General features: G+C 47.3%; 2 protein-coding genes and 1 non-coding gene across 4 annotated transcripts; 2 read left to right on the top strand and 1 right to left on the bottom strand.

Annotated features, from left to right (window-relative positions):
• Positions 1-67153: 67153 nt before the first annotated feature.
• On the bottom strand, positions 67154-180238 carry malt3 (MALT paracaspase 3). 2 transcript variants are annotated; one of them, XM_078429974.1, is made up of 16 exons: positions 180195-180238; positions 176690-176873; positions 137097-137232; positions 131504-131679; positions 125636-125735; positions 121603-121650; positions 120416-120469; positions 117887-117913; positions 115328-115531; positions 96890-97067; positions 95169-95243; positions 89777-89904; positions 84222-84371; positions 82680-82834; positions 78471-78596; positions 67154-70792 (listed from the first exon to the last, which is right to left on the bottom strand). In XM_078429974.1, exons 2-16 carry the CDS (start codon positions 176825-176827, stop codon positions 70451-70453), a joined length of 2037 nt encoding a protein of 678 aa, XP_078286100.1. In that variant the 5' UTR covers positions 176828-176873; positions 180195-180238; the 3' UTR covers positions 67154-70450. The 2 variants fall into 2 exon arrangements, with proteins under 2 accessions (XP_078286100.1, XP_078286099.1); XM_078429973.1 differs by lacking the exon at positions 180195-180238 and adding an exon at positions 145880-146001 and having other exon boundaries at positions 176690-176854.
• A 23340-nt stretch (positions 180239-203578) lies between these two features.
• Positions 203579-252365, top strand: alpk3a (alpha-kinase 3a). Its single transcript, XM_078429843.1, has 13 exons — positions 203579-203715; positions 210634-210755; positions 223581-223698; positions 225291-227034; positions 236613-238662; positions 242518-242665; positions 243253-243380; positions 245102-245137; positions 246469-246743; positions 248861-248949; positions 249039-249256; positions 250303-250351; positions 251930-252365. The coding sequence occupies exons 1-13, from the start codon at positions 203579-203581 to the stop codon at positions 252363-252365; spliced, it is 5550 nt and encodes a 1849-aa protein (XP_078285969.1).
• A 22781-nt stretch (positions 252366-275146) lies between these two features.
• On the top strand, positions 275147-275249 carry LOC144611012 (U6 spliceosomal RNA). The gene has a single exon (XR_013549472.1). It is a non-coding gene; the product is annotated as a U6 spliceosomal RNA (small nuclear RNA).
• The last annotated feature ends 2469 nt before the right edge of the window (positions 275250-277718 follow it).

The raw sequence follows: 277718 nt of genomic DNA, 5'->3' as shown, positions 1-277718 counted from the left end.
ACCCTGACTCTTCCCACTACGTTTATTATCATTTAATTCCTTGCAACTATTACTTCACTAGTCGTGACCACAGATCGTGAGAATGAGCTTAACTTTTAACAATGGATGAGAACCTGTAACATCAATCTAAAAATAGCTGTAGTATATCATGCATGCGTCAGACACTTCAGAGAAATTGAATCCCTTATAACGATATTAAATTACAACCAAGCTTTGCAGAAACTATGGACGTAAATCTTGTGTAAAATGTAAATGAATTAAAAACAAGAATGAGAAATAAAGAGCATTATAATGGATGTGCTGCAAATCTTCTGTTGTAAGTAATTTTAACTGAAAAGCTGTCATCGAGCCTTTTCAGTCTTGGTTTTGCAAACTTTTGTGTGAAGTTGCTTTTGTTGTATTTATCACAAGCCTCGAGGATCTCTGTTCCTGCAGATCTACCTTCCTGTGCAACACTAATTTTTATCACTCACTATTGGCAGCAGTGCCATCCCCTGGAATTTCCTTCTTCAATATCCTTATTAATTTACCTCTCTTGCATCTTTTACCCCTGGCATAAAGCCAATTTGACCAATCGTTTGGTCAGCTCCTTTGATATCTTGTATTGCTTGGTCAACTCTTATTTGTCTGCTATTCTCCTCTTAAGATGTTTTACTGCATCAAAGGCATTATATAAATGCAATTTGTTCTTAATAAAAAAGATACTAGGCTAGGATGGAGATAAATGCTTGTTGACCCTATGCGACAATTGTCTAATTCTCTTAACTTCTCGTGGAGGCTGTTCTTGACCTTTGGGATGATAGATGACTTGTTTTCCATTAGAGTTTATATTTATCTGAAGTGGCGAATGAGGCCAAAATGAGATCTGTAGATCCTTCCACAGATGGGGTTGGCAATACCTGATGGGGCAGGCATGTGATTGAAGTTTGTCAGTGGTGTACTCTTTTAAAAAAATGTTTATACAGGGTTTGTATGTGTTAGACAATAGACAATAGACAATAGACAATAGGTGCAGGAGTAGGCCATTCAGCCCTTCGAGCCAGCACCGCCATTCAATGCGATCATGGCTGATCACTCTCAATCAGTACCCCGTTCCTGCCTTCTCCCCATACCCCCTCACTCCGCTATCCTTAAGAGCTCTATCCAGCTCTCTCTTGAAAGCATCCAACGAACTGGCCTCCACTGCCTTCTGAGGCAGAGAATTCCACACCTTCACCACTCTGACTGAAAAAGTTCTTCCTCATCTCCGTTCTAAATGGCCTACCCCTTATTCTTAAACTGTGGCCCCTTGTTCTGGACTCCCCCAACATTGGGAACATGTTTCCTGCCTCTAATGTGTCCAATCCCCTAATTATCTTATATGTTTCAATAAGATCCCCCCTCATCCTTCTAAATTCCAGTGTATACAAGCCCAATCGCTCCAGCCTTTCAACATACGACAGTCCCGCCATTCCGGGAATTAACCTAGTGAACCTACGCTGCACGCCCTCCACAGCAAGAATATCCTTCCTCAAATTCGGAGACCAAAACTGCACACAGTACTCCAGGTGCGGTCTCACCAGGGCCCGGTACAACTGTAGAAGGACCTCTTTGCTCCTATACTCAACTCCTCTTGTTACGAAGGCCAACATTCCATTGGCTTTCTTCACTGCCTGCTGTACCTGCATGCTTCCTTTCATTGACTGATGCACTAGGACACCCAGATCTCGTTGAACTCCCCCTCCTCCTAACTTGACACCATTCAGATAATAATCTGCCTTTCTATTCTTCCAAAGTGAATAACCTCACACTTATCTACATTAAACTGCATCTGCCATGTATCCGCCCACTCACACAACCTGTCCAAGTCACCCTGCAGCCTTATTGCATCTTCCTCACAATTCACACTACCCCCCAGCTTAGCATCATCTGCAAATTTGCTAATGGTACTTTTAATCCCTTCGTCTAAGTCATTAATGTATATCGTAAATAGCTGGGGTCCCAGCACCGAACCTTGCGGTACCCCACTGGTCACTGCCTCCCATTCCGAAAGAGACCCATTTATCCCCACTCTTTGCTTTCTGTCTGTCAACCAATTTTCTATCCATGTCAGTACCCTACCCCCAATACCATGTGCCCTAATTTTGCCCACTAATCTCCTATGTGGGACCTTGTCGAAGGCTTTCTGAAAGTCGAGGTACACCACATCCACTGACTCTCCCCTGTCAATTTTCCTAGTTACATCCTCAAAAAATTCCAGTAGATTTGTCAAGCATGATTTCCCCTTCGTAAATCCATGCTGACTCGGAATGATCCCGTTACTGCTATCCAAATGCTCAGCAATTTCGTCTTTTATAATTGACTCCAGCATCTTCCCCACCACTGATGTCAGACTAACTGGTCTATAATTACCCGTTTTCTCTCTCCCTCCCTTCTTAAAAAGTGGGATAACATTTGCTATCCTCCAATCCACAGGAACTGATCCTGAATCTATAGAACATTGAAAAATGATCTCCAATGCTTCCACTATTTCTAGAGCCACCTCCTTAAGTACCCTGGGATGCAGACCATCAGGCCCTGGGGATTTATCAGCCTTCAGTCCCATCAGTCTACCCAAAACCATTTCCTGCCTAATGTGGATTTCCTTCAGTTCCTCCATCACCCTAGGTTCTCCGGCCCCTAGAACATTTGGGAGATTGTGTGTATCTTCCTCAGTGAAGACAGATCCAAAGTAACGGTTTAACTCGTCTGCCATTTCTTTGTTCCCCATAATAAATTCCCCTGTTTCTGTCTTCAAGGGACCCACATTTGCCTTGACTATTTTTTTTCTCTTCACGTACCTAAAAAAACTTTTGCTATCCTCCTTTATATTATTGGCTAGTTTACCCTCGTACCTCATCTTTTCTCCCCGTATTGCCTTTTTAGTTAACTTTTGTTGCTCTTTAAAAGAGTCCCAATCCTCTGTCTTCCCACTCTTCTTTGCTATGTTATACTTCCTCTCCTTAATTTTTATGCTGTCCCTGACTTCCCTTGTCAGCCACAGGTGTCTCTTACTCCCCTTAGAGTCTTTCCGCCTCTTTGGAATAAATTGATCCTGCAACCTCTGCATTATTCCCAAGAATACCTGCCATTGCTGTTCTACCGTCTTCCCTGCTAGGGCCTCCTTCCAGTCAATTTTGGCCAGCTCCCGCCTCATGCCTCTGTAATCCCCTTTGCTATACTGTAATACCGACACTTCCGATTTTCCCTTCTGCCTTTCCATTTGCAGAGTAAAACTTATCATGTTGTGATCACTGCCTCCTAATGGCTCTTTTACCTCTAGTCCCCTTATCAGATCAGGATCATTACACAACACTAAATCCAGAATTGCCTTCTCCCTGGTAGGCTCCAGTACAAGCTGTTCTAAGAATCCATCTCGAAGGCACTCTACAAACACTCTTTCCTGGGGTCCATTTCCCAGTCTACCTGCATGTTGAAATCTCCCATAATCACCGTAGCATTACATTTTTGACTCGCCAATTTTATCTCCTGATTCAACTTGCACCCTATGTCGAGGCTACTGTTTGGGGGCCTATAGATAACTCCCATTAGGGTCTTTTTACCCTTACAATTTCTCATTTCTATCCATACTGATTCAACATCTCCTGATTCTATGTCACCCCTTGCAAGGGAATGAATATCATTCCTTACCATCAGAGCAACCCCACCCCCTCTGCCCTCCTGTCTGTCTTTTCTATACGTTGTGTACCCCTGAATATTCAGTTCCCAGCCCTGGTCCTCTTGTAGCCATGTCTCAGTGATCCCTACAACATCATAATTGTCCATGACTAACTGAGCCTCAAGCTCATCCACTTTATTTTTTATACTACGCGCATTTAAGTACAACACTTTAACTTCTGTATTTACCTCCCCTCTCACATCGGTCACAATTGGCCCTGCCCTTAATTTCTTTTCCCCTCTAGAACTTCTGTTCCCCTTCTTCCGAGAATCTTTTGCAATATCTCCTGTATTCCCTTTTTTTTACCTCATCTTCATATTCACAATTTGTCAACCCCTCCTGATGTTCCTGATGTATGGCCTTGAGGTCCTTGATGTCATCTTGAATCGCCATGGGCTTAAGTTCCCTGATGTCAATGAAGATGTTGCATTTCTTTAAGAAGACTGTGTATGTTTGTAAATCTCTTTCCAAACAGAGGTTGAAGTAAAGGGGCTATTTAGGGATCTGGTGTTGGATGTGCAAAGAATGTGGCCTGCCTATATAGCTGACTGAGGCCAATAATGCCTCAGTGTTGGGGATCTTGGGCTTTGAGAGGCCACAGATGTTAGTTCACCTACCTTTCCAGTGAATTTGGAGAGGTTTGTGGAGACCGTGTTACTAATATCATTCCAGTGCCTTGAAATGCCTGTTCTAGGTAGTCCAGATCTCAGAAGCATATGTCTCAGGGATTATTGTTTTACATAGATCATGAGTTTGTGCCGAGCTGAGGTCTTGATCTCCAAATAGCCTTTTCCTCAATTGACCCTTTTTGTCAATTTTCTCAAAGACTGTATTGTTGCATTGCATGGTGAATCCACCTGGCATGCTTACTGAAGAACATCTATGAGACACCAGAAATGTCTAGCAGCATTGAATGAGTGAACCTATTGTCTGCGTATTACTTGACCGTTGAAGACTGTACGACCAAATCAAGTCTTCCCGTCTGTTGTTCATTAGTTGAGACCTAGGTTCCATGGATGACTGCTATTTCCCTGACATCTCAGTCATTTAGGTCATTTAAAAAGTACATTGATTCTTCATGGTGGTGAACTGAAAGCTCCAAAGGCTTACATAATCTGTGTGGACAGATGCTAATTTGGTCTTGTAATGTGGTGGACGAAGAGGTGACACGTTTCATTAATGGTGTAAAGGATGCAATAATGCACTGACTAATTCCACATGTCCTTTGCTTTAGTTCTACCTCTTTGTATAAGAACAAAGGTAATTTCTCTGTGTATTTATTTTGTGTCAACTTTGATTTTATGGCATCAGTTTTTCGCCAAATGAATTTGTGCAGCTGGTCGAAGCTGCAAAAAACCTTTTGTGCCTTCATGCTTGCAATTAACTTCTGTACTGACACTTCCAAAGACAAGTAACCTTACTGGTTTTATTTCAAATGGAGTAAGAAAAAGATCTGATTTTTCTGGCTCTGACAGCTATGATTAAATTAACTTAATTCTATGTCATGTGCCATTTCATGACTCCTGAATTGTCTAGCATGCCTAGCAAACTCTAAACAGGGATATGGGTGAGGTACCTGTTTGGAAATTTATAAATAATACACTTAAACTGTTTGCTTGGTGCTCTCTACGGGTCCCAATTATGTTTTCTATGTACAATGTACCGTAAGCTGAACATTCTTTCTCATTTCTATTGTTGCATTGTTGGATGTTCTATCAGGCCCGATAGAATTATACAGTGCGGAAACAGGCCCTTCGGCCCCCCCAAGTCCGCGCCGCCCAGCGATCCCCGCACATTAACACTATCCTACACCCACTAGGGACAATTTTTACATTTACCCAGTCAATTAACCTACAAACCTGTACGTCTTTGGAGTGTGGGAGGAAACCGAAGATCTCGGAGAAAACCCACGCAGGTCACGGGGAGAACGTACAAACTCCGTACAGATGGCGCCCGTAGTCAGGATCGAACCTGAGTCTCCGGCGCTGCATTCGCTGTAAGGCAGCAACTCTACCGCTGCGCCATCGTGCCTCCCTTTTCTATCTTTGTATCTGTCCAAATGTCTTTTAAATGTTGTTACAGTACTGACCTCAATTACCTCCTCTGGCAGCTTGTTCAAAATACCCTCCACCCTCTGTGTGAAAAAGATGCCCCTCAGGTTCCTATTAAATCTTTCCCCTCTCATCTTAAACCTATGTCCTCTTGATTCCCCTACTCTGGATAAAAGACTCTGTGCATTCACCCTATCTACTTCTGTCTTGATTTTATACCCTTGGAAACACTATAAATGTTTCCGTCAGGATAGTTTGTCTGTTTGTTTCTATGTTAATTGTTTTTGTAAAGCGCTTTGAGCATGTGATAAGGCGCTATATAAAATAAATGGATTATTATTATTATTATTATTATTATTATAAATGCCAGTGCATCAAATCTCTGTCCATGTATCGTAAAATTAAACATCCTCTCATTCATTATCCAGGTGATCTGAATGAAACCTTCTCATCCATTATCCAATCTTTGCCTATCAAACTGCTTACTGTTCAGAGTTCACACCAATGTATCAAACATTTTCCTTTCAACTCTCCGGTAGATATTTCACATAAATCAGCAGAGTATCACCACTATTAAATGTTCGAATTCACAAATCATTTTGGAGCATCAAATGTGCAGGAAAATAACTGCAGATGCTGGTTCAAATTGTAGGTAGACACAAAATGCTGGAGTAACTCAGTGGGTCAGGCAGCATCTCAGAAGAGAAGGAATGGATGACGTTTTGGGTCGAGACCCATCTTCAGACTGATGTCAGGGGAGAGGGCAGGACAAAGATAGGATGTAGTAGGAGACAGGAAGACAGTGGGAGAACTGGGAAGGGGGAGGGGAAAGAGAGGGACAGAGGAGCTATCTGAAGTTGGAGAAGTCAATGTTCATACCGCTGGGGTGTAAGCTGCCCAAGCAAAATATGAGATGCTGTTCCTCCAATTTGCGCTGGGCCTCACTATGACAATGGAGGAGGCCCATGACAGAAAGGTCAGACTGGGAGTGGGAGGGGGAGTTGAAGTGCTGAGCCACCGGGAGATCAGGTTGGTTAAGGCAGACTGAGCAAAGGTGACGAGCGAAACGATCGCCGAGCCTACGTTTGGTCTCGCCGATGTAGAGAAGTTGACATCTGGAACAGCGGATACAATAGATGAGGTTGGAGGAGGTGCAGGTGAACCTCTGCCTCACCTGGAAAGACTGTAGAGCATCAAATGATCACCTTCATTGTTTAATCACAGCATTTCAAATCCATATATTTTCAAGATTCAAGATATCTTTATTTGTCATCCAAAAAACAAGTTTTTTGGACGAAATTTAGTCACCCACAGTCCAATAATAAAAGCAATAAAACAAGCAAATTACACAACCCCAACCAACACACAAAAAAAACAAAACATCCATCACAGTGAGTCTCCTCCAGTCCCCTCCTCACTGTGATGGAAGGCCAGAATGTATTTTCCCTTCCCCTGCCGTCTTCTCCCGCGGTCGGGCTGGTGTCGTTGCACGTTCCATCTGGCTTCAATGTATCAAATACTTTCTCATTCAATATCCAGTTGAAATATATCAAATCGTTTCTCCTTCTCCCTTCAATTACTTTTCTCATGCACTATAAAATTTGAATACACTAAACTCCAACAGCACTATAAATCTGAATTCATTAAAGCTCTTATTTCTTAAAAGTTTCAATGTTCAGTATCATTTTCATTCACTGCAAGCAATAAACAAGCTGCTGATGAACTCAACGGGTCAGGGGGCAACTGCAGAGGGAAATAGTTGATGTTTGGGGCTGGGACCCTTCATCTCTACCGTGTCTCCATTTTCATTTGCTGGTGAACCATTTTGAGGCACAACTCTTTAAAGGTTTATTGCAATACAAACCCTTTTGCATTTACATTTTAGAATCAGCCTCTCACTCGTTCCATTCAGAATTAGAAACAAACTTTATAAATCTAGAAGAGGAGGAGTTATCTCAGCGGGGAAAGAGTTAAGGGGAAGAATCACATTAATATTTGGAAAGTCACTTTATCTTAATCTGACTGCTGAGAGATTGGTGCTCAATTTCCCTTCGCTCAAATAAGCCCTGAGTGTAAATGATTGAAGAAGCCTAATTCCATATACAGGCTGATTATTAAATAAATGTATTAAACCTGTCCCCAAAATAAAGGTTACATTTTGTAATGGATGTAACACATAAATAATCCTGTCATTGGTTTACTTCTACTGTAAGATAACATCAATTTAGTTTTTAAGTGAATTTCCGACTCCTGTTTTAATTATACCAAATAGGCCAATGACCCAAGATCACTGGTGGCATGCCCAGGAGCCATGCAGTTTCTTCCATTGAGGTCCCTGGATGTGGGATGTGTTTTGGGAGCTGGCTATACTCACAGAAAGGCTTTGAAACCAGGAGGTGTCCCCATCTCAATATAAGGTTTTGATATATTGACTGAAAAAGGGGGGTCATAAGCTGACAATCACAAATCATTTGGGTGCTATTTAGAAAGTAACATTTTCGCTCGTGTGTCAGATGATGTTCTGCCATCGCTTTGCCACAGCCAGTGCCACATCTGTGCTTCTGCGGAGATCGTCCGCAGTGCACGCCTCTCTGCCGCAAGTCAGTTGGTGGGCCATTGTCTGTACCTCTCCACAGTTGCATTTGTCAGAGTCCAAGAAGCCCCACTTCTTCAGGTTGAGTCCGCAACGTCCCACTCCAGTGCGGAGGCGGTTTAGGACTTTCCTGGTAGTATAAGGCAGGTGGTGTCCTGGTGCCATCTGTTGTTTGGGTTTGGTACCTGGTGCGGTTGGTTCTAGTTCCACGAAGCTGTTCTGACTCTTCAAGCATTTCTTGGCATGTTGGTGATTGTGCAAGGGGTGACGGGAGTCTGTGTCTGCATTGGAGCGTTCTACTGCAGCTCTTCGTCGATGCTTGTACAGATGTTCAACCTTTGTCGGCTTCAGGTATCCTGTGATTTTCCTGCAGGCAGTGTTCAATGCAGAGTAGCGTTAAGTAACGTTAAAAGCATTACACTCTTTTGCTTTGGGAAGTTAAACAATTAAAATGCACACCTACACTTACAAATAAATAACAATACTGAAATAAGATGAAAAGCATTATTTTCTCTTGTCAGCTTACTTCTCCCACATATTTGAATAAAACTGTTGACCTTGCACCATTTTGACTTGGTGCAAGCACTGCTGGGAAGTCTGTGGAAATGTACACCGTAGTCCATTGGTGCAGTGATGGCCGGCAGCAAAGATACTAGAGGAACAAGATAGACCACTCGACTCTGAAAACCGTAGTTCGTCACGGCGCCATTTTAGTAGGCAGAAACTTGCAGAAACATTTAAAAAGCAAAATAACAAAAATCTGAAGTGTAGTACGCAAAGGAGCCATTTTAGTAAGCAAAACCCGCCGTTCGCTATGCCTCTCGCAGTGTTTTGTTGATGAATATATCTTGTTTGATAGCACTGTGGACTGCAGCTTTTTCACCACTTTGCTGATGAATAGGAATAGACTGGTATGGGACAATTGGGGTGGCACGGTGGCGCAGCAGTACGGCTGCTGCCTTACAGTGAACGCAGCGCCGGAGACCCGGGTTCGATCCCGACTATGGGTGTTGTCTGTACGGAGTTTGTACATTCTCCCCGTGACCTGCGTGGGGTTTCTCCGAGATGCTCAGTTTCCTCCCACACTCCAAAGACGTGCAGGTATGTAGGTTAATTGGCTTGGTGAAATGTAAAAATTGTATGGGATAGTGTTTATGTGCGGGGATCGCTGGTCGGCACGGACCCGGTGGGCTGAAAGGGCCTGTTCTGCGCTGTATCTCTGAACTAAATTAAACTAAACTGTTCGGAGTTTGTACATTCTCCCCGTGACCTGCGTGGGTTGGATATGTTTTGTTTTTAGTGAACAGAACAATTCCTGCACAATGTTCTACATTCTTGTATGGACGCCAGTATTGTAGCTGTACCGAAACATCTTGGCCAGACATGCAGCTAGGTTTGGAGCATAGATTTTCAGTACCACAGCTGGCATGTTGTCTGCTCCCATAGCTTTGTTATATATGGTGCTGTCAGCCACTTCTTGATCTCATTCGGAATGAATTAAATTGGTTGGAGAATGGTTTCTACGACGGTCGAGATCTTGTGGAAGCCAAGAAGGATTATTTATTCTTCATTTCTGACTGAACATAGTACAAATTCTTTAATAATCACATTCTGGGCACAATGACAATTGAACGTGTAGTTGTTCTTGGGAGTCTTCCATTTATTAACTGTTTCATTGTTCACGTTTCATGATATTTGGAAAACTACAGAGTTACGATCTGAACCAGTGCTTGTGAAATCTTCCTTGCTTTATCCATTGCCTGCTGTTTTTATTTAGCATACAAGTAGTCTTATGCTGCAGCATCACTGGGTTAACATTACATCATTGTGGTGCTGCACTTGGAGACCTTTCTAGTTATTGAAGCAGTGCTAATATCCTTGTTAGATTGTAATAGCAGAGTGTGAGATATGCTGGGCATGAGGTTACAGACCAAAGATACTAGAGGAGCAAGATAGACCACTCGACCCTAAAAACCATAGCATGTCATGGCGCCATTTTAGTAGGCAGAAACTTGCAGAAACATTTAAAAAGAAAAATAACAAAAATCTGTGAATTGATAGATTAGATATATTCTGCATTTTAACGGTATCACCACACATACTGTTCCCCCAAAACACTGATTACACTGGAGGAGGGATAGCGAGCGGCGGGTTTTGCTTACTAAAATGGTGGAAGTTCTGCTCCTTTGCCTACTACACTTCAGTATAGGCGATTTTGACGGAGTGGTTCATCTTGCTCCTCTAGTATCTTTGTTATCATATCATATCATATCATATATATATACAGCCGGAAACAGGCCTTTTCGGCCCTCCAAGTCCGTGCCGCCCAGCGATCCCCGCACATTAACACTATCCTACACTCACTAGGGACAATTTTTTACATTTACCCAGCCAATTAACCTACATACCTGTACGTCTTTGGAGTGATATAGACTGGTGGAATACACTATTACTGCTTCTGACGGTTGACAAACCTCACAGATACCAGGTTGGAGTTACGAGATTTATTCTGAGTCTATCGTACTTTGTGCAAAATATTATTTAGGTATCCATGATGTGAAGATGGGCTTTTATTTACAGCAGCACATTTCTACCAATCGTATGCTTTTGCCACAGATTGGTTAGTGAGGATGATGTTGTATCCCTTTAGTTTAGTTTAGTTTAGTTTAGAGATGCAGTGCAGAAACAGGCCCTTCGGCCCACCGGGTCTGAGCCGACCACGATCCCCACACATTAACACTACCCTAGACACAGTAGGGACTATTTTTACATTTATCAAGCCAATTAACCTACAAACCTGTCCGTCTTTGGAGTGTGGGAGGAAACCGAAGATCTCGGAGAAAACCCACGCAGGTCACGGGGAGAACGTACAAACTCCGAACAGACAGCGCCCGTAGTCGGGATGGAACCCGGGTCTCCGGCACAGCATTCGCTGTAAGGCAGCAACTCTACCGCTGCGCCACCATGCCGCCCTTACACTGGCTCACTCACAAACTTAGTGTTTCAAGATTGCCCAGCCCAATTTGTGCATCCAAGCCATTTTTGATGATGGTTTGAAAGTTTCAGGTTCTTCGGAGTAAATATCACCAGCAACTTGTCCTACACCTGCCATATCAAAGCAATGGCCATGAAAGCACACCAACACCTCTACTTCCGTAGAAGGCTTAGGAAGTTCAGCATGATCCCAACAACTCTCACCAACTTCTACAGATGCGTCATAGAAAGCATTTTATTGCGATGCATCACAGCTTGGTTTGGGAACAGTTCCATTCAAAACCAAAAGAAATTGCAGACAGTTGTGGACGCAGCCCAGACAATAGACAATAGACAATAGGTGCAGGAGTAGGCCATTTGGCCCTTCGAGCTAGCACCACCATTCAATGTGATCATGGCTGATCATTCTCAATCAGTACCCCGTTCCTGCCTTCTCCCCATACCCCCTGACTCTGCTATCCTTAAGAGCTCTATCTAGCTCTCTCTTGAATGCATTCAGAGAATTGGCCTCCACTGCCTTCTGAGGCAGAGAATTCCACAGATTCACAACTCTCTGACTGAAAAGGTTTTTCCTCATCTCCGTTCTAAACGGCCTACCCCTTATTCTTAAACTGTGCTCCCTGGTTCTGAACTCCCCCAACATTGGGAACATGTTTCCTGCCTCTAACGTGTCCAACCCCGTAATAATCTTATATGTTTCGATAAGATCCCCTCTCATCCTTCTAAATTCCAGTGTATACAAGCCTAGTCGCTCCAGACCACCAGGCAGACCAACCTCCCTTCCACCTAGTCCATGTACACTTTACACTGCTGTGGCAAGGCCACCAGCATAATCAAGAATGAGTCTCACCCTGTTCATTCCCTCTTCTCCCCCCTCCCATCAGTCAAAAGGTACAGAAATGTGAAAACGCACACCTCCAGATTCTGGGACAGTTTCTTTCCAACTGTTATCAGGCAACTTAACTGTCCTATCACCAACTAGAGATCAATCCTGACCTACCATCTACCTCATTGGAGACTCTTGGACTATCTTTAATCTGACTTGACTGGACTTTATCTTGCATTAAACATTATTCCCTTTCTCCTGTATCTGTGCACTGTGGACGGCTGGACTCGAATGGAATCTCCTTTCGCTGATCGGAGAGCAAGCAACAAAAAAGATTTTCACTGCACTTGGGTACATGTGCATTAATACATTAAGTTAAACCAAACTAAAGGTGGAAGGTTTCCTGGAAATAACAAAAGGAAGGCAAAAATAAAATTAATACAAAGGATAGACACAAAAAGCTGGAGTAACTCAGCGGGTCAGACAGCATCTTTGGAGAAAAGGAATAGGTGACGTTACCTACCCCAGCTTTTTGTGTCTATCTTTGGTTTAAACTGGTATCTGCAGTTCCTTCCTACTCAGTAGAAACATAGACATAGAAAATAGGTGCAGGAGGAGGCCTTTCGGCCATTTGAGCCAGCACCCCATTCATTGTGATCATGGCTGCATCCACAATCAGTAACCCATGCCTGCCTTCTCCCCATATCCCTTGATTCCATTAGCCCCTAGAGCTCTATCTAACTCTCCCTTAAATCCATCCAGTGATTTGCCTCCACTGCTCTCTGTGGCAGAGAATTCTCTGAATGCATTCAAGAGAGAGCTATGTCTATAAGATCCCCTCTCATCCTTCTAAACTCCAGTGAATACAAGCCCAGTCTTTTCAATCTTTCCTTATGAAACATATTCATTTTATCATAAAATGAATACATTTGATGTTCAAGCACAGCTACTGTTGCTGATGGCAAGAAGTGACATGAGATAGATTTAGTTTCAGCGAACGACAAATGGATGAATCAGCATCACTAATTGCTTGTGAAAATGTTCAAATGAATAGGCATAGAAAAAAAAAATTTCAGAATTCCAGCTTTGAAAATCCAAACAAGAATAGTACCATCAAAAATCCACCTCCAACAAGTATTTTTTATTGAAAAGGCACAATGTACTTTGACTTCCATTATTCACTTTATTTGAATATTCTGAATGTACAGGGATTTGGCAATGATTCATTATAATGTTAACACCATCAGTTTAAGACGAAGCCAGACACAAAAAACTGGAGTAACTCAGGCAGCATCTCTGGAGAGAAGGAATGGATGACGTTTCGGGTCGAGACCCTTCTTCAGACTGATATTATGGAAGTTTTCTTCAGATAGATATTATGGAAGTGGAAGTGAATAGTCAGTAAAGAAGGGGATTTGAGCTCGACCCTTCTTTAGACTGGTTAGGGATAAGGGAAACGAGGGATATAGACGATGATGTAGAGAGATGAAAGATATGCAAAACAGTAATGATGATGTAGAGGAAACAGTATGGTGATGGCATCATGTTTGACTCAGCAGGTAGTACACTTAATCTGAATCAGAAAGTAGAACGTAGATTAAAATTTTGCTGCAGAAATTTGTGCGTGTAATTTAAATTGACATTCAAAATGTTAACGCCCGAGAATATGAAGCTGCTAACTCTCTCCACTGAAAATTGATGCGTGGTTTCCCAACTTCCCTTTTCTGAAGTCAACGATTAGTTCCTTGTATTTTTGACGTTGAGCGAGAGGTGATTGTTATGCCACCACTCAACCAGGTGTATCTCACTCCTGTAGGCTGACTCTTCATCACCTGGGATTCGGCCAACGACAGTGGTCGATGGCGGATTTGTGGATGGCACTAGAGCTGTGCTTCACCATTAGGGTTGCCAACTGTCCCGTATTAGCTGGCACATCCCGTATTTTGGGCTAAATTGGTTTGTCCCGTGCGGGACCGCCCTTGTCCTGTATTCGGCCTGCGGGCCGTTCTCGGCCGGGACAGTGTAGGCTAATAGAGTGTGTTCGGGGAGCGGGGCCGAGTGTGTTCGCCTAACGGAGGTTGCGTAGCAATCCGCCTCCCGGCCCAGGGGGCCGCCATTGGTGGAGCGGGAGCACGTGGCTGGGGCGCGGGGCGGTAACGTCACCTTGTCCCGTATTTGGGAGTGAGATAGTTGGCAAACCTATTCACCACTCAGTCATGGGTAACGAAAGCAGAGCAGGGCACTGCGCAGTGGTAGTGTGCAGGAAATTGCCATTTAATGGGGAGTGGTAATTGGAGATGGAAGAGCACACCAGGGAGTGGTGAAGGGAGCAATCCCTTCAAAGTGCTGAACGGATGCAAGGGGGACGGGAGAAGAATATGTGTCTGGTAGTGGAATCTTGTCGGAACTGGTGGATTAGTGGAAGTTGTAAAGAATGATCCATTGAATGTGAAAGCTGGTGGCTGACAGATGAGAACCAAGGGCACTCTGTTCTTGCTTTGTTTGGGAGGATAAAGGGTAAGAGCACGGTTGAAGAAAATAGATGTGATGTGATTGAAGGTAGTGGTGGGAGTCTGTACAGCTTCAAAGGTTTCAAAGGTCTTTTATTGTCACGTGTACCAATTAAGGTACAGTGATATGCGAATTACCGTACAGCCGTACGAAAAAAAAGCACCAAGACACACAAATACATAAAAGTTAACATAAACATCCACCACAGCGGATTGCCCACATTCCTCACTGTGATGGAAGACTAAAACGTTCAAGCTTCTTCCTCTTTATTTTTCCCGAGGTCGGAGCAGTCGATCCATCCGTTGGGGCGATCAAAGCTCCCCCAGCCAGCGGTCGAAGCTCACGTGTCGGGGCGATCGAAATCCCCACGTCGGGGTGGTTGAAACTCCCGCGGTTTGGAGTTCCCGATGTCAGTCTCTGGCCGGAGACTGCGGGCTCCGTAATGTTAAGTTCGCAAGCACTCATGGTTGTAGCTCTGAAATCGATCCCTGGCAAAGGGATTGCGGGCGCTGCGATGTTAAAGTACCGTAGGCTCCCGCGGTGGAGCTCTGGAGCCCAGCAGAGGCCGCCAACTCCGCCATGTTAGGCCGCAGTGCGAACGGAGATACGATACGGAAAAAAAATCGCATCTCCGTCGAGGTGGGAGATTTAAAAAAAATTGCCCCACCCTCCCCATCCCCCACATAAAACACGCTAAATAACACTAAAAACGTACATTTAACGCATATTATTTAAACATAAAGGAAAGGACAGACAGACTGTTGGCGAGGCAGCCATTGCTGGCGCCACCCGGTGGAGCTCAAGTGTATAAGAAGACAACTGCAGATGCTGGTATAAATCGAAGGTATTTATTCACAAAATGCTGGAGTAACTCAGCAGGTCAGGCAGCATCTCGGGAGAGAAGGAATGGGTGACGTTTCGGCTCGAGACCCTTCTTCAGGCTCAAGTGTAGCCGTCTTGTCCAACTGCTTCCCACACATGGAACATCTGACAGTGAAGAACCGTTCCTTCTACCTCCCAAGGGAATTCTCCACCATCATCATGACTGTGATCTACATCCCACCTCAGGCAGACGTTCGACTAGTACTGGAGGAGCTGCACACTGTGTTAATCAAGCAGCAGACGGCCTACCCTGACACCTTTCCCATAAAAAGCAGGGACTTTAACAAAGCTAGTTTGAAGAAATCACTTCCTAACTACTATCAGCACGTGTCCTGCAGCACCAGAGGATTAGTACTACTCTAGCTACTCCGCCACCAAAGATACCTATTGCACCGTCCCTCACTTTGGAAAATCGGACCATCTGACGGTCCTCCTGTATATAGTCAGAGACTGAAGAGTACCGCTCCAGCAGTGAGGATTGGACACAGCTGGCTGGGGGAAGCAGTGGAATGACTCAACGACTGCTTGGAGTTGGTAGACTGACTGACTTTCAAGGACTCAACCACGAACCTGAATTAATGTGCCATGGTTGTTACTCACTTCATATGGAAACGTGTGAAGGAGACTAAGACCATCCCAAAATAATAGACATTGCCCAGTCTATCACGGGGACTGACCTCTGCTCTATCAAAGGAATCTACAAGAAGCGCTGCCTCAAAAAGGCAGCCAATATCATCAAAGGGCCACACCACTCTCATTTCACTACCAGTACAATGAAGAAGGTGCAGGAACCTGAAAAATGTGACCTCCAGGTTCAAGAACAGCAACTTCCCAGCAACCAGAAGGCTCTTGAACACTGTACAAAACTAGCATCAACAACTATGCTATTTTTTTACTGTGTCTGTAGTTGCACTACAGACTTTGGTTTTGAATTGAATTGAATTGAATAAAATTTATTAGCCAAGTATGTATACATACAAGGAAATTGCCTTGGTGTTTTGCTCGCAAGTAACAACACGATATACAGTAAACAAATAAAAATAAAACATTATAATTTAAACATGTGAAGAATGAAATAAAATACCACAGCAAAAGGAGGCTCTTTTGGTTGTTGAGTAGAGCTGCTGCTCGTGGAAAGAAGCTGTTTTTATGTCTGGCCCTGGCGGCTTTGACAGTCCGGAGTCACCTTCCAGAGGGAAGTGCTTCAAAGAGTTTGTGGCCAGGGTGAGAGGGGTCAGAGATGATCTTGCCCGCTCGCTTCCTGGCCCTTGCAGTGTACAGTTCGTCGATGGGGGGAAGGTTGCAGCCAACAGCCTTCTCAGCTGATCGAACGATTTGTTGCAACCTCCGGATGTCGTGCTTGGTGGTTGAGCCAAACCAGACCATAATGGAGAATGTGAGGACAGGCTCTATGATGGCTGTGTAAAACTGGACAATCAATGCCTGAGGCAGATTGTGTTTTCTCAGCTGCCACAGGAAGTACATCCTCTGTTGTGCCTTTTCGCACTATTATGGTTACCGAATGTTACGGTTATTAATTTATTGTCATGGAGTCATAGAGTGATACAGCGTAGAACCAGGCCCTTTGGTCCAACTTGCCCACAACGGCCAACATGTCCCAGCTACACTAGTCCCACCTGCCCGTGTTTGGTCCATATCCCTTCAAACCTGTCATAGCCATGTACCTGTCTAACTGTTCCTTAAACATTGGGATAGTCCCAGCCTCAACTACCTCTCTGGCAGTTTGTTCCATACACCCACCACCCTTTGTGTGAAAACATTACCCCTCAGAATCCTATTAAATCTTTTCCCCTTCACCTTAAACCCATGTCCTCTGGTCCTCGATTCACATACTCTGGGCAAGAGACTCTGTACATGTACTCGATCTATTCCTCTCACGATTTAAAAAAAAAAAAATTATTCATGTGTTATTGCGTTTATGGGCCTGTTAAGTAAGAATTTCATTGTTCTGTGGTCGGTATATGGACAATTAACCACTTCCGTCATTTCTATCACTTAACGAAAATAATCAATGAGTTGGCGTCCATGTAGAACAGTACAGTTCGGATTGTATCCTGACCCATTGAATAGTTTCAGACTTTTATAAAGAATGTCCTAATAATTTAATTCCTCTTATTTTGTTCCCCGTACTGCCTTTCTTAGAATTTATCTAATGTGTGTGAGCTAGAATACTTCAAGATTTTTAAGCAGTATCAAAATTAAAAAGGGTAAACTAAGAGGCCAAGTACAAACATAACATAAATCAATACATATCACTGTTTTCCAACTGTGTAATAGTTCTATATTCTCCAGGAACCATACTGATTTACAATTACAACGATTTTTAATAATTGATAGTTTAGGAAAATAACTGCAGATGCTGGTACAAATCGAAGGTATTTATTCACAAAAATCTGGAGTAACTCAGCAGGTCAGGCAGCATCTCAGGTGAGAAGGAATGGGTGACGTTTCGGGTCTCGACCTGAAACGTCACCCATTCCTTCTCTCCTGAGATGCTGCCTGACCTGCTGAGTTACTCCAGCATTTTAATAATTGATAAATGATTTAATGATTGTGTAGATTTAATATGCAAAATGGTTCTTCATAAAAACATAGAAACATAGAAAAATAGGTGGAGAAGTAGGCCATTCGGCCCTTCGAGGCAGCACCGCCATTCAATATGATCATGGCTGATCATCTAAAATCAATACCCTGTTCCTGGTTTTTCCCCATATCCCTTGATTCCTTTAATCCTAAGGGCTAAATCTAATGCTCTCTCGAAAACATCTAGTGAATTGGCCTCCACTGCCTTCTGTGGCAGAGAATTCCACATATTCACAATTCTCTGGGTGAAGAAGTTTTTCTTCAGCTCAGTCCTAAATGGCCCACCCCTTTTTCTTAAACTGTGACCCCTGGTTCTGGACTCCCCCAACATCGGGACCATTTTTCCTGCATCTAGCCTGTCCAAACCTTTAAGAATTTTATATGTTTCTGCTAGATCCCCTTTCATCCTTCTAAACCCCTGTGAGTACAAGCCCAGTCGACCCATTCTTTCATCTTTCTTCGGCACTGAGTTATTGAAGAGCTATAAAGTTTAATAATCTTTGGCAAGCTAAGATGATACTCATTTGTGCAACCGCAAACGAATTTAACTGTTTAGAATCATGATGAAGCAAAACTATGATTAAAACAGAATTTGCTCCAAGCACTCTGTAGGCCGGGCAGCATCCATGAAGAAGGTCTCCAAGTTCAAGTTCAGAATCTTTCATCAGAAGGAAAACTTTCCCCATTTAGACAATAGACAATAGACAATAGGTGCAGGAGTAGGCCATTTGGCCCTTTGAGCCAGCACCACCATTCAATGTGATCATGGCTGATCATTCTCAATCAGTACCCCGTTCCTGCCTTCTCCCCATACCCCCTGACTCTGCTATCCTTAAGAGCTCTATCTAGCTCTCTCTTGAATGCATTCAAAGAATTGGCCTCCACTGCCTTCTGAGGCAGAGAATTCCACAGATTCACAACTCTCTGACTGAAAAAGCTTTTCCTCATCTCAGTTCTAAATAGCCTACCCCTTATTCTTAAACTGTGGCCCCTGGTTCTGGACTCCCCCAACATTGGAACATGTTTCCTGCCTCTAACGTGTCCAACCCCTTAATAATCATATGTTTCGATAAGTTCCCCTCTCATCCTTCTAAATTCCAGTGTATACAAGCCTAGTCGCTCCTGTCTTTCAACATATGACAGTCCCGCCATTCCGGGAATTAACCTAGTAAACCTACGCTGCACACCCTCAATATGATCATGGCTGATCATCTAAAATCAATACCCTGTTCCTGGTTTCTCCCCATATCCCTTGATTCCTTTAGTCCTAAGAGCTAAATCTAACTCTCTCTTGAAAACATCCAGTGAATTGACCTCCACTGCCTTCTGTGGCAGAGAATTCCACAGATTCACAATTCTCTGGGTGAAGAGGTTTTTCCTCAGCTCAGTCCTAAATGGCCTACCCCTTATTCCTAAACTGTGGCCCCTGGTTCTGGACTCCCCCAACATCGGGACCATTTTTCCTGCATCTAGCCTGTCCAATCCTTTAAGAATTTTATATGTTTCTGCTAGATCCCCTCTCATCCTTCTAAATTCCAGTGAGTACAAGCCCAGTCGACCCATTCTTTCATCTTTCTTCGACACTGAGTTATTGAAGAGCTATAAAGTTTAATAATCTTTGGCAAGCTAAGATGATACTCGTTTGTGCAACCGCAAACTAATTTAACTGTTTGGAATCATGATGAAGCCTAGTCGCTCCAGTCTTTCAACATACGACAGTCCCGCCATTCCGGGAATTAACCTAGTAAACCTACGCTGCACGCCCTCAACAGCAAGAATATCCTTCCTCAGATTTGGAGACCAAAACTGCACACAGTACTCCAGGTGTGGTCTGACTAGGGCCCTGTACGACTGCAGAAGGACCTCTTTGCTCCTATACTCAACTCCTCTTGTTATGTTTAGTTTAGTTTAGAGATACAGCGTGGAAACAGGCCCTTTGATCCACCAAATCCATGCCAACCACAATCACCCATATACCCGTTCTACACACCAGGGACAATTTACAGAAACCAATTAACCTTCAAACCCGCACATCTTTGGAATATGGAGGAAACCAGAGCACCCGGAGAGAACCTGCAAACTCCATACAGACAGGACCCAAAGTCAGGATTAAGCCAGGGTCTTCGATGCTGTAAGGCAGCTACTCTACTACTGCGTCACTGTGCCAATTCTAAAGGCTAAAATTTTGTGCAGATGTTTATTTGTTATTGAACTATATCTCATCCAGTAACCTGAATCTCCCATCATCTTCATTGTTTTGAATACACAGATCTAACATTACCTATGCCTCAGAATCTATTTATGTGAACATTTCAAGGGCATCAGATACTCTCTTAATATTGTGATCTACATAAAATTGGCAATTTATTTAAAAAAATCAGAAAGAGAAAGAAACACGTTAATTTCTAGCCCTTTCCCAAAACCAAAGGGTAAATTTTGACTTTGGACAGTAATGTAAAGCAGGTGATTGCAAATTGGTAACTGGTTTTACAAGACTCCATGCTGACTTTTAGAGAACTAAAAACTGATTGTGATATAAAATGAGTTGCCAAATAACTATTAAATATTTTACAAGATCTTTCCGCCATAGGATTTGGTGAATCAGTCAGTGGCCAATCTAAAAGAACTTAAGACATAACAAAATTAACCATTCTTTTTTGATTGATTTTGGGTTATTTTTTTATTTATTCATTTGTAGGGATGTGGGTATTTCTGGCATGTCCAGCATTTATTGACCATTTATTGGTCTCCGGGGGTTCCGCACGATGGCTGCCTCGCCTACAGTCTGTCTGTCCTTTTCAAACTCTTTTTGTTATTTTTAGTGTGTTTTCAAAGTTTGTGTTAATGTTCTCTGGTTTGTTTTATGCCGGGGAGGGGGGAGGGGGAAACTTTTTTTCAATCTCTTACCTTGTCGATTGTTTTCTGGATCGTATCTCCGGACGCTCTGCGGCCTAACATCACGGCCTGGGACTGACTAACATTTGCCTGGGACTGACTTTGAGCCCCCGCTTGGGGGCATGGACTTAACATCTGAGCGGGCGATTACTTAGACAATTGACAATAGACAATAGGTGCAGGAGTAGGCCATTCGGCCCTTCGAGCCAGCACCGCCATTCACCGTGATCATGGCTGATCATTCTCAATCAGTACCCCGTTCCTGCCTTCTCCCCATACCCCCTGACTCCGCTATCCTTAAGAGCTCTATCCAGCTCTCTCTAGAATGCATTCAGAGAATTGGCCTCCACTGCCTTCTGAGGGAGAGAATTCCACAGATTCACAACTCTCTGACTGAAAAAGATTTTCCTCATCTACATTCTAAATGGCCTACCCCTTATTCTTAAACTATGGCCCCTGGTTCTGGACTCCCACAACATTGGGAACATGTTTCCTGCCTCAAACGTGCTCAACCCCTTAATAAACTTATACGTTTCGATAAGATCCCCTCTAATCCTTCTAAATTCCAGTGTATTTAGCCTTGCCTTGGATCGACGCTCGAACACGGCCTGGGGACTTAACATCAAGGAGCGCACAGTCTCGGGCTGAGACCGGTCGGGAGCTCCAAGCTGCACGAGGTTCGACTGGCCCCGACACGGGGTAGATCGCCCGGCACGGGACAGCTGAGATTCCCCCCCCCCGCGATGCAGGAACTTAATCGCCACGACGAGGAAGGCCCGGGAGTCAAGATCGTCCCGTCAACAGAAGGCTCGAGGCCCCCGACCGCGGGAGAGCAAAGAAGGGAAGAGATTGAACTTTCTTTCGCCTTCCATTATAGTGAGGAATGCAGAGGAGTCACTGTGGTGGATGTTCATGTTAAAATGTATTTTGTGTGCCCTGTTGCTTTTTATTGTTAAGGCTGTATGGCAAATGAAGTTCCTCGTATTTTGCAAAATATACTTGGCTAATATGATTGTGATTGTGATGATTCTCTGTGTTTGAGTGGCTCCCCTCAGCACGCTGGCTTCGCTGTCCAGGCTGTGGGACGCACAGGAGAAGGGCAACCTTTGTCCCCAGGGCTGTTCAGCTCCTCAACCCCCAACTACCCCTGTCCCACCGCTCACCCTGCTAATCCCCCCCCCCCATCCAATAGTTTTTATACTACTCGACGTGTCTTTGTAAAATGCCCCACGGGGACAAATAAAGTGTTTTTGAACTTAAACTTTGAACTTTGAACTTGAATCTTTGACACCCTTACTAATCAAGAACCTGTCAATCTCCACTTTAAAAATACCCAATGACTTGGCCTCCACAGCCGTCCATGGCAATGAATTCCACAGATTCACCACCCTCTGGTAAATAAATTCCTCTTCATTTCCTTTCTAAAGGTCTGAAGAAGGGTCTCGACCCGAAACGTCACCCATTCCTTCTCTCCTGAGATGCTGAGTTACTCCAGCATTTTGTGAATAAATACCTCCGATTTGTACCAGCATCTGCAGTTATTTTCTTACACTCCTTTCTAAAGGTATGTTGTTTACATGGTGGTTCTTCAACGTGCTTCTTGTTCCTGTCCTTTTTGGTTGTGGGTAGGTGCAAAATGCTGGAGTAACCCGTTCCTTCTCTCCCGAGAGGCTGCCTGACCCGCAGAGTTACTCCAGCATTTTGTGTCTACCTTCGATTTTAACCAGCATCTGCAATTTTTTTCCTACACCTTTTTGGTTGTGGGTTTGGTAGGTGCTATCAGAATAGCCTGGCCAAGTGACTCCTGTACAATTCAGATGCTGGTACACATTGCAGCCATTATGTATTCATGGGGAAAGGAATGCATATTTAAGTTGATGGATGCAGGTGCTAATCCAGTGGGCTGCTTTGTACTGAATTGAGTTGATCATCTCAACAGTGTTGGAGCTGTACTCATCTAGGCAAGTGCAGATTGTCTTATTCAGTGCATTCCCTGCAGATTGCACCTTTATAGGCTTAGCCATTTAGATAATGTCTAAGCCATTATCTGTTCTAGCATGATGACTGGAGTATTTTTCTCTGCGGCTTCTCCCCAGGCTATCCTTTGCTAAAGTTACCACAGACAGATGTGAAGATTACTCACTGACATCCTGTTCCATACTGCCTGTATGTAAAATCGCCGGGTCAGCTAATCACAATGAAAACCTCCTTGTTTATAAATTTCTATCATCGATGCACCATTAAGATGACGGTACCATCAGTTCAACAATGACTCTGATTTCAGGAGATTGGAGGATTTGAGCCTTAACTTGTTGGAATTAAAAACTATGGAATTGTGTGGATACATATTCATTACCACGTCCAGTTTTATTCTTGGTTGACGTCAACCAATTAGCTAAAGTCTTTGTTGCATCAGATTCTGTCAGCTTTCCAACGGATGAACAGGTTTGGAATTGCTCACATAAATTAATTTGGCATAGAGAAGTATAGGAAATAACTGCAGATGCTGGTACAAATCGAAGGTATCACAAAATGCTGGAGTAACGCAGCAGGTCAGGCAGCATCTCAGGAGAGAAGGAATGGGCGATGTTTCTTGAAGAAGGGTCACGACCCAAAACATCACCCATTCCTTCTCTCCTGAGATGCTGCCTGACCTGCTGAGTTACTCCAGCATTTTGGCATAGTGAAGCTCACTTGACTTATCAAGCTATTTGCCAGCAGTTTCAACAACTTTCTGACCCCTATTCTTTCTCCATAGCTCTGTATTTTTGTTTCTTTTTAAGTGAATTGAATTGAATTGAATTGAATAAATTTTAATAGCCAAGTATGTACACGTATAAGGAATGTGCCTCGGTGCTCCGCTCGCAAGTAACAACACGACATACAGTAAACAATTAAGAATAAAATATAAAACATTAAAACATTAAGAATAAAACATTATAGTTTAAACATGTGAAGAATGAAATAAAATACCAGAGCAAAAGGAGGCTACCGACTTTTGGTTGTTGAGTAGAGATACTGATCATGGAAAAAAGCTGTTTTTATGTCTGGCTGTGGCGGCTTTGACAGTCCGGAGTCCCCTTCCAGAGGGAAGTGCTTCAAAGAGTTTGTGGCCAGGGTGAGAGGGGTCAGAGATGATCTTGCCCGCTCGCTTCCTGACCCTTGCAGTGTACAGTTCGTCAATGGGGGGAAGGTTGTAGCCAACAACCTTCTCAGGCTGTGCTGCAGCCTCCGGATGTCGTGCTTGGTGGCTGAGCCAAACCAGACCATGATGGAGAAGGGGAGGACAAACTCTACGATGGTGGTGTAAAATTGGACCATCATTGCCTGTGGCAGATTGTGTTTTCTCAGTTGCCGCAGGAAGTACATCCTCCGTTGGGCCTTTTTGACCGTGGAGTCGATGGTGGCCTCCCATTTAAGGTCCCTGGAGATGATGTTTCCGAGGAACTTAAATGAGTCCACAGACTGTAGTGTTGTTGATGGTGAGTGGGGGGAGGGGAGGGGGAGCTCGCCTAAAGTCCACAACCAATTCCACCATCTTAAGAGCATTGAGCTCCAGGTTGTTGCAATGGCACCAGGACACCAGCTGTGTCACTTCCCATCTGTAGGCAGATTTCTCCCCATCCTGGATCAGTCCAATCAGGGTAGTGTCATCCGCAAACTTGAGGAGCTTGACAGAGGAGTCTGTGGAGGTGCAGTCGTTGGTGGAGAGAGAGTAAAGGAGAGGGGAGAGTACGCAGCCTTGCGGTGCTCCTATGCTGAGGGTCTGCGGGTCCGAGATGTGCTTTCCCAGCCTCACATGCTGCTTCCTGCCCGTCAGGAAGTTGATGATCCACTGACAGAGGGGTTCAGGCACAGTCAGCTGGGAGAGTTTGGAGTGTAGTAGCTCTGGCACAACGGTGTTGAATGCAGAGCTAAAATCCACAAATAAATTCCTTGCATAGGCCCCCTCCTGGTGGTCTAGGTGCTGGAGGATGAAGTACAGGCCTAGGTTGACTGCGTCATCCACTGAAAAGTGCGCACCTAATATTTGTGTCAAGGTTTTCACTAAATTTGCTATCAATATTCATTCAGGAAGTTCATTCCAGTCCTAACAACTTTCTGCACGACTTTTTTCATCATCATCATCTATCTATCTGCTGGTTCTTTTGACAATTGCCTTAAATCAATATTCTTTAATTATGAAACTATGGCGAGTCCGAAACTTGTAAGTTGTAGACGAAGTTTATTGCAGCCGCAATACACGAATACAAAGTCAAAACAACAAGTTACAGGACAACCAATATAAACTTACTGTCTTCCTTGAAGACTTCGCCGAACTGGCTAAATCGGGCGCCAAACGCGCACCTGACATCGCTGGCCAATCAGCGATGTCGTTCCCTGGACCAATCCCCACGGTCGCGCTCCCACGTGACCTCGCTGGCCAATCCGAGGGTTCGACGACCTGGACCATTCTCTATGGTCGCTACATGACCCCCCCCAGAACCCGAGGTGCGGAACCTAGCAGGGAGCCGGATTTCGCGACCATAACGAGTACGGAGAGGGACAGCCTGAACCACAGGAGCCGGAGGTTCCGGACTTGGTGGAACAGCCGGCACGGGAGGTTCTGGAGGAACTACCGGCACGGGGGGTCCTAGAGGAACTGCCGAAACGGGGGGTCCTAGGGGAACTGCCGAAACGGGGGGTCCTGGAGGAACTGTCGGAACGGGGGTTTGTGGACTGGGCGGAACTAACGGAGGTCGGCCTCTTCTAGGGGTTTGACCGACCAGGACTGGTTGATCCGGGTCCAAATGGGCAGGTTTGAGCCGGGACACCGAGACGAGTTCACTCTTGCCGCCCATGTCTAAGGTGAAAGTAGCCGTTCCCTTACGTAAAACCCGGAACGGCCCTTGATAGACATTCTGCAACGGGGCGCGATGGGCATCTTTACGCAAAAAAACAAACTCACAGTCCTTCAGGGAAGACGGTTCATGTACCATAGGACACCCATGACGTGAAGTTGGTACTGGAGCCAGGGAGCCCACCCGTTCCCGGAGAGATGCTAACGCTGCTGGGACTGTAGGGAGCAGGGTTGAAGGGTCCGGAAACAGATCTCCGGGTACTCGAAGGGTCGAGCCATATACCAGCTCTGCGGACGACGCACCGAGATCTGGCTTAGGAGCAGTCCGGATGCCCAAAAGAACCCAAGGGAGTTGGTCTACCCAGTCCGGGCCTTCAAGCCTTGCACTGAGGGACGCCTTAAGTTGACGGTGGAACCTTTCTACGAGTCCATTTGCCTGGGGGTGATATGCAGTTGTGGGTTGTAATTTGGACCCGTACAGTTCCGCCAGCGCGGCCCAGAGGGACGAAGTGAACTGTGGCCCTCTGTCAGTTGTAATAACTGCCGGGACCCCGAAACGAGCTACCCAATGAAGGGCCAAAGCCCTAGCACAAGACGCGGACGAAATATCAAACAATGGGAAAGCCTCTGGCCACCGGGTGAACCGATCCACCACCGTGAGGAGGTGGGTGTAGCCCCGGGAGGAAGGCAAAGGCCCGACCAAATCCACGTGGATGTGGAAAAAACGAAAAGCCGGGACTTCGAAATCCTGTACGGGGGGCTGGACGTGGCGCTGGACTTTAGCGGTCTGACAGGGCACGCAGGAACGTGCCCACCCCGCTACCTGTTTCCGCAGGCCATGCCAGACAAACCTCGCTGCCACCAAGGCAGAGGTGGAGCGGATGGACGGGTGCGCCAGCCCATGAATGGCATCGAAAACCCGGCGCTGAAGGGAGGGCGGTACTACCGGCCTGGGACGAGGAAGAGAAACATCGCACCAGACTTTCGTGCCCTCCGACCCACAAGCTACCTGGGCCAACTTCAATCCCGAAGTGGTGGACTGGTACGTCGAAACGGTATCCGCCAGGAGCTGTGCCTCCGCGAGCTCCTGGGGATCCACTTCGCAGTCCACCGCCGAAATAGGGGGAAAAGCAGGTCTAGACAGGGCGTCAGCAACGGCATTAAGCCTACCTGCGATATGACGGACATCTGTGGTAAATTCGGAGATAGCAGTCAGGTGCCGCTGCTGGCGGGCCGACCATGGGTCAGACAATTTCAAAAAAGCAAATATTAATGGCTTGTGGTCCGTAAAGGCCACAAATGGGCGGCCCTCGAGGAAATACCTGAAATGACGGACAGCTAAATAGAGAGCTAGAAGCTCCCGGTCAAATGCGCTATATTTCAGCTCAGCCGAATTTAGTTGCCGGCTGAAAAACGCTAAAGGCTGCCAACGGCCACCAACCTGCTGCTCCAGAACCCCACCCACCGCCACGTCAGAGGCGTCAACCGTCAGGGCCGTGGGGGCGGAGGGGCTCGGATGGACCAACATGGTGGCGTCTGCCAAGGCTGCCTTAGCTGCCGTAAAAGCCGACTCTGCGGCCGGGGACCACAACAACTCTACCGGATTCCCTGCAAGGCATTGGAAAAGCGGGCGCAGAACTCACGCCGCTGCCGGAACAAATCTATGGTAGAAATTAACCATGCCTACGAACTCCTGCAGCCCTTTAACTGTGGTGGGCCTGGGAAAAGCCCGGATAGCCTCCACCTTCTCGGGTAAAGGGGCGGCGCCGGCAGGAGTAATTCTGTGCCCTAGAAAATCGAGAGCGGGCAGGCCGAATTGACATTTGGAGGGTTGGATAATGAGCCCGTGGTCTTGGAGCCGCTGGAACACGGTCCGCAAATGTGCCTGGTGTTCCTGCACTGAGGGGCTGGCTACCAGGATGTCGTCCAAATAAATAAACAAAAAGGGTAAACCCCGGCCCACGCGGTCCATCAGTCGCTGGAAAGCCTGTGCCGCGTTCTTTAAACCGAAAGGCATACGCAACCATTCAAATAACCCGAACGGAGTAATAGTTGCAGTTTTTTGTATGTCCTCCGGTCGCACCGGAATCTGATGGTATCCTCGCACCAAATCGATTTTGGAAAACACCACCGCTCCTTCCAGGCCAGATGAAAAGTCCTGTAGGTGCGGTATGGGGTAGCGATCAGCCGTGGTGATAGCATTGAGACGCCGATAATCGCCACATGGCCTCCACCCCCCAGATGCCTTGGAGACCATGTGTAACGGCGAGGCCCACGGGCTGTCAGACTGACGGACAATTCCCATTTCCTCCATCTTCCGGAACTCCGCCCTTGCCACCACCAGTTTGTCTGGCGGTAGTCTCCTGGCCCGAGCGAAAACGGGAGGGCCTTCGGTGCGGATGTGATGGACCACACCGTGCTTAGCCGAAGGTGCGTCGAAACGTTGGACGAGCAGCTCTGGGAACTCTGCCAGAATCGCAGCATACGAGTCGGGGGCCGCGACGACGGCCTGGACAGTAGGGCTGGGCGAGGAGGCGATTGTCGGAGCGACGTGCTCATCTTCGGCAGAGGGTCGGAGGTCGTTACCGCGGACATCAGGAACCAGTGAAAAAGCCCAGAGAAAATCTGCGCCCAGGATCGCTTGTTTGACGTCGGCTATGATGAATGGCCATTCGTACGTACGGAGGCCTAACACAAGGGACATCTTCCGTGTACCGAAAGTGCGAATTGGGCTGCCATTAACCGCGATGAGGGTGGGACCTGTCTTACCCGATCTGGTTTCGAGGTCGGTCGGCGGCACTATGCTGACGATGGCTCCCGTGTCGACCAAAAATTCTGTGTCCGTGAATCGATCATGGACATAGAGGCGCCGGTTCTGGCCAATCGTAACTGCCCCTATGTACGATCGGCCGAGGCATTTCCCGCGAAGGTACAAGGCAAACGACAGTTGCGGGATTCGTTACCCCATCGTAGGTGATAATAGCACCAGCCGCGCTTGTGCGGATCTTTTTGGCGGGCTTTCGGAGAATTGGCGGGAGACGTGGCGCCATCTTGCTGTCGCTGTGGCGTGGTCACCGATGTCGAGACTTTGTTGATCGAACCACTTGCCTTGTTTTTTGCCGCCATGAGCGCGTCCGCTTTCGCTGCATATGCTTCGGGGTCCTTAAAAGAACAATCCGTAAGCAGCAGTCGGACATCCTCGGGAAGTTTCTCGCGGAATGCCTGTTCAAACATCGGGCAATCCGTATGCTCACCGGCTAGCACCATCATTTCGGCCATGAGGACGGAAGGCAGTTTGTCTCCAAGCTCCGGTAGGTGCAGAAGTTTTGCCGCACCACCATGCTTATTTAACCCGAAGGTTCGCAGTAATACCTTCTTCATGGTTTCATACTTGTCTTCCGCAGGTGAATTTACGATGAACCGCATCACGCGCTTGGTTGTGTCCGGCGATAGAGCGCTGACGAGGTAGAAGTACTTCGTGGAATCGTCCGACACCTTCTTTATATGGAATTGGGCCTCGGCGTGGATAAACCAAGCTTGCGGTGCGTACGTCCAAAATAACGGAAGATGAACGCCTGCCGCGCTTGACTCCGGTGTGCCCTGCTCGGTCATCGTCAACGAGGCGTCGGGTTCCTCTCAGTCGGTGATCGTCCAGATCACGTTCGGGGTCACCAATATGGCGAGTCCGAAACTTGTAAGTTGTAGACGAAGTTTATTGCAGCCGCAATACACGAATACAAAGATAAACAACAAGTTACAGGACAACCAATATAAACTTACTGTCTTCCTTGAAGACTTCGCCGAACTGGCTAAATCGGGCGCCAAACGCGCACCTGACATCGCTGGCCAATCAGCGATGTCGTTCCCTGGACCAATCCCCACGGTCGCGCTCCCACGTGACCTCGCTGGCCAATCCGAGGGTTCGACGACCTGGACCATTCTCTATGGTCGCTACAAAACCACTTGTAATTTTTCTGATATTTTCTGATTTGAAATTTCCCCATTAAATCTTTCCTGTACATCTATATGCCTCGGAATATAATTACCTACAAAAACCACTACCAATTCAGTAATCTGTTTATAAGTGTCTCCTCATTTTTGCAGCACTGTAGCTCAGATTGGTATTGATTTATTTTCGCCATTGGACCAAAATAAAGTGAAAAACTTTGGATGCTATCCAGTTAATTCACACTATAGATGAGTGTTATCAAGCCATACACAAGTACACCAGGTAGTGTACAAAGTAAAAGAATTTCACAATGTGGTGTTACAGCTAGTTTTATCAGAATACTAGACCAAGTGGACCCGTTGGGCCCAAACCTCTCCTGCATTGGTACAGCACCCTCCCCTCCTCCCTCCCCTCTCTCCTGCCCCCCCCTTCCTCCCCTCCCTCCAACCTCTCCCCCCTCCCTCCTCCCCTCCCTCCCCCTCCCCTCCCCCTCCCTCCTCCCCTCCCCCTCCCTCGACCATTCCCCTCCCCCTTCCTCTCCCTTCTCCACTCCACCCCCTCAACCCTCTTTATTCTCCCTCCTCCTCCCTCCCTCCCTCCCCCCCTCCCCTATAGGAGATAGATTTAAACTTTAAAATGTAACTAACTTTAAAAGTGTGACACCGATTTCAATGAAACTTCTTCCATTAGCACCAAAGGGTCAACGGTGAGTAAGGTGGGCCTAACATGGTCGCGCTATCATGTACCGTTTTGGCTGTAGTTCAGGAACAAACAAACAAACAAACGATAGTTTTAGTATATAGATAATGGCGCCCGCTCATGACATTGCTCTGCTATGGTTGAATAACTGGAAGAGTGAGTTTCGTATATGATTGCGTTTCATCACCAGGCCCTATTGGATATAGGTCCCGACCCCTCCCCCCTCGACACCGTCCAAAGACCCCCGCAGTCTTTTCAGGTGAGGCAGAGGTTCACTTGCACCTCCTCCAACATCATCTACTGTATCTACCGTTCCAGGTGTGGACTCCTATATATCGGCAAGACCAAGCGCAGGCTCGGCGACCGTTTAGCTGAACACCTCCGCTCAGTCCGCCTAAACATACCTGATCTCCCGGTTGCTAAACACTTCAACTCCCCCTCCCATTCTCACACTGACCTTTCTGGCCTGGGGCTCCTCCATTATCACAGTGAGACCCAACGCAAATTGGAGGAACAGCTCCTCATATTTCGCTTGGGCAGCTTACACCCCAGCGGTACGAACATTGACTTCTCTAACTTCAAGTAACCCCTGCTTTCCCTCTCTCTCTCTCCCCATCCCTTCCCCCTTCCCAGTTCTCCGACCAGTCTGACTGTCTCCGACTACATTTTACCTCTGTTTGCTTTGCTGTTACCTTCTCTCAGCTCGCAATGATTTATTCTACATCTTCCTTCAACTCCATCCCCTTGTCCTGTTTTCACATCTTACATTTCCTCATCTTCCTCTCCCCTGACTTCAGTCTTAAGAAGGGTCTCGACCCGAAACATCACCCATTCCTTCTCTCCTGAGATGCTGCCTGTCCCGCTGAGTTACTCCAGCATTTTGTGAAATAAATACCTTCGATTTGTACCAGCATCTGCAGTTATTTTCTTACACTGACTATATGTGCTAGTCTTAGATGGCGTTGGTTTGAAAAGAATTATGCTTTATGATTCAGGTCTGGTTTTGGTCGAGACATCAAACAAACTAAGGAGCCTCCTGCAAGACCAGATGGTACACAATCACCAACAGCCACAGAATGGCCAGGCAAGCCAGTGCCCATCTGTTCAATCGCTAGAGAGAAAGGATGCTACCAGGTGCTGAAGCAGATGCCACAGACTCAATGGTCAACAGCAGCGCAAAGATTATTGAGAAGGTAGATACTGATGATTCCTAATCCACCCCCTTGCATTCCATAGTTTCTTCTGATCTATAAAAATCTTGGATGAAGGTACCGAGATATGATTGATAAACTGGCTGGTGACACAAAGATATCCAAACAGATTGCAGCGATGAGAATGTAGAGAGGAGTTTTGTATGTGTAAGATAGGAGTTTTGAGTGATAAGTATGTGTAGTTGTGGGTGCAGCAAATGAGTCTTTTGACAGGTTTGACTGAATAATATAAGAAAATAACTGCAGATGCTGGTACAAATTAAAGGTATTTATTCACAAAATGCTGGAGTAACTCAGCAGGTCAGGCAGCATCTCAGGAGAGAAGGAATGGGCGATGTTTCGGGTCGAGACCCTTCTTCAGTCGACCTGAAACGTCACCCATTCCTTCTCTCCTGAGATGCTGCCTGACCTGCTGCGTTACTCCAGCATTTTGTGACTGAATAATATTGTTGTTGGGTGAGTAATGGGGCTGTATAGAACAGCGCACTGCTGTGCGTGGGTAAGGTTTGCTGAGGTATTTGCAAATCTTGACTGTGGATGTGAACGATTACATATGTGTAGGAAGGATCTGCAGATGCTGGTTTAAACCGAAGATGGACACAAGAAGCTGGAGTAACTCAGCGGGGCAGGCAGCATCTCTGGAGAGAAGGAATGGGTGATGTTTTGGGTCTGAAGAGGGGCCTCGACCCGAAACGTCACCCATTCCTTCTCTCCAGAGATGCGGCCTGTCCCGCTGAGTTACTCCAGCTTTTTGTGTCAACCTTCTGAATGATAACATATGTTCTGAAGCTTTTTTACTTGGTGTTTTGGGTGCCTAGTTCCTGCTATTCTTTCAACACATTCTTCCTCTGCTGCTTCGTTGACCTTCTCAATGGCTTCTTGGCCTTCAGGCAATGGAGGGATTTCCTTTTTGTCTCCTCCTCTTCCAAGAAACATCTTGAAGCTTTCATCGCAATGTCATGAGGTGCCCGTTCATGACATTGTTGTGACATGGTTTGCAGCAAGCATTGATTTACCGGGCTGGGTGGAAAGGTCATTGCATTTACCCTTTAGACAACTATGCTCAGGTATTGACAGAAAAGAGTGGACCAGCATTGATTATTAAATATTTGTCAGGTGTTGATTCCAAGGAAATAATTTATTTTTGACATTATTGACATTGAAGAAGGGTCTTGACCCGAAACGTCACCCATTCCTTCTCTCCTGAGATGCTGCCTGACCTGCTGAGTTACTCCAGCATTCTGTGATACCTTCGATTTGTCCCAGCATCTGCAGTTATTTTCCTACACTTATTGACATTGGCATCATTTTTAGCATCTCCTCCTTTCTCATCTGTTTTACTTGAGGTGGCATCAGTTGTTGACTTGTGGTCACCGTGTCACCCCTGAGTGAATCATGAAGGGATGTGTGCATTTTCAACCCTGTTACTGACTGATAAAGGTCCGTGGTTGTGAATGACATTTAGAAGACATTCTTTTATTGGAAGGTTGCATTGATTCACATTGACAGATCAGCACAAAGTACTTACATTGCCCTTAACCTTGCTGTCTCTTCCTTTCCCCCCTCCCCTCTCCTTCCTGCCCAGACTAATTCTACCCATTACTATCCATTCGCTGAGACTGATTAGATAACTAATTGCTTGAGAATTGAGCCCTGGAGGTCAGCCCCGCACTACAAACTCAATAAGATTCTGTCTCTGAGTCACACGCTCCATTTGATACAGTGATCCTATTAAAAGACAAATAAGCCGGTGACAAACAAAAGATATATGTGTTAACTACATTCTTTTATCACCTGTCAGTGCCATTTGGATACCAATGTTCCCCAGTTAGTTAGATAGAGCTCTTAATGATGGCGGAGTCAGGGGGTATGGGGAGAGGGCAGGAACGGGGTACTGATTGTGGATGATCAGCCATGATCACATTGAATGGCGGTGCTGGCTCGAAGGGCCGAAGGGCCTACTCCTGCACCTATTGTCTATTGTCTATTGTCTATTGTCCCCGAATTATTAGGACCCCCAGTGTCCAAACAGAAGCAATAAAATAAATAACGAAGGATAGACACAAATGCTGGAGTAACTCAGTGGGACAGGCAGCATCTCTGGACAGAAGGAATGGGTCGAGACCCTTCTTCAGCTTGTCCTGTTGAGTTACTCCAGCATTTTGTGTTTATTTTCAGTTTTACCAGCATCTGCAGTTCCTTCTGACAAATAGCAGAGGATGCTGGAAACGAAAACTAGGTCAGAAAGGAATATTTACACCATCATCGTGAACTTAACTCTAACATTATTTATTACTTTTTCTTTAGTTTAGTTCAGTTTAATTTAGTTTATTATCACGTGTACCGAGGTACAGTGAAAAGTTTTTGTCGTGTGTTAACTAGTCAGTGGAAAGCCAATACATGATTACAGTCGAGCCATTCACAGTGTACAGATACATTGTAAGGGAATAATATTTAGTGTAAGATAAAGCCAGTAGAGTCCGATATAAGATAGTCCAAGGGTCTCCAATGAGGTAGATAGCAGTTCAGGACTGCTCTCTGGTTGTGGTAGGATGATTCAGTTGGCTGATAACAGCGGGGAAGAAACTATCCCTGAATCTGGAGGTGTGCGTTTTCACACTTCTGTACTTTTTGCCCGATGGGAGAGGGGAGAAGAGGGAGTGACCTGGGTGCGTCTTGTCCTTGATGATGCTGCTGGCCTTGTCGAGGCAGCGTGAGGTGTAAATGGAGTCAATGGAAGGGAAGTTGGTTTGTGTGATGACCTGGGCTGTGTCCACAATTCGCTGCAATTTCCTGCGGTCCTGGATGGAGCTGTTCCCAAACCAAGCTGTGATGCATCCGGATAAAATGCTTTCTACAGCGAATCTGTAAAAGTTGGTGAGAGTTGTTGGGGACATTTTGAATTTCCTCAGCCTTCTGAGGAAGTAGAGGCATAGACAATAGACAATAGACAATAGGCGCAGGAGTAGGCCATTCGGCCCTTCGAGCCAGCACCGCCATTCAATGTGATCATGGCTGATTATTCTCAATCAGTACCCCGTTCCTGCCTTCTCCCCAGACCCCCTGACTCTGCTATCCTTAAGAGCTCTATCTAGCTCTCTTTTGAATGCATTCAGAGAATTGGCCTCCACTGCCTCTGAGGCAGAGAATTCCACAGGCATTGGTGTGCTTTCTTGGTCGTTGCTTCAATATGGGAGGTCCAGGAGAAGTTGTTGGTGATATTGACTCCTAGGAATTTGAGGTTTTCAGCCATCTCTACTTCGGCGCTGTCGATGCAAACTGGGGTATGTGTACCGCTTCGCTTCCTGAAATCGATCACTATCGCCTTTGTCTTGCTGAAATTGAGAGAATGATCGTTGTCTCGACACCAGGACGCAAGGTTCTCAATCGCCCTCTAGTCCGACTCATCGTTATTTGATATCCGGCCCACAATGGTGGTGTCATCTGTGAATTTATAATGGTTAGCCTGCTTTACAATTGGTATCTTCAAATTCTTTCTTGTGGAACTCACTTCCATGAATCGTTAGGGCAAAGAGAAGATGCCCTTGCAATGAAGATAGAAGGAAGATAGACACAAAATGCTGGAGTAACTCAGCGGGACAGGCAGCATCTCTGGAAAGAAGGAATGGGTGATGTTTCGGGTTCAGACTGAGTCAGGGGAGAGGGAGATACAGAGATAATGAAGTGTAAGGTGTGGAAATGTGACAAAGGGAATGGAGATCAAGGAAAATGTAGAATATATCATTGTTAGCTTGAAGAAGGTAATAACAAAGCAAACAGAGATAAATGTAAACAAGGACAGTCAGACTGGTTGGAGAACTGGGAAGGGGGAGGGGTGGAGAGAGAGGGAAAGCAAGGATTGCTTGAAGTTAGAGAAGTCTATATCAAACCAAAATATGGGGTGTTGTTCCTCCAACGTGCGTTGGGCTTCACTCTGATAATGGAGGAGGCCCAGGACAGAAAGGTCAGTGTGGGAATGGGAGGAGGTGTTAAAGTGTTTAGCAAACTGGGAGATCAGGTTGCTATGAAGGATAAAAGGATATGCTGCTCGAGAGAGATGAATTATGGTGTGCAGTGTGAATGCTGGAAAGGATTAGTGTGTTAGAGGGCCTAATTCTGTGGTATAAGGTTTATCACATAGTTAAGTTTAAAAAAATGCTTTTTATTTCTTAAGCTAAGACAATGTTAAGGAAGGAAAGAAGCTTCCACTTTTGAACCTATTGTCCAGCGACTGTTTGGGAGATGTAGGATTTGTTTTACTCTTCAGCATCCCTTAATTTTGTACAGATATTTTATATTACGTTAATTTGAGATTGGCATTTCCTGTGTTTCCGAATTCCTATGAGTAACACTAAAATAACCAACATTTTCCAATCCTCTCTCCTGTTCTGATGTAAGATGTTAAAGGATTGGAAGGCTCCCGATGTGCCACCATTGTTTAGAGCGGAGAAAAAGTATAAATTGAATAATCATCAGTCAGCCAACTTGACATTGGTCGTGCCAGAAAATGAAAAGGAACGTTAAGTCCAATTTAATCAAGGCCTCTCAGCTTGTATTTGTTAAGTGATAACTATGCATGACTAATAGTTAGGGACGAGGTTTGATGATGGTGGCACATTTTTATGGAGTCTTTATGAATTTAGCAAGGCGTTTAACAAAGTTTCATGCGGCAGACCTAACCGAAAATTTGCAGCTCAGGAGCTCCAAGGGTAAGATGATTTTTTTTAGCTTTTTTTAGATTTAGAGATACAGCGCGGAAACAGGCCCTTCTGCCCACCGCGTCCGCGCCGCCCAGCGATCCCCGCACATTAACACTATCCTACACACACTAGGGACAATTTTTACATTTTACCCAGCCAATTAACCTACATACCTGTACATCTTTGGAGTGCGGGAGGAAACCGAAGATCTCGGAGAAAACCCACGCAGGTCACGGGGAGAACGTACAAACTCCGTACAGTACAGCACCCGTAGTCAGGATCGAACCTGAGTCTCCGGCGCTGCATTCACTGTAAGGCAGCAACTCTACCGCTGCGCCACCATGGTGAGTTGAATCCCAAATTGGCTCAGGTGACAGCATATGGATTCGGGGATAATATTCTGGTGTGGATTGGGAGTTGGTTACAGATAAAAACAAAGAGTCCGTGTCAGCTTGGTACACCGTGACTGCTGGGGCTCCACAGGGATCTGCGGCCAAATATTCATAATCCAGATTATGATTTCAAGATTTCAAGATCAATTTATTATCACGTGTACCAATTAAGGTTCGGTGAAATTTGAGTTACCATACAGCCATACTAGTGTAAGAAAATAACTGTAGATGCTGGTACAAATCGAAGGTATTTATTTCACAAAATGCTGGAGTAACTCAGCGGGTCAGGCAGCATCTCAGGAGAGAAAGAATGGGTGACGTTTTGGGTCAATAGACAATAGACAATAGGTGCAGGAGGAGGCCATTCGGCCCTTCGAGCCAGCACCGCCATTCAATGTGACCATGGCTGATCATTCTCAATCAGTACCCCGTTCCTGCCTTCTCCCCATACCCCCTGACTCCGCTATCCTTAAGAGCTCTATCTAGCTCTCTCTTGAATGCATTCAGAGAATTTGCCTCCACTGCCTTCTGAGGCAGAGAATTCCACAGATTCACAACTCTCTGACTGAAAAAGTTTTTGCTCATCTCAGTTCTAAATGGCCTACCCCTTATTCTTAAACTGTGGCCCCTTGTTCTGGACTCCCCCAACATTGGGAACATGCTGGTACAACGAGACCGTTCTTCAGACTGACGTCAGGGGGGGCGGGACAAAGGAAGGACAAAGCCATACTAAGTGAAAAGCAACAAGACACACAGCCACATAAAATAAAATTTAACATAAACATCCACCACAGCGGACTCCACATTCCTCACTGTGATGGGAGGTAATAAAGTTCAAACATCTTCCTCTTTGTGTTCACCCGCGGTCGAGGCTGTTGAACCCTCCGCAGTCGCCGCTGCTGACTGTCCAAAGCCCTCCCGTCGGGATGTTAAGAATTTGTCTGAAGGAAGCAGATGGAATTTCCAAGTGGGTCTGAGAATGCAAAGAGGCTTCAAGGGGATATAGAGATGCCAAGGGGAAAATGTGAGGTTATCCGTTTTGGTGGAAAATATTGAAATGCCAAGTAGGTTTAAATGGTGAGAGATTTGGAACTATCCTTATCCACAAGTCACTTATCATATCATATCATATCATATATATACAGCCGGAAACAGGCCTTTTCGGCCCTCCAAGTCCGTGCCGCCCAGCGATCCCCGTACATTAACACTATCCTACACCCACTAGGGACAATTTTTTACATTTACCCAGCCAATTAACCTACATACCTGTACGTCTTTGGAGTAATATGTGGGTGCATTTGGCACTTACTAAAGAAAATGGAATTTATTAATGAAAGCAAGATGTTTTATTACAATTCATTATAGTGCCTTAGTGAGGCCACAGTTGGAGTCTTATTACAATTTTGGTTTCTCGCCTGCAGAGAGGTGATACTTGTAATTGAGGACTGAAATAGAGATCATTAGATTGGTGTCTCGGCTGTGTGGAGACATTGTGTGGGCCAGGACTCTACTCTCCAGAGTTTAGAAGACTGAGAGGAAACCTCAGTGAAAGGTACAATATTCCCAGAGGACTTGACAGGTTAGATGTTGGGAGCATGTCTTGCCAGCTAAGGAGCATGCAACACAGATTATAGGAGAAAGGCTATTAGGACTGAAATGGGGCAAAATGCCGTCATTGAGAGGGTATCTATTTCACAAAATGCTGGAGTAACTCAACAGGTCAGGCAGCATCTCAGGAGAGAAGGAATGGGTGATGTTTCGGGTCGAGACCCTTCTTCAGTCTGAAACGTCACCCATTCCTTCTCTCCTGAGATGCTGCCTGACCTGCTGAGTTACTGCAGCATTTTGTGAAATAAATACCTTCGATTTGTACCAGCATCTGCAGTTATTTTCTTACACTTCATTGAGAGGGTGGTGAGTGTCTGGAATTATCTACTCCCGATGGTTGTGGAGTATCAGTTATTGGTTGCATTCAAAACAGAGTTAGATATACTTCTGTACACGAGAGGAATCACGAGAGAAATAATGTTAAGGAAACCACATCTTGTTTTGAAAGGTGGAACAAGTACAAGGATTAATTAGTCTTTTCCTACTTGTATTTCTTTTATTAATTGTTCCAGTCTTGGGATATTTCAAGAATGTGCCTTGAGCTCAATCATCTTTATAGTCAATAGACAATAGGTGCAGGAGGAGGCCATTCGGCCCTTCGAGCCAGCACCACCATTCAATGTGATCATGGCTGATCATTCTCAATCAGTACCCCGTTCCTGCCTTCTCCCCATACCCCCTGACTCTGCTATCCTTAAGAGCTCTATCTAGCTCTCTCTTGAATGCATTCAGAGAATTGGCCTCCACTGCCTTCTGAGGCAGAGAATTCCACAGATTCACAACTCTCTGACTGAAAACGTTTTTCCTCATTTCAGTTCTAAATGGCCTACCCCTTATTCTTAAACTGTGGCCCCTTGTTCTGGACCCCCCCAACATTGGGAACATGTTTCCTGCCTCCAACCCCTTAATAATCTTATACGTTTCGATAAGATCTCCTCTCATCCTTCTAAATTCCAGTGTATACAAGCCTAGTCACTCCAGTCTTTCAACATATGACAGTCCCGCCATTCCGGGAATTAACCTTGTAAACCTACGCTGCACGCCCTCAATAGCAATGGAAAATGATCACCTTTGCAGTATCAAATGCAGCAAAAGGCAAAGTGAATCAGATTAGGTTCAGAGACCGGTCAAGAGCACTTAGACAGTGGCAGACGGTGGCATTAGGTGAGGCAAGAAGAAAACAACTGCCATTAATAAAGCAGTCAAGCTTCTGATAGATTAAGGGTAATTAAGGTAATTTACAAAGTTTACTGATGAAACGTGGCAGGAAGCAGCCTGAAGTGTCAGTTACAAGTCTGACTGATAACAAGGCTAATTGTGCAAGTTAAATAGCTACGCTGTTCTATTTTCGATTTTACATCAAGGAGACAATCCATGCATACACATGGCGAATACACATCTCTTGCGTTAACTGGTTTTCTACTTTGCCTTTTCCACAGGTACACTTTGACAGATATGTCACCTTAATTTACTAGAACTTACTATTTACTTGAAGGGTCTCGACCCGAAAATTCACCCATTCCTTCTCTCCAGAGATGCTGCCTGTCCCGCTGAGTTACTTCAGCTTTTTGGATCTATCTTCGGTTTAAACCTGCATCTGCAGTTCCTTACGACATATTCTTGCTATTGAGGGCGTGCAGCATAGGTTCACTAGGTTAATTTCCGGAATGGCGGGACTGTCATATGTTGAAAGACTGGAGCGACTAGGCTTGTATACACTGGAATTTAGAAAGATGAGAGGGGATCTTATCGAAATGTATAAGATTATTAAGTGGTTGGACACGTTAGAGGCAGGAAACATGTTCCCAATGTTGGGGGTGTCCAGAACAAGGGGCCACAGTTTAAGAATAAGGGGTAGGCCATTTAGAACGGAGATGAGGAAAAACCTTTTCAGTCAGAGAGTTGTGAATCTGTGGAATTCACTGCCTCAGAAGGCAGTGGAGGCCAATTCTCTGAATGCATTCAAGAGAGAGCTAGATAGAGCTCTTAAGGATAGCGGAGTCAGGGGGTATGGGGAGAAGGCAGGAACGGGGTACTGATTGAGAATGATCAGCCATGATCACATTGAATGGTGGTGCTGGCTCGAAGGGCCGAATGGCCTCCTCCTGCACCTATTGTCTATTGTCTATTGTCTATTGTTAATTTACTCAGCATTTGTTTTCCTTTTAATACGTGAATTACTGGTTGCATCATGGCCTGATGTGGCAACTCCAATGCACAGGAACACAAATGGCTGCAGAGAGTTGTCTGAAGAAGGGTCTCGACCCGAAACGTCACCCATTCCTTCTCTCCAGAGATGCTGCCTGTCCCGCTGAGTTACTCCAGCATTTTGTGTCTACCTTCGATTTAAACCAGCATCTGCAGTTTTCTTTCCTACATGTCTCAGATACTCGATTCCTCAGATGCCTCAGGCAGGACCATCGCAGACACAGCCCTCCCCATCGTTGAAAGCATCCACAGGAAGGTAGCATTTATAGTCAAGGGTAACACCATCTGGGCTAGTCCTTCTTCTCATTTCTACAGATGGCCTGGAGATACAGAAGCCTACTTTCCTACAACAATCAGACCTTTAATCGACCTGCACAACTCTAATCCTATCTTAGCACCAGGACACTATGGGCCATCTCTTGCACTACCATGGACTTGTTTCAGTTTAGTTTCAGTTTAGTTTCAGTTTAGTTTATTGTCACGTGTACCGAGGTACAGTGAAAAGCTTTTTGTTGCGTGCTAACCAGTCAGCGGAAAGACAATACATTATTATAGTCAATCCATTTACAGTGTATAGATACGTGATAAGGGAATAATGTTTTGTGCAAGATAAAACCTGCAAAGTCCGGTCAAGGATAGTCCGAGGGTCATCAAACAGCTATATAGTGGTTCAGCACTGCGCTCTAGTTGTGGCAGGATGATTCAGTTCCTTGATAGCAGCTGGGAAGAAACTGTCCCTGAATCGGGAGGTGTGCGTTTTCATACTTCTATACCTTTTGCCTGATAGGAGAGGGGAGAAGAGGGAGTGGCCAGGGTGCGACTGGTCCTTGATGATGCTGCTGGCCTTGCCGAGGCAGCTGAGGTATAAATGGAATCGGTAGAAGGGAGGTTGGTTTGTGTGATGGTCTGGGCTGTGTCCACAATTCGCTGCAATTTCTTACGGTCCTGGATGGAGCTGTTCCCAAACCAATCTGTGATGAAATGCTTTCTACGGCGCACCTGTAGAAGTTGGTGAGAGTTGGAGGCGACATGCCAAACTTCTTAAGCCTTCTAAGGGAGTAGAGGGGTTGGTGTGCGTTCTTGGTCGTTGCTTCAATGTGGGTGGTCCAGACTCCAAGGAATTTGAAGTCTCCAACCATCTCTACTTTGGTGTCGTCAACGCAAGCTGGGGTACGTGTACCGCTCTGCTTCCTGAAGCCCATCACGATCTCCTTTGTCTTGCTGACGTTGAGAGAAAGGTTGTTGTCTCAACACCAGGACACGAGGTTCTCAATCTCCTTCCTGTACTCCGTCTCGTCATTAGTTGATATTGTTTGGCTCACAATGGTGGTGTCGCCAGCGAATTTGAAAATTGAATTAGATTTGTACATGGGTGTGCAAGGAGTAAAGTTGATCTGCACTTTGCAATGATGTCATGTAATTCTTTTGCACATTCTTTTTCTTTTCTCTGTCTTTTGAAACGTCGATGTCATTTTATTTTTGTCTGTTGTCTTGGTTTAGGCACCAATGATTATGCTGCACAGAAGATTTTCATTCTACTTGTACCTCACTGTATATTCTTAGGCCCCCCTCGGTCATGGCTGACCATGGGTGATGCATCCTAGTTGTTGGCTGCTTGCTCCACACCTCGGCTAGAGCAGCGTCGCTTGTGGCTGAAGAGACCGATGCGGGAGTGACGGTCTCTGTGGCAAAGGTGACATTTGTGTGTGGTCTCTGGTCTGTTGAAGTTGCCGCGCTCCTTTCTGCGTTCCTACTTGTCTGCCGCTGCGTTCATCAGTTTCTCTTCCCCCGTTTTGAGATGTTGGTTCAGGGTACCTCTCCACCTCATACGGTCAGCTGCAAGGCTCTCCCTGTACTTATGCACACAATAATACATTTGACTTGACTTCACGTGACCTAAGAAAAGTTGCCTGAGAAAGCTTTGTAGTAGAGGATGTACAGGGCTGTATTTGATCTGTCGTGGGCAATGGGTCTTAGACACAAGCCTAACTGGACGATTAGGCCACTAAAGGCCATGCTCTTTTATTTCATTTAATGTCCATATAAATACAGCGAATGGTTGATTCCTGAAACTTGTTGCCAAAGTGAAGTCAGATACGGTCACTATGTTTCAGAGTCATTTAGACAGGCACTTAAATAGGCGCTTAATGCAGACAAGTGGCATTAGTAAAGAAAGGCAAGATGGCATGGACTTTGTGGGCCAAAGAACCTATTTCTGTGTTGTACAACTCTATGATTCCAACATAACTTGCTACTTCTCAATCCATCCAAACTGTGGCAAAGGGCTCTGTATTTGGACATGATTGACTTTATAAATTTATAAATCTCGACCCGAAATGTCGCCCATTCCTTCTCTCCTGAGATGCTGCCTGGCCTGCTGAGTTACTCCAGCATTTTGTGAATAAACACCTTCGATTTGTACCAGCATCTGCAGTTATTTTCTTACATTATAAATCTACTCTAATCGATTTGAACCTCAGCACCATAAAGTGTGCACTGACTTGGAATTCAGAGCAGGCCTCTCTTTGTTGACACCAAATGCCCTCTCTTTTCATCCCATCCAAGTAAAGTACAACATCTCTCATCTCCACAAGCTGCCACACATGCTGTATGGTGTAATTGCACGAGTCCTGGATTGTGAAGCGAGAGAAAGGAATGTACGGGGAACGGGGAGGAGGGTTCAGGTCCAGGTGGGGCAAAGGCGAGAGAGGGTGGGAAGAAGGGAGAGGGGGAGGGTTATCTGAAATTGGAGACTTCAGTGTTCATAGCAGTGGGTTGTACACCACCCAAGCGGAATATGAAGTGTATATATATAAATGGGCAAAAGGAGAGCATGTCGCCACACGATTTTAAATATAACTAAACAGCCAAATTAAATGTGATCATGATAAAAGATAGTCAATAGGTCAATTCCACCTTTCCACGCGACCCCCCCTACATCCCCCTTGTGTCTGTGGGGCAGTGAAGGTGAACAAAAGCATAATGAACATAAAGAGCTGCATTTATATCAAATCTTTGTTGTCTTCAAGGAATGTCAAATGCTTCACAGACAACAGAACCAGAACCAGGGGCCACACAGTCTAAGAATAAAGGGGAGGGCATTTGAAACTGTGCTGAGAAAAAACATTTTCACCCAGAGAGTTGTGAATTTGTGGAATTCTCTGCCTACAGAAGGCAGTGGAGGCCAATTCACTGGATGAATTTAAAAGAGAGTTGGATACTCTAGGGGCTAGCGGAATCAAGGGATATGGGGAGAAGGCAGGCATGGGTTACTGATTGTGGATGATCAGCCATGATCACAATGAATGGCGGTGCTGGCTCGAAGGGCCAAATGGCCTCCTCCTGCAGCTATTTTCTATGTTTCTAAGCTTCTAATAAATTCCTCTTGTAATATAGTCATGAGCCGAAGACATGGCAAGACCATAGGCACTGTAAGGAGTCAAATTATCAAATATTGCAGATGGATCAACGGAAGTTTGCATTTTGCCCAGAACAATTCTGTAAGTAGCATTGTGTGAAGTCCTCCAGAAAAGACGGACAGAGCCTGAATTATGGTATTAAAATAGAAGATGCAGAAAGGACTCAGGAAGTTGGACAACATCAATGCAAAGAGAAAATGGGTTACTATTTCGTCAGAGGTCTCTAATCAGAACTTGAAGAGAATGAATGAATGAATGAATAAGTTTATTGGCCAAGTATGAACACATACAAGAAATGTGCCTTGGTGCTCCACTCACAAGTAACGACACGAACACACAGTAAGAATAAAGCATAGTTATCACAAAATGCTGGAGTAACTCAGCGGGTCAGGCAGCATCTCTGGAGAGAAGGAATGGGTGACGTTTCGGGTCGAGACGTCTCGACCCGAAACGTCACCCATTCCTTCTCTCCAGAGGTGCCGCCTGACCCACTGAGTTACTCCAGCATTTTGTGATACCTTCGATTTGTACCAGCGTCTGCAGTTATTTTCCTAAAGAATAAAGCATAAAACATTAAAACATTAAGAATACAACATTACCCAGAGCTAGATAGAGCTCTTAAGGATAGCGGAGTCAGGGGATATGGGGAGAGGGCAGGAACGGGGTACTGATTGAGAATGATCAGCCATGATCACATTGAATGGTGGTGCTGGCTCGAATGGCCGAATGGCCTACCCCTGCACCTATTGTCTATTGTCTATTACAGTTTAAACATGTGAAGTAAAAAGTGAGAAAACAAGTTAGTTTTAAGTTGGCAGAGAGGGTGGAGGGATGGATAATGAGAATATCTCTGATGGGATGAAGCCAGCATTGCCATAGTGAATCAGAAACATTTGGTAAAGAAAGTTACACTGCTGATTTACTTTCTGGTCCGAGATACCCTCAGAGCTAAATTATGACTGCAATTCTCATGGTGGAACTTGAATCCTCAACCTTTCATCTTAAAAGCAACAGTGTTGTCACTGAATGCTAACTGATATCTCTTGTTAATGAACATTGTTTTTCTCGAGGCTTCGAATGCTAATAGTCTCAAAGTTTAGAGCATAATTTTTTTAAATGTCATTGCCAAACATAAATTTAAATTCTTTCATTCTGCACACATTAATTCATACTATCAGCTGACCTTTTCAGCACAGATTGGGAACAGGCTTGTCGGTTCAGTCTCTGAGGCAGTAGCATGAGCTTTCTTCATTGGTACCGTGAGGCAGATACTGATAAAATGTAATTAGAGATGAATAAAAGGGAAGTATTGTTATGTGGTCCAAAACCATATTCGGAGGAAAGGCGGGAATGTCAAAATGTAACCTTTCTCATGAAGCCATCAGCAGTTCTTCGGATTCTGATGGCATTTCTGAATTTGAAGCATTTTCAAAATAATCTATTCTATTAAGATGCTGATATCAAAGTGTCATTCGTTGATTTATTATAAATTACGCAGCACCTACATTTATCCGTCTTTTCCTCCTAGAGGGGATAATTACAGCGCAGTCACTACTTGTGTGGTCACCTCTCTTGTTAAGGACAGGGAGACTTGCATTAGTGTAGAACCTTCCAACTCAAGACATCTCTGAAGTGATCTGTGACCAATTAAACACATTTTGAAATACATCCAGCAGTTTAATGTGGATAAGTGTGAGGTTATCCACTTTGGTGGTAAGAATAGGAAGGCAGATTATTATCTGAATGGTGTCAAGTTAGGAAAAGGGGACGTACAACGAGATCTGGGTGTCCTAGTGCATCAGTCACTGAAAGGAAGCATGCAGGTACAGCAGGCAGTTTAGAAAGCCAATGGAATGTTGGCCTTTATAACAAGGGGAGTTGAGTATAGGAGCAAAGAGGTCCTTCTGCAGTTGTACAGGGCCCTAGTGAGACCGCACCTGGAGTACTGTGTGCAGTTTTGGTCTCCAAATTTGAGGAAGAATATTCCTGCTATTGAGAGCGTGCAGCGTAGGTTTACTAGGTTAATTCCCGGAATGGCGGGACTGTCGTATGTTGAAAGACTGGAGCGACTAGGCTTGTATACACTGGAATTTAGAAGGATGAGAGGGGATCTTATCGAAACATATAAGATTACTAAGGGGTTGGACACGTTAGAGGGAGGAAACATGTTCCCTATGTTGGGGGAGTCCAGAACCAGGGGCCACAGTTTAAGAATAAGGGGTAGGCCATTTAGAACGGAGATGAGGAAAAACATTTTCAGTCAGAGAGTTGTGAATCTGTGGAATTCACTGCCTCAGAAGGCAGTGGAGGCCAATTCTCTGAATGCATTCAAGAGAGAGCTAGATAGAGCTCTGAAGGATAGCGGAGTCAGGGGGTATAGGGAGAAGGCAGGAACGGGGTACTGGTTGAGAATGATCAGCCATGATCACATTGAATGGCGGTGCTGGCTCGAAGGGCCGAATGGCCTATTCCTGCACCTATTGTCTATTGTTTGTAGGACATGTAGTGGTAGGGTTGCCAACTTCCTCACTCCCACATACGGGACAAGGTGACGTCACTACCCCACGCCCCACGTGACCTCACCCAGCCAGCGGCCACGTGCTCCCGCTCCACCAATGGCGGCTGAAGATGATAAATGAGGACAGAGGGAGAAAGAATGTTGGAACGGTGAAGTGCAAGACACTGCAGTTGTTGGAAATCTGAGCTAAAAAGGAATGATAGAAATACCCTGTGGGCCAGGCAGCAAATGGGGAAAGAAAAACTGAGTTAACATAACCAGTTAATAAGTTGATGATCTTTCATCAGACCTTGTATCAGATCTGATACAAACCTGTTATCTCAAATTGAAAGGAAAGAACTGCAGACGCTGGTTTAAATCGAAGGTAGACACAAAATGCTGGAGTAACTCAGCGAGTCAGGCAGCAGCTCGGGAGAGAAGGAATGGGTGACGTTTTGGGTCGAGACCGACTGATGTCAGGGAAGGGGGCGTGACAATCTCTGGCAGTTATTGGCTGACAACATCAACGCCCACCACTGGGAATAGCTCAGTAACTCCACGATCAAGTAAACTAGTCAAGTCCTGAAGAACATGGCTGCTTGCTGAAGAACATCGCTGACGTGGGCTTGCAAGGAGCTGAGGAGAAAACTGGAATGAGATCAAAGACTACTTGACCTTGAGTTTATAAAACCATCTGGTGCATTTGTGGAATTCATTGCCTCAGAAGGCTGTGGAGGCCGTCAATGGATATTTTTAAGGCAGAGATAGATAGACTCTTGATTCGTACCGGTGTCAGGGATTCTGGGGAGAAGGCAGGAGAATGGGGTTAGGAGGGAAAGACAGATCAGCCATGATTGAATGGTGGAGTAGACTTGATGGGCCGAGTGGTCTAGTTCTGGCTCCGATCACTTCTGACCTTATGAACCTGGCAATATTGGTAGGAATGGTCTCAACATAGTCATTCGAGTTCACAATCTTGTCATCATACCAGGGATAACCACCATGCTAAATAAGGTAGGTGCAGAACACTTAAGCAGCTTAGAATGGTTTATCGATGAGACGCTGTGGGCCATCAGTAGCAGAAAAAGTACATTCAACCACACTGTGTAACATCACAGGCGACTGACTATATCCCTCCACTGCCATTCAGCCAACTCTGCGCTCAATTGGAAATATAAATGAGAATGCCTTAAGCAACATAAGACGCCAACCTGGATAAGTTACAGCATGCTTGACCATGGAGGCAGCAATCTATAAGCAGGGCGAACTAATCACATTAGCAGCTGATCAGTTCAAAGCTCGCCTTGTTAAATCGCTGTAGATAATTCAATTACCAATGCATGGATAAATTCCGTGAATTACCTCATTTTCACAGTCACAAAGTCCAGATCATGATTCCAGGAGACATGGTTGAAGGATTTGCAACCAATCAATTGCTGAACGAGGGATCCATCTTGACCTTGTCCCAAGGTCCCAAGAAGCCAGTCTTTAGGCAATTTGATACACTGCACAAAATCAACAGGTGGCCGTGCATAGGACACATCGAGCAATAACCTTGACAACCGTATACAAATCCGAGCATTAGGGCGGCACGGTGGCGCAGCGGTAGAGTTGCTGTCTTACAGCGAATGCCGCGCCAGAGCTCCGGGTTCGATCCCGACTACGGTTGCTGTCTGTACGGAGCAACCCTACCCCATCAGTCTGAAGAAGGGTCTCAACCCGAAATGTCACCCATTCCTTCTCTCCTGAGATGCTGCCTGACCTGCTGAGTTACTCCAGCATTTTGTGAATAAATACCTTTGATTTGTACCAGCATCTGCAGTTATTTTCTTATACTACCACTGGGCTGCTCTCTTGGTAAGATTTTCTGGTTGTCAACATTTCACTGAGGACAATTACCCCAATATCTCACTGTGAAATAGAAAGGAAAAGGACTCCTTCCTCTTTTGTGATAGGAAAACTCACTTTCATTTTGTGCCTTTTTAAAAATTATGGGCACATGATGATTTAAAACATTCTTAAGGGCCTGTCCCACTTAGGCGATTTTAAGGCGACTGCCGGCGACTAGGCTGTCGCCGAACGTTTGCCGGGGTGTCGCGGGCATGATCGTGAGGAGTCTTCAATGAATCATAGCGGATCTCGGCGCGTCGTGGAAAAATTTTCCTGCTAGAAATTTCTTGGCTACAGCTGGCTTGTCGCCAGGTATGGTAGCTTATTGCGGGCGCTGTCTGTCGCACACTGTCCCCAGGTTTGCTAGGTTGTCGCAGATGCATTTAGAAGCACGTAATATTAAATTAAGAAAAGGCATTTGAAGATACCAGAAGATAGTTTTGTTTAACCAATTTATTTACCGTCAGGACATTTGACAGGTAGACTGGAGGCGACAGTTTGACGGTCAGGTAAGCGTGGGAACTTCGCGATGTTTCCGAAGATGGTGTAATCTCTTACAAAAAGTAACATGTATCGACCTGACTCGGCATTGTCGTGGTCACTGTCGTAGGGTAAAAGAATATTTCGGCGATCTGCTACGACTTTGACAGTCGCCGGCATTCGCCTTAAACATTGCGTAACTGGGACTGGCCCTTTAACCTCCTGCATCCTTTTGAGTAAAAAATTCTTAGCAGATGGCAGTGAATCTTGGGAATTCTCAGCCCCAGAGCATGGTGGAGACCAGATCATTGGCTATATCTGGTAAGACTATATCTGATAAGACTTTGCCTTCCATCACAGTGAGGGTGTGCCTAGAGCAATCACTGTGATGGCTGTTTTGTGTAAAAAATTATATCTGTGTGTCTTGTGCTTTTTAATGTCTGCTGCCGGACCCTGACGTGAGAGGACGCTGGCGTTGAGTATTCGCCGCTTTTCCGTCAGGATAGTTTGTCTGTTTGTTTCTATGATAATTGTTTTTGTAAAGCGCTTTGAGCATGTGATAAGGCGCTATATAAAATAAATGGATTATTATTATTATTATTATATTTCAAAGGGAGATAGATAAATATTTGAAAGAACAAGGAATTGAGGAATGTGGAGAAATGGAACAGAAGTGGCCAGCATACATCAGCCAGGATCATATTGTATGATGGGTTGCCTTGAGTTGCCTGGTGACCTACCCCTCCCTCTTTACCTGTGTGTAATGACCATACCATGAGCTTTCAAGCTCAAATCCTCTTCATTACGGACTATTCACTTCCACTTCCATAATATCTGTCTGAAGAAAACTTCCATAATACCAGTCTGAAGAAGGGTCTTGACCCGAAACGTCACCCATTCCTTCTCTCCAGAGAAGCTGCCTGTCCCGCTGAGTTACTCCAGCTTTTTGTATCTATCTGCAGTTCCTTCCAACACATTAATAATCCGTGGCTGTCTTTGGAATTAACTTATTTGGCTGCAGGTACGTTGAAATATGATACGATACTCATGAAGATAAAACAGAATACATTGTTGTTTTGCAGTAAGTATAATTAATCTGAGGTTCCATGTATCTGGAACTCTGTCCACGAGAGACAAACAAATGTTTCCTTGGACACGAGGCAGCTGAACACCACCCCCACATGGAAAGCTGATGATTTGCACAAATTCAACAGATTGAACTGAAATTAAAATTTAATCCGTTCAATTTTTAGTTTTAGTTTAGTTTAGAGATACAGCGTGGAAACAGGCCCTTCGGCCCACTGAGTCCACGCTAACCAGCGACTCTTCGCCCGCCCCGAATCGCGGGGCTTGGGTCAGCCCGCTGCGGACCTTTCACCATCCGGCGTGGCCTGGAACGTGGCAACTTCAACAGCCTGACCGCGGGAGAAGAAGGCAGGGGAAGAGAAAAGACATTCTGGCCTTCCATCACAGTGAGGAGGTGACTGGAGGAGACTCACTGTGATGGATGTTTCTTTTTGTTTGGTGTTGGTTTGTGATTGTGTGTGTTATTGCTTATTTTTACTGCTCTTATTGTTGGACTGTGGGTAATCTTTCATTTCACTGCACATTTGTGCGTATGTGACAAATAAAATTGACTATTGACTATTGACTCTAGCACTATCCTGCACACACTAGGGACAATTCACAATTTACCAAAGCTAATTACCCTACAAACCTGTATGCCTTTGGAATGTGGGAGGAAACTGGAGCCGCCCCTTAAGTCTGAAGAAGGGTTCCGACACGAAACGTCTCTTATCCATGTTCTCCAGTAATGCTGCCCGACCCGCTGAGTTACTCTGGCACTTTATGTCCTCCAGGGCACATCTTTCACCAGAGGAGTTCAACATTTCTTAATTGGTATTGGTGTCAGAGGTTATGGGGAGAAGGCAGGAGAATGGGGTTGAGAAGTAAAGATAGATCAGCTGTGATTGAATGGCAGAGTAGACCTGATGGGCCGAATGACCAAAGAGGTTCACTTGCACCTCCTCCAACCTCATCTACTGGGAAGAGAAAAGACATTCTGGCCTTCCATCACAGTGAGGAGGTGACTGGAGGAGACTCACTGTGATGGATGTTTCTTTTTGTTTGGTGTTGGTTTCCAGGTGTGGACTCCTAGATATTGGTGAGACCAAGCACAGGCTCGGCGATCGTTTTGCTGAACACCTCCGCTCAGTCCGCCTGGGCCTACGCAATCTCCTGGTTTATTAACACCTTAACTCCCCCTCCCATTCCCAACACTGACCTTTCTGTCCTGGGCCTGCTCCACTGTCAGAGTGAGGCAAAACGCAAATTGGAGCAACAGCACCTCATATTTTGCTTGGGCAGCTTACACCCCAGCAGTACGAAGATTGATTTCTCTAACCTCAAGTAACATTTAGTTTCCCCGTCTCTCTGTCCTTCCCTCACCCTAGTTCTCCAACTAGTTTCACTGTCGTCCTAATTAATTTTACTGTTTGGATGCCTCGTTATCACCTTCCCCTCAGCCAACAATGAATTATTCTACATTTCAATAGACAATAGACAATAGGTGCAGGAGGAGGCCATTCAGCCCTTCGAGCCAGCACCGCCATTTAATGTGATCATGGCTGATCATTCTCAATCAGTACCCCGTTCCTGCCTTCTCCCCATACCCCCTGACTCCGCTATCCTTAAGAGCTCTATCAAGCTCTCTCTTGAAAGCATCCAGAGAATTGGCCTCCACTGCCTTCTGAGGCAGAGAATTCCACAGATTTAGAACTCTCTGAGTGGAAAAGTTTTTCCTCATCTCCGTTCTAAATGGCCTACCCCTTATTCTTAAACTGTGGCCCCTAGTTCTGTACTCCCCTAATGTTGGGAACATGTTTCCTGCCTCTAGCGTGTCCAATCCCTTAATAATCTTATATGTGTCAATAAGATCCCCTCTCATCCTTCTAAATTCCAGTGTATACAAGCCCAGTCGCTCCATTCTTTCAACATACGACAGTCCCGCCATTCCTGGAATTAACCTAGTGAACCTACGCTGCACGCCCTCAATAGCAGGAATGTCCTTCCTCAAATTTGGAGACCAAAACTGCACACAGTACTCCAGGTGCGGTCTCACTAGGGCCCTGTACAACTGCAGGAGGACCTCTTTGCTCCTATACTCAGCTCCTCTTGTCATAAAGGCCAACATGCCATTAGCTTTTTTTCACTGCCTGCTGTACCTGCACGCGAACTTTAAGTTCACCCAAGGACACCCAGATCTCTTTGTACTTCCCCATTTTCTAACTTAACACCATCAGATAATAATCTGCCTCCCTGTTCTTACCACCAAAGTAGATAACCTCACATTTATCCACATTTCCTTGATCATCATCTGCTTTACACTGCATTTGCAAATGCATCTGCATTTTCACACCTTACTTTCTCTTTGTACCCTTCCATATCTCTAGTTTTCCTCTCTCCTCATTCAGTCTGAAGAAGTGTCTAGACCTGAAACATCTGCCATTCCTTCTCTCCAACGTGTAAACCAGCTTTCTTCTCCCCTCACCATCAGTCTGAAGAATGGTCTCGACACAAAATGTCACCATATCCACGTTCTCTAGGAATGCCGCCTGTCCCGCTGAGATACGCCAGCACTTTGTGTCCTTTTGTGTATTCACCAGCATCTACAGTTCTTTATTTCTACATTTTATCTCTATTTTCTCTGCGGATGGCATCTCAATACCAGCTTGGCTAAGGTCAAGAATGTTTGTTATTTCCAACAGGAGTTCTTTTACCTTTTCAGTAAATGACATCCTGAACAGTGGAACACGATTTGATTTGAAGTGTTGTAGCTCCATGAAACAATCTCATTTATCCTGGTTTCCTCACACTTCAATTCACATTTACAGGAGTCGAGGAAGCTCAATGGGGCCCATCTTAGCTTAGTTAGTCAAAAAGCAAAGACATCACATCAATCCACCTAAATCCTATGACACTTTCCATCCTTAGGCACTGCACCAAGCTATTCTCCTCTACCACTTTAAAACATTTTCAATTTGGCTTCAGAAAACAAGAAGCAGCACCGTGATGCAGCGGTAGACTTGCTATCTTACAACGCCACAGACCCGGGTTCGATCCTGACTAACGGGTGCTGTCTGCACGGAGTTTGTACGTTCTCCCCTTGAGAACTGTCCGGGTGCTCCGGTTTCCGGCACACTTCTCTCTTCGGTATAACCCAGCATCTGCAGTTCCTCCCTACACTCTAAACGCAGACATGATCACGGTGAATGGCGGCGCTGGCTCGAAGGGCCGAATGGCCTACTCCTGCACCTATTTGCGATTGTCTATTGCCTCACGAGGGCCTTGTGCAACTGTAACATGACCTAACTTCTATGGAATCTTCCTATCTAAGGAACTTCCTATCTAAGGAACTTCCTATCTAACTTCCTATCTAAGGAACTGCAGATGCTGGTTTAAACCGAAGATAGGCACAAAAAGTTGGAGTAACTCAGCGGGACAGGCAGCATCTCTGGAGAGAAGTAATGGGTGACGTTTCGGGTCGAGACCCTTCATCAGGCTGGTTAGGGATGGGAAACAAAAGATATAGATGGTGATGTGGAGAGCAGCGAGAGAGGATGTTGCATAACTCTCGTTTCCTTATCCCTAACCAGCCTGAAGAAGGGTCTCAACCCGAATCATCACCCATTCCTTTTCTCCAGAGATGTTGCCTGTCCCGCTGAGTTACTCCAGCTCTTTGTGTCCTTCCCTTAACTTCTATACCCAGTACTCTGACTGCTAAAGGCTGTTGAACCAAAAGCCTACGTGACCACCCTATCTGTGTGCCATCAATTTCAAGGAACTTGGGGCTGTGTTGCTAACAGAAAGAATGTAGAATCTATATAATCTTTAATTCCATGAAGAAAAGGATATGACTGTGAGCATGATTCTACCTCCTATCTATGGTGCAATTAGGCTCTAGGAGAAGGCTTGAAACATATTACAGTTGCTTTGTACGGCCTTGCAGGTGTGGGTTATTACCAGTCAGATCCACCATGCTATCAGTACAGAAGCATTGGGCATCTCAACTGATGTATAGAGACTTGCATCTTAGATTAAAAGATATATAGAACTATGTACCTGTCAACTGGTCCTTAAATGACATTACTCACCGTCGACAATGTACCCAATGTTGGGGGAGTCCAGAACCAGGGGCCACACAGTCTAAGAATAAAGGGGAGGCCATTTTAAAACTGAGGTGAGAAGAAACGTTTTCACCCAGAGAGTTGTGAATCTGTGGAATTCTATGCCACAGAAGGCAGTGGAGGCCAATTCGCTGGGTGAATTTAAAAGAGAGTTAGATAGAGCTCTCGGGGCTAGTGGAATCAAGGGATATGGGGAGAAGGCAGGCACGGGTTACTGATTGTTGATGATTAGCCATGATCACAATGAATGGCGATGCTGGCTCGAAGGGCCAAATGGCCTCCTGCACCTATTTTCTATTTTTCTATGAGATGATGCGATCTCTGTATGACACTAAATATTTGAAGAATATGAAGAAGGGTCTCGACCCGAAAAAGTCACCCATTCCTTCTCTCCAGACATGCTGCCTGTCTCGCTGAGTTACTCCAGCTTTTTGTGTCTATCGTTAGTTTAAACCAGCATCTGCAGTTCCTCCCTGCACTTATCTATTTCATACTGACCTCAACCGTAACCAAGTAAACAACAATTACTCTCCACAAAGATGTTGTGATTCAGCATGTCAAGCTGCAACGTGACAGACAGATTGCTTGGATTTCTATTCTGAACATCACTTTCTTCGTTGAAGATAGCCACAAAATAATTATCAACACGATATTCTCATCCTCCCCATTTGTTGCTATTCATATTACCCTGGAACTTAACCAACCTTAACTGCCTTAACCAACCTGATCTCCCGGTGGTTGATCTCCCGGTCTGACCTTTCTGCCATGGGCCTCCTCCAGTGCCATAGTGAGGCCCACCGGAAATTGGAGGAACAGCACCTCATATTTTGCTTGGGTAGCTTGCAGCCCAGCGGTATGAACATTGACTTCTCCAACTTTAGATAGTTCCTCTGTCCCTCTCTTTCCCCTCCCCCTTTCCAGTTCTCCCACTGTCTTCCTGTCTCCTACTACATCCTATCTTTGTCCTACCCCCTCCCCTGACATCAGTCTGAAGAAGGGTCTCGACCCGAAACGTCACCCATTCCTTCTCTCCTGAGATGCTGCCTGACCTGCTGAGTTACTCCAGCATTTTGTGAATAAATACCTTCAATTTGTACCAGCATCTGCAGTTATTTTCTTACACTACCCTGGAACTGGGTGAGTTGGCGATTTCATATTTTCCAATTTCTCCACAGAATGATAGCTGTCTTGTGCACTTGCACATTGATAGAGAACATAGAATGCAGAACATTGCAATATACAACACAGGAACAGGTCCTTTGGTCCACCGTGTCTGCACTGACCTGGTGTCAAATGAAACTAATCCAATCTGCCTGCATATGAAGGTAAAGAAAAAATTCTGAAGTAACTCAGCGGGACAGGCAGCATCTCTGGAGAGAAGGAATGGGTGATGTTTCGGGTCGAAACCCTTCTTCAGACATTGCACATGGTCTGTATCCCACCATTCCATGTCTATTCATGTGTCTCTAAATGCCTCTAAAATGTTGCTACTGTATCTGCATCTACAAACTCCCCAGCCCATTTCAAGCACCTAACCACTCTCTGCAATAACCTTGACTGGCACATCTCATTTTAACTTTCCCCCTCTCACTTTAAACCGATGCTCACTTGTATTTCCCCATCACGCGAATAAGACTATGACTGTCTACCCTATCTTTGCCTCTCATTTTACATACTTCTATCGGATTGCCCCTTAGCCTCCAATAGGGTTGACAACTTTCTCACTCCCAAATACGGGACAAGGTGACGTCACCGCCCCGCGCCCCACGTGACCTCACCCAGCCAGTTGCCTCGTGCTCCCGCTCCATCAATGGCGGCTGCCCGGGCCGGGAGGCGGGTTGCTACGCAACCTCCGTTAGGCGGCGACCGGGCCTCCAGAACTAGTGTGTCCGGAGCTAAAATGTCGGAAACCTAGAGCGTCGGGGCCTAAACTGTCGAGACTTACACCGTCGGGGCCTACAGTGTCGGGGCCTACAGTGTCGGGGCCTACAGTGTCGGGGCCTACAGTGTCAGGGCCTACTGTGTCAGGGCCTACAGCATCCGGGCCTACAGCGTCGGGGCCTACAGTGTCGGGGCCTACAGTGTCGGGGCCTACAGTGTCGGGGCCTACAGTGTCGGGGCCTACAGTGTCGGTGCCTACAGTGTCGGGGCCTACAGTGTCGGGGCTACAGCGCCCCCCCGGGTCTAATACAGGACAAGGGCGATCCCGTACAGGACAATCCAATTTAACCCAACATACGTGATGTCCCGGCTAATAAGGGACAGTTGGCAACCCTAGCCTCCAATAGACAATAGATAATAGACAATAGGTGCAGGAGTAGGCCATTCGGCCCTTCGAGCCAGCACCGCCATTCAATGTGATCATGGCTGATCATTCTCAATCAGTACCCTGTTCCTGCTTTCTCCCCATACCCCCTGACTCCGCTATCCTTAAGAGCTCTATCTAGCTCTCTCTTGAATGTATTCAGAGAATTGGCCTCCACTGCCCTCTGAGGCAGAGAATTCCACAGATTCACAACTCTCTGACTAAAAAAGTTTTTCCTCATCTCTGTTCTAAATGGCCTACCCCTTATTCTTAAACTGTGGCCCCTGGTTCTGGACTCCCCCAACATTGGGAACATGTTTCCTGCCTCTAACATGTCCAACCCCTTAATAATCTTATATGTTTCGATAAGATCCCCTACGCTGCACGCCCTCAATAGCAAGAATATCCTTCCTCAAATTTGGAGACCAAAACTGCACACAGTACTCCAGGTGCGGTCTCACTAGGGCCCTGTACAACTGCAGAAGGACCTCTTTGCTCCTATACTCAACTCCTCTTGTTATGAAGGCCAACGTTCCATTGGCTTTCTTCACTGCCTGCTGTACCTGCATGCTTCCTTTCAGTGACTGATGCACTAAGACACCCAGATCACGTTGTACGTCCCCTTTTCCTAACATGACACCATTCAAATAATAATCTGCCTTCCTATTCTTACCACCAAAGTGGATAACCTCACACTTATCTACATTAAACTGCATCTGCCATGCATCCGCCCACTCACACAACCTGTCCAAGTCACTCTGCAACCTCATAGCATCTTCCTCACAGTTCACACTGCCACCTAGCTTTGTATCATCGGCAAATTTGCTAATGGTACTTTTAATCCCTTCATCCAAGTCATTGATGTATATTGTAAATAGCTGCGGTCCCAACACCGAGCCTTGTGGTACCCCACTAGTCACTGCCTGCCATTCTGAAAGGGACCCATTTATCCCCACTCTTTGCTTTCTGTCTGTCAACCAACTTTCTATCCATGTCAGTACCCTACCTCCAATACCATGTGCTCTAATTTTGCCCACCAATCTCCTATGTGGGACCTTGTCAAAGGCTTTCTGAAAGTCGAGGTACACCACATCCACCGGCTCTCCCCTGTCAATTTTCCTAGGTACATCCTCAAAAAATTCCAGTAGATTAGTCAAGCACGATTTCCCCTTCGTAAATCCATGCTGACTCGGAACGATCCTGTTATTGCGATCCAAATGCTCCGCAATTTCGTCTTTTATAATTGACTCCAGCATTTTCCCCACCACTGATGTCAGACTAACTGGTCTATAATTTCCCGTTTTCTCTCTCCCTCCTTTCTTGAAAAGTGGGATAACATTAGCTACCTTCAATCCACAGGAACTGACCCGGAATCTGTAGAACATTGGAAAATAATCACTAATGCGTCTATGGCGAGTCCGAAACTTGTTAGTTGTAGACGAAGTTTATTGCAGCCGCAATACACGAATACAAAGTCAAAACAACAAGTTACAGGACAACCAATATAAACTTACTGTCTTCCTTGAAGACTTCGCCGAACTGGCTAAATCGGGCGCCAAACGCGCACCTGACATCGCTGGCCAATCAGCGATGTCGTTCCCTGGACCAATCCCCATGGTCGCGTTCCCACGTGACCTCGCTGGCCAATCCGAGGGTTCGACGACCTGGACCATTCTCTATGGTCGCTACATGACCCCCCCCAGAACCCGAGGTGCGGAACCTAGCAGGGAGCCGGATTTCGCGACCATAACGATTACGGAGAGGGACAGCCTGAACCACAGGAGCCGGAGGTTCCGGACTTGGTGGAACAGCCGGAACGGGAGGTTCTGGAGGAACTACCGGAACGGGGGGTCCTGGAGGAACTGCCGAAACGGGGGGTCCTAGGGGAACTGCCGAAACTGGGGGTCCCGGAGGAACTGTCGGAAAGGGGGTTTGTGGACTGGGCGGAACCAACGGAGGTCGGCCCCTTCTAGGGGTTTGACCGACCAGGACTGGTTGATCCGGGTCCAAATGGGCAGGTTTGAGCCGGGACACCGAGACGAGTTCACTCTTGCCGCCCATGTCTAAGGTGAAAGTAGCCGTTCCCTTACGTAAAACCCGGAACGGCCCTTGATAGACCCTCTGCAACGGGGCGCGATGGGCATCTTTACGCAAAAAAACAAACTCACAGTCCTTCAGGGAAGACGGTTCATGTACCATGGGACACCCATGACGTGAAGTCGGCACTGGAGCCAGGGAGCCTACCCGTTCCCGGAGAGATGCTAACGCTGATGGGACTGTAGGGAGCAGGGCTGAAGGGTCCGAAAACAGATCTCCGGGTACTCGAAGGGTCGAGCCATATACCAGCTCTGCGGACGACGCACCGAGATCTGGCTTAGGAGCCGTCCGGATGCCCAAAAGAACCCAAGGGAGTTGGTCTACCCAGTCCGGGCCTTCAAGCCTTGCACTGAGGGACGCCTTAAGTTGGCGGTGGAACCTTTCTACGAGTCCATTTGCCTGGGGGTGATATGCAGTTGTGGGTTATAATTTGGACCCGTACAGTTCCGCCAGCGCGGCCCAGAGGGACGAAGTGAACTGTGGCCCTCTGTCAGTTGTAATAACTGCCGGGACCCCGAAACGAGCTACCCAATGAAGGGCCAAAGTCCTAGCACAAGACGCTGACGAGATATCAAACAATGGGAAAGCCTCTGGCCACCGGGTGAACCGATCCACCACCGTGAGGAGGTGGGTGTAGCCCCGGGAGGAAGGCAAAGGCCCGACCAAATCCACATGGATGTGGAAAAAACGAAAAGCCGGGACTTCGAAATCCTGTACGGGGGGCTGGACGTGGCGCTGGACTTTAGCGGTCTGACAGGGCACGCAGGAACGTGCCCACCCCGCTACCTGTTTCCGCAGGCCATGCCAGACAAACCTCGCTGCCACCAAGGCAGAGGTGGAGCGGATGGACGGGTGCGCCAGCCCATGAATGGCATCGAAAACCCGGCGCTGAAGGGAGGGCGGTACTACCGGCCTGGGACGAGGAAGAGAAACATCGCACCAGACTTTCGTGCCCTCCGACCCACAAGCTACCTCGCAGTCCACCGCCGAAATAGGGGGAAAAGCAGGTCTAGACAGGGCGTCAGCAACGGCATTCAGCTTACCCGCGATATGACGGACATCTGTGGTAAATTCGGAGATAGCAGTCAGGTGCCGCTGCTGGCGGGCCGACCATGGGTCAGACAATTTCAAAAAAGCAAATGTTAATGGCTTGTGGTCCGTAAATGCCACAAATGGGCGGCCCTCGAGGAAATACCTGAAATGACGGACAGCTAAATGGAGAGCTAGAAGCTCTCGGTCAAATGCGCTATATTTCAGCTCGGCCGAATTTAGTTGCCGGCTGAAAAACGCTAAAGGCTGCCAACGGCCACCAACCTGCTGCTCCAGAACCCCCCCCACCGCCACGTCAGAGGCGTCAACCGTCAAGGCCGTGGGGGCGGAGGGGCTCGGATGGACCAACATGGTGGCGTCTGCCAAGGCTGCCTTAGCTGCCGTAAAAGCCGACTCTGCGGCCGGGGACCACAACAACTCTACAGGATTCCCTGCAAGGCATTGGAAAAGCGGGCGCAGGACTCGCGCCGCTGCCGGAACGAATCTATGGTAGAAATTAACCATGCCTACGAACTCCTCCAGCCCTTTTACTGTGGTGGGCCTGGGGAAAGCCCGGATAGCCTCCACCTTCTCGGGCAAAGGGGAAGCGCCGGCAGGAGTAATTCTGTGCCCTAGAAAATCGAGAGCAGGCAGGCTGAATTGACATTTGGAGGGTTGAATAATGAGCCCGTGGTCTTGGAGCCGCTGGAACACGGTCCGCAAATGGGCCTGGTGTTCCTGCACTGAGGGGCTGGCTACCAGGATGTCGTCTAAATAAATAAACACAAAGGGTAAACCCCGGCCCACGCGGTCCATCAGTCGCTGGAAAGCCTGTGCCGCGTTCTTTAAACCGAAAGGCATACGCAACCATTCAAACAACCCGAACGGAGTAATAGTTGCAGTTTTTTGTATGTCCTCCGGTCGCACCGGAATCTGATGGTATCCTCGCACCAAATCGATTTTGGAAAACACCACCGCTCCTTCCAGTCCAGATGAAAAGTCCTGTAGGTGCGGTACGGGGTAGCGATCAGCCGTGGTGACAGCATTGAGACGCCGATAATCGCCACATGGCCTCCACCCCCCAGATGCCTTGGAGACCATGTGTAACGGCGAGGCCCACGGGCTGTCAGACTGACGGACAATTCCCATTTCCTCCATCTTCCTGAACTCCGCCCTTGCCACAACCAGTTTGTCTGGCGGTAGTCTCCTGGCCCGAGCGAAAACGGGAGGGCCTTCGGTGCGGATGTGATGGACCACACCGTGCTTAGCCGAAGGTGCGTCAAAACGTTGGACGAGCAGCTCTGGGAACTCTGCCAGAATCGCAGCATACGAGTCGGGGGCCGCGACGACGGCCTGGACAGTAGGGCTGGGCGAGGAGGCGATTTCCGGAGCGACGTGCTCGTCTTCAGCAGCGGGTCGGAGGTCGTTACCGCGGACATCAGGAACCAGTGAAAAAGCCCAGAGAAAATCTGCGCCCAGGATCGCTTGTTTGACGTCGGCTATGATGAATGGCCATTCGTACGTGCGGAGGCCTAACACAAGGGACATCTTCCGTGTACCGAAAGTGCGAATTGGGCTGCCATTAACCGCGATGAGGGTGGGACCTGTCTTACCCGATCTGGTTTCGAGGTCGGTCGGCGGCACTATGCTGACAATGGCTCCCGTGTCTACCAAAAATTCTGTGTCCGTGAATCGATCATGGACATAGAGGCGCCGGTTCTGGCCAATCGTAACTGCCCCTATGTACGATCGGCCGAGGCATTTCCCGCGAAGGTACAAGGCAAACGACAGTTGCGGGATTCGTTACCCCATCGTAGGTGATAATAGCACCAGCCGTGCTTGTGCGGATCTTTTTGGCGGGCTTTCGGAGAATTGGCGGGAGACGTGGCGCCATCTTGCCGTCGCTGTGGCGTGGTCACCGATGTCGAGACTTTGTTGATTGAACTACTTGCCTTGTTTTTTCCCGCTATGAGCGCGTCCGCTTTCGCTGCATATGCTTCGGGGTCCTTAAAAGAACAATCCGTAAGCAGCAGTCGGACATCCTCGGGAAGTTTCTCACGGAATGCCTGTTCCAACATCGGGCAATCCGTATGCTCACCGGCTAGCACCATCATTTCGGCCATGAGGACGGAAGGCAGTTGGTCTCCAAGCTCCGGTAGGTGCAGAAGTTTTGCCGCACCACCATGCTTATTTAACCCGAAGGTTCGCAGTAATACCTTCTTCATGGTTTCATACTTGTCTTCCGCAGGTGAATTTACGATAAACCGCATCACGCGCTTGGTTGTGTCCGGCGATAAAGCGCTGACGAGGTAGAAGTACTTCGTGGAATCGTCCGACACCTTCTTTATATGGAATTGGGCCTCGGCGTGGATAAACCAAGCTTGCGGTGCGTACGTCCAAAATAACGGAAGATGAACGCCTGCCGCGCTTGACTCCGGTGTGCCCTGCTCGGTCATCGTCAACGAGGCGTCGGGTTCCTCTCAGTCGGTGATCGTCCAGATCACGTTCGGGGTCACCAATATGGCGAGTCCGAAACTTGTTAGTTGTAGACGAAGTTTATTGCAGCCGCAATACACGAATACAAAGTCAAAACAACAAGTTACAGGACAACCAATATAAACTTACTGTCTTCCTTGAAGACTTCGCCGAACTGGCTAAATCGGGCGCCAAACGCGCACCTGACATCGCTGGCCAATCAGCGATGTCGTTCCCTGGACCAATCCCCATGGTCGCGTTCCCACGTGACCTCGCTGGCCAATCCGAGGGTTCGACGACCTGGACCATTCTCTATGGTCGCTACACGTCCACAATTTCTAGAGCCATCTCCTTAAGCACCCTGGGATGCAGACCATCAGGCCCTGCAAAACAATTCAAGTTCATCCAACCTCTCCTTGTAGGTAATACTCGATTAATCAGTTTTAATCAACCTTCCTGGTGCTGTGAGGTAGCAGCACCACTGTGCTGCTCTATTACTTAGGGAGAACTTTCCATCGGTTCTGTGCAGTCAGAGGCACAGTCAGAAGTGGCAATGTATCTAAGAATCATAGAGATACTGGAAGATTACAAAGCTAGGGAGGCAGGGGTGCCATTTAAAATGAAAGGTAACTCAAATTTCACTTTACCTTAATTGGTACATGTGACAATAAATTGGATCTTTAATCTTGAATCTTGAAATCTAACCTGAGGAGGAATTGTGTGGTTATTCTTGTCTTACGAACAAGCTGCAGTCAACGCAGGTCAAATGGGCAAAAGTCACAGCAGCCTCAGATTACCAGACAGTGGTGTTGACACCGACATGTGGTTTCACTTCCTCATTTGCTCTTTGAAATAGCTGAGCCTCATACTTTTGAGAGGAAACACAGCCTCTTTGCAGAGATTCTTAGAAGCTAACTTCAAACAGGAAGTTACTAATCAAAGTCAACATGATTTGATGCATTTTCAACTCTTCAATCCTGTCTCGTGCCTTTTGTCTTGTCACCGCAAGTCTTTGTTCCAACCGTCTGCCTCTCAAAACCGCTCTCACCTGTGTACCTATTACCTGCCACGCTTTGTCCTGCCCTTCCTCTCTTCCAGGTTTCTTCTCACCCCATACAACGTCTTTAGACTTCAGAGATACAGCGTGGAAACAGGACCTTCGGCCCACCGAGTCCATGCTGACCAGCGATCACCCATACACTACAACTATCCTCTACACTAGGGACAATTTACAATTTTACCGAAGCCAATTAACCTACAAACCTGTAGATCTTTGGAGTATGAGAGGAAACCGGAACACCCAGAGAAAACCCACGTAGTCACAGAGAGAACGTAAAATCTCCATACAGACAGCACCCATAGTCAGGATCGAACCCGGGTAAGGCAGCAACTCTACCGCTGTGCCACTGTGCCGCCCCCTATGTCTGAGGAGGGGTTCTGACCCAAAACGTCACCTATCCATGTTCTCCAGAGATGTTGCCTGACCTGCTGAGTTACTCCAGCACTCTGTGAAACGTCACCTATACATGTTCTCCAGAGATGCTGCCTGACCCGCTGAGTTACTCCAGCACTTTGTGTCCTCCGGGGCACATCTTTGGGTAAGGATGTTTCACCAGAGGAGTTCAACACAGGATGTTAACACAGTGGGATTCCTGCAAGAGAGCAAGAGTCCTGTACCCAGGACAGAAGAGGCTGGTAGCTTTGACCAAAGGGCATGTATTGACTTTGGAAGCTGCCACACTTTGCCTCACCAGTGAAGACCATGCAATCAGCATCAATGAAATCGACAGTGAACCGACGATGCAATAGGGTAGTTTCTATGAAAATGCCTTTTAACTTGTAGGAGCCATTTATGCTTAATTCAGTTATTGTCATTGTGTTATGGCTGTTTTAATATTTCTAGTTTATGTCTTTTTTGCCTGCTTGTGGGTGTGACTTCATGCGTAATGGGGAGTGTCTAGATGGGAGGAGGCTAATGTGGTGACAGAGGTTGTGGGTCAGTTTAGACTCGGAGGATGGTGAGCATACAGTTCTTTACCACGCGCTCACACCGGTTATATTTGTAAGAACCACACGGTAATAACTACAAGAATTCTGAGATATTGTTAGAAGAAGAAACAGTTGATAAAGTACGGAAACTGATGAATTACTCTATAATTTGTGCTACTTTAATAAAACCAATTAATGAAGAAAAGAAGTTTGGATTGGATCAAGCTTCGGGTCGAGACCCTTCTTCAGTCTGAAGAAGGGTCTCGACCCGAAACGTCACCCATTCCTTCTCTCCTGAGATGCTGCCTGACCCGCTGAGTTACTCCAGCATTTTGTGGAATAAATACCTTCGATTTGTACCAGCATCTGCAGTTATTTTCTTACACTACCTGTAGATCAAGCTTAATATTCTTGATTAGAACAGGTGTCAGCAGGAGGAGGAATTTGTTTAGTCAGAGGGTGGTGAATCTGTGGAATTCTTTGCCACAGACGGCAGTGGAGGCCGAATCAGTGGTTATTTTTCAGTTGGAGATTGATAGGCTCGTGATTAGTACGGGTGTCAGGAGTTTTGGGGAGAAGGCAGGAGAATGGGGTTGAGAGGGAAAGATAGATCAGCCGTGATTGAATGGCGGAGTAGACTTGATGGGCCGAATGACCTAATTCTGCTCCGATAACGTATGAACTTATAATATGTGGAGCAACCTCTTGATGGACTCCAGTCCCATCATTTCTGGTGTACTCTTAAATCATGGGAACTAAACTAAACTAAAGATGACGTACTACAGTGCAGTGAGAATCCACAGATAGCAGCATTCCCACTGAAGCAATGGGAATCTTCATGCAGCTACAGCTCCACCACCTCCTGTTATTATGCTTCGGACGAAAAATGCCTGAACTTGGATAACTGAGAAAGAAAGCGAGAGAAAACTGTTTAGTGTTGAGGACAGCTCTGAGCTCATGCATAATTGTAACTTGCTCCCACACTGCGCTCAAGTATTTTGACCTGACCGTGTCAGGCTCTTTAGCTTTAAACGTTCACTCTCGGCGTTCGGACATTGCTGACAAAGACAGTATCCAAACATAATTGCTAATGCTGTACTGACATGTCACCTTCTCATATAGCTAGCAGTCTGCGTAATGCTGCTGGGTGTTGCTGCCACCCCTCAACTGAGGTTTACTTTGAGAAGCTTGCTTTGCGTACAGGGCAGGCAATAGAGGTCATTCTGCAGGAGATCCAGGCCTGAAAGATGACTTGGTATAGGGATGAAGGCAACCAAACAGAAGTTATCATATGTCAGAAGGTGCTGCAGATGCTAGTTTAAACCGAAGATAAGACACAAAAAGCTGGTGCAACTCAGTGGGACAGGCAGCATCTCTGGAGAGAAGGCCTTCATAACGAGAGGATTTGAGTACAGAAGCAATGAAGTCCTTCTGCAGTTGTACGGGGCCCTGGTGATACCACATCTGGAGAATTGTATGCAGTTTTGGTCTCCTAATTTGAGGAAGGACGTCCTTGCTATTGAGGCAGTGCAGCGTAGATTCACGAGGCTAATCCCTGGGATGGAGGGACTGTCATATGAGAAAAGATTGGAAAGACTGGGCTTGTATTCACTGGAGTTTAGAAGGATGAAAGGGGATCTTATAGAGACGTAAAAAAATTATAAAAGGACTAGACAAGCTAGATGCAGGAAAAATGTTCCCAATGTTGGGGGAGTCCAGAACCAGATGCCACAGTCTAAGAATAAAGTGTAGGCCACTTAAAACTGAGGTGAGTAGAAATTTTCTTACCCAGAGAGTTGTGAATTTGTGGAATTCTCTGCCACAGAAGGCAGTGGAAGCCAATTCACTGGATGAATTTAAAAGAGAGTTAGATAGAGCTCTAGGGGCTAGTGGAATCCATGGATATGGGGAGAAGGCAGGCACGGGTTACTGATTGCAGATGATCGGCCATGATCACAATGAATGATGGTGCTGGCTCGAAGGGCCAAATGGCCTCCTCCTGCACTTATTTTCCATGTTTCTATGAATACTGTAGGTCATAAAAAGCTGGAGTAACTCAGGGGGTCAGACAGAATCTCTGGAGAAAAGGAATAGGTCTGAAGAAGGGTCTCGACCCGAAACATCACCTATTCCTTTTCTCCTGAGATGCTGCCTGACCCGCTGAGTTACTCCAGCATTTTGTGTCGACCTTCAAAGTGGGCCCCATGCCTGTCATTGGGTTCAACCCAATGTAAATGGTTGAACAGGAAAGCACAACAATTGTGCACATCTCCCACCTGGACCTCCCCAATCCATTGGGTATAGCTTGATCCTATTTGCTCGGGTCCAGAGCAATTCACATTATTGTAAGATATTTACAAAAAAAGAAAACCAACTTTTGAAATGATGCATTTTAATATTTTGGTTTTACTGTAACAAAATATTCCCAACTCTACCCTGCAGGTAATTAAATAACTCTACATTTAAAGTAATACAACATCATGTAAAACATGTTACATATATTAATATCAAAGAACAACTTTAATATCAAACAAAGACAAATCGAGGAGCTGTTTTTATTTTCCAGTATTATTCCCAATTGTGTTTGTAGTGTACAATTCTTCCCACCTCCATCCTTTCCTTAACGTCCCAATCTCCTGACACACTCTTTTACAGAGTCTGTGCCACTCCATTTAAGTGCCCCTACATCACCCAGTCTGAGCAGCAACGTATGAGTGAAGTACTTTATAAGGTATGGTCCTTGTCATAGTGCAGGCAACAGGGCAGCCAGTTTACAGATAGCAGTCTTCCTTGCGTAGTTATGTTTAGTTCCTTATCAACGTGGTTTATGGGATTAATGTTGGCCTGGAGATAAATCCACTCATCTTCAAAATACTTCACTTGTAAGACAGAGCAGCCCTCGACTCGAGCACCAACTCAGGTTTAGTGCTCCAGTGGGATTTGAACCCAAAACCTACCAAAGCAGAGGCAAGTGTGTCGGAACGAAACTGCAGATGCTGGTTTAAATCGAAGGTAGACACAAAATGCTGGAGTAACTCAACGGGTCAGGCAGCATCTCTGGAGAGAAGGAATGGGTGACGTTTCGGGTCGAGATTCTTCTTCAGTCGACCTGAAACATCGCCCATTCCTTCTCTCCAGAGTTGTTGCCTGACCTGCTGAGTTACTCCAGCATTTTGTATCTACCAGAGTCAAGGGCACTATGCACAGAGCTCAGATGACACCGCAAGACGGTTTCTATCAAGGCAAGTGGGGGTTTAACTGAAAACCCTAATAACATGCCTGAATTAAAATTTATATCAGCAACTAGTATTTATACGCCATTTTTAATGTAGCAAAACATCCCCGACTCTTAAGGAAAGGAGAATGATAAAATGCTGAACAGCAAGCTGAAAAATAAGTTAGGATGAGATGCTAAAAGCTTGGTCAAAGGCATTTTAAGGAGCCTTATTGGAAGGAGGAGGGGGTCGGGGAGAGAATTTCAGGCACTGAGGAATAGGCTGCAGTCGGCATGGCAACTGATGGTGGTGAGAAGAAAGCAGGAAAGACGCAATAAGATAGTTTTAAAGAAGATTAGAAACAGGGTGGGATGACAAACATTAATGGTGAATCTCTAGAGCAAGGTTGCTTTTAATTAATGGGATTGTTCCAAAGACGACAGCTTAACATCGTCATTATTTTGACCTTGATGTCGTTTTATTTGAAGAGTGGGTGCCATTGAGTTCATGAGATAAGCAAACTCACAAACTTTAAAGATGGGGAATAATGTCAGCTGAGCAGTGGAGCTTTTGGTTGAACCATGAGCATAACGCTAACCTAACTCTCCTGGTGGGAAACTGACACAACTGAACTGGCCTGCATTACACTTTGTGTAGGAAGGAACTGCAGATGCTGTTTTATATCGAAGACGGACACAAAGTGCTGGAGTAGCTCAACGGGTCAGGCAGAATCTCTGAAGTAAAAGGATGGGTGACGTTTTGGGTCGGAACCCATCCTTTTTCTCCAGAGAGGCTGCCTGACCCATTGAGTTACTCCAGCACTTTTGTGTCTTGTCTTCTGCACTATACGTTGCTGGCTTCCATATTCACCGAGTTCACATCTGATGTTATCACGCTAATTTTCTGCTTAAAGTCACTTGTTGTGTTTCCCCATAGAGTCAAAGAGCACAGAATGCAGCCTTTGGCCAAACATGTCCACACCATTTATCAGGCATCCCATTTAACACTGCTTGCTTCGTGCAGTCGTGATTCAGGTACTCATCCGGATACTTTCTAAGTGCAGTGGGAATATCTGCTATAACCACCCACACACCCACTGAGATTACCAGTTCAGCTCCTAATAATTCGTCTTCACGATTCTCAATTGACTTCTGTGGTCAGGTTCTTGCCAATCTTTATTGTCTCTCTCACCCTCTCAATTTACTGGCATTGATCTTGACCTGAGCAAAAAATATAAACCAGGTGATACACACAGTGATGGATGATCCACTCCACAATGGATTACCATGCACAGTATAAAATGGGTTTTTGAATTGCTACCAAGCATTTCACCCTCATGCACAGAAACCAAGGTCTTCCCTTCGACTCTCTGATCCACCTCCAGTAACCTCCCACCACAAAAAAAAGTTTCCTCACATTCACATTTGTTTTCTACCGCATAGTCTTAGACAAACACATCCGTTACAACAAACTGAAAAACGAGAGCATTAAGTAAACATGGGTTTCCAGCCTTTCTGGTGATAAAGATTTGAGAACTTCAGCCATAGTAAAAAATAATAGATTAAAAAATAAACACAACCTAGTTAATATCTAAAGAGGTGTTCCATGAACACTTCAGAATGTATTAGCATATAACCGACGAAATCCTTACAGCTTTCAATAGATCTATCCTGGAGCCAAGTCACATTTAAGGGTTTTGTTTTAAAATCTGATATTGCACAAAACATTAAATTGCCTGATATTGCTCTCACCAATCTTCCAATTTGGCACGTGGCCCAATAATTTGTACGATTTCCTGTGCTATTCAAGGGTGAGAAATAATCTTGATTTTACAATAAAAAACACACTTTTCCCCTATCCGTAGTGTTCCGAATGTGATTTGTGGAACTTAAAACTTCATGTTGTGTGCACTTGCACTTGCTCAAACACAATGTTGAAACTTTCCAAGGGTAGTTGAACTCCCTCCTCTCTTGATCAAAGATACTAGAGGAGCAAGATAGACCACTCGACCCTAAGAACCGTAGTACGTCACGGCGCCGTTTTAGTAGGCAGAAACTTGCAGAAACATTTAAAAAGAAAAAAAAAAAAAAATCTGTGAATTGATAGATGAAATATATTCTCCATTTTTATGGTATCATCACATATACTGTTCACCCAAAACACTGATTACACTGCGAGAGGCAGAGCGAACGGCGGGTTTTGCTTACTAAAATGGCGGATGTTCCGCTCCTTTGCGTACTACACTTCAGTATAGGCAATTTTGACGGAGTGGTTCATCTTGCTCCTCTAGTATCTTTGCTCTTGACTGAGGCACAGCTTTTTTTGTCAGCCTGGTGACGAGTGGGCCTAAAGAGCGCAGTCACAGATCATGTGCAGTTAAGCAATTTGTGTGAAATTAAAGTCCAGATGTTGATCAGCTTGGCCATCATGTTCCGTTTTAGTTAGGGTTGTCAACTATCTCACTCCCAAATGAGAGACAAGGTGACGTCACCGCCCCACGTGACCTCACCCAGCCAGCGGCCACCTGCTCTGTTAGGCGGTGCCCGGGCCTCTGAACCTACACTGTCCGGGCCTACAGTGTCCAGACCTACAGCGACCGGACCTACAGCGTCCGGGCCTACAGCGTCCGGGTCTACACTGTCCAGGCCTACAGTGTCCGGACCTACAACGACCGGACCTACAGCGCCCGGGCCCTACAGCGTCCGGGCCTACAGCGCCCCCTGGGCCTAATACGGGACAAGGGCGGTCCCGTACGGGACAAACCAATTTAGCCTAAAATACGGGATGTCCCGGCTAATACGGGACAGTTGGCAACCCTAGTTTTAGTGCTTTTGGTACAAAGCTTTGTGCACTAGGAGTGCCTACAGGGAACTCGTGTGTCCTACACAGTGACGGCCCTTGCAAGTGATATAAACTAACAACTATTTAGCTCGTATAACTAGCTCCAAGAACTGAATGGAACAGGTGGGCAACTAAGTGAACCTTCATGTAAGTTGGGGCATTAAGCTTACACTGACTAAGCTTACATGGTACTTCTAGCACCAATTGCAGACCCCAACGACTGACCAGGGGTTGGCCAGCAACCCCCAAGTGCAGTATAGCAAGTATCTGCCAGTTACATAGTTAAAGTCGAATATATAACTACAAATATTTAATATTCAATATACTCTTGGGAGCTGCTCCTTCAGTCCAATGCAAGGAGATTGTGCTACCAACTGCACTTTGATACTTCACTCTCATCATTTTCCTCTGGCTCATTCAGTCTCCTCGCTTGGCGTGCCGAATGCATGACCTCCTGCTTATTTGGCGCCTTCCGATTTCTTGTCCCACAGGCCCGGCTTGCATCCTTGGTGATGGTGCTGGTGGATGCCATGCTGGAGACTTGGTTGTAGCTGCCGGTTGCCCCTTCAACCCTTGTGGCCGCCATTGTCCTGTACAGCTCCAGCTGTGCCACCAGGGGGAGCCCCAAGTTGACGTCTACCATTTCTTGCAGTGTTGACTTTTCCTTACAGCTTTGGTACCGAAGTGTCATCTGTAGGATCAATGGTTGCTGCAAAAAACAGAAATGAGCCTTGAGAAAGCTCCCAGAGAAAAGCACCCTTTGAAGGTCAAAGGTTTCACTCAATTTGTATGAAGCTTTGGTTACACAGAGACTTCATTTACTTCTGCACACCAGCACACTGCTGGAAGAATATATTAGCTTAGAAAAGAACGATGCATTGATTCACCAGAATATTTCCTGGAGCTAAAAGGCTTGAGTTATGAGGGCTTAACTTCAAGAGTCAAGAGTGTTTTATTGTCATATGACCCAGGCAGGACTATGAAATTCTTACTTGCTGCAGCACAACAGAATATGTAAACATAGTACACTGTTAACTTGTATCTCTGTCTTATAGTATTTGTTCCTTGAATACAGGTAAAGGACTTGTTCCTTGAATGCAGTAAAGGAGTGATCTCATCCAGGTGTTTGAGATGATTAGAAACTTTATTGATGCATATTCGGTGAATGTTTTTTGGATTGAAGGATGTTGTTCAGAGATACAGTGCGGAAACAGGCTCTTTCGGCCCACCGGGTCCGCGCCAACCAGCGATCCCCGCATATTAACACTATGCTACACCCACTAGGGACATTTTTTACATTTACCAAGCCAATTAACCTACAAACCTGTACCTCTTTGGAGTGTGGGAGGAAACCAAAGTTCTTGGAGAAAACCCACAGGGAGAACGTACAAACTCCGTACAGACAGCACCCGTAGTCGGGATCGAACTCGGGTCTCCGGCGCTGCATTCGCTGTAAGGCAGCAACTCTACCGCTGCGCCACCGTGCCGCCCCTTGTCAGGAAACCTTGGGAATCATTTCTTCGGAAGAGGAGCAGCTCTCTCAAATATTTTCCCCTCAAATAGTTTAGTTTTTAGTTTAGAGATACAGCACGGAAATAGGCCCTTCGGCCCACTGGGTCCGTACCGACCAGTGATCCTTGCACTCCAAAGACGTACAGGTATGTAGGTTAATTGGCATGGAAAATGTAAAAATTGTCCCAAGTGTGTGTAGGATGGTGTTAATGTGTGCGGATCGCTGGTCGGCACGGACCCGGTGGGCCGAAGGGCCTGTTTCCGCGCTGTATCTCTAAACTAAACTAAACTTACACTACCCAACACGCACTAGGGAGAATGTACAATTATACCAACCAATTAACCCTCAAACCTCTACCTCTTTGGAGTGTGGGAAGAAACTGGAGATCTCGGAGAAAACCTACGCAGGTCACGGGGAGAACGTGCAAACTCTGTACAGACTGCACCCGCAGTCAGGACGTTACATAGTACTTGTTCCTTGAATGCAGGTAAAGGATTGATCTCATCCAGCTGTTTGAGATGGTTAGAAACTTTGTTGATGCATATGAGGGGAATGATTGAAGGATGCTCGGGGTGAGGCTGTCAGGAAATGTTAGGAATCATTTCTTTGGAAGGGGAGTAAACCTCTCAAAGTTCCACCCCTCAAATAGTTGTCAAAAAACGAAGATCAATTGTAAATCTCAAAACAGGGATTGTTAGATTTATGTTAGGTTTGTGGTTTATTTTCAAAGCAGGAAGGTAAATGGAAATAAGATGGACAAACTGTGATTTAAGTGAATGCGGGTTAGGTTACATAGATACATAGCAACACGGAAAATAGGTGCAGGAGGAGGCCATTTGGCCCTTCGAGCCAGCACCGCCATTCATTGTGATCATGGCTGATCATCCACAATCAGTAACCCTTGCCTGCCTTCCCCCCATATTCCTTGATTTCGCTAGCCCCTAGGTTCATGAGGCAAATACTTCCTAATTATTTTGGAAGCTGTGGTGGAATTAGTTATCGCACACTTTGACTGCAATGGAAATGGAGTACTTCCATTACAGGAAGGGCTTGAAACGTTCCTGCACTGGAGTTACTTTACAAGATTACAGGAAGCAGTTGGGAAGGTAAATTGTTTGTTTGCCTTCTTTCCCCCCCAAGAGGATTTGGATAGAAAAATAAGGTAGCCTATAACACGTGAGTTGCCGACATTGTGTTTCTGCACAAATTACTCAAAACGTATTTGTTATCTGTTTAGCACTTTGAGATGTCTTGAGAAAGCAAGTACATAAGAATTGGGATATAGACAATAGACAATAGACAATAGACAATAGACAATAGGTGCAGGAGTAGGCCATTCAGCCCTTCGAGCCAGCACCGCCATTCAATGCGATCATGGCTGATCACTATCAATCAGTACCCCGTTCCTGCCTTCTCCCCATACCCCCTCACTCCGCTTTCCTTAAGAGCTCTATCCAGCTCTCTCTTGAAAGCATCCAACGAACTGGCCTCCACTGCCTTCTGAGGCAGAGAATTCCACACCTTCACCACCCTCTGACTGAAAAAGTTCTTCCTCATCTCCGTTCTAAATGGCCTACCCCTTATTCTCAAACTGTGGCCCCTTGTTCTGGACTCCCCCAACATTGGGAACATGTTATCTGCCTCTAATGTGTCCAATCCCCTAATTATCTTATATGTTTCAATAAGATCCCCCCTCATCCTTCTAAATTCCAGTGTATACAAGCCCAATCGCTCCAGCCTTTCAACATACGACAGTCCCGCCATTCCGGGAATTAATCTAGTGAACCTACGCTGCACGCCCTCCATAGCAAGAATATCCTTCCTCAAATTTGGAGACCAAAACTGCACACAGTACTCCAGGTGCGGTCTCACCAGGGCCCGGTACAACTGTAGAAGGACCTCTTTGCTCCTATACTCAACTCCTCTTGTTACGAAGGCCAACATTCCATTGGCTTTCTTCACTGCCTGCTGAACCTGCATGCTTCCTTTCATTGACTGATGCACTAGGACACCCAGATCTCGTTGAACTCCCCCTCCTCCTAACTTGACACCATTCAGATAATAATCTGCCTTTCTATTCTTACTTCCAAAGTGAATAACCTCACACTTATCTACATTAAACTGCATCTGCCATGTATCCGCCCACTCACACAACCTGTCCAGGTCACCCTGCAGCCTTATTGCATCTTCCTCACAATTCACACTACCCCCCAACTTAGTATCATCTGCAAATTTGCTAATGGTACTTTTAATCCCTTCGTCTAAGTCATTAATGTATATCGTAAATAGCTGGGGTCCCAGCACCGAACCTTGCGGTACCCCACTGGTCACTGCCTGCCATTCCGAAAGGGACCCATTTATCCCCACTCTTTGCTTTCTGTCTGTTAACCAATTTTCTATCCATGTCAGTACCCTACCCCCAATACCATGTGCCCTAATTTTGCCCACTAATCTCCTATGTGGGACCTTGTCGAAGGCTTTCTGAAAGTCGAGGTACACCACATCCACTGACTCTCCCTTGTCAATTTTCCTAGTTACATCCTCAAAAAATTCCAGTAGATTTGTCAAGCATGATTTCCCCTTCGTAAATCCATGCTGACTTGGAACGATCCCGTTACTGCTATCCAAATGCTCAGCAATTTCGTCTTTTATAATTGACTCCAGCATTTTCCCCACCACTGATGTCAGACTAACTGGTCTATAATTACCCGTTTTCTCTCTCCCTCCTTTCTTAAAAAGTGGGATAACATTTGCTATTCTCCAATCCACAGGAACTGATCCTGAATCTATAGAACATTGAAAAATGTTCTCCAATGCTTCCACTATTTCTAGAGCCACCTCCTTAAGTACTCTGGGATGCAGACCATCAGGCCCTGGGGATTTATCAGCCTTCAGTCCCATCAGTCTACCCAAAACCATTTCCTGCCTAACGTGGATTTCCTTCAGTTCCTCCATCACCCTAGGTTCTCCAGCCCCTAGAACATTTGGGAGATTGTGTGTATCTTCCTCAGTGAAGACAGATCCAAAGTAACGGTTTAACTCGTCTGCCATTTCTTTGTTCCCCATAATAAATTCCCCTGCTTCTGTCTTCAAGGGACCCACATTTGCCTTGACTATTTTTTTCCTCTTCACGTACCTAAAAAAACTTTTGCTATCCTCCTTTATATTATTGGCTAGTTTACCCTCGTACCTCATCTTTTCTCCTCGTATTGCCTTTTTAGTTAACTTTTGTTGCTCTTTAAAAGAGTCCCAATCCTCTGTCTTCCCACTCTTCTTTGCTATGTTATACTTCCTCTCCTTAATTTTTATGCTGTCCCTGACTTCCCTTGTCAGCCACAGGTGTCTCTTACTCCCCTTAGAGTCTTTCCACCTCTTTGGAATAAATTGATCCTGCAACCTCTGCATTATTCCCAGGAATACCTGCCATTGCTGTTCTACCGTCTTCCCTGCTAGGGCCTCCTTCCAATCAATTTTGGCCAGCTCCCGCCTCATGCCTCTGTAATCCCCTTTGCTATACTGTAATACCGACACTTCCGATTTTCCCTTCTGCCTTTCCATTTGCAGAGTAAAACTTATCATGTTGTGATCACTGCCTCCTAATGGCTCTTTTACCTCTAGTCCCCTTATCAGATCAGGATCATTACATAACACTAAATCCAGAATTGCCTTCTCCCTGGTAGGCTCCAGTACAAGCTGTTCTAAGAATCCATCTCGAAGGCACTCTACAAACTCTCTTTCCTGGGGTCCATTTCCAACCTGATTTTCCCAGTCTACCTGCATGTTGAAATCTCCCATAACCACCGTAGCATTACATTTTTGACACGCCAATTTTATCTCCTGATTTAACTTGCACCCTAAGTCGAGGCTACTGTTTGGGGGCCTATAGATAACTCCCATTAGGGTCTTTTTACCCTTACAATTTCTCATTTCTATCCATACTGATTCAACATCTCCTGATTCTATGTCACCCCTTGCAAGGGAATGAATATCATTCCTTACCATCAGAGCAACCCCACCCCCTCTGCCCACCTGTCTGTCTTTTCTATACGTTGTGTACCCCTGAATATTCAGTTCCCAGCCCTGGTCCTCTTGTAGCCATGTCTCAGTGATCCCTACAACATCATACTTGCCCATGACTAACTGAGCCTCAAGCTCATCCACTTTATTTTTTATACTACGCGCATTTAAGTACAACACTTTAACTTCTGTATTTACCTCCCCTCTCACATCGTTCACAATTGGCCCTGCCCTTAATTTCTTTTCCGCTCTAGAACTTCTGTTCCCATTCTTCCGAGAGTCTTTTGCAATATCTCCTGTATTCCCTTTTACCTCATCTTCATATTCACAATTTGTTAACCCCTCCCCCCCACTACTTAGTTTAAAGCCACAGGTGTCACACTAGCAAACCTGCCTGCCAGAATGTTTGTCCCCCTGCTGTTAAGATGCAACCCGTCCCTTTTGTACAAGTCACCCCTAGCCCAGAAGAGATCCCAGTGGTCCAGAAATCTAAATCCCTGCTCTCTGCACCAGTCCCTCAGCCATAAATTCATACCCTCTATCTCTCTGTTCCTGGCCTCACCAGCACGAGGTACCGGTAGCAGTCCAGAGATAACTACCTTCGACGTCCTACTTCTCAGCGTTTTTCCCAACTCTCTAAACTCCCGCTGTAGCACCTCCTTCCTCTTCCGCCCGACGTCATTCGTGCCCACGTGCACAACGACTTCAGGTTGATCGCCTTCCCTCGCTAGGATTTTCTGAAGCCGGTCTGTGATGTGTTGAACCCTGGCACCAGGGAGGCAACAGACCATCCTCAAGTCCCTCCTGCTGCCACAGAATCTTCTGTCCGTCCCTCGGACTATGGAGTCACCGACCACTACGGCTCTTCCAGACTTCGGTCTCCCCTGTCGAGTATCCTTGCCAACAGGTCCGCCACTCGGACTTCCGCCACTCGGACTGGAAACGTCTTCTGCCCCGACAGTTCCCAAGAGGGTATACCTATTTGCAATAGGCACAGCCACTGGGGTCTCCTGTAGTCCACGTCCACGTCCACTCCCCCCTGAAACAGTCTCCCACCTTCGCTCGACCTGGACCCTTGGCGTGACAGCCTCACAATAGGTCCTGTCCATAAGACAGAAGTTGGGCATGTAGCCCCTTGTACCTGCTCTAACATTCAGTAGGATCATCACTGATCTTTTATATAAGTAGCATGATACATTTCTGCATTAAGCCCATATCCCTTGGTTCCTTCAATATCTAAAACATCTATCATATAAATATTGTAAGAAAATAACTGCAGATGCTGGTACAAATCGAAGGTATTTATTCACAAAATGCTGGAGTAACTCAGCAGGTCAGGCAGCATCTCAGGAGAGAAGGAATGGGTGACGTTTCGGGTCGAGACCCTTCTTCAGACTGATGTCAGGGGGGCGGGACAAAGGAAGGATATAGGTGGAGACAGGAAGACAGTGGGAGATCTGGGAAGGGGGAGGGGAAGAGAGGGACAGAGGAACTATCTAAAGTTGGAGAAGTCAATGTTCATACCGCTCGGCTGCAAGCTGCCCAGGCGAAATATGAGGTGCTGTTCCTTCAATTTGTGGTGGGCCTCACTATGGCACTGGAGGAGGCCCATGACAGAAAGGTCAGACTGGGAGTGGGAGGGGGAGTTGAAGTGCTCAGCCACCGGGAGATCAGATTGGTTAACACGGACCGAGTGCAGGTGTTGAGCAATGATTATATAAATATAATCATTGACTGAACCATCACAGCCTTCTGGAAGAGTAAATTCCAAAGATCCACCACCCCATGTATGGAGAAATTTCCTCTCACCCCAGTCTTGAATGGCTGAACCTCATATTTTCATGTGATAGGAGCAGAATTAGGCCATTCAGCCCATCAAGTCTACTCCACCATTCAATCATGGCTAATGTTGCACTGTTATGACAGACACTTCTGCCAAATGTTAATTGCAAAGATTTAAATAATGTGCCCACAATAATGGGGCAGAACTGAATCCGACTTTAGCGTGCCAACATTCCTAAAGGCTGTATTATACAGCTTCAGTCTTCACCTGTCCAAACAAGTATCTTCCCTCTCATAAGGTCAGAAGTGATAGGAGCAGAATTAGGCCATTTGGCCCATCTAGTCCATCCCGCCATTCAATCATGGCTGATGTATCTCTCCCTCCTCACCCCATTCTCCTGCCTTCTCCCCATAACCCCTGACACCCGTACTAATCAAGAATCTATATCTGCCTTAAATATATCCATTGACTTGACCTCAATGGATATTTTTAAGGCAGAGATAGATGGATTATTTGAGGCAGGGAGCCCTGATAACCCAGAGTGTGGAACCGTCCACTCCATCTCTACCCTGTCAAGTCCCTTACAAATACAGTGTGTGTCAATGAAATCATCCATCATTCTTCTAAACTCATGAAAGTACAGGCCTGGTCTTATTGATCTTTCCTCAAGCGGACAAAGTCATTATCCCTGGTTTGTGAAAGGTGCCAAAACATTGGTGCGGCACGGTGGCGCAGCGGTAGAGTTGCTGCCTTACAGCGAATGCAGCGCCGGAGACTCAGGTTCGATCCTGACTACGGGCGCCGTCTGTACGGAGTTTGTACGTTCTCCCCTTGACCTGTGTGGGTTTTCTCCGAGATCTTCGTTTTCCTCCCACACTCCAAAGACGTACAGGTATGTAGGTTAATTGGCTGGGCAAATGTAAAAATTGTCCCTAGTGGGTGTAGGATAGTGTTAGTGTGCGGGGATCGCTGGGCGGCGCGGACCCGGTGGCCCGAAGGGCCTGTTTCTGCGCTTTATCTCTAAATCTAAATCTAAAAAAAAATCTAAAATTACACGCTTCTTTTTCACATTACCTTCAGTTTATGCAGGCCACACAGCTTCAATGTTGTGTCCGACTGATGGTTGTCATCGAGAGAGGAAAGCAGGGAATCGATTCGGGACGAGTCTCCAACGAGGTCTGATATGCTATCTGAAAACTCCTAGGACAAATACAAAGACTATTAGTTTTCTAACAATCGTTCAACAAATGGCAGACATGATCAGAAAAGAAGCATCTGAGGCTTATTCGTTCATTCCCCAACCCAACGTCTCTGTTCATAAGTTAAGCATCCTTTTCCTTCATTCTGGCTGACAAGGCATAAATTTCCCTGAACGCAGGGCCCAACCACGAGTGAAAGATTCTAACTAGGCTGAACTCTCATGTCAGTCTAAAGTATTGCGATTTATAATGGTGTTGTTGCTTTACAGCACCAGAGACCCGGGTTCGATCCTGACTACAGGTGCTGTCTGTACGGAGTTTGTACGTTCTCCCTGTGACCGTGTGGGGTTTCTCCGGGTGCTCTCATTTCCAACCACATTCCAAAGACCTGCAGGTTTGTAGGTTGATTGGCTTCTGTCAATTGTCCCAAGTGTGTAAGATGGAACTAGTGTAGGGTGATCGATAGTTGGCGTGGGCTCGGTGGGCCTAAAGGCCTGTTTCCATGCTGCATCTCTAAACAAAACTATTGTCTGAAGAAGGGTCTCGACCCGAAACGTCACCCATTCCTTCTCTCCTGAGATGCTGCCTGACCCGTTGAGTTACTCCAACTTTTTGCGATACCCAAGATTGCCCAGGACACTGTCAGCCCTTTGCCATATCCCACACCAGCTCTGGAGCATGGAAATATTTGGTGTCAATGAGAAGGCTAAATTGAAGCTCTTCAAGGGCATAGCTGGACGCATGGTTTTAATAGAAAGATATCTGACAATATATTCCTTTCCCACGGAAAGATATTCTTGCTGTTGAGGGCGTGCAGTGTAGGTTCACTAGGTTAATTCCCGGAATGGCGGGACTGTCGTATGTTGAAAGACTGGAGCAACTAGGCTTGTATACACTGGAATTTAGAAGGATGAGAGGGGATCTTATCGAAACATATAAGATTATTAAGGGGTTGGACACGTTAGAGGCAGGAAACATGTTCCCAATGTTGGGGGAGTCCAGAACAAGGGGCCACAGTTTAAGAATAAGGGGTAGGCCATTTAGAACGGAGATGAGGAAAAACTTTTTCAGTCAGAGAGTTGTAAATCTGTGGAATTTTCTGCCTCAGAAGGCAGTGGAGGCCAATTCTCTGAATGCATTCAAGAGAGAGCTAGATAGAGCTCTTAAGGATAGCGGAGTCAGGGGGTATGGGGAGAAGACAGGAACGGGGTACTGATTGAGAATGATCAGCCATGGTCACATTGAATGGCGGTGCTGGCTCGAAGGGCCGAATGGCCTCCTCCTGCACCTATTGTCTATTGTCTATTGTCAATTGTCTATTGACCCAAAACGTCACCCATTCTTTCTCTCCTGAGATGCTGCCTGACCCGCTGAGTTACTCCAATTAGTTACCAGGTGCTCCTCAACTTACGATGGGGTTACTTTCCGAGAAACCCATCGGAAACCGAAAATATCGTACGTCGAAGTGCATTTAATACGCCTGATCGTGTGGCCGGAAGCGAGCGGCGGCTTGCCACGGGTCGCTACCGTTTGCACCATCGCAAAGTCGGAATATCGCAAGCCGAAGCATCGTAAGACGGGGAGCACCTGTACTAATATGACAACTTGCGATGGTTACCGTGTAAGATGTCCTGCAACACACTGCTTGATGAAAGGAGAACCTTGACCTTAATGAATCTTTGTCCATTACTGTTGGCCTCCACAGTGCAATTATTGAAATACCTGTAGACTGGCATTTATAAGTTGTATCTCCAATCTACTGGTATCAGTTGAAGCTGCGCCACCTGTTGACTACCCAATGACATATAAAAGGTAGATGAATCGCTGGGACCTGATTTAGTGCGTCCTAGGATATTGTGGGAAGTCAGGTGAAAAAAATCACAGGGCCCTGGCAGAGATATTTGTATAATTAATAGCCACCGGTGAGGTTGGGAGCAGGGGTACAAAGTTATGTACCCATTGTCAGAATGAGGGCCAGCGCAAATTGGAGGAACAGCACCTCATATTTCGCTTGGGCAGCTTATACCCCAGCGGTATGAACATTGACTTCAACGTCAAGTAGCCCTTGCTTTCCCTCTCTCTCCATCCCCTCCTCCTTCCCAGTTCTCCCACCAGTCTTACTGTCTCCGACGATATTTTATCTCTGTTCCGCCCACTCCCCTGACATCAGTCTGAAGAAGGTTCACGACTAGAGTTGCCAACTATCTCACTCCCAAATACGGGACAAGATGACGTCACTGCCCCATGCCCCACGTGACCTCACCCAGCTAGCGGCCTCGTGCTCCCACTCCACCAACGGGCCGGGAGGCGGGTTGCTATGCAACCTCCGTTAGGCGGCACCCAGGCCTCCGGACCTAGACTGTCCGAGCTAAAATGTCGGAAGCCTAGAGTGTCGGGACCTAAACTGTCGGGACCTACAGCATCGGGGCCTACAGCATCTGGGTCTGCAGTGTCCGGGCCTACAGCGTCCGGGCCTACAGCGTCGGGGCCTACAGCGTCGGGGCCTACAGCATCTGGGCCTACAGTTTCGGGGCCTACAGTGTTGAGGCCTACAGCGTCTGGGTCTACAGCGTCTGGGTCTGCAGTGTCCGGGCCTACAGCCTACAGCCTAATACGGGACAAGGGCAGTCCTGTACGGGACAAACCAATTTAGCCCAAAATACGGGATGTTCCGGCTAATACGGGACAGCTGGCAACTCTAGTCACGACCAGAAACGTCACCCATTCCTTCTCTCCAGAGATGCTGAGTTACTCCAGCATTTTGTGTCTACCTTCGATTTAAAGCAGCATCTGCAGTTCTTTCCTGCACATTTCTTTCCTAAACAAAGTTATGCCCCCAGTTGAAGACTGACCGCTCAGCGGGGAAGTGGGACTGGTTAGGTTAGGCAGCTTGGTTTACATGAAGGAATTGGGCCGAAGGGCTTGTTTCAGTGCTGTACAGCTCGATAACTCATTTCGATACGATACGATAGAACTTTATACATCCCCGGAGGGAAATTGGTCTGCCAACAATCACAACACACAACAAGGTACACGAAAACTTGAAGTTAAAATTAAATTAAAAGTGAAAAAAAAAGAAAAAGGCAAGCAACTGTTGGCGGGCTGCTGTGTGCACAGCTCCTTCACCAGAACGAACAAACAAACAAACGAACGAACGAACGAACGCAGGCTTATCCCCATGGCAGAGGATTCTAAGACTAGAGTGCCCCCCCCTCCCCCACGTGGTTCCCCCTTTGTTCTCCCACCGTCCCTTGCGGCGATCCCCCCAGGCCGGGTCCCCAATGTCTCCCCCTCCCCCCATTAAACACTGGACTACTCATTGCACTGACGCTGTTGCTGAGGAGACATGTGGTTTCAACCCCCACACATACAGTGAAGGATGCTTGGAATGATCTGCCCATCACACTTTGGGATAGAGGGAACCTGAATCACACTGGGACAGAGGCATACTTGGCCAGGTGCCCGTGTACAATTTTGATTTCATTTCCTAAAAGTTACATCTTCGATCGGTCTGCCTCGGCCTACGTGATCTCCCGGTTGCCAAACACTTCAACTCCCCCTCCCACTCCCACACTGACCTTTCTGCCCTGGGCCTCCTCCACTGTCAGAGTGAGGCCCAACGCAAATTGGAGGAACAGCACCTCATATTGCACTTAGGCAGCTTACAACCCAGCGGTATGACTATTGCTTTCTCTAACTTCAAGTAACCCTTGCATCCCCTCTCTCTCCGTTCCCCCCCCCGTACTAGTTTTACTGTCGCCCTGTTAAGTTCCTGACTGTATGACTCTGTATCTCCGATCCCACAGACAACAATGGACCATTGTGGGCCCCACATTTCCTTGATTGTCATTGCTTTTTGCATGTCTTCCATTCATTTGTCCTAAGTACCATCTATATCTCTCGTTCCCCTTGCCCCTGATTCTCAGTCTCGACCCGAAACGTCACCTATTCCTTTTCTCCAGGGATGCTGCCTGTCCCGCTGAGTTACTCCAGCTTTTTGTGACAGCCTTCGGTTTAAACCAGCACCTGCAGTTCCTTCCTACACACTGAATGTTTGATCAGGCCCTGGATTGGAGTGACTTACCTTTGGTTTCTGCAGGGACACTTTGCACTCTGACACCTGGGAAGGTTTGGCTTTGATGTTGACATAGATTGTCATCACATTTGAGAAAATGGCACTGCAGCTCAGCTCAATCTCCACTCCGCAGGGAAAGTGAACGGTCTTCCTCTCGGGCAGCTCTGCCAAAAGACACCAAGAGAAACATCAGGCCACTGCCCACCTGCCACATACTGTAGAACTGCCCTCAGCTGATGAGTAAGTTTAGTTTAGTTTAGAGATACAACGCGGAAACAGGCCCTTCGGCCGACTGAGTCCGCGTTGACCAACGATCCCCGCACGCTAACACTATCCTACACACACGAGGGACAATTTTTACATTTACCAATGCAATTAACCTACAAACTACAAATCTTTGGAGTGTGGGAGGAAACCGAAGATCTCGGAGAAAACCCACGCAGGTCACGAGGAGAACGTACAAACTCCGTACAGACAGCACCCATAGTTGGGGTCGAACCCGGGTGTGCAGTGCTGCAAGGTGGGGAAGGTAGCACAAAAAGCATGGGCTTGTGGCTATTGGTGTTAATGTGCAAAATAGTTCCGAATTGGGATAGTATTGATTTCTATATTAGATTTCAGGATGATCTCATCAGTTGCCAAATACTTGCTTTCATAAGTTCATAAGTTGTAGGGGCAGAATTAGGCTATTCGGCCCATCAAGTCTACTCCGCCATTCAATCAAGCTGATCTATCTTTTCCTCTCAATCCAATTCTCCTGCCTTCTCCCCATAACCCCTGACACCCTTACTAATCAAGAACTCATCAATCTTCACCTTAAAAATATCCGTTGACTTGACCTCCACCACCATCAGTGGCAATGAATTCCACAGATTCACCACCCTCTGACTGAAGAAATTCCTCCTCATCACCTTTCTAAAGATACGTCCTTTTATTTTGAGGATGTGGACACTGGTCCTCGACTCTCCCACAAGTGGAAACATCCTCCCCACATCCACGCTATCCAGGCCTTTCCAGCATAATACAGCCCACACAATAGACAATAGACAATAGGTGCAGGAGTAGGCCATTCGGCCCTTCGAGCCAGCACCACCATTCAATGTGATCATGGCTGATCATTCTCAATCATTACCCCGTTCCTGCCTTCTCCCCATACCCCCTGACTCCGCTATCCTTAAGAGCTCTATCTAGCTCTCTCTTGAATGCATTCAGAGAACTGGCCTCCACTGCCTTCTGAGGCGGAGAATTCCACAGATTTACAACTCTCTGACTGAATTTTTTTTTTCCTCATCTCCGTTCTAAATGGCCTACCCCTTATTCTTAAACTGTGGCCCCTTGTTCTGGACTCCCCCAACATTGGGAACATGTTTCCTGCCTCTAACGTGTCCAACCCCTTAATAATCTTATGTGTTTCGAACAATTAGAACAGAGCTTTGGTTCCGATGATGGAGGATTGTAAACACAAGGGAGATGTTGAGGTTGCTTCAGACAACATTGCAGATTGTGTTTGGACAATGTTTCCTGCACTGTGGTTGAGGCTGGGCATCTTACCATTGGCCTGGCGCCAGCGTTCATTCCTCACTTGGAGTTGTGCGGTGTGTCCGGAAGCACAGACCTCATCTGTCAGAGCGCGGCGTTCCTTCAGGGTGTGTCTAATCTCCATCACCTGCTTGCCAGTAATCAGCCGGTCCTTCCCCATGTCTGTGGTACAAAGCAATAAATCACTCAGTGGACAACCGGGCCTAGAACACTGGCAGCATTCCGAAAGACATCAGTCATGGTCAATTACCTCACGTGCATACGAGGCAATTGACTGAGGGAGAGATAGATCAGGAATGAGGGAGAGATGGATGAGCCATGATTAAATGGCAGAGTAGGCTTGATGGGCCGAATGGCCTATATTTGCTCCTATCACTTGTAACCTTAAGGTATTTATTCACAAAATGCTGGAGTAACTCAGCAGGTCAGGCAGCATCTCAGGAGAGAAGGAATGGGCGACGTTTCGGGTCGAGGCCCGAAGGGGCTCGACCCGAAACGTCACCCATTCCTGAAGACGGGTCAATGGTAAGATGAGGAAAAAAAAAATTCAGTCAGAGAGTTGTAAATCTGTGGAATTCTCCGCCTCAGAAGGCAGTGGAGGCCAGTTCTCTGAATGCATTCAAGAGAGAGCTAGATAGAGCTCTTAAGGATAGCGGAGTCAGGGGGTATGGGGAGAAGGCAGGAACGGGGTAATGATTGAGAATGATCAGCCATGATCACATTGAATGGTGGTGCTGGCTCGAAGGGCCGAATGGCCTACTCCTGCACCTATTGTCTATTGTCTATTGTGTGGGCTGTATTATGCTGGAAAGGCCTGGATAGCGTGGATGTGGGGAGGATGTTGGAAACAAGCAGCATTTCTAGAGAAAATAAATAGGTGACGTTCAGTCTGAAGAAGGGTCTCAACCTGAAACGTCACCTATTTCTTTTCTCCAGAAAAGCTGCTTGACCCGCTGAGTTACTCCAACATTTTGTATGTAGATTTTAGATCTCCCCAGATGTGTTTGTGTGGTGTTAATTTTCTCCCTGCCAGTACAATGTTCATCAAATGTGTACTCCTGTACAGGCAAGTCCTACTGTTGAGGGCTGAATCTAAACCAAATTTGGTTGTGAGGTGGCACAGCAGGGCCTAGTATTTTAAGAACCTTGTATTTTATTTTCAATACATTTCTTTTAATTTGCTTCCTGATGTTATTACATACTTTTAGAAAGACCACTTTCTCCTTTTATGTTTCCAAAGTATTGACGGGATCAGGGACACTCCGGCCTAGAAATTCTAATTCACCACAAACGTTCAGAAACGTCAAGCCACACATCTTCCTTTTCAGAACATGGCACATGGTCCTTCTGTCCTGGGGCAGGAACAGGGAGTTCAGCTAAAAGCCCACATGTACCCAAGATGGTAGTTGGGTCTTTGGACTGGGGATTTACCTACACTTCGTGTCTCCTTATGCATGAAAGTGGTGCATCTGTGGAATTCTTGGCCACAGTAGGCTGTGGAGGTCAAGTCAATGGATATTTTTAAGGCGGAGATAGATAGATTCTTGATTAGTACGGGTGTCAGAGATTATGGGGAGAAGGCAGGAGAATGGGGTTAGGAGGGAGAGATAGATCAGCCACGAGTGAATGGCGGAGTAGACTTGGTGGGCCGAATGGCCTAATTCTGCTCCGATCACCTATGGCCTTATCAAAATATATGTGTGGTAATGGTGCAAGGAGACACAAAATGCTGGAGTAACTCAGCGGGACAGGCAGCATTTCTGGAGAAAAGGAATGGGTGACATTTCGGGTTGAGACCCTTCTTCAGACTGATGTCAGGGCAGGGGGAGATACATAGATAAGGAAGTGTAATGTGTGAAAATAGGACAAAGGGAATGGAGATCAAGGAAAATCCCCTGACATCAGTCTGAAGAAGGGTCTCGACCCCAGAAACGTCACCCATTCCTACTCTCCAGAGATGCTGCCTGTCCCGCTGAGTTACTCCAGCCGTTTGTGTCTACCTTCGATTTAAACCACCATCTGCAGTTCTTTCCTGCACAATGGTGCAAGGGACCTTGAAGGCCTCTATTTTGTGAAGGGGGATGGAATTGGAAGTTGACTGGTCTCATGTCGGGGCGAAGCGTTGGGGGACAGGGTTGGAAGAAACGGGGACCAGTTCCCTGGCAACGGAAGGGTGAGGAGAATTTAGACGGATGAGAGGAGATCTTATCGAAACATATTAAATTATTAAGGGGTTGGACACGTTAAAGGCAGGAAACATGTTCCCAATGTTGGGGGAAGTCCAGAACCAGGGGCCACAGTTTAAGAATAAGGGGTAGGCCATTTAGAACGGAGATGAGGAAAAACTTTTTCAGTCAGAGAGTTGTAAACCTGTGGAATTCTCTGCCTCAGAAGGCAGTGGAGGCCAATTCTCTGAATGCATTCAAGAGAGAGCTAGATAGAGCTCTTAAGGATAGCGGAGTCAAGGGGTATGGGGAGAAGGCAGGAACGGGGTACTGATTGAGAATGATCAGCCATGATCTCATTGAATGGCGGTGCTGGCTCGAAGGGCCGAATGGCCTCCTCCTGCATCTATTGTCTATTGTCTATTGTCTATTGAGAGTGGCTGCCGATTTTGAGAAGGGGGTAATTAGACAATAGACAATAGGTGCAGGAGGAGGCTATTGGGCCTTTCGAGCCAGCACCGCCATTCAATGTGATCATGGCTGATCATTCTCAATCTGTACCCCGTTCCTGCCTTCTCCCCTTACCCCCTGACTTGGGAGTTGCAGCAAGACATTATGAAGGTGGATCAGAAACCTGGGCGCACCACAGGGCTGTGTGGTGAGTAGACTGCTGTATCTCAAAGGCAGGAGGAGAGGATGGTCAATGAGGAGGTAAATAGGAAAGAGTGGTACAAAGCGTGAAGTAATGTTGCACAGGGAATGAGCTCATATCACGTGGCATAGCTGGGGAAGTTGCATTGTGGTTGTGAGGATGACTCAGAACTGAACTTTGGTCGGATTTTCCAAGTGAGATCAAGTGACCCTAATCATGCCTAAAACATTGCATAACTCCAGAACAAATGCTTGCAATTGAAGTGCAGGAAAGAACTGCAGACGCAGGTTTAAATCGAAGATAGACACAAAATGCTGGAGCAACTCTGCGGGGCAGGCTGCATCTTCGGAGAGAAGGAACGGGCGACGCTTCGGGTCGAGACCCTTCTTCAGACGTGCACTTGAAGTCACCGGTCGCCATGTTTAAATCAGTGGCGGGGAGACCTGTGGATTAATTCAATCTTCTGGGATCTGAAATATTTAGTTCTGCAAAATTCAAAACTTATCCGGTATGAAATAAAACTATAATTATTTGTGCGTTAGCAAAGTGAATCAGTAACTGAGTTTTGGTTGTATAAGAAGATAACTGCAGATGCTGGTACAAATCGAAGGTATTTATTCACAAAATGCTGGAGTAACTCAGCAGGTCAGTCTGAAGAAGGGTCTCGACCCGAAACGTCACCCATTCCTTCTCTCCCGAGATGCTGCCTGGCCTGCTGAGTTACTCCAGCATTTTGTGAATAAATACCTTCGACTGAGTTTTGGTTGAAGGCAGAGTGATCCCGGATCAACTGCTCCCCTCCAATACCAAATCAGTCAGGGCGGCACGGTGGCGCAGCGGTAGAATTGCTGCCTTACATCGCCAGAGACCCAGGTTGCATCCTGACTATGGGTGCTGTCTGTGTGGAGTTTGTACGTTCTCCCTGTGACTTGCATGCGTTTCCTCTGAGTGCTCCTATTTCCTTCCACATCCCAAAGATGTGCAGGTCTCCAGGTTAATTGGCTTCTGTGAACTTGTCCCGAGTGTGTGGGATGGAACGAGTGTACGGGGATCGCTGGTTGGTGTGGACTCGCTGGGCCAAAGGGCCTGTTTCTGCGCTGTAATTCAAAAGTCTAAAGCTCACGGCTCAGCTGATTCCATCTACATTGCAGTAAGAATCATCACCGTTAACCCAGCAAACTGGACCGCCCATTGTCTGAGTTGGGATAAAGCCACGCTAATGGACGATTCACTGTACACAGAGCGACAGTGAAGGCTGAAATCATACACATTAATGGTGTAGTTAGGGTTGCCAACTGTCCCGTATTAACCGGGACATCCCGTATTTTGGGCTAAATTGGTTTGTCCTGTGCAGGATCGCCCTTGTCCCATATTAGGCCCGGGAGGCGCTGTAGGCCCGGACGCTGTAGGCCCAGATAGGGTTGCCAACTGTCCCGTATTAGCCGGGACATCCCGTATTTTGGGCTAAATTAGTTTGTCCCGTACGGGACCGCCCTTGTATTAGTAGGGTTGCCAACTTCCTCACTCCCAAATAAGGGACAAAGGGTGACGTCACCGCCCCGCGCTCCATGTGAACTCACCCAGCCAACGGCCACGTGCTCTCACTCTACCCGGGCCGGGAGGCGGGTTGCGTAGCTCGGGTTAAGTGGGGCGCGGGGCGGTGACGTCATCTTGTCCCGTATTTGGGAGTGAGGAAGTTGGCAACCCTAGGCCTGGACACTGTAGGCCCGGACACTGTAGGCCAGGACACTGTTGGCCTGGACAGTGTAGGTCCGGACAGTGTAGGTTCGGACAGTGTAGGCCCGGACAGTGTAGGCCCGGACAGTGTAGGCCCCGGAGGCCGCCTAACGGAGGTTGCATAGCCTCCCGCTCATTGGTGGAATGGGAGCACGTGGCCGCTGGCTGGGTGAGGTCACGTGGGGCGCGGGGTGGTGACGTCACCTTGTCCCGTATTTGGGAGTAAGATAGTTGGCAACCCTAGGTGTAGTGCAAGCCATTTTCCGAATCACAAGCACAATAGCTTACTTCAAACAGTTCCAACAGATTCTGGCCTTTTTAATCCCTGGCAGTTCAACAGATCCCATGAGCGAGCGGTCATCAATCATTGCGCCCGGATCTATTTAAACCCTCAGAGCCTTTGATCTCGAGCTGCAAGTACTTGTCCATATTTCCATCCTGTGTCGCGTTGTTGGTCTAGAGGAGAGGCAGCTGTCCGTGGCATCAGGTCAAGGGGCTCGAGTTTCTTCCCTCTCAAAGCTGTGTACATTTCTGGCAAATTAGGTCATTGCTTACGCAGGTAACTGCTTACGTCGATCCAGCCACAAAGAAGAGTCTGATTACCAGGCAGACCTTTTCAAACGGTAAAATTACCAACCGGGCTGACACGGTTGATATTGATCAACAATTCCATGCGTCGCTGAAGCCATGGCTTAGTTTAGTTCAGAGATACAGCACGGAAACAGGCTCTTCGTCCCACCAAGTCCGTGCCGACCAGCGATTACCCCGTACACTGACACAACAGGGACAATTTAGATTTTTTTTACCAATTAACCTACAAGCCTGCATGTCTTTCGTGTGTGTGGGAGGAGATCGGAGCACCCGGAGAAAACCCACGAGGGTCATGGGGAGAACGTGCAAACGCCACACAGGCAGCGCCCGTTGTCAGAACGGAATCCGGGTCTCTGGCGCTGTGAGGCAGCAACTCTACCGCTGCGCCGCCCAACTTGCTCAAAAGTGAGGACGTGACTCACCCTCTGAGACATTCTCCAGAATCTGGGTGACTTTTTCTTTCTTGAGAATGTGCCTCTTCAGATACTTCATAAAGATGCCCGAGCTGTGTTCACCATCCTGCAGCTCGTAAGCCTCTGCATCTTCACATCTGCAATTAGAGCGCAGATTAAAAAGGATAACGTGCTCCCCAAAGGAACCTACTCCATTTTAACTTTTCTCTCAGCTACTAAATGCCAGACAGGCGTGATTGGTGGGCACCTTTTAAAAAAATTATCAAAAAAATGTATTCAATTATTTAAAAACAATATTTACAACACAATAAAACAAAACGGAACCCACCACCAGAATACAATACAAAACAAATATACCAAATTAAACGATTATACAACTATAATTACAATCCCTATCCAGGATGCATCCACTCTCCCACGGTACCCAGCGGTCCTGGAAATCCCCCAGGGTGCCCGTGGACAGCGCGTGGTCCCTCTCCAACACCACCCGGGCGCGGATGTAACCCCGGAAAAGGGGCAGGCAGCTGGCTCGGGCAGAGCCCTCTTCCGCCTGGCGCCGTGAGTCGCGGATGGCCAGCTTGGCCAGGCCCAGGAGCAACCCAACAAGGACATCTTCGGCCCTCCTACCCTCTCCCCTACGTACAGGGTGTCCAAAGATGAGGGTGGTGGGTGAGAAATTGGTGGGCACCTAGACTTGCTGGTTGGAGTGATGCACATGGTGTTATTCATTGGTTACTAGGGGTTGGCAACTTCCTCAATCCCAAAGAAGGGACAAAGAGTGACGTCACCACCAAAGATACTAGAGGAACAAGATAGACCACTCGACCCTAAAAACCGTAGTACCTCACGGCGCCATTTTAGTAGGCAGAAACTTGCAGAAACATTTTAAAAGAAAAATAATAAAAATATGTGAATTGATAGATGAGATATATTCTGCATTTTAATGGTATCATCACACATACTGTTCCCCCAAAACACTGATTACACTGCGAGAGGCATAGCGAATGGCGGGTTTTGCCTACTAAAATGGCGGACGTTACGCTCCTTTGCATACTACACTTCAGTATAGGCGATTTCAACGGAGTGAAATCGGTTATTTCTCTAGTATCTTTGGTCACCGCCCATCTTGTTCCTCTAGTATCTTTGGTCACCCATTGTCCCTTATTTGGGAGTGAGGAAGTTGGCAACCCTACTAATACGGGACAAGGGTGGTCCCGTACGGTTCAAACTAATTTAGCCCAAAATATGGGATGTCCTGGCTAATACGGGACAGTTGGCAACCCCATTGATAACGCATGTCGATAAAACAGAAAGCAGAGTAAACGAGTGCATTTTATTCAAACATCTAAAAATGCTGGAATCACTCAGCGTGTCAGGCTGCGGAGAGTGAAACAGAGCCAACAGCATCTGCGGAGAGTGAAACAGAGCCAACATTTCAGGTCCAAAACACCTGCAGCAGGAACCTGAAACACAGACTCGCTCTCCACAGATGCTGCCTGAGCTGCTCAGTATTACCACATTTTATGCTTTTATTTAAGGTTGCGGCATCTGCAGTTCTCTGGTTTCTAAACACTTTAACCCCCCCCCTCCCATTCCCACACTGACCTTCCTGTCCTGGGCCTCCTCCATTGTCAGAGTGAGGCCCAGCGCAAATTGGAGGAACAGCACCTCATATTTCGCTTGGGCAGCTTACACCCCAGCGGTATGAACATTGACTTCTCTAACTTCAAATAGCCCTTGCTTTCCCTCTCTCTCCATTCCTCCCCCTTCCCAGTCTGACTGTCTCTGACTACATTTTAACTCAGAAATCGAATATCACTGTACCTTAATTGGTACACGTGACAATAAAAGACCTTTGAAACCTTTGCTTTGTTGTTATCTTCTCCCTGAAGGGTCTCGACCAGAAACGTCACCCATTCCTTCTCCCCTGAGATGCTTCCTGACCTGCTGAGTTACTCCAGCACTTTGTGAATAAATACCCAGCTAACAATGATCGATTCTAGATTTCCCTTGATCTCCATCCCCTTTGTCCTGGTTTCACACCTTGTACTTCATTATCGATGTATCTCCCTCTCCCCTGACATCAGTCTGAAGAAGGGTCTCAACCCAAAACATCACCCATTCCTTCTCTCCAGAGATGCTGCCTGTCCCGCTGAGTTACTCCAGCATTTTGTCTATCTGCAGTTTTTTTTTGCTTTTGAGTATATTTTATTGTTGGGAAACTCCTTTTGTTATTGATGTGTGCAGATGTTTTTTAATCTTGGTCTAAACACGGGGGGGGGGGGGGGGGGGGGAAATGAACAGTATCTTTTCAGCAGGCAGAAGTGATTTTCTAAAAAATCTGTGTATGCAGGTGTTGTCACTGTAACCACACCTGTGGCTAATCTGCAGTTGTCTATTACTATTCTACAGATGCTAGCTGTCCTTTGGTGCCTTGTGTTATTGTCACTGAATGACTGCACTCTCTCCTTGTGACTCAGGGGGGCTTGGAGTTTAAGCTTAATGCTGCCATGCAGTAACATCAGATGGGATGTTTAATCAAGTTAAATTTGGACAGCACGGTGGCGCAGCGGTATAGTTGCTGCCTTACAGCGAATGCAGCGCTGGAGACCCGGGTTCAATCCCGACTACGGGTGCTGTCTGTACGGAGTTTGTACGTTCCCCCCATGACCTGTGTGGGTTTTCTCTGAGATCTTCGGTTTCCTCCCATACTCCAAAGACGTACAGGTTTGTAGGTTAATTGGCTTGGTAAATGTAAAAATTGTCCCTAGTGGATGTAGGATAGTGTTAATGTGCGGGGATCGCTGGTCGGCGCAGACCTGGTAGGCCGAAAGGCCTGTTTCCGCGCTGTATCTCTAAACGAAAACTAAACTAAGCCCAATCTTTATCCTAAATTGGATATTAAAGATCCCATTGTAGTATTTCAAAGAAGAACAGGAATGCTTTCTATGACCAAAACATATTTGCTCGACTAGATTAACCAGATAGCCTCACATTTGAGCGTGTGTGGAAATTTGCAACCTATAACCTGACCGACATGTTTCCCTGGTTAAAACCGTTATACTTCGTCAAAAAGTACTCTCGAGGTCATAATAGGCGTGACAGAACAAAACAACAGATCGTTCTTAGTTATCATCAGTCTTTACCAGCTGTGATAAGATGGTTTTGTTGATCTGTGATCATGGCTGGCTCAACCAAGTGGAGCTGGGAAGGTTTTGGACTCAGCAGGGGCGTGGATGTGCCCGAGGCCGGTTGCTGGTAATCAACAAACTCTCAGTGGCAATGGGAGTCAAATATACAACTACAGAGTCGTGCTAGGAATTCCCTGACATTTTATAGACTCGTTAATTTTAATCCTTTGATGCAACTCTTGGGCATGGCAGCAAGGTCACTTGAAGTCCATTGTTCGTGTTCCACCGACAGACTGTCTGAAAGAAGGGTCAGTCTGAAGAAGGGTCTCGACCCGAAACGTTGCCCATTCCTGCTCTCTCGAAATGCTGCCTGACCTGCTGAGTTACTCCAGCATTTTGTGAATAAATACCTTCGATTTGTACCAGCATCTGCAGTTATTTTCTTATACTGACTGTCTGAAAGGTAATTTGCTGAAGTGTATAGGGAATTCTAATGCCAGCATGGAGTTTCTTCATCACCAGCATCGACAGTTCATTGTTTCTACATCTTTGGAGTTTTTCTTCTGCTGGCTTTTACAGGGAAAAGTAGAATTACAGAAGTATATAGAGTTCCTTCCTTGCCACTACGGTTGCCAACTGTCCCGTATTAGCCGGGACATCCTGTATTTTGGGCTAAATTGGTTTGTGTCGTATGGGACATCCCTTGTCCCGCATTAGGCCCGGGAGGCGATGTAGGCCCGGACTCTGTAGGCCCGGGCGCTGTAGGCCCGGACGCTGTAGGCCCCGACAGTATAGGCTAACAGAGTGTGTTCGGGGAGTGGGGCCGAGTGTGTTCGCCGAACGGAGGTTGCGTAGCAACCGGCCTCCCGGCCTGGGCGGCCGCCATCGGTGGAGCGGGAGCACGTTGTCACTGGCTGGGTGAGGTCACGTGGGGCACGGGTGGTGATGTCACCTTTTGTCCCTTATTTGGGAGTTAGAAAGTTGGCAACCCTACTTGCCACCCTCCTCTCCCCCCAAAACTACTGAACCTGAGAAGCCAAAGAAAATGCTAATATATGGATAAAAGTCAATTTTTGAGTGGAACATCAGGACAAACTTAAAGAATTAAGACAAAGTCTGAAGAAGGGTCTCGAGCCGAAATGTCACCTATCCGTGTTCTCCAGAGATGCTGCATGACCTGTTGAGTTATTCCTGCACTTTATGTACTTCTGTGTATTCACCACAACTGGGCTTTTTTTCTACATCAGGACAAACCTGGGCAGGTTTTACAAAGGAGGAAAGAGAGGCAAGTGGGTTCAGGGCGAGATGCTCAGGAGCTGAAATGTGAGGAATAGATCGGGTAGATGCACAGTCTTTTACCCAGAGTAGGGGAATCGAGGACCAGAAGACACTGGTTCAAGGTGAAGGGGAAAAGATTTAATAGGAATCCGAGGGGTAACTTTTTCACACAAAGGGTGGTGGGTGTATGGAACAAGCTGCCAGAGGAGCTAGTTGAGGCTGGGACTATCCCATTGTTTAAGAAACAGTTGGACAGGTACATGGATAGGACAGGTTTGGAGGGATATGGACCAAGTGCAGGCAAGTGGGACTAGGGTAGCTGGGACATTGTTGGCCGGTGTGGGGAGTTGGGCCGAAGTCCCTGTTTCCACACTGTATCACTCTATGACTCTATGACAGTTCGAGACCATTGTGTTTCAAAGGTGAAGAGAATAAATTTGATTAAGACGATTAAGAATTTGATTCAGAGGAACATGGTGATTCCAGGAGCGTGAGGTACAGTGGTCTTCCTCAACTCCAGGGTGATGACAGAGAGTCTTTGAAGCCATGTTCAGAAGCTAATTGGTGGGGACTGAGAAATGGAGACCTGAGGAACTGCAGATGCTGGAATCTTGAGCAGCTCGCAAAGTGCTGGAGGAGCACCGCTGCAGGGAACGGACAGGTGACATATCGTGTCGCAATCCTTCCTCAGACTTCAGGGCGGCATCGTGGCGCAGCGGTAGAGTTGCTGCCTTCCAGTGGATGCAGCGCCGGAGACCCGGGTTCAATCCCGACTGCAGGTGCTGTGTGTACGGAGTTTGTACGTTCTCCCCGTGACCGCGTGGGTTTTCTCCGATATCTTCGGTTTTCTCCCACGCTCCAAAGACGTACAGGTTTGTATGTTAATTGGCTTGGCGGATGTAAAGAGTGACAAAAAGAGAAAAGAAGAGATGGGAAGAGGCGAGGAGGGGGAGGCATTTAGTTCCTGAAGCGAACTCCGGACTGATACTTACGTTGCATATCCATAAACAATGTTCCCAGTGGGAGCAAGTGGCTGTAGATCAGAGGGAAGGTAATCCTGATTATACCTGAAAAATAAATGCAGGAATTTACAAAATGATTGGAGTCTCCCAAACATGTTGATGCTTATATACACAAAATGCTGGAGTAACTCAGCAGGTCAGGCAGCATCTCGGGAGAGAAGGAATGGGTGACGTTTCGAGTCGAGACCCTTCTTCAGACTGGGCCCGAAACGTCAATCTGAAGAAGGGCCTCGACCCGAAACGTCACCCATTCCTTCTCTCCCGAGATGATGCCTGACCCGCTGAGTTACTCCAGCATTTTGTGTCTACCTTCGATTTCGAAAGCATCTGCAGTTTTTTTCCGACACATGTTAATCTTTGTGTAAGGTTAAAGCGACGGAAATGTCAAAGTGTAGCACTGAGACCAGGTGCAGCCACAAGGGCCTCCAGTTGGTCAGGGGGTAGGGTTGTTGTGGTGGAAGGGTGGGGAACTCTTCTTCAATGTTATTCTGGGTGGGGGTTGGTGTGGATGAGGGATCTACAAAACCACCACCTAAGGAGTCAGGATGGCTGGTGGTCGGCTGTGGGAGGCACCCCCCGGGTAACAAAGGGGGGGCGAGGAGAGGAGACGACGTGGCGTCCAAGGTAGGTGATGGCTGGAGGCCCCACAACAGCGGGGACTTGCCTAGTCCAGGCACCGCTTGTAAGACCTGTGCGGCACGGTGGCGCAGCGGTAGAGTTGCTGCCTTACAGTGCTTGCAGCACTGGAGACCTGGGTTCCTTCCCGACTACGGGTGCTGCCTGTACGGAGTTTGTACGTTCTCCCCGTGACCTGCGTGGGTTTTCTCTGAGATCTTCAGTTTCCTCCCACACTCCAAAGACGTACAGGTTGTAGGTTAATTGGCTTGGTAAATGTAAAAATTGTCCCGAGTGTGAGTAGGATAGTGTTAGTGTGCGGGGATCGCTGGCCGGCGCGGACCCGGTGGGCCGAAGGGCCTGTTTCCGTGCTGTATCTCTAAACTAAACTAAACTAAACTAAACTAGAGCATGGACTTTGAACATGGCACCAAAACATGGTGCCTCTTGCAGGCTGCTCAGTGGACTAGTCCTGTACACTTGCTGATTGGGGATGTGGGGTGTGGTGATACTAGGGTTGCCAACTGTCACGTTTTAGCCGGGACATCCCATATTTTGGGCTAAATTGGTTTGCCCCGTACGGGACCGCCCTTGTCCCATTTGAGGCCTGGATGGCGCTGTCAGTCCGGACACTGTAGGCCCAGACTCTGTAGGCCCGGACACTGTAGCCTGGGGACCGCTGTAGCCCCGGACAGTGTAGGCCCGGGCCAACCGCCTAATGGAGGTTGCATGGCAACCCACCTCCCGGCCTGGGTGGCCGCCATTGGTGGAACGGGAGCACGTGGCCGCTGGCTGGGTGAGGTCACGTGGGGCGAAGGGCGATGGCGTCACCCTTTGTCCCTTCTTTGGGAATGAGGAAGTTGGCAACCTTACTAATACGGGACAAGGGCGGTCCCATACAGGACAGACCAAAATGTGGAATGTCCCAGCTAATAAGGGACAGTTGGCAACCCTACTTCCCATTCCCTCCACAGATGTTTCCTGACCCATTCAATGACTGCAGCACTTTGTGGTCTATGCAGATTATGTGTTTAGTTTTGAATATCCCAGGGAGAGGTGTGGAGCTGCGGCCGTACCATTTCCTGCACATGTCCAGGAGGAGAACGTTGAGGGCCGTGTTCTTCTCTTGCATCTTGCACAGGATCTTCTGGACATTGATGCAGCTCTCGGGCCTGTATGGGTTTGGAGCATTGACCGGCACCATGTAGTTCCGTCCTGAGCTCTCGTAGCCGTGCCCGGCGTAGTAGAAGAGAGCTAGGGAAAGAAAAGAAGATAAGAGAAATGCACCCCAGACCAGATCTTCAAACAGAGAGATCACATGCACTACGAAGGTCCTGTTTACAGCAAACATCTGCATACTCTTTCCACTGAGATCACTCTCATCATTAGGGTTGCCAACTATCCCGTATTAGCCGGGACATCCCGTATAATGGGCTAAATTGGTTTGTCCCGTATGGGACCGCCCTTGTAGCGTATTAGGCCCGGAAAATGTAGGCCCGGGGGGCGCTGAAGGCCTGGACACTGTAGGCCCGCAGGCCGCTGTAGGCCCGGAAACTGTAGGCCCGGAAACTGTAGGCCCGGACACTGTAGCCCGGCGGGGGCCACTGTAGGCCCAGAAAATGTAAGCCCAGGTGCCGCTGTAGGCCCGGACAGTGTAGGCTAATGGAGTGTGTTCTGGGAGCAGGGCCGAGTGCGTTTGCCTAACGGAGGTTGCATATCAACCCGCCACTCAGCCCGGGCGGCCGCCATTGGTGGAGCGGGAGCATGAGGCCGCTGGCTGGGTGAGGTCACGTGGGGCGCTGGGCGGTGACGTCACCTTTTGTCCCTTTTTTGGGAGTTTAAAAGTTGGCAACCCTAGTCATCATGCCCCTCAAGACCCCCACTTTTGGATATTTTGTACCATGTCTTTGACGTGCTGCATTGTATACCAATTTTAAAGATGATTTCAGAACCTTCGGCAACTCCAATCACTTAAGCAACGTCTTTTAATTCTGAGGCTGTGACCTCTAGTCCTAGACTCTCCCACTAGTGGAAACATCCTCTCCACATCCATTCTATCCAGGCCTTTCACTATTCGGCCAGTTTCACCACCCTCTGTGAAAAACTGCCCCGCAGATTCTTTTAAATCTTTCCCCTCTTAAATTAAACCTCTTCTCTTAGACACCTCTACCCTCGGAAAAAAGACTGTGACAATTCATCTCGACTATATGTTCAATATGTCCCCCTGTCAAATTTTATAGCAGCCATAATTCAAGTTAGTAGCATTGCTTCCCGGTAACGTATTTAATATTGGTCCTAGTATTCCAAATATAACTACCTACCTTGTGAACCTCATTGAAGACCTTCAGACTATCTATAATCAGAATTTGCTGGACTTTATCTTGCACTAAATGTTACACCCTATATCCCATCTCTGTACACCATGATTGTAATCATGTATAATATTTTTGCTGACTGGATAGCACGCAACAAAAAAGCTTTTCACTGTACCACTGTGGCATTAGTCAGTGGATTGAGGATCCAGCGGGAGATGGAGACAGTATTTACAACCCTGCTTACGTCCCCCACATTATTTTCTTGGCCTCAAGATGTGTGATGTATCATCTGTCTAGGTCCAGCATCAGTATATACTCCAGGCCACACAACACAGAAAACAATATTTTGTTTCCACTTCACCTGTGACATTAAATAGTGACGTCGTGCAATAAAACCTGACCATCGTTCATGGCATTAGATAAACAACTTGTAAATTCCATTTATTCTTGGAATATCATAAAATTGTATTAATGCATAATGATCAAACTGGCAGACTTTAGTTTGCCAATGTACTAGAGACAGAGAGAAATAGTGTGAAAACAGGCAATTTGGCACTGAGTCCATGCCAACCATCGAGCACTTATTTACACTCATTTTTAGATTTTTTTAGATTTAGAGATACAACGCAGAAACAGGCCCTTCGGCCCACCGAGTCCGCACCGCCCAGCGATCCCCGCACATTAACACACTAGGGACAATTTTTACATTTACCCAGTCAATTAACCTACATACCTGTACGTCTTTGGAGTGGCACAGTGGTAGAGTTGCTGCCTTACAGCGCCAGAGACCCGGGTTCAATCATGACTAGGCCTCCTGCCTGTATGGAGTTTGTCCGTTCTCACCGTGACCACGTGGGTTTACCCCGGGTGCTCTGGTTTTCTCCCACACTCCAAAGACGTACAAGTTTGTAGATTAATTGGCTGCAGTAAAGAATGAAAATTGTCCCTAGTGTGTAAGATGGTGCTAGTGTATGGGGATCACTGGTCGGCGCGGACTCGGTGGGCCGAAGGGCCACTGTATCTCCAAACTAAATAAAAAATCTCCAGAGATGCTGCTTGACCCGCTGAGTTACTCTAGTATTTTGTGTCTATCTTTGGTATAAACCAGCTTCTGCAGTTCCATTTTATTACACTGTGAATAAATTGGGCTATGCAGCTGTATACCGAGTAGTTCTTTGTTGTATATTCAATGCAATTTCATGCACACGGGGTCTGGTATTTCTTCAGCTAGAAAAAACAGTCGAAATGCCAAAGATAGACACAAAATGCTGGAGTAACTGAGCGGGACAGGCAACATCTCTGGAGAGAAGGAAAGGCTGACGTTTCGGGTCGAAACCCTTCTTCAGACCGAAGAGAAGAAACGGGTGACGTTTCGGGACAAGACCCTTCTTCACCCTCCCGAAACCTCACCCATTCCTTCTCTCTGGAGATTCTGCCTGTCCTGCTGAGTTACTCCATCTTTTTGTGTCTATCTTCGGTTGAAACCAGCAGCTGCAGTTCCTTCTAACGCAGTTGAAATGGCAATACGTGTAAAACAACTGTCTATCCTCTCAATTGACATAATTCTCCCAACGTTGTCTGCAGAAATGATAGAAGGCAACAAACATGCATGCTTCTCCTTTTCTCCCTCTGCATCTGCCTCTTTCTGTCCATCCCTGTCGACAAACACAGAGGTGAGACAGTAGCAAGCCAGAAATAGTGCATACCACAGGCTTCTGCTGCTGTTGTGCTTCCCATCTCTGTCATTCCAACTGGGGCCAATGCCGGCAGCAAGTGCGCGGAGTAGACGGATGTCTACCCTTCCCATCTCACTGTCTGCCCAGGCTGTCCGATATAGAAAAGTCACGCCTCTTTGAAAGGACCCCTCTCCAGCATTATCTGACCCCTGACGAACTTGCCACTTTCACACACAGATATCACTGCCGACTCCAATCACTTAGACTCTTCCCGTCAAACAAGCTTCACACCAGCGTCTCGCTGCCTTGGTGTGAGACACAGAACCTGGAGTACTGTGTGCAGTTTTGGTCTCCAAATTTGAGGAAGGATTTTTAAAAGAGTTAGAGATACAGCGCGGAAACAGGCCCTTCGGCCCATCCGGGTCCGCGCCGCCCAGCGATCCCCGCACACTAACACTATCCTACACCCACTAGGGACAATTTTTACATTTGCCCAGCCAATTAACCTACATACCTGTACGTCTTTGGAGTGTGGGAGGAAACCGAAGATCTCGGAGAAAACCCACGCAGGTTACAGGGAGAACGTACAAACTCCGTACAGATGGCGCCCGTAGTCAGGATCGAACCTGCATTCGCAGTAAGGCAGCAACTCTACCGCTGCGCCACCGTGCCGCTAGGATATTCTTGCTATTGAGGGCGTGCAGCGTAGGTTCACCAGGTTAATTCCCGGAATGGCGGGACTCAATGGCGGGAATGGCGAGCTCAATGTGTTGAAAGACTGGAGCGACTAGGCATGTATACACTGGAATTTAGAAGGATGAGAGGGGATCTTATCGAAACATATAAGATTATTAAGGGGTTGGACACGTTAGAGGCAGGAAACATGTTCCCAATGTTGGGGGAGTCCAGAACAAGGGGCCATAGTTTAAGAATAAGGGGTAGGCCATTTAGAACGGAGATGAGGAAAAACTTTTTCAGTCAGAGAGTTGTGAATCTGTGGAATTCTCTGCCTCAGAAGGCAGTGGAGGCCAATTCTCTGGATGCATTCAAGAGAGAGCTAGATAGAGCTCTTAAGGATAGTGGAGTCAGGGGGTATGGGGAGAAGGCAGGAACGGGGTACTGATTGAGAATGATCAGCCATGATCACATTGAATGGCGGTGCTGGCTCAAAGAGCCGAATGGCCTACTCCTGCACCTAATGTCCAATGTCTAGAACAGCACAGGCCCTTCAGCCCATGATGTCTATGCTGAACATGATGCCAATATAAACTATAAACTAATCTCATCTGCCTGCAAATGATTCACATCCTTTGGGAAGAAGGAAAACTATAACGTCCAGTTTCTTCCCTACAACCATCAGTCTATAAACACTACAACCTCCAAATAGGCTCTGAACTATATAGATGTATTTGTCTATTTATTTGTTTGTTTTATATATATCCTAAACTTTTTGTTTTCATTATGAGGTTTACAGAGTATTATGTTTATATATCTGTTGTGAAAGCTAGATGCAGGAAAAATGTTCCCAATGTTGGGGGAGTCCAGAACCAGGGGCCACACACAGTCTAAGAATAAAGGGGAGGCCATTTAAAACTGAGGTGAGAAAAAACTTTTTCACCCAGAGAGTAGTGAATTTGTGGAATTCTCTGCTGCAGAAGGCAGTGGAGGCCAAATCACTGGATGAATTTAAAAGAGTTAGATAGAGCTCTCGGGGCTAGCGGAATCAAAGGATATGGGGAGAAGGCAGGCACGGGTTACTGATTGTGGATGATCAGTCATGATCACATTGAATGGCGGTGCTGGCTCAAAGGACCAAATGGCCTCCACCTGCACATATTTTCTATGTGTTGCTGAAAGCAAGAATTTCATTGTTCCGTTTGGGGACATATGACAATAAAACACTCTTGATCCCTCCATTCTCTGCATATCCATGTGCCTATCTATAAACCTCTTAAACGCCACTGTCATATCTGACAATATTGCTATTAAGACAGACTTGCTCCCAGCTGGGGGAAGGGTGTTTAGTGCTGTTGTTAACACTCTTTGCAGGAACGAAATGGCAGGGAGAAAAAAAAGCTGTGTTTCACTTTCCTCATCATTGTTCATCTCCAGGTTGAAGATCCACTGGTGCCAGGATGTCTCCATGGTGGAGGGAAGTCAACTGGAAGGTAGGATGTGGTTCAGCACATACTAGACAACATGCCTGATCGGCATTAGGAACATGAGCATGTCTAAATAAAAATTAGTCAGGTGGTGGCACCATTTGGGAACTATATCTGTTTATTTTTGTGGCATCTTTAAAGTGTTGAAATATTCTGGCAGCTTCAGTGGTGTTTTAGGCTTGCTGTTGTTCAGATGTGGCATTGTGCTGTGTGGAAATTGGCTGCCACTATCTCTATCACAACATTAGCAACACTTCAGAGTATCCAGAGTTGAGAAAACACATGGTATGTGCCACTTCATCGACAGACTCAAAATGCTGGAGTAACTCAGCGGGTCAGGCAGCATCTCTGGAGAACATGGATATGTGACGTTTCACAGAGTGCTGGAGTAACTCAGCGGGTCAGGCAGCATCTCTGGTGAAAATGGATAGGTGACGTTTCACAGAGTGCTGGAGTAACTCAGCGGGTTAGGCAGCATCTCTGGAGAACGTGGATAGGTGACGTTTTAGGTCGGGATGTTTCTCCAGACTGAAGAATGGTCCCAACCCGTAAATGTCACCTATTCATATTCTCCAGATGCTGCCTGGCCCGCTGAGTTACTCCAGCACTTTTTGTCTACCAGTGGTATAAACCAGCATCTGCAGTTCCTTTTTATTACATAAAGTGCCATATCTTGCCTGTTTTTGCATATCTATATGCTAAACTCTCGTTTGTTTGTTTGTTTGTTACTGAACTACAGCCAAAGCGGTACACGATAGCGCGACAATTTTAGGCCCACCTTACTCACCGTCGCCCCTTTGGTGCTACAGGAAGAAGTTTCATGTTACATTTTTAAAGTTATTCACATTTTGAAGTTTAAATCTATCTCCTCGGGAGAGGGGGGGGGGTGGAAGGTGGGAGGGGGAGGAGGGAGGATAAGGGGGGTTGAGAGGGATGGAGTGGGGGGAGGGGAAGGGGTGGAGGGAGGGTGGAGGAAGAAGGGAGGGGGGGAGAAGGGAGGGGGAGGGGAGAGGAGAGGGTGCTGCACCAATGCAGGTGAGGTTTGGGCCCAACGGGTCCACTTGGTCTAGTTTGGTCTTCAATGGGAAATGTAATACCTGTGCATTCTTATCCAGCTGGTGATGATAGATGGTGGAAATGTCAATGATTAGACGTTTCCCCATGGTGGAAATGTCAATGATTAGACGGCATAGCTTTAAGATGAAAGGGCAAACTTCAAAAGATAGGTGTGGGGCAAATGCCTTTAAACTAGGGATGGGTGCCTACAATATGCTGGGTGGGAGAGGCAGATACCATAGAGGTGTTTAAGAGGCTTTTAGATAGTCACATGGACATGCAGGAAGAGGATATTAGTTTGTCTAGACATCATGTTCAGAATGGGCATGGTGGGACGAAGGGCCTGTCCCTGTGCTGTAACCGTGGGCAGCACGGTGGCGCAGCGGTAGAGTTGCTGCCTTACAACGAATGCAGCGCCGGAGACAGGTTCGATCCTGACTACGGGCGCTGTCTGTACGTTTGTACGTTTGTACGTTCTCCCCTTGACCTGCGTGGGTTTTCTCCGAGATCTTCGGTTTCCTCCCACACTCCAAAGACGTACAGGTATGTAGGTTAATTGGCTGGGCAAATGTAAAAATTGTCCCTAGTGTGTGTAGGATAGTGTTACTGTGCGGGGATCGCTGGGCGGCACGGACCCGGTTGGCCGAAGGGCCTGTTTCTGCGCTGTATCTCTAAATCTAAAAAAAAATCTAAACCTTTTATGGAAGACAGACACAAAAAGCTGGAGTAACTCAGCGGGCCAGACAGCATCTCTGGAGTAAAGGAATAGGTGACGTTTTGGGTCGAGCCCCTTCTTCAGACTGTTCTATCTCCTGACACCCCATCTTTGTTCACCTCGCTGGACATTTCTTTCCTTATCATGAATCCTTACCAACTCAACCGGCGACTTGCTATGGCGAGTTGAAATGGCAAGCCTCTATTTCTAATCTGTAGATCAATATCAATACATCACGCCGACAAGTTTAGACTATGACTCAGCCCACAGTCTTCTTGGAAAGTCACCTCAAGCTCTGCGTCAAAGCCCCTCCATCTGTTTCTCTCCTTTACCATTGGGCACATTACTATACATAGAGAGGTATGTGTACATCCCTTGACGTGAGGTTAATGGGCTGTTTGTCATCGACCTTGTCACCCCAGCAGCATGTGCCTCAAGTCTGGCTGAACATGTCCCAACGCTCACACAGCACAACAAGGGCGAAGTCTCAGCACACCCGTGACAGAAAGGACCACAGCAAAGATACTAGAGGAGCAAGAAGGACCACTCCCATGAAATCGCCTGTACTGAAGTGTAGTACGCAAAGGAGCGTAACGGCCGCCATTTTAGTAAGCAAAAGCCGCCGTTTGCTATGCCTCTCGCAGTGTAATCAGTGTTTTGGGTGAACAGTATGTGTGATGATATCATTACAATAGACAATAGACAATAGGTGCAGGAGTAAGCCATTCGGCCCTTCGAGCCAGCACCGCCATTCAATGTGATCATGGCTGATCATTCTCAATCAGTACCCCGTTCCTGCCTTCTCCCCATACCCCCTGACTCAGCTATCCTTAAGAGCTCTATCTAGCTCTCTCTTGAATGCATCCAGAGATTTGGCCTCCACTGCCTTCTGAGGCAGAGAATTCCACAGATTCACAACTCTCTGACTGAAAAGGTTTTTCCTCATCTCAGTTCTAAATGGCCTACCCCTTATTCTTAAACGGTGGCCCCTTGTTCTGGACTCCCCCAACATTGGGAACATGTTTCCTGCCTCTAACGTGTCCAACCCCTTAATAATCTTATACGTTTCGATAAGATCTCCTCTCATCCTTCTAAATTCCAGTGTATACAAGCCTTACACATGGTTCTTAGTACCTGAACTGATGTACAGCACTTTGGTCAACGTGGGTTGTTTTTAAATGTGCTATACAAATAATATTGACTTGACTTGATTAAAATGCTTGATTAAAATGCAGAATATATCTCATCTATCAATTCACAGATTGTTGTTACTTTTCTTTTTAAATGTTTCTGCAAGTTTCTGCCCACTAAAATGGCGCCATGACATACTACGGTTTTTACGGTCGAGTGGTCTATCTTGCTCCTCTAGTATCTTTGGACCACAGTGCACCGTTTCTTCAGTCCTCACTTGGAGCTAGCTAGAACCAAAGCATCTTCAATCTTCCGTCAGGTCAAGTAGCAACGAAGATTCCTCAAGAATGTCGTGGCTGTGCGGTTTAGTTTAGTTTCAGGATACAGCATGGAAACAGGCCCTTCGGCCCACCAAGTCCACGCTGACCACCCTTACACCAGTTCTCTCCTGCACACTAGATCATCCACAATCAGTACCCTGTTTATGATTTCTCCCCATATCCGTTGATTCTGTTAGCCCTAAGAGCTTTATACAACTCTCTCTTGAATGCCCACGAAGGAGATCAGTCTTTCAGATGAGACATTGTTCATAAGTTCGAGCTTAAAGCACTTTCACATCTGAGGTAGAAAACACTCCAGCTTTAAAGACTTGAGCACAAAACATAGGCTAAGGCAACACTACAGTAGTTTAGTTTAGTTTATAGATACAACGCGGAAACGGGCCCTTCGGCCCACCGGGTCCGCGTCGACCAGCGATCCCCGCACATTAACACCATCCTACACACACTAGGGCCAATTTTTACATTGAAGCCTGTACGTCTTTGGAGTGTGGGAGGAAACCGAAGATTTCGGAGAAAACCCACGCAGGTCACGGGGAGATCGTACAAACTCTGTACAGACAGCACCCGTAGTCGGGATGGAACCCGGGTCTCCGGCGCTGTAAGGCAGCAACTCTACCATGTTGCCGAGGGACAGTTGGATGACTGGCACAATATTGGGCACAATATTTATGCCACGAACATAAGTCTTTAACAGAATATCACAAGGCAGACTGAAATGTACTTCTGTATCTGCTTTCACGGGCTTCGAATGTCAAAAAAGCTTTTTTCAAATGTAGTTACTGCATTGCCTGCAGAGTTTCACAAAGAGTATTTTGAATAAATAATCTATCTTCGTGCAACTTGCTGAAGCATAAATATTGGCCAGGACTCGAATGAAAAATTCATCATCCTAATTCACAATAATGCAGTAGGATCTTCTGCATCTTCTTCAAGCGTAAAGGTAGAACCTCAGTTTAATATCACACCTGTATGACATACAAGCTACCATGCAGCTGTCTTCTCAGGTCTCTTTCAGTCAAACCCAAAACGTCACCTATCCATTTTCTCCAGAGATGCTGCCTGGCCTGGCTGAGTTACTCCAGCACTTTGTGTCTGTCTTCAGCAGTGACGGTGACGTATAATATTAAAATCACAGGAATCAATCTGGTGAACCTTCTCTGTACTCCCTCTATGGCAAGAATGTCTTTCCTCAGATTAGGAGACCAAAACTGTACGCAATACTCCAGGAGTAGTCTCACCAATGCCCTGTACAACTGCAGCAGAACCTCCCTGCTCCTATACTCAAATCCCCTGGCTATGAATGCCAACATACCATTCGCTTTCTTTACTGCCTGCTGCAGAAGACAAAACAAAACAAAAACTAACATTGGCATCCTTTTAATGCTGTAACTGACCGTTAGCCCGGAGTTTGTGAACAGTTCTCAGAAGCAGGGTTTGAAAGTTCAGCTTTAATGCATTCTTAAAACAAAGCCAGGACTAGCAGCACAACAGAAGACATGGGCCACCTGCCCTGGACCAAACATCCATTACAGGCAGCTGCCCTGCAAAGGGCACAATATCCAAAGCTTGCTAATATTCCAGTGCACACTCTCCACAGCTCGATTGCACTGCCAGTGAAAGATGGCTCTTTTGCTTCTCTTAATTGTTAATCTTCCTGCTCTCCGAGGGTTATTTTAATGCTGTGCAGCATTTTAATCTGAGCTCTCAGCCAGAATTGATCTTTGAGCCATTGTGATGGTATTTGTACGTGGATGTTGATGGGCATTGAAAGCTAACTAGGGACAACTGTCTTGGCTGCACTCGGGATTTTGGCCTGTTGTTTTGCACTAATATTGTATTGTCATGTTGTCTATTAAGTACTGTGTTTACAGACCTATATTCGACCTGAAACGTCACCCATTCCTTCTCTCCAGAGATGCTGCCTGTCCCGCTGAGTTACTCCAGCACCGTTACGCTGTTGCAAGTGAGAATTTCATTGCTCCGTATTGATACATATGACAATTGAAAGCCCTTGACTCTTACTAAGACACATAGAGAATAGGTGCAGGAGTAGGCCATTCGGCCCTTCGAGCCAGCACCGCCATTCAATATGATCATGGCTGATCATCCAAAATCAGTACCCTGTTCCCGCTTTCTCCCCATATCCCTTGATTCTGTTAGCCTTAAGAGCTATATCCAACTCTCTCTTGAAAACATCCAGTAAATTGGCCTCCACTGCCTTCTGTGGCAGAGAATTCCACAGATTCACAACTCTCTGGGTGAAAATGTTTTTCCTCATCTCAGTCCTAAATGGCCTATCCCTTATTCTTAAACTGTGGCTCCTGGTTCTGGACTCCCCAAACATGGGGAGCATTTCTCCTGCAACTAGCTCGTCCAATCCCTTAAGAATGTTATATAAGAAAATAACTGCAGATGCTGGTGCAAATCGATTTATTCACAAAATGCTGGAGTAACTCAGCAGGTCAGGCAGCATCTCGGGAGAGAGGGAATGGGTGACGTCACCCATTCCCTCTCTCCCGAGATGCTGCCTGACCTGCTGAGTTACTCCAGCATTTTGTGAATAAATCCTTAAGAATGTTATACATTTCTGTAAGATCCACTTGATATTGGTGACGTCAACTGTTCAGATCAACACTGCTGGGGACACTGAGATGATATGCAGTCTGACAGTGTCCAGAAATGGACAGTCTGAAGAAGGAGGACAACTCAAAATGTCACCTGTCCATGTTCTGCAGAGATGCTGCCTGACCCGCTGAGTTACTCCAGCACTCTGTGTAAACCAGCATCTGCAGGTCCTCGTTTCCATATCGTGACAGGGTCCAGGGTGGGTGATTGAAATGGTATTGGTGAGGGTGTGCAGGGAGGGGAAAGTGGGCACGGGGTTGGGGTTTTTTTTCATTACTCAGCCCAACGTGCCAATGTCAAAATGTAACCCAGATTCGCTACCACAGCCACGTGTGTTTTCACGGAGCTTGCCTGCGCCCACAACTGCTGCCTCACCCTATCCCACAGCCAACAATGGACCATTGTGGGCTCCACATTTCCTTGATTATCGTTGCTTCTTGCATGTTTTCCATCCATTTGTCCTAAGTACTGTCATTCCCCTTTCCCCGGACTCTCAGTCCTGAAGAAGGGTCTTGATCCAAAGCGTCACCCATTCCTTCTCTCCAGAGATGCTGCCCGTCCCGCTGAGTTACTCCAGCTTTTTGTGCCTATCTTCGGTTTAAACCAGCATCTCTAGTTCCTCGCTGCACGTCAAAAGGGTATGAGGCGTGAATTGTCCAAGATAGACTGGCGATTGATGCTGAAAGGGTTGACATGCAATGGAAGACATTTAAAGGTCGCATGGATGAACTACAACAAGTGTTCATCCCAGTTTGGCAAAAGAACAAACCAGGAAAGGTAGTGCATCCGTGGCTAACAAGGGAAATCAAGGATAGTATTAAAACAAAAGATGAAGCATACAGATTAGCCAGAAAAAGTAGCATACCAGAGGACTGGGAGAAATTCAGAGTCCAGCAGAGGAGGACAAAGGGCTTAATTAGGAAAGGGAAAATAGATTATGAGGGAAAACTGGAAAGAACATAAAAACTGACTGCAAAAGCTTTTATAGATATGTCAAGAGAAAAAGATTAGTTAAGACAAATGTAGGTCCCTTGCAGTCGGAAACAGGTGAATTGATCATAGGGAACAAGGAGATGGCAGACCAATTGAACAAATACTTTGGTTCTGTCTTCACTAAGGAAGACAAAAACCGTCTGCCGGAAATAGCGGGGGACCGGGGTCTAATGAGATGGAGGAACTGAGGGAAATCCAGGTTAGTCGGGAAGTGGTGTTAGGTAAATTAAATGGATTAAAGACAGATAAATCCCCAGGGCCAGATAGGCTGCATCCCAGAGTGCTTAAGGAAGTAGCCTCAGAAATAGTGGATGCATTAGTGATAATTTTTCAAAACTCTTTAGATTCTGGAGTAGTTCCTGAGGACTGGAGGGTAGCTAATGTAACCCCACTTTTTAAAAAGGGAGGGAGAGAGAAAACGGGGAATTATAGACCAGTTAGCCTAACATCGGTAGGGGGGAAAATGCTAGAGTCAGTTATTAAAGACGTGATAGCATCACATTTGGAAAGTGGTGAAATCATCGGACAAAGTCAGCATGGATTTACCAAAGGCAAATCATGTCTGACGAATCTTATAGAATTTTTCGAGGATGTAACTAGTAGAGTGGATAAGGGAGAACCAGTCGATGTGTTATATCTGGACTTTCAGAAGGCCTTCGACAAGGTCCCACATAGGAGATTGGTGTACAAACTTAAAGCACACGGTATTGAGGGTTCAGTGTTGAGGTGGATAGAAAATTGGTTGGCGGACAGGAAGCAAAGAGTAGGAATAAACGGGTCCTTTTCGGAATGGCAGGCAGTGACTAGTGGGGTACCGCAAGGTTCAGTGCTGGGACCCCAGTTATTTACAGTGTACATTAATGATTTGGACGAGGGAATTGAATGCAACATCTCTAAGTTTGCGGATGACACGAAGCTGGGTGGCAGTGTTAGCTGCGAGGAGGATGCTAGGAGGCTGCAGAGTGACTTGGATAGATTAGGCGAGTGGGCAAATGCATGGCAGATGCAATATAATGTGGATAAATGTGAGGTTATCCACTTTGGCGGCAAGAACAGGAAAGCAGAGTATTACCTGAATGGTGATCGATTGGGAGAAGGGGAGATGCAACGTGACCTGGGTGTCATGGTGCACCAGTCATTGAAAGCAAGCATGCAGGTGCAGCAGGCAGTGAAGAAAGCGAATGGTATGTTGGCATTCATAGCAAGAGGATTTGAGTTTAGGAGCGGGGAGGTTCTGCTGCAGTTGTACAGGGCCTTGGTGAGACCGCACCTGGAGCATTGTGTGCAGTTTTGGTCTCCTAACCTGAGGAAAGACGTTCTTGCCTTAGAGGGAGTACAGAGAAGGTTCACCAGATTGATCCCTGGGATGGCGGGACTTTCATATGAGGAAAGACTGGATAGACTGGGCTTGTACTCGCTGGAATTTAGAAGACTGAGGGGGGATCTTATAGAAACATATAAAATTCTTAAGGGGTTGGAGAGGCTAGATGCGGGAAGATTGTTCCCGATGTTGGGGGAGTCCAGAACCAGGGGTCACAGCTTAAGGATAAGGGGGAAGTCTTTTAGGACCGAGATGAGAAAACATTTCTTCACACAGAGAGTGGTGAGTCTGTGGAATTCTCTGCCACAGAAGGTAGTTGAGGCCAGTTCATTGGCTATATTTAAGAGGGAGTTAGATGTGGCCCTTTTTGCTAAAGGGATCAGGGGGTATGGAGAGAAGGCAGGTACAGGCTACTGAGCCATGATCATATTGAATGGCGGTCGAAGGGCCGAATGGCCTACTCCTGCACCTATTTTCTATGGTTCTATGTTTCTAAAACGATCCCTTTTCAGGGCGGCACGGTGGCGCAGCGCCGGAGACCCGGGTTCGATCCCTACTCCGGGTGCTGCCTGCACGGAGTTTGTACGTTCTCCCCGTGACCTGCGTGGGTTTTCTCCAAGATCTTCGGTTTTCTCCCACACTCCAAAGACGTACAGGTTTGCAGTTTAATGGGCTTGGTAAATGTAAAAATTGTCCCTGGTGGGTGTAGGATAGTGTTAATGTGCAGGGATCGCTGGTTGGCGCGGACCCGGTGGGCCGAAGGGCCTGTTTCCGTGCTGTATCTCTAAACTCTAAAAAAAATGTAATATACAAATTCCACCATCCTTAAACTCTCAGTTATCGAAACTGGCTGAAGGTTGTAGAGTTGATTGGTGACTGGATATCCTAAACAGTTTAACACATGCACACTCAGTCCCATTCACAGTCACGCACACTCCAAAGACGTACAGGTATGTAGGTTAATTTGATTGGGTAAATGTAAAAAATTGTCCCTAGTGTGTGTAGGATAGTGTTAATGTGCGGGGATCGCTGGGCGGCGCAAACTTGGTGGGCCGAAAAGGCCTGTTTCCTCGCTGTATATATATGATATGATATGATGATATAGACAGCAGCTAATACAAATCAGCTTACATATGCTCATTTTGGCTTAAAGATATCCTACAAGCAAAGCCATCACACTTATCGAAGACAGACACAAAATGCTGGAGTAACCCAGCGGGACAGGCAGCATCTCTGGAGAGAAGGAATGGGTGACATTTCATGTTGAGACCTTCTTCAGACCCGAAACGCCACCCATTCCTTCTATCCAGAAATGCTGCCTGTCCCGCTGAGTTACTCCAGCATTTGGTATCTGTCTTCTCTGAGCTACACTGCCCTTTTTTAATGCAGTCCTGAGGCATTACCCATTTATAAACAGGAATTAGTCACAGAGTCAGACACAGTGGCACACGCCCTTCAGCCCAACCTGCTCATGCAAACCAACAGGTCCCATCTACACTAGTCGCACCTGCCTGCGTTTGGCCCATATCCCTCTAAACCTGTCATATCCATGGACCTATCTAAATGTTTCTTAAATGTTGTGATATTTAAGAATATCACAACATGTTCTTGTGTTGTGATACAAGACAACACAACTGCCCCAACTACCTCCTCTGGCAGCTCATTACATATTCGTACCGCCATTTGCGTAAAAAAGTTGTCCCTCAACATTCCTATTAAATCTTTCCCCCCTCACCTCAAACCTTTGTCCTCTGGTTCATTATTCCCCCACGCTGGGTTGAAGACTGTGCATTTGCCATATCAATTCCTCTCATGATAGGGTAATGTATACAGGGGACAAGAGGTTCAGTGTAGTTCATTGTCACGTGTAACGAGGTACAGTGAAAAGCTTTTGTTCCCCTTTGTCTCTCTTTGTCCCCATTGTTTTTGTCAATGCACAAGTTGTTCATCTGCCCGCAACCTTCACTGGAAGAGTCTAGCTGAACGGTCTTGACCCAAAGAGTTAACCATCAATTTCCCTCCGCAGATGCTGCCTGACCTGCTAGGTTCCTCTTGCGGTTTGTTTTTTTTGCTCCAGATTCTAACATCTGCACTCTCTTGTCTCTCCACTTCCCCTGGTGGTAGGGTTGCCGACTGTCCCTTATTAGCCGGGACATCCTGTATATTGGGCTAAATTGGTTTGTCCCGTATGGGACCGCCCTTGTCCCGTATTATGCTCGGGGGGCGCTGTAGGCCCGGACACTGTAGGCCCGGACACTATAGGCCCGGACACTGTAGGCCAGGACACTGTAGGCCAGGACACTATAGGTCAGGACACTGTAGGCCAGGACACTATCGGCCAGGACACTATAGGCCAGGACACCGTAGGCCAGGACACCGTAGGCCCGGACACTGTAGGCCCGGGGGCCGCTGTAGGCCAGGGCAATTTAGGCCCGGAGGCCCGGGCGCCGCCTAATGGAGGTTGCGTAGCAACCCGGCTCGGGCGGCCACCATTAGTGGAGCGGGAGCACGTGTCCGCTGGCTGGGTGAGGTCACGTGGGGCGCAGGGCAGTGATGTCACCTTTTGTCCCTTATTTGGGAGTGAGGAAGTTGGCAACCCTAACTGATGGTTGGGTTTGGTTGGAGCGCAGTAATACCATCCACGTGACTATCCCACCTCTAGTCCCAGCCTCTGAATTGGCCAGTTCCCTCAGTGCCTTCTGGTTTCCTGAATTTTAGCTACTGAGAACGACTGATTTGCACTTTTGCTATCCGCTTGGTTAATCCATTCACATGGCTTTCCTGTGGTGCTATTTTATTTTGGGCTTTGGGTCATTTAATTTAAGAAGGTGATGCCACTGATAAAATAGGAGATTATCTCAACGTGTCTGCTTCTCATGTCATAAACGGCAATCCAAGTTAGGAAGATGCGTTATCCTGTTGCCACCAGAGTCCCAGCCCCTACCCACCCCTGACTCTGCACCATTCTAGATAAAGACCTGCAGTTTAAATTTCAACCATCAGCAGAATGGGCATAGATATTAGGTGAGACAATCCTAGTGTGTCAAACGTCAATGCTCAGCTGCAAGGTCTGTCCATCTCATCGATTTCAACACACAGAGAGAATTGCAGCACAAATGCGGGTGGCAGGGGAATGGGGTTAGGAGGGAGAGATAGATCAGGCATGATTGAATGGCAGAGTAGACTTGAGGGGCCGAATGGCCTAATTCTGCTCCTATCACTTATGAACTTATGAACAAAAGAAGGCCAATCAGCCCATCGTGTTCATACTGCAAGAGCAATCAAAAACCATCTCTCCTCTTTCTTTGTTTCAAATATCTTTATGTTTTCTTTTAAATCCTTAACAGAATTTAAATAAACTAAACAACAACATTAATCTGCAATTGAGAACTTTTGGGGTCACCACAGGCTGGATATTAATGTGGAAGACACAGATTGCTAGAGTAACTCAGCTGGTCAAGCAGCATCTCCGGAGATCATGGCGAGGTGACGTTTCGGGTCACATCCCTTCTTCAGAATATTAATAGATTAGCTCAGGACAACATTTGATCCCTGCTGTGCTATAAATGAATAAATGATGACACTTTCTCTTTAACTGCCCTTCCCTTTAACTTTATGCTCAGTAATTATCAGGCACGGGGTGGCACAGTGTTGCAGCTGGTTGAGCCACTGCCTCACAGCGCCAGTGACTCGGTTTCCATCCTGACCTCGGGTGCTGCTTGTGCGGAGCATGCACGTTCTCCCTGTGACTGTGTGGGTTTCCTCCGGATGTCCCGGTTTCCTCACACATTCCAAAGACGTGCAGGTTTGTAGGTTAATTAGCCCTCCGTAAATTACCCTTAGTGTGTACAAAATGGATGCAAAAGTGGGATCATTTAGAACTAGATTGATCAGGTGATGGTCGGCATGGTCTCAGTGGACCGAAGGGCCTGTTATCGTGCTGTACCACTAAATGTAAAATATTACATTAATCCAAATGCAAAATAATGATAGTCTACATTTTCTTGTAGTGGGTGACGACAAGTGTCTGATATAGGGTTGCCAACTGTCCCGTATTAGAGGGACATCCCGTATTTTGGGCTAAATTGGTTTTCCCATACGGGACCGCCCTTGTCCCATATTAGGCCCGGGGGCGCTGTAGGCCCGGAGTAGGCCCGGACAGTGTAGGCCCGGACAGTGTAGGCCCGGACAGTGTCGGCCCGGACAGTGTAGGCCCGGACAGTGTAGGCCCGGACAGTGTAGGCCCGGACAGTGTAGGCCCGGACAGTGTAGGCCCGGACAGTGTAGGCCCGGACAGTGTAAGCCCGGACAGTGTAGGTCCGGACAGTGTAGGCCCGGACAGTGTAGGTCTGGACAGAGTAGGCCGGGACAGTGTAGGCCCGGACAGTGTAGGCCCGGACAGTGTAGGCCCGGACAGTGTAGGCCCGGACAGTGTAGGCCCGGACAGTGTAGGCCCGGATAGTGTAGGTCGGGACGGTGTAGGCCCGGACAGTGTAGGTCCTGGCCCGGGGCGCCGCCATTGGTGGAGCGGGAGCACGTGGCCGCTGGCTGGGTGAGGTCACATGGGGCACGGGCGGTGATGTCACCATCTCCCTTTATTAGGAGTGAGATAGTTGGCAACCCTAGTCTGACGTTATTCTTGAACATCAGAAAACAACGCATATCATGTTAGGATTAGCTAATCTATGAATAGGTATGGACTGTGTAGTAACACGTAGACCAAGAATAAATTTGAATTCTTAAATATAAGCAAGGTTACAGTTAAGGCCTTGTGTCTTCTCCTCAAAACCAGGTAGTGGCCATAAATCAAAGTATTTTAAGATTGGTGAGGTAAGCTCACTTTAAGAAAAGGACGGTGAATCTGTGGAGTTCATTGTGGAGGCCAAGTCAGTGGATATTTTTAAGGCAGAGATAGATAGATTCTTGATTAGTACGGGTGTCAGGTGTTTATGGGGAGAGGGCTGGGGTTTAGAAGGGAAGATAGATCAGCCATGATTGAATGGTGGAGTAGACTTGATGGGCCTTACGAACATCAACTTATGAAGACATAGGAGTGGTCGGAACTGGAATAAGTACCAAATTAATTCTGACTCTTTTAAATAGTTCTATTCATAAGACAAATACATTGAAACGTTAATCTTGCTGACATGGACCATGCACAGCATCTGAATGCACTCACCATATACACCGTTGTCCAGGAGTTGAAGGAACTGCTTCACCGCGCTCAGCATCTCCTCTTTCGTCAGGTCCAGCAGGGAGACCACTCGGAAGTCCAGTTGCTGCAGCAGATTCGACAGCTCAAAGACATCCATCATGGTCGCAACCAGTTTGGGATGGTTGGCATAGTTCATGTTCCCAATCAGTAACGCCACCTTGTCCGTTGCTGAAATACAAGCAACAACTAACGTTTGATAAAGCGCTCGGGAGGGGAAAGGGTGGGCTGGAGGGTGAAGCTGTAGATAGACTGTAGATATGTTGAAAGACTGGAGCGACTAGGCTTGTATACACTGGAATTTAGAAGGATGAGAGGGGATCTTATCGAAACGTATAAGATTATTAAGGGGTTAGACACGTTAGAGGCAGGAAACATGTTCCCAATGTTGGGGGAGTCCAGAACCAGAGGCCACAGTTTAAGAATAAGGGGTAGGCCATTTAGAACTGAGATGAGGAAAAACTTTTTCAGTCAGAGAGTTGTGAATCTGTGGAATTCTCTGCCTCAGAAGGCAGTGGAGGCCAATTCTCTGAATGCATTCAAGAGAGAGCTAGATAGAGCTCTTAAGGATAGCGGAGTCAGGGGGTATGGGGAGAAGGCAGGAACGGGGTACTGATTGAGGATGATCAGCCATGATCACATGGAATGGCGGTGCTGGCTCGAAGGGCTGAATGGCCTCCTCCTGCACCTATTGACTATTGTCTATTGTCTATACACAAAATGCTGCAATAACTCGGTGGGTCAGGCAGCATTTCTGCAGAAAAGGAATAGGTGACATTTCGAGACCCTTCTTCAGGCTGAGAGTCAGGGGAAAGGGAACCAGTGGTTTTGTTTAGTTTATTGTCACATGTAGTGAAAAGCGTTTGTTGCGTGCGTATGTTGTGTGTGTGTGTTGTGTTGCGTTCAAAGAGGTAGGAAAAGGTTCAGAACAAATCAGAGCCGGCTCCCCGACGACCAATTAAAGGTGGAGCCTACAATGGTCCATTGTTGGCTGTGGAAGAGGTGATAACGAAGGGATACGAACAGTGAAACTAGCAGGGCGACTACAGTGATGAGGGACAGAGAGAGATGCTGCCTGTCCCTCTTAGTTACTCCAGCATTTTGTGTCTATCTTCGGTGCAAGCCAGCATCTGCAGTTCCTTCCTGCACAAGCTGTATCTTACCTGTGAGGTAGAGGTTTGTGGATTCAATTCTCAATCCAAAGACTTGAGGCACAAATCTGGGCAGACAGGCCAGGACAGTGTAAATATGTGCCAAACTCTTGAGGTGAAACCAAGAGCCCACCATCCCTCAATGGGCCAAATGTTTGCAATTGGGACTAGCTTGGATGGGGCATCTTGCTCAGCAGTTCTGGGGCCCATTTCTACGCTGTATGAGTTTGCACATTATCTCTGGGTGTCCCAATCTTCTCCCACATCCCAAAGGATGTACTCGTTGGTCGGCACGGACCGCAGGGCCTGCTTCTGTGCTGTGTGGCTCTGTGAGTAGAAGCACTAAATACTCGGGCGCTCAGGGTGGAGACTTCACCTTTTGTCCCTTATTTGGTAGTGAGAAAATTGGCAACCCTAATTGCAGGAGTGGGGGGGGGAGAAACACATTCTAACTATACCCTGGGTATTTTTCTGAAGGGATAGCAGAGGTAGTTCATTGCTGGGTAATTGGATAGGATTTAATCTTCTCACTTTCTTTGGCCCAGTCCTTGCAAGCAGTCTGGTCTCGACTCGAAACCTCCCCTATCTCTGTTCCCCAGGGATACTGCCTGACCTGTTGAATTACTCCAGACTTTGTGTTTAGTTTAATTTAGTTTAGGGATACAGCGTGGAAACAGGCCCTTTCGGCCCACTGGGTCCGCGCCAACCAGTGATCCCCGCACATTAACACTATCCTACACCCACTAGGGACAATCTTGCATTTACCAAGCCAATTAACCTACAAACCTGTACGTCTTTGGAGTGTGGGAGGAAACCGAAGATCTCGGAGAAAACCCACGCAGGTCACGGGGAGAACGTACAAACTCCGTACAGACAGCACCCGTAGTCGGGATGGAACCCGGGTCTCCGGCGCTGCATTCGCTGTAAAACAGCAACTCTACCGCTGCGCCACCGTGCCGCACTAATTGGCCCTTTGAGGGACGTTGTGTCTTACCAGCAACCATCTCTTAATGGATATTCCCAGAGCTACAGCTGGTAAGCACCACATGACAAGAGGGAATAAAATGAAAGTGAGTTTCCTTGCATCGTCTTATAGTTCTGAACATCTCCTACAGATTTTCATCAGACAAATTGCTTCCTTGTTAACTGGGAAACTGGGTGGGGAGCGATGTAAGGCACAGAAGCATTGGCTTTGATTCTGGAAATATTAATTAAATAGAATATTATGGGAAAATAAAGGACATTTTTGATATGATTTATTGCACAAGCTGATGGTAATCGGAACTCTTACCCTGTGACAATGTCATGAAAATCTGACATCTGAACTGAATGGACACAAAGCTTCAACTACAAACACAAATGAAGAATGACATACCACAAAGCCTGACATCTTGATGTGGGGCTAGAAGGGAAAGAGAGAAAAATATGTCAGAACAAAGATATATTTTCCTGCCATTCTGAAAGAACATTACAGCTGCATCATTGATATAAATAGACAGATTTTACACAGAGGTTAAAAAAAGACATTACAACAAAGAAACATAGAAAAATAGGTGCAGGAGAAGGCCATTCGGCCCTTCGAGCCAGCACTGCCATTCAATATGATCATGGCTGATCGTCCAGAATCAATACCCCGTTCCTGCTTTCTCCCCACATCCCTTGATTCCGTTAGCCCTAAGGGCTAAATTTAACTCTCTCTTGAAAACATCCAGTGCATTGGCTTCCACTGCCTTCTGTGGCAGAGAATTTAACAGATTCACAACTCTCTGGGTGAAAAACCTTTGCTTGGTCATCCTGATGAGATTTTATACATTGTTCAAAATGGTGATTTTTCATAATTTCGTAATCATAAAATTTATGAACATTTTTCATAATTTTCCATTTGACATAGAAGGCCCTTCAGCCCTTCGATTCTATGTTGACGCTCGGAGCTATCTTATCATTTCCAGCCCCCATTTAGTTCCTTGCAATCCCATTCACTCTTACAGGCTCATAAACCTCTCCTGATTCTCTCACACCTACCAGGGCCAGTTTACATGGCCAATTGACCTACCTAACAATACCACAAATACAGTTTAGCGGTAGACACAAAGTGCTGCAGTAACTCAGCGGGTAAGGCAGCATCTCTGGAGAAAATGGATGGGTGACATTAGGGGTTGGAACCCTTCTTCAGACTGGAGAAGGGTTCCGACCCGAAGCGTCATGTACCCTTTTTCTCCAGAGATGCTGCCTGACCCGCTGAGTTACTCCAGCATTTTGAATCGATCTTCGGTGCAAACCAGAATCTGCAATTCCTCCCTACGAGGGTTGCCAACTTCCTCACTCCCAAATACGGGACAAGGTGACGTCACTGCCCCGTGCCCCACGTGACCTCACCCAGCCAGCGGCCACGTGCTCCCGCTTCACTAATGGTGGCCACACGAGCCAGGAGGCGGGTTGCTACGCAACCTCCGTTCGGCGAACACACTCAGTCCCGCTCCCCGTACAGACTCCGTTGGCCTATACTGCTCGGGACTACAGCGGCCCCCAGGCCTACAGCGCCCCCCCCCCCTCATCCCGGGCCTAACACAGGACAAGGCGGTCCCGTACGGGACAAACCAATTTAGCCCAAAACACGGGATGTCTCGGCTAATACGGGACAGTTGGCAACCCTACTTCCTGCAGAGTTTAGTGTTACACAGATATGGAACTTGTCCTGTCTAGTTTCACCCAGCAAAGAACAAGCTGTACTATCCCTTTATAAAAGTACCCAGGATATAGTTTTAATGCTCTTTTATGTTGAGAGTGGAGAGAACTAGGAAACATGCAACAAGACACACGGTGGCGCAGCGGTAGAGTTGCTGCCTTACAGCAAATGCAGCGCTGGAGACCCGGGTTCGATCGCGACTAAGGGTGCTGTCTGTACGGAGTTTGTACGTTCTCCCCGTGACCTGTGTGGGTTTTCTCCGAGATCTTCAGATTCATTCCACACTCCAAAGACGTGCGGGTATGTAGGTGAATTGGCTTGGTAAATGTAAAAATTGTTCCTAGTGTGTGTAGGATAGTGTTAATATGTGGAGATCGCTGGTTGGCACGGACCCGGTGGGCCGAATGGCCTGTTTCCGCGCCGAATCTCTAAACTAAAGTAAACTAAACAGAACGATTCACCACAGCAAAACTCTGAGAGTTTGCTTTTAAGGAACCTGGGGCTTCACAGGGTTTTCAGATACAAATCCAAGGATAGTTAAAAGCCCGGTGTCATTTAAGTTAAATAACATTAAATTTTTAATGAATGTAGTTTCATTTTCTTCAGACTGATATCCAGATATTTTGTACAGAGGTTTGAAGCTGAGGATTGATTGGACAAATGAGCATTGCATCTAGGGTTGCCAACTTCCTCAATCCCAAATAAGGGACAAGGTGACGTCACCGCCCCGCGTGACCTCACCCAGCCAACGGCCACGCGCTCCCGCTCCACCAATGGCAGCCGCCATTGGTGGAGCGGGACCACGTGGCCGCTGGCTGGGTGAGGTCATGTGGGGCGCAGGGCGGTGACGTCACCCATTAGTCCCTTATTTGGGAGTGAGATAGTTTGACAACCCTAAATTACATCACCCAGTTTTACTAGAACCTGTCCTCTGACGGAATTACTTTTCCTTTCTCACTTCACGCCCGCACACACGCGCAGGGAAAGGTCACCATTATGTCAGGAAGGAACTGCAGATGTTGGCTTTAGCCGAAGTTAGATAGAGAAAAAACAAACTGTAGTAACCCTACGGGACAGGCAGCATCCCTGGAGAGAAGGAACGGGTGACGTTTCGGGTCGAGACTGAAGAAGGGTCTCGACCCGAAACGTCACCCATTCCTTCTCTCCAGAGATCCTGCCTGTCCAGTTATGATTGTGTTAAGTGCTATCACGCCTCACCTGGAGTCAGATGGACTGGTGTGGACTTGCCAGCTGCCTTCCATTCACACGAACCTGGATACAAATCATTGCACATCACTGCACCATTTCAAAACCACCGCAGAACGTTTGTCAATAAACCTCACCCAATAGTCTATGCTGCTTAAACTTGTTCACTCGAATTTTAGTTTAGTTTAGTTTAGAGATACGGCGCTGAAACAGGCCCTTCGGCCCACCGGGTCCGCGCCGACCAACGATCCCCGCACACCAACACTCTCCTACGCACACAACGGACAATTTTTACATTTACCAAGCCAATTAACCTACTGTACAAACCTGTACGTCTTTGGAGTGTGGGAGGAAACCGAAGATCTCGGAGAAAACCCACGCAGGTCACGGGGAGAACATACAAACTCCGTACAGACAGCACCCGTAGTCGGGATCGAACCCGGGTCTCCGGCGCTGCATTCGCTGTAAGGCAGCAACTCTACCGCTGCGCCACCGTGCCGATTTTGATCAAATGGTGATTTACAAGTTGGATAAAGATTTGTTTGGAAAGACACAAAATGCTGGAGTAACTCAGCAGGTCAGGCAGCTCTCTGGAGAACATGGATAGGTGACATGCAGTGCTGGATAGACACAACGTGAGTGCTGGGGTAACGCAGCGGGTCAGGCAGCATCCTAGGAGAACATGGATAGATGTTGTGCAGGAAAGAACTGCAGATGCTGATTTAAAGAGAAGATGCCCTTGCAATGAAGATAGAAGGAAGATAGACACAAAATGCTGGAGTAACTCAGCAGGACAGGCAGCATCTCTGGAGAGAAGGAATGGGTGACGTTTCAGGTCGAGACCCTTCTTCAAACAGATGGATAGGTAATGTTTCTGATCGGGTCTCTTCTTCAGAGAGTTGCTTGGTGAGGTTGAGAGAAAACGATTGCTCCTTCCAACGGGGAAAGTGGGACGAGGGAAGTGAACCATTGAAGTCAAGCTCGTGTGAGGACACATTTCTTCACAGAGGGTAGTGGAACTCTCTCCCTGAAACTTGTTCAGATTGTTCTTCTTCAGATGTCTTGAGAAGGGTCTCAACCCGAAACGTCACCCATTCCATCTCTCCCAAGATGCTGCCTGGCCCGCTGAGTTACTCCAGCATTTTGTCTTTACCTCTGCAACAGTGTTTATTGAAAAAATGTTCAGATTTAATACTGACCTTTCACTCTTAGCGAGGGTAATGATACTCTGACACCAATGTTTTCAACTGCATGAGGAAATAACACGAGACACTGTAGTTAAAAGACTGGAAATGATTCACGCAAACACCCACAATCAACATCGTCCTCCAAGAGGGGAAAACCAGCCTGGCTTTAATTATAACATCAGGCGTACAAAGCTGTAACAAGTTCAGTAATAAATGCTGTGTCAGCATTCTGAAAGTACTTACTCAACTGCACGATTCAAGCCTGGACAAATAGTGAAGTGAGTCAGCATGGAAAAAGTGGGTCGAAGGGCTTGAATCTGTGCTGTATGATTGTATAATGCTACTAGACCAAGTGGACCCGTTGGGTCCAAACCTCTCCTGCATTGGTGCAGCACCCTCTCCTGCATTGGTGCAGCACCCTCTCCTCCCCCCCCTCCCCCCTCCCGCCCCTCCCCTCCCCTCCCCTCCCCTCCGCCCCTCCCCTCCGCCCCTCCCCTCCGCCCCTCCCCTTCCTCCATCCCTCCGCCCCTCCCCTTCCTCCATCCCTCCTCCCCTCCCCCCACTCCATCCCCTCAACCCCCCTTATCCACCCTCCTCCTCCATCCCTCCCTCTTCCCCCCCCATCCCTCCCTAGGAGATAGATTTAAACTTTAAAATGTGAATAACTTTAAAAATATAACACCAATTTCAATTGTAGGCCCACCCTACTCACCATTCCCCTGTGTCTCGATTGATCAAGTTTGTTACATTTTAAAAACAATTAACCTGATAAACTTTAATAAATGCACTCCCCCCCCCCCCCCCCACGACTGGTGCCTGTACTGGCGTGCCCCGGCCTGACCTTCCTCCCATGGTGCATCTGTAAACTAAACTACCAGGCTCTTGAACCAACCCACACAACCCTCATCCTACCTCGACAAAGGAATGCCCTTTGCATTACCATGCATTTGTGTTATTTTTCCAATTACTTTTTCCATGGAAAAAAGGACACCAATTGCTGGATTGACGCAGCGGGTCAGGCAGCATCCTTGTAGAACGTGGATCGGTGACGTTTCGGGTCAGGATCCTTCTTCAGACCTCGTCACCTCTGTTTGTTCTCCAGGGATGCTGCCTGACCTGCTGAGTTACTCCAGCATTAACCAGCATCTGCAGTCATCAGAAGGTCATAAGGAAGAGTAGAATTAGGCCATTCGGCCCATCAAGTCTACTCTGTCATTCAATCATGGCTGATCTATCTCTCCCTCCTAACCCCATTCTCCGGCCTTCTCCCCATAACCCCTGACACCTGCACTAATCAGCAGTTCCTTATTTCCAGAATGTTGGGACATATCAGCTCTCATTGCAAAGTATTTCTCCAGCACTATCTCTTGTACTAATTCCCAATAAATTCTCTGTTAGGCCAATGGCTGTTGAACATTTCTGTGATGATGGAATCAAAAGGCACGGTGGCGCAGTGGTAGAGTTGCTGCCTTACAATGAATGCAGCGCCAGAGACCCGGGTTCGATCCTGACTACGAGCGCCGTCTGTACGGAGTTTGTACGTTCTCCCCGTGACCTGCGTGGGTTTTCTCTGAGATCTTCGGTTTCCTCCCACACTCCAAAGACGCACAGCTATGTAGGTTAATTGGCTTGGTATATGTGTAAATTGTCCCTCGTGTGTGTAGGATAGTGTTAATGTGCGGGGTTCGCTGGTCGGTGCGGACTCGGTGTGTCGAAGGGCCTGTATTTCTAAACTAAACTAAACTATGTAATCAAAACATTTGATTAATCGTTAGAGCATTTCTTCATTCCTCATCATAAATTCTCCTATTTCTAACGGTAAGGTCACTAACTACATTTGTCTTCACTAATATTTTCCTTATCAGTGGTGGCTTTTACAATTTGTTCTCATGTTCATTGCAGGTTTACTTTTATACTCAGACAGCATGGAAACGGGGCCTTTGGTCCACCGAGTCCATGCTGACCAACAATCACCCCATATACTAATTCTATCCTACACACTCAGGACCATTTATAGAAGCCAATTAAGCTGTGAACCTGTACGTCTTTGGAGTGTGGAAGGAAACCGAAACACCCGGAGAAAACCCACACAGTCACGGGGAGAACATCCAAACACCGTACAGACAGCACCCAAGGTCAGGATTGAACCTAGGTCTCTGGCGCTGTAAGGCAGCAACTCTACTTCTGCACCGCAGTGCCACCTCTCGTGATAAATGTCTGGCCTCTCTCTTTGCTGAATTCTACGCTGCTCCCAATCCTGAGATCTGTCACTTTTCCTGGCAAGTTATTAATGCGTCCACTTTAGATCCAAGACAATCTGTATTTAGCTTCTTTTGTAAAGCATGTTTGGGTCATTTTACCCGCTTGAGTTTCTGTTCCACAATAGAATGTGGAACTGATACAATTCCTGTATTCATTCCTTGAATGTTTGCCATTTCCAATCCAACCTTGTGCCATTCAATAACGTTCTCATGTCTATAGGAACTAACTCATTCCTCATACTTCAATAGCTTGTGCAGGAAGGAACTGCAGATGCTGGTTTAAACTGAACCTGACACACAAAGCTGAAGTAACTCAGCAGGTCAGGCAGCATCTCTGGAGAAAAGAAATAGATGACGTTCCGGGTTGTTTGGATCCAAAACGTTACCTATTCCTTTTCTCCAGAGATGCTGCCTAACCCGCTGAGTTACTCCAGCTTTAGAAACATAGAAAATAGGTGCAGAAGGAGGCTATTTGGCCCTTCGAGCCAGCACCGCCATTCATTGTGATCATGGCTGATCATCCACAATCAGTAACCCGTGCCTGCCTTCTCCCCATATCCCTTGATTCCGCTAGCCCCTAGAGCTCTATCTAACTCACTTTTAAATTCATCCAGTGAATTGGCCTCCACTGCCTTATGTGGCAGAGAATTCCACAAATTCACAACTCTCTGGGTGAAAAAGTTTTTTCTCATCTCAGTTTTTCTCATCAAATCGAGAGTTTTAGTATATAGGTTACACCTGCAGAATGTTCATAACTCCCAGCTTAACTTTACCACAACAGTTTTCTTCTGCACAACTTTATCAGGATTGATGTTGAACAAATCCTTTGAGCCAAGACTAGATGTTCTCAGATATGCCATGGTCAGTCAAAGGAAACACAATGAAATTCAATAAAAATCACCTTTAGCTGTTAGACTTTAGAGATACAGCGTGGAAGGAGGCCCTTCGGCCCACTGAGATCACGCTGACCCGCAACACCCCGTACACACAGTATCCTACACACGAGGGACAATTTAGTTTTGCAGAAGCCACTTAATGTACAATCCTATACGTCTTTGGAGTGTGGGAGGTAACCGGAGCAACTGGAGAAAACCCCCGCAGGTCACAGGGAGAACGTACAAACTCCCTACTGACAGCACCTGTGGTCAGGATCGAACCCGGGTCTCTGGCGCTGTGAGGCAGCAACTCTACCGCTGCGCCACCGTGCAGATATCTTGATTTAAAATGAAGATATTGAAACTTTGTAAGGTGATGGACCGTGCATCCGTAAGTATGAAGCAGTGCGTTCCAAAAGATGTGAAGCATTTAAGGGTGTGAGGAATGGGAGAAGGTTGATAATCATATGAGAAAGAGAGAGGACAAATGGATAGGCTGGGAGGATGGCCTGAGGTGCAAAAGCAATGGTCTGTTTCCGTACTGTTAATTCTACATAACTGGGCGCACGGTGGCGCAGCGGTAGAGTTGCTGCCTTACAGCGCCGGAGTCCCGGGTTCCATCCCGACTACAGGTGCTGTCTGTACGGAGTTTGTACATTCTCCCTGTGACCTGCGTGGGTTTCCTCCGAGATCTTCGGTTTCCTCCCACACTCCAAAGACGTACAGGTTTGTAGGTTAATTGACTTGGTATAAAATGTAAAATCGTCCCTAGTGGGTGTAGGATAGTGTTGATCCACGATAGCAGGGATCGCTGGTCGGCGCGGACCCGGTGGGCCGAAGGGCCTGCTTTCCGCGCTGTATCTCTAAACTAAACTAAACTAAACTAAACAGTGCTTTGTGGGTATTTACCTACGGTAATCTCAGCTGCTGAACTCCAGCACTCCTGGCCTCTGTTATTGGTGACTGCACACAGGTACGACCCATGATGTCTCATCTCAGTCGTAGCTATCTAGATACAGAGAGGGGGAAAATAAACACAGACATGTTCAAAGCCTGCCTGCAGAGAACAGCACCTCTTTGATCACTGGCACGATCCAGTCATTCAGGCTTTAGCCATGAGCGATACAGCATGAAATCAGGCCCACCGAGCCCGCACTGACCAACGATCAGCCCCACACTAGTTGTACCCGACCAAAGATAACAGAGCAGAGCAAGATAGACCACTCGACCCTACAAACCGTAGTACATCACGGCGCCATTTTAGTAGGCAGAAACTTGCAGAAACATTTAAAAAGCAAAATAACAAAAATCTGTGAATTGATAGATGAGATATTTTCTGCATTTTAATGGTATAATCTCACATACTATTCCCCCAAAACACTGATTACACTGCGAGAGGCATAGCGAACGGCGGGTTTTGCCTACTAAAATGGCAGACGTTACGCTCCTTTGCGTACTAACCTTCAGTATAGGCGATTTCAACAGAGTGGTCCATCTTGCTCCTCTAGTATCTTTGTACTCCACACACTATGGAAAACCCATTAGGGACCCAGGTTCGATCCTGAATACGGGTACTCACCCAGAGAGTCGTGAAGCTGTGGAACTCTGCCTCAGAAGGCAGTGGAGGCCAATACATTGGATGCTTTCAAGAGAGAGTTCGATAGAGCTCGTAATGATAGAGGAGTCAAGGGATATGGGGTGAAGGCAGGAACAGGGTACTGATTGTGGATGATCAGCCATGATCACGGTGAATGGCGGTGCTGGCTCGAAGGGCCGAATGGCCTACTCCTACACCTATTGTCTATACTATCCCAACATTTAAGAAGTAGTTAGACAGGTACATGGATAGGACAGGTTTGGAGGTATTTGGACCAATGCAGGTACAGCAGGCAGTGAAGAAAGCCAATGAAATGTTGGCCTTCATAACAAGAGGAGTTGAGTATAGGAGCAAAGAGGTCCTTCTGCAGTTGTACAGGGCCCTAGTGAGACCGCACCTGGAGTACTGTGTGCAGTTTTGGTCTCCAAATTTGAGGAAGGATATTCTTGCTATTGAGGGCGTGCAGCGTAGGTTTACTAGGTTAATTTCCGGAATGGCGGGACTGTCATATGTTGAAAGACTGGAGCGACTAGGCTTGTATACACTGGAATTTAGAAGGATGAGAGGGGATCTTATCGAAACGTATAAGATTATTAAGGGGTTGGACACGTTAGAGGCAGGAAACATGTTCCCAATGTTGGGGGAGTCCAGAACCAGGGGCCACAGTTTAAGAATAAGGGGTAGGCCATTTAGAACTGAGATGAGAAAAAACTTTTTCAGTCAGAGAGTTGTGAATCTGTGGAATTCTCTGCCTCAGAGGGCAGTGGAGGCCAATTCGGTGAATACATTCAAGAGAGAGCTAGATAGAGCTCTTAAGGATAGCGGAGTCAGGGGGTATGGGGAGAAAGCAGGAACAGGGTACTGATTGAGAATGATCAGCCATGATCACATTGAATGGCGGTGCTGGCTCGAAGGGCCAAATGGCCAACTCCTGCACCTATTGTCTATTGTCTATTGTCAAATGCTGGCAGGTGGGACTAGTGTAGCTGGGACATGTTGGCCGGTGTGGGCAAGATGGGCCAAAGGGCCTGTGTCCACGCAGTATCACTCTATGACTCTATACGAAGTTTGTACTGCACGTTCTCCCTATGACTGCGTGGGTTTTCCCCGGGTGCTCCGGTTTCCTCCCACACTCCAAAGAGGAAACCGGAGCACCCGGAGAAAAATCCATGTGGTCACGGGGAGAACGTACAAACTCCATATAGACAACACCCGAGGCCAGGGTCTCTGGCGCCATAAGGCAGCAACTCTACCGCTGCGCCACCGTGCCAACGCCCACATTCAACTCCACAGTTGGAGCACATTCTCAAGCCAAGACCTTTGTATTATTTTCACATGGAAATAAAATAGAATGGACAAAATTATACAAACTTAAAGAAAATCCAAATACGCTTAAATAATTTGTAAAAGAAAGAATTATGAAGAAAAATATATATATATTAAGAAAGAGGATATAAAGAAAAAACAAGAACTCAGAATCATGCCGCACAGAAACAGGCCTTTCAGCCCAACCTGCCCGTGCCGACCAAGAACTATTGGAAAATAAATCCAAACAATTAACTAAAATGTTAAATTGAAGCAAAGAATAATGAAGCACTCATCTGCAATCACCTCCCTAGTTTAGGAGGTAGAACTTCCTTCTAATGAACAAGGTCACGTGACTGAAGCCAGCTTTGGGCGGCACGGCGGCGCAGAGGTAGAGTTGCTGCCTTACAGCGAATGCAGCGCCGGAGACCCGGGTTCCCGACTACGGGTGCTGTCTGTACGGAGTTTGTACGTTCTCCCCGTGACCTCCGAGATCTTCCGTTTCCTCCCACACTCCAAAGATGTACAGGTTTGTAGGGTAATTGGCTTGGTAAATGTAAAAATTGTCCATAGTGGGTGTTGGATAGTGTTAGTGTGCGGGGATCGCTGGTCAGCGTGGATTCAGTGGGCCGAAGGGCCTGTTTCCGTGTTGTATCTCTAAACTAAACTAAACTAAACTATGGCTGCTGTAAGAAGGGTCTGAAAAAGGGTCTCAACCCGCAACGTCACCTATTCCTTTATCTCCAGAGGTGCTGCCTGACCCGCTGAGTTACTCCAGCATTTTCTTTGTCTGTCTGCTGTAAAACTGTTGAGGGGTTAAAACGCAAATTAGATCAGCTGCGCGTGAGACTGCAGCATCTAGAGTTGCCAACTGTCCAGTATTAGCAGGGACATCCCGTATTTTGGGCTAAATTGGTTTGTCCCGTACGGGACCGCCCTTGTCCCGTATTAGGCCCAGGTGGCGCTGTAGGCCCGGACGTTGTAAGCCCAGACACTGTAGGTCCGGACAGTGTAGGTCCGGATAGTGTAGGTCCAGACAGTGTAGGTCCGGATAGTGTAGGTCCGGACAGTGAAGGCCTGGACAGTGTAGGCCCAGAGGCCTGGGCGCCGCCTACCGGAGGTTGCGTAGCAACCCGCCTCCCGGCCTGGGCGGCCGCCATTGGTGGAGCAGGAGCATGTGGCTGCCAGGTGGGTGAGGTCACATGCGGCGGTGACGTCACCTTGTCCCTTATTTGGGAGTGAGGAAGTTGGCAACCCTAGCAGCAACTAAACTCCAATCTCCAGCTCCACCCTGACCTCTGCCATTCCGTTTTCAGGTGACAGGCCAACCATGAGATGTTTCCCCCCCAGACCCTCACTGTGTGTGATTTGCCCCAATATCCACTTTACATTCAGCTCTGCTCACACCGAGCCACTTACCCAGACTACTTCTCCAAACAGTGTTCCAATAATCTTGGGGGAAGTTCAATATGTCGTAATATTGTACAGTCTACCCCCATTAATACAGACGTCTTTGTCATGGATTTCTGTCGTATTGGACGGAGTTTCCCCATGGTAATCAGACACCACTTTCTCTTTAGCAATGCAGGCTGCTAGTTACACTGCGGGAGGCCCTTAAAATTGACAAGCAATTGCTTCGATCAACACTTGATCACATTGAATGGTGGTGCTGACTCGAAGGGCCGAATGGCCTACTCCTGCACCTATTGTCTATTGTCTATTGTACAATGACATACTATTACACCATGTAATAAATAGTCTTTGTCATAAACAGCCTTCAGTATTTTTAGTAACAAAAATAGATTTTTAGCTGTTAAAAAGAACAATGTATTTGGAAACGACTTGCTTCACAGAGTGATCGTGAGTGGTTTTAGATTTTAGTTTAGTTTAGAGATACGGCGTGGAAACAGGCCCTTTTGGCCCACCGGATCTGCGCCGACCAGCGATCCCCGCACATTAACACTATCCTACACCCACTAAGGACAATTTTTACATTTACCAAGCCAATTGACCTACAAACCTATACGTCTTTGGAGTGTGGGAGGAAACCGAAGATCTCGGAGAAAACCCACACAGGTCACGTACAAACTCCGTACAGACAGCACCTGTAGTCGGGATCAAACCCGGGTCTACCGCTGCGGAGATCATATGGTCATAAGTGATAGAAACAGAATTATGCCATTCGGCCCATCAAGTCTACTCCGCCATTCAATCATGGCTGGTCTATCTCTCCCTCTCAACCCCACTCATCTGCCTTCTCCCCACAACCCCCAACACCCTTCAAGGGTTTTGGGGAGAAGGCGGGAGAATAGGGTTGAGAGGGTAAGAGAGGATGATTGTAGGGCCAGGAATCCTTTATTCGGGATCTCTGGATTGCAAATCCCTCCCCCCGATCCAATCTAATGAGGGCTAGCTGTGGGGGACATTTAGTAATACTGGATTCCTTTAATATACAACTGCCCCAGACTACAATGGGAGATGACACCAACTTTGACTGGCATTGCAAGGATGGAGTCATTCAAGTGTTGCATGAGCCAGCCAACCTCAGGATAAAAGGACGTACCCGTAGAAAGGAGATGAGGAGGGATTTCTAGAGTCAGAGGGTGGTGAATCTGTGGAATTCATTGCCACAGATAAATGGGAGGCCAAATCATTGGGTATTTTCAAAGCGGAGATTGACAGGTTCTTGATTAGTACGGGTGTCAAAGGTTAGGGGGAGAAGGCGGGAGAATGGGGTCGAGAGTGAAAGATAGATCAGCCATGATTGAATGGCGGATTAGTCTCGAGGATCCGAATGGCCTGATTCTGCGTCTATGACTTACGAATGTATGAAATATGGCACATCCTTCAGTGCAGTTCACAAGTTCACAAGTTATAGGAGTAGAATTAGGCCATTCGGCCCATTGAGTCTACTCCGCCATTCAATCATGGCTGACCTCTGCCTCCTGATCCTATTTTCCTGCTTTCTCCCCATAACCCTTGACACCCGTTCTAATCAAGAATTTGTCTATCTCTGCCTTAAAAATATCCACTGACTTGGCCTCCACAGCCCTCTGTGGCAATGAGTTCCACAGTTTAACTATTCTCTGACTAAAGAAATTCCTCCTCACCTCCTTTCTAAAAGAGCGCCCTTTAATTCTGAGGCTGTGACCTCTAGTCCTAGACTCTCCCACCAGTGGAAACATCCTCTACACATCCACTCTATCTATGCCTTTCATTATTCTGTACGTTTCAATGAGGTCCCACCTCAACCTTCTAAACTCCAGCGAGTACAGGCCCAGTGCTGTCGAGCGCTCATCATGTGTTAACCCACTCATTCCTGGAATTGTTCTTGTAAACCTCCTCCTGACCCTCTCCAGAGCCAGCACATCCTTCCTCTGGTATGAGGGCCAAATTTGCTCACAGTACCAGCTTCTGCATCACCAATCAGTAACCACAAACCATGATCTCGATCCCATTTAGTGGGAGCTGTTTTGTTTAGTTTAGAGATACAGCACGGAAACAGGCCCTTCGGCCCACCGAGTCCGCACCGGCCAGCGATCCCCGCACATTAACACAAGCCCACACACAATGAGGACAATTTACACTTATACCAAGTATACAAACCCAGGCCTATTAACCTACAAACCTGTACGTCTTTGGAGTGTGGGAGGAAACCGAAGATCTCGGAGAAAACCCACGCAGGTCACGGGGAGAACGTACAAACTCCGTACAGACGGCGCCCGTGGTCGGGATCGAACCCGGGTCTCCGGCGTTGTAAGTGCTGTAAGGCAGCAACTCTACCGCTGCGCCACCGTGCCGGCCTCAGATGAAGCATTTATTCTTGCATGCTCGATCGCTATCCAAAGCTGAAAATGTATTTGCAGTCAACTTACTGTCAACTCTCGTTTGGTTTGGTGAGGTAACTGTATGCCATTTTTGTGCCACTGGTACGCAGGAGCGGGGATTCCAAATGCAACACACTTCAGCGATGTTCTCTGACCAACTTGCACCCTCATGGGTTCAGGCTGCAGTCCAATCACCAGCTCTCCTTGCCAGTTCTGAGGTAGCCCTGCCGTCAATACACAATAGAGTATGTCAAAGTACAAGACAGTATTTGTAAGAGAGGCAAAGTATTTCACCTGCAAGGATTCAGTAGCAAGACGCTAAAATTATATGATCTTACCATTAGATGCATACCAAACTTCCCCTTCAATACCCATTTGTTACTTGCCTCAACAATGCCGCAGTGTGTGGCGCAGCGGTAGAGTTGCTGCCTTACATCGCCAGAGACCCGGGTTCGATCCTGACCATGGGCGCTGTCTGTACGGAGTTTGTACGTTCTCCCCGTGACCTGCGTGGGTTTTTTCCCCGAGATCTTCGGTTCCCTCCCACACTCCAAAGACGGACAGGTTTGTAGGTTAATTGGCTTAGTAGAAATGTAAAATTGTCCCTGGTGTGTGTGGGGTCGTGTTAGTGTGCGGGGATCGCTGGTTGATGCGGAATTGGTGGGCTGAAGGGCCTGTTCTCATGCTACATCTCTAAACTGAACTAAAGTGACTCCATTAATGGTGTGGGTGTGCAGTTTACCAGGGAGTACATATACCTTGGAGTGCACCTGGACAGTAAACTGGACTGGTCCAGGAACGCTGAGGCCCTGTACAAGAAGCGACAGAACCGGCTGTACTTTTTGAGAAGGCTCCGCTCCTTCAACGTCTGCAGTGAGATGCTGCAGATGTTCTACCAGTCGGTGGTAGCCCGTGTCATCTTCTTCGCTGCCTTGTGCTGGGGCAGCAGGGCGAAGGCCGCGGACGCCAATAGGATCAACAAACTCATCAGGAAGGCTGGCTCCGTCCTGGGGGCGGAGTTGGAGTTGGATTGACGGGAGGTGGTCTTGAAGGGGATGATGCTCCTCAAACTGCGGGGCATCCTGGACAATACAGCTCACCCCCTCCCTCCGTGACACACTGGTCAACCTGAGGAGCACCTTCAGCAACAGACTGGTCCCACCAAGATGCAGCACAGAACGCCACAGGACATCCTTCTTCCCTGTGGCTATCAAACTGTACAACTCCTCCACTTCTGTCATGGGGTAGACTGAGACCGACTCCCCTCCCCCCAATCTTTGCACATCCCCCAATCCTCTCCACTCATCACCTTAATTTCATGTTTCATGTATCTTGTGTTTTATGACAGTTGGCAGATCAATTTCCCTCAATTTCCTTTCTGATATAAATAAAGTTCTATCATACGTATCGTACGTCTGCCTTATAGTAGCATCTTAGCATAAAGGTGTTGCTACGAAATGCCTCTAAATGTCTGCAGGTGTGCAGGTTTACGATTAAACCGTATTAGAAAGCAAGGAGATAAAAACCTGGAACAACTTGTTCCTGATGGAAAAATGGCAGTGAGGTGGTTCATGGGAAAAAAAAGTATATACTTTGGCAGTGAAGAAAAGTACACCTTGAAGACTGTGACAATTAGGGTTGCCAACTGTCCCGTATTAGTCGGGATATCCCGTACGGGCTAAATTGTTTGGTCCCTTACGGGATCGCCCTTGTCCCGTATTAGGTCCGGGGGGCGCTGTAGGCCCGGACACTGTAGGCCCGGATACTGTAGGCCCGGACACTGTAGGCCGGGACACTGTAGGCCGGGACACTGTAGGCCGGGACACTGTAGGCCGGGACACTGTAGGCCCAGACACTGCAGGCCCCGACGCAGTAGGTCCCGACGGTTTAGGTTCCGACACTCTAGGTTTCCGACATTTTAGGACAGTCTAGGTCTTGAGGCCCGGGCGCCGCCTAATGGAGGTTGCCTAACAAGGTGGCTGGGTGAGGTCGCGTGGGGCGCGGGGCGGTGATGTCACCTTGTCCTGTATTTGGGAGTGAGGAACTTGGCAACCCTAGCGGCAAGTAATGTAATGATGTGTTGAGTTGAGAGAATAAATGTCCTAGATCTATCCCATTGATTTCCCCACAATGTGCTACTTCACCACTTTGTGCATGAGTTAATACATTGCATGTTTAACATTAAAACAAAGGACAGATTTCTACCCCAGAGCTGTTAACTGAACAGAAGAGCATGCAGACTTTTAAAAGTGGAATTTGGAATTGCTAAGGACTTTGCTTTTAGAACCTCATTGGTGACCTAAACAGTGGCTGGCACAAATTTAACAATACTCTGTAATATTTGGTATTCAACATAGTTTAGTTTAGAGATACAGTGCGGTAACAGGCCCTTCGGCCCACTGAGTACACACCGACCAGCGATCCCCGCACACTAACTCTATCCTACACACACTAGGGACAATTGATAATTATACCAAGCCAATTAACCTGCATACTTGTACGTCCTTGGAGTGTGGGAGGAAACCGAAGATCTCGGAGAAAACAAACGCAGGTCACGGGGAGAACGTACAAACTCCGTACAGACCCGTAGTTGGGAGCGAACCTGGGTCTCTGGCGCTGTGAGGCAGCAACTCTACCGCTGTGCCACCATGCCGCTCCTGAGTCAGTCAAGGTGAATTTCTTGTCATACGTTGAAGTGCGGTGAGGTACAGGTACAGAGAAAACCTTGTTTGAAGCACATCACAGGCACATCGACTCAGACAATGCACAGCACGCAAGAAAGGCTTTCCACTGTACCTCAGCACACATGACAATAATCTAAACTCAAACTCAAACTTTAAAATGATTCATAAATTATACATAAATTATAAAAGGCAGTGGAAAGAAATAGACTTTGCAAAAAAAACCACATTAGAATAAAAAATAAATATTTAAAAAAACAAAAAACACATTAGGTTAAAACACAATTAGAGGAACAAGTCTATAGTCATGCAAGATGTCGAGAGGAAAAAATAAATCAGCCATGATTGAATGGCAGAGCAGACTCGTTAGGCCCAATGCCCTGATTCTGCTCCTATGTCTTATTATTTTATAAGAGGTGGTCTGTAGTTTGTGTAGGAAGGAACTGCAGATGCTGGTTTAAACCGAAGATAGACACGAAAAGCTGGAGTAACTCAGTGGGACGGGCAGCATCTCTGGAGAGAAGGAATGGGTGGCGTTTTGGATCGAGACCCTGCTTCAGACTGATGTTGGGGAGGGGGCGGGTCAGAGATAAAATGTAGTCAGAGACGGTAAGACTGGTAGAAGAACTGGGAAGGGGGAGGGGGTGGAGAGAGAGGGAAAGCAAGGGCTACTTGAAGTTGGAGAAGTCAATGTTCATACCGCTGGGGTGTAAGCTGCCCAGGCGAAATATGAGTTGCTGTTCCTCCAATTTGCGCTGGGCCTCCTCCATTGTCAGCGCAAGGGACACAAAGGTCAGTGTGGGAATGGGAGGGGGAGTTAAAGTGATGAGCATCCAGGAGATCAGACAGGTTTAGGCGGACCAAGTGGAGGTGTTCAGCGAAACGATCGCCGAGCCTGCGCTTGGTCTCGCCGACACACAGTTCAGCTAGCTAAAGGATCACCGAGCCACTCTGGAGACAATAGACAATAGGTGTAGGAGGAGGCCATTCGGCCCTTCGAGCCAGCACCGCCATTCAATGTGATCATGGCTGATCATTCTCAATCAGTACCCCGTTCCTGCCTTCTCCCCATACCCCCTGACTCCACTATCCTTAAGAGCTCTATCTCGCTCTCTCTTGAATGCATTTAGAGAATTGGCCTCCACTGCCTTCTGAGGCAGAGAATTCCACAGATTCACAACTCTCTGACTGAAAAGGTTTTCCTCATCTCAGTTCTAAATGGTCTACCCCTTATTCTTAAACTGTGGCCCCTTGTTCTGGACTCCCCCAACATTGGGAACAAGTTTCCTGCCTCTAACGTGTCCAACCCCTTAATAATCTTATACGTTTCGATAAGATCCCCTAGAGAGATAAGAGAGAAGGAATGGGCGGCATTTCGGGTCGAGACCCAACGAGGCAGCTGCTAAAGGACACGGAGAAATGAAATTCCAGAGTTCAGAAGTTGATAGCTGTGTTTGCAATACAGGCTGAAATAATCAGCAGGCCTTCTTCCGGCTTTTAAATACGTTGACGTGAAATTGGTGAGTCTATATACTGCAGCAAAACTAGCCATTTAAGCCACCATTTCCTACTTGCATATCTATGTCTATCTTCGGTGTAAACCAGCACCTGCAGTTTCTTCTTACTCATTATAATGGGAGATAGGAGAAGGGCTATGTCTAGTTTAGTTTATTGGTACAGTGAAAAGCTTTTGTTGCGTGCTAACCAGTCAGCGGAAAGACAACACATGGTTACAATCGAGCCATTCACAGTGTACAGATACATGATAAGGGAATGACGTTTAATGCAAGGTAAAGCCAGTAAAGTCAAATCAAAGATAGTCCGAGAGTCACCATTGTGGTTGCCATGTGATTCACACGGCAATCGATCCCTCTGAGAAACTCCCACCAGGTTCCGACCAACCGTGGATAACCTGGCACAGTCTCAGACTGAGGACAGGCATGGGGAGGGGCACATCGAACATGCTGAAGTGGAAATATACTGAGGATACGGCAGACTGCAAGTGCGGACGGGGCCTCCAGACTATGGAACATCTCCTGAGCAGTGACATGCTGCATGACACACGCACTGTAAAGGATCTTGCAGAGGCCAACGACATGGCACTAAAATTTACTCGCAATTGGCAAACATCTGTGTGATGACACAAATAAATAAATAAGCAATGGGATAGATAGTAGTTCAACACTGCTCTCTGGTTGTGGTAGGATGGTTCAGTTACCTGATAACAGCTGGGTAGAAACTGTCCCTGAATCTGGAGGTGTACGTTTTCACACTTCTGTACCTTTTGCCTGATGGGAGATGGGAGAAGAGGGAGTGGCCAGGGTGCGACTCGTCCTTGATGATGCTGCTGGCCTTGCTGAGGCAGCGTGAGGTGTAAATGGAGTCAACAGAAGGGAAGATAGACACAAAATGCTGGAGTAACTCAGCGGACAGACAGGCAGCATCTCTGGAGAGATGGAATGGGTGAGGTCTCGGGTCGAGACCCTTCTTCAGAACCTGCTGGGCTGTGTTCACACCATCAGACACACTAATTGGACCACATTTTTCTGGGCTATAGACTTGAAGCAATAAAACCGTAATATAATTCCAAGGTGCTAATGGAATGTTGGCCTTCATAACAAGAGGAGTTGAGTTTCGGAGCAAAGAGGTCCTTCTGCAGGTGCACAGTTCGGACTGAAGAAGGGTCTCGGCCCGAAACGTCACCCATTCCTTCTCTCCAGAGATGCTGCCTGTCCCGCTGAGTTACTCCAGCATTTTGTGTCTACCTTCGGTTTAAACCAGCATCTGCAGTTCTTTCCTACACAAGGAACTGCAGATGCTGATTTAAACCAAAGATAGACACAAAAAGCTGGAGTATCTCAGCGGGGACAATTGGCAATACATTGTTCCATTGGCAAACAGCTCCCCAATTAGAAACCACGCATTAAGTTCGACGGGAAGCAATTATAAAAAGCTTTTACCAGATTTGATAAAATGAACTTTGACCTTTGCCCAGTTGCTGAACACGTATTGGTTTTGTTCGTCATTCACACGGCACACATACACTCCGCTCTTCGCAGTGTCTATGAGAAGCACTGACTGCGAGGCCCCAGCGATCTGTAACCAACAGAGAGACAACCTCAGGGTAGGACCATCAGAGAGCAGCGGCTGGCACCATCAGTGTGACTTGGGGGTTTCAACAGGCCAGACCAATCTGACCGTACCTGAAAAACTACCCGTGACCCACATCAATTACTGGCATTTACACCAAAGATACTAGAGGAACAAGATGGACCACTCCGTTGGAACCGCCTGTACTGAAGTATAGCACGCAAAGCAGCCATTTTAGTAAGCAAAACCCGCCGTTCGCTGTGCCTCTCGCAGTGTAATCAGTGTTTTGGCGGAACAGTATGTGTGATGATACCATTAAAATGCAGAATATATTTCAACTATCAATTCACAGATTGTTGTTATTTTTCTTTTTAAATGTTTCTGCAAGTTTCTGCCTACTAAAATGGCGCTGTGACGTACTATGGTTTTTAGGGTCGAGTGGTCTATCTTGCTCCTCTAGTATCTTTGATTTACACCTTCTAGTTTAATTTAGTTTAGTTTAGAGATACAGCGCGGAAACAAACATGCCCTTTCGGCCCATCGGGTCCGGGCCGACCAGCGATCCCCGCACACTTACACTATCCTACACACACTAGGGACAATTTACACTTACAATTAACCTACAACCCTGTACGTTTTGGGAGCGTGGGAGGAAACCAAAGATCTCGGAGAAAACCCACGCAGGTCACGGGGAGAACGTACAAACTCCATACAGACAGCACGCGTTGTCGGGATTGAACCCGGGACTCCGGCGCTGCATTCGCAGTAAGGCGGCAACTCTACCGCTGCGCCACCATATTTCTAGTTAGAAATATGCGCCAACACCTGCATTGACAAAGTGACACCACCAGGAAACTCAATCACCTTCTATAGGGAGAGGTTGAGCAGGTTGGGTCTATATTCCCTGGAGTGCAGGAGGATGATGCGTGATCTGAGAGAGGTGTACAAAATCATGAGAGGAATAGATCGGGTAGATGCAAAGAGTCTCTTGCCCAGAGTAGGGGAATCGAGAACCAGAGTTCATAGGTTTAAGGTGAAGGGGAAAAGATTTAATAGGAACCTGAGGGGTAATTTTTTCACACAAAGGGTGGTGCGTGTTTGAAACAAGCTGCCGGAGGAGGTAGTTGAGGCTGGGACTATCCCAACATTTAAGAAACATTTAGACAGGTACACAGATAGGACAGGTTTGGAGGGATATGGGGGCAAAAGCAGGCAGGTGGGACTAGTGTAGCTGGGACATGTTGGCTGGTGTGGTTAAATTGGGTTGAAGGGCCTGTTTCCAGGCTGTATCACTCTATGACTCTTGTATGCACACCAAGCCTGCAACGTTAGAGGAGTGAAGATAGACACAAAATGCTGGAGTAACTCAGCGGGACAGGCAGCATCTCTGGAGAGAACGAACTGGTAACGTTTTGGGTCGAGACCCTTCTTCAGACATTTAAACTTTGTCGTTGTTGGTCGTTGTGGGCAGGTTGGGCCGAAGGGCCTGTTTCCAGGATACATGATTGACTCACATTAAAGCAATGCCCTCTACTCCTTGGCATTTTCATCCTGGGGGGGGGGGGGGGGGGGGGGGAGGGAGAGGGGAAGGGGGGGTTAAGGCTCAGACTGTCTGTCCTGTCTATGCCTCTCACATTTCTAACAGATACCCCCTCAACTTCCGGCATTACCTAGGGAGTTATGTAAAGGATTTAAGTGGACAACATTAATATCAACTAAATTAAAGAAGCTATTGTTAATGAATCTAAATTACGCAGGATTAAAAATCTGGTGTAAAGCACAAAGTGCTGGAGTAACTCAGCAGGCCAGGCAGCATCTGTGGAGCGATTGGATAGGCAAATGTCACCCATCCATGCTGCCTGTCCCGCTGAGTTACTCCGGGTTTTTGTGTCTATCCTCGGTCAAAACCAGCATCTGCAGTTCCTTCCTACACATTCGAGGAGTGTCCGTGACACAAGTTATTCCTCCTAGAAGGATACAAAGTACTGACACTGGATGTGTACAGGTCGATTGAGCTAGGAATTCAAAAGAACTGTGACTAAATTACGATTGCTGAGAAAAGTCTGAACTCAGGACACTTGGGACAACTCTGAAGAAGGGTCTCGACCCGAAACGTCGCCCATTCCTTCTCTCCTGAGAAGCTGCCTGACCAGCTGAGTTACTCCAGCATGTTGTGAATAAACACCTTCGATTTGTACCAGCATCTGCAGTTATTTTCTTACACTTGGGCAATGTAAGTTCAAGCAATGAAGGAACTCTGCAAGAGTTAAGATGTACGTGCTGAGCGACTCGCTGAAGCTCGGTGCAGCCTAAGCCAAGGCTCTGTGGGGGAGGACTGCAGTCTAGGGTCCTTCCACTGCTGGACAAGGGGGGCAGAGTCCACTGGGGACCACACCTCAAACAAGGGAAGGTACAGCACCCCAGGGAGCCACATGAATGGCAAGGGTGCTTCTCTGCCACAGAAGGCAGTGGAGGCCAATTCACTGGATGTTTTCAAGAGAGATTTAGCTCTTAGGGCTAACGGAATGAAGGGATATGGGGAGAAAGCAGGAATGGGGTACTGATTTTAGATGATCAGCCACGATCATATTGAATGGCGGTGCTGGCTCGAAGGGCCGAATGGCCTTAACCTGCACCTATTTTCCTATGTTTAAACATTGGTGCAAAAATGACACTATTGAATGTAGAGGATGTATTTGTATTTATAGCGAATGTGGAATATAGAGACTAAGAATGTATGAGGAGTTTTTGCACAGGTTTTTGTTTTGAATATATTTTTTATTCTGAATAAAGTATAATTTTTGGGGAAAAAATTTTTGAGATGGATAATAAATCTCTTAGCACCGTTCAATCTACCAACAAATAAATTCCATAATTTTGATGATGATGCACACTTAACTCCAACACTCAGAACAAAACTATGTTTTGCAAACATTTGAAGTCACAATATAGTTCTGGCTCACCCTTCGAAATTCTGCCTCATTCATCAGTAGAAAGTGATGTTCCATATCATTTTCTAATGAACAGTTACCATTCCACATTAATCTTCCTGTCCTTGCAGCTGTTTTAACCTACCTGATCTCCCGGTGGCTCAGCACTTTAACTCCCCCTCCCATTCCCACACTGACCTTTCCGTCCTGGGCCTCCTCCATTGTCAGAGTGAGGCCCAGCGCAAATTGGAGGAACAGCACCTCATATTTCGCTTGGGCAGCTTACACCCCAGCGGTATGAACATTGACTTCTCTAACTTCAAGTAGCCCTTGCTTTCCCTCTCTCTCCATCCCCCCCCCCTTCCCAGTCTTACTGTCTCCGACTACATTCTATCTCTGTCCCACCCACTCCACTGACATCAGTCTGAAGAAGGGTCTCGACCTGAAACATCACCCGTTCCTTCTCTCCAGAGATGCTGCCTGACCCGCTGAGTTACTCCAGCATTTTGTGTCCATCTTCATTGCCTTGTTGAAAATGGATGCATCTGTACAGCAGAGAGAGTGCGCGATGGAGTTTGTGACTGAAAGTGCGTCTCTTTATTGCCATATTGGTTGCATAGAATTTGACCTTTGATTATAGGGAGGGAGGCAAAACTGTGGAAAAGCCAGAGAAAGGTTTAAATAAGAGGAGTGGTGTGAGAACATTGAGCACATTCAGTATGGCCTGTACAGTTTTCTGCACCTCTTTTTTCCAACTGCATGAATCTTGTGTTAAAGCTGCTAGAAACATAGAAAAATTGGTGCAGGAGTAGGCCATTCAGCCCTTCGAGCCAGCACCGCCATTCAATATGATCATGGCTGATCATCCAAAATCAGTACCCCGTTCCTGCTTTTTCCCCATATTTCTTGATTCCCTTAGTCCTAAGAACTAAATCTAACTCTCTCTTGAAAACATCCAGTGAATTGGCTTCCACTGCCTTCTGTGGCAGAGAATTCCACAAATTCACAACTCACTGTGTGAAAAGGTTTTTCCTCATCTCAGTCCTAAATGGCCTGCCCCTTATTCTCAAACTGTGACCCCTGGTTCTGGACTCCCCCAACATCGGGAACATTTTTCCTGCATCTACACTGTCCAATCGTCTAAGAATTTTATATGTTTCTATAAGATCCCCTCTCATCCTTCCAAATTCCTGTGAATACAAGCCCAGTCAACCCATTCTTTCATATGTCAGTCCCGCCATCTCGACAATTAACCTGGTGAATCTACGCTGCACTCCCTCAATACGAATAATGTCCTTTCTCAAATTAGGAGACCAAAATTGCACTCTTCTGTGGCAGAGAATTCCACAAATTCACAACTCTCTGCGTGAAATCTCAGTCTCATCTCAGTCCTAAATGGCCGACCCCTTATTCTGTTTTCCACCCCGATTTGTAGGATCTATAGCCCCGACTTAGATCACCGAGGTCCCACCAGGTGAAACAGAGTCACTGTCGCACACACAATAGACACGCCGTTTAATCAGGCATGTTTAGGACAGCTTATGATGTCCCTTGACGTAGACAGCAAAGGCCTCTCTGAAGTTCCAAAGACACAAATTCTTTCAATGACGTCACCAGATTCTTTCTGCGATTTTTGGATGCAGTCTTTGCAAGTGAGGCCAACATTGTTCCCTTGGGAATAGATATCAGTCATATCGATTCCCAAACTACAGCAAGGGATTAGAAATTCCAATTAAAACACAAAGCGCTTGTGCTATGACACCAGGAGAAGCTCTCAACCAAGAAAACCGTGCCAAAGTACTATCTAAACTGATTATACAAACTTATGCTGAGGACAATAACTAACTCCTTGTGTAATAATGGGCGCAGCGGTAGAGTTGCTGCCTTGCAGCGCTTGCAGCGCCAGAGACCCAGGTTCGAACCCGACTACGGGTGCTGTCTGCACGGAGTTTGTACGTTCTCCCTGTGACCTGCGTGGGTTTTCTCCGAGATCTTTGGTTTCCTCCCACACTCCAAAGACGTTCAGGTTTGTAGGTTAATTGGCTTGGTGAATGTAAAAAATTTTGGTAAATAAAAAAATGTAAAAATTGTCCCTAGTGGGTGTAGGATAGTGTGTTGATGTGCGGGAATCTCTGGTCGGCGCGGACCCGGTGGACCGAAAGGGCCTGTTTCCGCGCTGTATCTCTAAACTTATCAGTTACCTACATGTGAATAAGCATATAAAAAAAATCTAAACATGCAGATGCAAGTTTATCATTGGGGTTATCAAGTGAGCACCTCCCTTCACTGGTGTTTGCTTTGTACCATTCGACCCTTCGAGCCAGCACTACAATATGATCATGGCTGATCATCCAGAATCAGTACCCCGTTCCTGCTTTCTCCCCATATCCCCTGATTCCGTTAGCCCTAAGAGCTCTCTTGAATACATCCAGTGAATTGGCCTCCACTGCCTTCTGTGGCAGAGAATTCCAGATTCACAACTCTGGGTGAACTGGAGGAACAGCACCTCATATTCCACTTGAAGGTAGACACAAAATGCTGGAGTAACTCAGCGGGTCAGGCAGCATCTCAGGAGAGAAGGAATGGATGATGATTTCCTGAGATGCTGCCTGACCCGCTGAGTTACTCCAGCATTTTGTGTCTACCTTCAATTTAAACCAGCATCTGCAGTTATTTTCCACTCATATTCCACTTGGGTAGCTTACAACCTAGTGGTATTAACATTGAATTCTCCAATTTAATTGAACTAACTAAACCCCCTTCTCCTCCCCAAAACACCCCACATCGCTGTGCCCCACCTGGACTCACATCAATTTCTCCCTCCCCCTCCCCTTCCACACACATTCCATCCTCTGACTTCACAATTCACAACTCTTCTAACCTTATCTCACAGCATGTGTCTCTTGATCTCTGGCCTTTCCCCAACCATCTGCCTATCAAAACCCTCCCCTACCTGTATCCACCCATCACTTGCCAGGCTTTGACCCGCCCCTCCTCTCTTCCACCTTTCTCTCCCCATCATAATTTACAGTTTACAGTTTGGATTAATGTCTCGTGTAACGAGGTACAGTAAAAAGCTTTTGTAGCGTGCTAGCCAGTCAGCGGAAGGACAATATAGGATCGCAATCAAGCCCTTCGCAGTGTACAGATACATGATAAGGGAAATAACGTTTAGTGCAATGTAAAGCCAGCAAAGTCTGATCAAGGATAGTCCAAGGTATCAGTTTGTCAGATATTTCAATTTGAAGAAGGGTCAATAGACAATAGACAATAGACAATAGGTGCAGGAGGAGGCCATTCAGCCCTTCGAGCCAGCACCGCCATTCAATGCGATCATGGCTGATCACTCTCAATCAGTACCCCGTTCCTGCCTTCTCCCCATACCCCCTCACTCCGCTATCCTTAAGAGCTCTATCCAGCTCTCTCTTGAAAGCATCCAATGAACTGGCCTCCACTGCCTTCTGAGGCAGAGAATTCCACACCTTCACCACTCTCTGACTGAAAAAGTTCTTCCTCATCTCCGTTCTAAATGGCCTACCCCTTATTCTTGACCTGAAACGACCTGAAACGTCACCTGTCCATGTTCTCCAGAGATGCTGCTTGATTCGTTGGGTTATCCCATCACTTTAAGTACTTTTTTGTAAACCAGTACCTGCAGTTCCTGGTTGCTAAAAATATAAAACTATTTCTGACATCTGTCTTAGATAGCGATGGAATGTGACTTACTGATTTATCGGTTACTTAATCCTTCTGGAGCCCTAGGTTTCCTTCAAAATGTCTTTTGTAGTCAGCGTAATACTGCTCACCTCATGACTGCTGATGTTATCTCAATAACAAAGATAAACCCATAAAGTAAACTTGTGACAAAGAGCAGCATTTACACCAAGGAGTGCCTGAGAAATACCAGCAGTTGTGGCTTAAACTATGTAGGAAGGAACTGCAGATGCTGGTTTGCACCGAAGATAGACACAAAATGCTGGAGTAACTCAGCGGGACAGGCAGCATCCCTGGAGAGAAGGAATGGGTGACGTTTCGGGTCGAGACCCTTCTTCAGATTTTAGATTATCGTGACCTCTTCCTGCCAGTCAACCTGTACAGTTATTTCCACATCAAAAGAGATTGTTTATGTGCTGACGTTAACACGCACATGAACTGTGCTCCTCTGTAGTACTAGAGAAACTCAGTAAAGGTTACACGTGAGCAAGTTCCTCGAATTGTTATTGCGGGAAGAAACTGCAGATGCGGATTTAAACCGGATAGAAAAACAAAAGTGTCATATCATCATATCATATCATATATATACAGCCGGAAACAGGCCTTTTCGGCCCTCCAAGTCCGTGCCGCCCAGTGATCCCCGTACATTAACACTATCCTACACCCACTAGGGACAATTTTTTACATTTACCCAGCCAATTAACCTACATACCTGTACGTCTTTGGAGTGTGGGAGGAAACCGAAGATCTCGGAGTAAACCCACGCAGGTCACGGGGAGAACGTACAAACTCCTTACAGTGCAGCACCCGTAGTCAGGATCGAACCTGAGTCTCCGGCGCTGCATTCGCTGTAAAGCAGCAACTCTACCGCTGCGCTACCGTGCCGCCCCTTTAAATAACTTCATCAGAAACCTTCACAAGGTTAAGACTGGTGAGGGATTGCAATGTTCCTTGTGGGGAAGTTATTTCAGGGCAGAAGCAGTGGGAGATGAGGTGCTTTCATTTACTCAGAAGCATAATGGAAAAGCATGCGGCACGGTGGCGCAGCGGTAGAGTTGCTGCCTCACAGCGCCAGAGGCCCAGGTTCGATCCTGACTACGGGTGCTGTCTGTACGGAGTTTGTACGTTCTCCCTGTGACTGCGTGGGTTTTCTCCAGGTGCTCCGGTTCCCCCCCACACTCCTAAGGCGTACAGGTTTGAAGGTTAATTGGCTTCGGTAAAATTGTCCCTACTGCAGAGGAGACTGTTGGTGAACGATTGCTGGTCGGAACGGACTTGGCGGGCCGAAGACCCTGTATCCACACTGTATCTCTAAAGTGTAAAGTGAATGATTGATGATGAAGGATACGAGTAAAGAGATTCTTCTGCAGTTGTATAAGGCCCTGGTAAGACCACATCTGGAGTAATGTGTACAGTTTTGGTCTCCTAATTTGGGGAAGGACATCCTTGTAATTGAGGCAGTGCGGCGTAGGTTCACGAGACTGATCCCTGGGATGGCGGGACTGTCATATGAGGAAAGATTGGAAAGACTAGGCTTGTATTCACTGGAGTTTAGAAGGATGAGAGAGGATCTTATAGAAACATATACAATTATAAAATGACTGGGCAAGCTAGATGCAGGAAAACTGTTCCCAATGTTGGGCGAGTCCAGAACCAGGGGCCACAGTCTTAGAATAAAGGGGAGGCCATTTAAAACGGAGATGAGAAGGAACTTTTTCACCCAGAGAGTTGTGAATTTGTGGAATTCTCTGCCACAGAGGGCAGTGGAGGCCAAATCACTGGATGGATTTAAGAGAGAGTTAGATAGAGCTCTAGGGGCTAGTGGAATCAAGAGATATGGGGAGAAGGCAGGCACGGGTTATTGATTGTGGACGATCGGCCATGATCACAATGAATGGCGGTGTTGGCTCCGAATGGATTCCTCCTGCAACTACTTTCTATGTTTCTATGCTAAATGGATCGCAGGGTAATGGATCTGGAGACCGTCTGGGTCAAATAACATTGCTTACCTCCTCCTTGCCTTCAAACCATTGGTACTGCAGTGCGGTGGGACCGATGGCAGAGCATTGGAGAGTGAGAGGACAGCCAGCTGGGACGGAGGCACACTCGGGCTCTTTTGTGATGACAATACCTGCGGAGAGACATTTTTCTCCCATAAATCAGTCAGTTTGCAACAACGTCGAGCGAACGAGCTTCCAAACCACTGGGACCTCCACTCTTGGTTCCCAATGGACAACATGAGCCAGCCAATTCCAACATTTCCATCGTTTTGTTCCATCAAGGATCTATCAGGTGGCCAAAGGTCTGCTCCTCAACCAGAGACCCAGGTTCCATTCCTCTATCCGGGAATTCTCTATCCAGTTGGCTAGCTCCCCTTGGATCCCAGGCAATCTAACCTTCCAGATCAGCCCTTCTTAACTAGAGGCACCACATCAGCCACCCTCCAGTCTTCTGGCACCTCTTGTTGCTTTAAGGGCGGCCACGGTGGCGCGGCGGTAGAGTTGCTGCCTTGTAGCACTTGCAGCGCCAGAGACCCGAGTTTGATCCCGACTTGGAGGGCCGAAAAGGCCTGTTTCCGGCTGTATATATATGATATGATATGATACGGGTGCTGTCTGTACGGAGTTTGTACGTTCTCCCCGTGACCTGCCTTGGGTTTTCTCTGGATGCTTCGGTTTCCTCCCACACTCCAAAGACTTTGTACACACTCCAAAGGTTTGTAGGCTAATTGGCTTGGTATCATTGTAGATTTTCCCGCGTTTTTGTGGGATAGTGTATGTATGCGGAGATCTCTGGTCGGCACGGACTCTGAGGGCCAAAGGGCCTGTTTCTGCGCTGTATCTCTAAACTAAACTAAACTTAACTCTGTAACTCCCTGGTCCACTCGTCCCTTCCTACCCAAACCACCCCATCCACAGGCACTTTCCCCTGCAACCGCAGGAGATTCAACAGCTGTCCCTTACCTCCCCACTCGACTCCATCCAAGGACCTAAACAGTCTTTCCAGGTGAGACAGAGGTTCACCTGCACCTCCTCCAACCTCATCTATTGTATCCGCTGCTCTAGATGTCAACTTCTTTACATTGGCGAAACCAAACGCAGGCTCGGCGATCGTTTCGCTCAACACCTTTGCTCAGTCCGCCTTAACCAACCTGATCTCCCGGTGGCTGAGCATTTCAACTCCCCCTCCCACTCCCAGTCTGACCTTTCTGTCATGGGCCTCCTCCAGTGCCATAGTGAGGCCCACCGGAAATTGGAGGAACAGCACCTCATATTTCGCTTGGGCAGCTTGCAGCCCAGTGGTATGAACATTGACTTCTCTAACTTTAGATAGTTCCTCTGTCCCTCTCTTCCCCTCCCCCTTCCCAGTTCTCCCTCTAACTTCCTATATCCTTCCTTTGTCCCGCCCCCCCTGACATCAGTCTGAAGAAGGTTCTCGACCCGAAACGTCACCCATTCCCTCTCTCCTGAGATGCTGTCTGACCTGCTGAGTTACTCCAGGATTTTGTGAATAAATACCTTCGATTTGTACCAGCATCTGCAGTTATTTTCTTACACTTAAGCAAGTTGAATCACGCGTAGGAAGGAACAAAAGACAAGACATTTTAATCGTTGTGGATTTGCAGAATATCCTCAATAAGGTGCCGCACAAGAGGCTATTGAGCAAAATCAAGAACGTGGGGTTTGGAGTAAAGTACTGATGGGAACTGGCTAAAAGACAGAAAACAGAGGAGATATAAATGACTCGTCCGAGTTGTAAGCCTGTAGCTAGTGGCTACACTAATCGAGGGCAGCAAATAGAACTATCAGCAGGTGACACAGTGGCACAGCGGTAAAGTTGCTGCCTTACAGCTCCAGAGACCCGAGTTCAATCTTGACTACAGGTGCTCTCTGTATGGAGTTCGTACGTTCTCCTTGTGACTGCGTGCGTTTTCTCCGGGTGCTCCGGTTTCCTCTCATATTCCTAAGACGTGCAGGTTTGTGGGTTAATTGGCATTTGTAAAATTTCCCTTAGTGATTAGGATAGAACTAGTTATTCACAAAATGCTGGAGTAACTCAGCAGGTCAGGTAGCATCTCAGGAGAGAAGGAATGGGCTAAAACTAGTGAACAGGTGATCGCTGGTCGGCGCGGACTCGGTGGGCCGAATGGACTGTTTCCATGCTGTATCTCTAAACTAATACATCTCTGGAAAATTCACACATGAGCTCCCACCCACCATGTTAGACTTTGCTTTTTTCTTCCAATTTCCAATGTACAAGCAATAACTGCAAGCATTCAAATCTAACAATTTTGTAACAGGAAAAACACCCTGATTTATTATCTTTGCCAAATGTATAACCTCTCAACGAGTCTTCGGTTTACTCCTAGAAGGTTAATATCTCCATTTGTATCCAGTTCCCTTTATCTCATTAAAGAAATTGAAGATTATTACACTTACTAAAACGATGTTGATTTTATTTTTCTTTGATGCCTGATCTCAGGTATTCAAATTATGTGTTCAAATTAGGGTACATTACAGCAGGGGGTACACCTTAAATGTATTTCAATGGAGGTAAGGCAACTGCTGATATCTTTACAATATCTTTACTGTCATTGTACAAGGACAACGAGATTAAGAATGCCACTTCCATATCGATGCTATCAAATATATAAAGAGCCTGTCCCAGTTATGCGATTTTTAAGGCGACTGCCAGCGACTGTCAAAGTCGTAGCAGATCGCCGACATTTTCTTTTACCCGGCGACAATGACCACGACAATGCCGAGTCAGGTCGATACAAGTTACTTTTTTTGTGAAACCAGCACCTGGCTAAGAGATTACACCGTCCTCAGAAACATCGCGAAATTCCCACGCTTACCTGACCGTCAAACTGTCGCCTCCAATCTACCTGTCAAATGTCCTGACGGTAAATAAATTGGTTAAACAAAACTATCTTCTGGTATCTTCAAGTGCCTTTTCTTAATTTAATGTTACGTGCTTCTAAATGCATCTGCGACAACCTGGGAAACCTGGGGACAGCGTGCGACAGGCAGCGCCCGCAATAAGCTACGATACCTGGCGACAAGCCAGCTGTCGCCGAGAAATTTCTAGCGGGTAAATTGTTCCGCGACGCGCTGAGATCCGCTACGATTCATTGAAGACTCCTCGCGATCATGCCCGCGACACCCCGGCAAACGATCGACGACAGCATAGTCGCCGGCTCAACATCTGCGCTCGGTCTGCGTTAACCTACCTGATCTCCCGCTGAGCACTTCAACTCCCCCTCCCATTCCCAGTCTGACCCATCTGTCACGGGCCTCCTCCAGTGCCATAATGAGGCCCACCGGAAATTGTAGGAACTGTACCCCATATTTCGCTTGGGCAGCTTGCAGCCCAGCGGTATGAACAATGACTTCTCCAACTTTAGATAGTTCCTCTGTCCCTCTCTTCCCCTCCCTCTTCCCAGTTCTCCCTCTATCTTCCTGTCTCCACCTATATCCTTCCTTTGTCCCGCCCCCCTGACATCAGTCTAAAGAAGGGTCTCGACCCAAAACGTCACCCATTCCTTCTCTCGGCGAAAACAAAAACTACAAGGGGGGGGGGGGAAAGGAAACAAGGTAAAGTGCAAAAAAGGTTCATGCAGGGATCAGTTGCACCAGATGACCCTGGGGGCAGAGACAGATCATGGCGGGCTCTCAGCAGTTCCGATTCAGAGCAGCTATAGCTCTACGGATAAAGCTGTTCCTCAGTATGGAGGTGCGGGCGTAGAAGGCCTTGTAACGTAGATCTCCTACCATCTGCCCTCCTCACCTGCATCTACCTATTACCTGCCACGTATCGTCCTGCCTCTCCCCTCTTCCTGCTTTTTCTCCCCCACCTCCCCCCCGACAATTAGTCTGACGAAAGGTCCCGACCCAAAACATCACCTATCCATGTTCTCCAGAGATGCTGCCTGACCCGCTGAGTTACTCCAGCACTCTGTGAAACGTCACCTATCCTTGTTCTCCAGAGATGCTGCCTGACCCGCTGAGTTACCCCAGCACTCTGTGAAACGTCACCTATCCATGTCCTCCAGAGATGCTGACTGACCTGCTGAGTTACTCCAGTACTCTGTGTTCTTCTCCTTGGCGTACATCTGATAATTAATTTGATTTATACCCAGCTTAGTTTAGTTTAGTTTAGTTTAGAGATACAGCGTGGAAACAGGCCCTTTCGGCCCATCAGGTCCGCGCCGACCAGTGATCCCCGCACATTAACACTATCCTACACACACTAGGGACAATTTTTACATTTACCAAGTCATTTAACCTACACACCTGTACGTCTTTGGAGTGTGGGAGGAAACCGAAGATCTCGGAGAAACCCCACGCAGGTCATGGGGAGAACGTACAAACTCCGTACAGACAGCGCCCGTAGTCAGGATCGAACCCGGGTCGCTGTAGGGCAGCAACTCTACCGCTGCGCCACCGTGCCGCTATTATAACATGCATGTTATGTTTAAAGTATTCAGCAGCAGACTTTGAGGGGAGATGGGGAGAAGATGTTTCCACCAGATGGTGGTGGGGTTTAGAACTGTATGGAGGAGCGCTGGAATCAAGAATTCCTAAAATGTAACGACAAAGTTAGAAGAAGGGTCCCATCCCAAGGTAGGGTCACCTATCCATGTACTCCAGGATGCTGCCTGACCTGCTGAAATATTCCAGCCTATCTTCTACAACAAACAAAGCGATGGAGGTTGTGACAAAGGTCTCAACCCGAAACGTCACCCATTCCTTCTCTCCAGAGATGCTGCCTGTCATATCATATCATATCATATATATACAGCCGGAAATAGGCCTTTTCGGCCCACCAAGTCCGTGCCGCCCAGCGATCCCCGCACATTAACACTATCCTACACCCACTAGGGACAATTTTTACCTTTACCCAGCCAATTAACCTACATACTTGTACGTCTTTGGAGTGTGGGAGGAAACCGAAGTTCTCGGAGAAAACCCACGCAGGTCACGGGGAGAACGTACAAACTCCTTACAGTGCAGCACCCGTAGTCAGGATCGAACCTGAGTCTCCGGCGCTGCATTCGCTGTAAAGCAGCAACTCTACCGCTGCGCCACCCTGCCGCCTGCTGAGTTACTCCAGCATTTTGTGTCTACCTTCGATTTAAACCAGCATCTGCAGTTCTTTCCTACGCATTGATTATATTAAGGTTCTCTAAGGTTCTCCCAGCTATTTATTTCTTGATTTCTGACTGTAGTGTCTTGCCAGCAATAAAGATGAAGCTGATAGGCCTAAAGTTAGCTGTGATGATGGACACAGAATGCTGGAGTAGCTTCGCGGGTCAGGCGGGAATCGCTGGAGAAAAAGAGCATCTTGGAAGATGACGAAGGGTCTCGAAACGTCACCCATTCCTTCTCTCCGGAGATGCTGCCTGTCCCGCTGAGTTACTCCAGCACTTTTGTGTCTATCTGCAGTTCCTTCCGACACAAAGCGCTGGAGGATCACAGTGGGTCAGGCAGCATCTGTGGAGTGAGCAGACATGACGTTTCAGGTTGGGACTTTTCTTCAGACTGATGACTGATGTCCTCCAACATCATCTATCCATTTGCTCCACAGATGCTGCCTGACCAGCTGAGATCCTCAGGCGCTTTGTGTTTACACAAGAAAGTTTAATTTTATTGACAATACTGATGCTGTGCTGAGGATCTAGGATGGAAGCATTGGTTTTCAGTCGTGTGTTGTGGGGGGGAGGAGGAGGAATATCCTACATATTTTCTATTAAAAGGAAAATAACCAAGTTGCTGTGAGGGCCTGATGGTCTGCATCCCAGAGTACTTAAGGAGGTGGCTCTAGAAATTGTGGACGCATTGGTGATCATTTTCCAATGTTCTATAGATTCAGGATCAGTTCCTGTGGATTGGAGGGCAGCTAATGTTATCCCACTTTTTAAGAAAGGAGGAAGAGAGAAAAAGGGAAATTATAGACCAGTTAGTCTGACATCAGTGGTGGGGAAGATGCTGGAGTCAATTATAAAAGACGAAATTGCGGAGTATTTGGATAGCAGTAACAGGATCGTTCCGAGTCAGCATGGATTTCCGAAGGGGAAATCATGCTTGACTAATCTTCTGGAATTCTTTGAGGATGTAACTAGCAAAATTGACAGGGGAGAGCCGGTGGATGTGGTGTACCTTGACTTTCAGAAAGCCTTCGACAAGGTTCCACATAGGAGATTAGTGGGCAAAATTAGAGCACATGGTATTGGAGGTAGGGTACTGACGGATAGAAAATTGGTTGACAGATAGAAAGCAAAGTGGGGATAAATGGGTCCCTTTCAGAATGGCAGGCAGTAACTAGTGGGGTTCCGCAAGGCTCGGTGCTGGGACCGCAGCTATTTACAATATACACTAATGACTTGGATGAAGGGATTAAAAGTACCATTAGCAAATTTGCAGATGATACAAAGCTGGGTGGTAGTGTGAACTATGAGGAAGATGCTATGAGGTTGCAGGGTGACTTGGACAGGTTGTGTGAGTGGGCGGATGCATGGCAGATGCAGTTTAATGTGGATAAGTGTGAGGTTATCCACTTTGGTGGGAAGAATAGGAAGGCAGAGTATTATCTGAATGGTGTCACGTTAGGAAAAGGGGACGTACAACGAGATCTGGGTGTCCTAGTGCATCAGTCACTGAAAGGAAGCATGCAGGTACAGCAGGCAGTGAAGAAAGCCAATGGAATGTTGGCCTTCATAACAAGAGGAGTTGAGTATAGGAGCAAAGAGGTCCTTCTGCAGTTGTACAGGGCCCTAGTGAGACCGCACCTGGAGTACTGTGTGCAGTTTTGGTCTCCAAATTTGAGGAAGGATATTCTTGCTATTGAGGGCGTGCAGCATAGATTTACTAGGTTAATTCCCGGAATGGCGGGACTGTCATTGGTTGAAAGACTGGAGCGACTAGGCTTGTATACACTGCAATTTAGAAGGATGAGAGGGGATCTTATCGAAACATATAAGATTATTAAGGGGTTGGACACGTTAGAGGCAGGAAACATGTTCCCAATGTTGGGGGAGTCCAGAACAAGGGGCCACAGTTTAAGAATAAGGGGTAGGCCATTTAGAACTGAGATGAGGAAAAACCTTTTCAGTCAGAGAGTTGTGAATCTGTGGAATTCTCTGCCTCAGAAGGCAGTGGAGGCCAATTCTCTGAATGCATTCAAGAGAGAGCTAGATAGAGCTCTTAAGGATAGCGGAGTCAAGAGGTATGGGGAGAAGGCAGGAACGGGGTACTGATTGATAATGATCAGCCATGATCACATTGAATGGCGGTGCTGGCTTGAAGGGCCGAATGGCCCCCTCCTGCACCTATTGCCTATTGTCTATTGAGCTGTTTGGAAAACTGTTGAGGACTTGTGGCTGAAAAAAAATTGGTAAAGATGAAAATGTTTATAAATGAGTGAATAAATAGGTGAATAGATAGACAGATAAATAAATAAATATAAAGAAAAGAAGGGTGGCACAGCGGTAGAGCTGCTGCCTTACAGCGCCGGAGACCCGGGTTCAATCCCGACTACGGGTGCTGTCTGTACGGAGTTTGTACGTTCTCCCCATGACCTGCGTGGGTTTATCTCCGAGATCTTTCGTTTCCTCCCACACTCCAAAGGCGTACAGGTTTGTAGGTTAATCGGCTTGGTGTAAATGTATTTCTGGTGTGTGTAGGGTAGTGTTAGTGTGCGGGGATCGCTGGTTGGCGCGGACTCGGTGGGCCGAAGGGCCTGTTTCCGCGCTGTATCTCTAAACTAAACTAAAAAAACGAAACCAATCAAAAACACACCCGTGGACACCACTTTCTGAAACATCTACCATCAGATCAAACAGGAGCCGTTAGAATTAGGAATTGAAACAAAAGGCCACTCTTTCTGTTGGAAAGAGAAATCCCAGTTCTTCATCTGACTTATTTAAAATGATTCGTTGGAAACCACATTTCCAACACCAGGCCCTTTTAATTAAAACAGGAAAGGCAAGTTTCAAGGGGATGCAAGAAACTGTAATGTACAGATTTGCTCACTGGTTATATTACTCGATACGATATGATAAAACTTTATTTATCCCAGGAGGGAAATTGATCTGCCAACTGTCATAAAACACAAATAACGTGAAACATGAAATTAAAGTGATGAGTGGAAAGGATTGGGGGATGTGCAAAGATTGGGGGGTGGGGGGGGGGGGGTGGGGGTTGGGGGGGGGTGGGGGGGGAGTCAGTCTCAGTCTACCTCACGACAGAAGGGGGAGGAGTTGTACAGTTTGATAGCCGCAGGGAAGAAGGATCTCCTGTGGCGTTCTGTGCTGCATCTTGGTGGGACCAGTCTGTTGCTGAAGGTGCTCCTCAGGTTGACCAGTGTGTCGCGGAGGGAGGGGGTGAGCTGTATTGTCCAGGATGCTCCGCAGTTTGAGGAGCATCATCCCCTCCAAGACCACCTCCCGTGAATCCAACTCCAACTCCGCCCCCAGGACGGAGCCAGCCATCCTGATGGGTTTGTTGATCCTATTGGCGTCCGCGGCCTTCGCTCTGCTGCCCCAGCACACGGCAGCGAAGAGGATGACACGGGCTACCACCGACTGGTAGAACATCTGCAGCATCTCACTGCAGATGTTGAAGGAGCGGAGCCTTCTCAAAAAGTACAGCCGGCTCTGACCCTTCTTGTACAGGGCCTCAGCGTTCCTACACCAGTCCAGTTTACTGTGCAGGTACACGCCAAAGTATTTGTACTCCCTGGTAAACTGCACATCCACACCATTGATGGGGATAGGGGTGTTCCTCTCCTCCTAAAGTCCACCATTAACTCCTTAGTCTTGTCGGTGTTGAGCTGCAGGTGATTCAGCCCACACCACTCAACAAAGGCATTGACTACACCTCTGCATTCAGCTTCTGCATCAGCCTCACTGATGCAGCCCACAATTGCAGAGTCATCTGAAAACTTCTGCAGGGGGCAGGAGTCCAAGTTATATCTGAAGCCCGAGATGTAGATGGTGAACAGGAAGGGAGAGAGGGCCGTCCCCTGTGTTGTTCACTACCATGTCCGAGACACAGTTCTGTAGCCAATCACTACCGATTCTTTACTACCTAAGCTAGTCAACGTCTGTATCGAGGAGGTACTATTGAAGTCTGGCAGGTTGAAGAGCATCATATAGGCTTTGCATAATGCAGGTAGTGAGCCCATGATGATAGGGCGTGGACAATGAATCAAGCTACAGTAATGCCACTCAAGTAGAACACGCTAAGCTAGCTGTGTCAACACCTCCTGACTATTACAGCTCCCCCTACCTAGTTTAGTTGTTTAGTTTAGAGATACAGCGCTGAAACAGGCCCTTTCGGCCCACCGGGTCCGCGCCGACCAACGATCCCTGCACATTAATACTACCATATACCCACTGGGGCCAATTTTTACCAAGCCAATTAACCTACAAACCTGTACGTCTTTGGAGTGTGGGAGGAAACCGAAGATCTCGGAGAAAGCCCATGCAGGTCACGGGGAGAACGTACAAACTCCGTACAGACAGCGCCCGTAGTTGGGATCGAACCCGGGTCTCCGGCGCTGCATTCGCTGTAATGCAGCAACTCTACCGCTGCGCCACCATGCCACCCTGTAGTCGTATTTTGTGGGCTGAAAAAAGGTAGCTTAATTACCAGGACAGGTTTTATAGATTCCCTCAACCATTTTAGATGACACAAAAAAAAGTGTTAATAAAGTAGTGGTGGAGAAATTACTTCAGCAATGACAGGCGGGTTGGTAGGCAACCTCCGTTAGGCCCGGGTCTTCGGGCCTACACTGTCCGGACCTACACTGTCCTAATCTGGGAAACATGCCGATCAGAGTCGGTAAAATTGATAGGCACAAAGTGCTGGAGTAACTCAGCGGGTCAGGCAGCATCTCTGGAGAACATGGACACAGAGTGCTGGAGTAACTCAGCGGGTCAGGCAGCATCTCTGGAGAACATGGACACAGAGTGCTGGAGTAACTCAGCGGGTCAGGCAGCATCTCTGGAGAAGCTGGCGGTCTTTCTGCGAAATGATGGCCTGGTGATCATCTGTGGGATCATGGTCCAGGAGTGAGTCGGAGGAGGTGGCCAAGAGCCGGAGAACATGGACAGGTGATGTTTCAGGTCAGGAACCTTTTTCAAAGACTGAAGAAGGGTCCCTACCCGAGACGTCATCTATCCCATTCTCTTCAGAGATGCTGCCTGACCCACTGAGTTACTCCAGCATTCGGTGTCCATCTTTGGTATAAACCAGCATCTACAGTTCATTTATATCACATCTTGCGAGTAAAAATGAGTTAGGATTGTTGAGGACGAGCACTTCATTCAAAGATGGTGGGAATCTGGAACAGGGGCAAAGTTTAAAGGTGGTGTGCAGGGAGGGTTGCCAGCTGTCCCGTATTAGCCCATATTTTGGGCTAAATTGGTTTGTCCCGTATGGGACCGCCCTAGTCCCGTGTTAGACCCGGGGGACGCTGTAGGCCTGAACGCTATAGGCCCGGACGCTGTAGGCCCGAACGCTGTAAGCCCGAATGCTGTAAGCCCGAACGCTGTAGGCCCAAAAGCTGTAGGCCCAAATGCTGTAGGCCTGGATACAGTAGGCCCGGTTACTGTAGGCCCGGACAGTGTGGGTTCGGACAGTGTGGGCCCGGACAGTGTAGGCCCGGACAGTGTAGGCCCGGACAGTGTAGGCCCGGACAGTGTAGGCCTGGACAGTGTAGGTCCGGACAGTGTAGGCCCGAAGACCCGGGCGCCGCCTAACGGAGGTTGCCTAGCAACCCGCCTGCCATCGCGAGCGGCCGCCATTGGTGGAGCGGGAGCACATGGCCGCTGGCCGGGTGAGGTCACGTGGGGTGCTGGGCGGTGACGTCACCTTGTCCCTTATTTGGGAGTGAGGTATGGCACCCCTATGTGCAGGGCAATTTTCTTTAAAAACACAGAAGGTGTGTGAGGGCCTAGAACACACTGCCAGGAGTGATGTTGAGGAGGATGGGTAAGTGGTATTTAAATGACTTTTGGATAGGCATACAGATATGCAGGGAATGGAGGGATATGGGATAAGTGCAGGTAGATAAGTGATGGTCTTAGCATCATGCTTGGCAGAGACACGATGGGCCGAAGGGCCTGTTCTTGTGCTACACTGTTCCATGTTATAAACCTGGAGGCTGGGAGTTGAGGAACTAAGACGGCTTTTTTAATTTAACCAGAGTTGGCCACAAACTCTTTAGCCACAAATGAATAAACAGGTTGAATGCTGTCCGTTCCGACGGAAGTTTTATGGCAAATGACAGGCTAAACGCTTGTCCTATTTTAGCAACTGTCTGACATAATGATTTGGATCAGTGACTCATTTTACACCCACAACTCATTTAAATTACATTTAGAACACAGAACAGTACAGCACAGGAACAGGCCCTTCGGCCCACAATGTCTATGCTGAGCATGAAACCAAGACCAACTCTATAGGACAATAACGTGTACGAAGGAACTGCAGATGCCGGTTTAAACCATGGAAGGGTCTCAACCCGAAACTTCATCTACACCTTTTCTCCAGAGATGCTGCCTGTCCCACTGAGTTACTCCAGCATTTTGTGCCTATATTTGGTGTAAACCAGCATCTGCAGTTCCTTTCTACACAGATACCAAGGCTCGTTTGTCTAATTTGTCCTCTGTCAACAAATTGCCCATTCCATATCTCCATATAGCAGTAACTTTGACGTGTGGGACGGAACTGCCGATGCTGGTTTAAACCAAAGATAGACGCAAACAGCTGGAGTAACTCAGCGGGACAGGCAGCATCTCTGGAGAGAAGGAATGGGTGACGTTTCGGGTCGAGACCCATCCTCAGAAGGGTCGTTTCTCGACCCGAAACGTCTCCCATTCCTTCTCTCCAGAGATGCTGCCTGTCCCGCTGAGTTGCTCCAGTATTTTGTGAGTAACTTTGACGTAACTTTTGGATTTACCTTGGCTGAGGCTTTACAACAGTGACTGCATTTCAGTCTGAAGAAGGGTCTCGACCCGAAACGTCACCCATTCCTTCTCTCCCGAGATGCTGCCTGACCTGCTGAGTTACTCCAGCATTTTGTGAATAAATCAATTTGTACCAGCATCTGCAGTTATTTTCATATACTGCATTTCAAGATCTCTTCATATGACACACTGAGATCAGGAAAGGTGCTGTAGAAATAAATGCACTTCTCTTTATTTCAGACTTGATGATGCTTTGCCAAATGAACACTGCCTTACCTGTCTTCCCTCTGGGTTGTAGGGTTGAGGTTCTGTCAAACCGTTCCTCCCAGTTCATGCTGCTCGTGCCCACAAACTCTTCAGCTACCCCCTGCCGCCCCCTCTCATGGAAGTGGGTGCCGGCACATCTTGCCGAGCCCAGTCCGTGAACAGGGAGTCACTGCCGAGCGATAAAAAGAAACACTCCTCACACCCGCTTAACTCTCACATCAGTCGCTCAACAGCTCAGCCTCCAGATCCAGCAGGATAGGAGAAGTAAAAGCAAACAGCCTAACCGCACATATTAGTTTGCAGCGACACGCACACTGGGTCAGGCCCCAACGTGGAAAAGCCCCTAGACTTCCACCAGGTTCCTCACAGCAACAGTAACTACACTTCAAACGAGTACTGCATTGGACAGACACAAAATGCTAGAGTAACTCAGCGGGTCGGGCAGCATCTCTGGAGAGAAGCAATGGGCGACGTTTCGGGTCGAGACCCTTCTTCAGGCTGATCAGTCGAGGGTCACCCATTCCTTCCCTCAGCCAAGGTAAATCCAAAAGTTACATCAAAGTTACTCACAAAAAGCCGGAGTAATTCAGCGGGTCGGGCAGCCTCTCTGGAGAGAAGGAATGGGTGGCATTTCGGGTTGAGAAATGACCCTTCTGAGGATGGGTCTCGACCCGAAACGTCACCCATTCCTTCGCTCCAGAGAGGCTGCCCGTCCCGCTGAGTGAATCCAGCATTTTGCACCAATCATTGGTTTAAACCAGCATCTGCAGTTCCTTCCTACACATATCGAGCACTGCAAAGGGATAGTCTGGCATTGTGAAACACACCATATTCATGCACACTTCTCCCTTCCATTTAAAAAAACCCAGCACCACCCTGAGTATATATTAAAAATACCAAACAGATACAAGTTGCTGTTGCTACGACAATGGGAAAAACTCAGCGTCTTAATTTGGTATTTTTGGTATTAATTTGGTATTTTTGATTCAATAGTGATAGTGAGTTTGATTAAGGGACTGGACCCCGAAACATCACCCATTCCTTCTCTCCAGAGATGCTGCCTGTTCCGCTGAGTTACTCCAGCACTTTGTGTCTATCTTCGGTGGAAACCGGCACCTGCAGTTCCTTCCCACACAGCACTGATTTGCAGTTGGCTTGAAATATATCAAAAAATACCAAATTAATACCAAAAAGACCAAATTAAGATGCTGAGGTTTGCCACAATTGAAAGGAACAATCGTGTGATTTGCAGCTGGTTTAGAAAACTTATAAAATTTTAATTGGTTCTTCCTATGCAAATTTGACCAAAAGTGATACAAGGTATTTTTTGATGTAGTCAAATATCCCAAGATGAGTGCATTTTGCACAGCACTGAGGAGAGCACCGTTTTAGGGGCGGCACGGTGGCGCAGCGGTAGAGTTGCTGCCTCACAGCACCAGGCACCTGGGTTCGATCCTGACTACGGGCGCTGTCCGCGTGGCACCGTGTACCATGCAGCACAGCTGCTAGAATCGCTGCCTCACAACGCCAGAGACCTGGGTTCGATCCCAACCTCAAAGTGCTGCCTGTGTGGAGTTTGCACGTTCTCACTGTTCCTTCTCGAGCTCCAGTTTCTTCCCACATTCCAAAGACGTGCAGGTTTGTAGGTTAATTGGCTTCTGCAAAATTGACTCTGGAGTCATAGAGTCATACAGAATGGAAAAAGGCCCTTCGGCCCAACTTGCCCATGCCGACCGACATGTCCCATCTACACTAGTCCCACCTGCCTGCGTTTGGTCCATATCCTTCTAAACTTATTCTATCCATGTATCTCCTAAACGTTGCGATGGTCCCTGCCTCAACTACCTCCTCTGGCAGCTTGTTCCATACACCCACCACGCTTTGTGTAAAAAAGTTACCCCTCAGGTTCCTATTAAATCTTTCCCCCCTCACCTTAAATCTATGTCCTCTGGTACCTGATTCCAAACATGTAGGGAATGGATGTGAATGCGGGATAACGTAGAACTAGAGTGACCGGGTGATCGATAGTTGGTGTTGACTAGGTGGACCGAGTAATTATCATTACTAGTGTCATTCCTTTATGCACTTCTCGTTCAAATGGTGACATAGTTCATAGACATGACAAATACGGTTTTCATCACATTATTATTAGTCATGCCCCACGTGACCTCACCCAGCCAGCGGCCACATGCTCCCGCTCCACCAATGGGGGGAGGAAGGGGGGTGCGAGGGGAGAGGGTGGGGGAGGGGGGGGGTGGAGGAGGGGAGGGAGGGGGGAAAGGAGAGGGTGCTGCACCAATGCAGGAGAGGTTTGGGCCCAACAGATCCACTTGGTCTAGTTCTACTTAACATCAAGGGAGGGCGATTAGATTCCTGTTTAGTTTAGTTTAGTGATACAGCACGGTATCTATCTACAATTTAAACCAGCATCTGCAGTTTTTTTCCCCTAAAAAAATAGTCTGGATTTATAAACAGCACAGAATGCGATAAACCTCCAGGGCCACACGAGTTACATTCCAAGCACTTTTAACAAGGTCGCCATGGAAACAGCGGATGCTTTGGTCAGCATTTAATAAAATTCCTCACGGAGTTTCGAACAATTTGAAGGTAGACTCGACATGCTGGAGAAACTCAGCGGGTCAGGCAGCACCTCTGGAGAGAAGGAATGGGTGGCGTTTCGGGTCGAGACCCTCCTCCAGAATAATTCGAATAGTTTGGGGCAGCCTGAGGGATGGTAAATGAATCACGCAATCTCAAACAAAAACACGAAGGTAAAACCAGGAAACGGTCATGGGTTACTCATTAGTGGGAGGGAAAATACGGGAAGCTGTTAGGAATGCAAAACAGAGCATTAAAAAATCATTAATGGAAATATCATGGATTTATCAAAGGGATTTACGAAAGGTGTGGTCTTTACTGCAGCAGAGTCTTTGATTAAATCATACAACGTGTGCAAATATGAACAGTTACGGTTAGGAGTGATACACAGATCAGGATTGAAAATTGATCGCCACACAGGACACTTTAAGTAGAAATTACTTTTAACTTTTTAATCTTAGAGATACAGTGTGGAAACAGGCCCTCTTGCCCCTCCGAGACCACTCCGATCAACGACACTGGTTCAATCCAGTGTGTAGGACGCATGCTGGTTTACGCCAAAGATAGACACAAAATGCTGGAGTAACTCAGCGTGAAGGAGCGTGAATTTGGTGAATTTGGTTTAGTTTAGTTTAGAGATACAGCACGGAAACAGGTCCTTCGTTCCAGCTCCCGTGCCGACCAGCGATCCCCGCACACTAACACTATCCTACACTCACTGGGAACAAATTTACAATTTTGCCAACCCAATTAACCTCCAAACCCGCACGTCTTTGGAGAGTGGGAGAAAAGCAGGGCACCCAGAGAAAACCCACACAGGTCACGGGGAGAACGTGAAGGAACAGTGAGAACGTGCAAACTCCACACAGGCCGCACGCACTCTGAGGTTGGGATCGAACCCAGGTCTCTGGCGTTGTGAGGCAACGATTCTACCGCCATTGGTGGAGCGGGAGCACGTGGCCGCTGGCTGGGTGAGGTCACGTGGGGCGCAGGGCGGTGAGGTCACCCTTTGTCCCGTATTTGGGATTGAGGAAGTTGGCACCCCTACTAATACGGGACAAGGGCGGTCCCGTACGGGACAAACCAATTTAGCCCAAAATACGGGATGTCCCGGCTAATACGGGACAGTTGGCAACCCTCGTCAGGACCCTTCTTCAAACTTCTTCTCTGGTCTGTGATGCCCTGAAACGTCGCCTTTCCATGTTCCCCAGAGATTTTCCTACCTCCAGTTCCCACCCCCACCCCAACTTTAGGTCTGAAGAAGGGTTCTGACCCAAAATGTCACCGATTCCTTTTTTCCGGATTTGCTGCCTGACCCGCTGAGTTACTCAAGCACTTTGTGACCTCAATATTTGCATGACTAATAATAATGTGATGAAAACCGTATTTGTCATGTCTATGAACTATGTCACCATTTGAACGAGAAGTGCATAAAGGAATGACACTAGTAATGATAATTACTCGGTCCACCTAGTCAACACCAACTATCGATCACCCGGTCACTCTAGTTCTCCGTTATCCCGCATTCACATCCATTCCCTACATGTTTGGAATCAGGTACCAGAGGACATAGATTTAAGGTGAGGGGGGAAAGATTTAATAGGAACCTGAGGGGTAACTTTTTTACACAAAGGATGGTGGGTGTATGGAACAAGCTGCCAGAGGAGGTAGTTGAGGCAGGGACCATCGCAACGTTTAGGAGATACATGGATAGAATAACTTTAGAAGGATATGGACCAAACGCAGGCAGGTGGGACTAGTGTAGATGGGACATGTCGGTCGGCATGGGTAAGTTGGGCCGAAGGGCCTTTTTCCATTCTGTATGACTCTATGACTCCAGAGTCAATTTTGCAGAAGCCAATTAACCTACAAACCTGCACATCTTTGGAATGTGGGAGGAAACTGGAGCAAGAGAAGGAACAGTGAGAACGTACAAACTCCGTACAGACAGCACCTGTAGTTAGGAGCAAACCCAGGTCTCTGGCGCTGTGAGGCAGCAACTCTACCGCGTCCACAAAATTCGGAAGTTTTAACTTTCACCTATCCCCGAGTTATTTAACAAATAAAAAACACGACCGTTGCCGTCCGTTAGACTGAAGAAATAAGTTTATCATGTTCTTAAGCCAATGTCTTTGTCCAAACTGCCACTGACCCCTTTAATCCTGAGTTTAGAACTGTTTATGTGGGTTGTTATCAAGCAATTTCCTTCCGAAAATTTGCAGAAATATCTATGGTATTCCCTCTGGAAACTGTTCAATATCTCAAAAGAAAAAACAAATCCATTCATATTAGTTCCGATTAACTAAGCTTACACTGCCTCTCTTTAGTTAACTCAAACGTGCCCAGATGCCTATTCATTTCTTCCCCCCAGGTTTTCATTTCTACAAGATTTCTCTTCGATTGGCAGGGGTGGCGCAGCGGTAGAGTTGCTGCCTCACAGCGCCAGAGACCCGGGTTCCATTCCGTCTACGGGTGCTTTCTGTACGGAGTTCTCCCTGTGACCGTGTGAGATTTCTCCGGGTGCTCCGGTTTCCTCCCAGATTTGAAAGACGTGCAGGTTTGGAGGTTAATTTGCTTCAAATTTTCCCTGGTGTGTGGGATAGAACAAGTATATAGGTGATCGTCGGTCATCACGGGCACGGTGGGCCGAAGGGCCTGTTTCCACACTGTGTTTGTAACACTAAACCAAACTAGTACATAGGTGATCGTTGGTCGGCATGGGCTCAATGGGCCGAAGGGCCTGTTTCCACTCTGTATCTCTAAAACTAAACTAGTATACAGGTCCTTCGGTCCATCGAGCCCATGCTGACCAACAATAACCTGTGTATTAGTTTGGTTTAGTGTTACAAATACAGCGTGGAAACAGGCCCTTCAGCCCACCAAGCCCATGACGACCAACGATCGATCACCTGTATACTTGTTCTATCCCACACACCAGGGAAAATTAAGAAGGGTCTCGACCCGAAACGTCACCTATTCCTTCTCTCCTGAGATGCTGCCTGACCCGCTGAGTTACTCCAGCATTTTGTGAATAAATACCTTCGATTTGTATCAGCATCTGCAGTTATTTTCCTACAGGTAATCGTTGGTCGGTCCAGGCTCGGTGGGCCGAAGGGCCTGTTTCCACGCTGTATCTCTAAAACTAAAACCATCTTCAGTGTCACTGCCGCCACATACCTATGCAGCTTCTCGGCATTTATATACTATAGTAGAGATACATCACGGAAACAGGACATTCGGCCCACTGAGTCCGCACTGACCAACGATCATCTCTTACGCGAGTGCTATCCTAACACTCGGGATAATTTACAATTTCACCTAAGCCAATTAACCTCCAAACCTGCATGTCTTTGGTTTGAAAATTATATGAATTAAAATGATGCAAAAACCCAAACCGGTCTTACAAATAGTCACACAACAGGACGTTTACCTGAACAAATTGTTGACCATAAATATTTATTAACATACACCAGTTATCGAGCTTCTCGTTTTCTACTGTGCAGGAAGGAACTGCAGATGCTGGTTTAAACCGAAGATGGACACAAAGTGCTGGAGTAACTCAGCGGGACAGGCAGCGCCTCTGGAGAGAAGGATGGGTGACGTTTCGGGTCGAGACCCTTCTTCAGATTGGAGGGTCTCGACCCAAAATGTCACCCATTTCTTCTCTCCAGAGATGCTGCCTGAGTTACTACAGCATTTTGTGTCTATCTTCCGTTTTCTTTTGATATTAATGCAAATAGATATTTTTTTCAATCACCCAGTGTTATTCAATGGCAGAGGGAAATGAATCTGTTACAGGCTAGCACTTCCTATCTTTTACATTCTCTTTACTCTGTTCCTGGATTCAAGTCAAACTTGAAACTGACACTATAAGTTACGCACTCATCATGTGCACTGCCTCAATCACAGGGATGACAAATTAATCCATTAATAAATGATATCGTTTAAGTCTCACAGTACAAATGGGGCGTCACGGTGGCGCAGCGGTAGAGTTGCTGCCTTACAGCGAATGCAGCGCCGGACACCCGGGTTCCATCCCGACTACAGGTGCTGTCAGTACGGAGTTTGTACGTTCTCCCCGTGACCCGCGTGGGCTTTCTCCGAGATCTTCGATTTCCTCCCACACTCCAAAGTAGTATAGGTTTGTAGGTTAATTGGCTTGGTGTAAATGTAAAATTGGCCCTAGTGTGCGTAGGATAGTGTTAATGTGCGGGGATCGCTGGTCGGCGCAGACTCGGTGGGCCAAAGGGCCTGTTTCCGCGCTGTATCTCTAAACTAAACTAAACGGAGCAGTACTCCTTTGCAACCTTTTGCAATCAATATTTAGAATGGAACACAAAACACCGACAGCTTCTAATTTGCGCAAATGAGAGTCATAGAAAGAGTAGACAGTCAGAACCATTCTCCCCCCAGGATGGCAAAAATGAAGAGGGTGGCACAGTAGCGCGGCTGGTAGAGCTGCTGCCTCACAGCAAGAGAGACCAGGGTTCGATCCCGACCTCGGGCGCTGTCTGTGTAGAGTTGTACGTTCTCCCTGTGACCGCGCTGGTTTCCTCAGATTTCATAGAAATATAGAAAATAGGTGCAGGAGGAGGCCATTTGGCCCTTCGAGCCTGTACGCACCGCCATTCATTGTGATCATGTCTGACGTTTCCTCCCACGTCCCAAAGACGTGCGGGTTTGTAGGTTAATTGTCCTTCTGTAAATTGCCCCCTAGTGGGCAGGGAGTGGATGGGAAAGTGGGATAACATGGAACGGGTGTGAACGGGTGATCGATGGTCAGCGTGGACTGGGTCGGCCGAAGGGCCTGTTTCCATCAAAGATACTAGAGGAACAAGATGGACCACTCCGTTGACATCGCCGGTACTGAAGTGTAGTACGCAAAGGAGCGTAACGTCCGCCATTTTAGTAGGCAAAACCTGCCGTTCGCGATGCCTCTCGCAGTGTAATCAGTGTTGTGGGGGAACAGTATGTGTGATGATACCATTAAAATGCAGAATATATCTCATCTATCAATTCACAGATTGTTGTTATTTTTCTTTTTAAATGTTTCTGCAAGTTTCTGCCTACTAAAATGGCCCCATGACGTACTACGGTTTTTAGGGTCGCCAGAACGCCACAGGAGATCCTTCTTCCCTGCGGCTATCAAACTGTGCAACCCCTCCCCCTCCCCCTTCTGTCGTGGGGTAGACTGAGACTGAGATTGACTCCCCCCCCACCCCACCAATCTTTGCACATCCCCCATTCTTTCCACTCATCACTTTAATTTCATGTTTCTTGTGTTTGATGACTGTCGGCGGATCAATTTCCCTCCTGGGATAAATAAAGTGCTATCGTATTGTATCGTATCATATATCCATCTGCCCATCTAAAAGTTGCATAAATACCACTATCAAATCTGCCTCCCCCCCCCAGCAACACGTTCCAGGCCCCCACCACCCTCTGTGTAAATAAAAACTCACTCAACACATTGCCCTTAAACTTTGCCCCTCTCACTTAAAGCTATGGCTTATACTTCGTTTTGAGATACAACATGGAGACCAAAGATACTAGAGGTGCAAGATAGACCACTCGACCCTAAAAACCGTAGTACGTCATGGGGCCATTTTAGTAGGCAGAAACTTGCAGAAACATTTAAAAAGAAAAATAACAACAATCTGTGAATTGATAGATGAGATATATTCTGCATTTTAATGGTATCATCACACATACTGTTCCCCCACAACACTGATTACACTGCGAGAGGCATCGCGAACGGCGGGTTTTGCCTACTAAAATGGCGGACGTTACGCTCCTTTGCGTACTACACTTCAGTACCGGCGATGTCAACGGAGTGGTCCATCTTGTTCCTCTAGTATCTTTGATGGAAACAGGCCCTTCGGCCGACCCAGTCCACGCTGACCATCGATCACCCGTTCACACCCGTTCCATGTTATCCCTCTTTCCCATCCACTCCCTGCCCACTAGGGGGCAATTTACAGAAGGACAATTAACCTACAAACCCGCACGTCTTTGGGACGTGGGAGGAAACGTCAGACATGATCACAATGAATGGCGGTGCGTACAGGCTCGAAGGGCCAAATGGCCTCCTCCTGCACCTATTTTCTATATTTCTATGAAATCTGAGGAAACCAGCGCGGTCACAGGGAGAACGTACAACTCTACACAGACAGCGCCCATGACGTACTACGGTTTTTAGGGTCGAGTGGTCTATCTTGCACCTCTAGTATCTTTGGTCTCCATGTTGGATCTCAAAACGAAGTATAAGCCATAGCTTTAAGTGAGAGGGGCAAAGTTTAAGGGCAATGTGTTGAGTGAGTTTTTATTTACACAGAGGGTGGTGGGGGCCTGGAACGTGTTGCTGGGGGGGGGAGGCAGATTTGATAGTGGCATTTATGCAACTTTTAGATGGGCAGATGGATATATGATACGATACAATACGATAGCACTTTATTTATCCCAGGAGGGAAATTGATCCGCCGACTGTCATCAAACACAAGATACATGAAACATGAAATTAAAGTGATGAGTGGAAAGAATGGGGGATGTGCAAAGATTGGTGGGGTGGGGGGGAGTCAATCTCAGTCTCAGTCTACCCCACGACAGAAGGGGGAGGGGTTGCACAGTTTGATAGCCGCAGGGAAGAAGGATCTCCTGTGGCGTTCTGTGCTGCATCTTGGAGGGACCAGTCTGTTGCTGAAGGTGCTCCTCAGGTTGACCAGTGTGTCACGGAGGGAGGGGGGGAGCTGTATTGTCCAGGATGCCCAGCAGTGTGAGGAGCATCGTCCCCTCCAAGACCACCTCCCGTGAATCCAACTCCAACTCCGCCCCCGGGACGGAGCCAGCCTTCCTGATGGGTTTGTTGATCCTATTGGCGTCCGCGGCCTTCGCCCTGCTGCCCCGGCACACGGCAGCGAGGAAGATGACTTCTTATACCACCGATATGCAGGGAATGGAGGGATACGGATTAAGTGCAGGCATCTAAGAGTTGGTCTTGGCATCATGCTTGTACTATTCTACGTTTTAAATAGACAATAGACAATAGGTGCAGGAGTAGGCCATTCGGCCCTTCGAGCCAGCACCGCCATTCAATGTGATCATGGCTGATCATTCTCAATCAGTACCTCGTTCCTGCCTTCCCCCATACCCCCTGACTCCGCTATCCTTAAGAGCTCTATCAAGCTCTCTCTCGAATGCATTCAGAGAATTGGCCTCCACTGCCTTCTGAGGCAGAGAATTCCACAGATTCTCAACTCTCTGACTGAAAAAGTTTTTCCTCATCTCCGTTCTAAATGGCCTACCCCTTATTCTTAAACTGTGGCCCCAGGTTCTGGACTCCCCCAACATTGAGAACATGTTTCCTGCCTCTAACGTGTCCAACCCCTTAATAATCTTATATGTTTCGATAAGATCCCCTCTTATCCTTCTAAATTCCAGTGTATACAAGCCTAGTCGCACCAGTCTTTCAACATATGACAGTCCCGCCATTCCGGGAATTAACCTAGTAAACCTACGCTGCACGCCCTCAATACCAAGAATATCCTTCCTCAAATCTGGAGACCAAACTGCACACAGTACTCCCGGTGCGGTCTCACTAGGGCCCTGTACAACTGCAGAAGGTCCTCTTTGCTCCTATACTCAACTCCTCTTGTTGTGAAGGCCAACATTCCATTGGCTTTCTTCACTGCCTGCTGTACCTACATGCTTCCTTTCAGTGACTGATGCACTAAGGCACCCAGATCTCGTTGTACGTCCCCTTTTCCTAACTTGACACCATTCAGATAATAATCTGCCTTCCTATTCTTACTACCAAAGTGGATAACCTCACACTTATCCACATTAAACTGCATCTGCCATGCATCCGCCCACTCACACAACCTGTCCAAGTCACCCTCCAACCTCATAGCATCTTCCTCACAGTTCACACTGCCACCCAGCTTTGTATCATCTGCAAATTTGCTAATGGTACTTTTAATCCCTTCATCCAAGTCATTGATGTGTATTGTAAATAGCTGCGGTCCCAGCACCGAGCCTTGCGGTACCCCACTAGTCACTGCCAGCTATTCTGAAAGGGACCCATTTATCCACACTCTTTGCTTTCTGTCTGTCAACCAATTTTCTATCCATGTCAGTACCACACCTCCAATACCATGCGCTCTAATTTTGCCCACCAATCTCCTATGTGGGACCTTGTCGAAGGCTTTCTGAAAGTCTAGGTACACCACATCCACCGGCTCTCCCCTGTCAATTTTCCTAGTTACATCCTCAAAAAATTCCAGAAGATTAGTCAAGCATGATTTCCCCTTCGTAAATCCATGCTGACTCGGAACGATCCTGTTACTGCTATCCAAATGCTCCGCAATTTCGTCTTTTATAATTGACTCCAGCATCTTCCCCACCACTGATGTCAGACTAACTGGTCTATAATTTCCTGTTTTCTCTCTCCCTCCTTTCTTAAAAAGTGGGATAACATTAGCTACCCTCCAATCCACAGGAACTGATCCTGAATCTATAGAACATTGGAAAATGATCACCAATGCGTCCACAATTTCTAGAGCAACCTCCTTAAGTACCCTGGGATGCAGACCATCAGACCCTGGGGATTTATCAGCCTTCAGTCCCATCAGTCTACCCAAAACTTTCCTCCAGTTCCTCCGTCACCCTAGGATCTCTGGCCACTAGAACATCTGGGAGATTGTTTGTATCTTCCTTAGTGAAGACAGATCCAAAGTACCGGTTTAACTCGTATGCCATTTCCTTGTTCCCCATAATAAATTCCCCTGCTTTTGTCTTCAAGGAACCCACATTTGCCTTGACTATTTTTTTCCTCTTCACATGCCTAAAAAAGCTTTTACTATCCTCCTTTATATTATTGGCTAGTTTACCCTCGTACCTCATCTTTTCTCCCCATATTGCCTTTTTAGTTATCTTCTGTTGCTCTTTAAAAGAGTCCCAATCCTCTGGCTTCTGAAATATATTCAGTATGCCAAAATCGACCACAAAAAATAAATTACTGGAAATACTCTGCAGGGCAAATAATATATGCTTCGCTATTGCACAAAATTATATTAAATCCAAGAAAACACGTGCTCACTGCCATCCGATAATAGACCACATTGTAAACCACAACGAAAATAAATGGAGGAAAGGTGCTTTTTACTAGAAAAATAATGCATCTTCTATTTGGCCTAGTGGTTTATGTAGACCAATTCTAGATCCTTGTCTTCTTTACAGTAAGTCTGACCCACTTTAACTCAAATATTAGTCATTGCAAACAAAATCTCTTTATAAGTTGGGAAGCGTATACCTACAGGAAGAAAATTGCAGCAAGTGAATTTTTTAGCAACAAATGGGTGTCGCAGCGGTAGATTTGCTGCCTCGCAGCACCAGAGACCCGGGTTTGATCCCGACTATGGGCGCTGTCTGTACGGAGTTTGTACGTTCTCCCCGTGACCTGCGTGGGTTTTCTCCGGGTGGTCCGGTCTCCTCCCACACTCCAAAGACGTGCAGGTTTGTCGGTTAATTGGCTTCGGTAAAATTGTAAATTGTTCCTTGTGTGTAGAATAGTGTTCGTGAGCGGGGATCGTTGGTCGGCGCGGACCTGGTGGGCCGAAGGGCCTGTTTCCACGCTGAATATCTAAACTAAACACTGTGACAATGCATTTATTTTTGCTGAATCAGCCCGTTAAAAAGAAAATAACCGATGCACAAACCCATGTTTACTTGTTTTTTAATTCTACTTCTCAAACACAGAAGGACACAAAGTGCTGGAGTAACTCAGCGGGTCAGGCAGCATCGCTGGAGAAAAGGAACGGGTGACGTTTCGGGTCGAGACCCTTCTTCAGGCTGAGAGTCAGGGGAGAGGGAAACTAGGGGCATGAAATGGTGCAAAGAACAAATGAGTGAAAAGTATGAAAAGATCAAATCAGAGCCAGCCCCGATGGGCAAGGAAAGGTGGAGCCCACAATGATCCATTGCTGGATGAGGTGAGAACGAAGGGATACGAACAGTGAAACTAGCAGACGACAGTGTGAATGGGTGATCAATGGTCAGCATGGACTCGGTGTGCTGAAGGGCCTGTTTCCATGCTGTATCACAAACCCTGTCTGTAAGCACTGTTCACGTCGGGTATACATACATACATACTGGACTTGACATATTTTTGTAACTTGGTCAAGCAACCTCCTTCTGAAAATTTGCAGAAAGATCTATGGTATTCCCTCTGGCAATCGTTCAATATCTCAAAAGAAAAAACAAATCCATTCATATTAGTAACGATTAACTAAGTTTACACTGCCTCTCTATTGTTAACTCAAACGTGCCTAGATGCCTATTCATTTCTTCCCCTCAGGTTTTCATTTCTACACGATTTCTCATCAATTGGCACGGGTGGCATCAGCGGTAGAGTTACTGCCTCACAGCGCCAGAGACCCGGGTTCGATTCCGTCTACGGGTGCTGTCTGTACGGAGTTTGCACGTTCTCCCTGTGACTGTGGAGTTTTCTCTGGATGCTCCGGTTTCCTCCCACATTTGAAAGACGTGCAGGTTTGGAGGTTAATTTGCTTCTTCAAAATTTCCCTGGTGTGTGGGATAGAACAAGTATACAGGTCGTCACGGGCACGGTGGGGCCACTATCTCTGTCCCACCCCCTCCCCTGACATCAGTCTGAGGAAGGGTCTCGACCCGAAACGTCACCCATTCCTTATCTCCAGAGATGCTGCCTGTCCCGCTGAGTTACTCCAGCGTTTTGTGTCTACTTTCGATTTAAACCAGCATCTGCAATTAGCCTACAAACCTATACGTACGTCTTTGGAGTGTGGGAGGAAACCTGAGATTTCACATAAAACCCACGCAGGTCATGGGGAGAAATACAAACTCCATATAGACAGCCCCCGTAGTCAGGATCGAACCTGGGTCTCTGGCGCTGTAAGGCAGCAACTCTACCGCTGCACCACCTTATTAATCAACCATTATCTCATGTTTGGATAGCATGCAAAACCAAGCCTTTCATTGCACACATGACAATAATAAACCTAAACAAACATATTACTTGTCAATAAAACCATTCAATGAAAGAAAATTAGATCCTGTGCTTCATATCTGGCTTAAGAGTTCAAAACGAAGTCATCATGGTAAACCACAATCATAATATTCCAGCTGAGATTGAACCAATACTGAACAGAACCTGGGAGAGAATCCAGACAGTAACGATGGAGACACTGGAGGAGTTAAGTAGTGTAAGAAAATAACTGCAGATGCTGGTACAAATCGAAGGTATTTATTCACAAAATGCTGGAGGTCAGGCAGCATCTCAGGAGAGAAGGAATGGGTCCTGCTGGAATAACTCAGCAGGTCATGCAACATCTCGGGAGAGAAGGAATGGGTGACGTTTCGGGTCGAGACCCTTCTTCAGACTGAAGAAGGGTCTCGACCCGAAACGTCACCCATTCCTTCTCTCCCGAGATGCTGCCTGACCTGCTGATTACTCTAGCATTTTGTGAATAAATACCTGGAGGAGCTAAGATTGTTTAGTTTACTTTTGACTTTACTTCAGCGATACGGTGGAGAAACAGGTGACCAGCGATCACTCCATAAAACCTAGTTCTATCCCACAGTCTTAAGGACAATTTACAGAGGCCAATTAACCTATAAACCTATAAAAACGTCTTTGGAATGTGGGAGGAAACCGGAGCACCCGGAGAAAGCCCACACAGGTCACGGGGGGACATACGAACTCTGTACAGACAGCACCCATAGTCAGGATTGAACCCGGGTCTCCGGCGCTGTGAGGCAGCAACTCCACCGTTGTGTCACTCCAGCCTCAGAACAAGAAAGTTAATGGAGATATAACAGAAACAATCCACATTATAAAGCGTTTGTGCAGAGAGGATTAACAATTTCTACTGGCAGAGGGGACAGTAATTTAATGTAGCTGGAAGTATTTGAAGCATCTGCCTTATGGCCCTTCACATCAAGGTGAACTAACTAAACTAAATTACGGACTGCTCAAGTTGCATTAGGGTCATTGGGCTTTGTTTGTTGTTGTGCTATATTGGGGTTTATAATTTAGTTTAGTTTAGAGATACAGCATGGAAACAAACCCTTCAGCTCACCGGGTCCGCACCGACCAGCGATCCCCGCACACAAACACTATCCTACACACACTTGGGACAATTTTACATATACAGCAAGCCAATTAACCTACAAACCTGTACGTCTTTGGAGTGTGGGAGGAAACCGAAGATCTCGGAGAAATTCCACACGGTGATGGGGAGAACGTACAAACTCCGTATAGACAGCACCCGTAGTCGGGATAGAACCCGGGTCTCTGGCTCTGTAAGCGCTGCAGGGCAGCAACTTTACCGCTGCGCCACCGTGCCGCCCTGTTTATGAACAGTTTTTGTTTGTTTATTATATTATCTTTTGAATACTGCGTTTACAAATATCGTGCAGCTGCTGCAAAAAAAAGGAACAAACAGAAACGCCACCCATTCCCTTCTCTCCAGAGATGCTGCCTGTCCCGCTGAGTTACTCCAGCCTTTTCTGTCTATCAAAGAATTTCATTGTCCCGTTTCGGAACAGATGACAGTAAAAACTCTCTTGACGAGATTTATTTAATTACATTTCAGCGAATTATAACCCCGAATGTATACCTCAAAAAGTTCTCGGAAGCACTGGTTGCAAATCAGGCACCATCATCCGCCCCGTTTACAAGAGAGATAATCTTGGTGAGAGAGGAACAAATTAAAGATTACAGTACTGTAAGGAACGAGTGCAAGAGTAAGATTCAGGCCTTCCCAGAACTGACAGAGTTACACTGGCATGAAGAAGATGTCCGAAGAAGGGTCTCGACCCGAAACGTCACCTATTCCTTTTCTCCAGAGATGCTGCCTGTCCCAGCATGGGTTACTCCAGCATTTTGTGTCTATCTTCGGTGTAAACCAGCATCTGCAGTTCCTTCCTACACTGACTGATATGAATTGCTTCCTCTGTGATTTTACAGTTTAAATTTTAAGATACGTATGTGAGGCGTTAAGGGGAGAAGGCAGGTAAATGGGGTTAGGAGGGAGAGATAGATCAGCCATGATTGGATGGCAGAGTAGACTTGATGGGCTGAATGGCCTAATTCTGCCCCCATCGTTTATGACCTTATTATTTATCATATTACAGAATATTGTGTCCACACAAGTACATTAAGTTCTCTGCAAAGGCAAGAGTTCAACATCACACACACCAGGTGTACAGCGGCCAAAATGCCCTTACGACATATGTTGCTGCTTCTCAGCAACACTCTCCAACCATGGACCCATCCCAGCCAACAGGGGGTCCCAACTAGGGTTGCCAACTGTCCCATATTAGCCGGGACATCCCGTATATTGGGCTAAATTCGTTTGTCCCATCCTTGTTCCGTATTAGGCCCGGGGAGCGCAGTAGGCCCGGACACTGTAGGCCCGGACACTGTAGGCCCGGGGACTGCTGTAGGCCCAGACACTGTGGGCCCGGACACTGTAGGCCCGGACGCTGTAGGCCCGAGGGTCACTGTAGGCCCAGACAGTCTAGGCCCGGAGGCCCGGGCACCGCCTGACGGAGGTTCCCTAGCAACCCGCCTCCTGGCCCGGGCGGCCGCCATTGTTGGAGCGGGAGCACGTGGCCGCTGGCTGGGTGAGGTCACGTGGGGCGCGGGGCGGTGACATTACCCTTTATCCCTTATTTGGGAGTGAGGAAGTTGGCAACCCTACATGGACCCAACCCAGCCAACAGGCGGTCCCAACCCACCTTGAAGTAAAAACCGTACACGAGCAAAACAAAGCTTCCAATCAAGGATGTGCATGTCCCACCATGCACTATGTACAAATGATGTAGCAAGATTTTAAACAAGACACTGTACCTGATTAACTCAGCAGGTCAGGCAGCATCTCTGGAGAACATGGCTAGTTGAAGTTTCGGGTCGCGACCCTTCTTCAGACTCGTTCAATTTAATTCTCCTGATTAATTTTTTTCTTTGTATGTTTTGTTCTCGCCTTACCCTAGCTCACAATGATCTATTCTACATTTTCCTTGTACTTTGATGTCTCATTTTCACACCTTACCCTTCCATATCTCTGTGTCTCCCTCTCCCCTGACTCTCAGTCTGAAGGGCCTCGATCCAAAACGTCACCCATTTCTTCTCTCCAGAGATACTGCCTGTCCCGCTGAATTACTACAGCATTTTGTGGCTATCAACCCTTTATCGAGACAAGTCTTTATCAAGATAAAAACATCAAAACAAAAATTATTATTTGACACTTTCACTACGTTCGAAGTCTCAAAACATTTTACAGCCAGTGTAATGTTGAGGTGCAGTCAGTATTGAGATTTAAGAAACAGCCGATAATGTAACAAAGCAAAGATTTAAAAAGATAATAATCAGTCTCAGTAATGCTACTTAAGGTGTGAATTTAGTTTAGTTTCGAGATACAGCGCGGAAACAGGCCCTTTCGGCCCACTGGGTCCGCGCCGACCAGCGATCCCCGCACATTAACACTATCCTACACCCACTAGGGACAATTTTTACATTTACCAAGCCAATTAACTTACAAACCTGTACGTCTTTGGAGTGTGGGAGGAAACCGAAGATCTCGGAGAAAACCCACGCAGGTCAAGGGGAGAACGTACAAACTCCGTACAGACAGCACCCGCAGTCGGGATGGAACCCGGGTCTCCGGCACTGCATTCGCTGTAAGGCAGCAACTCTACTGCTGCGCCACCGTGCTGCCCCGAATATTGGTCAGGTTGCTGGTGAGATTGGGAGGCTCAGGAGGGTGGCGCAGCTGGTAGTGCTGCTGCCTCACAGTGCTAGGGACCCAGGTTCGACCCCGCCATCGGGTGCTGTCTGAGTGGAGTTTGCACGTTCTCGCTGTGACCGTGTGGGTTTCCCCCGGCTGCTCCGGTTTCCTCCCACCTCCCAAAGATCATATAGACTTGGAATGTTTTCTCTGGAGCATTGGGTGTTGAGGGGAAGCTTGATAGAAGTAGGTAGAATTATGAGAGGCACAGATAGGGTAGACAGTCAGAACCTTTTCCCCATGTGAGAGTGGAAAAGCTTCATGGAGGCAAACTATGATAAAATGTGGACACAAAATGCTGCAGTAACTCAACGAGTCAGGCAGCATCTCTGGAGAGAAGGAATGGGTGACGTTTCGTGTTGAGACCCTTCTTCACACCCCTTGGGTCTCCACCCGAAACGTCACCCATTCCTTCTCTCCAGAGATGCTGCCTGACCCGCTGAGTTACTCCAGCATTTTGTGTCTACCTTCGATTTAAACCAACATCTGCAGTTTTCTTTCCTAAAGATAAAGAGTAATCAAGGGGACAGTCAGACAGGTTGGGGGGGGGGGGGGGGGGGGATGGAGAGAGAGGGAAAGGAAGGGTGGGAAGTTGGAGAAGAGAGGGAAGTAGGAGAAGTCAATGTTCATACCGCTGTGGTGTAGACAGGTTGGAGAGTTAGGGAAGGGGGAGGGATGGAGAGAGAGAGAGAGAGAGGGAAAGCAAGGTTTAATTGAAGTTGGAGAAGTTAATGTTCATACCACTGGGGTGTAGACAGGTCGGAAAGTTAGGGAAGGGGGTGGGATGGAGAGAGAGAGAGGGAAAGCAAGGGTTACTCGAAGTTAGAGAGGACAATGTTGACACTGGGGTGTAGACAGGTCGGAGAGCTAGGGGAAGGGGGAGGGATGGGGAGAGAGAGGGAAAGCAAGGTTACTTGAGGTTGGAGAGGACAATGTTGACACCGCTGGGGTGCAGAGAGGTCGGAGAGTTAGGGGAGGGATGGAGAGAGAGGGAAAGCAAGGGTTACTTGAGGTTAGAGAGGACAATGTTGACACCGCTGGGGTGCAGAGAGGTCGGAGAGTTAGGGGAGGGATGGAGAGAGAGGGAAAGCAAGGGTTACTTGAGGTTAGAGAGGACAATGTTGACACCGCTGGGGCGTAGCCAGGTCTCTTACCTGTGGAGCGGGGGCTGTGTGTGCGCCCGTGTCCAGACGGCATGGGGAGAGAGGAGAGAAGGGGCCGGTCGTTGTGCGCTGCTGCCCGGGGACGGGACACCTCTCCACCGCCGCTGTCTCGCCAACACCACCAACCATTCAAAGCATCAGCCAGGGCCGCAGGAAAACCCCCGGAAGTTCACTGCTGCAACTCAACGGAGGAGGAGGGGGGAGAGAAGAGAAACTTGCATGGAAAATTGCGCAGCGTTTCCAGAGCCGCCTCTCCCCGCCCGGCTTACCAGCGCAACGCAACGCCCCCGTGACTCCAACTATCACTGGGACCCAGACCCAGCCCTGCCGCTGGTGATTCATACAGAGGGAATCACAAATGTAATCCTCACCCCCTCCAGATATGCTGCCTGCCCCGCAGAGTCAGAGATACTCCAGCATTTTGTGTCTCTCTTCAGTGCAAATTGCTTCAGTGAAACCCGTCAAAGAACAGGGCAATCATTTTTTGTTTAGCTGGAGTTTCAATTTTGCTAGAATTTCATTTTACTGGGATTTCATTTTGCTGGAGTTTTCATTTTACTGGAGTTTTCATTTTGCTGAAATTTTATTTTTCTGGAATTTCAATTTGCTGGCGTTTCAATTTTGCTGGAGTTTCATTTTGCTGGAGTTTCATTTTACTGGAGTTTCATTTTGCTGGAGTTTCATTTTGCTGGAGTTTCATTTTGCTGGAGTTTCATTTTGCTGGAGTTTTCATTTTGCTGAAATTTTATTTTTCTGGAGTTTCAATTTTGCTGGAATTTCATTTTGCTGAAATTTTAGTTTGTTGGGATTTAAATTTTGCGGGAGTTTTCATTTCATTTTGCTGGAATTTCAATTTGCTGAACTTTCATTTTAGCTGGAGTTTCATTTATTTAGCAGCATCTTGCATCCAGCATATGCAGTTCCTTCCAGCACCTTCCGTTCAGTGATGGCCACGGACGTCCAAGGAACTGCAGGTGCTGGGTTCTTGAATAAAACACAAAGTGCTGGAGGATCTCAGTGTAAGATCTTCTGTCTGAAGAAGGGTCTCGACCCGAAACGTCACCCATTCCTTCTCTCCTGAGATGCTGCCTGACCTGCTGAGTTACTGCAGCATTTTGTGAATTAATACCTTCGTAGGATCTCAGTGGGTCGGGCAGCATCAGTGGAGGGAATGGACAGGCGATGTTTTTCAGATCGGCACCCTTCTACGGACTTTATGTGTGGTCATAGAGTTGACAAATCTATTGGAATTATTTGAGTAGAATGGATAAGGGAGAGCCAGTGGATGTGGTGTATCTGAACTTTCAAAAAGCCTTTGACAAGGTCCCACACAAGAGGTTAGTGTGTAAAATTAGAGCACGTGGTATTGGGGGTAGGGTATTGACATGGATAGAGAACTGGTTGGCAGACAGGAAGCAAAGAGTAGGAATTAACAGGTCCTTTTCAGAATGGCAGGCAGTGACTAGTGGGGTGCCGCAAGGCTCGGTGCTGGGACCCCAGTTGTTTACAATATATATTAACGATGTAGACGAGGGAATTAAATGTGACATCTCTAAATTTGTGGATGACACAAAGCCGGGTGGCAGTGTGAGCTGCGATGAGGATGCTATGAGGCTGCAGGGTGAATTGGATAGGTTAGGTGAGTGGGCAGACGCATGGCAGATGTAGTATAATGTGGATGAAGGTGAGGTTATCCACTTTGGTGGCAAGAACAGGAAGGCAGATTATTATCTGAATGGTGTCAGATTAGGAGAAGGGGAGGTGCAACAAGACCTGGGTGTGCTTGTACATCAGTCACTGAAAGTAAGCATGCTGGTACAGCAGGCAGTGAAGAAAGCTAATGGCATGTTGGCCTTCATTGCGAGAGGATTTGAGTTTAGGAGCAAGGATGTCCTACTGCAGTTGTACAGGGCCCTGGTGAGACCGCACCTGGAGTATTGTGCGCAATTTTGGTCTCCTAATTTGAGAAAGGACATTATTCCTATTGAGGGAGTGCAGCGTAGGTTCACCATGTTAATTGCCGAGATGGCGGAACTGACATATGAAAGAATAGGTCGACTGGGCTTGTATTCACGGGAATTTAGAAGGATGAGAGGGGATTTTATAGAAACATATAAAATTCTTAGAGGATTGGACAGGGTAGATGCAGGAAAAATGTTCCCGATGTTGGGGAGTCCAGAACCAGGGGTCACAGTTTAAGAATAAGGGGTCGGCCATTTAGGACTGAGATGAGGAAAAACCTTTTCACGCAGAGAGTTGTGAATCTGTGGAATTCTCCGCCACAGAAGGCAGTGGAAGCCAATTCACTGGATGAATTTAAGAGAGAGTTAGGATTAGCTCTTAGGACTAAGGGAATCAAGGGATATGGGGAAAAAGCAGGAACGGAGTACTTATTTTGGATGATCAGCCATGATCATATTGAAATGCAGTGCTGGCTCGAAGGGCCGAATGGCTTACCCCTGCGCCTATTTTCTATGTTTCTATGCAGCGTGGAAACAGGCCCTTCGGCCCAACCTGCCCACACTGGTCAACATGCCCCAACTATACCCGTCCCACCTGCCTGCGCTTGGTCCATATCCCTCCAAACCTGCCCTATCCATGTACCTGTCTAACTGTTTCTTAAACGTTGGGATAGCCCCTGTCTCAACTACCTCCTCTGGCAGTTTGTTCCGTACACCCACCACCCTTTGTGTGAAAAAGTTACCCCTCAGATTCTTATTAAATCTTTTCTTTCCCCTTTATCTTAAACCTATGTTCTCAATTCACTACTCTGGGCAAGAGACTCTGTGCATCTACCCGATATATTCCTCTCATGATTTTATATATATTAAGGGTTTGTGCTCTTTCCAAGCTCTTTCATCGAGGCTACCTTTGGACTAACCCAGCGGGCCAGGCAGCATCTCTGGAGAACACGGGTAGTTACTCCAGCACCTTTTGTGTAAACCAGCATCTGCAGTTCCTTGTTTCCAGCATGGAAACAGGCCCTTCGGCCCAACCTGTCCCTGCCAACCAGGAGGTTTATGTGAGTTAGTCACTTTGATTGCCTTTGCCGCAACTCCCTGTAAACCTTAGGTCGACACAAAATGTTGGAGTAGCTCAGCAGGTCAGGCAGCATCTTGGGAGAGAAGGAATGGGTGACGTTTCGGGTCGAGACCCTGTGAACATTTCATATCCATGCTTCTGTCCAAATGCTTTTTAACATTGTAATAGATTGGAAAATACTGCATAGAAACAGGCCCTTTGGCCCACCGAGTCCATGCCGACCATTGGTCACCCGTTCACATCTATTCTATGTGGGGGATGGGGGGGAAGGGGAGACAGACCGCCCCATGACAGAAGGGGAAGGAGTTGTACAGTTTTGATAGCCGCAGGGGAGAAAGATATCCTGTGGCGTTCTGTGCTGCATGTGGACCCCAGTGGAAAACCTTGAGGTTGTATCGAGATGTGTCGCTCACTGCAGGTTACCCAGTATCCGATTCACTCCTCCAACCATCACCTCTATGTCCAGCTCATCTCCAGGTTATGAATGGCCGACGTATGTACAGATCATACACGTAGACCGGTGTTTGGTAGAACGCTGGGACTGCTGGCATTATCTGAAGAAGGGTCTCCATCTGAAATGTTGCCTATCCATGTCCTCCAGAAATGCTGCCTGACCTGCTGAGGAGGAATTTCTTTAGTCAGAGGGTGGTGAATCTGACAATCAGTACCCCGTTCCTGCCTTCTCCCCATACTCCTTGACTCCGCTATCCTTAAGAGCCCTATCCAGCTCTCTCTTATGGGGAGAAGGCAGGAGAATGGGGTTACATATAAAATTATAAAAGGACTGGACAAGCTAGATGAAGGGAAAATGTTCCCAATGTTGGGGGAGTGCAGAACCAGGGGCCACAGTCTAAGAATAAAGGGGAGGCCATTTAAAACTGAGGTGAGAAGAAACTTTTTCACCCAGAGAGTTGTGAATTTGTGGAATTCTCTGCCACAGAGGGCAGTGGAGGCCAATTCGCTGGATGAAATTAAAAGAGAGTTAGATAGAGCTCTAGGGGCTAGCGGAATCAAGGGATATAGGGAGAAGGCACGCACCGGTCCTACTGATTGTGGATGATCAGCCATGATCATAATGAATGGCAGTGCTGGCTCGAAGGGCTGAATGGCCTCCTCCTGCACCTATTTTCTATATTTTCAATCTCACCTGCCAGGAAGTTGGACACAAGATCCCCCAAAGATTACCCGTTAAAAAACATTGGGTAGGAAGGGATATGGGCCAAATGCAGGCAGGTGGGACCAATGTAGACTACCCCTTCATCAAAGGGATCTACAGGAGGCGCTGCCTCAAAATGGCAGCCGATATCATCAAAGACCCACGCCACTATGGCCACGCTCTCATCTCACTCCTACCATTGGGGAAAAAGAATTTAGGGCGGCACGGTGGCAAAGCTGGTAGACATGCTGCCTCACAGCGCCAGAGGCCCGGGTTCGATCCTGACATCAGGTGCTGTCTGTGTGGAGTTTGCACGTTCTCCCTGTGACTGCGTGGGTTTCCTCCGGGTGCTCTGGTTTCCTCCAACGTCCTAAAGACGAGCGGGTTTGTAGGTTAATTGGCCCTCTGTAAATTGCCCCTAATGTACAGGGTGTGGATGCGAAAGTGGGATTATGTAGAACTCTGTGTACAAGCGATGTGGCCAGTATAGACTGGCTGGGCCAAAGGGCCTATTTCTATGCTGTAAATCTAAACTAAACTGAAGGATCTCCACCCGAAACGTCATCCATTCCTTCTCTCCAGAGATGCTACCTGTCCCGCTGAGTTACTCCTGCATTTTGTGGCTATCTTCCTTAAGTTTAAGAAGATATAGGATTCTGAAAAACATGACCACCAGGTTCAGAATAACTTCTTCCCAACGCCCATCAGGCTCTTGAACACTAACTACAGTATGAACTTCTGTGGACTGCCTTTGATTGCACTGACTGCAGGGTTTTTTTGCACTTGCATGGTAGTTATTAATTTATTGATTTATTTTGTTTATTATATATTAGAGTCATAGAGTGATACAGTGTGGAAACAGGCCCTTCGGCCCAACTTGCCCACACCGGCCAACATGTCCCAGCTACACTAGTCCCACCTGCCTGCGCTTAGTCCAAATCCCTCCAAATCTGTCCTATCTAACTTTCCTAAACATTGGGATAGTCCCAGCCTCAACTACCTCCTCTGGCAGCTTGTTCCATACACCCACCACCCTTTGTGTGAAAAAGTTACCCCCTCAGATTCCTATTAAATCTCTTCCACTTCACCTTGAACTAGGGTTGCCAACTATCTCACTCCCAAATAAGGGACAAGGTGATGTCACCGCCCCACGTGACCTCGCCCAGCTAGCAGCCACATGCTCCCACTCCACCAATGGCGGCCACTCGGGCCGGGAGGCAGGTTGCTATGCAACCTCCATTAGGCGGCGCCCGGGCCTCATGGCCTACAATATCCGGACCTACAGCGTCCGGGCCTACAGCGTCCGGACCTACAGCGTCCGGGCCTACAGCGTCCGGGCCTACAGCGTCCGGGCCTACAGCGTCCGGGCCTACAGCGTCCGGGCCTACAGCGTCCGGGCCTACAGCGTCCGGGCCTACAGCGTCCGGGCCTACAGCGTCCGGGCCTACAGCGTCCGGGCCTACAGCGTCCGGGCCTACAGCGTCCGGGTCTACAGCGTCCGGGCCTACAGCGTCCGGGCCTACAGCGTCCGGGCCTACAGCGTCCGGGCCTACAGCGTCCGGGTCTACAGCGTCCGGGTCTACAGCGTCCGGGCCGACAGCGTCCGGGCCGACAGCGTCCGGGTCTACAGCGTCCGGGTCTACAGCGTCCGGGCCTACAGCTGAGGGGACTGTGTGAGAGTGGGTGGCAAAAGGTTTCAGGTGAATAACAAAAGGAAAATCTTGTGGGAGAAGTTGAATAATTATGTGAATTAAAGAGACAAGAGTGTTTAACTGCCATATGTACTGACGATAGATGATGCTCTAACTTGCAACGGCATAACAGGCCTGTAAACACAAGATGCACAGATGATAAATAATCGGGGCAATCGAGGACCAGGGGACATAGGTTCAAGGTAGGGTTGCCAACTGTCTCGTATTAGCCGGGACATCCCGTATTTTGGGCTAAAATCCTGTACGGGACTGCCCTTGTCCGGGCCTACAGTGTCCGGGTCTACAGCGTCCGGGCCTACAGCGTCCTGTAGGCCCGGACGCTGTAGACCCGGACGCTGTCGGCCCGGACGCTGTCAGCCCGGACGCTGTAGACCCGGACACTGTAGACCCGAACGCTGTAGGCCTGGACGCTGTAGACCCGGACGCTGTAGGCCCGGACGCTGTAGACCCGGACACTGTAGGCCCGGACAAGGGCAGTCCCGTACAGGATTTTAGCCCAAAATACGGGATGTCCCGGCTAATACGGGACAGTTGGCAACCCTACCTTGAACCTAACGTCCCCGGTCCTCGAAATACCCCGATTATTTATCATCTGTGCATCTTGTGTTTACAGGCCTGTTATGCCGTTGCAAGTTAGAGCATCATCTATCGTCAGTACATATGGCAGTTAAACACTCTTGTCTCTTTATTTCACATAATTATTCAACTTCTCCCACAAGATTTTCCTTTTGTTATTCACCTGAAACCTTTTGCCACCCACTCTCAACACAGTCCCCTCACCACTTGTGTCATCTCATCTTTCCTGCCCTTTGCATGATCGTTGTAAGTCCCGCCTCACCGCTAGCTTTTGCCACTTTGTCTGCGTGAGACCTTATGCGTAGGAAGGAACTGCAGAAGCTCTGTTTAAATCGAAGATTGTCCCGTCAACGGAAGGCTCGAGGCCCCCGACCGCTGGAGGACAAGGAAGGGAGAGATTGAACTTTTTTTCACCTTCCATCACAGTGAGGAATGTGGAGGAGTCACTGTGGTGGATGTTCATGTTAAAATGTATTTTGTGTGTCCTGTTGCTTTTTATTGGTGTGACCGTACGGCAAATGAAATTCCTCGTATGTTGCAAAACATACTTGGCTAATAAAGTATGATTATGATTATGATTATGAAGATAGATACAAAATGCTGGAGTAACTCAGCGGGACAGGCAGCATCTCTGGAGAGAAGGAATGGGTGAAGTTTTCAGGACAGAAGTCTGAAGAAGGGTCTCGACCCGAAGCGTCACCCATTCCTTCACTCCAGAGATGCTGCCTGTCCCACTGAGTTACTCCAGCATTTTGTGTACAGCATGAGACCCTGGCTCTGTATTTCACCCCACAGTTGCTCACCTATCTGATGCCTTTTTCCAACTTTTCCCGTTTTTAACACAACCAGAAGATGCTGGAAACACTCAGCGGGCCAGGCAGCATCAGTGGAGGGAGAAACAGTAAATATCAGTTCTGTTTAGCGTATTGTCACGTGTACCGAGGTACAGTGAAAAGCTTTTGCTGCGTGCTATCCAGCCAGTGGTAAGACAATACATGTTTACAGTCGAGCCATTTGCAGTGTACAGATACATGATAATGGAATAACATTTAGTGCAAGGTGAAGCCAAGATCAAAGATAGTCACCAATGAGGTGGATGGTACCTCGGGCGGCACGGTGGCGCAGCGGTAGAGTTGCTGCCTTACAGCGAATGCAGCGCCAGAAACCCGGGTTCGATCCCGACTACAGGCGCTGTCTGTACGGAGTTTGTACGTTCTCCCTGTGACCTGCGTGGGTCTTCTCCGAGATCTCCGGTTTCCTCCCGCACTCCAACGACGCACAGGTTTGTAGGTTAATTGGCTTGGTAAATGTAAAAATTGTCCCTAGTGGGTGTAGGATAGTGTTAATGTGCGGGGATCGCTTGTCGGCGTGGACCCGGTGGGCCGAAGGGCCTGTTTCCGCGCTGTATCTCTAAACTAAACGTGCAGTGTTAATGTGTGGGGATCGCTGGTCGGTGCGGACCTGGTGGGCCAAAGGGCCTGTTTCCACGCTGCGTCTCTGATAACAGAGGGGAAGTCTGATAACAGAGGGGAAGTCTGATAACAGAGGGGAAGTCTGATAACAGAGGGGAAGTCTGATAACAGAGGGGAAGTCTGATAACAGAGGGGAAGTCTGATAACAGAGGGGAAGAAGCTGTTCCTGAGTCTGGTAGTGTGTGCTTTCAAGCTTCTGTATCTTCTGCCCGTTGGGAACGGGTATAAGAAGGAATATCCGGTGTGGGACAAGTCTTTGATTATGTTGGCTGCTTTTCCAAGGCAGCGTGAAGTGTAGATTGTACCATTAAGTTTATAATAGTAATAGGTATTGATTGATTGAGAGATACAGCATTAAAACAGGCTCATCGGCCCACTGTAACCACATCAACTATCGACTCCTTTAAGTCCAGGCTCAAAACCTATTTCTACTCCCTAGCGTTTGAGGCCCTCTGAGGGGGCGCTGTGAACTGTTTATGTATGTGCTGTTATGTTTGTGTGCCATTGTATGTTCGTTCTTAGTACCTGAACTGATGTACAGCACTTTGGTCAACGTGGGTTGTTTTTAAATGTGCTATACAAATAAAATTGACTTGACTTGACTTGACATCGCTCAACTCCATTCACATGAGGCCAGGCACAAAAAGCTGGAGTAACTCAGCGGGACAGGCAGCATCCCTGGAGAGAAGGAATGGGTGACGTTTCGGGTCGAGACCCTTCTGAAGAAGACCCGAAACGTCACCCATTCCTTCTCTACAGAGATGCTGCCCGTCCCGCTGTGTTACTCCAGCTTTTTGTGTCTATCTTTGGTTTAGACCAGCATCTGCAGTTCCTTTCTACACCTTACACATGAGGTGCAGTTTACGGAAGCCAAATAACCTACAAACCTGCATGTGGTTATTTTACAATGTGGATTCTGAGCGACTTCCCAAAACGTAGAGCAGTTGACTGCAGAATTAGGCTGAAGTCAATAGACAATAGGTGCAGGAGTAGACCATTCAGCCCTTCGAGCCAGCACCACCATTCACCATGATCATGGATGATCATTCTCAATCAGTACTCCGTTCCTGCCTTCTCCCCATACCCCCTGACTCCGCTATCCTTAAGAGCTCTATCTAGATCTCTCTTGAATGCATTCAGAGAATTGGCCTCCACTGCCTTCTGAGGCAGAGAATTAGGTCAACATAAGTTCAAGCTGAAGATCGCATGAATCCTTGTTCTGCTCTCCATCATTCCTTCTCTGCTTAACTACTTCCTGCCCTGTCTTTTGTGTGAACTATTCTGCCAGTGTGTGCCTGCGTACACCAGTTTTAATTATGAGTTGACAATGTTTTCAACTGCCTTATCTCTATGCAATCGTCTTTATCTTTTGTGAATGTTTTAGCACCAACCTTTATTCTGACTGATCCTTGCCAGAAGGGTCTCGACCCGAAACGTCACCCATTCCTCCTCTCCAGAGTTGCTGCCTGTCCCACTGAGTTACTCCAGCATTTTGTGTCTACCTTTGATCCTTGCCAAGTGTCCTTTACAAGAAAGTTCTCCCCCTCCTCCCTCTCCCCTTCCCCCTTCTCCCTTACCCCCTTCTCCTTTACCTCCCTCACCCTTCTCCCTCACACCTCCCCCTCCCCTCCTCCCCCCACCCCATCTTCCTGTTGCTCTCCAGAATCATTCAACAAGGTTCAACTCTGTCAGCATTTACAGTCGGTCTCTTTGTATCTTTCAGTTTTGTCTCCATTTTCGTTCTGCAGTATTCTCCCAGCCCTGTGTTGTAGAGTCACACGGCACGGAGGCAGGCCCTTCGGCCCACCGAGTCTGCACTGACCAAGGCACCCATTTGCACTAACCCTACACTAATGTCACTCTGCTCCACATTCTCATCAACTCCCCCCCACCGAATCTTATCACCTACATCCAAGGGGTAATGTAGATCCCAGCACACTAACACTATCCTACACACGAGGGACAATTTACATTCACACCTAGCCAATTAGCCTACAAACCTGTACGTCTTTGGAGTGCGGGAGGAAACCTGAGATCCCGGGAAAAACCCACGCAGGTCACAGAGAGAGGGTACAACCTCCGTACAGACAGCACCTATGGTCAGGATTGAACCCAGGTCTCCAGCGCTGTAAAGCAGCAACTCTACCGCTGCACCACCCTGCCCTGTTATGTTTTGGTTTCACACTAATTTTTCAATGGTTCAATGGTACTGTATTGTCACAAGTACCAAGGTACCGTGAAATTCACTTCAGTGCACAGTTCAGTACAAGTATCACTACAACGAAGAACTTAGATACATCTTGGATAAGCGCCGTAGGTACAGTACAGGTATATAGTACTCGTATACTGAGACAGCCTAGGGGAGTCACCAGATCTGGTACCATTTTTAATCCCGTTTCTTCTAGGTGTAGAGTTTAGAGAAAAGTATCGGTGATGAGAAAAAAGAGATGAGCACAAATATCTTTAGTCAGAGGGTGGTGAATCTGTGGAATTCATTGCCACAGAAGGCTGTGGAGGCCAAGCCTTATTTCTAAGGCAGAGATAGATAGATTCTTGATTAGTACGGGTGTCAGGGGTTATGGGGAGAAGGCAGGAGAATGAGGTTAGGAGGGAGAGATAGATCAGCCATGATTGAATGGTGGGGTGGACTAGATGGGCCGAATGGCCTAATTCTGCTCCTATCACTTATGACCCGATGAGAGGGAAGATACTTGTTTGGACAGGTGAAGACTGAGGCTGTGTAATATAGCCTTTAGGAATGTTGGCACGCTAAAGTCTGATTCAGTTCTGCCCCATTATTGTGCGCACTGATTGTTTAAATCTTTGTAATGAACTTTTGGCAGAAGTGTCTGTCATAACAGAGCAACGGTGGGGAATTCCCCTTCTCGTGTTTCATTACTGATCTTATTTAATAACAGCTTGATTTCTGCATCTCGTACCAGCGAGTGTTATGTTGCGTTTCTCAACGCCAAATGTCGGCTGTGACTCAGAGAGAACAATCTTTGGTTGCTCACAAGGTGCTGGGATGAGTCCTCGGGCTGGAGCTGTGAGTGCAAAGTCCAGGCTGAGAATATGGAGAAATTCCAATGGAAGTTCTTCAAAGTGAAACCTTAACTCCGTATCACTTTCCACAGATGCTGCCCGACCTGCTGAGTATTTCCAGCATCTTCTGTTTTGTTTTCTAACTCTTCAAATTGGCTTGACTGTTAACACCAACATTTGAATCTCTTGCATTCAATCCCTTGTCCCACTACAACCTTTTGAGATATTTAGTTTTAGTTTAGTTTAGGAAGGAACTGCTGACACTGATTTAAAACCGAAGATAACTGAAGATTTAGGGTGGTCACGGTGGCGCAGCGGTAGAGTTGCTGCCTTACAGCGAATGCAGCGCTGGAGACCCGGGTTCCATCCCTACTACAGGTGCTGTCTGTACGGAGTTTGTACGTTCTCCCCCGTGACCTGCGTGGGTTTTCTCCGAGATCTTCGGTTTCCTCCCACACTCCAAAGACGTACAGGTTTGTAGGTTAATTGGCTTGGTAAATGTAAAAATTCTCCCTAGTGGGTGTCGGATAGTGTTAGTGTGCGGGGATCGCTGGTCGGCGTGGACCCCGTGGGCCGAAAGGGCCTGTTTCCGCGCTGTATCTCTAAACTAAACTAAACTAAACTAAACACACAAACTCCACAACAGACAGCACCCGAGGTGGGAATCGAACCTGGGTCTCTGACACCGTGAGGCAGCTGGGTTACCAGTTGCTCCACTGCGCCACCCTATTGCCACCACTTCATCCATCACCTCTTCTCGCCTTGCCCCCACTTTCCCACTGATGTTCAATTGATGTGCCCATCCCCATTGTGCCAAGAGTTCGTATCATTAAGTGCGAACAGACTCTTCCTCTCCCGAGTGAATGCTTCTCCAGTCAATTAACTTTTTTTTACCCTTTATCCCCAATGTTATTCTCACAAATAATTAAGGCGGTCACGGTGGCGCAGCGGTAGAGTTACTGCCTTGCAGCGAATGCAGCGCCGGAGACCCGGGTTCCATCCCGACTGCGGGCGATGTCTGTACGGAGTTTGTACGTTCTCCCCGTGACCCTCGTGGGTTTTCTCCGAGATCTTCGGTTTCCTCCCATACTCCAAAGACGTACAGGTTTGTAGGTTAATTGGCTTGGTAAATGTAATAATTGTCCCGAGTGCATGTAGGATAGTGTTAGTGTGCGGGGATCGCTGGTCGGCGTGGATCCGGAGGGCTGAAAAGGCCTGTTTCCGCGCTGTATCTCTAAACTAAACTCAATTATTGTCAAATGCAAAGGAAATATAAAATAATGGACTTGTGAGGGTTACAGGCATTCCCTTGGGCTCAATGGGTTTAAGGGGTTGGACAGGCTAGATGCAGGAAGATTGTTCCCGATGTTGGGGAAGTCCAGAACAAGGGGTCACAGTTTAAGGATAAGGGGGAAGTCTTTTAGGACCGAGATGAGAAAGTTTTTTTTCACACAGAGAGTGGTGAGTCTGTGGAATTCTCTGCCACAGAAGGTAGTTGAGGCCAGTTCATTGGCTATATTTAAGAGGGAGCTAGATGTGGCCCTTGTGGCTAAAGGGATTAGGGGGTATGGAGAGAAAGCAGGTACGGGATACTGGGTTGGATGATCAGCCATGATCATATTGAATGGCGGTGCAGGCTCGAAGGGCCGAATGGCCCACTCCTGCACCTATTTTCTATGTTCCTAATGGGTTGCTTCCGTGCTGTTAGTGTTTAGCAGACTTCACTTTAGACTGTAGAGATACAGCGCAGAAACAGGTCTTTCGGCCCACCAAGTCCACCTTGCCCATCGACCACCCTAGCTCTAGGACCTTAGCACATAGGACACTACCACTATCCTACACACTAGGGACAACTTACAATTTTTTAAAACAAAGGCAACCTACAAACCTGAACGTCTTTTGGAGTGTGGGAGAAAACCGGAGCACCCGGAGAAAACCCAGGCGGTCACGGGGAGAACGTACAGACAGCGCCCGTAGTCAGGATTGTATCCGGGTCTCTGGCGCTGGGAGGCAGCAACTCTACCGCGAAACCACAGGGTGCCTCATGTACTGCTGTATTTTCATTTCTCAAGGTCGGCTGCAGCAGCTTTCTGGAGACAATGTGTTCTTGGAGTTCTCCCATGGAAGATTTAATTCCCAGGGACTCTGGACGGATCCTGTTGGGGCCCCATCCAAAGGACGTCTTCACCTCACCCGCTTTACATAAGCCAGAGCCAGACAGGGCGGCACGGTGGCGCAGCGGTAGAGTTGCTGCCCCACAGCACCAGAGACCCGGGTTCCATCCTGACTACGTGTGCTGTCTGTATGGAGTCTGCACGTTCTCCCCGTGGCCGCGTGGGTTTCCTCCGGGTGCTCCGGTTTCCTACCACATGCCAAAGATGTGCAGGTTTGGAGTTTAAATGGCTTCTGTAAAATAATTGTAAGTTGTCCCTAGTGTGTTTGATGGAGCTATGTAGTATATACGGGGTGATCGCTGGTCAGTGCAGACTCGATGGGCTGAAGGGCCTGTTGCCACACTGTATCTCTGAAGTGAAAGTCGAAAGATCAAATTGAAGAAACATCCCGAGCTGAAACGTCACCTATCCATGTTCTCCAGAGATGCTGCCTGACCCGCTGAGTTACTCCAGCACTCTGTGAAACGTCACCTATCCATGTTCTCCAGAGATGCTGCCTGACCCGCTGAGTTACTCCAGCAGATAGACACAAAATCTGGAGAGAAGGAATGGGTGACGTTTTGGGTCGAGACCCTTCTTCAGACCGCTGAAGTCTGAAGAAGGGTCTCTCACCGAAACGTCACCCATTCTTTCTCTCCAGAAATGCTGCCTGACCCGCTGAGTTATTCCAGCATTTTGTGTCTACCTTCGGTTTGAACCAGCATCTGCAGTTCCTACCTGGACATTTCGAGTTACTCTAGCACTGTGTTTCAGAACCAATGGTGGGTCCACACTCCACCGGAGATATTTTAGAAACATAGAAAACAGGTGCAGGAGGAGGCCATTTGGCCCTTCGAGCCAGCACAGCCATTCATTGTGATCATGGCTGATCACCCACAATCAGTAACCCGTGCCTGCCTTCTCCCCATATCCCTTGATTCCGCTAGCCCCTAGAGCTCTATCTAACTCTCTTTTAAATTCATCCAGTGAATTGGCCTCCGCTGCCCTCTGTGGCAGAGAATTCCACGGATTCACAACCCTCTGGGTGAAAAAGTTTCTTCTCACCTCAGTTTTAAATGGCCTCCCCTTTATGCTTAGACGGTGTGGCCCCTGGTTCTGTTTTTTTTGTGGTTTTGTGCGAACGTGCAGAGCTGGTGAAGGATGTACCTGTTGTGCGCAGTGTCGTATTTGAGCAGGGTATCCGTGACCGCGGCGATATGGCGTATTTGCGAAAGATTCCAGCCAAGTTAGTGTGTCAGATTGGAAACAATCACGAAGCTGCTGTTTAATCACCGAACAATGGGTCTTTGAGCAGCGCGGAGTGCAAAACCTGACACTCGTTTTGCAAGACTAGCATGTCACTTGGAAGCCGGCCAACATGTGGGGCAAACCTCTTTGGATAGATTACTTGGAGCTAGTTTTACGCAGGTAACATTTCTCATCGGTCATTATTATACGTCAGCAGACAATTGTACGCTGACACAATCTTATTGGCAATTAGCGTTCTAATTAGAAATATTTTGGTCGTCTGGGTAACTGTTTAAAATAAGCAATGAAGTGGCACGGAGACACAGGGAACTGCCGATGCTGGAACCTTGAGCAAAACACAAAGTGCTGGAGTAACTCAGGGGGTTCAGGCAGCATCTGTGTAGAAGGGATGGACAGGTGACCTTTTTGGAAGACAGACACAAAATATCTGGACAAACTAGTTTAGCCCAAATTGTGGGATGTCCCGGCTAATACGGGACTGTTGGCAACCCTACATGTCAAACTTCCTAAGCCTTCTAGGGAAGTGGAGGCGTTGGTATTTTTGTTTTATATTTAATGCTTAAATAGCTCTCAATAGACAATAGACAATAGGTGCAGGAGGAGGCCATTCGGCCCTTTGAGCCAGCACCGCCATTCAATGTGATCATGGCTGATCATTCTCAATCAGTACCCCGTTCCTGCCTTCTCCCCATACCCCCTGACTCTGCTATCCTTAAGAGCTCTATCTAGCTCTCTCTTGAATGCATTCAGAGAATTGGCCTCCACTGCCTTCTGAGGCAGAAAATTCCACAGATTTACAACTCCTGACTGAAAATGTTTTTCCTCATCTCAGTTCTAAATGGCCTACCCCTTATTCTTAAACTGTGGCCCCTTGTTCTGGACTCCCCCAACATTGGGAACATGTTTCCTGCCTCTAACGTGTCCAACCCCTTAATAATCTTATACGTTTCGATAAGATCTCCTCTCATCCTTCTAAATTCCAGTGTATACAAGCCTAGTCGCTCCAGTCTTTCAATATATGATAGTCCCGCCATTCCGGGAATTAACCTCTCAGCATGTTGTTCCCAATGGATGGAGTCTTGGATGGAGCTGTATAGTTTAGTTTTATTTCGAGATGCAGTGTGGAAATAGGCCTTTGGCCCAAATTTGTCCACACCGACCAGCAATCCCCGGACACTAGGGACAATTTACAATTTTATTTTAATGAATCCAATTAACCGACTAATCTGTATGTCTTTGGAGCATGAGAGGAAACCCACCACAAATTGGAGGAACAGCACCTCATATTTCGCTTGGGTAGCTTACACCCCAGCGGTATGAACATTGACTTCTCTAACTTCAAATAGCCCTTGCTTTCCCTCTCCCTCCCCTCCCCCTTCCCAGTTCTCCCACTGTCTTCCTGTCTCCGACTACATCCTATCTCTGTTTCCTCCCACACTCCAAAGACGTACAGGTATGTAGGTTAATTGACTGGGTAAAATGTAAAAATTGTCCCTAGTGTGTGTAGGATAGTGTTAATGTGCGGTGATCGCTGGGCGGCGCGGACCCGGTGGGCCGAAGGGCCTGTTTCCGCGCTGTATCTCTAAATCTAAAATCTAAAAATCTAAATCTGTCCCGCCCCCTCCCCTGACATCAGTCTGAAGAAGGGTCTCGACCCGAAACGTCACCCATTCCTTCTCTCCTGAGATGCCGCCTGACCCGCTGAGTTACTCCGGCATCGTGTGTCTCTGCACGCATAGCCAGGATGGAACGCGGGTCTCTGGTGCTGAGAGGCAGCAACTCTACCGCCGTGCCACAATGTATCGTTGCTCCCTATCTGTCTATCACTGTCTAAGTGGGACAAGGCTTTATGTTGTCATCTGAGGTCACAGAGCAGCTCTGACACTGGACAACAGGGTTAAACTCTGCTAACAGGTCGGGCTCGGAATTAGAACCACATCCTGCTGACACAGAGGCAACCGCTCTTCCGACAAACCGCAGCCCGTGAAAAGCTGTTTAACTGGGCCTAGGAGGAGGCCGCATGAGCAAGCCTCCACAACAACGTCCGAACCTAGTTGCAGAGTGGACTCTGTGTGGAGTAATTCTTTTTAATCAAAAATATTTATTCAAATATTAAAATAATATTTCCAGTACAATAAAACCAAAACAGAACCCACCACCATAATACAAGACAAACAATAAACTATTGTACAACTATCTTACTATGCTCCTTGTCAAGGATGAATTCACCCCCCGCGGTGCCCAGCGGTCCCGGAAATCCCCCAGGGTGCCCGTGGGCAGCGCGCACTCCCTCTCTAACCCCACCCGGGCACGGACGTAACCCCGGAAAAGGGGTAGGCAGCCGGCTCGGGCAGAGCCCACTTCCGCCTGGCGCTGTGACTCGCGGATGGCCAGCTTGGCCAGGCCCAGGAGCAACCCAACCGGGACATCATTGGCCCTGCCCTCTCCACTACGCACTGGGATATGAAGTAATTGTTGGCTGGCAAGTTCTGTGACAAAAGTAATTAAAAGTGAAATCTTACATCAAGGCTAGGGTTGCCAACTGTCCCGTATTATCCAGGACATCCTGTATTTTGGGCTAAATTGGTTTGTCCCGTACGGGACCGCCCTGGTCCCGTATTAGGCCCGGGGGAGCGCTGTAGGCCCGGACACTGTAAGCCCGGACACTGGAGGCCTGGACACTGTAGGCCCGGAGGCCACTTTAGGCCTGGACAGTGTAGGCCCAGAGGCCCGGGCGCCGCTTAGTGGAGGTTGCTTAGCAACCCCTCTCCCGGCCCGGGCTGCCGCCATTGGTGGAGCGGGAGCACGTGGCCACTGGCTGGGTGAGGTCACGTGGGATGGTGATGTCACCTTTTGTCCCTTATTTGGGAGTGAGAAAGTTGGCACCCCTAATCAAGGCATCCCATCACACAAAGCAGCCTCCCTTCCATTGACTACATCTACACTTCACGCTGTCTCGGCAAGGCCAGCAGCATGATCAAGGACAAGTGATGTTGTCAATGGCAACGACAAGAGGGCTGAGGATCAATGTCCAATGGGCCCAAGACGCAAATGTGTGGGAACTGTTGGACAAGCCATGAGTCGAATTGCAGACCAACCTCCCTTCCATTGACTCCATCTACACCGCACGCTGCCTCGGCAAGGCCAGCAGCATCATCAAGGACCAGTCTCACCCTCTTCTCCCCTCTCCCATCAGGCAAGAGGTACAGAAGCGTGAAAACGCACACCTCCATATTCAGAGACAGTTTCTTCCCAGCTGTTATCAGGCAACTGAACCATCCCATCACCAACTTGAGTGCAATCCTGACCTCCCATCTACCTCATTGGAGAACCCAGTACTATCTTTAATCATAGAAACATAGGAAATCGGTGCAGGAGGAGGCCATTTGGCCCTTTAAGCCAACACAGCCATTCATTGTGATCATGGCTGATCATCCACAATCAGTAACCTGTGCCTGCCTTCACCCCCATATGCCTTGATTCCACTAGCCCCTAGAGCTCTATCTAACTCTTTTTAATTCATCCAGTGAATTGGCCTCCACTGCCTACTGTGGCAGAGAATTCCACAAATTCAAAACTCTTCATATCATATCATATATATACAGCCGGAAACAGGCCTTTTCAGCCCACCAAGTCCGTGCCGCACAGCGATCCCCGTACATTAACACTATCCTACACCCACTAGGGACAATTTTTACATTTACCCAGCCAATTAACCTACATACCTGTACGTCTTTGGAGTGTGGGAGGAAACCGAAGATCTCGGAGAAAACCCACGCAGGTCACGGGTAGAACGTACAAACTCCTTACAGTGCAGCACCCGTAGTCAGGATCGAACCTGAGTCTCCGGCGCTGCATTCGCTGTAAAGCAGCAACTCTACCGCTGTGCTACCGTGCCGTGCCGGTGATTTTTATTTCTTATCTCAGTTTTAAATGGCCTCCCCTTTATTCTTAGACTGTGGCCCCTGGTTCTGGACTCCCCCAACATTGGGAACATTTTAACTGCATCTAGCTTGTCCAGTCCTTTTATAATTTCATATGTGTAAAATCGGACTTTACTGGATTTTATCTTGCACTAAACGTTAGTCCCTTTATCCTGTATCTGTACACTGTGTTCTGTGGTCGTGATTGTAATCATGTATTGACTTTCCGCTAACTGGATAGCAAGCAACAAAAAAGCTTCTTGCTTGGTACACATGACAATAACAAACTAATCTAAAATAAACCATCACGGGTGAATAAACATGTTGACAAGACGAAAATCAGACAGATATAGGATGGCACGGTGGCGCGACGGTAGAGTTGCTGCCTTACAGCGAATGCAGCGCCGAAGACCCGGGTTCTATCCCGACTACAGATGATGTCTGTACGGAGTTTGTACCTTCTCCCCCTCTCTGTCCCGCCCCCTCCCCTGACATCAGTCTGAAGAAGGGTCTCGACCCGAAACGTCACCCATTCCTTCTCTCCTGAGATGCTGCCCGACCTGCTGAGTTACTCCAGCATTTTGTGAATAAATACCTTCGATTTGTACCAGCATCATTTTCCTACACTCCCCGTGACCTGCGTGGGTTTTCTCTGAGATCTTCGGTTTCCTCCCACACTCCAAAGACGTACAGGTATGTAGGTTAATTGGCTTAGTAAACGTAAAAATTGTCCCTAGTGGGTGTGGGATAGTGTTAGTGTGCGGGGATCGCTGGTCGGCGCGGACCCGGTGGGCTGAAAGGGCCTGTTTCCACGCTGTATCTCCAAACTAAACTAAACTACAATAAAATCCCAATACGGAAGATATTCTTATGCCGAAGGGCTCGGAGGACCAGAGTTCAATCTGAACCACTGGTGTGTGGGGAATTTGCACACTCTGTGTGGAACTGCACGGGGCTTCCCCTGGTACTCTGATTTCCTCCCACATGTTAAAGATGTGCTGTTTGGTAAACAAATTGGCCACCGTAAATTACCGCTGATTTAGGTTTCTGGTAGATAATTAGGGCGGCGTGAGAGAGAGTAGGTTACATGCAAAGTAGGTGGAAGAATGGGCTTGATGAGGTTTCCCAGGGGCTGGCATAGACTCAATGGGCTGAATGGTCTCCTTCTATTCCCTTTGAAAGTATGAGCCAGGACCCCAGCCAGAAATGCATTAAAATGATCGCGTTCAGCTTCAGTTGTCCACTGCAGTTAAATATCGCCAATTTATTTACATGGACATGAAGCATTTGAACTCAGGAAATGCACAAAGTGCTGCAGTACCTCAGCGGGTCAGGCAGCATCTCTGGAGAACTTGGATAGGTGACGTTTTGGGTCAGGGCCCTTCTTCAGAAAGTTCAGTGTTATCTGAAGAAGGGTCTCGAATCAAAACATCACCTATCCATGTTCTCCAGGGATGTTGCCTGACCTGCTGAGTCACTCCAGCACTTTGTGCCTTTTTTTGTGTAAACCAGCATCAGCAGTTCTTTCCGTCTCAATTACTCCTGTTCAACGTGTGTAGCGTGCTGCCTGCCCCCAACTTGTAAGTGATAGGAGCAGAATTAGGCCATTTGGCCCATCAAGTCTATTCCGCCATTCAAACATGGCTGATCGATCTCTCCCTCCTAACCTCATTCTCCTGCCCTCTCCTCATAATCCCTGACACCCGTACTAAACAAGAATGCATGTAACTCTGCCTAAAAAATATCCAACCTCCATTTTGAACAAGAATGATCCCTGTCCTTGATTGCAGTGGTGCGGTGAACATGTGGTGGGTCATGAGTTGCAGGTTCTGATGGTCCACAGCAACACATGGATGCCAGTTCTGACCTACTATAGATGTAGCAGGCAATACCTGTGAGACCCACCTTGCTACTTAAAGGTGGCCCCTCCAATGCTCTAACCCAAGTTTAGTTTAGTTTAGTTTAGCAGTGCCGAAACAGGCCCTTTGGCCCACCGAGTCCGCACCGACCAGCGATAGACAATAGGTGCAGGAGGAGGCCATTCGGCCCTTCGAGCCAGCACCGCCATTCAATGTGATCATGGCTGATCATTCTCAATCAGTACCCCGTTCCTGCCTTCTCCCCATACCCCCTGACTCTGCTATCCTTAAGAGCTCTATCCAGCTCTCTCTTGAATGCATTCAGAGAATTGACCTCCACTGCCTTCTAAGGCAGAGAATTCCACAGATTCACAACTCTCTGACTGAAAAAGTTTTTCCTCATCTCAGTTCTAAATGGCCTACCCCTTATTCTTAAACTGTGGCCCCTTGTTCTGGACTCCCCCAACATTGGGAACATGTTTCCTGCCTCTAACGTGTCCAACCCCTTAATAATCTTATACGTTTCGATAAGATCTCCTCTCATCCTTCTAAATTCCAGTGTATACAAGCCTAGTCGCACCTGTCTTTCAACATATGATAGTCCCTCCATTCCGGGAATTAACCTAGTAAACCTACGCTGCACGCCCTCAATAGCAAGAATTGCTAGGACATTAGCACAACCTTGCACACACTGGGGACAATTTACACTTATATCATGTACACAAACCCAAGCCAAACAACCTACATACCTGTACGTCTTTGGAGTGTGGGAGGAAACCGAAGATCTCAGAGAAAACCCACGGGGAGAACATACAAACTCCGTACAGACAGCACCCATAGTCGGTATCGAACCCTGGTCGCCAGCGCTGCAAGCGCTGTAAGGCAGCAACTCTAGAGAGGAAAGCTCTTCAGCGGGTAGTCCATAGAGCTCAGAGGACCATCGGAACACAGCTACCAGCCTTGGGGGGTATCTACAACACACGATGCCTCAGAAAAAGCCACCAGCATCCACAAAGACTCCTCACACCCCTGCAACAGTCTGTTCGAACTTCTACCATCGGGCAGACGATACAAGGCCTTCTACGCCCGCACCTCCAGACTCAGGAACAGCTTCATCCCCAGGGCCATAGCTGCTATGAACCGGTTCTGCTGAGCCGGATGGTCACATCGCACAGTGAACCGGCACAGATCTACTTGCACTTTATTCTGTTTTAAAACTGTTCCAATTTGTTTCATTGAGTTGTTTAAATTAATACCGACTAGCTAATTAATTTATTGCATCATATGGGAGGCGCATTCCCAATCTCGTTGTACCCCTGTACAATGACAATAAAGATATATTGTATTGTATTGTATTGTACCGCTGCATCACCAAATATCCAACCTTCCACATTTTAATCTTGATTTATTTCCATTTGTTTTCTGCAGAGATGTACCAATGATAGATCTCCTAATTAGTGTGGACTCTGCCGTTATAAATAGCACGATGTTTCTTAGCAACGTAGATATACAGCACCATATATCCAAGGCCATTGCAATGTCAATCTGTGAAATGATCTGATCTGCCAGGATTACTTGGACATCAACAGTCAGGAGATGTTGACATCCCTCCCTCAGGTGACTATGATGAAGCCCAAAGAAAGCAGGCTTGAATAAAAATCAGATTTTGAGGTAGACAGTGACCTTTATTGCAATGTTTCCCCCCCTCCATTATAAAAATAAGCTCGATATTATAGGATACTAGACCAAGTGGACCCATTGGGCCCAAACCTCTCCTGCATTGGTGCAGCACCCTCTCCTCCCTCCCTCCCCCTCCCTCTCCCCCCCACTCCCCCTCCCCTCTCCCCACCCTCCCTCCCCTCCCCATCCCCCTCCCCTCTCCCCCCCTCACCCCCTCCCTCTCCCCTCCACTGTTCCCATCCCCCCTCCCCATCCCCTCTCTCTATCCCCTCTTCCCCTCCCCCTTCTCCTCCCCCCACTCCATCCCCCTTAACCCCCCTTATTCTTTCCACCCCCTCCCTTCTCCCCCCCACCCCATCCCCCATTCCCTCCCCTTCTCCTCCCCCCACTCCATCCCCCTTAACCTCCCTTATTCTTCATCCTCCACTCCCTCCACCCCCTCCCTCCCCCCTCTCCCCACCCCCCCTTCCCCCTCCCCCCAGCCCCCTCCTCCCATCCCCTCTTCCCCTCCCCCTTCTCCTCGCCCCCACTCCATCCCCCTCAACCCCCCCTTATCCTCCCCTCCCTCCACCCCCTCCCTCCCCCTTCCCTCCCTAGGAGATAGATTTAAACTTTAAAATGTAATTAACTTTAAAAATATAACACCGATTTCAATGAAACCTCTTCTATTAGCACGGTGAGTAAGGTGGGGCTAAAATTGTCGTGCTATCGTGTACCGTTTTGGCTGTAGTTCAGGAACAAACAAACAAACAAACGAGAGTATTAGTAGATAGATAATAATATTAACTCCATTTCACCCTCCATATAATAAGCGTCCAGTCCTATCTCCAGTCTGTCCTTCCATCTAAAGATTATAGACAATAATAGATAATAGAAAATAGGTGCAGGAGTAGGCTATTCGGCCCTTCGAGCCAGCACCGCCATTCAATGTGATCATGGCTGATCATTCTCAATCAGTACCCCGTTCCTGCCTTCTCCCCATACCCCCTGACTCCGCTATCCTTAAGAGCTCTATCTAGCTCTCTCTTGAATGCATTCGGAGAATTGGCCTCCACTGCCTTCTGAGGCAGTGAATTCCACAGATTCACAACTCTCTGACTGAAAAAGTTTTTCCTCATCTCAGTTCTAAATGGCCTACCCCTTATTCTTAAACTGTGGCCTCTTGTTCTGGATTCCCCCAACATTGGGAACATGTTTCCTGCCTCTAACGTGTCCAACCCCTTAATGATCTTATACGTTTCGATAAGATCCCCTCTCATCCTTCTAAATTCCAGTGTATACAAGCCTGGTTGCTCCAGTCTTTCAACATACGACAGTCCCGCCATTCCGGGAATTAACCTAGTAAACCTACGCTGCACGCCCTCAATAGCAAGAATATCCTTCCTCAAATTTGGAGACCAAAACTGCACACAGTACTCCAGATGCGGTCTCACTAGGGCCCTGTACAACTGCAGAAGGACCTCTTTATGAAGGCCAACATTCCATTGGCTTTCTTCACTGTCTGCTGTACCTGCATGCTTCCTTTCAGTGACTGATGCACTAGGACACCCAGATCTCATTGTACGTCCCCTTTTCCTAACTGGACACCATCCAGATAATAATCTGCCTTCCTATTCTTACCACCAAAGTGGATAACCTCACACTTATCCACATTAAACTGCATCTGCCATGCATCCGCCCACTCACACAACCTGTCCAAGTCACCCTGCAACCTCATAGCATCTTCCTCACAGTTCACACTGCCACCCAGCTTTGTGTCATCTGCAAATTTGCTAATGGTACTTTTAATCCCTTCATCCAAGCCTTTGATTTAATAGTTTATTCTCAGAACAGTGGCCCATGATGTTGCATTTATATATGATACGATACGATACGATAGAACTTTATTCATCCCTGGTGGGAAATTGGTCTGCCGACAGTCACAACACACAACGAGATACACGGAAACGTGAAATTAAAATTAAATTAAAACTGAGAAAAAAAAGAAAAAGACAAATGACTGTGGGACTGATGTGGCACAATGCCGAGAACTATATTTTACAATCGGCATCTTCCGTATTAACTCTATCTACTGTTCTTGAGTTGGTCCTGATTGTATTTATGTACGGTATATCTGATCTGTTTGGACAGCATGCAAAACACAGCTTTTTCACTGTAGCTCGGTACACGTGGCAATAATAAACCTAATCCTGACCAATTCTGGGGGATTACAATTGGCATCTGGGACTAAATTGAAAATGCAGAGGACTCTCGTACCAGCGTTACAGTCTGACAAAGATACAGAGTGTGGTGAAGGCCATTTGGGACCAAGGTGTATTTTTTCACATGGGGGATAGTGACTCTAAGCCAGAGTGTGAATTATCATTAGAACATAGGACAGTACAACACAGGAAAAGACCCTTCGGCCCACAATGTTTATGCTGAACATGATGCAAGTTAAAATGATCTTATCTGCCTGTACATGATCCATATCCGTCTCTTCCCTCTATTTCTATCTGTTTATCTAAAAACCTTTTAAACACCACTCTCATATCTGCCTGCACCACTACCCCAGGCAATGCGTTCCACCACTCTCTGTGTAAAAAATTGCCACGCACATCTATATACTAAAACTCTCGTTTGTTTGTTTGTTTGTTTGTTCCTGAACTACAGCCAAAACGGTACACGATAGCCCGACAATGTTAGGCCCACCTTACTCACCGTCGTCCCTTTGGTGCTAATGGAAGAAGTTTCATTGAAATCGGTGTTATATTTTTAAAGTTATTCACATTTTAAAGTTTAAATCTATCTCCTAGGGAGGGGGGTGGAGGAGGAGGGGAAGAGGGGTGGAGGAAGGAGCGGGGGTGAAGGGGGAAGGGAGGGGGGAGGGAGGGTGGGAGGGGGGAGGGGGGAGAGGGGAGAGGGGAGGGGGGGTGGGGGGTGGGGGGAGAGGGTGCTGCAGCAATGCAGGAGAGGTTTGGGCCCAACAGGTTCACTTGGTCTAGTCTCCATTAAACTTTCCCCCTCTCAACTTATAGCTGTGCCGGCTAGTGTTGGACATTTCTACCCTGGGGACAAAAAGGTTCTGGCTGTCTACCCTATCTATGCCTCTCATCATTTTACATACTTCTATCAAATTTCCCCTCAACCTCTTCCGTTCTAGAGAAAACAACCCAAGTCTATCCAACCCCTCTCTGTACCTAAACACTTCTAATCTACCACTGTGCCACCGTGCTGTCCTTCCTTTCCACTGACTGGTTTGCACGCAACAAAAGCTTTTCACTGTACCTCGGTGCACGTGACAATACACTAAACTGAACTAATGAATGGCGTGGCAAGTTTAAACGGCCTTGTATCCTGTTCTTGAACCTTAGGAATCTTGTGTTCATAAGTTATAGGAGCAGAAGTAGGCCATTCGGCCCATCAAGTCTATGCCACCATTCATTCAGTCATGGCTGATCTATCTCTCGCTCCTAACCCCATTCTCCTTCCCTTCTCCCCACAACCCCCTGACACCCGTACTAATTTGGTAACTCAAATTTCACCGTACCTGAATTGGTACATGTGACAATAAATTGATCTTGAAATCTCTTGATCTCTAAACAAGATTGGATCAACATCTGGACGATTCAGTGATGTGCTCTCATTACTGTGTCAAGTCCAAAGACGTACAGGTTTGTAGGTTAATTGGCTTGGTGTAAGTGTAAATTGTCTCCAGTGTGTGTGTAGGATAGTGTTAGTGTGCGGGGATCGCTGGTCGGCATGGACTTGGTGGGCCGAAGGGCCTGTTTCCATGCTGTATCTTTAAACTAAACGAAACTAAATTAAACTAACTAAACTAAACTAAACTAAACTAACCTAACTAAACTAAATTAAACTAACTAAACTAAACTAAGTTGCCCACATTCTCCCCTGTGTATGAAGGCCTGTGGTGAAATGGTGTGTTTACTGTAAGTCGCATTGTTTCATCAGGGGCAGCTGCAGGATTTGAACCGTGTCTGCTGATTGATGGCCCCGGCTGAGTTAGTTCATCGAGCCCGGGACTTTTGGCCAAATGTGTGTCTGGCACCACGTCTCAGTCGACAAGGAAGGGGCCGCAGTGACGCGCTGGTCAATGTAAGTCAGCAAATCCCGACCAGCAACAACTCCCCCCCTCTCCCCTCCCCCCCCCCCCTCCCCCCTCCCCCCCCCCCCCCCCAACCACCCCACCTAAAAAAAAACTCTCCAGTAACTCCCCACCTCTGAATATTATTCCCACAGCACCGGCGTTATTCGTCCTCACAAAGGCTTCAGGGAGAAACAGACTTCTGGAAAGTGCCATTCGTATTTTCAGACTGCACGGTTCCTTAAATAGTCTCTTAAATAGGGAGTGGGGGTGGGGAGAGTCAGGGGGGAGTTGGCTGACAGGTGCAATCACTGGGGTATACTATTGACACTAAGACCAATCTCCGAGCAGACGGAATAGTGAGTACAAAAGTAGTTTCTATTGTATTACAGTCATTATTTGCCACTTTAGAGAACCTTTGGCTGCGGGTCTATTGTCAAGCACAGTTCTGGTGCCTTGTAAAGTTGTTCAGGGCAATGAGTTTTTTCTGTGCGTTCATGAATCTGTCTGCATCTATTTTTAAACTCTGAACACTAGCTAGCCCCGTTATAACTTTCAAACTCTCTGTATGCTTTAAGCTTCCAATACTTTAAAAAAAAAATTAAACTTTCTGGTGATGGCAATAGTTAGCAAATTTAATTTGAGAAAAGTAAAGGAGAAGTTTTAAATGCCAGCGTTAAATGCACAGACATTTATAGTGTGGATATTGGAAGTGGTTCTTTGGCGATTGTATTAATTTTCAACTCCGGTTTGAATTTCTCCCATTAGCTGGTGATCTTCACATTAAACCGAGAGGATTTGTGGCTGGTTTTCTCCGGGAAGCTTCTTCGGGATTTTAAATTCCTCGGGATTCTGGATTGAGGGATCTGTGCGGCCGAGGATTCAAGGGGGGTTTGCACAGAGGCAAGGAGAATGAGTTCCAAGCGGATGATTCGGTCTTATTCAGCCAACGGCCACTGCCCATCCTTCGACACCAACGGAGACAATGAGCCGCCTGTTCGGGGAGAATCCAGCCGGAGCTATTTCCTTAACGTGCGGCCTGAGAACAGGTGAGACATGGGCAGTGGCTTCAGGAGCATGGGGGCAGGTGGAGGCCTTTCGGCCCCTTGAGGCTGATCTACATTCCGCACTGGCAAACCATTGGCATGTGCCTTGCTGGTTAATGCAGGAGTAATGTAGTTTCTGTAATGTACTGTAGCGTCTGAAGAAGGGTCTTGACCCGAAACGTCGCCCATTCCTTCTCCTAAGATGCTGCCTGTCACGCTAAGTTACTGCAGCTTTTTGTGTCTACATGTAGTTTCTAAAGTATGTAGAAACATAGAAAATAGGTGCAGGTGGAGGCCATTTGGCCCATCGAGCCAGCTCCGCCATTCATTGCGATCATGGCCGATCATCCACAATCAGTAACCCGTGCCTGCCTTCTCCCCATATCCTTTGATTCCACAAGCCCCTAGAGCTCTATCTAACTCTTTTAAATTCATCCAGTGAATTGGCCTCCACTGCCTTCTGTGGCAGAGAATTCCACAAATTCACAACTCTCTGGGTGAAAAAGTTTCTTCTCACCTCAGTTTTAAATGGCCTCCCCATTATTCTTAGACTGTGGCCCCTGGTTCTGGACTCCCCCATCACTGGGAACATTTTTCCTGCATCTAGCTTGTCTAGTCCTTTTATGATTTTATACGTCTCTCTAAGATCCCCTCTCATCCTTCTAAACTCCAGTGAATACAAGCCTAGCCTTTCCATCTATCCTCGTATGACGGTCCCTCCATCCCAGGGATTAACCTTGTGAACCTACGCTGCACTGCCTCAATAGCAAGGACGTCCTTCCTCAAATTAGGAGACCAAAACTGCACACAATACTCCAGGTGTGGTCTCACCAAGGCCCTAGACAACTGCAGAAGGACTTCTTTGCTCCTGTACTCAAATGTAGTCTATAAAGTGATCCACTATCATGTCACAATGCTCTGTGGTAGTATACTCATGTAGTATGTAAAATTATGAGTGGCAAAGATAAGGCACAGAAGCAGAGTGTACTAATGTAGTATGTAAGACGTACAGGTTTGTCAGTTAATTGGCTTCGTATAAGTGTAAATTGTCCCTAGTGTGCGTAGGATAGTGTTAATGTGTGGGGATCGCTGGTTGGTGCGGACTCGGTGGGCCAAAAGGCTTGTTTCCGCACTGTATGTCTAAACTAACATTATGAGACATCGATAAGGCACAAAGGCATAGTATACTCAAGAAGACCAAGATTTCAAGATCAATTTATTGTCACATGCACCAATTAAGGTGCAGTGAAATTTGTGTTACCATACAGCCATACTAAGTGAAAAGCAACAAGACACACAGCCTCATAAAATAAGATTTACCATAAACATCCACCACATTCTTCACTGTGATGGAAGGTAATAAAGTTCAAGCATCTTCCTCTTTGTTCACCCGTGGTCGGGGCTGTTGAACTGTCCGCAGTCGCCGCTGCCGACTGTCCGAGGGCCTCGCGTCGGGATGATCGAAACTAATGTAGCATGTAAAATTATGGCAGGCATAGATAAGGTAGACAGTCAGAACCTTTATTCTCAGGGTGGAAATATTCATCACTAGATGGCAGAGATACCTGGATTAGAGGGTTTCATCGTTCGAGGAGAGGTTGGATAAACTCGGACTATTTTCTCTGGAACATCAGAGGTTGAGGAGAGACTTGATAGAAACATATAAAATAGACAATAGGTGCAGGAGTAGGTCATTCAGCCCTTCGAGCCAACACCGCCATTCAATGTGATCATTGCTGATCATTCACAATCAGTACCCCGTTCCTGCCCTCTCCCCATACCCCCTGACTCCGCTATCATTAAGAGCTCTATCTAGCTCTCTCTTGAATGCATTCAGAGAATTGGCCTCCACTGCCTTCTGAGGCAGAGAATTCCACAGATTTATAACTCTGAGTGAAAAAGATTTTCCTCATCTCTGGTCTAAATGGCCTACCCCTTATTCTTAAACTGTGGCCCCTGGTTCTGGACTCCCCCAACATCGGGAACATGTTTCCTGCCTCTAACGTGTCCAACCCCTTAATAATCTTATATGTTTTGATAAAATCCCCTCTCATCCTTCTAAATTCCAGTGTATACAAGCCTAGTCGCTCCAGTCTTTCAACATACGACAGTCCCGCCATTCCGGGAATTAACCTAGTAAACCTACGCTGCACGCCCTCAATAGCAAGAGTATCCTTCCTCAAATTTGGAGACCAAAACTGCACACAGTACTCCAGGTGCGGTCTCACTAGGGCCCTGTACAACTGCAGAAGGACCGCCGTTTGAGTCATAGATGAGGTAGACAGTCAGAACCTTTTTCCCAGGCGGGAGATGTCCAACTCTAGAGGGCAAAGCCATAAGGTGAGAGTGGGAAAGTTTAATGCAGATGTGTGGGGCAAGTTCTTGTACACAGGGAGTGATGGGGGCCTGGAACGCATTGCCAGGGGCAGTGGTGGAGGCAGATACGGTAGTGGGATCTATTAGGCATTTAGATGGGCATGTGGAACTGCAGGGAGTAGAGGGATATGGATCACATACAGGCAGATGAGATCAGTTTCACTTGCCTTCATGTTCGGCAAAAACATTCTGTGCAGTACTTTTCTATGTTGTATGTTCTCTGGTAGGCCAAATGTACTCAAACCTTGCTGAATAGTTTAGTTGCTTTAGTTTAGAGATACAGCACGGAAACAGGCCCTTCGGCCCACCGAGTCCACACTGACCAGTGATCCCCGCACACTAACACTGTCCAACACACACACTAGGAACAATTTACACTTATACCAAGCCAATTAACCTACAAACCTGAGGTAGACACAAAATGCTGGAGTAACTCAGCGGGTCAGGCAGCATCTCGGGGGGGAAGGAATAGGCAATGTTTCTGGTCTGAAGAAGAGTCTCGACTCGAAATATCACCCATTCCTTCTCTCTCGAGATGCTGCCTGACTCGCTGTGTTACTCCAGCATTTTGTGTCTACCTTAGACTAAGTCCATGGTAGTACAAGAGGCTGTCTATCAAGTTCTGTGGCCGAGGTAGCTTTTAAAGGGTCAAATTTTGTTATGGATGCAAACTAATGATGATCAGAAAAGGAGGATAGTGTGTATATAGAGACATAGAAAATAGGTGCAGGAGGAGGCCATTCGGCCCTTCGAGTCAGCACCGCCATTCATTGTGATCATGGCTGATCATCCACAATCAGTAACCCGTGTTCAACTTCTCCCCATACCCCTTGATTCCGCTAGCCCTTAGAGCTCTATCTAACTATCTCTTAAATTCATCCAGTGATTTGGCTTCCACTGCCCTCTGTGGCAGAGAATTCCACAAGCTGCCAGAAAATATGCTAGAGATGGGTACAATTATGACATTGAAGAGACAATTGGATAGGTACATAGATCGGAAAGGTTTGGAGGAATAAGGGCCAGACTGAGGCAAGTGGCTTAACCCGGTTAGGCAACTTGGTTAGCATGGAGGAGTTGGGCCAAAGGGTCTATTTCCATGCTGTCCCACTCTATGATCCTATGACATTGTCAGGCTGGTGAAACCTTTGCGTTCTGTGGTGCAGAGGGTTCCTGGTGCCCCAGTACGTGATTAGCAAGAGTCAGGTACAGCGAGCAATTTGGAAAAAGATGATGCATTTTGGTCGTGGAGTTGAATCTAAAGGGAGAAATATTGTGGATCAGCTTTACAGGGCATGGGTGAGACAACATCTGGACTACTCCATACCTATTCACAAAATGTTGGAGTAACTCAGCAGGTCAGGCAAGGTATGTCCACTTTGAAGAAGTACTCCTCTCATGCTGCCTGACCTGCTGAGTTACTCCAGCATTTTGTGAATAAATACATTCGATTTGTACCAGCATCTGCAGTTATTTTCTTAGATTACTCCATACCTGATACTTGTTTACAGAAGGTTTTGGACTCACAAAGGACTGCAGATGTTGGAATCTCGAGCAACACAAAATGCTGGAGGAACTCAGCGGATCAGGCAGAAGAGAGGGGATCTTATAGAGACGTATAAAATTATGACAGGACCTGACAAGCTAGATGCAGGAAAAATGTTCCCAATGTTGGGGGAAGTCCAGAACCAGGGGCCACAGTCTAAGAATAAAGGGGAGCCCATTTAAAACTGAGGTGAGAAGACATTTTATCACCCAAAGAGTTGTGAATTTGTGGAATTCTCTGCCACACAAGGCAGTGGAGGCCAATTCACTGGATGGATTTAAAAGAGAGTTAGATAGAGCTCTAGGGGCTAGTGGAATCAAGGGATATGGGGAGAAGGCAGGCACGGGTTACTGATTGTGGATGATCAGCCATGATCACAATGAATGGCGGTGCTGGCTCAAAGGGCCAAATGGCCTCCTCCTGCACCTGTTTTCTGTTTCTATGTAAGTGTGGGAACGCACACCTCAAGATTCAGGCAGAATTTCTTCCCGGCTGTTATCAGGCAACTGAACCATCCTACCACCAACTTGAGAGCAGTCCTGAGCTACCATCTACCTCATTGGAGACCCTCAAACTATCTTTAATCAGACTTTACTGGATTTTATCGTGCACTAAATGTTACTCCCTTTATCCTGTATCTGTATGCTGTGGATAGCTCGATTGGAATCATGTATAGTCTTTCCACTGACTGGATAGCACGCAACGTAAGATTTTCACTGTACCTCGGTACACGTGACAATAAACTAAACTAAATCTGTGAAGGCAATGAAGCTTTCTGATCTGAAGAAGTGTCACAACATTACCCGTCCCTTCCCTCCAAAGATGTTGTCCATCCTGACCCACTGACTTCCTTCAGCATGTTGCTTATTAGAGAAGGTTCATTAGACCAATGTGTGGAAGGTGTAGGAAGGAACTGCAGATGCTGATTTAAACCGGATAGATACAAAAAGCTGGAGTAACTCAGGGGGACAGGCAGCACCTCTGGAGAGAATTAATGGGTGACGTTTCGGGTCGAGGCCCTTCTTCAGTCTGGGGTGGTAAGGCGGCGCAGCGGTAGAGTTGCTGCCTTACAGCGAATGCAGCGCCGGAGACCCGGGTTTGATCCCGACAATGGGTGCTGTCTGTACGGAGTTTGTACGTTCTCCCCGTGACCTGCGTGGGTTTTCTCCGAGATCTTCGGTTTCCTCCCACAATCCAAAGACGTACAGGTTTGTAGGTTAATTGGCTTGGTAAATGTATTCTTAAAAGATTGTCCCTAGTGGGTGTAGGATAGTGTTAATGTGCGGGGATGGCTGGTCGGCACGGACCCGGTGGGCCGAAAGGGCCTGTTTCCGCGCTGTATCTCTAAACTAAACTAAACAAAATCGCACATTCCTTCTCTCCAGAGATGCAGCCTATCCCGCTGCGTTACTCCAGCGTTTTGTGTCTATCTTCAATGTATGGAATGGGTGGATTGAATTTTGAGAAAAGGTTGGGCAGGTAGACTTGCATCTGGTGGAATTGAGAAGGGCGAGAGATGACTTGTTTGGAGGTCTTGAGGGTCTGAAGAGGATGTTTCTTCTGGTGGGTGAATCTACAACTGCTTAAAAATAGGCAGACACTAACTAGAGACAGATGGGTGAAACCTTTCCCCTCAAGAACGTGGCGATTCTTGTGTATTCTCTTCCCCTAAGGGTGGTGGAAACCAAGCAGTTACCTACATACATAGAAAATAGGTGCAGGAGGAGGCCATTTGGCCCTTCGAGCCAGCACCACCATTCATTGTGATCATGGCTGATCATCCACAATCAGTAACCCGTGCCTGCTTTCTCCCCATATCCCTTGATTCCGCTAGCCCCTAGAGCTCTATCTAACTCTCTTTTAAATTCATCCAGTGAATTGGCCTCCACTGCCTTCTGTAGGCAGAGAATTCCACAAATTCACAACTCTCTGGGAGTAAAAGTTTTTTCTCACCTCAGTTTTAAATGGCCTCCCCTTTATTCTTACTGTGGCCCCTGGTTCTGGATTCCCCCAACATTGGAAACATGTTTCCTGCCTCTAGTGTGTCCAATCCCTTAATAGTCTTATATGTTTCAGTAAGATCCCCTCTCTTCCTTCTAAATTCCAGTGCATACAAGTCCAAACATCAGACATTCAAAGGTCACCTTCTTTCACTCTAAGGCCAAAGTGCCACCTTCAACGCCCTGACGTTCTTGCATTTGTCTGGCATCCAACGACCATCCATTTTGGTGGCCGATACCAGACTGATCCTGTGGACCAGGTGAAGATCAAAGGGCAAGACCATATGTGTGAATGATGCGACATTAATATCTGACCAGTGAATGAGGAGAATCTACAGCCAATATCCCATCCATAGAGAGGCACTAAAAGCTGGAGTGATTCGGCAGATCAGACATACAGTTTAGAGATACAGCGCGGAAACAGGCCCTTCAGCCCACTGAATCCGTGCCAACCAGCGATCCCCACACACTTACACTATCTTACACACAAGGGAGAATTTACATTGAAGATACACACCAAAAACTGGAGTAACTCAGCGGGTCAGACAGCATCTCTGGCGAAAAGGAATAGGTGACGTTTCAGGTCGAGACCCTTCTTCAGACTGTCATCGGCCACCAGAATAGACGTTGTGCTATTCAGAATTGGGCTTGGTAGAATCTTTATCCCGTGGGTGGCGCAGCGGTAGAGTTGCTGCCTTACAGCGCCAGAGACCCGGGTTCGATCCCAACTACGGGTGCTGTCTGCATGGAGTTTGTATGTACTTCCCGTGACCTGCGTGGGTTTTCTCCGAGATCGTCGGTCTCCTCCCACGCTCCAAAGACGTGCAGGTTTGCAGGTTAATTGGCTTGGTGTAAATGTAAAATTGTCCCTAGTGTGTGTAGGATAGTGTTAGTGTGCGGGGATCGCTGGTCGGTGCCGACGCGATGGGCCAAAGGGCCTGTTTCCGCGCTGTATCTCTAAACTAAACTAACTTGAGCACTGCCAATTATTTACTCTTTCAGACAAACGTTTTGCACCATCATCGCTCAGATAACGGAAGAGACCCAGCCAGGTTTTGAAACCACACTGAAATCCCATTCAGTATCTGAAGACACTGATATTAAGTTCACTTGCATAGTTACAGGTATGGAACTCACTTATTCTTTTCTGTGGATGATACTACCTTGAATTGCTGGCTTCATTGCTGATATACGCTTATTAATTGCATCAAAACCATAACTTTGGAGCCCCTTAAACGAACCGCGGGTTTGACGGCGACAGAAGGAACTGCAGATGCTAGTTTATGGTAAAAAATAGAGGCAAAGTGCTGGAGTAATCAGCGGGTCAGGCAGCATCTCTTGAGAACACGGAGGCGCGGTGGCACAGCGGTAGAGTTGCTGCCTTACAGCGAATGCAGCACCGGAGACCCAGTTTCAATCCCGACTACGGGTGCTGTCTGTACGGAGTTTGTACGTTCTCCCCGTGACCTGCGTGGGTTTTCTCCGAGATCTTCGGTTTCTTCCCACACTCCAAAGACGTGCAGGTTTGTAGGTTAATTGGATTGGTAAATGTAAAAATTGTCCCTAGTGGGTATAGGATAGTGTTAGTGTGCGGGGATCGCTGGTCGGCACGGACCCGGTGGGCCGAAGGGCCTGTTTCCGCGCTGTATCTCTAAACTAAACTAAAACTAAACATGAATAGGTGACGTTTTGGGTCGGGACCCTTCTTCAGACTCCAGGATTGACATTTGTCTTGAGGACAATGCCAAACAAGTGCACACAAAGTTTGGGGAGTGGATGCGAAAGTGGGACATGATAGGAAAAAAGACACAAAGTGCTGGAGTAACTCAGTGGGCCAGGCAGCATCTCTGGAGAACATGGAGAGGTGACGTTTCAGGTCAGGACCCTTCAGATCCATAGATGAAGTTTCAAGTTGGGACACTTCTTCAGATTTCTTCTCGCGTATGGCGTGCACAGCCTAAAGTTGTAGGCCGAGGGTAGACATCCAGGCCAGGGCAGCAGCAGTTGCTGGGTGGATGGCCTTGATGCCAGCAGGGAAAAGCCTCAGTAAGCAGTCATTCACGGTGTGTGGGATGGTCTGCTCTGGATATCCGCAGTCGCAAGCAGGGCTGTCTATCTGTCATCCCCCACTTGTGCAGGTGATGGGCTGTTCTTGCATGGAGGGTGTGGATCCTGTTTAGGGTTAGCCATTGCTTGTGATGGTGGTCAAACCCCGGTGGTTTCACTGTGGGGTCTGTGATCACCTCTCCGTTGTTGGTGTTGGCATTTTTCCGGGCTCGGCGCCACTCAGTCTTGGAGTCAAAGTCTTTCGAGGATTTGGCTGAAGACCAGAAGGATTTGCGGGACGCATGTTGGACAGATTGTTCATGTCAGCATGGATGGGAAGGTCAGGGTTAACCTCGATGGTGCACCAATCTTTCAACATTGATCCATCCGACGATGTGAGGGAGCCACTGCAAAGGTGTTGACTTAAGCGTCCCTGTGATGACCCACATTGCAGAGTTAAGGACAGTGTCAACTTGTTTGGTGTGGCAGCTATTAGCCCAAGCTGTTGAGCAAAACTCGGCTGTTGAGTAGACTAGGGCTAAGCTTGCGGTACGGAGGGTGTGTGCATTGGATCCCCAGCTGTTGCCTGCACGTTTCCTGATGATGTTGACCCTTGCTTTCAGTTTATCAGCCACCCTCTTCAGGTGTTGACGATAGGTGAGGGTGAGGGTGACCTAGGTACTTGGGGTACTCATTCTCCACCGGCTGACCACAAAAGGACACTGGCCAGCCGATTGCTGAGGTGAAAGGCAGTGCCAGTTGTCTTAGATGGGTTGGGGCGAAGTCGCCAGAAGGTGAAGCACTCCTCCACCCCTTCAAGTCTTGGGTTAGCACTCTGCTGATATCCTCAAGGGCAGCTCCCTGGTAGGCAGACCAAAGTTAGTTCTTAGTTCTTCAGACTAAAGACAGAAGATAGAATTAGTGTGAATGGGAGATCGATGGTCATTGTGGACTCGGTGGGCCAAAGTGCCGGTTTATATGCTGCATCTCTAAAATTAAAAGTAAAACTAAAGTTGAAACTTCAGGTGACTTACGACTAGAGTAATCACTTGAGAAGTGGTGCAGTGGTAGAGTTGCTGCACATCAGCCCCAGAGACCCAGGTTTGATCTTGACTGCGGGTGTTGTCTGTAGCGAGTTTGTACGAAACGTATAAGATTATTAAGGGGTTGGACACATTAGAGGCAAGAAACATGTTCCCAATGTTGGGGGAGTCCAGAACAAGGGGCCACAGTTTAAGAATAAGGGGTCGGCCATTTAGAACTGAGATGAGGAAAAACTTTTTCAGTCAGAGAGTTGTGAATCTGTAGAATTCTCTGCCTCAGAAGGCAGTGGAGGCCAATTCTCTGAATGCATTCACGAGAGAGCGAGATAGAGCTCTTAAGGATAGTGGAGTCAGGGGCATGGGGAGAAGGCAGGAACGAGGTACTGATTGAGAATGATCAGCCATGATCACATTGAATGGTGGTGCTGGCTCGAAGGGCCGAATGGCTTCCTCCTGCACCTATTGTCTATTGTTCTCCCTGTGACCATGTGCGTTTTCTCCGGATGCTCCAATTTCCTACCACAATCTAAAAACGTGGAGGTTCGTAGGTTAATTGGCTTCTCTAAAGTTGTCCCTAGTGTGTGTAGGATGTTACACTGGGATAATATAGAACCAGTGTACAGGTTCGTTGGTGCAGACTCTGTGGGCCGAAGGGCCTGTGTCAATGCTGTATCTCGAAACGGAATCTTGGCATTAATCCCTGTATTGAGAGTGTTATTACGACAGATCCACCACCAATCTTCTGGCAATTAGATGTCCGGCACTTTAGTTTAGTTTCGAGATACAGAGTGGAAACAGGCCCTTTCGGCCCACCGGGTCCGCGCCGACCAGCGATCCCCGCACATTAGCACTATCCTATACCGACCAGGGACAATATTTACATTTACCAAGCCAATTAACCTACAAACCTGTACGACTTTGGAGTGTGGGAGGAAACCGAAGATCTCGGAGAAAACCCACGCAGGTCACGGGGAGAACGTACAAACTCCATACAGACAGCACCCGTAGTCGGGATCGAACCCGGGTCTCCGGCGCTGCAAGTGCTGTCAGGCAGCAACTCTACCGCTGCACCCTTCCTTTAATCCAGACAAAATTATGAGCACGCACTTGAAATCCCCCCTAGAAGTCCCCCTGAAAACGTGGCATCGAGGCCGGGCGAGGCAGTCCATTTCTACTGCATCGGGTGCTCCTTGGTCAATCGGTGTTTTTTCCCCCTGTGGCCAGGTTTCTGGAACTCCGGCCGTTCCCATAGCCGACTTCCGAGCCAACACTGGGCCGGTATCTCGGCCCCCCCGGCGGCTAGGTGGAAGGTTCTGGTACTGTTCGACTCCTCTTGGAGGTCATGGCCTCTGTTGGTCCAGCAAAACGGACAATCCAGCAAGGCCCTGGAAGCAAGGGTGTGGGAAAACTGGTGGTGGACCTGTATTAGGGAAGAACTGGCTCAAATCATGATTATGACGTGGCTTTCAGAAGCAGACAAAAACGTCATAGAACTTCTAACCTGATATTAAATCTGCTTTGCTTTGTACCTTGATGCGACAGTGTAATTTGCTGCTACTTCATGGTTCTCTGAGCAATCCTGGGTCATGTTAACAGCCTGTTACAAACAGGTGGTGCAGCGGTAGAATTGCTGCCTTACTGCGCCAGAGGCCCGTGTTCGATCATGACCACGGGTGCTGTCTGTACGGAGTTTGTACGTTCTCCCCATGACCTGCATGGGTTTCCTCCGAGATCAGCGGTTCCCTCCCACACTCCAAAGACGTGCAGGTTTGTAGATTAATTGGCATGGTATAAATGTAAATTGTCCCGTGTGTGTATAGGATAGCGTTAATGTGCGGGGATCACTGGGTCATGCGGACCTGGCGGGCCGAAGTGCCTGTTTCTGCACTGTACCTCTAAACTAAACGCACAAACTCCACACAGACTGCACCTGAGGTGGGAATCGAACTTGGCTCTGTGAGGCAGCTGGGCTACCAGTTGCGCCACCCTATTGCCACCACGTCACCCATCACCTCTTCTCGCCTTGCCCCTACTTTCCCACCGATGTTCAATTGATGTGCCAAGCTAAAGTGGAAACCATCAGTTTAGGATCAAGACAAGTGCAGTTCAGTTTAGTGTCACGTGTACCGAGGTACAGTGAAAAGCTTTTTGTTGCGTGCTAACCAGTCAACAGAGACAATACTGTACACGATTACATTTACATTGTATAGATACATGATAAGGGAATAACATTTAGTACAAGGTAATGCCAGCAAAGTCCGATCAAGGATAATCCGAGGGTCATCAAACAGGTAGATAGTAGTTCAGCGCTGAACTCCTATACAGAGGATGAGATTAATATGTGAGATCAGCTATCCCTCTTGGAAGGTAGATACAAAATGCTGGGGTGACTCTGTGGGACAGGCAGCATCTCTGGAGAGAAGGAATGGGTGACGTTTCGAGTCGAGACCCTTCTTCTTGGAAGGACCCTTTCCTGAAAACCATTATTCAATCTTTCAATAGAGAAAGCTGCATTCCTTCGTAGTAAAAGCAAAAATAAATGGCAGAAGCATTCAGTGAGTCAGGCCGCATATGTGCAGTCTAGGCACCCACCACCCTCTGTGTAAAAAGAAAAGTTGCCCGTATATATCCTTTAAACTGTGACTTATCCTGCACACTCCTTTAAACAACTCTTTTAAACATTTGTGTGGGAAGGAACTGCAGATGCTGGTTTAAACTGAAGATAGGCACAAAATGCTGGAGTAACTCAGCGGGACAGGCAGCATCTCTGGGGAGAAGGAATGGGTGACGTTTCGGGTCGAGACCAGCTCAGTCTGAAGAAGGGTCTCGATCCGAAATGTCACCCATTCCTTCTCTCCAATGATTCTGCATGTCCCGCTGAGTTACTCCAGCTTTCTGTGTCTGTCTTTGGTTTAAACCGGCATCCGCAGTTCCTTCCCACGGTATTACTGCACGGACGTTGATCAGGAAAGATCATCATGTGGTGTTGTCCTGGATGGATTTGTTCTCCTGTAGGTTCAGTTCGTGTCCAGTAATAACCTAAAGCTATTTTAACCATCCAGTATGCTGCTGGGCTGTGCTTGCGGCAAGATAGGACATGTGAGAGATATTGAGTTACAGACCATCCCTCTGTAGGGTTGTCAACTTTCTCACTCCCAAATAAGGGACAAATGGTGACATCACCGCCCCGCGCCCCACGTGACCTCACCCAGCCAGCGGCCACGTGCTCCCGCTCCACCAATGGTGGCCGCCCGTGCCGGGAGGCGGGTTGCTACGCAACAATAGACAACAGGTGCAGAAGGAGGCCATTCGGCCCTTCGAGCCAGCACCGCGATTCAATGTGATCATGGCTGATCATTCTCAATCAGTACCCCGTTCCTGCCTTCTCCCCATACCCCCTGACTCCGCTATCCTTAAGAGCTCTATCTAGCAACCTCTGTTAGGCGGCGCCTGGGCCTACCCTGTCCGGGCCTGCAGCGCCCCCCGGATATAATACGGGACAAGGGCGGTCCCGTATGGGACAAACCAATTTACCCCAAAATACGGACAGTTCGCAAACCTATCCCTCTGGGTTGTGGAGCAGGGCCTAGTTGTAGGCTGCATGACCTGAAGGCTCCTTAAGAGCTCTATCCAGCTCTCTCTTGAATGCATTCAGAGAATTCCACAGATTCACAACTCTGACTGAAAATGTTTTTCCTCATCTCAGTTCTAAATGGCCTACCCCTTATTCTTAAACTGTGGCCCCTTGTTCTGGACTCCCCCAACATTGGGAACATGTTTCCTGCCTCTAACGTGTCCAACCCCCTAATAATCTTATACGTTTCGATAAGATCTCCTCTCATCCTTCTAAATTCCAGTGTATACAAGCCTAGTCGCTCCAGTCTTTCAACATATGATAGTCCCGCCATTCCAGGAATTAACCTAGTAAACCTACGCTGCACGCCCTCAATAGCAAGAATATCCTTCCTCAAATTTGGAGACCAAAACTGCACACAGTACTCCAAGTGCGGTCTCACTAGGGCCCTGTACAACTGCAGAAGGACCTCTTTGCTCCTATACTCAACTCCTCTTGTTATGAAGGCCAACATTCCATTGGCTTTCTTCACTGCCTGCTGTACCTGCATGCTTCCTTTCAGTGACTGATGCACTAGGACACCCAGATCTCGTTGTACATCCCCTGTTCCTAACTTGACACCATTCAGATAATACTCTGCCTTCCTATTCTTACCACCAAAGTGGATAACCTCACACTTATCCACATTAAACTGCATCTGCCATGCATCCGCCCATTCACACAACCTGTCCAAGTCACCCTGCAACCTCATAGCATCTTCCTCACAGTTCACACTACCACCCAGCTTTGTATCTATGTTAGTGTAATTTTACCGACTTTTGGATACGCAGGCAGTGGAGGGACATGGATTATGTGCAGGCAGATAAGAGTTAGACTTGGCATCATGTTTTGGCATGGGCATTGTAGGCTGTAGGGCCTGTTGCTGTACGGTCCTGTTCTATGTTCGCTATCAGCAATAATCAGGTGGCATAGTCAGAGATCCGGTTCGATTCTGACCTCGGATGCTGTCTGAGTGGAGTTTGCATGTTCTACCTGTAGGGACCGTGTGGGTTTTCTCTGGGTTTCATAAGTTATAGAAGGAGAATTAGGCCATTCGGCCCATCAAGTCTACTCCACCATTCAATCATGGCTGATCTATTTCTCACTCCTAACCCCATTCTCCTGCCTTCTCCCCATAACCCCTGACACCCGTACTAATCAAAAATCTGTCAATCTCCACCTTAAAAATAGCCATTGACTTGGCCTCCACAGCCTTCTGTGAAATGAATTCCAGATTCACCACCCTCTGACTAAAGAAAGTCCTCCTTTCAACGGAATCAAGGGAGATGGGGAAAAAGCAGGAACAGGGTACTGATTCTTGATGATCAGCCATGATCATATCGAAATGCAGTTTTGGCTCGAAGGGCCGAATGGCCTACTCCTGCACTTACTTTCTATGTTTCCTCATCTCCTTCCTTAATCTGAGGCTATGATCTCTGGTCGTACACTCTCCCACTAGTGGAAACATCCTCTCCACATCCACTCTATCCAGGCCTTTCACTAGTCGGTAAGTTTTAATGAGGTTCCCCCCCTCATCATTCTAAACTCCAGCAAGTACAGGCCCGAACGCTCATCACGTGTTAACCCACTCATTCCTGGGATCATTCTCGTAAACCTCCTCTGGTCCCTCTACAATGCCAGCACGTCCTTCCTCAGATATGGGGCCCAAAACTCCTCAACTTCCCCCCACGTCCCAAACACGGGCGCGTTTGTAGGTTAATTGACCCTCTGTAAATTGCCCCTAGAGTGCAGGGAGTGGATGCAAAAGTGGTAGAACATAGAACTAGTGTGCACGGGTGACGATGGTCGGCGTGGACGAGGTGGGCCGAAGGGCCTGTTTTCTTGCTGTATCTTCCAATCAATTGAATCAATCAATAATAAAAGTATTAATCCACGAATGGTCATGTTTTTAACGCAGCAAGCAACAGGCTCTGGAATGGAAACAAATTTTAATAGTAAAAGAACAATATTTTGAACTAACAATAAATCAAAGATCAATGAGACAGCCCTGCCTAAACAGCTGGCCATGTTATGAGACTACAACATTTTATTCTCAGCTTACACTTTGCACAATAATAAAAAATGATGTTACACATCAATTCAGTGTTATTTCTGTAACCTACCTCATGACTTGCAAAAGGACGACGTGCGCATGGACATGTGAGGTAGGATCACATGGACATTGTGCAGACTGAAGTGCTTTCACTCTGCTTGTTGTCAAACTTCTGTCGAGAGTGCGGGTCACTCGGTCTCTCAGGCATTCCATGTCAACGTGATGGGATGATCGGTGCAATGCACTGCCCTTAGTGGAGATTTATGTCCATAGGTGATCGGAGCAGAATTAGGCCATTCGGCTTATCAGGTCTCCTCCGCCATTCAATCATGGCTGATCTGTCTCTCCCTCCTGACCCCATTCTCCTGCCTTCTTCCCAGAAGTACACCCGTACTAATCAAGAATCTATCTCTGCCTTAAAAATATCCATTGACTTGGCCCCCAAAGCCGTCTGTGGAAATTAATTCCACAGATTCACCACCCTCTGACTAAAGAAATCACTCCTCATCTCCTTCCTAATAGAATGTCCTTTAATTCCGAGGCTATGATCTCTGGTCCTAGACCCTCCCACTAGTGGAAACATCCTCCCCACATCCACTCTATACAGGCCTTTCCCTATTCTGCCTCATTGGAGACCCTTCAACTGTCTTTAATCGGGATTTATCTTGCACTAAGCATGATTCCCTTTATCACATATCTGTACACTGTGGACGGCTCGATTGTAATCATGTATAGTCTTTCCGTTGACTGGTTAGCACACAACAAAAACTTTTCACTGTACACGTTATACGAAACTAAACTAAAGTAAACTAAACATTAACTCACATTTGGCCATACAATCAAGATAGACATAAAAATGCTGGAATGTCGACGTATCATGCGGCATCTCTGGAGAAAAGGAATAGGTGACATTTTGGGTCGGAACTTTCTTCAGACTGAATGATAGAGGTGGGGGTGGGAAATCGGAGGTGAGAAATAGCTAGAATAAAGCAGGGCTGGCAGGAGATTAAGGGAGGACCTCAGGAAGGGGGGGGGGGGGTTCCATAATGTCACGAGGTCATAAACTGCAGAGGTTCATAAGGAATAGTAGAATTAGGCCATTTGGCTCATCAAGTCTACTCTGCCATTCAATCATAGCTGTTCTGAGCTATGGGGTACTGATTGAGAGTGATCAGCCATGATCGCATTGAATGGCGGTGCTGGCTCGAAGGGCTGAATGGCCTACTCCTGCACCTATTGTCTATTGTCTATCTCTCCCTCCTAATCCCCTATTCTCCTTCCTTCTCCCCCTAACCTCTGATACCCGTACTAATTTGGATAATTGTTTGTAAACTGCATATATATATATGTTTGCGTGTGTGCATATACGTGTATATATGTATGTATGTGGCATATGTATGGATATGTTTGTGTATGTGTATATATATATATATAAAAATGTAGATGAGATAAAGTTTGTGAATTGATGAGTAGCAGAGAAGGGGTAGGAATAAATAAATGTATATTTCCTCCTACTTTTCGGACGTAAGATTTAATTTGGGTTATTTATGAGAATTTATTCATTGAGTTGTATATGGGTTTATCGCTCATTTCATTTTATTGTTATTTTGTTTTGTTCTTTTTTTTGTTTTACACGTTTGAAATAAAATATATTAAAAAAAAAAAAAAAATCAAGAATCTCTCTATCTCTGCCTTAAGGAGACTCAGTCATAGAATTATCGAGTCAATCGCCATGGAAACAGGTCCTACGGCCCAACTTTCCCGTGCCGACCAAGATTCCCCAACCAGACGACCCCCACCTGCCTGCGTTTGGCCCATGTCCCGAGAAGCCTTTCTTTGGCCCATATCTCAGAATAAAAGGACATACCTGTAGAAAGGAGATGAGGAATTTATTTAGTCAGAGGGTGGCGAATTTGTGGAATTCATCGCCACAGACGGCAGTGGAGGCCAGGTCACGGTGTAGTTTTAAGACGGAGATTGATAGGTTCTTGATTAATAACGGTGTCAAAGGTTATGGGAGAAGGCAGGAGAACGAGGTTGAGAGGAAAAGATAGATCAGCCGTGATTGAATGGCAGAGTATAGTTGATGGGCAGAATGGCCTCATTCTGTTGCTATGACTTATGAACTTATTTCTCTCTAAACCTTACTTTGGGTCATATTGCTCTAAGCCTGTCGTAGGCCCAGATCCCTTTCTTTCGGTCATATCTCTTTACCCCTTTCACCCCACTGTACAAAATGGGTGCTTTTGATCTGATTCATCCAACTCTGGCCCCCTTCTCCTCGACCGTGTAATAGTGCTCAGGAAATTCTTTGAGTTTAGAGATACAGTGCGGAAACAGGCCCTTTTGGCCCACCGGGTCCGCGCCGACCAGCGATCCCCGCATATTAACAGCATCCTAGGGACAACTTTTACATTTACCAAGCCAATTAACCTACATACCTGTACGTCTTTGTAGTGTGGGAGGAAACCGAAGATCTCGGAGAAATCCCACGCATATCACGGGGAGAACGTATAAACTCTGTACAGACAGCACCCGTAGTCGGGATCGAACTCGGGCATTTGCTGTAAGGCAGCAACTCTACCGCTGCGCCACCGTGCCGCAGAGTTTAGCGTCAGGCAGATGCTAAACTCTTGTTTAGCATCTGCCTGAAAACAGGATGTTACTGGCACCAAACTTACAAATGCAACCTATGACTGGTAGACACGAGGAACTGCAGGTTCACTTAAAAGACACAAAGTGCTGGAGTAACTCAGCGGGGTCAGGCAGCATCTCCGGAGAACATGGATCTGTGAAGATTTGGGTCGGGACCCTTCTTGAGTGGTCATAGAGTCCTACTGCACAGATCTAAATTGCCCACAAGGTGCCCATCTCCACTAATCCCATCTACCTGCATTTGGCCCATATCCTTCTAAACCTTGCCTCTCCATGTACCTGCTGTTATAATAAGGGTGTGAAGAAAGGTCCTGACCTGAAATGTCTCCTAGCAACATCTCTGGAGAACATGAATACGTGACATTTTGGGGCAGGACCTTTCCTCAGACTCTTCTCAGTCCCGACCAAAAAAGTTACTTATCCATGTTCTCCAGAGATGCTGCCCGATCCGCTGAGTTACTCCAGCATTTTGCGTCAACCTATGAATCTGTTGTGAGTGGTTTGGTGTTCAAAGCTTCTGCTTAAATTTGGCCAGTGACGAGTTGCGGTCAGGCGATAATGCTGCCAGCACTTCTAATCTAAATTGCTGTACAAAGTTAATTCCCTTTTTAAATGTTATTCCCTTATCATGTGTCTAGACGCTGTAAATGGCTCGATTGTAATCATGTTAGCATGCAGCAAAAGCTTTTCACTGTACATCGCTACACGCGACAATAGCAACACAGTGGCGCAGCGGGAGAGTCGCTGCCTTACAGCTCCAGAGACCCGGGTTCGATCCTGGCTACGGGTGCTGTCTGTACAGAGTTTGTACGTTCTCCCCGTGACCTGTGTGGCTTTCCTCTGGGATCTTCGGTTTCCTCCCACGCTCCAAAGACGTTTAGTTTTGTAGGTTAATTGGCTTGTAATATTGTCCCTAGTGTGTGTAGGATAGTGCTGGTGTGCGGGGATGGTGGTCGGTGTGGACTCGATGGGCCGAAGGGCCTGTTTCCGTGCTGTATCTCTAAACTAAACTAAAAACTACCAGCCAGAATATGGAGGCAATTTCTGAAGGGATACCGCCCAATGCTGGCTGCAGCTTAACACTCTGACCTTGCTTGTAGAGTCTGGAGCTGTAAAGGCTCCAAGTTCCTTGCTGCGTTTAAAAATAAATTTGCTGCTTCGCTCCCAGCCCTTAAACTCTCCCCTTCAAGGACATTCAAAGTCTGCCACCCTCATAGTTTAGCTTAGTTTCAAGATACAGGGTGGAAACAGGCCCTTTTGTCCCATCGAGTCCACACTGCCACACTGACCAGCAATCCCCGCACATTAACACTATCCTACACCCACGATGGACAATTTTTACATTTACCAAGCCAATTATGTCTTTGGAGTGTGGAAGGAAACCGAAGATCTCGGAGAAAACCGACGCAGGTCACGGGGAGAACGTACAAACTCTGTACAGACAGCACCCGTAGTTGGGCTGGAACCCTGGTCTCCGGCACTGCATTCGCTGTAAGGCAGCAACTCTACCGCTGCGCCACAGTGTTGCCCTCAGAGTCTTAACCCGTGGACACAAGTCCTTCAGCCCCGCTCGTCCACACCGACTGGGTTTTAAAACAGAAATGTACCCAACTTGTTCATGCAACCTGAGATTCCCCATGTGCGCTGGTCTCAACTGCCTGCATTTGGCCGCGATCTTCGATTTCCTCCCACACACCAAAGACGTCCAGGTTTATAGGTTAATTGGCATAAATGTAAAATTGCATGTGTACGGTATTGCTAATGTGCGGTGATCGCTGGTCAGTGTGGACAGTGGGCCGAAAGGGCTTTTTTTCGTGCTGGATCTCTAAACTAAACTAAAATCTCAAAGACCTGCAGCCTGGTGGGTTCATCAGCCATTGTAAATTACCCTGAGTGTCACTGGAACTGTGTGGCAGTGGCACTACCCGCTGCTCATGTATCGCCCTCCCGTCCATTCTTCAATCAGCGTAATATGAAGGAACTGCACATGCTGGTTTACTTCAAAGATCGTCACAAAATGCTGGAGTAACCCAGTGTGAAGAAGGGTCCCAACCTGAAAGATCACCTATCCATTTTCTCCAGAGATGCCGCCTGACCCACTGAGTTACTCCAGTAATTTGTGTCTTTCCTTAAAATTTATACTAATGAATACAACGAGCACTGAAATTTCTGACTAACCGCAGCGGTAGAGTTGCTGCCTTATAGCGAATGCAACGCCGGAGACCCGGGTTCGATCCCGACTACGGGTGCTGTCTGTACAGAGTTTGTACATTCTCCCCGTGACCTGCATGGATTTTCTCCGATCTTCGGTTTCCTCCCACACTCCAAAGACGTACAGGTTTGTAGGTTAATTGGCTTGGTAAATGTAAATATTGTCCCTGGTCGGTATAGGATAGTGCTAATGTGCGGGGATCGCTGGTCGGCGCGGACCCGGTGGGCCGAAAGGGCCTGTTTCCGCGCTGTATCTCTAAACATGTTGTAATCTCTTATTTTGAATGTAAATGACACTGTAGCTGACCTGAATATGTTCTGTCCCCAGGCCATCCAGCACCAGAGATTACATGGTACAAAGACGACAAGGAAATGGACCGATATTGTGGCCTTCCCAAGTATCAAATATTCCAATACGGAAAGAAGCACTCACTCCAGCTGTATAAGTAAGTTTAGTTTAGTTTTAGTTTAGAGATACAGCACGGAAACAGGCCCTTCGGCCCACCGGGTCCATGCCAACCAGCGATCCCCGCACACTAACACTATCCTACACCCACTAGGGACAATTTTTACATTTACCAAGCCAATTACATACCTGTACGTCTTTGGAGTGTGAGAGGAATTCGAAGATCTCGGAGAAAACCCACGCAGGTCACAGGGGGAAGAACGTACAAACTCTGTACAGACAGCACCGGTGGACGGGATCGAACCCGGGTCTCCGGCACTGCATTCGCTGTAAGGCAGCACCTCTACCGCTGCAACACCACAACTACCCATGGAGTGATGGAGCCATAGAATCAGAGTCATACAGTGCAGAAACACACCCAACTTGCCCATGCCGACCAAGGTACCCCATTTACGCTAGTCCCACCTGCCTGCATTTGGCTTCTAGGGTTTGCGTCTTATGGTCTGACGAAGGGTCTCAACTCGAAATGTCCCCTACTACTTTTCTCCAGAGATGCTGTCATACCCATTGAGTTACCCCTGCTTTGTGCGTCTATCTTTGGTTTAAACCACCATCTGCAGTTCCTTCCTATGCATTTGACCCATATATATCCCTCTAAACCTTTCCTCCGCATGTACCTGTCCAATACGTCACCTATCCATGTCCGCCAGAGATGGTCGAGACCCGAAACGTCACCCATTCCTTCTCTACCGAGGTGTTCCTTATTTCTACATCTTTCCAAACCCCTTTGTTTGACAGAGTGTCTTTGACCTGAAACGTTAACTTTGTGGCTCTTTCCATAGTTGCTGACTGACCTGCAGAGTCTTTGCAGCGTCTTTAGTTTTTATTTAATATCTGAATAGCATTGGAATGGTATTTAAGATGGGAAATTTAAGATGGGACATTCGAGGTACTTCAAGCTTGTGCTGAAGATCTTTTCATTGAGTTATTTTTGGACAATAACTCTGTTTCCAAGCCCTTTATTGAAACATATAAGATTATTAAGGGATTGGACACACTGCAGGCAGGAAACATGTTCCCGATGTTGGACGAGTCCCAAACTAGGGGCCACAGTTTAAGAATAAGGGATAGGCCATTTAGAACAGAGGTGAGGAAAAACTTTTTCACTCAGAGTTGTGAAGCTGTGGAACTCTCTGCCTCAGAAGGAAGTGGAGGCCAATTCCCTGGATGCTTTCAAGAGAGAGTTAGATAGAGCTCTTGATGATAGCGGAGTCAAGGGGTATGGGGAGAAGGCAGGAACGGGGTACTGATTGTGGATGATCAGCCATGATCACGGTGAATGGCGGTGCTGGCTCGAAGGGCCGAAGGGCCTCCTCCTGCACCTATTGTCTATTATCTTTCCTTTTCAAAACACTATTGAAATAATGAAATAACTATTCAAATGCGATTGAAACAATGTACGTGTTGAGTAGGTGGAAGATAGACACAAAATGCTGGAGTAACTCAGCGGGTCAGGCAGCATCTCTGGAGAGAAGGAATGGGTGAGTTTCGGGTCGAGACCCTTCTTCAGACAAGTTGACTGGTTTTGCCTGGAGTGGCGTCGCTTGTAACCAAGAACGTTTGTGCCTGCAGATGTACAGAGGACGATGCCGCTATTTACCAAGCTTCGGCCAGGAACAGCAAAGGGATCGTCTCGTGTTCTGGCGTCCTGGAGGTGGGCACCATGAACGAGTACAAGATCCACCAGCGGTGGTTCGCCAGGCTGAAGCAGAAAGCAGACGCCAGGAGGCGAGAGTTGGAGGAGAACAGAATGAGGGGCAAGGAGAACATCGCACAAGATGGCAACCTCCGGCGGGCGCTGAGCCCAGAGAGGGCCCTGCGGAAACGCAAGGTCGAAGTCAAGGCGGCTTCTCTCGACTCCTTGAGGGACAAAGAAGATGGGTTCAAAGTCCACGTCCCAGACGCGGTGTTGAGCAAGGGCGTGGAGGCTCCTCGGAGCGCCGGGTGGACGGAGAGAGACACCGCGCCGACGGCGGAGATCCACAACGGCTACCTCACCACCGGCCCCCAAGGGGCAGAGCTCGCCGCCATGGCGGAGCAGGGGAAGCTGCCAGCGAACGAATCGCCGGGCGACTTGGAGAACTATCTCCTGTTCGGCAGCGGCATCAACCAAGTGGAGCCGCTGCTGGTGTCGCCGCCTCGCCCGTCAGACAAGGAGTTTGCGGCGAGGAAGAAAAAGAGGAAGTTTGCGGGGGAGGTGTCGTCGACGAGAGCTGAGAGCGACGGGAACGCGTTTAATTGCGTCGACCAGGGCAACGACAACGACAACGCCTCCGGCCTTCTGTCGCGTTACCTCAGGGAAACGTTGAGGAGAAGCAAGCCACACAGGGACGACTCCCAACCCGAGGACGACATGGAGATCGATGAGCAGGTATCGCCAGCGGTGTCGGCGCAGAGGCCTTCCACTGCAGAGAGCGGGAGAGCCGACATACAGCGTCGTCAGGCGCACGGGGAAGCCCGACCTGAGGCGACGACGTTGACAAATGGCGCCAAACCCGACCACCAAGAGCCCGCGCTCCCCAGCCCACAGCCTCCCGCCAAAGACATGCGCTTCTCCATGAAGGACATGTACCTCGAAGCGATGTCGGGACCAGGGTTACTCAGGCAGCGACCATTACCTCAGGTTTCAGAGAAGAACGACGGGGTTGACTCCCGCCCCGACGACGGCCAGAGAGTGCCAACCCCGAGTGGGTTTGCTGACGGCGCGCCGGATCGAATGGAGGTGAGGTCGGCAGTCGATGGTAAACAGGTGAAGGCCAGCGAGGAGTCACAAAAGATGGAGGTCTCGGGGACAGCAGTGGACGTTGGGGCACCTCAGGCCCGTTCGCAAACGCAGAAGGCCGACGCGTTCGACAAGGTGCAGCCATCTTGTGAAGCGGACAAGGTGCAGCCATCTTGTGAAGCGGACAAGGTGCAGCCATCTTGTAAAGCGGACAACGTGCAGCCATCTTGTGAAGCGGACAAGGTGCAGCCATCTTGTAAAGCGGACAAGGTGCAGCCATCTTGTAAAGCGGACAACGTGCAGCCATCTTGTGAAGCGACGGAGGATGCCAGAGGTAACAAGCCCGTAAAGGGTGGCATTTGTACGGTGGACACGCCCTGGAATGCAGCGCAAGAAGGCATTGAATCTCCTGCCCCACCCGTGAATGCAAGGCCGCGGCCTGCGTTCAAGGTCTCTTGTTCGTCGGTGGCGGTTCAGACTGAGGACATCCCAGAGGCCTTGCCCTTGGCACCATGTGGGCAAGACGGGTACCCTGCAAAATACCCACCCTTGGCCCTGCCAACAGAGCAGCTGGATCACCCAACTCTTCCCGAGGTGAGTGCTGGCTGAATGAGTGGTGGGGAATGAGATGGAAAGGGTGCCGAGAGGGTTCACGAGGATGTTGGCACGAGTGAAGTAAGGTGGGGGAGAGGGTGGGTGGGAGAGAGCGAGAGAGAGAGGGGGGGGGGGGGTAGAGAGAGAGGGGGAGAGAGGTTGAGATCTCCTTTCTCCTCCCCTCTCTATTTTATTATTATCATCACGTGTACCGAGGTACAGTGAAAAGCTTTTTTGTTGCATGCTACGCAACAAAAGACTATACATGATTACAATCAAGCCGTCCACACTGTACGGATACATGATTAAGGGAAGATCATGAGGGGAATAGATGGGGTGAATGCACAGAACCTTTTACCCAGAGTATTGGAATCAAGAACCAGCGGACCGAGGGTTAAGATGAGCGGGGAATGATTTAATCGGAACCTGAGGGGCAACCTTTTCACACAGAGGGTGGTGAGTACATGCAGCAAACTGCTGGAGGGGGTGGTTGAGGCAGGAACTACTGCAATATTTTTTTAGTATAGTTTAGAGATACAGCACGGAAACAGGCTCTTCGGCCCACCGACCAGCGATCCCCGCACACTAACAGTACCCTACACGCTCTAGCAATGCCCCGCTTGGGTTTTCTCCAAGATCTTCGGTTTCCTCCCACACTCCAAAGACGTACAGGGTGTGTAGGTTAATTGGCTTGGTGCATGAGTGCAAGCTTGGGCTTGGGAATCGCTGGTCGGTGCGGACTCGAAGGGCCTGTCTCCATGCTGTATCTCTGAGCTAAATTAAACTAAAGACGGCTTCACTGTGCCGTGAACAGTATCTTGATGCGCGGTTTCCAAGGGCAAGTGTTAAAGAGAAGCTCCACTTCACCTCTCATGAGCTGATACTTTCCTGGCGGGCGTTTGTCCTCCTTTACATGTTGTGGTGTCGTATGTACCCGGTATGGATGACGACGTGGTTTTGCCTCCCATTCTGCAGGTCACCACCCACTGCCACAAGCATCAGCTGCAACAGATGTCATTACATTCAACTCCTGTCAAACAGTGCATGCTGAATGCTTCTATAAATAGGCGGCGAGCGACACTTGCTCAACCAGAACCCTCTCGTCCGTGAGGTCATAGTCAGAGTGCCAAGCAGCACGGAAACAGACCCACGTCCCTCTATCCATGTACCTGTCCAAATATGTTCTAGATGGCGCAGTGGTAGAGTTGCTGCCTCACAGCGCTTGCAGCGCCAGAAACCCAGGTTCGATCCCGTCTACGGGTGCTGTCTGCACAGAGTTTGTACGTTCTCCCCGTGACCTGCGTGGGTTTTCTCCGAGATCTTAGGTTTCCTCCCGCACTCCAAAGACGTACAGGTTTGTAGGTTAATTGGCCTGGTGTATGTGTAAATTGTATGGGGAGAACGTACAAACTCCGTACAGACAGCACCCCCGTAGTCGGGATCGAACCCGGGTCTCCGACGCTGTAAGGCAGCAACCCTACCGCTGCGCCACTATGGCTGCCAACGGCCATTTAGCCCTTCGAGCCAGCACCGCCATTCATTGTGATCATGGCTGATCATCCACAATCAGTAACCCATGCCTGCCATTTCCCCATATCCCTTGATTCCGCTAGCCCCTAGAGCTCTATCTAACTCTCTTTTAAATTCATCCAGTGAATTGGCCTCCACTGCCTTCTGCAGCAAAGAAATCCACAAATTCACAACTCTCTAGGTGAAAAAGTTTGTTCTCATCTCAGTTTTAAATGGCCTCCCCTTTATTCTTAGACTGTGGCCCCTGGTTCTAGACTCCCCCAACATTGGGAACATTTTTCCTGCATCCAGCTTGTCCAGTCCTTTCATAATTTTATATGTTTCTATAAGATCCCCTGTCATCCTTCTAAATTCCAGCGAATACAAGCCCAGTCTTTCCAATCTTTCCTCATATGACAGTCTCGCCATCCCGGGGATCAACCTCGTGAACCTACGCTGCACTGCCTCAATAGCAAGGACTTCCTTCTTCATATTATGAGACCAAAACTACACACAATACTCCAGGTGTGGTCTCACCAGAGCCCTGTACAACTGCAGAAGGTCCTCTTTACTCTTATACTCAAATCCTTACTTCCTACTTTGCGATCAGTAAATAGTGACCTCCATTTTTCCTCATGACCTTTCGGCCCATCGAGTCTATGCTGACACACGGTGACCCTCTCCAGAGCCAGCACATCCTTCCTCAGATATGGTGCCCAACATTGCTCACGTTACTCCAAATGCGGTCTGACCAGCGCCTTATAAAGCCTCAGCATTACAACCCTGAGGAAGAAATAATATTCTTGGAGGAAATTGCAGAGAAAGAGAGAATTGGAGTCACGGAGGTATTTGAAAAGTTGATCATTGTTAGGTAGCTGGGATCAGATCGTGTATTGTTGACTGAATGAAAGATGCAATGGAGGAGACAGTTTTAGATGATCAGGTGTCGATGAAGGGTGTAAGAAAAACAATGGTCTGGAAAGTAAATCGGTAGGAAGGCAAACGTTAGGTTAGCATTTATTTTGAGAGGACTAGAGTAACAAAAACAGGGATGTAGTGCTGAGGCTCTATAAGGTGCTGGTCAAACTGCATTTGGAGTATGGTGGGCAATTTTGGGCCCCATATCTGAGAAAGGATATGCTGGTGTTGGAGAGGGCCCAGAGGTTTACAGAATGATCCCAGGAATGTGTGGGTTAACGTACAATGAGCGTTTGACAGCAGACACAAAATGCTGGAGTAAGTCAGCAGGTCAGGCAGCATCTCGGGAGAGAAGGAATGGGTGACGTTTCGGGTCACATCAGTCTAACGAAGGGTCTCGACCCGAAACATCACCCATTCCTTCTCTCCCGAGATGCTGCCTGACCCGCTGACTTACTCCAGCATTTTGTGTCTACCGAGCTTTTGACGGCATTGGGCCTCTACTCGCTGGAGTTTAGAAGGATGAGGGGGGACCTCATTGAGACTTACCGTCTAGTGAAAGGCTCGGATAGAGTGGATGTGGAGAGGATGTTTCCACTAGTGGGAGAGTCTAGGACCAGAGGTCACAGCCTCAGAATAAAAGGACTTTCCTTTAGGATGGAGATGAGGAGGAATTTCTTTAGTGAATCTGTGGAATTCATCACCACAGAAGGGTTGTGGAGGCCAAGTCAATGGATATTTTTAAGGCAGAGATTAATATATTCTTGATTAGTACTGGTGTCAGCGGTTATTGGGAAGAAGGCAGGAGAATGAGTTTAGAGGGAGAGATAGATCAGCCATGATCACAATGAATGGCGGTGCTGGCTCGAAGGGCTGAATGGCCTCCTGCTGCACCTATTTTCTATGTTCCTAAGCCATGATTGAATGGCGGAATAGACTTAATGGACTGAATGGTCAAATTCTGCTCCTATCGCTTGTGAACTTTGGAAAGGTTTAGAGTCCAAATCTTTGCCTGTTGATAAGGTATTGATTGAAAATTCATAACGCCATGATTTTCAAGCATAGAGTGTCATTCATCAAGTGTTACAAAGATAGCCATCTCTGTCAGCCTCACAAATTGATCGATTGAAAGATAGTTTAATTTAGTTTTATTATTGTCAAGTGTACCGAGGTATAGTGTAAAGCTTTTGTTTCCGTGCTATTCAGTCAAAGAAAAGACTGTACATGAATACAATCAGGCTGATCACAGCCCACAGATAAAGGATAAAGAGTACAACATGTAGTGCAAAGATATAACACTGAAGTCCGATAAAGATACAGCTTTTGCCCCAAGTCAACTATCGATCACCCATTCACGAATTCGATGTTATCCCACTTTCTCATCCACTCCCCACACACTAGGGGTAATTTACAGAGGGACAATTAACTACAAACCCGCACGGGGTGGAAATGTGCGAGGAAACCAGAGGAAACCCACGCAGTCACAGGGAGAACATGCAAACTCCACACGCACAGCACCCAAGGTCAGGATCAAACTCTGGTCCCTGGTGCTGTGAGGCGGCAGGTCGACCAGCCGTGCCACCCAATGCCACAGAAAACAATGTAGTCCACATAGTAAATGGGATACCGAAATCTCCAACGCACTGCATCTGAGGGTTGCTGAAGCAGAGAGATAACTCGATAGACACAAAATGGTCGAGTAACTCAGCGGGTCAGGCGGCATCTCTGCAGATAATAGATAGGTGACGTTTTGGGTCAGGAACCTTCTTCAGACGATCCATTTTCTCCAGAGACCAAAATGCTGGTATAACTCAGCAGGACAGGCAGCATGTCTGGAGAGAAGGAATGGGTGACGTTTCGGGTCGAGACCCTTCTTCAAGTTTAGAGATACAGCGCGGAAACAGGCCCTTTCGGCCCACCGGGTCCGCGCCGACCAGCGATCCCCGCACATTAACATTATCCTATACCCACTAGGGACAATTTTTACATTGACCAAGCCAATTAACCTACATGCCTGTATGTCTTTGGAGTGTGGGAAGAAACCGAAGATCTCGGTGAAAACCCACACAGGTCACGGGGAGAACGTACAAACTCCGTACAGACAGCACCCGTAGTCGGGATCGAACCCGGGTCTCTGGCGCTGCATTTGCTGTAAGACAGCAACTCTACTGCTGCGCCACCGTGACGCCCGAAGAAGGGTCTCGACCTTAAATGTCACCCATTCCTTCTCTCCAGAGATGCTGCCTGACCCGCTGAGTTACTCCGGCATTTTGTGTGCACCTTCGATTTAAACCAGCATCTGCAGTTCTTTCCAACACATTGTTGGATAACACGGTTCTCCTTGCAGTTGTTCGACCAGCATCTTTCATCAACAATTACCCAAATAAGAATAAAAAATGCAACAGAGGGTCACAAATAAACTGCAGCTATGAATAGACGTTTGTAAGCACTTTGGAATGTATTTCCCAACCCGTTGATAAAGAAAATCAGGAACAAGGGCTAAAAAATGAAGACACAAAGTGCCGGAGTAACTCAGTGGGACGGGCAGCACCTCTGGATATGCTGAAGAAAGTTTAAAGAAGGGTCTCGACCCATTCCTTTATCGTCGTTACTTCTTTTGCTTATCTTTCATTCATTTGTTCTTTATCTCTCTACATCATCGTCTATATCTCTCGTTTCCTTTACCCGTGACTTTTGGTCTGAAGAAGGGTCTCAACCTGAAACGTCACCCATTCCTTCCATCCAGAGATACTGGCTTTCCCACTGAGTTACTCCAGCATCTTCGGTTTAAAGCAGCATCCGCAGTTCCCTCCGGCACCATATAAATTAAGGACAGCTGGCTGAAATGTCACCAACCCAGATTTTTTCTCACGACACAGAAGGAGGCCATTTGGCCTGTCAAATTTATGCTAGCTCTCAGAGCAGTTCCATTCCTTCCCTAGTTTCTCTTGAAACCCATTACATGCTTTTCATCATCATCTGTGTACTAAAACTTGTTTGTTTGTTCCTGAACTACAGCCAAAACGGTACACGATAGCGCGACAATTTTAGGCCCACCTTACTCACCGTTGTCCCTTTGGTGCTAATGGAAGAAGTTTTATTGAAATCGGTGTTATATTTTTAAAGTTATTCACATTTGGAAGTTTAAATCTATCTCCTATGGAGGGGGAGGAGGGAGGATAAGAGGATTGAGGGGGGTGGTGTGGGGGGGAGGGGAGGGGGGATGAGGGAGGGGGAGGGAGGAGAGAGGATGGGGGGAGTGGGCGGGAGGGAGGTCGAGAGGGGGAGGAATAGGGGAAGGAGAGGAAGGAGAGGGTGCTGCACCAATGCAGGAGAGGTTTGGGCCCAACGGGTCCACTTGGTCTAGTTTTAAATAAAGTTTTCAATTGCATATTATGTTTATGAGTTAGATTTGTGCATTGTTTTACTGGTCAAAATATACTGCCAAATGTATGAAGGCATCTTGGATAAGAGCTGATTTCATTTTCATATTTCTAACAAACATTTATATTTTTGTGTATTCATAAGTTCATAAGTCGATGTAGGAAAAGCAATGGTCAGGAAAGTAAATTGGTAGTCAGGAAGGCATCCTTTCTACATCCTTCATAGCCATGAAATCATCTAAACCCATTGCATCTTTCATTCAGTCAACAACAATACACGATCCCAACCCAGCTACTTAATGATCACCTGTTGCCTCACAGCGCCGCAAACCCGGTTCAATCCTGACTATGGGTGCTGTTTTTATGGAGTTTGCACGTTCTCCCTGTGACCGCGTGGGCTTCCTCCGGGTGCTCCGGTTTCCTCCCACATTCCAAAGACGTGCACGGTGGCGGGCGCAGCGGTAGAGTTGCTGCCTTACAGCGAATGCAACGCCGGGGACCCGGGCACGATCCTGACTACGGGTGCCGTCTGTACGGAGTTTGTACCTTCTCCCCGTGACCTGTGTGGGTTTTCTCCGAGATCTTCGGTACCTCCCACACTCCAAAGACGTACAGGTATTTAGGTTAATTGGCTTGGTAAATGTAAAAATTGTCCCTAGTGTGTGTAGGATAGTGTTAATGTGCGGGGATCGCTGGTTGGCGTGGACCCTGTGGGCTGAAAGGTCCTGTTTCCGCGCTGTATCTCTAAACTAAACTAAAACCAAACGTGCAGGCTTGTAGATTAATTGGCTTCTGTAAATATCCCCTAGCGTGAAGCATGCAAAAGTGGGATAACATAGAACTAGAGTGAATGGGTGATGGATGGTCGGTAAGCACTCGGTGGGCCGAAGGGCCTATTGACACGCTGTATCTCTAAGCTAAAACTAAACTGAACTCAAATCAGTGGGAAGAGATCACCTTGGCCTCTGCAGGATAATTGCAAACAGTTTGACAAACTTAAGTTTTTCCCGGTTGCTGTGACAACAATGTATTGATTGATTGGCCTTGTGCACTTTTGAAAGAGTTTAGTTTAGTTTATTGTTGCCACATATACTGACGTACAGTGAAAAGCTTTTTATTGCATGCTATCCAGTCAGCTACAAAGACTATACTTGATTACAATCAAGCCGTCCACAGTGCACAGATTACAGCTTTTCCCAGTTTGCTTTAATACTTTGTTTAGTTTAGAGATACAGCGCGGAAACAGGCCTTTCGGCCCACCGTGTCCGCAACGACCAGTGATCCCCGCGCACTAACACTATCCTACACACACTGGGGACAATTTTACATTTATGCCAAGCCAATTAACATACAAACCTGTACGTCTTTGGAATGTGGGAGGAAACCGAAGGTCTTGGAGAAAACCCACACAGGGCGAACGTACAAACTCCGTACAGACAGCACCCATAGTCGGGATCGAACCCAGGTCTCCGGCGCTGCAAGGCAGTAGCTCTATCATTATGCCATCGTGCCGCCCTGCTTTCTAACTTTGTGATGTTAGGAAATTAGATCTTAAACTGATCTCATCTGCCTGTACATGATCCACGTCCCTGCATTCTTTGCCTGCCCAAAAGCCTCTAAAATGCCATTATTGTTTCTGCCTCCACCACCACCCTTGGCAGTACATTGCAGGCCCTCACCACTCTCTGTGTAAAAAAACCTGCCTCACACATTTCCATTAAACTCTTCCCCCTCTCATCCCATATCTATGCCAACTACTATTAGACATTTCTACCCTGGAGAATAAGGTTCTGACTCTTTATCCAGTCTATGCCCCTCATAATATTTTATACTTCTATCGAGTCACCCCTCCCGAATAGTCAGGTAGCAGGTTATCAGAGTTTTACTGTATCTCTTTCAAGTATTCCTGGGGTTTATGATTGGAATGAATCTTACTGTGGGCTCGCTGAATAATCTAACACTGTGTCCTGGTTACAGCTGTTTTTTGTCCTCAGTTTAGAAGTGCTGTGGGGACATTTTAAATGTGCACGGTGGCACAGCAGTAGAGTTGCTGCCTTACAGCGCTTGCAGCGACGCAGACCCGGGTTCGATCCCGACTAAGTGTGCTGTCTGTACGGAGTTTGCATGTTCTCCCCATGACCTGCGTGCATTCTCTCTGAGACCTTCGGTTTCCTCACAGGTTACTAGGTTAATTGGATTGGTATAAATGTAAATTGTCCCTCGCGTGTGTAGGATAGTGTTAATGGGCAGAGATCGCTGGTCGGCACGGACCCTGTGGGCCGAAGGGCCTATTTCTCCACCGCACCTCTAAACTAACCAAAACTTACTCAGATACATATTGTTTTTTAACACAGAGACACAAACCTGCTCATCTATGAATTGGGACGAACATTGAACAGTGAATAAGTTTATTGGCCAAGTATGTACACATATAAGGAATGTGCCTTGGTGATCAGCTCGCAAGTAACAACACGAACACACAGTAAACAATTAAGAATAAAGCATAAAACATTAAAACATTAAGAATAAAACATTATAGTTAAGCATGTGAATGAAATAAAATACCAGAACATCATTTATAAAGCATGTAATCCCTAACACCCTGATAAGGCAGCTTCAAATGATAATCAAACTCTCGATCTCCCTCGTCAAACGCAGTTGTTTTTGATGGAAGCTTTATCTGCCCTCTACTGTGAGATAGCTGATCCTCTGGTACTGCCGTGTTAAGCTGTTGGGAGTTGTCCCTGGCTCCCAGCCAGCCTTCCTCCATCAACCAAAGTTACTCCAACTCTCTGTTTTGTGGAAGCCTGATGCGTATAAAGGTTTAGCCACTAATTCTGACAAAAGTTAGTTTGGTGCAGTGGGTCAGGCAGCATCTCTGGAGATAAGAAATTGGTGACGTTTCGGGTCGAGACCCTTCTGCAGATATTATCGGGTATGGAAGATTTGAGTGATAAGGAGAGGCTGGGTCCATTTTCCCTGAAGCTGAGCTGGAAGGATAACTGTAATCATGAGGCGCATCAATATCAGATTCTTGATTTATGGTTCAAAAGTTATGGGGAGAAGGCAGGAGAATGGGGTTAAAAGGGAAAGATAGATCAGCCATGCTCACACACAATGCTGGAATAACACTGTCCGGGCTTACACTGTCCAGGCCTACAGTGTCCGGGCCTACAGTGCCCCCCGGGCCTAATACAGGTCAAGGGCGGTCCCTTACGGGACAAACCATTTTAGCCTAATATACGGGATGTCCAGGCTAATACGGGACAGTTGGCAACCCTAGCGTTCGGGGCAGTCGAACCATCCGCAGCTGGCGATCGAAGCCCCCGCATCAGGGTGATCGAAGCTCCTGTGTCGGGGCGGTCGAAGCTCCCGTGTTGTGTCCATGTCTACAACTTACTGAATCGAACTGCTCCCAGACTTTGCCCAGTAACTCAGTGGGACAGGCAGCAGCTCTGGAGAACATGGATGGCCCCCGGTGACCTTTCGGGTGACATTTCGGGTCGGGAACCTTCTTCTGACTGGTGGCCTGGAGGAGGTGTCTGAAGAAAGGTCCTGACCAGAAACGTCACCTATTAATGTTCTCCAGAGATGCTGCCTGAACCGTTGAGTTACTCCAGCACTTTGTGTCTTTTTTCAACCCACACACGATTAACAATCTTTATGAGCTCCTTCTCCCAAGCAAATGAAGCCACAAATAGCTGAACTCTTTTGGCAAGACTTTTGATCCGTATTTAAAGGTCCGTCTCTTCTGCTTGTGTTTTCCAGGCCGTGGGGCTGAGGCAAGAGGCAGAACCTGATGGTTCCCCCGTCTTGGAGAAGGTGAACAGCGTTGGCGCCTGCAGCGACGAGTGGGAGAAACTGGACATCCCCAGCAGCTCCGAGCAAACGGACATCCCGGGCGCGTCGCCCGTCCCAGTCACCTTGGTCTCTGGGGAGACGGTGGCAGAGCTGAGGGACTGCCGCAGTGAAGGCACATCACCACCTCAGAGTGGTGAGGAGGCTCGCCCAGTGGCTGGAAGGATACACCAGACTGTCCACCAGCAAGACCTCACAACCGATATTAAAGCAATGGAAATCTCCACCACACCACCTGCTGATAGCCCCCAAATCGTTGATCTCCCTCAAACTTCCCGAGAGAAGATGATACTTGTAGATGAAGTGTCTCTAGATGTAGAGGAGATACCAGGCCAACAAGTCACCACAGGTTCTCAGCCTGATGCTCCATCCACTGGTTCGGAAGTTCCTGTGGTGGTAGAGGTTTCTCGCGAGGTGAGTGTCGAGAATGAGAAAGTCACTGAGGAAATGGTGGCCGAGATCGAAGACGAACTGTTGAGGGTCGATGAGGAGAAGGAAGCGGGACCCAAGGAGGAGGAGCAGGCCCACGTATCCGCCGATGGTTTTGGCACAATCTTGGTGGAAAAGTTTCTGTCGTACTTAAAACTACCCAGTTTTCTGTTGGGTGAAAAACATGTCACCGGAGTGGGAAAACCAGAAGCACCAACCGATGACCTGCCTGTTCCTGATCTACACTCAGACAAGGGCGTGTTGCACAAAACTAAGGAACGTCCAGATACATCTGAATTCCCAGCCACTGGCCAGGAGTTGTCGTTGGAGTCAAAGGTTTCCCCAACTTCGGCAAACGTGCTTCCAGCCAGCACTGAAGATCACCATCTTACCGAAGAAGACCGTGCATTGGATGCGCCACCAGGAGAGGTAGATGTTGACGCCGTTGAATTCATCATTAGGTCACTATTGACTAACGTGGAAGAATCTAACGTGGACACCGCTATCGTTGTGCCGCCATCATCAAAGACAAGTGCTCCCCTCTCTAACGTTGCTTCCTGGACCACCCTTGAAGATGGTGGTACTGCGGATGAGGTGGATGCAGGTGATCCCGAGACACCTCTTCACCCGACAGATGCCCTAGAGATGCCATTGGAAACGTACACTCAACCAAGTCAAATGGAGGCATTAAGTCTTCCAAGGCTTGGAATGGTATCTTCTCCAGCAAGCTTGCACGTCAAGAGCCCCGAAGGTCCAGAGGAAGAGCAAAATAGCGTGAGTAAAAGCAAAATGGACTTAACCACACACAAGAGTCTGGTAGACGAAGCAGAAGAAAGAAATAGTGCAGTTGAAATTAGCGGAGACAAGTCTAAGCTGTTGCAAGTGACATTGGTTCCCAGTGATGGAACGGTACCTGCTCCAAGACCAAGTACTGACGATGTAGGTGTTTCGCAGCTCACAAAGATGACCTCAGATGTGCGGCTGGAAATAAGCCACGTGCCATCCATCGTGGTGGACAACGTAACATTTAAGAGCGCGGTGAAGGGGAGCGTGGAGGATACCGAGGCAATGAAGAAAGAAGCCCCACCTGAGCAAGGCTCCAATGCCAAGATGAAGCTCAGCGAAGCTCTGCCCGCCATCCCGTCCGCCACGCCGGCGGAACTCGCCTCCGGTGCCCGCCGCAAGATCTTCTTACCCAGGTCCAAACAAGTGGAGGACTCTGAAGCGCTGGCGTCCGACCTGCCTGCCTTGCCGGCGCACCCGAAGAAAGAGGGAGATGTCAGCCACGTCGAAGAGGAGCCGGTCCGGTTCCCATTGGCGCTCATGAGAAGCGCGGCACTGTTGCAGGCCCCCGCGGTGCAGCAGAGTGCGCCTCTGGAGAGGCGATCCCCTTCGACAGCGCGCAAGATGTCCACGCTGGAAGTGCCCAAGCTGTACGAGGAGCCTGCAGACAAAGTCGAGAGTTCCGTGGACCCTGGCAAAAGTGGGGCGAAAACAGAGGATGCCAAGTCAGCCAAGAACCTCTTCAAAGGTGGGAGGGTACTACCACTTTACTCGGAATAACAAGGACCCTTTATCAAACAGAGCGGAATTCACTGCCACAAACGGCTGTGCAGGCCAAGTCAATGGATATTTTTAAGGGAGATATAGATAGATTGTTGATTAGTACGGGTGTCAGGGGTTAAGGGGAGAAGGCAGGAGAATGGGGTTAAGAGGGAGAGATAGATCAGCCATGATTGAATGGTGGAGTAGACTTGATGGGCCGAATGGTCTTATTCTGCTCCTTTCACTTATGGACAAACAGAGCCCCACAATGGCCAAACTCGGCTTAATTTTCCATGGACTCTAGTTAGACTTGTGACAAGGTCCCAAGTGGTAGTTTGGACCAGAAGGTTAAGGCACAAGGTGTTCCACAGCTCCCTGAAAGTGGTGACACAGGAGGATAGGGGAGTGAAGAGGTGTGGTGATTGTTTCGCTGAACACCTCTACTCAGTCCGCCTCAACCTACCTGATCTCCCGGTTGCTAAACACTTCAACTCCCCCTCCCATTCCCACACTGACCTTTCTGTTTCCTGGCCTCCTCCATTGTCAGAGTGAGGCCCAGCGCAAATTGGAGGAACAGCACCTCATATTTCGCTTGGGCAGCTTATACCCTAGTGGTATGAACATTGACTCCTGTAACCCTTGCTTTTTCTCTCTCTCCATCCCTCTCGCTTCCCAGTTCTCCGACCACTCTGACTGTCCCCGGTTACATTCCAACTCTGATTGCTTTGTTGTCACCTTCTCCTATCTAACGATAATCTATTCTACATTTTCCTTGATCTCCATCCCCTTTGATGTCTTGCTTTCATACCTTCTCGATTTGGGTCTTGTTTTCATGACCTGAAACATCACCCATTCCTTCTCTCCAGAGATGCTGCCTGTCCCGTTGAGTTACTCCAACATTTTGTGGCTTTCCCACATGCACAGTTCAGGTGCAACTTCCATTTAATCCCAAGGATCCACCATTGTTTTGTGTTGTTAGATAAAGACCATTGCAAAGAGAACTCCTTAAAGCAGCAGGCCGAAGATACCACGTACTTTATTCATTATATCTGAAACACGGTTTTAAACTGAAGTGGTAGGTTGTGATGGTGTTCTGTCATTTTCTGTCATTTTGCGCCTATCTTCGGTTTAAACCAGCATCTGCAGTTCCTTCTTACACAAGTCATTTGATATGCTTGCCTTTCTAGGCTGAAGCGTTGAGTTGGGAACTTCATGTTGAAGTTGTATAAAACATTGGTCGGACTGAACTTGGAGAATTTTGCATAGTTCTGATTGCCAAACAGGAAGGAACTGGTAGCAATAGAGAGAGTGCAGAAGAGATTCACCAGGATGTTTAGGAAGGCAGATGCTGATTTGAACCAAAGATAGACACAAAGTGCTGGAGTAACCCAGCAGTCAGCATCTCTGGATAAATAGGACGGGTGACGTTTCGGGTCGCTATCCTTCTCCAGAGTCGAAACATCGCCCATCCTTTTTCTCCACAGATGCCTGACCCGCTGAGTTACTCCAGCACTTTGTATCTATCTTCAGCAGGATGTTGGCTGGAATGGAGAGATGTACTGTAGATATAAGGAGAGGAATAGATCGGGTAGATGCACAGTCTTTTACCCAGAGTGGGGGAATCGAGGACCAGAGGACATAGGTTCAAGGTGAAGGATAAAAGATTTAATAGGAATCCGAGGGTATCTTTTTCGACAGAGGGTGGTGGGTGTATGGAATGAGCTGCCAAAGGAGGTAGTTGAGACTGGGACTATCCCATGTTTAAGAAACAGTTAGACAGATACATAGATAGAATAGGTTTGGAGGGATATGGCCAAAGGGCCTGTTTCCACACTGTATCACTCTATGACTACGAGAGACTGGGTTAATTCTCTTTGGGATACACGAGGCTATGATGTGATCTTGCGGATGTTTATAAAGTGATGAGGGGGGTTGATGGGATAAATAGTCAGTCTTTCCCGCAGGACAGGGGAGGCTGGAACTGGAGGATGCAGGTTTCAGGTGAGAGGGGAGAGATTAAAATGAGATCTGAGGAGTATGTTCTCCCACTCAGAAATTGATGGTTTTCTGGAGGGAGTTGCCAGAGGAGGTTATGGAGGCTGATGCAATAACAATGTACAGCCAGTGCACTGTCAAACTTTATTTTCCTGTTGGCCATGACCCAAGTATCCCAGGGGATGGCACTGAACAGTTTAAAAGGTATCTGGACAGATGGAGATTTTGGAGATTGCAAATGCTAGAATCGCAAACAAAACACAAGGGGCAGCACAGTAACGCAGCAGGTATTGCTGCTGCCTCACAGCGCCAGGGACCCGGGTTCCATTCTGATCCATGATGCTGCCTTTGCATGTTCTCCCTGTGACTGCGTGGGTTTCCTCCGGGTGATCCGGTTTCCCCCCACACCCCGAAAGACGTATGGGGTTGGAACTTATTTGGCCCTCTGTGAATTACCCCTAATGTGTAGTGAACGAGGAACTCGTGTGAACGGGTGATCGATGGTCGGTGTGGACACGGTGTGCTGAAGGGTCTGTTCCGAGGGAATGATAGATCAGCCATGATTGAATGGGGGAGTAGACTTGATGGCCTAATTCTGTTTACATAGAAACATAGAAAATAGGTGCAGGGGGAGGCCATTTGGCCCTTCGAGCTAGCACCGCCATTCATTGTGATCATGGCTGATCATCTACAATCAGTAACCTGTGCCTGCCTTCTCCCCATTTCCCTTGATTCCGCTAGCCCTTAGAGCTCTGTCTAACTCTCTTTTAAATTCATCCAGTGAATTGGCCTCCACTGCCTTCTGTGGCAGAGAATCCCACAAATTCTGGGTGAAAAAGCTTTTTCTCATCAAGAAAAAACTTGTTTCTCTCTCTTATTCAAGAGAGATTCAAGATTCAAGATAGCTTTATTTGTCATCCAAAAAAACGATTTTTTTAAACGAAATTCAGTCACCCACACACAGTCCAACAATAAAAGCATTAAATTAGGCAGATTACACAATAAAGCATTAAAATAGGCAAATTACACAACCCCAAAAACACACAAAAAAAGAAACATCCATCACAGTGAGTCTCCTCCAGTCCTCTCCTCACTGTGATGGAAGGCCACAATGTCTTTTCCCTTCCCCTGCCGTCTTCTCCCGTGGTCAGGTTGTTGTGGTTGCAGGCCGCGCCGGACGGTCCGCAGCGGGCCGACCCAAGCCCCGCGATCCGGGGCGGGCGAACACGCTGCCGCTGTGCATTAGGGTTAGGGTTATGAACGTTACGAGCTGGACTAGAAGGAAAATGCTTGGTTGCGACTTAAGAAAGGACTATTTAACTCACTGATCAGAGGGGCTTCTTGTAAATTCCTCCCTTGCATGCTCTTGAAGTGAATTGAGTCCAATGTATGTCCGTGATATCCAGTTTGAGGTATGAGCTGTTGGATCGGTTTCTCAACGGCCACCATTTGCTGCTGTGTAATGGCCACCATTTGCTGAAGGGCTAATGGCCACCATTTGCTGAAGGGCTAATGGCCACCATTTGCTGAAGGGCTAATGGCCTCCATTTGCTGAAGGGCTAATGGCCACCATTTGCTGACGTGCTAATGGCCACCATTTGCTGAAGGGCTAATGGCCACCATTTGCTGAAGGGCTAATGGCCACCATTTGCTGAAGGGCTAATGGCCACCATTTGCTGAAGGGCTAATGGCCACCATTTGCTGAAGGGCTAATGGCCACCATTTGCTGCTGTGTAATGGCTACCATTTGCTGAAGGGCTAATGGCCACCATTTGCTGAAGGGTTAATGGCCACCATTCACCGATGTGCCACCCTGTGACCAACCTTCATATTTTGCCGCCTTCAGCTCCACAAGTCATTCGGAAGATTAGAGCTGAGCAATTTCCCGATGCTTCCGGGAACCTGAAGCTGTGGTGCCAGTTCTTTAATGTGCTGAGTGACTCCACCATCAGATGGGACAAGGATGGACTACACTTGAACAAGCTGAAGCGAAGGTAGGCGCCACCAGCTTTTTTCCCTGCTCCGGGCACCCAGCGTTATATACTTTGCTTGCTTGTTCCAAGTGGATCAACCCCTTATTGCAGTTACACCCAAAGATACTAGAGGAACAAGATAGACCACTCAACCCTAAAAACTGTAGTATGTCATGATGTCATTTTAGTAGGCCGAAACTTGCAGAAACATTTTAAAAGAAAAATAACAAAAATCTGAATTGATAGATGAGATATATTCTGCATTTTAATGGTATCATCACACATATTGTTCCCCCAAAACACCGCGAGAGGCATAGCGAACGGCGGGTTTTGCCTACTAAAATGGCGGATGTTACGCTCCTTTGCGTACTACACTTCAGTATAGGCGATTTCAACGAAGTGATCCATCATGTTCCTCTACTACCTTTGGTTTCATCTGGGAAACGCTGTAGACATGTTTAAATGTCGTGCCTCTCACTTGGCAGTGGACTCCTGTCAGAAACCACCTTCCAACTGGGGGGGTGGGGGGGGGGTGGTAATGGCAGGGACTGCACTGATCCAGATCCGCAGCTAATGTTTGTTATTTCTTCCTCCCTGGATTCTTCCAGCGCTGGCGATGAGAGTCAAGTGTTGTTGGCCATTGTAAAAGCCTCAGCCAAGGACTGTGGCGTTTACAGATGCATGGTGGAAAATGAGTATGGTTCGGATGCCACGGATCTCCTGCTGAGCAGTGAAAGTAAGTATTGGAGATAGACACAGAATGATGGATTAACTCAGCGGGACAGGCAGCATCTCTGGAGAGAAGGAATGGGTGACGTTTTGGGTCGAGACCCTTCTTCAGACCTGGTATTCAGTATTGGTATTGGTTTATTAATGTCATGTGTGCCCAAATACAATGAAAAACGTTTGGTTGGCATGATATCCAGGGCCCCTTTCCTGTGCTGAAGAAGGGTGTCAACCCGAAACGTCACCCATTCCTTCTCTCCAGAGATGCTGCCTGTCCCGCTGAGTCACTCCAGCATTTTGTGTCCATCTTCTGTACTGTTCTATGTTCTACATTGTATTTATCGTGTAACTGTATGTGAGACCATTGCTCTGGTGAAAATAGGTGTTGCCTTTCCTACACCACAAACCAACTTCCCTTCCATTGACTCCATTTACACCTCACGCTGCCTCGGCAAGGCCAGCAGTATAATCAGGGACAAGTCTCACCCCCTCTTCTCCCCTCTCCCATCGGGCAGAAGGTATAGAAGTGTGAAAACGCACACCTTCAGATTCAGGCACTGTTTCTTCCCAGCAGTTATCAGGCAACTGAACCATCCTACCAACAACTTGGGCGGCACGGTGGAGTAAACGGTAGAACTACTGCTCTACAGCACCAGAGACGCGAGTTTGAATCTGACTATGGGTGCTCGTCTGTATGGTGTTTGTACGTTCTCTCTATGACCTGTGTGGGTTTTCTCCAAGATCTTTGGTTTTGTCCCACACTCCAAAGACGTACAGGTTTGTCCCAGTGTAAATGTAAAATTGTCGCTGGTGTGTGTAGGGTAGTGTTAATGTGCAGGGTTGCTGGTCAGTGCGGACTCGGTGGGCTGAAGGGCCTGTTTCTGCGCTGTATCTCTAACTAAACTAAACTAAACTAAACTAGAGAGCAGTCCTGAGCTACGATCTACCTCATTGGAGTCCATCTGACTATCTTTGATCGAACTTTACTGGACTTTATCTTGCACTAAACATTATTCACGTTATTCCCTTTATCATGTATCTGTACACTGTGAATGGCTCGATTGTAATCATGTATTGTCTTTCTGCTGACTGGTTGGCACGCAACAAAAGCTTTGCACTGTACCTCGGTACACGTGACAATAAACTAAACTCAATTGACAAGTTCACAAGTTATAGGAGTAGAATTAGGCCATCCAGCCCATCGAGTCTACTCCGCCATGCAATCATGGCTGATCTCTGCCTCCTAATCCCATTTTGCGGCCTTCTCCCCATAACTCTTGGCACTAGTTCTGATCAAGAATTTGTCTATCTCTGCCTTAGAAATATCCACTGACGGCCTCCACAGCCCTCTGTGGCGATGAATTCCACAGATTAACTACCTTCTGGCTAAAGAAGTTCCTCCTCACCTCCATTCTAAAAGAGCGCCCTTTAATTCTGAGGCTATGACCCCTGGTCCTAGACTTTCTCACCAGTGGAAACATCCTCTCCACATCCACTCTATGCCTTTCATCATTCTGTACATTTCAATGAGGTCCCCACCTCAACCTTCTAAACTCCAGCGAGTGGAGTATTAACTCCATTAATACATCAGTAGCAGTAAAACACTTGGGAGTGATCCAAAGTCTTGAAAGGCTCGGTATGAATAGACTCCATTTTCTCGTCACCACCATCTAAGCAGTTGCCCTGTGTTTTGTTTAATGTATATTAAAATCTTACTGTTTGTTGCTCTAGTGTTGACTGGATTTATTTCAAGAGAAGAGATTGAAGGTAAGGTGCAAGCTTTGAATTGTCCCACTGATGTTTCCCCTTATCGCGGGTCCTTGTAGAGAGGATGGGGGTTTAAGAGTTAATGTGTGCAGATTGCATGTTGCACGTGGTGAGCCTGCTTTACCTACATCTGGCATGTGAATTTTCCGCGTTTTTTTAATCCATTTTCCGCGCTTTTTGCATGGTTTCCGCGTTTTTCAATTTGCCAAATAAACGGAGAAATCGGATCGAAAAAAAGAAAGAAAAGAAAAAACGATGTATAGACTTGTAATGAACACTAGGTTCCGCTAGAGGTCGCTAGTGGTACCGCGAGAAATCCCCCCCCGCGCGCCCTAGAAGTCTTCCGAAAATGTCGCACCTAGGCTGGGCAAAGCAGCCAATCTCGACCTCATCGGGACTTCCATGGCAATTTGTCAATTCGGCCACTAGAGGTCACTAGGGGTTCCACGAGAAATCCCCCGCGCCTTGGAAGTCTCCACTAAAATGTGGCACCTAGGCTGGGCAAGGCAGCCAATCTCGACCTCATCGGGACTTCCACGGCCGATCGGTGGGTTGAATTTGCAACCAGCGGCCGGGGTTCTGGAACTCCAGCCCAGCTGGAGCCAGCACATCTATCCCCATAGCCGACTTCCTTGGCCTGCTGGATAAACCAGCAAAGCTCTGGAACCAAGAATGCCAGACAATCAGTGGTGGAACTGTAATGAGTAAATATTAAATTTAAGTGCAAGATAATATAACTAAATTAATTAAGACAGGGTTAAAATACAAAACACAGCAGAAAAGCAAATTACCACCTTTTTGGGCTGATTATCAATTAATGTGCGAATTTACTTCAAAATGTTATTAGTGTACAGTGACATATTCACATTATTTTGTAATGTCTGTTTTTACTTTGAAATGCACTAAAAGAGGCTAAAAAATGGTAATTTTGTGTGTAAATATTTGACCCCCGTCGTACATCTCGCGTAAGCGCTCGGAACTTTTCTTTTTTTTAACCTCACTCACATGCCTGTTACTTAGAATTGCTAGCTAAAGTAGAACAGGTTGTTTTGCAGAACTGCAGAGGGTGTTGTGACTAAAGGAGAAAGAGCCGATACCAAGTAGTACTGCAGAGAATAACAAGTCTGTTCTAGACAATAAGAACCGGTGCAGAAATGTGCTGATTGTGTGATTAGCTGGACCCGTGACTCTCCCACTCCCACTAGCGAAGTAAAGTTGTGTTTTTACTATCAGTGTCTGACAGTGTTTGCTATTTCAGAGCGCGGACGGGCTTTTGACATCCTCATTGTTTGTAACCCGTGTTGTGGTGGGTGTGTGTGTGTGTGTTCCAGTGGGTGAGGAGATCGAGATGACACCCATGCCGATCACCAAAGGACTGACGGACACGGGGTTTTGGGGCAACAAGCTCTTTGGCAGAATCATGACCACAGAGCTCTCCGTCGGCGACAGTTTACACCGTAAAGCAAGCCGGGTGAAGGTCATCTACGGACTGGAGCCCATATTCGAATCTGGTGCCACCTGTATTGTCAAAGTGAAAAACTACATTTCTTATGGGACCAAGCGTGATGGTGGACTTGTTGAAAGCAACCATGATCTCACGATGCAAGTAAGCCATGCCCTTTGTTAGAAGTGGTTTGTTGTATTGCGCGGGGCAGGTTTTCATTCCACAGAGGGTGATGGGTTCCACAGACGCCCCCAGTAATCTGCCATTGTTGTCAGCGTGGGTTTTCTCCGCAAACTTTGATTTCTGCCCACACTCCAAAGATGTACAAGTTTGTAGTTTAATTGGCTTCTGTAAAATGATAAATTGTCCCTAGTGCGTAGGATAGTGCTAGTGGAAGGGGTTCGCTGGTTGGCGCAGACTCGGTGGGACAAAGGGCCTGTTTCCACATTGTATCTCTAAACTAAACTAAACTAAAACACACTGCCAGGGGTGGTTTTGGAGTCAGATACGATAGTGACTTTTAAATGGGCACATTGATATGCAGAGAACGGATGGATAGGGATCATAAGACCATAATATCATATGACATGGAAGCAGAATTAGGCCATTCGGCCCATCAAGTCTACTCCGCCATTCAATCATGGCTGATCAATTTTTCCCTCTCAAACCCATTCTCCTGCCTTCTCTCTGTACCCTTTGATGTCCTTACTTATCAATAATGTCTGCTTTAGAAATATCCAATAACTTGGCCTCCACAGCCATCTGTGGCAATGAATTCCACAGATTCACCACTCTCTGTCTTAAGAAACTCCTCCCCATCTCCATTCTGAAGGTACGTCCTTTTATTCTGAAGCTGTGCCCTCTGGTTCTAGAGTCTCCCACTATTGGAAAGTATCACAAAATGCTGGAGTAACTCAGCGGGTCAGGCAGCATCTCAGGAGAGAAGGAATGGGTGACGTTTCGAGTCGAGACCCGACTTTAGACCCCAGTCTGAAGAAGGGTCTCGACCCGAAACGTCACCCATTCCTTCTCTCCTGAGATGCTGCCTGACCTGCTGAGTTACACCAGCATTTTGTGATACCTTCGATTAGTACCAGCATCTGCAGTTATTTTCCCCCACTATTGGAAACATCGTCTCCACAACCACTCTATCACATGCCAACAGATGAATTTATCTTGCATCATGTTCGTCACAGACATTGTGGGTCGAAGGGCCTGTTCCTGAGCCTTACTGTTCCGTGATTCTATGATATCAGACTGTATTCTATTGCAATATACCGATGGATGGCTTTCCCTACTTTCCAATCATCCTTGATGAGTTGGTGTAGAGGAAATTTAAACGAACTATGAAACTTTTTGTATTTGTATGTATTTGCACTTGGCCTCTGTAAATTGTCCCTAGCATGTAGATTAGAATTAGTGTACGGGTGACCGCTGGTCGGCTTGGGCTCAGTGGGCCAAGGGCCTGTTCCATGCGGTATTGGATGATAATACAACGTCCTCTGGGGTCTGCATGCAAAGAGTCACAACCAGTAGACAATACAAAACGTGTCCATCTCCCAATAATGGTCCCAGGCATTGTGTGTTTTGTTGTTTTTTATTGGTATGACTGTATGGCAAGTGAAATTCCTCGTATGTTGCAAAACATACTTGGCTAATAAAGTATGATTATGATGCCAGTAGATTTGGTTGTGATTCTAATGATAGTTTAGAGATCATAATCATACTTTATTAGCCAAGTATGTTTTGCAATACGAGGAATTTCATTTGCCATACAGTCATACCAATAAAAAGCAACAAAACGCACAAAATATATTTGAACATGAACATCCACCACAGTGACTCCTCCACATTCCTCTGTGATGGTAGGCGAAAAAACATTCAATCTCTTCCATTCTTTGTTCTCCCGCGGTCGGGGGCTTCTAATATTCCGTTGACGGGACGATACAGCGCAGAAACAGGCCCTTTAGCCCACGAGTCCTTGCCAACCAGCGATCCCCGCACATTTACACTATCTTACACACAAGGGAGAATTTATATTGAAGATAGACACAAAAAGCTGGAGTAACTCAGCGGGTCAGGCAGCATCTCTGGAGAAAAGTAAGGGAGTGGGAGAGGGGAGTGGGGGAGGAAAGGGTGCTGCACCAATGCAGGAGAGGTTTGGGCCCAACTGGTCCACTTGGTCTAGTACCTCTCTCAACCTTTCTGATCCAATGTAGGTGAAAATGGTAACGTTTGATTTTGTTTTAAAGTTACTAATTTTATCTTTTAATTTACAGGAATGTAAGCTTCAAAATACAGTGAGAGAATACAGTAAAATATTTGCCGCTGAGACCCGTGCAGTGGATGGGTTTGGACCCGTGCCAGAGTAAGTGTCCTGATGGGTATTTGTCGTTTATTCATCTTGATTTTTCAAAGCTGTGGCTGTTTGTGAATGACCTGCATCTGTGCTCCCAGGATAATTCCCCTGCACTTGCTCTATCGCCCTGGCAACAACATACCCTACGCAACCATAGAGAGGGACTTGATGGGGCAGTTTGTGAAGTATGCAATGGAGGACAAGAGCAAGAATCTGGTGGGTGAGAGCGGCTCTGAGGTCATGCAGAAGTGTCACACCTTTCAACACTGGATTTACCAATGGACTAACTGCAACGTGCTGGTAACTGACCTGCAAGGTAGGGTCATAATGGGGTTGCCAACTGTCCCGTATTAGCCGGGACATCCCATATTTTGGGCTAAATTGGTTTATCCCGTACGGGACCGGCCTTGTCCTGTATTAGGCCCGGGAAGGGGGGGGGCGCTGTAGGCCCGGACGCTGGAGGCCCGGGGGCTGTTGTAGGCCTGGGAGCCGCTGTAGGCCCAGACACTGTAGGCGCGGGGCCCGGACAGTGTAGGATAACGGAGTGTGTTTCGGGAGCGGGGCCGAGTGTGTTCGCCTAATGGAGGTTGCATGGCAACCCGCCTCCCGTCCCGGGCGGCCGCCTTTGGTGGAGCGGGAGCATGTGGCCGCTGGCTGGGTGAGGCCACGTGTGGTGCGGGGCGGTGACGTCACCTTGTGGCTTATTTTGGGAGTGAGATAGTTGGCACCCCTAGGTCATAATTAACTTCAGACTTTATTTAGCGTGGCACAGCGGTAGAGTTGCTGCCTTACAGCACCGGAGACCCAGGTTCGATCCCGACTACGGGCGCTCGTAGGTTCTCTCTGTGTTCACATGGGTGCTCTGGTCTCCTCCCACACTCCAAAGACGTGCAGGAATGCAGGTTAATTGGCTTCAGTAAAAATTGCAAATTGTCCCTCGTGTGTAGGATAGTGTTCGTGTGCGGGGTTGGTGGTCAGTGAGGACTCGGACTGTTTCTGTGCTGTATCTCTAAACTAAACTGAACTAAACTAAACAATGGGAGCTATATTCAGGTGTTGCAACGCACATTGAATGAGATTCACACTGACTAACTCTACAAACCTCTGCTGCACCCCACATTTGGCCCAGTGTTGCAGTGGTAATTTTGTAGGTGCCGGAGGAGTGGCTGCTGGTAAATTCCCCGCTAGTTAAAATCTACCGCTGATTATTTTGGGTTTTTTTTTTTTACAGAGGTGCCGGAGCAGCGTTCCAGTGAGTTCCGGCAGCCCACTGCACCCCTGATTAGGCCAGAATAGTGACACAAGTTAGTCTTCAGAAACTACCTGGTGGCTCATTAAACTATTTTCTTTTTCTCTACACAGGGGTGGGACTGAAGATCACTGGTGTGCAGATCGCTACTAATTCCAAAGGGTAAGTCAAGGTTATCATTCGTCCAGGTCAGACCAACAATTTGTACCAAACCATCTATCAACCCCACCCCTCACCATGAAATGCATGGTTTTGTTCCCTACCTCCCTTTTCAAACAGCAATACAACCAGTTCTTTAGCCGGAGAGAATTGGAAAATTAGATTTTAGATTTAGAGAGATACAGCGCAGAAACAGGCCCTTCGGCCCACCGGGTCCAAGCCACCCAGCGATCCCCGCACATTAACACTATCCTACACCCACTAGGGACATTTTTTACATTTGCCCAGCCAATTAACCTACAAACCTGTAAGTCTTTGGAGTGTGGGAGGAAACCGAAGATCTCAGAGAAAACCCACGCAGGTCACGGGGAGAACGTACAAACTCCGTACACTACAGCACCCGTAGTCAGGATCGAACCTGAGTCTCCGGCGCTGCATTCGCTGTAAGGCAGCAACTCTACCGCTGTGCCATTGTATTCAGAGTCATCGCAGTTTCTTTCAAGTCAAGGTGGTGCAGCGGTAGAGTTGCTGCCTGACAGCGCCAGAGACCCGGGTGCTGTCTGTACGGAGTTTGTACGTTCTCCCCGTGACCTGCGTGGGTTTTCTCCGAGTTCTTCGGTTTCCTCCCACACTCCAAAGACGTACAGGTTTGTAGGTCAATTGGCTTGGTATAAGTGTAAATTGTCCCTCGTGTGTGTACGATAGTGTTAATGTGCCGGGATCGCTGGTCAGTGCGGACTTGGTGGGCCGAAGGGCCTGTTCCCATAAACTAAACTAAACTACTCCTAGAGACAAGAGTGTTTTATTGTCACATGTACCTGAGACATTTTCAGGTCAAGACCCTTCCTCCGACAGGAAGAAAAGAAGGGTCTCGACCCAAAGCATCACCAATCCATGTTCTCCAGAGATGCTGCCTGACCCGCTGAGATTTTCCAGCACTATGTGTCCTTTATAGTCGTATGTTGGATAAAGATGTCTCTTCTGAATTTCTGTTGGAATTATTAATCCTTATCTTATTTTTACTGCTTATTTTCGAGAGCTGGAAACATCCTTCAGCATCCGTCCAGCATTTCAAAACATTTGGAGAAATAAGGAACTGCTGATGTTGGGCAAAAAAAAAAAAAGATGCAAAGTGCTGGAGTAACTCTGCGGGTCAGGCAGTGTCTCTTGAGAACATAGATAGGTGACATTTCAGGTCGGGAAGCATCTCAAAGATAGACCCTCACTTTGTCGGGGGATAGGAAACTTTCAGTTTATTTTATTTCTGTCGAGGTAGGGATGCTTTTTCAGACTAGTGTTCTGATCTAAACCACATTCTCTAAGGAATGCTACCTGACCCGTCGAGTTACTCCAGCACTCTGTGTCTTTATGTGTAGGAGGGAACTACAGATGTTGGTTTAAACCGCAGATAGACACAAACAGCTGGAGTAACTCAACGGGTCAGACAGCATCTCTGGAGAAAAGGACTAGGTGACGTTTCGGGTCGAGACCCTTCTTCAGTCTGAAGAAGGTTCTCAACTCTGTGTCTTTATTTCTTCTTTAAAATCGCTTCTCCTCACTGAGTTGGATTTCCTTTTGCAGGTATCAGGGACTAACAGGAAATTGTTTGTCCTCCGTCATTGAAGAGTTTCCCGACACCCATCAGTGCAACCACTTGTGTGAGGCGTTGGGGCTGAAGCCACTGAAGAACGTTGACGGCCTCCAACCGCATAAACCCAAGGGATCCAAGAGCCCATCGGTGTGCAGGAAGGCTCAGTCAGCCCAGTCCAGCCCTCAGATGCAGAGGAAGGGCCAGGCTAGCCCTCAGAGCCAAAGGAAGGGCCAGACCAGTCCACTAGTCCAACGGAAGGGACAGACCAGTCCACTAGTCCCACGCAAAGGCCTAACAAGCCCACAAGCTTCTCGGAAGAACACCGCGGACCCCAACATCACCCCGAAGGCTGACAGTGCGGAGGACTCCCAGGAAACCGGGAAGCACAAAACGGTGGAGATCCCCAAGACTGTGAAACTTCGGTAGACTCGTTGGTGCAACCATCAGTCGGCGATAGGGCATCAAGCACTTTTTGTTTTTGACAATCCACTGTATAATCTGGAAAGATTTGAGTCAAACGAGGGATACAAGAAGCTAAAGAGAGTTAAGTGTCATCTGCAATAATGTCCCCATGGTACTGACCATCCAGGAGAAGTCACACGAGTTCAAACATCTCAGTCTGGGCCCTTGGTGGGTAACGTTGAGAAGTGCCATCGGGTGGGTCTTTATCATAAAGCAGAGAACAAACTTTGCATGTTTTACGAGCCATCAGCACAACTGCTGAGATTTGCTCTTGAAACAACCACCTGCATTAACTGTTCTTTAGAACCTTTAGCGTATGTTTTATTATTCTTATTAATTGGCTTTTAAGTTTATGGCAGGAAACTAAAAGCCTCTGCTGCAGGCTGGCTGAAATGGGTCACCGCAGACTAAAAGGCGTTTATAATGACAACGACGAAGTACTCTGTAACAATGAGTGCATTAGTATTCCGAGTATTCCGTGCAGCACGGTGGCGCAGCGGTAGAGTTGCTGCCTCGCAGCGCCGGAGACACGGGTTCCATCCCGACAACGGGTGCTGTCTGTACGGAGTTTGTACGTTCTCCCCGTGACCCGCGTGGGTTTTCTCTGGGATCTTCGGTTTTCTCCCACACTCCAAAGACGTACAGGTTTGTAGGTTAATTGGCATGGGTTAGTTTAGCTTAAACTAAACTAAACCAACTTATAACTTTGGTATAAATGTAAATTATCCCTGGTGTGTGTTGGATAGTGTTTAATGTGCAGGTTGGCGTGGACTCGGTAGGCCGAAGGGCCTGTTTCCGCGCTGAGTCCCTAAACTAAACTAAAACTATTTATTATGGTAACAGTTTACGGGTAAGTGAAGCATTTGGTATATATTATGACTGCTATCAAAATGTTTAAGAAACGTTTAGACAGGTACGTGGATAGGTCAGGTTTAGAGGGATATGGGCCAAACGCAGGTAGGTGGGACAAGTGTAGGTGGGACATGTTGGTCTGTGTGGGCAAGTTGGGCTGAAGGACCTGTTTCCACGCTGTAAGACTCTATGAAGTGATGATTAGCTAGAAGGAGGATTGCCTGGGACCATTATTGGGAGATGGACACATTTTGTATTGTTGCAATGACAACACTTCTACATGCTGTTACTGACTTGGCTTGTGTTTGATTTGGTTTTTGCAATGACTGAAGGACTTGATTCTGTTGGGGCAGTGACCCAAGTGAGTGGTGAAGTGCACCTTGCCTGGATTGTTGAGGGCCTTCTACAGAGTTCAGTTTAGTTTATTGTCACGTGTACCGAGGTACGGTGAAAAGTCTTTGCTGCGTGCTAACCAGCCAGCGGAAAGACAATACATGGTTACAATCGAGCCATTCGCAGTGAACAGATACATGATAAGGGAATAACGTTTAGTGCAAGGTAAAGCCAGTAAAGTCCGATCAAAGATAGACCGAAAGTCACCAAAGAGGAAGATAGTAGTTCAGCACTGCTCTCTAGTTGTGGTAGGATGGTTCAGTTGCTTGATAACAGTTGGGAAGAAACTGTCCCTGAATCTGGAGGTGTGCGTTTTCACACTTTTATACCTTTTGCCCGATGGGAGAGGGGAGAAGAGGGAGTGACCGGGGTGAGACTCGCCCTTGATTATGCTGCTGGCCTTGCCGAGGCAGCGTGACGTATAAATGGAGTCAATGGAAGGGAGGTTGGTTTGTGTGATGGCCCGGGCTGGGTCACATTTTGCTGCAATTGCTTGCGGTCTTGGTTCGCCCTCCTGACACCAGACTCTCGAAGCAGGCAGTCTACTCACACGGCTCAGAGCTGAGATCTAACTACCATTAGAGTGGCACAGTAGCGACACGGGTAGAGCCACTGCCTCACAGCACCAGAGACCCGGGTTCGATCCTGACCTCGGGTGCTGTCTGTGCGGAGTTTGCACATTCTCCCTGTGATCGCGTGGGTTTCCTCCGGGTGCTCCGGTTTCCTCCCACATCCCAAAGACATGCGTGTTTGCTGGTTAATTGGCCCTCTGTCGATGGTCCCCAATGCGCAGCGAGTGGAATACCAAAAGTGGGACAACATAGAACTACCGTGAACTGGTGATCGATGGTCAGTGTGGATTCAGTGGGCTGAAAGGCCTGTTTCCATGCTGTATCCCTAAATCAAAAGGAGGACAGGAAGCCAGACATAAAAGTTCAGAGATCACTTAAATTGGATGCACAGGAATTTGATATGGACACATCAGAGGTGTTGATTGAAATTGTAACCCTTTGATGCTAATGGCAACATGCCCCGACTGCTCACTGGAGCAGTGTATTTAACCAGTGTGTCTGATCATGTACAATGTAGTCAGACTGAAGAAGGGTCCCTATCCGTGTTCTCCGGAGATGCTGCCTGGCCCGCTGAGTTACTGCAGCACTCTGTGTCTACCTCTAAACTGTATTTGAGATGTTATCAGGTAGGCCAATTGGCCATGTAAACTGGCCCTGGTAGGTGTGAGAGAATCACGAGAGGTTTATGAGCGTGTAAGAGTGAATGGGATTGCAAGGAACTAAATAGGGGCTGGAAATGATAAGCTAGCTCTGAAAGTCAACAGTTACTCCAGCACTTTTTTGTCTTTTAACGTACAGGCTGGATGGCTTGAGATTGATCTTGGGAAGTAGCAGCCCTTCCCAAATGGAAACGAATATTTGGTCTTAGACACTGCTGTGGGATTGCCCCAATATAGACCGCTGGGTTTGGAATATTGTCGTTTCACGAGCTGCCGTTAACATGCCTGATGTGGTGAGGGTGGTGAATCTGTGGGATTCTTTGCCGCAGAAGGCTGTGGAGGCCAAGTCAATGGATATTTTGTAAGGCAGAGATAGATAGATTCTTGATTAATATGGGTGTCGGGGGTTATGGGGAGAAGGCAGGAGAATGGGGTTAGGAGGGAGAGACAGATCAGCCATGATTGAATGGCAGAACAGACTTGATGGATCAAATGGCCTAATTCTGTTCCTATCGCTTATGATACTGATACAGAATCCTAGTTGATCAGAAGCGAGTGAACCTGGGAGAGTAAAAATAAGCCGGTGTGGAACTCACTTAGGGTTCCACCGTTGCTGCTTGTGAAGATGCGACACTTTGAACTGCAATCTTGTGTTTAGCAGTTCTGCATTGAACAGTGCTGACAAAGTGCAAAGATATACAGTGGGAAAGACATAAATGAAGACAGGGCAGCACGGTGGCGCAGTGGTAGAGTTGCTGCCTTACAGTGCTTACAGCGCCAGAGACCCAGGTTAAATTCTGGCTATGCGTGCTAGTCTGTACGGAGTTTGTACGTTCTACCCATGACCTTCGGTTTTCTCTCACACTCTAAAGACGTTCAGGTTTGTAGGTTAATTGGCTTGGTATAAATGTAAAAATTGTCTCTAGTGTGTGTAGGATAATAATAATAATAATAATAATACATTTTATTTATATAGCGCTTTTCATATACTCAAAGACGCTTTACAGAGATTTTGAGAACATAGGGAAATTAATAAATAGATAAATAAGTAAATAAATAAATGAACAGAGAAAGGAGACAGTAGGTGAGGTGACCTTCAGTGGTTGAAGGCAGTACTGAACAGGTGAGACTTCAGCGATGTTTTGAATGTGGTGAGTGTGGGGGAGTCTCTAACGGTTTGGGGTAGTGAGTTCCATAGGGTGGGAGCAGCGATGGAGAAAGCCCTGTCCCCCCAGGATCTGAGTTTAGTCCGGATGTGGGGGGATAGGAGATTGGCAGCGGCAGAGCGGAGGGTGCAGGTGGGAGTGTGCCTGTGGAGGAGGTCGGTCAGGTAGGATGGGGCCAGGTTATGGAGGGCTTTGTAGGTTATGAGGAGGATTTTGTACTGGATTCTCTGGGGGATGGGGAGCCAGTGGAGTTTATAAAGGACGGGGGTGATATGGTCACGGATCGAGGTGTGTGTGAATAGACGGCAGCTGAGTTTTGAATGTATTGAAGTTTATTGATGATTTTTGAGGGTGCGCCATAGAGGAGGCTGTTGCAGTAGTCCAGACGGGAGGTGATGAAGGCGTGAATGAGGGTTTCTGCAGCTGTGGAGGAGAGGGATGGACGGAGACGGGCAATGTTTTTGAGGTGGAAGAAGGCTGTCTTTGTGATGTGTTTGATGTGTTTGTCGAAGGAGAGGGTTTGATCAAGGATGATTCCAAGATTCCGGATGTGAGGTGAGGTGGATACTGGGAGACCATCAATGTTGAGGATGAAGTTTTGGGTGGATTTGGTGAGCATTTTTGGACCAATGATGATGATTTCAGATTTGTTGCAATTGAGTTTGAGGAAGTTTGATTGAAGCCAAGATTTTATTTCAGTAATGCAGTTTGTCAGTGTAGAGTGTGTGGTGGAGGAGATTGACTTGGTGGAGATGAGGAGCTGGATATCATCGGCGAAGCAGTGGAAGTTGAGACCATGACGGCGGATTAATTGACCAAGGGGGAACAGGTAGAGGATGAAGAGGAGGGGGCCAAGGACTGAGCCTTGGGGGACACCTTGGGGGAGGGGAGCGGTGGGGGATTTACAGTTGTTAATGGAGATGAACTGGTGTCTGTCAGAGAGGTAAGATTTAAACCAGGATAGGGCTGTGCCGGTGATGTTAAGGGAGGTTTCAAGTCGGGTGAGGAGAATGGAGTGATTTATGGTGTCAAAGGCGGCGCTGAGGTCAAGTAGGATGAGGATGTTGAGGTTGCCAGCGTCGGAGGAGAGGAGAATGTCGTTTGTGATTTTGAGGAGCGCAGTTTCAGTACAGTGGTTTGAGCGGAATCCAGATTGGAAAGTTTCATACAGGTTATTGGTAGAGAGGTGGTATTTTAGTTGGGAAGCTACAGCACGTTCCAAAACTTTGGACAGAAAGGGTAGGTTGGAGATTGGTCTGAAGTTGTTTGGGTTGTCAGGGTTTAGACCAGGTTTTTTCAGAATGGGGGTGACAGCAGCGATTTTGAGGGATGGCGGGACGATGCCAGTGGACAGGGAGAAGTTTATTTATAATGTTAATGTGCGGGGATCGCTGGTCGGTGCGGATCCGGTGGGCCGAAGGGACTGACATGGGGTGTACCACTAAACTAAATGATCACCTTTAAAGTTTTGAAATGATCAATCTGCCATTTTACAATTGGTCATCATGAAGATTGCATGTCTTTGACTTTTTTTTTCCTTTAACAAGGAGCTTTTATTCAATTAATCACAGGTACAGAGTACTAGAAAGATCAAAACTGCCCGATTGTGTAGGAAGGAACTGCAGATGCTGGTTTAAACTGAAGATAGGCACAAAGTGCTGGAGTACCTCAGGGGGTCAGACAGCATCTCTGGAGAAAAGGAATAGATGATGTTTCGGGTCGAGACCCTTCTTCAAACTGAAAGTCAGGGAAAAGGGAAACGAGAGATAAAGACAGTGATATAGAGATACTTAGAGGCCCAGGTTCGATCCTGACTGCGGGTGCTGTCTACGGGGTTTGTACGTTCTCCCCGTGACCGCGTGGTTTTTCTCCAAGAACTTCGGTTTCCTCCCACACTCCAAAGACGCACAGGTTTGTAGGTTAATTGGCTTGGTGTAAATGTAAAAATTGTCCTTAGTGTAGGATAGTGTTAATGTGCGGGGATCGCTGGTCGGCATGGACTCGGTCGGCTGAAGGACCTATTTCTGCGCTGTATCTCTAAACTAAACTAAATCTAAACTAAGACATTGACCAGATTCACCCCCCCACCGACTCCAATGATGTTTGGCAGATCAGTTTTCAGTTTCAGTTTAGTTTATTGTCACGTGTACCGAGGTACAATGAAAAGCTTTTGTTGCGTGCTAACCAGTCAGCGGAAAGACTATACATGATTACAATTGAGCCATTTACAGTGTATAGATACATGATAAGGGAATAAGGTTTAGTGCAAGGTAAAGTCAGCAGAGACTGATCAGGGATAGTCCGAGGGTCACCAATGAGGTAGATAGTAGTTCAGCACTGCTCCCTGGTTGCGGTAGGATGGTTCAGTTGCCTGATAACAGCTGGGAAGAAACCGTCCCTGAATCTGGAGGTGTGCGTTTTCACACTTCTATACCTTTTGCCTGATGGGGAATTTAATGAGAATGACAAATGGAAAGTCCCTGCAGAGTTCCTACTTGCCAGTGCTTGTGGACAAGCAAGTCCAGATTCAGTGGCCCACTTAAAGCACGAGCCACTGAACAAGGTCCCACTAACCCTCTACTAACCCTTTGATTCCACTGACGAGCAAAACAAAGAACATTATTATCTTATAAGAAGCGCCATTGCTTTTGCTGCCTTGTGCTTTTCACACGCACTGTAGCAAAGTTGGAATGTTTTGTTCCCCACCACACCAACCATTGAATAGAGTAGGAATTAACTGACTGTACATCTGATAATTGTGAATGTATAACATCTAAACATTCTCGCGGGTAGAATCTCTTAAAAGATCATATATTAACATAGAACATCGGGCGATACAGAGCAGGAACCTCTGTGCCCACAATGTTTGTGCCGAACAAGATGCCAAGTTAAATTCATCTCATCTGCCTACACATGATTCAGAACCCTCCATTCCCTGCATGTCTAAAAGCCTTTTAAATAACCCATATGTGCCTATCTAAATGACTCTTAAACACCAATGCCGTATCTGCCTCCACTACCATTCTAGGCAGCGTGCCACAGCCACCCATTATCACCCTCTGTGTCAAAAACCTGCCCTGCACATTTCCTTTAAACTTTGCCCCTCTAACCTTATAGTTTGCCCTCTAATCTTTGAATTTTCCAACTGGGGGAAAATGATTCTGACTGTGTACCTTATCAACCTCCCCAACCCTAAACGTCACCTACCCATGTCCTCCAGAGATACTGCCTGACCTGTTCAGTTCCTCCAGCATTTTGTGTTTTTTTGTAAACCAGCATTTGCAGCTCCATATTTCCTTGTTTCTGCCCTATCTATGTCTCTCATCATTTTATTTAATCCAACAGAGGATTATGGTTAAGATAGACACAAAATGCTGGAGTAACTCAGCGGGTCAGGCAGCATCTCTGGAGAACATGGATAGGTGGCGTTTCACAGCATGCTGGAGTAACTCAGCGGGTCAGGCAGCATCTCTGGAGAACATGGATAGGTGGCGTTTCACAGCGTGCAGGCAGCATCTCTGGAGAACATTGGTACACCTCTTCTGTCTGAAGAAGGATCCTGACCCGATATGTCACCGATTCCTTCTCTCCAGAGATGCTGCCTGACCCGCTGAGTTACTCCAGCATTTTGTGTCTATCTTGGGTGTAAACCAGCATCTGCAGTTCCTTCCTGCACTGAGGATTATAGTTTGTCGGAAGGGTCTGCAGATGCTGGTTTAAACCGTCCTGCTGAGTTACTCCAGCTTTTTGTGTCTGTCTGAGGATTATAGTTTCTCTGGGTCTACCCGATTAAATCCTTTCTTGATTTGAAACACTCTGATTGTGCTTGTTGTGGTTAAAAAAATGGGGAGTGGTAGAATGTAATTCCTGATAGCCTGGGTCAGGTCAGCCTGATACAGTTCAGGTCTGGTGATACAGTCTGACTTGGCACAGCTTCCTCTGCTTTCCCTTCTACGCCTCAACTGCACCCTCTACAGCACCGGGGAAATTACACATCTCCCATCTCATATTTTGCTTGGGCAGCTTGCAGCCCAGTGGTAAGGGTATTGATTTCTCTAACTTCAAGTAGCCCCAGCATTCCCTCTCTCTTCATCCCTCCCCCACCCAAGTCGCACTAACTTCTCATTTTCACCTAACAAACAGTTAACAATGGCCCGTTTCCTTTATCATCGTTACTTTTTTGCATATCTTTCATTCATTGTTCTTTATCTCTCTACATCGTTGCCTATATCTCCTGTTTCCCTTATCCCTAACCAGTCTGGAGAAGGATCTCGGCCCGAAATGGTACCCATTCCTTCTCTCCAGAGTTGCTGCCTGACCCGCTGAGGTACTCCACCATTTTGTGTCTATCCTCGTATGAGTAATGAAGATACACACAAAAACTTGGAGTATCTCAGCGGGATAGGCAGCATCGCTGGGGAGAAGGAATGGGTGACGTCTCTGGTCAAGACCCTTCTTCAGACTGAGGGTCAGGGGAAAGGGAAACGAGAGGTATAGACAGTGATGTATAACATATGAATGAAAGATATGCAAAAAAGTAATGATGATAAAGGAACAGGCCATTGTTAGCTGTGGGCTAGGTGAAAATGAGTTACAGACAGTGAGACTCAACAAGCCAACTTTGAACCTAGTACAAATTTTGATTTCTCTAACTTCAAGTAACTCTTGTGTTCCCTTTCTCTGTCCCTCCCCGTCCTAGATCTCCGACTAGTTTCACTGTCCTGATTAAATTTTACTGATTGTATGCCTCGTTGTCACCTTCTTCAGCCAACAATGAACCATTCTACAGTTTCCTTGAGCATCGGCCCCTTTGATCTATGTTTTCACGCCTTACCCTTCCATATCTCTGTCTTCATATCCTCTGACTCTCAGTCTGAAGAAGGGTCTCGACACGAAATGTCACCTATTCCTTCTCCCCAGAGATGCTGCCTGTCCCGCTGAGTTACTCCAGCATTTTGTGTCTCTCCCACATGGACCGGCGCAACTTCCATTTAATCCCAAGTATCCACCATTGCTTTGTGTTGTTAGATAAAGAGAATTCCTTAAAGCAGCAGGGCGAAGATACCACATATTTTATCCATTATAATTGAAGCAGGGTTTGGAACTGAAGAGGTTCTGTCATTTCTCCACCATCAGAACTGAGACTCACAACAAAGCTAGGGTGAACAATTCATATACATGTAAACCCTATCATTGGTGAACCAGCAAACATGCATGCGCACACGCATATATACTCACATATATACATACACACAAACATACACTCACAAACACATACACACATTTTAGTTTAGTTTATTGCCATGTGTGCTGAGATACAGTGAAAGTTTTTTTTGCGCGTTAACCAGTCAGTGGAAAGCCTATACATGATTACCATCGAGCCACCCAAGGTCTATGAGATACATTATAAAGGGAATAACATTTAGTGCAGGATAAAGTCCTGTAAAGTCCGATTAAAGATAGTCCGAGGGTCTCCAGTGATGTGGATGGTAGCTCAGGACCTATCTATAGTTTTCGACAGGATGGTTCGGTTGCCTGATAACAGCTGGATAGCAACACTCACAGGCACACACACAGACACACACACACACTCACACACATTGGGTGGCATGGTAGTGCAGCTGGTAGATTTGCACCCTCTCACCAAGGCAGCATTCTGGTAAACCTCTTCAGCACCCTCTCCAAAACCTCTGCACCCTTCCTTTAACGCGGTGACCAGAATTGTACGCAATACTCTAGTTCTGGCTGGACAAGTAAGATTAAGCAATGCAGTTAACACAGTAATTCACTGTATTCAATTGCTTTACTTTTCAACGTTATCTTGGGTGAATTCTAAAAGGTTATACTTTGCATTGATTTGACTTTTACTGCATGAATAAATTGCAGATAATGCTTTCGCTGCTCTTTAAAGTCACTTCCAATGGGTGCTGGTAGTTCTTTGCATTTCTGTGTCATTGGCCAGTCTTACTTTCGATCGTATGAAGTCATCTGTAAGTTTAGATGAGGAAGGTTGCACTGACGTACTTAGAATTGAAATTCTAAAAATAATGGCACTGATAACGTTGTAATGTTTGGGACTTTAATAGCCTGCATCAGCGAGAAGTTTTTTTCCGTAGAGCTAAAGTTGATGTCAGTATTTTGATTAGTACAGGTGTCAGGGGTTATGGGGAGAAAGCAGGAGAATGGGGTTAGGAGGGAGAGATAGATCAGCCATGATTGAATGGTGGAGTAGACTTGATGGGCCGAATGGCCCACGTTTGCTTCTATCACTTATGAACTAATGTACGTGATTAATTCATTAGCTCTGGGCTGCAGTATATGAGTCATCTGCCTGCCTCTTTGATTTCTTTTCAAATGTCTCACGGAATAAAAGTTCTGGGAACTCTCAGCCTGAGCTGGACGTGGAGAGGATGTTTCCACTGGTGGGAGAGTCCAGGACCAGAGGTCAGGGCCTCAGAATTAAAGGGCGCTCTTTTAGAAAGGAGGCGAGGAGGAACTTCTTTAGTCAGAGGGTGAAACTCACTGCCACAGAGGGCTGTGGAGGCCAAGTCAGTGGGTATTTTTAAGGTAGTGTAAGAAAATAACTGCAGATGCTGGTACAAATCGAAGGTATTTATTTCACAAAATGCTAGAGTAACTCAGCAGGTCAGGCAGCATCTCAGGAGAGAAGGAATGAATGGGTGACGTTTATTTTAAGGCAGAGATAGACAAATTCTTGTGTAGAACGAGTGTCAAGGGTTATGGGGAGAAGGCAGGAGAATGGTAAAAGGAGGGAGAAGTCAGCCATGTTTGGATGGCGGAGTGGACCGAATGGCCTAATTCTACTCCTATAACTTGTGAACTTGTGACCTCTGGATGAAAACGTTAGCAAACGCATTATTGTACAGGTAAATCCAGTCATCCTTGTGTTTATGGGAACAAGGAACTGCTGATGCTGGTTTACACAAAAGGACACAAAGTGCTGGAGTAACTACCCATGTTCTCCAGAGATGCTGCCTGAGCCGCTGAGTTACACCAGCACTCTGTGCCCATTCTTGCGTTTGTTCATTTCATTATTACTTAACAAAACCTCAATTTAATGAGAAACCATTACTCTGACTGAAAGAATATTTATAAAGTATTTAGAAGGGGCTAATTGAACCCATGCGACATTGCCTGATAGCAGCAGGTTGCTGATGAATGGACTTTTTTGCTCTTGTTTGACAAGTTATAGACTTACTGAGTTATGATTGTGGCGCAGTGGTAGAGTTGCTGCCTTACAGCGAATGCAGCGCCGCAGATTCAGGTTCGATCCTGACTACGGGCGCCGTGTGTACGGAGTTTGCACATTCTCCCCGTTTTCTCCGAGATCTTCGGTTTCCTCCCACACTCCAAAGACGTACAGGTATGTAGGTTAATTGGCTGGGCAAATGTAAAAATTGTCCCTAGTGTGTAGTGTTAATGTGCGGGGATCGCTGGGCGGCGCGGACCCGGTGGGCCGAAGGGCCTGTTTCCGCGCTGAATCTCTAAATCTAAAATCTAAATCAAATCTCCCCCTCTCTGTGATCTCTCCTGCTCTGATTAAACTCTCTGGACTAGAAGATAGACACAAAATGGTGGAGTATCTCGGCGGGTCGGGACGTTTCAGGTCGAGACCCTTCAGACTGCGAGTCAGGGGTGAGGGTGACACGGAGATAAGGAAGGGTAAGGTGTGAAAGCGGGACATGGCTGGAAGCAGGAACCCCTGACACCTGTACCGATCGTAGCTGGAAGCAGGAACCCCTGACACCTGTACCGATCATAGCTGGAAGCCATGTCTCGTTTTCACACCTTACCCGTCCTTATCTCTGTGTCTCTGACGTTTCGGGTCAGGACCCTTCTTCAGACCCGACCCAAAACGTCACCTATCCACGTTCTCCAGAGATGCTGCCTGTCCTGCTGAGTTACTCCAGCATTTTGTGTCTATCTCTGGACTAGAATTGGCAGCCATGAAAGGGTGACAGTGGAGACTGACCTTGGAAATGGTCCCTATGCAAACTGAACCCACCCCAATCACTATGCACCCACGTACACTAATCCTACAGTAATCCTACAGAGAGCTAGATAGAGCTCTTAAGGATAGCGGAGTCAGGGGCTATGGGGAGATGGCAGGAATAGGGTACTGATTGAAAATGATCAGCCATGATCACATTGAATGGCGGTGCTGGCAGCTGTAAATTGCACCGGGCGTGCGGGAGATTAGTGGGAGGTGACGGGAATAGACAACAGACAATAGGTCTATTGTCTATTGTGACATGGACTATTGTCTATTGTCTAATCCCACTCCGTTCTCTCTCCCTTCCTTTCTTATTGAAACATATAAGATTATTAAGGGATTGGACTTGCTAGAGGCAGGAAACATGTTCCCAATGTTGGCGGAGTCCAGAACCAGGGGCCACAGTTTAAGAATAAGGGGTAGGCCATTTGGAACGGAGATGAGGAAAAACTTTTTCAGTCAGAGAGTTGTAAATCTGTGGAATTCTCTGCCTCAGAAGGCAGTGGAGGCCAATTCTCTGGATGCTTTCAAGAGAGAGTTAGATAGAGCTCTTAATGATAGCGGAGTCGGGGTATGGGGAGAGGGTAGGAACGGGGTACTGATTGTGAATGATCAGCCATGATCACATTGAATGGCGGTGCTGGCTCGAAGGGCCGAATGGCCTCCTCCTGCACCTATTGTCTGTTGTCTATTCCCGTCACCTCCCACTAATCTCCCGCACGCCCGGGGCAATTTGCAGCTGCCATTTAACAGACCATTCACACCATCTTTGGAGTGTGGGAGGAAACCCAGAGGGACTACGCGCAAACTCCACACAGACAGCACCGGAGATCAGGATTGAACGTGGGCTGCTGGAGCTATGAGGCAGTGGCAGGAGGCGGTGAACCAGGGTGACAACTGTTGGCTGGACGCAGAGGCTGATGGGACGCTCGGTTGCTCCACGCGTCAACTGATAGTTGGTCACATTGACCACGATATCTCACATGCGGAAAATGAGCAGATAAATAGAGTGCTCGGTTTAACTGAGCTTTGGTGCGTGTGAGGAGGGAGAAGGAGAGAAATGCATGGGGTGAGATGGAATTTATTCTTGGAGACGGGGGACGGGGGGTGACTGGGGTAGGTGAGTGTGGGAACTCGTAGTGAGGTGCAGGTGGGTCTGGAGAAAAAGGGAGAAGGCTCAGAGATGGAAGGGCAAGATGAAAGAGATAGTGAGAGGAATTAGTGTCGTTTAGTTTGTTATTGTCACGGGTCCCCGAGGTACAGTGTAAAGCTTTAGTTTGTGTGCTATCCCGTCAACAAAAAGACAATACACAAATACAAGCAAGCCGTCTACAGTGTACAGATAAGGGATGAAGGGCACAACGTTTTAGTTCAAAGATATGGGCGGCACGGTTGCGCAGCGGTAGAGTTGCTGCCTTACAACAAATGCAGCGCTGGTGACCCGGGTTCGATCCTGACTACGGGTGCTGTCTGTACGGAGTTTGTACGTTCTCCCCGTGACCTGCGTGGGTTTTCTCCAAGATCTTCGGTTTCCTCCCACACTCCAAAGGTGCAGGTTTGAAGGTTAATTGGCTTGGTACATGTAAAAATTGTCCCTAGTGGGTATAGGGTGGTGTTAATGTGCGGGGATCGCTGGTCGACGCGGACCAGGTGGGCCGAAAGGGCCTGTTTCTGCGCTGTATGTCTAAACTAAACTAAACTAAAGTTTATTGTAAAGGATGAAGGGTACAACATTTTAGTTCAAAGATATAACACTGAAGTCTAACTAAAGATGGTTCAAAGGTCTCCAATGAGGTAGCTGGGAGCTCAGGGCCACTCTCTAGTTGGTGGTAGGACGGTTCAGCTGCCTGACAACAGCGGGGAAGAAACTGTCCCTGGATCTGGAGGTATGCGGTTTCACACTTCTGAACTTCCTGCCTGGTGGGAGAGGGGAGGAGAGGGAGTGACCTGGGTGAGACTGGTCCTTGATGATGCTGCTGGCCTTGCCGAGGCAGTGTGAAGTGTAGATGGAGTCTACAAAGACCCTCACTATAAAGGCCCCGCATTATAAACTCTACATTCAAGTGAGCTCCCATATTATCAAATTCAAAACTTCAACGTATATACGTGTTCGTTCTGACGAAGGTAAGAACGAGTTTCATGTCTCCCAATGGTTCAATGGGTACTTTACTGGTCACAGGTACCGAGCGAGGTACAGTGAAATTCACTTTTATTTGTGTACAGTTCAACGCAAGTATCACTATACATAAGCACGTGCATACATCTCACATAAGCATCTCAGCTACAATGCAAGTTATGGCAAGAGTACACTGAGACAGTATACAAATTTGGCTCTCTTCCACCTTTAGTAATTGTTCTTTCTTATCAGAATTAAGTGGCTTTGAGGTTGCTCATTGCAATATTGTGGAGGTATAAAGAAGGGTCCTGACCCTAAGCGTCAGAGACACAGAGATAAGGAAGGGTAAGGTGTGAAAACGAGAAATGGCTTCCAGCTATGATCGGTACAGGTGTCAGGGGTTCCTGCTTCCAGCTATGTCCCGCTTTCACACCTTACCCTTCCTTATCTCCGTATCACCCTCACCCCTGACTCTCAGTCTGAAGAAGGGTCTCGACCTGAAACGTCACCCATTCCTTCTCTCCAGAGATGCTGTCTGACCCGCTGAGTTACGGGGTGACTACGGGTGCTGCCTGTACGTTCTCCCCGTAACCTGCGTGGGTTTTCGTCGAGATCTTCGGTTTCCACCCACACTCCAAAGACGTACAGGTTTGTAGGTTAATTGGGTTGATGTAAATAATAATAATAATACATTTTATTTATATAGCGCTTTTCATATACTCAAAGACGCTTTACAGAGATTTTGAGAACATAGGGAAATTAATAAATAGATAGATAAATAAGTAAATAAATAAATGAACAGAGAAAGGAGACAGAAGGTGAGGTGACCTTCAGTGGTTGAAGGCAGTACTGAACAGGTGAGACTTCAGCGATGTTTTGAATGTGGTGAGTGTGGGGGAGTCTCTAACGTAAAATTCTCCCTAGTGTGTGTCGGTTAGTGTTAGTGTGCGGGGATCGCTGGTCGGCGCGGGCTTGGTGGGCTATGAAGGCTACTGAACTAAACTAAACAGAATCTGTCATGTGGGTCAGCCAGTCATCTGGGTCCTCACTGGCAGTCCTGTATCTACAGCCTGTCGGCAGGTTGGACCTGTAGACAGAATTATACACCAGTAATGATGGAGATTGCTACTCCCAGCCCCAACTTTACAAAGTTCACTGCCTCTCAACAATCCAGTGTCTGAGCTCCACAAGTATGCAATGTTAGCCCGAGGAGTCTACCTTTTTACGTTCAGGAAGTTTACCAAGATGGCGGCACACTGGCGCAGCTGGTAGAGCCTCTGCCTCACAGCGCCCGAGACCCCTGTTCGATCCTGTCTGTGTGGAGTTGGCACGCTCTCCCTATGACTGCAAAGGTTTACTCCATGTGCAGGAAAGAACTAGATGCTGGTTTAAACCGAAGGTAGACACAAAATGCTGGAGTAACTCAGCATCTGGGTCAGGCAGCATCTCTGGAGAGAAGGAATGGGTGCATTCTTTACCGCATGTGCTCCGGTTTCCTCCCACCTCTCAAAGGTCGTAAGTTAATTGGCCTCTGTAAATCGCTCCTGGTGTGCAGGGAGTGGATGAGAACAGAGAATAGACAATAGATGCAGGAGGAGGCCATTTGGCCCTTCGAACCAGCACCGCCATTCAATGTGATCATGGCTGATCATTCTCAATCAGTACCCCGTTCCTGCCTTCTCCCCATACCCCCTGACTCCGCTATCCTTAAGAGCTCTTTCTAGCTCTCTCTTGAATGCATTCAGAGAATTGGCCTCCACTGCCTTCTGAGGCAGAGAATTCCACAGATTCACAACTCTGACTGAAAAAGTTTTTCCTCATCTCTGTTCTAAATGGCCTCCCCCTTATTCTTAAACTGTGGCCCCTTCCTTGTTCTGGAGTCCCCCAACATTGGGAACATGTTTCCTGCCTCTAATGTGTCCAACCCCTTAATAATCTTATACGTTTTGATAAGATCTCTCATCCTTCTAAATTCCAGTGAATACAAGCCCAGTCGCTCCAGTCTTTCAACATATGACTAGTGCGAACGGGTGATCGATGATCGATGGTTGGACTCGGTGGGCCAAAGAGCCTGTTTCCACACTGTATGTTTCAATCAATCAATGATATCAATGATGAGGCACCAAGATTGGGAGACCAGAATTGTACAAGAAGAGACGAGTAAGCAGAGGGGTAATATTCAAAGTTATCTGGTAGTCAAAAACCGAGGAGAGAAATATTGCTGGTTCGAGGATTGGTAAACAGCGATCGAGGGTTGAGAATAATTTCAGAAAGTTGGGAAATATGGGAAAAGTTGTGATTTCTTTTCACGTAGAGTTTGATGAGGTTCTCGTGGTTGAAGATTCCACAGGAGTTTCCAAAGTTGCTCGTCAATGGAGGGGAGAGGGGAATTGTGATGGGGAAGAAGCTAGAATGTGGGACTGTAGAGGGCAGTTTTTCTCAGAGAGTTGACACATAACATGGGCGGTCACGGTGGCGCAGCGGTAGAGTTGCTGCCTTACAGCGAATGCAGCGCCGGAGACCCGGGTTCCATCCCGAATACGGGTGCTGTCTGTACGGAGTTTGTACGTTCTCCCCGTGACCTGCCTGGGTTTTCTCCGAGATCTTCGGTTTCCTCCCACACTCCAAAGACGTACAGGTTTGTGGGTTAATTGGCTTGGTAAAATAAGTGTAAATTGTCTCTAGTGTGCGTAGGATAGTCTTAATGTGCGGACGGTGGGCCGAAGGGCCTGTTTCCGTGCTGTGTCTCTAAAACTAAAAAAATTAACTAAAAATATGGTTTAAGAGTATCAATGTTAAAATATCTATTGAAGCAATCACTTAGCAATGTCTACGGCCTCCCGCGGTGTAACTTACTGCCTGTGTTCTTAAAGAGGCAATGTGTCTGATTACTGTGGGGACCCCTATAACCAAAACCCATTATAAAGAGGTCCGTAATAACGGGGGTAGTTTGTATTTAAAAATCGTGTTTGGTGTGGGGGGAAAAGAAGTATTTCACATTTGTCCAATGTTAGCATTGAACGAAACAACTTTATGTTACATTAATATTGTTTAGAATATTCCTGCTCATATAAATGAAATACAGTGGAATCCCCTTTAAGCAAGCATCAAAACAGTAATTACATTGTGAGAAATGTTCATTATTTGAAGAATTAAATAACTAATAATTTTCACTGGAGCTTTTGAAATGTTTCACTGCAGCATTTGGGAGTTTAATTATCAAGGGGAGTTCAGTTATGAAAGAAATTTCATTCAAAAAGGAATTTTATGATAAGGTTTCATTGTAAAGCACGCTTCCTAATAAAGGGTATTTCATTGTAATGGTTTCATTATAAAGAGGTTTGGTTTTCAATGTATTGGCTATGTTAATAATTGTGGTACTTAAAATGCACATCCCTCGAACTCAAGTCTTTTCATATTCACATCACTGTGTATCACACTAAGAGGAAATAAATAAAAAATTGTCCAACTGAAATTGGGTTTTTCTTTTAGTTACAGAGCCAGCTTAACTTCACTACGATGCACAGAGTTGGAAATATGATGCTCAAAATAGTTCTTAGCCTGTCTTCCAACTCAGTCTAATTTTCAGGGATCAATTGCCATCTTTGTACCTCACCCTCTCCACTGCCAAAACATGCCCACTGACAGACAAAGTGAATAACATTGATTATCTTGTTACAATGGCACCTGTCAAGGGGTGGGATATATTAGGCAGCAAGTGAACAGTCAGTTCTTGAAGTTGATGTGTTGGATGCAGGAGAAATGGGCAGGAGTAAAGACCTGAGCAACTTTGACAAGGACCAAATTGTTATGGCCAGACGACTGGGTCAGAGCATCTCTGAAACGGCAAGGCTTGTGGGGTGCTCCCGGTCAGCAGTGGTGAGTACCCACCGACAGTGGTCCGAGGAGGGACAAACCACAAACCAGCAACAGACAGGGTGTTGGGCGCCCAAGGCTCATCGATGCGCGAGGGCAACGAAGGCTATCCGGTCTGGTCTGAATCCGCAGAAGGTCGACTGTGGTACAAGTCACAGAAAATGTTCATTGTGGTCACGGGAGGAATGTGTCACAATACACAGTGTATCGCACCCTGCTGCGTATGGGGCTGCACACGGAGGACCAACAGCATATTAGGCAGGTGGGCATAATGTTTTGGCTGATGAGGCCATAATGTTTTTGCTGATCAGTGTATCTGTTCAGGTCCAGGAGATTTATCTACCTTCGTACCCCTTAGAACATCCAGAATCCCAACAACTGTGATATGGACTGTCCTCAAGATATCTCCAGTAACTGTCCCACGTTCCCCAGTCTCCATGGTAAAAACAGAAGAGAAATACTCATTGATGACCTTGCCCATTTTCTGTGGCTCCACACATAGATGATTACTAAGAGGCCTTATTCTCTCCCTCGTTACCCTCTTTACCTTCTAAAATATCTTTTGATTTTCTTTCATATTATCTGCCCACATTTTGCCCTCCATAATTCCTTTTTAAGGATGCTCCTCAGTCCCCAAAACTCCTCCAGGAGTACACTTGCTTCTTAATATTTGGTGGTGACTCAAGTGTAGGTGAAGATAGACAAAAAATGCTGGAGTAATTCAGCGGGACAGGCAGCACCTCTGGAGAGAAGGAATGGGTGATGTTTCGGGCCGAGACCCTTCTTCAGACTGAAGAATCTGAAGAGGTTCAGAGTCTGATGAAGGGGCTCGACTCAAATCGCCACCCATTCCTTCTCTCCAGAGATATTGCCTGTCCTGCTGATTCACCCCAGTGTTTTGTGTATCAAATTTAGTTTTTTTAAAGTTTTGGAGATACAGCACGAAAACAGGGCCCTTCAGCCCACCGAAGCTAATGGCATGTTGGCCTTCATAACAAGAAGAGTTGAGTATAAGAGCAAAGAATCCTGTACAGGGCCCTAATGAGACCACACCTGGAGTACTATGTGCAGTTTTGGCCTCCAAATTTGAGGAAGGACATTCTTGCTATTGAGGGCGTGCAGCGTAGGTTCACCAGGTTAATTCCCTGGATGACTGGACCGTCATATGTTGAAAGACTGGAGCGACTGGGCTTGTATACACTGGAATTTAGAAGGATGAGAGGGGATCATATAAGATTATTAAAGTACTGGACATGCTCGAGGCAGGAAACATGTTCCCGATGTTGGGGGAGTCCAGAACCAGGGGCCACAGTTTAAGAATAAGGGGTAGGCCATTTAGAACAGAGATGTGGGAAAACTTTTTCACCCAGAGAGTTGTGAATCTGTGGAATTCTCTGCCTCAGATGGCAGTGGAGGTTGATTCTCTGGATTCTTTCAAGAGAGAGTTAGATAGTTCTTAAAGATTGCGGAATAAAGGGATGGGGAGAAAGCAGGAACGGGGTACCGATTGTGAATGATCAGCCATGATCACTGTGAATGGCGGTGCTGGCTCGAAGGGCCGAATGGCCTACTCCTGCACCTATTGTCTATTGTCTATTGAGTCCGCACTGACAGCGATCCCTCCACATTAACACTACCCTACACACACTAGAGACAATTTTACATTTACACCAAGCCAATTAACCTACAAACCTGTACGTCTTTGGAGCGTGGGAGGAAACCGAAGATCTCAGAGAAAACCCACGCAGGTCACGGGGAGAACATACAAACTCCATACAGACAGGTAGCCGTAGTCGGGATGGAACCCGTGTCTCTGGCGGTGTAAGGCAGTAGCTCTACCGCTGCGCCACCGTGCCCTGGTGAAGACTGGCACATGTGCCTCTGGGCAGTGGGAAGTTTTGATTGATCCTGTGGCTGAGGATGTTCACAAGTACCTAATCCTTATATTCAGTGATCATTTGCTAGCCTGCATCGCACTTGAGGAAACTCATTGACAATTCTACTGACTGTCCAAAGTGGCCCAAAAGATTTGTTTTAAAATCAGTTAATGGTTAATCATAATTTGTGATTAATTCTATGAGAATTTTAATTGCCAATACAAACTATCATTTGGCTCAACATTTTAGTGAGATATTGGTCCTTATTTCAGTTATCTAGTTCTCTGGGGAGTTTATTCACAAAATGCTGGAGTAACTCAGCGGGTCAGGCAGCATCTCAGGAGAGAAGGAATGGGTGATGTTTCGGGTCGAGACCCTTCTGATTTTTATACGGCAGTTTGTACTTTGGATTATGAATTGTTTTGATTTATTAATGGTGACGTGGGCAAAGTGGGCAAGACCAACATTTATTTCCCATCAATATTTGCCAGGGCAGAACGGTGGCGCAGCGGTAGGGTTGCTGCCTTACAGATGGTGCCCGTCCCGCTGAGTTACGTCAGCATTTTGTGTCTATCTTAGGTTTAAACCAGCATCTGCAGTTCCTTCCTACATATAACAACATAACAATGGCTGGTTCTTGACATACACCCATTGGTACTCCTAGTGAGAGGGTGGTGCAGCGGTAGAGTTGCTGCCTTACAGTGCCAGTGACCCCGGTTCGATCTTGACCACAGGTGCTGTCTGTACGGAGTTTGTACGTTCTCTCCTTGACCTGCGTGGGTTTTCTCCAGATGCTCCGCTTTCCTCCCACTCCAAAAATGTGCAGGTTTGTAGGTTAATTGGCTTCGGTAAAAATAGTCCCTATTGTGTAGGATACTGTTAGTGTATGGGGCGGACTCGGTGGGCCGAAGGGCCTGTTTGGGTGCTGCATCTCTAAAGTCTAAAGTCATATCCACCTGGAACAAATATCAACAGTCAAGCATTTATTCACAAAATGCTGGAGTAACTCAGCAGGTCAGGCAGCATCTCGGGAGAGAAGGAATGGGTGACGTTTCGGGTCGAGACCCTTCAGACTGATGTCGGGGGTGGGACAAAGGAAGGATATAGGTGGAGACAGGAAGATAGAGGGAGATCTGGGAAGGAGGAGGGGAAGGGAGGGGCAGAGGAGCTATCTGAAGTTGGAGAAGTCGACGTTCATACCACCGGGCCGCAAACTGCCCAGGCGAAATATGAGGTGCTGCTCCTCCAATTTCCGGCGGGCCTCACTATGGCACTGGAGGAGGCCCATGACAGAGAGGTCAGACTGGGAATGGGAGGGGGAGTTAAAGTGCTGGGCCACCGGGAGATCAGTTGCGTTAATGCGGACCGAGCGCAGGTGTTCAGCGAAGCGATCGCCGAGCCTGCGCTTGGTTTCGCCGATATAGATCTAGACATCTAGAGCAGCGGATGCATCCTGGAAAGAATGTTTGGGTCCTTTGATGGAGTTGAGGGGGGAGGTAAAGGGACAGGTGTTGCATCTCGTGCGGTTGCAAGGGAAAGTGCCCGGGGTTAGGGTGGTTTGGGTAGGAAGGGACGAGTGGACCAGGGAGTTGCGGAGGGAACGGTCTCTGCGGAATGCAGAGAGGGGAGGGGATGGGAAGATATGGCCAGTGGTGGGGTCCTGTTGTAGGTGACGGAAATGTTGGTGGATGATATGTTGGATCCGCTGGCTGGTGGGGTGGAAGGTGAGAACGAGGGGGATCCTGTCCTTGTTGCGAGTGGGGGGATGGGGAGCAAGAGCGGAGCTGCGGGATGTAGAAGAGACCCTAGTGAGAGCCTCATCTATAATGGAGGAGGGGAAGCCCCGTTTTCTGAAAAACGAGGACATCTCGGAAGCCCTAGTCTGAAACACCTCATCCCGGGCGCAGATGCGGCGTAGACGGAGGAATTGGGAGTAGGGGATAGACTTTTTGCAGGGGACCGGGTGGGAAGAAGTGTAGTCCAGATAGCTGTGCGAGTCGGTGGGCTTGTAATAAATGTCCGTCACTAGTTTTTCTCCTGTGATGGAGATGGTGAGATCCAGAAACGGGAGGGAGATGTCAGAGATAGTCCAGGTATATTTAAGGGCAGGATGGAAATTGGAGGTGAAGTGTATAAAGTCAGTGAGTTCTGCATGGGTGCAAGAGGTAGCACCAATGCAGTCGTCGATGTAGCGGAGGTAGAGTTCGGGGATGGGGCCAGTGTACGTCTGGAACAGGGATTGTTCGACGTACCCGACAAAGAGGCAGGCGTAGCTAGGGCCCATGCGAGTGCCCATAGCTACGCCTCTGGTTTGGAGGAAGTGGGAGGAGTCAAAGGAGAAGTTGTTGAGGGTAAGAACCAGCTCTGCTAGGCGGAGGAGAGTGTTGGTCGATGGGGATTGGCTGGTTCTACGGTCGAGGAAGAAACGGAGGGCTTCGAGACCATCCTTGTGGGGGATGGAAGTGTAGAGTGACTGGACATCCATGGTGAAAATGAGGGAGTGGGGGCCTGGGAACCGGAAGTTATCCAGGAGATGGAGAGCGTGTGAGGTGTCTTGGACATAGGTGGGGAGGGATTTGACCAGGGGGGATAGGATGGAGTCGAGGTAGGTAGAGATAAGTTCGGTGGGGCATGAGCAGGCAGAGACAATGGGTCTGCCGGGACAATTGTGTTTGTGGATTTTGGGTAGGAGGTAGAATCGGGCCGTGCGGGGCTGGGGAACTATGAGATTGGAGGCACTGAGGGGTAGTTCGCCGGAGTTGGTGAGGTCGGTGATGGTGCTGCTGATGAAGGTCTGGTGTTTATCGGTGGGGTCATGGTCCAGGGATAGGTAGGAAGAGGTGTCTGATAGTTGTCGTCTGGCCTCGGTGCGGTAGAGGTCAGCACGCCAGGCTACCACAGCCCCTCCCTTGTCAGCGGGTTTAATTATTAAGTCCGGGTTGTTGCGGAGTGAGTTGAGGGCTGCACGTTCAGGAGGGGAGAGGTTAGAGTTAGTCAGGGGAGTGGAAAATTTGAGGCGGCCGATGTCAGTCTGAAGAAGGGTCTCGACCTGAAACGTCACCCATTCCTTCTCTCCTGAGATGCTGCCTGACCTGCTGAGTTACTCCAGCATTTTGCGAATAAATACCTTCGATTTGTACCAGCATCTGCAGTTATTTTCTTACACTCAACATTCAAGCAGATAAAACCACCATAACAGGCAGGGTGAGATTATCATAGATAGGTTTACAAGCGAATATACTAAAATTGGAACAATACTGGGAAAATGAGCAGGGTACTTGTGCAAGGAAGACACACACATTCATGAAACAAAACCAGATTAAAGGTGCTATGAACCAATTCCATCAGTAGGTGGAGATATTGAGCTGTCTATACAGTCACTGCATCATATTGTATCTTACTGGGAATCCTTAGTGTTAGTGTAGACTACCATTTTATATCTATTCACAAAATGCTGGAGTAACTCAGCAGGTCAGGCAGCATCTCAGGAGAGAAGGAATGGGCGACGTTTCGGGTCGTGACCCTATTGTCACGTGTACCGAGGTACAGTGAAAAGCTTTTTGTTGCATGCCATTCAGTCTAGTTTAGAGATACAGCGTGGAAACAGGCCCTTCGTCCCACCGAGTCCGTGCTGTCTAGCGAACAGCCCACAGGTTCGCCAAACAGTTTAACTCCCCTCCCCACTCCCACACTGACCTTTAAGTCCTGGGCCTCCTCCATTGTCAGCGTGAGGCCCAGCGCAAATTGGAGTAGCTTCCAACCCAGTGGTATTAATATTGATCTCTCTAAGTTCAAGTAAGCCTTGCATATCCCCCCTCTTCATCCCTCCCCCACCCAAGTCGTACCAGCTTCAAAGTCGGTGTCGTTGAGTCATTGTCTGTAACTCATTCTCACCTAGGCCACAGCTAACAACGGCCTGTTACCTTTATCATCCTTGCATTTTTCGCTGTCTTTCATCCATCTGTTCTACATCTCTCTACATCACCGTCTAGATCTCGTTTCCCTCTCCCCCTGACTCTCAGTCTGAAGTTACATTTTGTGTAACTCCACTGAGTTACTCCAACATTTTGTGTCTACGCTTTAATCCAGCATCTGCAGTTCCTTCCTACACTTTCCGCTGTCTGGCAAGCTGCCCAAGCAGAGTGACGTTTTGACCCGAAACATCATCCATTCCTTCTCTCCTGAGATGCTGCCTGACCCGCTGAATTCAGTCTGAAGAAGTGTCTCGACCCGAAACGTCACCCATTCCTTCTCTCCGGAGATGCTGCCTGTCCCACTGAGTTCCTCCAGCCTTTTGTGTCTGTCTTCGGTTTAAACCAGAATCTGCAATTCCTTCCAGTTCCACATTGAGCCATTGATGTCCAACAGACTTTTGTGAAAATTCACCACAACACTTCAAAATAAGCTTTAATTTATTTGCAGCGATCGCAGTTCACAAAGAACAGATAATTTAAACAATTTCAGCATATTTAAAATAGTAAGGGCACATTTTAGCAGCAGGATAATAAGTCATGTTGGGGGAGTCCAGAACAAGGGGCCACAGTTTAAGAATAAGGGGTAGGCCATTTAGAACTGAGATGAGGAAAAACTTTTACAGTCAGAGAGTTGTGAATCTGTGGAATTCTCTGCCTCAGAAGGCAGTGGAGGCCAATTCTCTGAATGCATTCAAGAGAGAGCCAGATAGAGCTCTTAAAGATAGCGGAGTCAGGGGGTATGGGGAGAGGGCAGGAACGGGGCACTGATTGAGAATGATCAGCCATGATCACATTGAATGGCGGTGCTGGCTTGAAGGGCCAAATGGCCTCCTCCTTCACCTATTGTCTATTGTCATTTATACTTGAGAGATATGACTTCAGTAGGCGGTTCCCATTCAATGTTTAGAATTGAAAGTGATTTTTTTTTCTCTGAATCTTTGAGGATGGAAAATTCACAGACTGAAAGAGTGCCGGAGATCATATTTAATATTCCGAAGCGATCAACAGAAATGGCTAAAGAAGTGAATGCAGAGTCTTTTATCCAACAAGGGAATCAGGAACCAGAGGACAGAGGGTGAAGGTGAGAGAGGGCTGATTTAAAAGGAACCCTTGGGGGCAACTTCTTCACACAGAGGATGGAGGGTGTATGGAACGAGCTGCCAGAGGAGGTAGTTGAGGCATGTACGATAGCAGCATTTAAAAGACACTTGGACAGGTACATGGATAGGAAAGGTTTAGAAGGATATGGGCCAAATGCAAGCATGTGGAACTGGAATTCTTAAGGGATTGGACAGGCTGGATGCTGGAAAAATGTTCCCGATGTTGGGGGAGTCCAGAACCAGGGTTCACAGTTTAAGAATAAGGGTGTAGGCCATTTATGACTGAGATGAGGAAAAACGTTTTCACCCGGAGAGTTGTGAATCCGTGGAATTCTCTGCCACAGAAGACAGTGGAGGCCAATTCACTGGATGTATTCAAGAGAGAGTTGGATATAGCTCTTAGGGCTAATGGAATCACGGGATATGGGGAGAAAGCAGGAATGGGATGCTGATTTTGGATGATCAGCCATGATCATATTGAATGGTGGTATCACAAAATGCTGGAGTAACTCAGCAGGTCAGGCAGCATCTCCGAGATCTCCGGTTTCCTCCCGCACTCCAAAGACGTGTAGGTTTGTAGGTTAATTGGCTGGGTGTAAATGTAAAAATTGTAGGATAGTGTTAGTGTGCGGGGATCGCTGGGCGGCGCGGACCCGGTGGGCCAAAGGGGCCTGTTTCCGCGCTGTATCTCTAAACTAAACAGTCAAGTTTGTTAAAG

This window comes from Rhinoraja longicauda, chromosome 38 (assembly GCF_053455715.1).
Source record: "Rhinoraja longicauda isolate Sanriku21f chromosome 38, sRhiLon1.1, whole genome shotgun sequence".
Classification (NCBI taxonomy): domain Eukaryota; kingdom Metazoa; phylum Chordata; class Chondrichthyes; order Rajiformes; family Arhynchobatidae; genus Rhinoraja; species Rhinoraja longicauda.
This window is presented reverse-complemented; position numbering and strand designations above follow the sequence as displayed.

Coding starts and splice junctions, on each gene's coding strand:
- malt3 (XM_078429973.1), bottom strand. CDS start 176,732: ATGCCGTCTGGACACGGGCGCACACACAGCCCCCGCTCCACAG. Junction 117,914..120,415: donor ACCAGTCCATCTGACTCCAG/GTGAGGCGTGAT, acceptor TTTCCCTTCTAG/CCCCACATCAAGATGTCAGG. Junction 115,532..117,886: donor TCAAGATGTCAGGCTTTGTG/GTATGTCATTCT, acceptor CTTGTATTTCAG/CAACGGACAAGGTGGCGTTA.
- alpk3a (XM_078429843.1), top strand. CDS start 203,579: ATGAGTTCCAAGCGGATGATTCGGTCTTATTCAGCCAACGGCCACTGC. Junction 210,756..223,580: donor GTTCACTTGCATAGTTACAG/GTATGGAACTCA, acceptor TTCTGTCCCCAG/GCCATCCAGCACCAGAGATT. Junction 249,257..250,302: donor GCTGGTAACTGACCTGCAAG/GTAGGGTCATAA, acceptor TTCTCTACACAG/GGGTGGGACTGAAGATCACT.